The sequence below is a fragment of the Rattus norvegicus genome, chromosome 2 (genome assembly GCF_021556685.1).
Source record: "Rattus norvegicus strain SHRSP/BbbUtx chromosome 2, alternate assembly SHRSP_T2T, whole genome shotgun sequence".
Taxonomy (NCBI): Eukaryota; Metazoa; Chordata; class Mammalia; order Rodentia; family Muridae; genus Rattus; species Rattus norvegicus.
The window spans coordinates 171,850,589-172,138,946 of NC_141535.1; the positions used below are offsets into that span (position 1 = coordinate 171,850,589).

General features: G+C 42.3%; 2 protein-coding genes and 1 long non-coding RNA gene across 32 annotated transcripts; 2 read left to right on the top strand and 1 right to left on the bottom strand.

The window, feature by feature from the left end:
- Window positions 1-35,501: 35,501 nt before the first annotated feature.
- On the top strand, window positions 35,502-54,720 carry LOC147996327 (uncharacterized). 12 transcript variants are annotated; one of them, XR_015676016.1, is made up of 8 exons: window positions 35,502-35,675; window positions 36,922-36,987; window positions 38,595-38,827; window positions 39,742-39,880; window positions 46,267-46,374; window positions 46,463-46,593; window positions 50,850-51,173; window positions 54,051-54,720. It is a non-coding gene; the product is annotated as an uncharacterized LOC147996327 (long non-coding RNA). The 12 variants fall into 12 exon arrangements; XR_015676041.1 differs by lacking the exon at window positions 35,502-35,675 and adding an exon at window positions 35,923-36,094 and having other exon boundaries at window positions 39,721-39,880; window positions 46,460-46,593; XR_015676034.1 differs by lacking the exon at window positions 35,502-35,675 and adding an exon at window positions 35,952-36,094.
- A 4,124-nt stretch (window positions 54,721-58,844) lies between these two features.
- Window positions 58,845-220,415, top strand: Fbxw7 (F-box and WD repeat domain containing 7). 19 transcript variants are annotated; one of them, XM_087613432.1, is made up of 16 exons: window positions 59,926-60,032; window positions 103,314-103,427; window positions 107,981-108,028; window positions 108,153-108,216; window positions 145,818-146,055; window positions 146,149-146,405; window positions 194,717-194,799; window positions 198,864-199,005; window positions 206,132-206,266; window positions 208,552-208,675; window positions 210,335-210,471; window positions 212,009-212,122; window positions 213,505-213,686; window positions 215,497-215,722; window positions 217,242-217,452; window positions 218,465-220,415. In XM_087613432.1, the coding sequence occupies exons 5-16, from the start codon at window positions 145,887-145,889 to the stop codon at window positions 218,731-218,733; spliced, it is 2,049 nt and encodes a 682-aa protein (XP_087469558.1). In that variant the 5' UTR covers window positions 59,926-60,032; window positions 103,314-103,427; window positions 107,981-108,028; window positions 108,153-108,216; window positions 145,818-145,886; the 3' UTR covers window positions 218,734-220,415.
- Window positions 205,834-209,103, bottom strand: Dear (dual endothelin 1, angiotensin II receptor). The gene is given in 1 exon segment (NM_001004448.2): window positions 205,834-209,103. A coding segment is annotated over 1 exon segment (384 nt). The 5' UTR covers window positions 206,428-209,103; the 3' UTR covers window positions 205,834-206,043.
- Window positions 220,416-288,358: the final 67,943 nt, after the last annotated feature.

Genomic DNA, 288,358 nt, shown 5'->3' on the forward strand with positions numbered 1-288,358 from the left:
TTCATACTTGGTTGCTGCTTTCATTTGGATATTTCCCCAGCAGCTGAGAGAGAATCAACGCAGGGCTGTGTGCTTGTTAAGTAGGTACTCTGCCACCTGGCCGAATGTCAGCTCTGTTGCTTCTGTCTGGATTGTCTCTTAAAGACCTGGGCTTTAGAGGTTTGCCTTGCCAGCCCATGATGCTTTGGACAGGAGACAGACCTTCAGTCAATCTAATCTTTCGACACTTCCGTGCATGGTCACGCGGTACTGTCAAAGTCTCCAGAGTTCACATAGGAAAAGGGTGCAATTGAGTCACAAAAAAATTGCTAAAAGCCTCCTGTTTTGAGTCAGGTCATGGTTTTGTGTTGGTGGACATTCATAGCTATTGTTTTGTTTTTGAGATGGGGTCTCTCCACATAGCCCCGGCTGTTCTAGAACTTACTGTGTAGACCAGGCTCTGGCCGGGAGCTCACAGAGAGCCACCTGCCTCTGCTTCTCCAGTCATGGGTGTAAAAACATGTGCCACCACACCCTGCTAACCATAGCTATTGTTGACTTCATGCATCCTGTAGGTCATGGGTTGGACCTGCCTGCCAGTGAAAGACACTTAGGTCACTGAGCCTGTCTTCTTTTTTTTTTATATATATATATTTTTTAAAGATTTATTTATTTATTATATATAAGTACACTGTAGCTATCTTCAGATACACCAGAAGAGGGCATCAGATCTCTTTACAGATGGTTGTGAGCCACCATGTGGTTGCTGGGAATTGAACTCATGACCTCTGGAAGAGCAGTCGGGTGCTCTTAACCGCTGAGCCATCTCTCCAGCCCTGAGCCTGTCTTCTTAAAGGAGATTTTGGGACACAACCCTTTCTCTCTCCCTATTTGTTTCCTGGCTACCAGGAGACTTTTGTTCTGAGACAGTGTCCCCTGCTCCCCTCCCTCCCTCCCTCTTCCTCCCCTTCCCCTCCCTCCCCTCTCTCTCTCCTTCCTCCTCCTCCCTCCTCCCTCCTCTCTCTCTCTCTCTCTCTCTCTCTCTCTCTCTCTCCCCCTCTCTCCCCCTCTCTTCCCCTTTCTCTCTCCCATCTCCCTCTTCTCTCTCTCTCTCTCTCTCTCTCTCTCTCTCTCTCTCTCTCTCTTGTGCTGGGATTATGGCACACACCATCAGGTACAGTAATTCTGGCTACCATGAGGTGAAGAAGCTTCCTGAATCAACATCCCACACCAAAGGATCATAGACCTAAACTGATAGGGACATATAAAGGACCAGAACTATGAGCTTTTGTTTTTTGTTTTCTATTAAGTTGATTACCTCAGGTATTTCACCCCAGCAACAGAATGCTGAGTAAACTATTTCCATTTATATAAGACAATGGCCCAGACTCTGGGTGGTTAAGAACTGGGTGAGGCCTGGGGCTGAGAGCTCTTGTCATGTGTGAGAACCTAAATTCAAACCCCCAAGCTGAGCGAGAGCCAGAAAGAGCCACCTAACACAAAGCAGAATCTTCCTTCTGTGCCAACATTGTTCATATATGTGCAGCTCTTTCCCTACCGTGCGGGGGTGCTTTCTGTCTATAGTCAGAGCAAGGGATAATCCAGGGTTCTGCCATTATTTCTAGAGAGAAATTAAATGTGAGTATAAATAACTTGGCCAAGTCTACAAAGACAAAGACACATATATCAGAAGATACTCAGAGACAAAGAACTGTAATTGTACTTGGGTCTAAATATAAAACTTCTACTTAGAGGAAACTGGACATTTTTGAAGTCATCATTGAGTGAAAACCATAATCCTTGCCCCTGCCCCTGTTCTACATAGCATCACACTATCAAAGTTACTAGAACACCATCAGACAAGGCCAGAAAGAAACACAGGCAAGTCTGCCTAGAATTTTCTCGAGTGCAGCCGGAGTTATGAAAAAGTTGTTAAACTACATGTCAGGTGGTAAAGCTTCAGTTAACACAAAGCCTAGTGTTGCAATCAAAGGGCTGTTTCTTCGTGAACTCAAACACGGCAGAGCAGTAATTATATGTGACTGTTACTCCGGGATCACTTTGGCGGGTCTGGTTGGAGCCCTCTGAAAAAGTCTTGATAGTGCCTGCTTCGAGGGACAGTACACAGATTCACTTTTAAGCCGCAATGCTTTCCAAACAATGCCGCTTTGTGTGCCCCTCCTGTAAATACAAAGTGAGCCAGGCAGAAGTCGGGGCTTTACACTCTCACAAAAAGTTAATACCAAGTTGAAGGAGCCTTTCAGAGACTCTTAGGTGATTTAGATTTTCTAGACCTTATTGTAGGCTAGAAGAACAGGCGATCAAGGTGTTCCTTGATTTCACGTACAGAGACGCTGTGGTTCCTTCCAGAGACCTGCTACCGCTCCCCAAAAGCATGTGTACAAAACTGAGTGTTGTCCTAGGTCCCCTGCTAGATCCCCTGAGCAGGGGCAGTGAGGCAGGGAAAAGCACCCCAGGGTGTGCACCCCACCCCACTCCCCACCCTCACCCCCCATCACCTCATTCACACTTGAGCTCAGTTGCGATGAGCACATTTGTTTGTCCTCATTAAGACAGAGTTGCAGGCGCTAACTGACATGTGGAGGCAGCATGCTGGGACAGGGCCAGGGAGCCCAGCAGAGGCGAGCAGAGGCGTGTCTGGAAAGCCTGGCCCTGATGAGCTGGAAGCCTTGGAAACCTAGATGCTTCTCTGAGGTCCTGGGTAACTCATCAATATAGCAAGAGGCATTTAGGTAGAGGTTTCCCAGATGTGATTTCCAACGCCCGCATCATCCGCTAGTCCCCTTCCCAAGTCCCCAAGGCCACCTCACAGGCCAGGAAGAAGGACCAGCAAGGGCAATGCCTGGTCCCATTTCAACCATGGCTTCTCTGATTGACTCCATATTAAACTAAACGACAGCTTTTAAAGGTGATAAAACCTATGGGGGGGCTTCCCATTCTTCACTAAGAATAAAGCAAAGAGTGACATTTGCTCTTGTTCACAGCTGAGCAGTGGGCAGCTCACACAAGGGCAGCTAGCCTGGGTCTACCGCCCAACCCTTTGCCTTGAGCTGAGTGACTTTGGGTCTGTTTCTGAACTCGATTGTCCCTCAGTTTATTCATCGGCAACATGGGAGTAGTAAGGGCCAGGATCTTAAGGGATTGCCTTGAGGAGTCAGTAAGTAGGTAAGAATCCCCAAGAACAGTGCCTGCCTCGGAAACAAGGGTTGCTTCTTATTGGCTCAATGTAACAGCTTTGAGGCAATGTCATCGTTAATAAAGCCACGAGAGGGCGGGCAGAAGAGCTTGCTAGTTCTGTGTAAAGATGCTTGGAGAGTAAAGATTTGCTGAAAGTGCCTTTTTAAACAGTGCTGCACACTTCTGATTCACATTTGGGAAGGAAAGCAGAACAGAAGGTGATAAATTCCTTTATGGGAGAGCGTGGCAGGAAAGGCAGATGGAACTCTAAAGTTAATTGCTGGCTGGGACGTGGAACTCCTGGGCGGAGGAGCCAGGGTGAACACACTCCCTCTCTCACTCTGGTTTATGGTGATTGCTTCATTAGGGATGCTGAAAAGCCCTTCTTGGGCAGCCGCTGCTCCTGTCTCTGCCCAGACAAGGGTGATGTCAGCGTATAGTTTATAGAGTTCTGCAATCCTCCAGCGGATTCCGGGAGCTCGTAGAGCTGTCTCCGGGCTGCTTGCCAGCATTCGGAAAAAGGAATCCCACTAGAATCTTCTGCATCCCAGCTTGCTTGTCTCTGTCGAAGCTTCTGTTGTTGCTGTTCTCTATACAAGCACCAGGTGTGAGATGTCCCCTTAGCGGTTCTTCAATTGGGACTCATCTTTTGAGTTTTCCTGGCTCAGCTCTCTGAGAACCCTGCTTGGTTTCCTCCTCCCCAGATTCTCAAGGGACATAGAATGAGACAACACAGCAGGGATTTGCCAGCCTTAAGATGCAAAATTTAAGCATAAAAGGTATCAATTTTTTTAATGTGCCACAAAGTCAGACAGACACAGATACCTGCCAATTAAACTTGAACTCGAGCTTTTTCATTTGTCATCAGTCTCTGGGATGCTCCTTTGAGCCTAGACATGGATTTTTTAAAATTGTATTTCACTTTAAAAAAAAGATTCATTTTTATTCATGTGTGTATGCGTGTGTGTGTGTGTGTGTGTGTGTGTGTGTGTGTGTGTGTGTGCCATGTGTGAACAGGTCCCCGAGTTCAGATGATGATGGTAGGTCCTTTGGAGCCTGAGTTACAGGCTGTTGTGCTCCCCCAGTGTGGGGGTAGGGAACTAAGATCAGGTCTTCTGGAAGAACAGCCAGCCCTCTCAACAACCGAGCCATCTCACTTCATGCTTCACTCTTGTGCATACACAAAAAGAAAAAAACATTGAGCTGGGCGTGGTGGCACACACCTGGAGACAGAGACAGGCAGATCTCTGTGAGGTCAAGGCCAGCCTGTTCTACACAGAGAGTTCCAGGACAGCTGGAGCTGCATAGAAAAGGAAATTTTGGATCTAGGGCATTTCTAAAACTTCTCATTTTTATTATATATATATATATATACACACATATATATATATATGCATTTTAATTATTTCATACATACAAGTACAATGCATTTTTGTCATATTCACCCCTTGTCCCACAACTTTTCCTGTACACCCTATACCCCCTTTCAAATTCATATCCTCTTCTATAATTATTTTTTATACACAAAGATTAAGTCAAATTAGAGTTGCCTATATGCACATGGGTTGGGACTGACCACTGGGACACGAACAATCTATCGGGGGTCGGGGGGAAGGACTCATCCTTGAAGAAAACTGATTCTTCCTCCCCCAGGAGTGCTCAATGGCTTATAGCTGAGGCCTTGTGAGCCTTTCCCCCATCCGTGCTAGAATGCTGACTAGTATGGCCTTGTGCAGATCATCGAACCCGTCGAGAGTCCATTGAAGCAACATTCCTGTCAAATGAGACATAGCAGTCCTCCGTGGCTCTGGCCCTTTTAACTTTTCCATCTCCTCTCCATGATGTTCCATGAGTCTTGGGGTATTGGAGTTGTGTTGTCCTATTTAAGGATGAGCAACCCCCCATTACTCTCTGTGTGTTGACTAGTTGTGGCTTTCCGTAGAAGCCTTCATCTGCTGCAAGGTGGGGGGGATGCTTTGATGAGGGGCAAGAGGTGCGATTACCAAGGTTTACCTAGGGTAAATCTTGAGGAGACAGTCAGGTGCTGTATCCATTTAGCAAGATGATAGCAGCAGTAAGTTCTCCTCTAGGATCTCTGTGTGGTTTCTCCAGTCACGGACTCTTGTCAATGTTCTTGAGACCACTCAAAGTGACAAGGCTAAGGCCATTGCTCTTGGCTGCCAGTTCTTGAGGGTAAGATCTTGTTGCTGATGATACCACACACTTTGGTCACCAGACTTACAGAAATCAGTCTGGTACTGACCTAGAAGCCTCTTCTCTGATGGCTAGCTCTCACAGTGTCAGAAGTGCTACGCAGGCTACCAAGGGAGAAAACTTAGCAAGGGTCCGACCCAGCTATAAAATATGTCAAACTGCAATAAAACAATTGTGAGATGAGCTCAGAAGTGTAACGGTGGCACTAATATCTTCGGGGTAACCAACAGTTGTCTGATTGGCCTTAAGACCCACTTTGCAGGCAGGAGCTCATGTCTGGGACCGTAAACCTATTCGTAAAGCTGTTTAGTATGCAGATGCTGTGACCTTTTACCTTGCAGATGCAGTATCTCATGGCTGTTACTTGGTTTCAGATCATATAATCCTCCAGGATATCTGGGGCAGTGAGTTCTACAGAAGGGCCATGTCAAGTGACGGAATCCATGTGCAGTTGGAAGTGTAAACTGTAAAGTGGGAGCTTGCAGAAGCAGTGCATAGCGATGGAACAAGCTATCCTAGGTTCGGGCTTGTGCCGTCAGTGGTAACTTTTGCGTGGCTGTCGGCAGACAAGCAGCCAGTGTAAGTCACATCCCGGTTGGGGAGATATTAAGCATGAGACTGGCTATGAACATTTGTGGTTATTTACCTAAAAGAGAATGGGTTTAATTCTTAGAAAAGCTGTCCCTCATCCTATGAACAAGGGAAGGTGCATTAAGCCTGCTCTAGGAACTTGATGATTCTCCACACAGGGCATGTGGAGGAACAGGAGGAGTCCATTGGTGAGAGTCAGCCTAGGAGAGGGCAGCTGTCCAGTGTGATACTTTGTATTCTCCCCAAACATTTGTTTTTTTAAGGCAGGAGTCATTCATTTGTGTGACGGTGTTATTCCACCTTAAAACACTAACGCCCTCAAAAAGGTCAGGCAGCGGTCTTCCTGCCTGATGGATGATCTTGCCCTCCCACAGTGGGGTTTGCCAAAGACTGATTTAAAGGAGCTGACCTCTTTGAGAGAGAAATCTCAGAACGGTTCATCAGCGTGAAATTTAAATTGTGAAGATCATATACTGTATGTTTCCATTTCTGTGAAATGTCGAGCAGGCGGATAAATCCGTACAGGTCCAGAGTAGGTTAGGGGGCTGGAGAGATGGCTTAGCCGTTAAAGGCTAGGCTCACAACCAAAAATATAATAGAGTAGGTTAGGGGTAGGTTGGTTGGAATGGGCAGCACTATTTATCCGGGGCAGGGGGGGTGTGGAACTTTTTTAGAAAGACAAAATACTCTAAAATTAGATTGTGCAGAGGGCTTCACAATAAAAACCACACAATAAAAACATTTGCCGGTCCCCTTTAATGGTCAGTTGTGTGGCTCATGAAGCACATCTCAATGAGAGCATTTAAAAGTACTTAGGATGTGCTCTGTGCACACTAAATAACACAAGCAGAAATTCATTTCCACCAACCCCAGTTGTGTTTGTTAGATAAAAGCCCGGTGAGCACGATTTTGTTCAAAACAACTTAACACTCAACCAGCAAAATGATGGGGGTTTTGTGGCAAAGAAGATTTAGCACCTCCTTTGAGGAAACCACAATCAGGGAGGGGTAGAAAGATACCAGGCTGGGCAGATGACTCAGTAGGTAAAGTGCTTGCTGTGTAAGCACGGAGACCCAAGTTTGATCCCCAGCACACATAAATGCAGTGCTGTAGTGTGCACCGACAAGCCCAGTGTGCAGAGCACAAGGAGAATCCCTGAGGTCTGCTGGCAAGCTAGACTAGACCAATCGGGCTCAATGAGCAACTCTGCCTCAAAAATAAAATAAAAAATAAAAGGTGTGGGGTGGGAAACAATTGAAGAATACACCTGACATCTCTGTGAGCACACACATGGTAGGGAGGGGAGGGGAGACAGAGACAGAGATGGAGATGGAGACAGAGACAGAGACGGAGACAGAGATGGAGACAGAGACGGAGACAGAGACAGAGATGGAGACAGAGATGGAGACAGAGACAGAGACGGAGACAGAGACAGAGATGGAGACAGAGATGGAGACAGAGACAGAGATGGAGATGGAGACAGAGACAGAGACAGAGATGGAGACAGAGACAGAGACGGAGATGGAGACAGAGGCAGAGACAGAGATTAGTGCCTTGGCAGGCAGAGGAAGTGTGAGAGCAGAGCAGAGCAGAGCAGAGCAGAGCAGAGGATTGCAGAGCAGACCAGGCTGCCTGTGAACCTGGGAGACGGCAGCCTCGTTCTTTGGGACATAATTTGGAAGAAGCGAAGGAGAAAAATAAAGAAGTAGTTGAAGAGTGAGACATCCATTGTCTTTCTCTGTTTCCTCAGCCTCTCCCCTCAGGATCAGAAGCTCGTGTATGCCATTAGGATCTATTCTCACAGCATGCAATGAAGCCCACAGAGACTGGAGCAAAGCCCTCATCTCAGTGCTCCCAGCGACAGCACTGACATGGGCTGCTCATTGAGAATGCGAATACAAGCTTATAAAGGACAGCTCGTTGTCATTAACAGGGCCTCCAGACCAGAGGTTCTCCACCTTCCTAATGCTGTGACCCTTCAATACAGTTCCTCATAGTCTGGTGACTCCCCCAAACCATACATTCCCTGACATTCCCCTACACTGGGGGATTGAATCTTGGCAGGACCAATGGCTTCTCCTCCCATTGGTGCCCAACAAGGCCATCCTCTGCTACATATGCAGCTGGAGCCATGGGTCTGTCCATGTGTACTCTTTGGGTGGTGGTTTAGTTCCTGGGAGCGATGGTTGGTTGGTATTGTTGTTCTTATGGGGTTGCAAGCCCCTTCAGCTCTTTCAATCCTTTCTCTCACTCCTCCAATGGGGACCCTGTTCTCCGTTCAATGGTTGGCTGAGAGCATCTGCCTCTGTATTTGTCATATGAGCCTCTCAGGAGACTGCCGTATTTATTTTTAACTCAGAGGTTTATAGATCTGAGCTGGGGAGATGGTTCAGTGTGGAAAGTGCTCTCTGTAGAAGCATAAGGATCCGAGTTCGATATCAGCACCCATGTAACAAGCCAGGTGTGATGGTGTGTGCTTACACAGGTGGGTCCCCTGAGGCTACTGCCGAGCCATCCTTAGTTTAGGTGAGCTCTAGATCCCACGAGTCATGTGTCTCAAAAACAAGGTCCAGGGATGAAAAGACATCTCAGCAGGTAAGAATTCTTGTTGCCCTTGCAGAGGACACAGGCTCCAATCCCGTCATGTATGTAACTGTCTGTAACTCTGGTTTCAGGGATTTTGATGCCATTTTCTGGCCTCCATGGGTATCAGACATGGATACGGTACACATACATACACTCAGGCAAGCAAACATGAAAAAAATTTAATCTCCTTTTTTCCCCCTTAGATGGGGATCTGTCAGCAAGCATAATGACCTGAGTTTACTCTCAGAACGCACATGGTGAAAGGAGAGAACAGACTGACACAAGTTGTCCTCTGACCTCCACACACATCTAACACCACACACACACACACACACACACACACACACACACACACACACACACACACACACACCAAAAACAAACAGGGTGGTGGCTCCTGAGTGAGAGGCCAAATCTTTTAGGTTCAGACTCCCTTTTAGAGAACCTGACCTAAGTTTGAACTCAGGTATACTAACAGGCCAGTACTTAATGACCACCAATACAGAGGGAAATAGAAATCAAGTTTATGATTTGACTCCCTGCACCAGCCAATTATGTTAAAGGTCACAGTAGCTTTCCAATTAGATGCTTGCATACTTACCCTTAACCCTCCATTTGCTGCTTACTATAAAGCCTTTCCCTGGTATATATTTGGGGCTCCCTAACACCAAAATCATTCTGCATGATGGTGGTGTGTGAAGGGGCCTGAACTAGCTCAAATAAAATAAAAAGGCCCTACTGTGATTACATCGGATTGGCTCCTGTCTGTCTTTTGGGGGATCACTAATATTTCCCTGACAAATGACACCAAGGTTGACCCCTGACCTGCACAGGCACGAGCATACCCACAAATGCACATAGACTGCCAAGGTAGTTCAGTTTGAATTATTTTACTAGGAAAGAATAGAGAGTGAGCCGAATAGTTAACCTGACCAAAATGCATATGAGCTAACACAAGGATCTATGGAATAATTTCGTTATTAACTCTTGATCCCCCACTGAGGATTTGATGTAATTCTTAGTCACCTCTCACTAAGGTCCCTGTCTCTGGGCTGTCCTCTCAGAATTTTTTTTCTCTCCTCTGATGTTAGTGAGAATTCCAAGGCTGTTTGTCATCCTGCATTCAGGCTGTGTCACAGGACTGGCTATTTGCTTGCATGAGCATTTTATTAATTTTCTTTCTCCATCTGCACTTGCCCAAAGTGCTTTCAAGAAGAACCCCCGTTTTTCTTCCAGACCACAGAAGCACGTGTGGGAAGCAGGTGGGCACCCCCTTTGTCCATATGCGCAGTACAAGTGCCCACAGCAGCTACCTGCAACCCAGCAGAGTCTCTCCCCTCAACTGATTCTTTGATCTCTGTTCAGATGTTTCTTCAAGTCCTTAGGAGAGGAAAGAGGGTGTGTAGAGTGGCTAGTTTTTTATATATTAAACTTTCTTGTTCTTCCCAAAAGATAAGGCTAATATAAACAAACTCCCAAGTTTGCAATATGCAGGCCAGCGGACAACCCCAGATGTCATCCTCAGGAACACCATCCAATTCCTGTGAGACAGGATCCCTCACGAGCTGGGAATTAGGCTAGATCATCAAGTGAGCTTCAGAGAGTTCTTGTCACTGCCTCATCATCACTGAGATGGCAGGCAGATGCCTCTGAGCCAAGCCCTTTCTTTTCTTCTCATACAATATATCCCTAGCACAACCCCCACACCCCCCAGTCTCTCCTCTCCCCCAGATTCACTGCTCCTCTGTTTCCCTTCTGAAAAGACCAGACCTCCCAGGGATGTGAACACTGAGTCACAGGATGGGGTAAGACTAGGCACAAACCTTCATATCAAGGCTGGACGAGATTACCCAGAAGGAGGAAAAGGGATCCACAAGCAGGCAAAATAGTCAGAGAACCCCTACTCCTGTTGTTAGGAGTCCAACAAAAATCTCAAGCTAAACAACCACAGCATGAATGCAGAGGGCCTGGTGCAGACCCACGTGGGCCCTGTGACTGTCACTTCAGTCTCTGTGAACCACTATGAGCCCTGCCTAGTTGATTCTGTGAGCCATGTTTTCCTGGTGTCCTCGACCCCTCTGGCTCCTAGAATCCTTTCTCTCCTTCTTTTGAAGGTTCCTCAAGCTCCACATAATGATTGGCTGCAGGTCTCTGCTAGAGGATGCCTCGCTGATGACCATTGGAGCCCAGCATATTTATGTGGGTCCTGGGGATCAGACTAGAGGTCCTCGTGCTTGCCAAGTCACCCTACCCATGCCAGCCTATCCCCCTCTTTTTGTGCCGCTAGAGATAGAAACTAGGACCTCACACTAGACAAAGCTAAACCATACTCCCAACCTCTGTTCAACCCTTTATGTGTGCCTTCTACTCAGCTGCAAGTGTCAGCATGGGTGTGTACGATGTCCTGGGCCAAGGACATTGCAACTTTTATGTTCTTTTTGTTTGGGGATCAGACTTTCATTATGTTAGGTCTTTAGATTTTTTAAGTTACATTTATTTATTGAATACCGTGGCAGGGGGAGTGGTCAGAGGACAACTTTTAGGAGTTAGCTTTCTCCATCATTCAGGTTTTGGGGATTGAATTCTAGTCCATCAGGTTGGTCTTGAACTCAGGGGCTTAAGTGATCTTCTCACCTCAGTGTCCTGAAGAGTTGCACCAACAGCACCACACCACACCCTGTCAAATAACGTGTGGGGTTTGCTTCAGCCCCTTTGCTCTCAAATAACTGCAGGGCATTTCCACACCAGCTCTAACTCGCTTTAGCTCCTGGATAAACTACACAGAAACCGAATACATTTATTAAAAGGCTACAAGCCCTACAACTAACTAGGCAGATACTCATCTACTTTAACCCTACTATGCTAGCTTGGCACTTCTCGGTCATGTGGTCCTTTACCTGTAATCTGAGTCTTGCTCAGCTTTGCTCTGCTCAATGTGTGTTCTCATGGGAACTCCTCCTGGTTCTTCCATATGATCTCTCCACACATTCTTCCCTTCCTCTCTACTCTCTCTCTCTTTCTGATCTCTTTGGGAACCCCTGAGTGGAATCGGAAGTCTCACCTTCTCACTCTCCTCTGCCAGTTATTGGCAGAATCAGCTCTGTATTGGCCAATCAGAGGTGATGGAAAAATGTTAAGAAGACATTGCAACCGAAGATGCTTGACTGTGCCATCATCCAACTGTACCAGATGTCTGGGCACAGAAATCAACCTCTGTATACACAGAGTACAAGACCACCCACAACAACACCCAGGTAAGTTACCCTGGCAGAGGAACTACAGCCAAATCACTCTCTGACTCCTTCTCCCTCCCTATCTCCCTCCTCTTCTCCTACCTGCTGTGGGGATTGTTCCATTTCAAGGAAAAGCAGAGAGTTCTGAGATGACCTATTGAGCTCGTAGCCCACTCTTCTTCACCTTGATGTATCTGACCTCTGTGTTCTCTTGATCATCTGGTACAGGTTAAATGAAGCACTCTAGCCAAGGATACTCATACAGCTAATCACACAATAACATCCCTGTCCATATCTGCCTTCCTAGTGGGATGCCAAAAACTCCTGTATTTATATTTTTACAGAAAATAAATGTCATAAAATGACCTTGATTTTTCCTTCTGTACTGACTCATTAAATTCCTTTTATTCCTCTTGCAACACTTCAAACAATTGATAGAGAATTAATACCTTGTAGTATTTTAACTACCCATCAAACTAACAAGAGAAGAAATTCAAATAAGGTTTTGGGTTTTGCTTCTGTTTGTTTCCTGGTGTTGGACATCAGACTTAGCCCCTGGCCCATGGTAGGCAAGTTCTTGTCCCCTGAACACTTGGCCCTAAACCATTTCCCAGCAATGTATTCTTATGAACCAATACAGATCCCAATTCTGGAGAACCCTGGACAGTTAAGCTTCTTAGCTGCATCAGTTTCATGATGATAAAAATCCTGTCACTCATCTTGCCACATCAAATAGTTCTTTATTCACCCTGTTACTCATCTTTCCTCTTAATTAATTGAAGGGAGAGACTCTTTTGAGTTTCAGCTGCTTGACCAAGAACCCACTGGCTAACGCTAGACAGTGTTCCCTTCTAGGAGCGTACTGACAGGGGACTATGCTGGGTCCTTTAAGGATGGCCTCCCTCTACGACTCATTGTGATTATTGACAAAAGCATCTCAGTTTTTCAGTGGATTTGGGGAAGGGGTTTGGTGAAAGTGAGTAGATGAGGATAGAGGTGCATAGGAACTGTGAGGAGAGGTTTGGGGAAACATTTAAAGCTATGAGACAGACTAGTTCTGGTGCTACACACTTGTAACCCCAGCACTGTGGAGTGAGAGCTGGAGGACTGGGAACTCTAGGTCACCCCCAGCTACATGTAAGGAAGATAGATAAATAGCAATAAATGAGTCCACTGACGTGAACAAGGTCTCTCTTTCCAAGAGACAGACCTGCACTGGAGCAGTAGAAAAAGAAGACACAGAGAAGCATGGAGAACCCAAAGGTCACACTTAGACACTGTGGTGGTTTGAATAGGAAGGGTCCCATAGGCTCAAGTATTTGAATGCTTGGCCATTAGGGAGTGGTCTTACTTGAGAGGAATTAGAATGTGTAGCCTTGTTGGAATAGGTGTGTCCTTGTTGGAGAAAATGTGTCACTAGGGGAGCCCCAGCCAGGCCCAGTGGCTCTCTTTCTTCCTGCTGACTGCAGATTCAGAAGCAGAACTCTCAGCTACTTCTCTAGCACTGCGTCTGCCTGTGTGTCGCCATGTTCTCCACTGTGATGAGAATGGGCTAAACCTCTGAAACTGTAAATAAGCCCCAATTAAATTCTTTAGAAGAGTTGCCATGGTCATGGTGTCTCTTCACAGCAGTAGAACACGGGCTGAGATAAGCACTTTGGTCCAGTTGTGTATAAAGTTAAATCTATGTGAAAAGGCTCCCTGAGAACACCAGCCCCAAAGCTGAGCAAAATGTCTAATTCCCCAAAAAATCCCTTACTCACAGAAAAAGACAATAAAAGCACTCACGCAGCACTTGTAATAGGAAGGACTTGGCAACATATGTAATGCATTTCAATAATCAGGGAGAAAAGAACCCATGTTTTGTTCTGGTGGGTGGATTTATTTACTGTTAAATATTTCTGTACAGAATGTATGTACACTATAACTACAACTATATTTGAACCATTGGTGTAGGAGGTAGCAAGCAAACTGAGGGAGTCTTGTTAGAGTTAGGATATAAGCATAGCTTTTTAAAAATTAGAGTAGCTATGTTTCCCTATCATTTGTTTCTAAAAGAAATTGTTACAATTTAGATTTTAAATGCCCCCCCCCTCCAGAGATCCATGTTCTAAGGTCTTGGTCACCAGCCTGTAGTGTATGTAGAAAGTGGGCTTAATGAGAGGAAGATAGGTCATTGGGAATTCGTCCTTAGAGGAGATATTGGGACCCAAGCTCATTCATTTTTACTTCCTCTCTTTATCCCTCCCCAGACCTCCTCCTTTTCCCCTCTCCTTTCTGGTCACCACAAGGTGAGCAGTTTTTCTCCACAATATGTTCTGCCTTAGCACAGGATCAAAAAGCAATGACCAACTGCTGGTGGACCAAAGCACCTGAAACCTTGGGACAAAATAAACCCTTCCTCTTTAGAATCCATTCATCTCAACTATTTTCTCACGGTGATAATAAACTGATTAGCATATGAATGAAAGAAAAATTGTTTTCTATGACCTGATGAGAAAGGAACTTGAGTATCTGTAGTTTCTATTCAACAGGTGTACAGGTTTTTTTTTTTTTTTGTACAGATGAGAGATCATGAGGTGATAAGCCATGAATGACCTCAGTCTACACGCTACACAGTGAGTCAGCGTGAGAACCCCAGTAATGGTGCTCCCTCATTGTCTTCATAATTCTTCCACTGTTCACTGGTGTTCTGAAGTGATCGATTTCAGGAACGTCTACTCTAGCATTCCCCATTCCTAACTACTTCATGTAGGGCTCACCATCAAAGACCCACATGTGAGCAGTATCATTTCCAGATTTGGTTTTTACATACAGCTGTGATTCCATGGCTTTGCTACTCTTGGTGGAAGGATTAATGAGGCTTCCCTAAAAGCTGTCCAAGCCCCAACTATATGGGGGTATGGAGAGATTTTAAAAGATGCTTGCCTTAAAATTATCAACTAAGACTACGATACTAAACTATGGACAGCTTCCTATTCATATGTTTCAACTCAGAGTTTTCATCTTGAGAATAGTCGGAGCCATAGGAGGAGTTTTGACTTTCGGTCTTACCAGGACTCTGTTGATACCAGGCAGAGGCAAGGAGACACAGTCATTTGGTCGTTAGTACAAACAGCTGGGACTTTACCCTGCGTCGTGTTGCTGAACTGGGATGTCCATTAACTTAGCTATGGTTAATGCCTTTTGCCCTAAAGGTCTTTTCAAGTTACCATGGGCAGCGCATAACTCCACTGTCAGAGCCTTGGGACGCCGGTCTGGTGAGCATGTAGATGGAGTTGATTTAGACCCTGAGTCAGGTGGAATTACACAGGGTTAGGATAGGGTGGAAGGAGAACGGGAGAGGCAGAAGGCGTCCTCACTGACCTCAGCCTTGGCAAGGGCAGCCTTAGCCGCTTGCTGCAGCGCTCCTCAGGGTTTTAAAGCGTTTCTTAGGTGGAACACAGCAATGCACGCGTAAGAACTGCTTAGGTCCCCTTGCCTCTTTTACCATAGTTAAATCATAGTTTCTTACAATTTTTCGTTGTTTCATTTGTTTTACTTTAAAGCCAGCTACTTTTCAACCACTCGGATAATGTGTGTTGAGTTTCAAAGAGTAAAATCTAAACCCAACCAGTAGAATTTATTTAAAAGATCAATCATTATTACTCGTTTTTGTTGTTGTTGATGTTTTGTTTTGTTTTTATTTGCTGGTTTGGTTTTTGAAATATGGTCTCCATATGTAGCCCAGGCTGACCTTGAATTCATGATCCTCCTGCCACTACATCCACACACTGAGACTGCAGGCATGTACTGCCACGCTCAGTTAAAAAAAAAACAAAACAAAACAAAAAAACATTATTTTTAAAATGGCTTGTTGAGAAGTGAGTCTAAACATAGGTAAGGGTCCTGCCCATATTGAGAATCTCTACCTTTTTGAAATAACTATATTTTGGAGCCTGCTCTCCTTGTCCTTGTGTAAGATTCTCAGAGGATTAGACTAGAGAGAAGACATCTTCTTATTTGTTTTGAGGGTCTCCTTTAACCAAGGCTGTTTCTTGAACTTGCTGTGTGACAGAGGCTGACATTAAATTCCTTCTCCTCCTGCTCCTTCTGCTCAAACCTCCCAAATGCTGGGTCAACAGGCATGTATGCACTGCTATGTTACTCTTAGGAAATACTCAGAATTTAGATGACAAGTATCTTCCAAAAGAGTGGGTTAAAGGCTAATGGTTAGCTCAGTGGTAGAAAGAAGGCTTGCTAGTATGCTTAAAGCCTTGAGTTCAATACCCAGTACTCCCCTCCCAAAGGGATGGGTGTAGCAGTTTGAGTAAGATTTACCCCTTTAGGCTCATAGGCTTAGAGAATGGCCTTGTTAATGTACATGTGGCTTTGTTGAAGGAAGTACGCCATGGGGTGGACTTTGAGCTTTCAAATGCTCAAGCCAGGTCCAGTGTCTCTCATACACACACCCCTTCCCCTCCAACCCCCCGCATCCCAGCTGCCTGCCAATTAGGATGTAGAACTCTCAGTTCCTTCTCCAGCACCACGTCTGTTTGCATGCTACCGCACTTTCTGTCATGTTGATAATGGACTAAACCTCTGAACCTGTAATCCAAAGCCAATAAATGTTTTCCTTCATAAAAGTTGTTGTGGCTATTCTCTTCACAGCAATAGATACCCTTACTAAGATAGTAGGTAATTTAAAGTGAAAGAAGACAGTTTAAGGGAGAGATGGCTCAGTGATTAGGAGCACTAAGACCTGGGTTTGATTCCAAGCACCCACATGGTGTCTCACAACCGTCTTTGACTCGAGTTCCAGAGGACCCGATGCCCTCTTCTGGCCTCTTTTGGCACCAGCATGCACAGATGTATATTCAGGCAAGACACACGATTGTATTAAAAGGAGTGGGGGGCAGCTTTAAAGGACTTTTCCTCTCCTCAATCCTCGATTTCCTCTCCTATGAAGTGGGGGTTCATGGAAGTTCCCACCTCCTGGATTTACTGTGGAGAGAGGGTAGCCATGGTAACACATGGCTGCTGTAGCCCAGTGGGAAATGTCAATCATAACAAATACCTGTGTGGTCCTACAAGCGGGAAAATATTTCTCTGTAGTCTGAGAATTTTACAAAGACAAGGAGAACAAGATTCAGTGTTCTATCTTGTAAAGTATGAAGGAAGTCCAAGCCTTGGTGGGAGAAGACAGTACAGCAGTGTTAGCGAGCTGACAGCCAGGCTTGCAAGCACACGCCTGTCATCCCATGCAGGGAAACTAAGGCATGAGCACCAAGTTCCTTAAGACGCACACAGCAATGCATGCCTATAACCCCAGCATTTGGGAGGTGCAAGCAGAAGGAACAAAAATTTAAGATCATTTTCTGCCACGTGACAAGTTCAAGGAACAGCCTTGGCTAAATGAGACCCTTAAAACAAAACAAAACAAATAAAATATTTTTCTCTTTATTCTTGTGAGAATCTTACAAAGGCAAAGGGACAAGCCTTAAAATAAAAGGCCAGTATGATTTTTTTTTTTGTAAAAACAAAACAGAACAGAACAAAACTCTCACTTACTTTTATTCATTCAGGAAATATTTCTCAGAAGTCATTAGGTGAGGAGGACTGAGCTCTTATTGAACCTGGGTTAATGGAGGAGACTGTGATGAATCAAATAGCCACCAGTTATAATAGAAAGTATGAGTAAAGGAAGAAAATTCTGACCTAAATACATCTTGAGGAATAAGACAGACACTGAAAAATATTACACTTGGGAAGTATAACTGTGTCATTTCTCCATCTTTATCTCTGACATAATGGCTAGTTAGGGCACTGGGGCTGAGACCGGCTTGTATGTGAGCATGCCCATTGTATCCTGCGTTTTCATGGATGTATGAAAGCTTGGAATTACTAAAATGGCAAACTAATGAGTTTCCAAAGTCACAATTTTATGCCATGACCATATCCACAGTCTACAGGAACCAGAATCTCTGGCCAGGAAGGGCTGGGTGGAGTTGAAGAATACAGTCCGAGGACAGTAAGGCCAAAGGCCAAAGACAGCTGTCCTGTCCAAAGCAGGGGAAGTTAGAACCCACAGTGAGTTAGAGCCCACAGTGTGGGAAAGCTGAATGTCCGGAATGTTAAGACAAAAGACAAGAGCAGGCCCAGGGGACAAGGTCATCGCACATCCAGGAACACAGGCACACCCTTCTCCAGAGGGCCAGTTTAATAAGCTTCCATTTGTATTTTAAAAATTTATGCAGCAGACAGCCTCCCCAGAGAGTGGTCACTTTCAAATGACACCACACTTCATCTGTGGGTGATAAAATGCGTGCTGAGTATCTAATAGAAAAAACAAACAGTAGAAAGTGTCTATGTGCATTGCTACAGGAGTGGAGTGGTCCGCTTTGGTTGGCACCCACTACAAGGCCCTCTGAAGCCAAGAACATATGGACATTCCCCCCAGGAACAGCCTGGCCCCTCCCTTTCAACATGGTCCTCCTGATATTAAAACCCCCTCCTTCACAAGTTATCAAAAGCACTGGGCCAAAGCCAGGCTAAAGTTTAGGGGTCAATCTAAGTTGAAGACAGTACTTCACTTCCGATCCTGAAAGTTTGCTCCCAAGACTGTGATGGCCATGGTGGAACCAACCTTCTAGAGGTAGGGCCAAGTTAGGTTATACAAGACCAAATTATACATCCTCCCTCCTGCGATGAACAGGGGTGAATCAGATGGCATTTGTCCTCTTTGACCTGTGAGAGTTGCCTGCTGATGTCTCAGTCTGGTATGGCATCGGCAGAGTCTCCTGAGAAGCCTTCTGCAGGACTGCATTTAGCAGAGAGATGAAGCTGGTAACAGAGACCTGTGGTTGTTGGGGTAAGCCAAGGGTTTCATTCCTATTTCCTTTGCTAGACCGTGTCTTTTGAGCAATGGGGCTTAGTACCTGTTAGCAGCCTGGAGCTGAGACCGTTGTGTTTCCACACCAGCGGCTTCCCTCGTGCTTGAGCATCTTTCTGAGCAAGACTGGTTTACAAACACCAGAAATATTTTTTGCTTTTATTTCCCGACTCAACAAGATGTTTCTCTTATCTTGGTTTTTATGCATTTTTCTCAAGCATCTTGCCAGTGGTTTCTGTTTGCTTCTTTTTCACATCTGTTAAGTTTGGGTTTGGGGTGGGGTAGTTTTGTTTTCCCTTTCATTTCCCCTCTCCTCACCCCACCTTCCACAAATATTTTCTTTTCTCTGAAGACAGGGAGGGTCCCTTGTAGCATTGGCTAGCCTGGAACTCACAGCGATCTGCCTGCCTCTGCCTCCACACTGCTGGGATTAAAAGCACACGCCACCCTGTGCTCCCATTACTAATTCATGAATCAAGGGAGCAGGACTGTCATTCAGCGTTTAGTAAGGTGGGAGGATCTTGAATTCCAGATGTGCCTGAGGTACAGAGCAAGGCTAAAAGTAAAGAGATCAAGACAGAGGGAGGGAAGAAGAGAGAAGGAAAGAAGGAAAGAAAAAAAAGCACGAACAAAGGAAGAATGAGCAATGGAAGACATTTCTTTATTTGCCACGTATGGCTGTGCTCATTAATCCTGTCCTCAGGAGGCAGAAGCAGGAGAATTTCTGTGAGTTCAAGGGTACACGGATTTACAGAGTGAGCTCCAGGACAGTCCAGGCTCGAGAATGAGACCCTGTCTCACACAAACTACTACAGAACTCTCACTTCTCAAATTTTTGGTAAACAGAGAGTTGGTGATTAGACTTTCGGATTGAATTTCTGACTGGATCTCCCTCCTTTTTCAAGTGACAGAATTCTCAAGAACGGGAACATGTCCCTGATCTTTGAGCTCTAAGATTCCCTGTTAAGAGTGCTGTGGTTTGAATCCCAAACGTCTCTATATCATGCTACCAAGAGGTGAGGACTTGCTGGAGCAAGTTAGGTCCCCTTTCATTCTTTTCTCTGCTTCCTGGTCACGGGAGGTGGGTAGTCTCCTCAACCAATGGCCTTATGTCCTGTGCCACCAGAGGCCTAAAACAACAAGTCATGTGACCGCCAACTGAACTTTTTAAAACCATGAGCCAAGTAAACTTTTCTACTTAAAAGTTGATTACCTTGCTAAGCATTGACGGCTCACGCCTTCATCCTGGCCTCAGGTAGGCAGAAGCAGGCACATCTCTGTGAGTTTGAAGCCTGTCTGGTCTGCAGAGTGAGTTCCAGGACAGCCAGGGCTACATAGTGAGACTCTGTCTCACAGCAGAACAAAGCAAAACAACAAGGAAAAAATGTCGATTACCTCAGGCATTTTGTCACGATGAATGTGACTAATATAGGAAGGAGAAGTGAAGGAGGGTGTTGTCACCTCTATTGAAGCTAAGAGCTGGGGAGTGGGGAGGAGGACAGTGACAGAAGAGGCTCCTGGTCCACAGAGATAGACAGATAAGCTGCAGGGGAGGTAAAGGCTGCCTCAGCAGTTAAGGATGCCAGCTCTAGTCCCATGCTGGAGGGCTTATCTGCAGGGCAGAGCCTCACGCCTGGGATCTGAGAATGTGCCATCAAACTGCTCAGGCAGATGGCAGAACTCCAGGGCAACCTCGTATTTCCTTGAAATGACCTACCCTGTAGTTAGCACTTCAGCCTGAGTCTCTGACCTCCCTTTAAAAGTTTGAGCTTCCAGAAGCTTCTCCACCATTTTTATGTTTTACATTGAAAAAGACAGGTTGTCCCCTATGTTACTCAGGTTGCTTGGAACTTGTGGCCCTCCTGCTTCAGCTACCTAGATGCAGAGACTGCTGGCATGTGCCACCACGTCCAGCCAAAACTGTTCCCCCTACCCCTAGCCTAAAGGCTTCTTCAATTCCTGTGGAGAAAGGGAGTATTTCTTTAAAAGTCTTACATTAAACTTTATGTAGGAAAAAAAAGAATGCTAAACCCCAAGCGGGCATGGGTAGCATTTTTAAATGCTCACCACAGACCAGCTGTGAACTTGGGCTAGCTAGCAACTGCTAGTTTCTATATCTGAAAGTGGGGAAGGTTATGGGTTATTTGGGGGGAAAGGTTGATGTGAGAATTACATAAAATAAAGTTCATAATCTCCCAGGCTGGATGGACCCTCGGTTAATGAAATCAACATGTGTGTGTTATTGTCATTCCCATAGCAGCTCCAGAGAAACCAAAATAGAATCTATATCTCCTTTAGAACCAACGGTAGCTAGAGGCTAGCACAGGGACATTTGGAGCATGGGTGTGGAATTTATACTTCAAGATAAGGATTTAAAAAAAAACTTTTTAGGAAATAAGCGAAAGAAGTTACTGCTTAGAGGACAGTAAAAATCCTGTCGACATCAAGCTAGCTGTGTAGCTAGTTTTTATTCCTGGGTGGTTACCAGTGTGAGAACCCTTCCAGCACTTTCTCTTCCTTGTTGACTCCTCTGTGGAGGCTGAAGGAAGTTTTGGAGGAATAGCTAACAGGACTCTAAGTATCTCAGACTTGAGGCTTATCTAGTCTAATGTGAGCTTTTAGTTTGTTTTGTTTTATTGAAGGGCTGGGGATCGAACCCGGAGATTGGTGAATAGGAAGCAAAGCTACCCTGTGCCACTTCGCCAGCCATAGTCTGTTTTGTGTTACTCATAAAAAGTCCTTATTTTATTATATGGTTATCACTTGCTTGATATTTTGCTCTGTGCTGTTCTCAGAAAATAAACAACCCAATGTACAGTAATATTAACAGCACAAGCCCAATAGGATATGAAATAAATCCTTTAATGGGTCCGGGAAAATGGCTCAGTGGGTAAAGTGATTGTGTGGAGCCCATATCTGATTCCCAGCACCACCCAGACTGTATGGTGGCACAAGCCTGTAAGTCCAGCACTGGGGAGGTAGAAGCAGGATCAAAACATCAAGGCCTCCCCAGCTCCGGAAAAAAAACAAAAACAAAACAAAACATCAAGGCCATCCAGATTACAGAGCAAGGTTGAGTCCAGCCTAAGCAACATGAGATCCTGTCTTTAGAAAAATCAAGCAATGGATAAGTCAATAAGTTAATTAATCAATTAATTCATGTGCCACCTAAAACCATCTTGGGTACACCAGTGGCATAGGGGGGCGACCCACATGGTATATATATATATATATATCTCCTGCCCCTCATTTTGTATGTGGGTATCACTGAGAACCAGGCAGGTGAAACTACTGGCTACAGAGTTCCCCAGTCCCATTTAAAGTTGCTGTATTAAATAATTTTGTAATTAGAACCATATAGGCTGGGTGTATGGCTTAGCATACACAGGGGCCCGGGTTCAATGCCAGCACAACAAACAAAACCTCTAGGTTTTTGAGTTGTACCAACTTTCCAGTTTTCCTTATGTCCCCACCTCCCACCCCCCAAGATTTGAGAGAACGAGCCATGTAAGGATTGGCCTTCTTGACAAAGAGAACATGACCTGTCACATAGATTCTGAAAGTACATGGAGATGGGTCAGAAGACAAAGGGCTAGTTCTGGTGGTTTGTTTCAATTTTATTTTAATAACCAAAGGAACATATCCCACAGTGGAAACACATTTACCTTTCTGTTTGTCCTGTTTCTTGAGTTTGTCAGGCTGGCCCGATTAAGGCCAACAGCTCTGGCCTCCTCCTGACCCCGGAATGCCTTGTGCATTGAAACCTGAGTGTTAGTTCCTGTTTGCACTATTGTACCTTGTTCGAGAAGGCGTTTCTATTCTCCAGAGAGGGAACAATAAGCTACTGTATGTTTGCTCTCTAAAGCTCATTTCTTCATGTTTTCATTAGTTTTATTCATAAGATTCTATTAGAGGCGATTGTTAAACAGCTGGAAATGTCCCCAACAAAGGACAAAAAGGTTCTTCAATAAAACAAGAACAGCCCATCCCCTGCCCAGACTTGAAGGACCATAAATTAGTGTAATAAACTGCAGAGTATAAGTAAGTAGCTTTTCTTCTTAGTCTTCTAGGGACCTGGAGCTCGGGACTCTGTCTGAAACTAGGTCAGCAGCCTAGTTTAAAAAAAAAAAACTTACTAAACACGCGCGTTGGAGTTTGCTGCTGTGAGAAATTATGGCTCTGTCTAGTTAAATGTTAACCCTGCTCCGCTCGCTCATTTTGCTGGATTCAGGTTATCTTGCGCAACTTTGAACAATTGAATTTTTTGGTATCATATTTTTTGTTAATCATAGCCTCTGTTAAAATATTTCCCTTTAACCTTTTCTGGCGATCAGGGTAAGAAGAGCACTTTCTGGTTCGTCCTGCAGATTTCATCTGATATGGGTCTATTGTGGCATCTGACACCCCTAGATCCTTTCCCTTTCAATTTTGAATTCAAGAAGGCACCTGAATGCAAGTCACTCTGCTCCATGACTACTGACAACACACAAGGCCCAAAGGACAAAATTTCAGAATCTGCCTGGCCACGTGATCTGAAGCCAAGGGCACAAAAGCAACCCCATCGCTTAATATTTATTAAGGATTCAGTTCGCAGGGGGAGCGAGCCACCAACAAACGAAGAAGCACAATCAGATCTCAGTCACAGGAGAGACTTGGCCCATACACTGGAGCGAGCCTTAGTCTTTTTGTGGATTCTACAGTTTTTAAATAAAGCACCATGGAGCTAGTCATTCTAGGGAGGAGAAGAAAAAAGCCCTTTGGAAAAACTTTGGATGTGTTGAAAACACACGCCAAACCCTTCCCTGGATTTATGCAAAGGCTTCAGACTGCAGTGTAGATGAGCTTTGTAGGGTTTTTTGTTTGTTTGCTTGTTTTGTTTTGTTTTAATCCTAGTTTATAAGCCTGAAAAACAGTTAGGTTAAGGATCAGGAATTTTACAAAAAACAAAAGTTGTTTCCCAGTACAGTGGGTAGTTACCTTATTTTGAATTAAGTGTTTCCTAGCAGGCAGCTGGTGATCATCCACCTGCCCCCACCCACTCCTTCATGATGTTTGTCCACAGTTATTTCCCCTAACACAGCTAGCAACGTTGGCCCATCTTTGAATTCTTTAAACAAGTAGCCAGCCATCTCTCCAAGGCTCTGGACAAGTATTCCCAGAACAGGATAAGTCCCTCTCTAACCAGTGAATACCTCACTTGTTCCATAGGCATCGAGACAATTTCCTAACTGTTTATTCGCTGCTGGCACTTAGAAACTGAAAACTCACAGTCCGATGGCCATTCCTTTCGTAACCCTTAAATTAGGTCTGAAACAATGGAAGGCGTGAGGAGATGTTTTCTCTCCTCCTTTAAATGTGTGCAGGAATTTTTAGGGGGTCTGTGGAACTGTCCGGGAAGTGTCACACCTACCTGGGCAGCACACCCAGACACTGGCACCTGAGGAGTTCTTACTTGCTGTGGACAAGAACACACCTTTCAGGATAAGGCATCCCTCCATGCTTACATTTAAAACCAAGACAGAAAGAAAGGAGAGACTTCTGATTTAGAAACAAGAGCCTTGTTCTGCCTGGGCCTCTGTGAATTACACAATTTTAAACAAAGCAATATGGGACATTACAATAGAAGGAAGACAGGACAGTTTTCTGGCAAAATAAAATGCATTAGAACCACATGTTAAATGCTTCCCTGTGTGAATGGGACCAGACCTCTCCCCATCCTCTGGTCCTCTGGGCTGTTTCTCAGGTACGCTTTGGGTCTGTTGGCATGCTTGACTCCCATGCTGGTCTCACCCCCCACCCCACCCCCACACTAGGTTTGCTTTTTCAGGATTCTGAGTTCTCGGGCAGGTTTGTGCTCTCAAAGGCCATGCTCTGCCATTTCTTCGAGGCTGGTTGAGAATAGGGCTGACTTTCCCCTTTGCTGGAACCTCCCTTCCTTTCCTTCAGGTGGCCTCTCTCATATGCCCTTTACCTGTACCGGCCTGTACCGACCTGGATGGCATCGAGCCATCGTTGACGTTGATGTCGTCGTTGACTCTGATTCTTTTTGCTTTTCCCTCTACTTACTGAAACCTTGTACCAGACTTCTACCCAACGTTTGAATTCACAAGTTAAGAAATTCAAAGGTCGATATAAATTCAAACCTGAGCCAAGCATGTTGGCGGGTACCTGTAATCTCAGATTTTTGGAGATTGAGGCAGGGGGGCACCAAGTTCCAAGTCAGTCTGGGGACCATGGTTAAATTCTGCCTCAAAAACAAAACGAAACCTTCTAGATCTGATTAAAGAAAAACAAAACAACAAAACGGAACAATGTGATATTGTGACAATGTGAACTATTTAGATAATCAATAGTATTGCTGGTTATCCCTTACTTGGAGGAGTTAGTACTTCATGCTGGTGGCTAGTCTTTGTTTTATCTTCAAGAGGGAATTCTTCGGCTCCTTACTGTGGGGGGATAAACTAGGAAGAATGTGGCAGAGGCCAGGAAAACATTCAGAAGTGTTGGACGAGGGGAATGATAAGAATGGCAAACAGACGTAGAGTATTTATTTACGAGAACACATTCATTTATAACTTCATAACTCCCTTTAAGAATGTAGGGCTGGGGCTGGAGACAAGGCTCAATGGTCAGGAGCTCTTGCAGGTCTTCCAGAAGACATGGGTTTGATTCCCCTTGCCTACACAGAGGCTTACAGCCTTCTGTAACTCCAGTTCCAGGGGACTCAACATCCTCCACCATCCATGGACACCAGCGCCACGCATAGTGCACTTACATACAAACAGGCAAAATGCTTATACACATACAATAAAAGTAGCAAATGAGTCTTTTTAAAAAAAAATCAAAACAACAACAACAGAATGTAGCCCCCGGGCTGGCGAGGTGCTCAGTGATTCAGAGTCTTACAGAGTTCAATTCCCGTCCCCCTGGTCAGACAGCTCACAGCTGCCTGTGAATCCAGCTCTGGGAGATCCAGCACCCTCTTCTGGTCTCCTGAAGCATCTACACATATGTGCACATATACACATGGATAAAAATAAAATAATATACTTTTAAAAATGTGGTACTTGAACACGTTTTACCCCTAGCAACAACACCCCCACTTAAAAAAAAAACCCTTCTCTTTAGAAAGAAAATATGATCTACTGCGGGAACATGGGCTTGGTTTGTTCTCTCATTTCCTTTTAATAAATATTACAGAGGTAGAAATTATGGGAAAGAACATATTGTTTCTAGGGCTCACTGGTGTAGAAGAGGCAACAGTTTCAATTATCCCAGGGAGATAAGAGTGTCCCGAGAGTCTACAGACAGTATTTCCTAACACCCTTGCTTTGCTCACATCCTCAGAGCAGCCCCGCTCACGGTCTGAGAACTAAGAAACTATTCCAAGTCTGGCACAAAGTAAATCCGCTTGGAAAAATGTGCTCTAGAACAAAGAAAAAAGAAGCAATACCTGCCCACAAGCCTGTAACATCTTTCAAGATCATAACCCAGCCCTTCTTCTTCAGAGCGCATCTCTCTCTGCATCCACAGTGTAAATCCTCAGAGGCCATGTTTGCCCATATAATCTTATCGCCCTACCTACAGCTCAAGCAGGGATGGATCTACCACAGCTCAGGTGTGGAGAGGCAGAGGATGGTGGTTCCTCTATGGTGAAAGAGCTACAGTATAGTGATCTTGGGCACCCCCATGCCCTACGAGGAGAGGCATTTCACATGAGATAAAAAGGAGTGGGGCAGACGCACCAAAGGAAACAGAAGGAATGCAGGAGGAGCTGCACAATTCTACTGGTTCCTCCCAGACTCCCAGCTGCCTGTCTACCAGGTGAGTCTGAGATATCACCTCTAACTACGTAAGAAAGCACCCTTTATATTTAAAGCATATGAAATCATTTTTCTTCTCTCTCTCTCTCTCTCGTGTGTGTGTGTGTGTGTGTGTGTGTGTGTGTGTGTGTGTTTTCCAGGCAGGGTTTCCCTATGTAACCCTGGCTGTCCTGGAACTTGCTCTATAGACAGGACTGGCCTCAAACTTGCAGGGATTCTCCTGCTTCTGCCTGCAGGGTACTGGGACTAAAGGTGTGTCCAGCACCACCCAGCCCAATCACTTTTTCTTGCTTATAATTGAATCTTAACAAGACCCAAGAATTAAAAACTAAGAGTTGCTCAATGTTATTCCCCAATAATGAAAGGCTTAAATGAGCTATTGCATATTAATATGGTTAATTTTTTAAAAGATTTATTTCATTTCAAGCCATGTTTTTGACACAGGTGCCGGCAGAAGCCGGAGACTCCTGGAGCTGGAGTGAGCCACTTGATGTGGGTGTTAGGACCTCTGCAGGAAGAGCAAGAGCTCTTATCCATGGAATCATCTGTCCAGTGCCCAGCAGGAAGTGTTCTTAACCACTGAGCAGTCTAGTCAGCCACCTGTCTGCATGCATTTAAATCAGTGCTTCAAACTGTCTGCATGGGAAAGTGCAGAGTGTGGAAGTATATGCACACGTGGCATGCAGCTGTCAGCAGGGGCTGACGGAATCCACAAGGTGGACTGTTACTAAGTAGTGGAGGGATTGCTGAGAATTTACCTCAGGGTCTCATAATCCATTCACATCCTCTTTCCTTGAGCTCCACCCTCAGATCCCTAACAGTATCTTTTAAACAAAAACTGAGCCACTGGGATTTTGAGATATGATTTTTGAACATCCTTCCAGAATATTGATTATTCTGATTATTCTATACCTAATTGTCTCCCCTGAAATCAGTTGTTCTTGAATCCTTCTCACTTTTTTTTGATGTGTGTGTGTGTGTGTGTATGTGTGTGTGTGGTGTATGATTGTGTGCATGTATGCGTGTGGTGTGTATGTGTGTATGCATGTTTTTTCCAGGTCTGTGGGCTCATATGAAAGGCGCACATGGATGTGTGTGTGCCTGTGTGTAGAGGCCTGAGGTTTATCAATCTTCTTTGATTACATGCCCACCTTTTTCTTGTAGCAGGGTCTTTCAGTCAAACTTAGAGCTCACAACACAGCTTGCTCTCCTTGTCTTTGTTTCCTGAGGCCACAGTTATAGGCTGGCTGCCATGTCTGTGTGGCACTTACGTGAGTTTCTGGGACTCTGAACTATGTTCCTTGTACCTGTATGCTGAGTGCTTTAACTACTGAGCCATGTCTCCAGCCGGCCATTTATGTCTTTCATTGCCCACATATAATAAACAAATTTAATGACTGTGACAGGAAAAGCTGCTGCTGAGCTGCCTCCTCATATCGTGTCCCCTGTCAAAAGCACAATGCAGGAGCCACCATCTCACCTGGATGGCCATGTGTCCCTAGCCAGCTCCTCCAGGTCCACTTAGCTCCCTTGAGTGTCAGTCTTCACAGAAAGTCAATAGTAGTTGTCAAATAATACCCAGACTTATGACTACTGATTCCTATTTTCCAAAAGAAGGAAGCAGGACTCCTTGGAGAATTAAGTGGTTACAGTTTGGGGCAAGAATTGTAAAAGATTGGAGGAGACAGGAATGGTACAAGACTAGCTCAGAACATCTTACCACATCAGATATGAGTGAGGCAACTGAAGAGTACTGAGGTCATGTCAAGAAGATGTAGAAGGCAATTAGAAGAGGCCCTGCTGGTGAAAGGCAGGACAAATCAAGTATTGAGTTTCGAAGGAAGTAACTGCAAGAGACTGGGACTCATCAGAGTGCTTGCATCACTTACGGAGGGCTGATGAAATAGTTCAGTGGGTGAAGGTGTTTCTGCCCTAGCTTGATGACCCAAATGCAGTTCCCAGGCCTCCTGTGAAAGTGGAAGGAGAGACCTGATTCCATAAAGACGCATGTTCATCACCACATGGTAAGCATGTGAGGCGGTTTGAATATGCTTGGCCCAGGGAGCCACTATTAGGAGGTGTAGCCTTGTTGGAGGAAATATGTCACTGTGGGGGTGGTTTTTAAGACCCTTCCCCTAGATGCCAAAGGACAGTGTCATCCTTCATCCTTCAGATGAAGATACAGAACTCTTAGCTCCTCCTTGCCATGCCTGCGTGAATGCTGCTATGCTCCTGCCTTGGTGATACTGGACTCAATCTCTGAACCTGTAAGCCAGCCCCACTCAAATGTCCTTTATAAGCATTGCCTTGGTTGTGGTATCTGTTCACAGCAGGAAAACCCAAACTAAGACACCATGGTATGTGCATCCACATATACACATAATAGCAATAATTAATAGTAATAATGTGTGCCCACATATACACACAGTAACAACATTACCACACACTAATGAGTACCAAAAAACCCTGAATTTAATAACTGTATGGGAAAATACTCCTCCAAATTATTCGAAAAGCTTTATTAGTGATTATAGCCGTGCAGAACTAATATACGAAGGCCAATCGCTTCCTTATCTGTCTGTGACAAATTTGAAACCTAAAACATAATGATGTTTATATTAGTGCCAAAGTAGGGGAAAACAAAAACAAACAAACAAATGTGCAAAAGAAAACAAAATCCTTTGGTTATAAGCCTAACAGATATGTAGATGAGGAAATCTACAAAGGTCTGATGAGAGGAATCACAGAGTTAATAAAGGCAGAGTAGTTCACGGCCACAGTCGCAGACAACAGGTGCTGGAGGAGTTCCTTCCTACAGGGCTGTGACACTACCCAGGGCCATACAGCAGGACCTGTTTCACATTGGAAGGCTGTATTAACTATCCATTTGCTTCTGTGTTACGTACCATGGTCAATGATGACTCTTAGAGGAAGAGTTTATTTTGGCTTATGGTTCCAGACCCATGAGACTCCATCATGACAAGGAGGCATAGGTCAGGCAGAATGGTGGCCAGAGCAGGAAGCTGAAAGACTCAGCCACAGGCAGAAGAGAGTGAGCTGGACCTCAACCACACACAGCGAAGCCAAGCTGGAAATGGCATGGTGTTTTTAAACTCTCAAAAGCCCGCCCCTAGCAGTGCACTTCCTCCCGAAAAGGCTGCAACTCTGGAAGGAAGGAACACTTGTTTAAATGCCAGGCGACTAGGGGAGGGGGCATTTATCATTCAACCCACAACAAAAGCAAAGGACAAAAAGTTATGATTAATCATGGGGCTAGTCCACATTTGCAGATGTGAAGAGGCATTATCAGGCTGTAAAGTAATAACATTCAAAAGCTACTCCTGGCTATTTTGTCTACAAACTGATTATCACATGTATTCGAAAAAAATCAAAGAATATTATTTTGAAAATTGGTAAATAAAATGAAAAGATGAGCAGGAATATGTTAGATGTGTCACTTTTCAGATGAAAAAAATTCAAATGTCAAGTTGCACTTTAAATAAAAGCCAGCTAGGATCTGTAAAGCCATACTTTGTTGTTTATGTGTATGTGCATGTGTATGTGTGTGAGTATGAGTATAATGTATATGTATATGTATACACATTTATTTACTAATTTGTTTGGGGTTATTTGAAACTGTACCATGGAAGTTAGAGAGTCACTTTCATGAGTCCTCTTCTTCTGCCGTGTGGGCCCTGGGGATCAAACTCCAGTTATAGAGGCTGGTGACAAGTGCCTTAACCCAGGGAGCTGACTCGCTAGCTCTGACCTAGTATCTTCTAACCAACATACATCTTACTTCATACCATTGAGGCTTTGTTTGTGATGGCCCAGGCATATAAGGGGATGTGACCTTTCTTGTTACCACAGTTATCTTCATTCTTCAGAACTAACTTCTTCAGTGGGTGTCTTCCCTGACCCCTGCAGTTCCTTTTGTCACCTTATTACGACGATGTACCTGAATGACACTTGTTTTGTTTACTTATTTTTGGTTGTTTCTCCGAGTTAACCATAAATTCCAAGATAGGAGAGATGTTTTGTTTGTATCCAGGATATTCACGCACCCGGTAACTATTTATGAAAAAAGCAAATTTAGAAATATAAGGGCTTGAAGAGATGGCTCAGCTGTTAGGTCCTCCAAAGGACAAGAACTGGGTTCTTAGCCCCCAATTTCCTGTAGTCTCAAGTGTCTTCTTCTGGCATTTGTAGATACCTACATGCATGTACACACACACACACACACACACACACACACACACACACACACACACACACTTTTTAAAAGTATAAAAATGTTTTAAAGAGCAAATAAAGTAATCTACCCAGTAGAGATGAAATAATTGAAGAATAGGTAAAACTCAAAACAAACAAAAAATAGTCCAGTGAGGATGACTGTGGGCCCTTGAGAAGTCTCTGTATGTAGCAGGGTCAGGAGGGGACTCGAAAAGTAGATTCCCGGTCGACACCTCTGTCTCCTGCGCAGGATACGTGTCGACCCGGAGATCCCCGTAATAGATCTCCGTAATAAACCTTGCCTTTGCTTATAAAAAAAAGAAGAAAGAAAAGTAGATTCCCAGGAAGAAAAAGGAATGAAGAAACATGATTACCTTAGGCTTTTTGAGACCTGTGGGATATCCTATTCCTTTTTCCCATAGCAAAATATCATAAGCTAGGCTCTTAACAAATAAAAGAAAATTATTTCTCATTGTTCTGGAGAATGAGAAGCCTAAGATCAAGACACCAGCAGATTTAGTGTCTGTAATACACGTCTGTGTGTCCTTGTTTGTATGTATATATGTATATATATTTATACATGCACATACACATATATGAATATATCAAAAATCAATTGGGAAGTATCATCTATATCTACTAGATATAATTTTTTGCATATTAGAGGTGTGATTCATTCCCAATGATCTATGGTATGACTACTTGGAGGTAAGGAGTTGAATCTTCCTTCTACACATTTTTGAAAGATGTATTATTTGTTTATATGTATGTATGTATGTATGTGCATCTGTGTGTATTGATATATGTGTAAGTGCCTGTAGAAGCCAGAAGGAGTCTCCTGTAACGGGAGTAATAAGATGTTATGAGCTACCTAATGTGGGTGCTGGGCATAGAACCCAGGGTACAAAATGTGTAGGAGAGGGAAGGAGATTGAGAAGGGGTGTGTGTGTGTGTGTGTGTGTGTGTGTGTGTGTGTGTGTGTGTATTTTAGGGTTTTACTGCTGTGAATAGACACCATGACTAAGGCAAGTCTTATAAATGACAGCATTTAATTGGGGCTGGCTTACAGGTTCAGAGGTTTGGTCCATTGTCATCAAGGCAGGAAGCATGGGCAGCATCCAGGCAGGCATGGTGCAGGAGGAACTGAGAGTTCTACATCTTCATCTGAAGGAAGCCAGGAACAGATTGGGCTTCCTCAGGTGGCTAGGAGGAGGATCTCCAAGCCCATCCCCACAGTGGCAACAACTTCCTACCTTCCTCCAACAAGGCCCTACCTTCTAATGATGTCACCCCCTGGGCTGAGCATATGCAAACCATATGTGTGTTTGTGTGTATGTGTTTCTGTGTGTGTGTGTGTGTGTGTGTGTCTGTGTTTCATTTGTGTGGGTATGTATATGTGTCTGTGATTGTACTTGGAGGCCAGAGGATAATGTCAGATGTCTTACTGTATTATTTTCCATCTGATTCCCTGAGATTTCACTGAACCTGGAGCTGTCTTGCAGCTGACAAACCCCAGTGATCCTTTTATTTCTACTTCCCATAGAGCTGGGGTTACAGGAGTGTGTGGCCATCCCTGGCTTTTTATGTGGATGCTGGGACTTTGAACTCTGATCTATATATTTGTGCAGCAGATGCTCTCTCTTATCCACTGAGCCATCTCCCAAATCCAGTCTTGCATACGTTTAACATGCCCTACCATGAAGCTCTGGCCCCAACTGTTGTGATTTTAGTTTTGGCATGTATCTTATACCCACTTATACCATTCCCAGGCTATTGTGTTCCATTGAGAAGATTGTCTCCTCGATTTTCTATCTGCCGCCGCCACTCTTTGGTAGAATGTTTTAGTATCTGATACAGCTGGCTCCCCACCTTGTCTTGAGATTGGTATTTTCACTTCCTTATTCTTTCAGAGGACAGTCAGAATAACTTCCAAGTTAAAAGAAAAGTTCCTTTGACTTGTGGATTGATTATGAGTGCAGATACTCTATGAGAGGAAACATCTGGAAAATATCCGGATGCTAGGGCCTGAGGAGGGTCCTGCTCCTGGGTCACTCAGCCTGTGATGTCATGATTTCCCCTTTCCAGGTCACAGTCTCTCCTGCTAAGAATGACGTTCATCTGCGCAGTGCAGAGACTTCCTCTTCTCTTAAGAGGCCTGGTCCAGAGTTTGTGTTCATGACACATTTGTGTTGTGGCTGATCTGAGACTTGAAGGCTGAACTCACTATAGTTTCAATAGCTTCTTTGTAGCATAAATGCACACACTTCAGAATAACTGAGGGATATGCTCAACTTCCAACACTTTTTCTTTTTAGGAATTGTATCTTTTATCAACTGACAAAAGTTTCTCGGTATTTTAATATGGAAATCTCTTTCCTTTGTGAAATGTATTCATTGGAAAGTAAATAGCCCATGTGGTTGGATATTTCTCTCTAATTCACTTAACCATTTACAATTTTATTGTATATTAATAAATATAGTCTGTGCATTATATATTGTTTATTACAAAATAAAATCTAAATTCTCTACCTGTTAATCATGTTGCTTGAATGCTGGACCCTGTAGTTGTGCAATGCACAGCCAACATCTGTATGCTAAGACTGAAAGCAAATCCACAGTTACAGTTGTCCAAGGCCGCATCGAATGTTGAGTTATAGCGCTTGAAAAGACCGATGTGCTTCCCTGGGCACCTCTTGGGCAACCTGTATTTTTCCTGGGATGAAGGAATACGGATGATAATGAGACGTAACAAATTGCTTCTCCGTGTCCCATTTTATCATTTATTACATCTGTTTTCTATAAAGGATGGGGATTGTTACAACCCACGTGCTCATACTGTATTCGAGATGAGAAAAACGATAGATTATGTGACCTTTCCAGATGATAAGTAGTAGAGCTAAGCCTTTGGACCCTAAAGCATTAAGTTTCCATTATTAGGCTTTGCCTGGGGCTGACAAGCATAAGACTCTGAGTTTGATACCCAGACCCTGCTGTAGTGTGTAGTGGGGAATGTTTGTAATAGCAGAACTGGAAAGGGGGAGACAGCCAGATCTGTGGCCCACAATTGCTGGCCAGCTTAGCCTACTGGGTATGCTCCAGGCCAGCAGAGACTCTGTCTTTAAAAAAAAAAAAAAAGTAGTTAAGCTCCTGAGGAATCTCAATTTCTCCCTCTCCTTCTCCCTCTCCTCCCACCCCCCCCCTCTCTCTCTCTCTGTGTGTGTGTGTGTGTGTGTGTGTGTGTGTGTTAGCATGCATACATAACATGTTTATGAACTTTGGGTTCCATCCTTAGCATGAGAAAGGGAGAGCGAGAGCAAGGGGGAGGGAGAGGAAGGGAAAGAGAGAAAGGGAGGGAGGGAGGGAGGGAGAGAGAGAGAGAGAGAGAGAGAGAGAGAGAGAGAGAGAGAACAAAAGGAACTCTCTTGCCTTTCTTGCCTTTGTTGTTTTTCTCCCTCTGGATTTTCCCACGTGCCCGCTCGTCTTTCCTAACAAGTAGCCAATACATTTCAATTCATTTCTGCCCACTGTCAGCAATAAAATCTATAACTGCACTTAAGTTTTCAAAAGGTAATTTCTGAATCACCAGCAATGCCAATGAGAATCAAAACACAGTATCTTTCCTATCGGTGCACATGTTCTCCCTTCAAGATCGTCACGCTGCAGCCTACGTGTGTTAGAGTCCCGGGGATGAACAAGAGACACCTACTACCCACCCGGAAGCCACATCGACGGCATTTAACAAAATTTCATGTCTCACTCCCCACCCCCCGCACCCACGTTTCTGTTCACTCTATGATGGGGCACCGTTAATGGTGGTTTTAATTCCCAGTAAATATGAGGCATAATTTATGCTAATTTGAAGGTCGAGAATTTCTCCTCTCTTGTAGGGAGTACTTAAACTATTTCGGACTGCTTATTTTTATCTTCTGGGAAGACTAGATAATGGTAAATGTAGAATGTATTGCGAGGCAGTCTAATTGTACATATACAGTTGTAAATGATGAAGTGTTACTCAGGCTTTGTGGTTCTTTTCCCTTTAAACCCTGAGACTTTGGGTACCATGACATATATCCACAGTCTTGATTACCAAACTGTTTTAGCCAGATTAGAAAATATAGAATATCATGATGGCCAAAGAAATGTTGAATAATTGAATTTCTGGTTAATACACAAATGCAAAAGCAATACTGAGACCCTGAACTCATCACTAAACACTTTCATAGATTTTAAAGTCTTCAATCCACAAAAATGGTAATTCAGTCAGAGAATGTGAACACCCACAAACAGACAATTCTTTTCATCTAAACTGCAAGAAATAAATCTATAACTGAGTGATAAGGAAAAATCTGGAAAGAGGTTACTGAAGTGGAAACTTCTAGTTTTTGGAAGGTTAGCTACGTCAAATGATGTTTTGCTGGGGCACACAGGGGAAAGGATGTCTTGCTAAAGAAGGCACATGAAAGACTTTTCCTGAAGCAGACAGAGGTGAAAGGACACATGATGAAGGAGTGTAACTAGGACCCCACAGACAGTGGGAGATGAGCACTGAGCTTTGGTTTGGTTTGCTCTGCCTTGCTACTCTTCGCTAAAGACATGCACGTATTGGATGGCTTCACATAGCGTTGTTGAGCTGGACTAGTGGTAACACTGCCATTGAGAGAAACTGAGCAAGAGCTGTTCCCAGGGTTCCTGCGGCAGCTTGCTGCCCCTGGGGTCTCACCTCGGGCCAGTTGGTGAGCCTGGCAGTTTCTTCAAGATTGAACTACAGCCGATTGGTGTCTGCTTGCTGAGAGGACTAGACTGTAGCTCCTGGTTCATGCCAGTTGTCCGCTTGCCTAGAGGGCCGCTCTGTAGCTGCTAAGTTGCGTTTGCTATTTGCTGTTTGCTATGGGACTGAACTGCTGTTCAAGAAGATCGAGCTCGTCCCCAAAGAGCGATTGCTGAACAGGTCCGCTTCCCTCATGTCCTAATAACTTTTCTCTTCCACTGTCTCTGCTGGGTGGTGGGCTAGAGGAGAGATTGAGCCCTTATTAAAAGTACGGAAAATGAACACCATGAGTTCAGTTATTTAAGATGATTATCATGACTATGTAAAAAGGAGTGTTTTAAAATGAGAAATATTTACTCTCATGTCCCTTTCCTCTTTGAAATCTGAAACTCTTTGTCTTGCCCACAGTCCTGGTCCTCTGTGGCTAGCAGCTTGTTGTGCACGTTTCCTTCATCAGTCTTCTCTGCTTAGCCGTCTTAATCACAGCTGCTATTTTCATTGCGCCTTTTCATGAGAGAAGCGAAACATAGAGGAGGATAATTGAGGGCACAGAGTGGGTACCCAGAGCTTGTCTGAGACAGGTGTGGAGCTCACACGGGGTGAGTGGAGGGTGTGGAGCATACGCTGAGTGAGTGGAGAGTGCCGAGTGCACACGGGGTGAATGGAGGGTACTCAGGGCACACGGGGTGAGTGGAGGGTACTCAGGGCACACGGGGTGAGTGGATTTTTGCATCCAAGACAATTCCTAAAAAAGCTACAGGAACCATACTACAACGTAAGATCAAAAAACATAAGCAAACTAAATAATCCTGACTTTAAATCGTTGGTATTTTGCTTCCAGTTGTTTTTATATTTTTAAAATTTTTTTCTTAATTTTTGAGATCAAAGCTTAGTTAGCGCATTTCTCCCTTAGCTCCTGTCCTTCCACTAGGCCCTCCCACATGCCTCTCCCTGCTCTCCTTCAGATTCATGGCCTCCTTTTTAATGAATTACTATTTGCATTAATTTTTAATAACACTTATTCAAACTATACTCTTTGTTCTTGGAAATTAGAGAAGGGAGCCGTTCAGTATAGTTACTGGACATGATATATTCTGTAAGCTACAGTTCTGAAAAATCAGGGAATGCTATAGAGAAAAAGCAGCTAAATGATACCGCCACATTCAGTGACTGACACTAGCCTGGATAGTGATTTCAGGTTTTTTTCCTTTAAAATATCTATTTAGCTAGATATAATGGCATATGACTTTAATCCGTGCACTGGAAAGGCAAAGGCACATGAATCTCTTAATTTTCAGCCAGCTTGGTCTACATAGCAAGTTCTTGGCCAGCCAGGGTTACATAGTAATAATATATTGTCTCAATGTTAAAAACAATTTAATTGGTTATATATTTGGCAATGAGTGTCACTATGTTCCTTGCTTAGGACAAGCAGAACTTCTGGGCTCCAGTGACCCTCTTGTCTTGGCCTTCTTGGGAGCTGGAACTACAGGTACACACCACTGTCCCAGGACAATGAAGAAAAGGTGTCCACGGGGGGTGGGCAGGAGGTGAGAGGGACAGACACACCTGGTCTCTAGGGCATGGTTGGCAAGACTTGCAGGGAGGCCCAAAATGACCCATAGCGCCTCTTTCTCTTGAAGGTAAGGAAGAAGTGGGCGGAGCCATCTGAACATTCTACAATGTGAGGCTAACACGCTGAGCCATGGGCTGTGCAGGCTGCTGCTCTGTGAACCAGGCAGGGTCACGGATCTGGGGAAGGAGTGTGCATAAGGCAATGATAGAAGAAGGTGAGAAGAGCTGAGTAAGACCCTCTGTGAAATGCCCCTGCTTAACTCACCAGACAAGGGGAAGCTGATGGGAATCCTGTATTTTATTCCCTTTGGTTTGTAAAGTGCATTAAAAAAATGTTTTAAGTTCTTCCACAGGAAGGCATTTAGAATGGAAAATGTATTGTTGACAGTGTTTAAGATTCATGCCTCTTGCCAGAGTAGTGGCAGACGCCTTTAAATGACGACTCTTTTTCTTAAGAAGCCTCACACAGCCTTGGATGTAGACAATTGCTATCTTCTTTTGCTTGTACCTCTGTGTGTGTGTGTGTGTGTGTGTGTGTGTGTGTGTGTGTGTGTGTGTAAAACCTGCACATAATTATGTATTTGTTTTCTTAATAAACTCCAACATTGATTCAAAAGGGGAAACAGCAGCAATGAATCTTGGCCTTTGCCTCTTACCATGAATAAAAAAAAACCAAAAAAAACAAAAACAAAACAAAACAAAAAACCATGAGCCTAAAAGTAAGAGCTAAATGCAAAACATTTCTAGAAGAAAACGAGGTTGGGGTGGGGAGGTGTATCTTAGTAACTGGCTTTGGCTAAGATTTCTCAGATACAACACAAGAAGCATGGCTATAACAAGAAATCAATAAGCCCAGCTTTTAATTAAAACCACAATGAGATTCCTAATGGGATGGGTAATATTACAAAGATAGACCATATTAGTACTTGGTGAGGCTATGGAAGACCTGAGACTGTCATGGACAGCTGGGGTAGGAGGTAACGAGGGGAGAGATTTCTGGGGCCAGAACTGGGAAGAAAAGAGGGATGGCATCTGCAATCAGCGTGTAGAGCAAATAAATAGTTATTGAGACAAAACAAACAAAAAACAAACAAAAAAACAATGACCCCATAGGCTCATATTGCTGAATGCTTAGTGACCATGGAGTGGAAATCTTTGATAGGATTAGAAGGATTAGGGGGTGTGGTCTTATTGGAGGAAAAATATCCCTGGGAGTGGGCTTTGAGATTTCAAAAGCACATGTCAGGCTCAGTCTCACTCACTCACTCACTCACTCACTCACTCACTCACTCATTCTCTCTCTCTCTCTCTCTCTCTCTCTCTCTCTCTCTCTGACCCTGTCTCTGTCTCTCATCTCTGCCAGTGGATCAGGAGCAGCTCTTAGCTTCTGCCTCTTCACCATGCCAATCTGATGCTACCATGCTCCCTGACATGATGATGATGCATTAACCCTCTAAAGTGGAAGCAAGCCTCCAAGTAAATGTTTTTTTTTATAAGTGTCACCTTGGTTGTGTCTCTTCACAGCAATAGAACTGTGGCAGAAGTGCTTATGCTACTTACAAAACAGGAAGTCCTGGAAGTCTACAGGCGAGAGCCTTCAGTGCCCTAGACATGGTGGAAGGACTTGGTACAAGCTAGCTTTGCTTATTGGTGGCCTTGGGCCCTCACTCCATTCATAAGGTGGAACTGTGCTGAGAACAAATGGAAGCTGCAGGGCAAACCACCCCATAATCACTTTCTCCCTTGAGGACTCTGAGGTATGTGCCACATGTCCCCAAGAGGTTCCTGAATCGTGGATTGATCCTCAGCTGTTTTCAGTGGTGTGGAGGCCATTACAGATCTCTGGATTGGCCCTCCCCTTCACTGTCTCACCCCTTCACTCCTTCATTTCTGCCAGGACCATAGTATACAGAGTCCACATTTGCACTTCTACTCTAATGCTTACTGTTAGAGTCTGTAAGTCCAAGCAAGGAGACTCAGAATGAGGCTCTAGAGTTGGAACACTGGTTGATCAACAAATATGAGTTGGTGATGAAGACTCAGCATCTATCAATGAATGGGGCCCTCATAGCCTAGCCCTTACTGATACTTGTTCAGGTAGAAGAAAGTACATTGGGCAGATGTTAGCAGAAATGTACTGGGGGAGCAATGGTCACTACGAGACTTATGGAGCAGGGTTGACTCCTGTTAACTGATACAGAAACCATGAAGGGAGAAAATAATGGGATCATGTCAGGGAGAGAGCATGAGCTAAAAGCCAAACACCTTCCCATGACATCATTTTTGTAGATGTAGAGTCAGCAAGTAGAGTCATCTGAAAAATGAGGGTCAGATTTAATGGTAAATTAAACAACAGAAATATAAAAGATTCAGAACCAAGCAGATTTCTTAAGCTAAAGTCAGGGGTTTACTTAGTAAGATGGCTCTGAGATCATGGGTATCTGGGTGATAGACTTAAGGCTTTGAATCTCTGCATTCCTCTTAATGTTCTATTAAGAGTATTCTGGAATTTTCCCTTACTAAGTAAAAGTAAAGCCTAGCTTCTATTGCCTGGAGCCTTACAGAGGCCTTGCTTATAGCAGATGTGTTGCAAGATAATGCTTGTCTCTATTTTCTTACATCTATTCTCAGCTTCTAGGCCAATAATTAGGTTTTTTTATGAGCCACACAGGGAAATACTGTTATGTGAAGGGATTATTCATCAAAAGACATTGCAGAACCTGGCACGTTTGCACCAACAAGAACCAGAAAAATATGCCTTGGAATGGATCTTGAAGTACCAACAAGGGCAGAGGATAAGGCTTCACAGGGTGAGTGTACCAATATAGGTCCATTATCTAGTAACTCGGAACAAAATGTTCCAGTAAAATCTCAAGAAGTATTCTTAACACATGGCATGCCAGCTCTTGAAGGTGAAATGACAGTAGATGCTGGAGCTTCTCAGGAGACGAGGAAGGTGTCAAAAGCTTGGAAGAGATCAGAAGTAAGAATGTGGTAAACAGGCTGAGAAAGAGATTAGGGAGACGACACCCTTTACAACAGCCACAAATAATATAAAATACCTTGGTGTAAACTCTAACCAAGCAAGGGAGAGACCTGTATGACAAGAACTTCAAGTCTTTGAAGAAACTGAGAAAGATCTCAGAAGATGGAAAGATTTCCCATGCTCATGGATTAGTAGGATTAACATAGTAAAAATGGCCATTTTATCAAAAGCAAGCTTCAAATTCAGTTCAATTCCCATCACAATTCCAACACAATTATTTATAGACCGTAAAAGAACAATTTTCAACTTTATACGGAAAAACAAAAACCCAGGATAACTAAAACAGTCCTGTTCATTAGAGGAGTTTCTGGAGGTCTCACCATCCCTAATTTCAAAGTGTATTACAAAACAACAGGAATAAAAACCACACGGCATTGGGATAGAAATAGACCGGCTTATCAATGGAATGGAATCAAAGACCCAGAAATAAACCCACATACCTATGGACACTTGACTTTTGACAAAGAAGACAAAACCATAAAATGGAAAAAGGAAAGCATCTTCAACAAATGGTGTTGGTCTAACTGAATGTCTGCATGTGGAAGAATGCAAATAGACCCATATCTATCAACCTGCACAAAACGCAAATCCAAGTGGATCAAAGACTTCAACATAAAAATCAGACACTCTAAATCTAATAGAAGAGAAAGTGGGGAACTGCCTTGAACATAGAGACAGCTTCCTGAACAGAACACCTATAGCTCAGGTGCTAAGATCAACAATTAATAAATAGGACTTAGTGAAATTGAAAAGATTTTGCAAGGCTAAGGACACCATCAATAGGACAAAATGGCAGGCTACAGAATGGGAAAAGATCTTTACCAACCCTACATATGACAGAGGACTAATATCCAAGATAAGTAAAGAACTCAAGAAGACACCAACAAACTAAATAACCCAATTAAAAAATAGGGTACGGAGCTAAACAGAATTCTCAACAGAGAGATCGCTAATGGCTGAGAAGCACTTAAAGAAATGTTCAGTGTCCTTAGTTGTCAGAGAAATGCACATCAAAATGACTCCGAGATTCCATTTTACATTGGTCAGAATGGCTAAGATCAAAACCTCAAGTGACAGCACATTCTGGTGAGGATGTGCAGGAAAGGAAACACTCTCCCATTGCTGGTGGGAGTGCAAACTTGTACAATCACTTTGAAAATCAACTTAGTGGTTTCTCAGAAAATTGGGAATAGTTCTACCCTAAGATCCAGCTATACCATTCCTGGGCATATACTCAAAAGATGCCCCACTGTACCACAAGGACACTTGTTCAACTATGTTCATAGCAGCTTTATTTGTTAATAGCTAGAATTTGGAAACAACATATATGTCCCTCAACTGAAGAATGGATAAAGAAAATGTGGTACATCTACACAGTAGACTACTATTTATAAATAAAACCAAGAATTAAAAAAATCATGAAACTTGCAGACAAATGGATGGGACTAGAAAATGTTATCCTGCATGAAGTAACCCAGGCCGAGAAAGACAGGCATGCTATGCCCTCAGTGATAAGTGGACATTAGCATAAAATACAGGACGTGGTTATGCTACAATCCACAGAGCCACAGAAACTAAGAAGGAGGGCTCAATGGAGGATGCATGTGACTCTCACTCAGAAGGGCAAATAAAATAGATACCAGAGGTGGATGGAGGGAGGTAACTGGATGGGATGGGGATCAGGTGTGGGGAGAGGGCTGGGGATAAGAACAGAAATCGGTGGGGGCATTCTGAGACTAGTTGGAGACCTGTGCCTTGGTAAGCCCCTGTGAACCTATGGGGGTGACCGTTGCTGAGACTTCGAGAAGCTGGGGATATGGAGACGGAAGTGGTTACCTCCTATAGCCAGGCAAGACTCCCAGTTGAGGGATAAGGACACCAACCCACCCATAAAACCTTCAATCCAAAGTTTATCCTGCCTACAAGAAGTGCAGGGACAAAAATGGACCAGAGATGAGGGAATAACCAACCGATGACTAGCCAAGTTAATTCTGGGGACCTAATGTTGAGTATACATACACGCATGCACATACATACACACACATACACACATGCACATACATACACACATACACACATGCACATACATACACACATACACACATGCACATACATACACACATACACACATGCACATACATACACACACATACACACATGCACATACATATACACATACTACATGCACATACACACATACACACATGCACATACATACATACTACATGCACATACATACACACATACACACATGCACATACACACACACATACACACATGCACATACATACACACATACACACATGCACATACATACACACATACACACATGCACATACATATACACATACTACATACACATACATACACACATACACACATACACATACATACATACTACATGCACATACATACATGCACATACATACACATATATGGATTTTATAGGAATGACTTACAAACTGCAGTCCAGCTAATCCAACAAGGCCAACTTTGAATAGAAAGTCCAAGAATCTGGTAGTTGCTCAGGCCCACAAGGCTGGATGTCTCAGCTGGTTTTCTGTATCTGCTGGAATCCTGAAGACCTAGGTTCCAATGCCAGTGAAGGAATGGATGTGCTAGCAAGGTGAGGGCAAGCAGGCAGGGAGGAAACCTTCCTGATACCATGTCCTTATATAGGCTTCCAGTAGGCGGTGTGGCCTAGATCAACCGTGTATCTTCCTGCCTCAAGATCTGAATTGAAGGCCCATGTCTTTCAGCCTTAAGATCTGGATCAAGGGTTTGGAGAGAAGGCTCAGTGGTTAGGAGCACTGGCTGCTCTTCCAGAGTGTTCAGCTTCAGTTCCCAGCAACCACATGGCAGCTTACAACTGTCTGTAAGTTCAGTTCCAGGAAATCTGACACCCTTGCACCAATAGACATAGAATTTTTAAAAAAATGTATGTATATGCATATAATATATAATATACCGTATATCATATATAACATGTAACATATAACACAATATATAACATATATAATAAACACTATATGTAACATTATATATAATATATAAATATATTATATAAATATATAATGTATAAATATATATAATCCAACAATGGTCAACTTTGAATAGAAAGTCTGAGAATCTAATAGTTGCTCAATCCTACAAGGTTCAACGTCTCAGCTAGGGGCCAATGCCAGTGATACCATATGTGTTTGTGTGTGTGTGTGTGTGTGTTTGTGAGTGTGCCCTCCATTTCAGGACTGTAGTTCCAGATATAGTCAAGTTGACAACCAAAAACATTAATCACAAGTAATGAGGTAAATATAGGTATTTGGCCTTGCACCATGTAGATCCCAATTCAAGGTGATTAGAGTCTGTTCAGCCTTGGGGTGTTACTGAGTCTCTCTCTCTCTCTCTCTCTCTCTCTCTCTCTCTCTCTCTCTCTCTCTCTCTCTCTCTCTCTCTCCCCCTGTTTCTGTCTGTCTCTCTCTCTGTCTCTCTCTCTCTCTTTCTCTCTGTCTCTCTGTTTCTCTCTCTCTTTCTCTCTGTCTCTCTGTTTCTCTCTCTCTCTCTCTCTCTCTCTCTCTGTTATATATGTGTGGACATGTCTGTGTGTGTGCTCATATGAGTGGCAGTCAGAAGCCTATGTCATAAGTCCTTATTAAGCACGTCTCCACCTCACCTTTGAGACAAGGTCTCTCTTTGCACTTGGAGTTCACCTGTTTGGTTAGACAGCTGGGCAGCAAGCCTCAGGGACTGTCTTGTCTCCACTTCCCTCGAGCTGGGATTAACTGTACAGGCCAATGTTCCTAGCCTTTGACATAGGTGTTGGGGATCCAAGCTCAGCTCCTCATGCTTACATGTCAAGCCCTTTACTGATTGAGCCCTGTTCCCAGATCTCCGAGGTTTCTAACACACTGGAAATTTTAGGAATATTTATCTCGCAGGATAGTAACAATGGACAAGTGATATAATTTGTGTACATCTTCTATTCAGATATGACACATGGCAGGCGCTCATGGAGTAACACTTGATATTCTGATTTGTCCATGCCCCCCACCTTTTCCTCTTTGGAGACTTTCCATCTTCTTCATTTAACTTCATTCAGTTAAATTTGCCCTGTAAGCAAAGCATTTTCAAATGCATATTTTAATATCTAGACTGATCTTAATCTCGACCCTTAGTTCACAGCACAGGTTGGCACACGGAAGAAGATCGATCAATCTTAATAAACACAGGAAACAAGGAGATGTTGTAGCCTGAATTGTGTTCCCTCAAAACTCCTATGTCGGGAATCCGCTCCCCAAAAGCTCAGAACATAACTATATTTGCAAATAAGGTTTTGAAAATGGTGATAGATTTGAAACGAGTCTGTTGGAGGAGAGCCCTGATCCCACATTCCCCATGTCTTTCTCAAAAGAGGAAGTAAAGCCAGGGACACACACATGAAGGAAAGCCCAGAGAGAAGTCAAACATCTGCAAACCAAGGAGAAAGGTCTTGGAGTCACTGGAGCTCTATGAAAACGTAGGTTTCCGTTGTTCAAGCCACTTAGCCTCTGGTATTTGTTAAGGAGGCCCTAGCAAACCAGTGCAGCAGGGTGAGTATGATGACTCCGTTTGCAAACATGAAACTGCTTCAAGGGGAAAGACGTATGGGTACGGCAACATAAGCTGCGAATGGCAGAATTGGTGCTGACTCTGGACTCCCCCGACTCCTCTCTGCTACTTTTCATGAAGACATATTCAGATGGGCATGTTTTAATTAAAGTGTGTGTTTTTGTTTTTGTTTTTTTTTTAATCAAAACAGTGTAGGAGCATGCAAAGTGAAATCAGTCCTTGCCTTCCCCTCCTTCATGAAGACAGACATGCTATTTGCGGCACCAGCGAGGACCTTTCCCTTCCTTTATCCAGTATGGTTTCCTTAGCCCCACTTTCAACTGTACGGAGCCCTTACATTGTATTTGCATCTACAAGCTTATACAGATGGGTCCTAATTTTTCACATCCGTACATCATCTATTTAGTTCCCATTATTAAAGATGAGCCTTTAATAATCTCGGGACCTATGATTATCTCTCCACTCTTGAACTTTTTCCTTTAGAGATAGCCCAGGCTGGCCTCAAAGGCACCTTGTAACAGGGAGGATGACTTTGAACTTTGATCCTCCTACATCTACATCTTGAGCTCTGATGCCAGCATCGCACCCAGGGCTCCGGGTGTGCTAAGCACTCGCTCCACCTGCTGAGCTCTGCCCCACCCCTCCTTTTGTTTGGTACACATTTGTCCCTTCCATATTGTCTTTTCTTTTTAACCTTCATATGAGACCTTCAAATATCTGGTGACCATTGATGGCATTTATTTATTTTTATTTATAGATTACAATGTAGTAATTCATCTTCTTTCCTTTTCCCAAACCCACCCAGGTAGCCCCCTTGCTCTCTTTCAAATTCTTTTTCTTTAATTGTTGGTACATGTATATATAAGTACACACACACACACACACACACACACACACACACACACTCACACATACACACACACACACACACACACACACCCCTAAATACATACATACAACCTGCTCAGTCTGTGTAATGTTTCTTGTATGGACGTCTTCAGGATTGATCATTTGGTATTGGATAACCAATGGACGTGCTCTTCCCTAGAGCAGACTATTTCTCCTGCCCTCAGCATTCCTTAGATGCCTGTACTTCTTTGCATGCGGCTGAGGCCTCATGGGCTTCCTGCTCCTCCCCACACTAGCATGTCAGTTGGTGGTGTCCTTGTCTGGTTTAGTTTCTTCTTTTAGTGGCTGCTGGTGCTTTGGCTTCTGACATTTGCTTGTGTTCTAATGGACTGGTTTGTCATTGCTGGATGTACATGGGAGGCTGAGGCCATGACTTCTTGGTCTCTTGAGTCAGACTTTCCTGATGTCCATCGTGTTCTATCTCCTAAATTTTTCTGACACTTACTCTCCACGGCCACCACCTTTTCTGTTCCCTTTTTACATTTTGTAGCTTTAAAAACCAATCCCTCTATTGTTACCTTAGGGGATTTTGGGAGGAAGTGTAAACAGACACAGGTTGCTAACCAGTAGCCTACTTTTCTAATTTTGTCTTCTTGTGAATTTGGTTATTAGTCAATAAATATGGGTTCCTTTCAGTTCGGCTCAAGTGAATCGGAGTCCCCTAAGTAGCCCTGTTTCTAGCTGGTGCTTCCATAGCTTCATTGTACAGAGAGCCGGTGTGAAGATCAACAGAACCGCACACACGTAAGTATTGCTCAGATAAGACTGTGTACAGCAAGGTAAGGAGGTGTCAGCCGGCCCCTCGGGTGATGTTTCTGTGATTCCCGAGGAGGACGAAAGCGGCTTCTGCAAGAGCATGGCCTAGTATGAGGTGGCGGAGACCGGAAGAGGAAGAGACCTATGCAGGGGACATCTGACATGAAGGGCCATATCCCAAGTTGAAGTGGCTCCTACACTCTAGGGGTAAGTCGGGTGAGCTGTAAGACTCAAACTGGGGGTTAGAAGGTGTCTTCGTGTGGGGATGACCTGGCCACAGAGGTCAGACTGAGGGTGATAGCCTCCAAAGGAATAACCAAGTAAATCGACGTATTAAGGATAACTGCTGCCAGATTTCTCACTTTAGGAGCATGGAGTCAAATATGAAAAAAGAAAGAACTAGAAAAAACAATACACTACTGAACAGGAAGTAGCTGCCACTGTGAGCTATGGTTACAACACGTCTGTGACACCTGTTCCATAGAGTATGAATAGGGGATGTCTTTGTGAGTGTGTTCCCTACTCTGCTGTCCAAGCCTTGCGGAGGCAAACTGCAGCCACCAGTTCTGCAGAGACCTTGACTTCCAAGTACCATTGGAAGTACCAAGTACCAAGTACCATTGTCACTTGAGAAGAACTAGGGCTCCTCACCTAGGTGCCAGGTCTAGCTAAAAACAGTAATAGTTAAATAGCAAACATTCCTCCCATATAAACTCATGGCATGAAACATATCTTATACTAGACATTGATTCACTCTTCATCTGGAACTCAAGTTTATCTGATTACCTTGTATTCTGCTTGACAAAATACTCCTTGGAGAAATGACTGGTTCCATCCCTGGGACAAGGAAAGTACAAGATGAGCTTGGAATATTTTGTTGTGTTATAAAGGAAGTAAATAATACTCAGAGCTGGTAAGGTGGCTCAGTGGGTAAAGGCACTTGTCGGCACTTGTCCTGCATTCAATCCTGGGGACCTACATGGTAGAGAGAACCAACTGCTGCAAATGTTCCTCTGGCCTGTACATACCTGCTAGCATTTGTCCACACTCAGTGTGACAGGATGTAGAAAGAGGCCTGAGAAGACGGCTTGGTGGTTAAGACGCCCTTGCAGAGGATTAGAGTTTTGCTCCCAGTGCCCACAGCCCACATGAGGTGGCTCGAACTGCCTGTAAAATCAGCTTCAAGTGATCCAGTCGTTTCTGGCCTCCTCAGGCACAGTGCATACAACACATATGCACCAGCCTCATACGTGTAATTAAAAATAAGTTTTCAAATTAAATATTCAGGGAATAATGGGTCCAAATGATCCCATTAGAGGGAATTCTGCTCACTAACTATGGGCCAATTTGAGCACCAAAAGAATGAACACTAATGGATCATAACCCTTTGAGTGAAGTAAAAATGGTGCTTCATACTGATAAGAGGAAAAGAATAAACTGAAAGTTTGATGAAGAAAATAAGATGGACAGAGCGCTAAAAGATCTCCTTAAATGTTAGTTACTAATTCCAAGTAAGAAGCTCGGCGGCTTCACTCTGGAGCCGCTTCTTTGTGAAGAAACCTGGCAAACACTGTTTCAATCAAGTGACTGAAGGAGATGTCATCAGTACTAGGCTGAACTCAAACTGACACCTGATACACAACGAATACGGTGTTACGTTGGTGATATTCTAGCTAAACACCAACAGGTTGAAGTTGAGGGATAGTTAAGAAAGCTATTCATTGTCATCTTGAGAAGTTCAAGGTCATGATTTCCAAAGGTATTTTAGATGGGAGGTTAAAAGATGGGACAACTAATTACGACACATTCTAAAGTAGCTCCTTATCTTGCTATAAGGCATATGATATGATGGGAATAATTGTATTTAATGAGGTCCTAGGATTATACTAACAAGACTGATTGTTAATTGTGATTATTGATACATGAAGCCCTGCATAGATCCCTTTAAGCAAGAGGGCATAAGGTTGGCAACTTATTCCCAAACTGTTCAAGATAAAGCTATTTGTACTGCGGTTGCAACTCTAAGTTTCAATTTGCTTCAAAATAGGCCAAAAAAAAAAAAAAAAGGGTTTCCTTTTGTTTGAAAAGGAAAGACAGTTATAAACAGTCTTTTACTTGAGCCTAAAAAAAGAGCTTAAAATTCCAGTAATAAAATGTGTTTTTCAATAACAATACAAAAGAGTAAAAGTCAGCCATCTGGAGATCACAGATTCATTTATTAAAAGATGATCCTAAAATTAAAATTTCCGTTTTGAAACTACAAAAAAAAAAAAAAAAGAGTGGCTTCTCCAACTACATAATTTCTGTGTAAAAAGAAAACTGCTATGTAGAACAAAAGCATTTGTAGGGTTTAGACAATAGTATTTCATGTCTTGGGAAGCTCTCAGTCCTTTGTGTATCTGGTAATTTTCCACCCGTCTCTCTACTTTGCACTTTCCTCATTCACAGACCTCCGAGCTCACTCTAACCTTTGGGCTCAAGCAAACCCCTGGATTTAGAGCATGGCATTGCCTCAAGACATCATGCCAATGAGGTCTAAATGAACGTGTTCTGGAAATACTGGATTCTGAGGATTAGCAGTCTTTTGTTGCTTGTCAACTAGATGATAAGAATCAACAAGAAACAAATGCCAAAGGAAAAGAAATCGCCTGGGTTTAGGTGTGAATGTGGAATGCTGCCACTGTCGCCTCCAGCCTCCCGAGATTGAACACTTGATCCCTAGCTGGTAGTGCTGTTTTGGGATGTTATGGAACCTTTAGGAGGTCACACCTGGCCACCCTTAGGTGGCTCAATGGGTGTAGTGCTTTGAAGGTATAGGCCAGCCCTGGTTCTAGTCAACTTGTTTGAGCAATCTGTCAAAATGGGAACAAGTCACACTGCAAGCTCCTATGGCCAAAAGTTCCCAACTATTGTATCTTGCCTTCATTCTTCCCTCAAAGTGTTTCTTTCTGGTGTATGGTAACATTGAGGACAAAGGAAACAAATAGACCTGGGGACCTGTTGGCATCAGTGAGCATCTGCATCAACTTTGGAATCCCTGTCAGCCAAATACTGCTACTATTATTACTACTTCCTCGTCCTCCTCTTCCTCCTTGTCCTCCCCCTCCCCCTCCTTCTCTCTAAGTTTCAATATGTATCCAGGCTGCCTTTGATCTCCTGAATGCTGGGATTACAGGACTGCATAACTATGCCTGTTCTTTGGTGAATTCTATGGAGAGAACCAGTAGCCCTTCAATGTATTCATGCCAGTTGTGTTGTTATTTGCACCTTTTGTGACTTACAAATTTGATGTGGTATGTGTGTGTGAGAGAGAAAAATAGAGACCCAGGAGCGTTGAAAATTGTTCACTCAATGCAGTGGAGGGAATGTGTGTTCAAGAGCACTTTGGTGAGATGTGGAGAGTTTGTGAGGGTTGCAGCAATACATGTAGTGTTATCAGAAGCAGATAAAACGAGACAGAGTGGCTGAGTTCTCTGTATTAGCAGTTGGCTGACAGTTACATGAGGATTGTATCTGATGTGGATTCCCCCTCATCATTTACGTATGTTTGCACATTTGTGAGTATGGGTGTGTGTACATGGTTGCAGTGGCCCATGACTCTTCTTTTGTTACTTTTGGCCTTATTCATGGAGGCATGGTCTCTCAACTGAATCCAGTGCTTGCCAACATGACCAGCATGGTTAGTTAGCTTGGTCCAGGAATCCACTCTTGGTCTTTTGAACTTTAGAATTACAGCTGGGCTTCCATACCTACCTGACATTCTTGCATAGATCTTGGGAATTTAAACTCTGGTCCTCATGATTGCATAGCAAATGTTTTAGCTACTGAACCGTCTATCTCCCAGACTCTCTGATGTGGATTTAGATGTTTCCTATGCTCTAAGTAGGTTTTTCTACTCTGTTATTTTAACTCCAAACCTAAAAGGCTGTTAGGTAGAACAGTCTTTGGTTATGAAATGAAGGAATAGTAGTGTCTGGCTTATGTGTAGGCGTTGGAACAGTTTAGGGATGGTGCAGACAGCTGGCATCGAACTTCTCATGTGAACCTCCTCCTATAAAATGGTAGGCTATGATTTTTATTTGGCTAGTAAGGGAGATGCTAATCCTGGAGTGCAAGGTTGGAAGAGCTCAAGGCTGTGGATCTTTGAAATGGAAGCTTATTGATCAAATATCTCCCGGAAAGGGAACTGATCTACTGTGACACCTGCTCTACCGAAGAGCCAACCTTATGATTTTTAAAGGCAGGATTCCACTGTATAACCCAGGCTGGATTCTACAACTCTACCTGCTGAGTTTTCTCTATAGGGTTTTTACAGTTTAGAACTTCAAACGCATGCTCTGTAAACCTAGAATCACAAAGGTGGGTAGCATTGTCATATCAGGTCACAAAAGCAGATGTAACCCAACCTCATGAGCTATGCTAAGGCACTCACACACTTACTTGTTATTCTTTATGTCTTGAAGTGCAGGCTTGCTATAAACTTGCTCAGACCACTGAGGCCAAGGTCAACATGAACGTAACAGTGGTAGAGTCTGGATTCCTGCAATCATGTGATGCACTAGCTCAATGCCTCTTGTTTCTAGCATCAGAGGCAGGAAGAAATCACCAACTACTCCCTGAGAAGACTTTTATGGATTTGACTGTTAGTGATGCATATTGCTTCTGCCCACATCTTATCTGCAAGGCTAACAACAAAGAAGGTTGGGGAATGGAGTCTTCCCATGTGGCCTGAAATTGGAAGTAGGAATGTGGGCTCTTCATTTACTTGTGAGACTTCTGAAAATTAGGTAATATAGCTTTGATAAATGCTATTTCCTTTCCTTCTTTTTCCTAGGGATTAGGTACATACACAACTTCAATGAGACGAAACCACAGTGGCAGATAGTGGTGGTGGACTGGGGAAGCCGGCTTCCTGGTAAAGGATAAAGGGATACAGTCAAGGGAATCAGTTGTAGTTTTGCTCTGGTCATCTAAAAGTGAATAAGAACTATTATGTTAGGAGGTGTTCTTGAGAGGACCCTAGGAATGACAATTCAAGGACACAGAAAGAAGAAATAAGGGCGTGTTTGAAGAACAATCCAGGGTCTTCCAGGTAAAGCATTTTGGAAAGTGGTAGAAGGAAGGAATGTCCAGGATCCCCTTCAGAAAATAGGGGGTACTCAGTAATTCAGTGACTCCTTTCAGCATCTAATGCTGTTTTAATTGAAGTCATAGGTACATAAAATCTACTGAAGACGATAGATACTTTCACCAAAAGTTCAAAATGCTTGACTTGAATGACAAGTTATAAAAAGAGGATGACAAGGTGGAAGGCAATTCTCTGTATTATTGGAGAGGGCAGTTTCAGTTTCTCTAACATACAAATTGAGAATGCTTTGTGTGAAGCTTGATTGAACCCAGGCTGGGTTATAAGCCATGGAAAACAATGTTAGGGCAGGAAAAATTACATATGAACTGGTCAGACATAGATTTTTTTGTTGTTGTTACTTTACTTAGGATCAAAGGTTAGGGTAAGGTACAGGTGTATCCTCTTCCTGAGAACTTCCTGCTGAAGCACTTCAAGGCTTTCAGTGTCAGAATGCCTGAAAACTTATTTCAAATTGTTCGGAAAGCAAATATAGCAAAATGTTAATGGCTGAATCTAGATGGAGAATGTATGAAGACATATTCTCCTGTCCTTTGTAGTTTTAGAAATTGATATAAATTTCAAAAATAACAAGTAACATTTCTGCTATAGCTTTGCTTATCAAAAGAACAAAAACTATAACTCATTTACCCAGAGAACACATCAGAAAATGTTAACAGCAGGTCTCACCCACGACCTCCTGATAGGGTTTCTCTGTATAGCTGTAGCTGTCTTGGGACTTGCTCCGTAGACAAGGCCGACCTCAAATTCAAACATCCTCCTGCTTCTGCCTCCGGAGTGCTGGGACTTAATCAAGAGTTTAAAACAGTAGTAGCTAGGGTCAACTATTCTCTCTGGCACATTTTAGGCACTGGGCTATAAACACCATGAATGGGGATGTGAAACCTGTTTTCTTTTTTTTAAATTAAAATTAAATTTATTATTGTTTCGTGTGTTCAGAGGTTAGAGAGAGGGCGACTTGTGGGTATTCTCTCCTTCCACTCTGTGGGTCTCAGGGACAGAGGTCAGGCTGTCAGGCTTGGCAGCAGGCATCCCCATCCGCTGAGCCTTTTCTTGGCCCTGTTTTCCCCTCACCACACAGCCTCTCTCTTGCACTTAGTTAACTGTTAGGAAGTAGAAGAGAAGTGTGATTTTTGTCAAATGAATGGTGATGTAAATGTAAAAATTCTGTTTACAATACTCTCTTCTAACTTCTGCATATCATGACATTTTGGAGTAAAAGTAAGAACACACTACTAATATCTGCACAACTAGCACTCTTACAATCACCTGTTAGTTCAGGAACTTAAGTTTTCAATCGCTGGTTAGGCATGCTCAAGCCTATGTACCCCAAACTAAGTAACACCTAAGACTACCTTAATATTTTCATACATTTATCAAGATGGTTTTAATCAATATTTTAAAAGCAATGGCTGGAGTTTATTACATATTTCATCACCAATGTAAAACCAAGCAGTTAGAATCCCAGAAGAGATGCCTCTGGGGCTTTAAGGTTAGATTATGGATGGCTACAGATGACTCGACTGTTTAACTTTTTTAAAAATTGAAACCAGTGGTCATCTATCACTTACATCTCAGAGTCAAGCGCTTTTGCAAACCCAAATGAGAACAGTAACCCAGAGAGTCCTATTGGTCTGCAGTTTCCCTGGGTTGATTTCATCCTTTAAAAACGTTAAAAATTCTGACATTCTCCAACACGCATAACAGCACTGTGAGATTATTAGGGATTTGCTCAGCACATCAAAGGCTTTTCCTTTAACACCTGAAACTTATTACCTACTACTTCATCCATGTCTTTGCATATGGAACAGAGAATATAGTGGATTGCATAGTCAGTGATTGTTATGTTGTGGGTTCTTTTCACTTCCACCCTTCGCCCTTTCAACCCAGTAACACTAAATAGGAGAGAAAAAAGGATAGAAAGGAAAGGGGTTGACATATTGTTAACACTACTTCCTGCTGATTCGGGGTGTGGAGCTCCTTGGGGCAAGGTTGATCTTCAGCATCAGGATAGGAGATCTAATTTCTTCTTCTTTGCATACAACTACTTAACAGAACTGTGACCAACAGCAAACAATCAACAATTCGCAATAACTAACGTTTTGGGGGCTCTAACATTTATATACCCTCTGACGAGTTCCCAGAATTCCAAACATCACAGAAACTATCTGCAGCTGGCAAAAACATGCCCCTGGTAGAGCACAAGGCAAATTCATAGTTGCAGAGGACAATCTGAAGCAGCTCCGTGTCCCACACCCGGCATTAAAACAAACGTACATTCCTATTTCTGTGGTTTTAAAAGAAACCAAAATTCTCACTACAGCTTTGGTTCTAAGTTGAAGGATAGAGGGGGGAAAAACCCATCTCATTTTTAAAGCAAATTTCATTTTATTTAGTTTCCTTTAAGCATATTAATCTTAAAAATGTTATTCATTTAGAAAGTAATTGTCTACAATTTCATACGCAATGCACTTTGATAACACTCTCCTTCCATTATCTTTCCTTATTCTCTTCCTAGACCCTTCTCTTTTGTGGCCAGTCCTCTTTCACTGGTCATAAAATTCTTAGGCCAGAAGAACTTACTACACTAGAGCTTTGCTGCGTGGGACTGGACAGTGTCCCATAGAGCCTGGGAATCGCTGTGCTTTGCTGCTCCAGAAGACTGAGTCAGTGGGAGAGAATGGAATGGTCTCTTTTAGAAGACTCTGGGTGGAGCGCTGCTTTCCTATTCACTTGCCTTCCTGACTTTTACTAAATCAATTTCTCAGGCCCCCAGCTTCCTCCAGTTTTAAAATATCACTAAGTCTAAACAAAGAGCTGAGATAAGAAAAAATAATGGGTCAAATGTAGTATACTGGGTGGCATGTCACAGTATATGTGAAATTACTTAATAAAATTACAAAAATAATTCCATATATTTCAGTAGGGGCTATGTAGGAAAGAATAAGCCATTGTGACTTTTATAAAATCAATGAACCAAGGAAATGAAAGACAAAAGCTCTGGTGGGAAAACAGCTTCTTATAATTGTCTATGAGAAAAGTACACAGCAACAAGAGATTTTATTCATATTGCTTTGAGAGTAAATGCTGCCTTTATGAACTGAGGGAAAATAAAAAAAGCTAAGATGTTACACTTTTAATACTTGAAAACATATTGTTTTGTAAAGAATAAATGTGTGTGTGTGTGTGTGTATATATATATATATATATATATATATATATATATATATATCCTACTTTAAACAGTTTATTATCAAATCATAGAGATAATTAGTTAGGCTAAAGTCTTATTTTAGAAAGAATCTGTCCTGAATATACTCATTTGGAGGCATTACTGTAGCCCAATCTTGGTGTTCAAATATAGACTACAAAAGGACACCCAAGGGACTGGAGAGATGGCTGAGTGGTTAAGAACACAGAGTGCTCTTATAGAGGTCTTGAGTTCAATTCCCAGCAACCATATGGTGGCCCACAACCATCTGTAATGGAATCCAGTGCCCTCTTCTGGTGTGTCTAAAGAGAGGGACAGTGTACTGATATACATAAATCTTAAAAAAAAAAAAAGACACTGGAATTGTGGGCATTTCAGAGATTACACATTAAAAATAGAGGAATGTAATTGCTATCAATATAGTTGTGATGGCTATTCTTGGTTGTGAACTTGACTACAACTGGGATTAACTAAAACCCAAGAAGTTGGGTATATCTGTAAGGGAAATTTTCTTAAAAATTTTTTGAAGTGGGAAGACCTGCTTTTAATTGGATCTTCTGATGCGGGAAGACCTACCTTTAATCTGGGCCACACCTCCTATTGGTGGCCTATATAAAGCAAGTGGAAGAAGGAAGCTTGCTCTTTGAATGCTGGCTCTAGCTCGTATGGGTGAATCCATTCCTTCACTGGCAATAGAGCCCACTTATTTGGCATTCTAGTACATACTGAAAACCAGCTGAGGCATTCAGTCTCTGGACGGAACAATTACTAGATTCTCGGACCTTTCTTTGGTAGTCAGCCTTTGTTGGACTAGCTGGGCCATAGCCTATAAGCTGTTCTAATGAATCCCTTTTCTGGAAGTTCTGTTCCTGTAGAAAGAACCCTAATACAATAGTAGATATACAAAAGATCCTCAACAGAGTCAATAACTGGGGAAATGTAAGTTAAAATTGAATTGAGTTATGCTCTACACTCAGCAGGATGGGAAGATGGAGTTTCTGCCTTCGGTCGTGAGGTGTGGAGCAATGGCATTCCTCTAACTAATGTGACCCTATCATGTTAGACGACCGACCACAAAGCATGATTTATTCATGTTTATGACATACACTCTCAAGTACAGACTACACAGAAATTTATATAGATGGAATGGAGTAGAGACTTACGGAATATTTGCAACAGCATTTATAGTAGCCTGGAACTGAACCCAGACTACTATCAAGAACAAAATGGCTAAACAAACTGTTATATATTGCTACAATGGAATACTGAATATTCAGGAATTAAAGGGAACAAATTTACAGCTATATGAACCTGAACAACATATGGGTTACATCAAGGTTGAGCAAATATGGTTAGCAGAACAGATTATACATATTATCTCCTTTACAGAACACTCACAAGAAAGGGAAAAATTAAACAACCTAATGCTTAGGGATGAACACCTGTGATAAAACAATAAAGAAAAGCAAGGAAACAATTGCCACAAATGTCAGAATAATGCTTACTCTCCCAGAAGGGAGAGCTGTGTTTAGGAAGGTCATTACAGGCTTTGGAGGCTTAGCAAACTCCACTTATTGGCCTGTTTGACTGCTTACATGGTAGTTTCTTTGATAATTACCCACAGCACACAATTGTCTTATGTTTTGAGTCTATTTCACAATGATGCTTAAAATTGGATGATGTGCTACGGTGCGTTTTTAGAAATTTTGCCGGTTAATCTGTTATATAGTGTTTAACAGTAGAAACCACTGATGTGGGATAATAAAACATTGAGTAGTTTCTTATACAAGCTCACTTTCAAGGGAAGAGTTATGAACCTTACACAGAGATCTCCTTGTCCCACTTTAACATAGTTTATGACAAACTCGTAAGTCAGGAAAGAACCTGGTTAGTTGAAATACATTTTTCTGATTTACTTTTTGGAAATCTGATTTAGCGGCTATATTTCTCCTCTAGATTATCAGACAATATGAGGAACTAAAAGGATATACAACAAATTGGAGATGTATGAATTCCTTCCTCTCCAGCAGCCAGTTGTAGACAGCTGTTTACTCCTGTTACCAGGCTGGGCAAGGAGGAGAATGGACTTTCAGTGAGCGTTAGTGCAGCTACTATTCCTGAGGAGGTTGCTCAGGGCTCCTGTGAGTCTCATTCTGACCCTCACTGATGAGGTTCTAAATTGGAGCCACTGACAATGAGGCAGATCCGACTCTGACACTCCCCATGGTGCACTTCTCCGGAAGCATCCTTGGTTGTGGAGCTCTGATGTTTGTACTCTTTCCACTCAAAGTCCACAAACTTTAACTCTGAGGAGCTCAGCTTCCCCAAACTCCTCTGCACCTGTATTTTATTTAATTTCTGCTGTAAGGAGGAGAGTTCAACAAAAGGATTATGTTGCAGCTATGTTGGGCTATTGTTGAATTGATCTGATTCCCTGTGAATCTTACTGGAATACAGCCTGCGAATGGATCATGTTTGTAGACACTCAAATCCAGGGTAATTAGGGCAAGTTGTTTGACGCCTGGGATTTCAGGTAGAGTACAGAGGGTCTGGTGCAACTTGCCTTTTCTTGCTTTTGTGGCCTCCTCCTCTCTCCTTTACTCACTTTTTTTTTTTTTGGCTTTTGTCGTCTCTGAACAAAAAAATGAACCCTTGATTTATCAACATAGACATTTTCTTGATCTATGTTGCATGAGGTGGTACAGCAGTGGCATAAACCTAGGCTTGCTTCTTAAATGTGTGCAGAGTGTGTTTGGCCCAATCTCCCATCACTGTTGCTTCCAGAGGGACGGGGTGCAGGCAGGTCCAGCCACACAACGGTTTCCCTTCATCTTAGCTGCTGCTTTAATCTCACTGTCAGACCGCTAAGAAGGGTAGGTTCAAGACAGATTTCTGAACACTGTGGTTCTTTATCTCGAAAATTCTTTTACTAGAGGACCATAGCTTAAATTTCACGAGTTTTTTCTTAAACTTATTTCCCAGACCAGAATCTGTAAGACAAACGGCTTAATAGATTTATTAATAACATACCTCTACCCCCCCACCCCCGGCCGCTAACACACACAGTGGGAGAGGGAGGGAGGAAGGGAGAGAGGAGAGGTATTGAGACTTGAGAGTCGCCAAAATGTTTTGAAGACGGTAAGGGGCACTCTGATGAACAAAATCAGCTCTCTAAAAAGTTCCCCCAAATCTAAACGACAAACAAGAATGACTCTTAAAAGGGAGGCTGTTTTCCAACCCTAGTAATTTCGCCTCCTTTCCCACAAAAGCCTGAAGTTGCGACTCTCAACAAACAGCCTCTCATCTCTTTCCTTTCATTGCATGTGGCGGGTGGGGGTGAGGAGGGAGATGTATTACAACTCTCACGTTTCTACACTTCAATTTACAAAACGCTTGCGCTTCCACCATCACCTCGGAGTTCCGCTAAGGCTGTGCTAGAGGCAGGCTTGTATACACTTATACACACACACACACACACACACACACACACTCACTCACTCACTCACTCACTCACTACACAGAATGCAGCGCCAGGTTTCACCCCACGCCACGGGAAGGGTGGGGTGGCTCGCTCCGGGGAGCAGGTGCAAGCTCTGGGCTGTAGGTTAACTTTTCCACCCGTCTCTCTGTTTGAAGATCTGCTCCGGACCAAATGCCTCACCTTCGGGTGGTGCGCGCCCTAGCCCGGTCCCTGGCCTCCTCCTCACTCCCAGAGGAGCAGTTCGCACCTGCCCCGGAGGGAACGGCTACGGAGCTCTCTCTCCGCGCCCTAGGGTCAGGGGTAAGATTAGGCGGTAGCTTAGGCTCGCCTGGGCTCCTCCCCTTCCTCTCTTCAGTTCTGACGCGGCCGTAGAGGCGGCGGCGGAGGCAGCGGCGGCGGTAGCAGCAGCAGTCCCGCGGCCCGAGGCGCACCCACCCGCTCCCAGATCTCGACTTCCTCTTCCCTTTGTGCGTCATCAGAACGCGCCACAGCCTCCCAGGGCGGGGTGGCTGGAGATGGGGAGAAAAGGCCAGCAAAGGAAGGCGCAGAGTGGAAGGGGAAGGGAGGGAGAGGAGAGCGGTTGCTAGGCGACTTACGTCATCGCTGGGCGCCGCTCTCCTCCCGCCCCTCTCTGGAGTGAGGCGAGAGCCCCGCACAGAGCGAGAGAGACAGCGAGCTGAGCTTCGGGCGCTGCCGCCGCCGCCGGTGAGAGCGAGTGAGTGAGCGAGCGAGCATCCGAGAGACCCGGCACCCGTGCACTGGCCGCCGCCGAGACCTTCGCCGCAGCCCGGGCCATCGGGAGCCGTGGCCGCCGTCTGCTCCCCCCCTTACCTTCCCGGCCGGCAGCGGCTGCTGCACACGCCGAAGCGGGAGCCCCAGCCAGAGCCGGAGCCAGAGCCGGAGCCGGAGCCCGCGGCCGGGGGGCAGGGAGGCGGCTGCCGCCGGTCGGGACTCGTAGCTGCTCAGCCGGGAGAGGACGCCCGCGAGGGGCTGGGCTTTCTGCCTCGCCCCGGAGTGTGGGGCGAAGGACCCCCCGAGGTGTAGGGAGGGGGTCCCGGCCGCCGCGACACATGCGGGAGCCGGGAGCGGGGGCGGCGCCGATCCGAGCCCGCCGGGTCCCCAGCCTTGCCGCCGTCCAGACCGGCCGACCCGGGCCGTAGCATCCCATAGCGGAGTGTATGAACCGGGGCCCCCAGCCCAGGAGCCACCTCCGGGCCGGGGGGGCGGGGACCCCGATGTGAAACGGCCGCGGCGGCGTGGTGAGCGGCCCGGGCGCCGCTGTCCTCTCCTTCCCCTCCCCTCCCCTTCACCCCCTCTGGGGGGCTTCTCCTTGGGCCCGCCGCCGCACCCCGGCTCCTCGGCGGGACTCCAGGAGTTCTCGGCGCCCCCTCCCCGCCCCAGCCCCCCAGGGCGGCGGGGCCGGGGGGGACTCGGGGGGCCGGCTGCAGCCTCCGCCCAGAGGAAACTTTACCCAAACAAAATCTTCGAGCTTTCTGATTGTGACTGTCCCGGGACAAGTGGCCCAGGACGGGCTGAAGCCACAGCCTGCAGAGACCCAGGAAGAGAAAAAGCGGTGAGCGGGGCTGCTGCCGCTGCCGCCGCCGCCGCCTCAGCTTCTATCCCGGCAGCGCGGAAGAGACCCGGGTAGCTGCTCCGTGGAGCGACGCTAGCACCGCTTCTTAGTTCCGCGCCTAGCCTTCCGCAGCTGCCCGCCTCAGCCCGAAGGAGGAAGGGAGCCAGCCACATTGTCAGCGCCACCGCTCGTCTCTGAAGCGTGAGTGGACCCGAAGGAGGGGGGACATTATAAGGTGACAAGTGGGAGCGGGTGGGTGCTTTGATGGTGGAGTTGGGCTGTTTCTCGGGAGGGTTGGCAGTGGAGACCTTTCCTTTCTAATTTCGGGAGAAAGCGTCAGTTTGCAGGAGTAATGCAAGTACTCGGGCGTTTTTCTTAGAGGAGCTGTGTGGACAGCTCTGTCCTCTACCTTTTTCTGGCAACCTGATTCTGGCAGTGGTTTTTGTTTCAGGGAAACTCCCATGGATTCCCACGTGGGAATCACTTGAATCAACTCTTATTTTATTTTATTTTTTTTTCCTTTCCTAACTATTGTTTTTGAAGTTGCCCTGGTCAGGAAGACCAATTTTGATTTTAGTGCAAAGAGGGGTTTGGTGCCCCCAGCGCTTTATTTCATAAGTCCACAGACTCCAATGTGTAGAGTCCTTGTTTGCATGTTTCATTTGGGTCAGGAGAATCCGAGTTCCTAGGATGCACAACTCGCTGAAACTTATTTCAGGGAGAGCACTTGCAACTTCTCTCTCTCTCTCTCTCTCTCTCTCTCTCTCTCTCTCTCTCTCTCTCTCGTCATCTATTTTAAGTGATAACACATTTCTACTAGGGACTGAAAGGACATGCATGCTGCTTTTCTTATTTGGCTCTACTTGTCAACATAGAAACTTGTACTCTTTTAAGAAAGCACTTAGCACACTGAGTGCTAAATTAGAGGTACAGAAAAGTAATGTTTCAACTATGTAAGGTTAAACTAAACATCTTAAGGCAAGTACTGTGGGATTTTGTGTAACAAGGAACATAGGCAGTGTAAGACTGAGAACGCCGGTCCACCCAGACAACTAAATTTGGGCAGAATAGAGATCCTCCGTAGAAATGAATGGAAACCTGGGAGTATCCATTTATCTATCCACCCATTCTAATCTCTCCATTTAGGATCTTGATTAAATTTCTTTGAAAGTTTCTCACACTTCACAATGTTCTCCCCTCCTCTTCTTAAAGTAAGGAACCTTCAAGTTTATTATTCTGCACTATGTAACAATTTACTTCTCTTTGTCCTGCCTTCTCAATCTTTCAGGATACAGTTTCTTTGAGGAATGCTAAAACACTGTGAGCTAATCTTACATTTCTTATAGACTTTGTTTGATTTCTCCTATCATCTGTTCCAACTTTTTTTTTTTTTTTTTTTTTTTAGTTTACAGGTTTCAGGTTGTTTATTTCAGTGGGAGTTGAATAAATATATTCAGTGGTCACAGTATTGTCATCCTATCCTCTGACACAGATATATTATCTTGATCTAAAACAAAATTAATTTTTGCACATAACCAGAGGCCCATATTCCACCATGGTCTTTAATAATCAATGAACCTAACTGTGGCCCTTTGTTCCAACTTTTTTTAAAAGACAGTTTTACTATGTTACCTTGACTGTCCTGGAATTATCTCTGTAGACCAGGCTGGCCTAGTATTCACAGAGATGTACCTGCTTCTGCCTTCTAAGTGCTGGCTGGAATTAAAAGGTGTGTGTCCTGACTGCCAGCCATGTTGAAACTTTTGTGGCCCCCCAAACCCCATTTCTTTGGCTATCTTTCCCCTCTTTCTGGGTCTTCTAGCTCTTTATGTTTTGTTAGATACTTTGTTCTTCTTATGCTTTTACAAGACACCTTACATTCTACTTAAGTGGCATGAAAATATTGAATGGTAAATTTCTTTAGATTTAGAATAAAACACATTTTTTGATTTGCTAACCTTACTTTGTTACCCTGAGAAAGTCATGTATTCCAGCTTTGAAAAAGATGATACTTGAGAAACTTAGACTTGCATAGTTTGCTTCTTGGAAAGAAGGAGAGAATAAACCAAGAAGTGGTACTTTGAGTTTGTATTGCATCTGGTCAAAGTTGCTTACCAACTGGAGGACCTGCTTTGTGTGTAAACTGGTTTTAAATTGTGGAAATACTTTACTGTAATAAGAAATAAGTAATAAGAAAACATTTGCTACTTTCAGTCTTTGAGGGTGCCTTTTCTTACCAATACCAGAGGCAATCAATATAAATTGTACAAAACTTTAGGAAAGATTGGGCTGGTGTGATAGCTCCGTGGGTAAAGCTGCTTGCTGCATAAGTCTAAGGACATGTAGTCCAGCGGTGGAAGGAGAAAACTTAACTGTACAGAGTTGTCCTCTGACCTGTGCTGTGTGCATGAACATGTAGTAGTAGTAGTAGTAGTAGTAGTAGTAGTAGTAGTAGTAGTAGTAGTAGTAGTGTGGCAGTAGTAGTAAAAATAAATACATTTCTTAAAAATGTCAGAAAGGGGGACATGTGTCGCCATTATTACTCTTAAGATTACTATATGTCAGGGAATGCCATTGCACATTTTTATTAGGGAAATACTGATTTTGGATGACCCAGGAATAATTGGAGTGTCTGAGCCAAATCGTGGAAAGGCTCTTTTAGGAAGAAAAGAGTGTACACAAACAAAACTAAAGACTTAGAGTCAGAGTATGTAAAAGGGGAGATCTAATTGGGAAGCTAGTTTGAAAGGAATACCTACTGAGTGGGGAGGTTCTTGACTAGGGTTAAGGCCAGTTTGTGCTGTTTAAAAGAATTTGAAAACTGTTCCAAAGAAGGTAGTTTCGATTGTGAGAAATCATATTTTAGGACAGACATTATACTGGCTTTAGGATTTTGTTTCATTAGGAGATTAACATTTTTACACTATGGTCATCTAGGGGGCAGCACAGGAGACATGAAAAAGGCAATTTGAATGCTTTTTAGCATGGTGCTAGTAGTTGCTCATGAGCAAATCAGAAACAAGGTAGCAGACTGCTTTGGATGTTGAATTTTGGGTTAAGAGCTGGGTATCCATATAGTTCCCGTGTTAGCTCATTGTTTCTTCTCTCTCTTTAAAACTCTTTTTTCCCTTTCTTTCTCCTCTTTTGACTCTTTCTCTTGTGCCAGGCTGACCTTGAACTTGCTGTGTACTTTTTACTTGTAATCGCCCTGTCTGGACTTCCTGAATGCTAAATGGACTGGTGTGTGCTGCCCGCCATTTCTTGTTTTGTAGTGCTGGGGATAGAACCTCGGGCTTTGTGCATGCTAGGCAGGTACTTTACCAACCGAGCTACATCCTCAGGACCCACCCCACGTAGCTTTCAAGACTGCCAAGTAGTTTGGGTAATATGCTGACAGTGCAGGTGGATGGGAGTCATTTTTAAGCTTTTAGGTTTCTGAGATTCCTGATACGAAGTTAAGAGCTGAAAATGAGTTTTAAATGCTGGGGACTGGAGCAGAGTTATGTCGGTGTAAGCACTGGTGTCAGTCAAAAGGGGAGAGACTTCCCAGAAGATGTGCTTGGGGAGTGAGTGGGAATGGCAGTTGAAAAGAGGAGCAGCCTCTTAACAGAGAGGCCACTCAGTAGCTCCCAGGGCGTGGAGCTCTGGTTTAGAAGTTGTTACAGGTTTTCAGTAGCACATTTAGATCCCGAGACAGATAAATTCAGAAAACACAAGACCTTGTTAGGGAACTTATATTGTTTTTTACAATTTCCTTGCATTATAATAATCTTAGTCTTCATTATACTAATGAAGTGGGGCTAAAAATTGATGAAAGGGAAGGCTGTTTCTCTTACTTCAGAGATGTGCATCTTTGTGTTCCTACAATGGGGGGGGGCATCCCTGTGTTGGCACAGAAGTGTTAGGGATGCTTTTTTTGCTATAAACTTAAAATTAAAAACAATTTAGTATTTAGGAATATTTAAACAAAACAAACAAAAACTCCCGAGCTAGATAATGATGGCACATCCTTTTAATCCCAGCACTCAGGAGGCTGAGGCAAGGTGGCTGAGTTCAAGGCCAGCCTAATCTACAGAGTGAGTTCCAGGACAGCCAAGGCTACACAGCTAAAGTCTTAAAAAATAACAAACAAAACAGCAATGACAACAACAACAAAATGAACAAAACAGACTATTCAGGCATCTTTATGGTTAGCTTTTGGTATTGGGTTTGGTAAGAATAAAAGATTGTGAACAAAAATACATAATCATTCTGTTCCTTTGTTTGAATTCAGTGCTTTCCAAAGCGTTTTTGGCTTCTTGAGAGAGTATCCAGTTGGCAGAAATCTCTTGGAATAGATATTTTTAAACAAGGATGTGGGTCTACAATTATTTTAGGGTGAGTAGATAGGGATTGGAATATCTGCTAAATAGGGGTCTTTTTGCTACTTTCCTCATTTCTTGTATGGGTGAAGACATTCTTAAGTGTATTTAACCTTTTAGGATTAACATGGTTTACTAATATGTGGCACTCTGATGGAGAATGTCAACATCTATATTCTTTGCTTTGGCGGTTGTGCTGTTGATATGAGAGGCCTGACGTTTTGTATTGCTGTGTGTCTTAGTATCAGAGGACCCTAGAGTCCGTGTGAGGAGCAGCACTTTGTTTAGATGTACTTTGAAGATGAGTCTTGGAAAAGTCTTGTGGGACGACATGAAGGATAGAGTGGCAACCTTTCTATGTGGGTCCACATACCCTGTCACAACTTCAGCTGTTTCTGCCATGTGAAAGCAGCTGTAGATAATATGGAAGTGTGCTAGAACTGTTCCAGTGGGATCTCATGCATTAAAAACAAGAAGTAGATAGGATTTGGCCTGTAGGTGGAGGTTTATACCTCCTTGTCAGATGACATCTAAATCTACCAGCATCTACTAGTGTGACCTACACTACACTACAAAGCCAGACTGGCCATCTCAGGTGGATTCTGTTTTCCAGATGAGATGTGCTCCTCTGGACTGCCACTGTGATGATGATTTGCCTTTATAGTGATGAGAATTATGGACCAAGAAGCAGAGAGCTAGGGCTCTCTAAATGGATCTGCAAAGTAGAGACCTTCATCTTACCAAAAGATGCCATAGTTGATGTCTTTGTTACTTTTCTATTTCTGGGACAAATCTGTGGTCAAGGCAACTTACTAAAAAAAAGCTCATAATTTTGCTTACAGTTTCAGAGGGTGAGTCCATGATCATCATGGTGGGTGAGCAAGGCAGCAGGCAGGCATGACACTGAGGTAGCTGAGAGCTCACATCACAAGCACAAGAGATGGGGCCTGGTGTGGGCTTTTGAAACTCAAAGCCCACTCCAGTGACACACCTCCTTGCCTTTTCAAAGCAGTTCACCAACTGGAGACCATTCAAATGTATGAGCCAATGGGGGTCATTCTCATTCAAACCATCACATTGGTATGTAGGGATGAATATACTTGTTTTGTATTATAGCTAAAAGAATCTGTTAAGGAAGAAGTTAACTTTCTACTGCTACTGGAGATAGGAACCCAGAAGCACAACGCATGCTAATCGAGCATTCTCCCACTGAGCTGCATCCCCCAGTGGTTTAAGCTTACTTTTGAAAGGTTCTGAAAACAAATTATAAAACATTTGCTTTTAATGTGAAAGTAAAAGCATTTAAATTGTTTTAAAACAGACAAAGATGTTAAGTCAGATCTAGGAATGTTAAGGTATAATGCTTCTACCTCTTAAAGTCATAATCTTATACTAAGTCAATGTGAAGAATTTAGGACAGAATTATTTTCATTTTGTTGTTAAACCTTAAATTATCTAAACCATTTGAATGTATACTTTAAACAACATTGCTATCTTTAAGATTAAATATATGCAAATGTATTACCTAGAAAGAACTAGCTTTCACTTAGTGCAATGTTTAATGTTGCGCTTAATGTTAAAACTTTTGTTTCATGTGTTAACAAAACCCTGTTTTAGAAGCTAGTATATATAACCTGGTTTTACAAGCTTTGTTTCATGGTGCTCCTATTTTTTGTATAATACAGTAAATAGTGATCCCTTTTTAGTTAGTTTCAGAGCTGTATTTACTATAGTGACCCTCTGTATAGGACCCCCACAGATACCAAAATCTGAGGACATTAAGTTTCTTACATAAAATAAAGAAATATTTAAAGGGCTCAGCGAGACAGCTTGTCACATGTCAGATGAACTGACTTTGATCCTTCAGCGATCCCTCCCATGGACATGAGGGAAGGAGATAACTCACTCTTGAAAGTTGTCTTCTGGCCTGTACATATGCATCGTAGTGTGTGCCACTGCCCTGCCATAAATAATGTAATAGAAATGTTTGCATATAACATGCTTTATATATGTATATATACACACACATATATACATATATATTACACATATATACATGTGTGTCTACATATATCTTTCTGTATACTTTAAAATTCACCTCTAGATTACTTGTAATAAGTACTAAAATAAAGCAGCACATTGTCAGTGTTATGCTGTTTGTGTAGGAGACAGCAACAACAACAATCTACCAGGCTATTCTGCTGTTTTTTCCTGGATATTTTCAATTTGTAGTTGGTTGAGTCTGTAGACATGAACTCACAGGTAAGGGTCAAATGTTTATTCTGTATGTATAGTAGATACTTTGGCTTCTGTTTTGCTCTTTGAATAAAAGATGATAAAGTCTGACAATTTTAGTGTCTTTGAGAGCGTCACTATACTTGTCTTTTTGGGGGTGTGGTGTGGGCTCCTTAGCTTGTGCCTGCGCAGTTCTCTGAGACAGTCTCTAGCCCAGGCTACTTCTCATTTTGAGATACTGCTGCCTCAGTTCCAGAGTGTTGAGATTATAGGTCTATGCCTGGATTCATTTTGATCTTTTAAAAATCTTACTTTAAACATCTTGCTTTTAAAAATACTTTTATCAAAGGATGGGTAATAAAAGTTAAATGACACTGGCATTTTCAGGTCTGCAGAGATTTCAAATAGAAATGGTACTTTGCCAGCACTTAGTAGGCCAGGAATGGTGAGCTTTTTGGTGTGTGTTCATTCCCATTGAAAATAGATGAGCACATTTGTTTTCAAACAGTGAACTCTTGCCATTATATCTGTCTATTTTGAGAATTTTCTTGTTTAGTATAAAATCATTCTCTGGTAGGCCTGAAAATATACAATTAGATTTTTTTCTTTGTTGTTTTCTGATGTTACCTCACTAATAGTTTCTGTAATACCTTTTATATGTACAAATGGAGTGTGTTTCTATACATATTCTCGTAATTGCATGTTTACATATAAATATAGTTAAAATTATTCCTAAGACACTTTGAGATTGTGAAATCCTTGAGAAACATTTGCAATTCTCACTGAGCCTTGGGACAGTAGAATGATTAATTTAAAAGAAAAGTTTTATATAAAATGTTCCTTTATATTTTTTAAGTACACTCGATTTCTCTAATAGAGTGAGCTTCAAAAGGGAAGATGAGAAGCAGTGTTTGTGTTGTGTGTCTTCCCTGCATGTGGGTGGGAATGCACTAGAGGTCAGCTGTCATTTGTTCCTTCTCATAAAGCAGAGTTGTGCGTCAGTCAGTGGCCTCTGCCCTGTGCTTCCACCTGAAGAATACTACCAGAAATCTGGGAGAAGTCTTTTCCCCTCCCTGTTTGTGTATCTGTGTACTGGTATAATATGATACTTTGTTTCTGTTCTGTATGACTTTTCTGATGTTTGTAAATCCTAAAAGCTAGTGTGAAATCAGGCTAACACACTTACACTTTACCTTCCCTTTGAGAAGTCACTATGAACACATTGTGTTTACCTTGGGCTTTCTCAGCCCGGGCTAGCCTGGGGCTCACTATGTCACCCGTATAGGCCTCAAACTTGAGAGCCCTTTGTCTCAGCTTCCCAAGTGCTATCAGTGCTGGGAATACAGGCCTATGCCACCAAAGTCTACTGGCTAATACTGGTAACACCAGTCAGTGTGATTACAATTGGTTGATTTTTTTTTTTTTTTTTTTTTTTAGGATGTCTGTTTCTTTTTAAGAGTCTGAGAAGAGATAAAACTTGGCATGGTATTCTAGGTCTGAGAATTTGTTTCACCAAAAGTATTGAGTAATTTATAACTAACTGATAACCAGTAGTTGTATTCCTGGAACCAGCAACAAGTTGCTAGCTCATCTCTCATTTACCTAGGAAAATACAATCACACTTTTGGGGCAGAATACTCAGGAAAATTGGGAATAAATTTCTTAGCTTCATGGCCTTGGACAAACTACTTCCTTAGCAACCACTCACTGGGGAAAGCATGCTCTATACAAGGCTTGCTGGGCGAAGCTCATATATATGATTCGCCAACATTAAATTGTTAAGTTAGACACTTTTAATGTGTAATATAAATAGGCCAGAGTAAGGCATTATTTTGCTCAACATTTCTATCTTAGGGCTTCTTTTTTTTTTTCTTCATCTTTATTAACTTGGGTATTTCTTATTTACATTTCGATTGTTATTCCCTTTCCCAGTTTCCAGGCCAACATCCCCCTAACCCCTCCCTCTCCCCTTTTATAGGGGCGTTCCCCTCCCCATCCTCCCCCCCATTACCGCCCTCCCGCCAACAATTGTGTTCACTGGGGGTTCAGTCTTAGCAGGACCCAGGGCTTCCCCTTCCACTGGTGCTCTTACTAGGATATTCATTGCTACCTATGAGGTCAGAGTCCAGGGTCAGTCCATGTATAGTCTTTGGGTAGTGGCTTAGTCCCTGGAAGCTCTGGTTGCTTGGCATTGTTGTTCATTATCTTAGGGTTTCCACTGCTGTGAAGAGACAGTAAGACAATGGCAACTCTTATAAAGGAAAACATTTAAATGGGGCTGACTTACAGTTTTAGGGAATTAGTGCATTATTCTCATGGTGGGAAATATGGTGGCGTACAGGCAGACATGGTTGGTGCTGGAAAAGGAGCTGAGAATTCTACATCCAGATCTATAGACAGCAGAAATGAATCCCCCACTAGGCTTAGATTTAGCGTTTGAGACCTTTAAGCCTGCCCTCATAGTGACACACTTCCAACAAGGCCACACCTAATCCAACAAAGCCACACATCCTAATAGTGGCACTCATTACTGTGGGCCAGACAGTTAAATGCATGAGTCTGTGGGGGCCATTCCTATTCAGACCTCTAACTACAATTTGCCCTTACCACCACTCCCGAGACAGGGTTTCTCTTGTAGTCTTGGGTGACCTAGAACTAGTTCTGTAGACCAGGCTGGCCTCAAGCTCACAGAGATCTATCTGCCTCTGCCTTGCCAGGATTACAGGTGTGTGCCACCTTTCACCTGACTGATTCTACCCAACATTTAAATGAGCACTTGAGTTTGTAGTCCTGTTTCATAAGCATCAAAAATGAATATGTTTCATTAACATTTTATTAAAAAGTCCTAAAAACTAAAGAAATGACCACTATTTACAGACAAAAATTTATTCAAATATCACTGGACTTGTAATTAACTGCTGAAGACCTCAGTAGTGCATGGAACAGAAAGGTTTCCTCTTTATTCTTAAACAATTAGTGTTTTGTTTTCTTCTGATAGTGATGATGATTTAAGATGTCCATCGAAAAATCCTGGAATGTAATTCAGTTACCAGTTCTTACAGATAACTTTACTGCCATTACTGCCTGGAATAAACCCTGGAAATAAAACACTTTGGAAACTAATGTAGCCAAAAAAGGGTTTATCTGTGTCGGTCACCTTTCAGATGGAGATTGAATGCCTTGATTTGGTGAACACATTGTTAGTTCATACCTAATTTTATTTTCATAAAATGACTGTGTGTGTGTGTGTGTGTGTGTGTGTGTGTAAGTAATGTGCCTTAAATACAAGATAGCTTTTTCTTTAAGTCTAGAATAGTCGGTTTTATCAGCATATACAAGGAATAAATGCTTCTTAATGGTTTTAAAAGAGGACTTATGTTATTTTTAATTCTGGATATACGTCTATATGTCTGTGCATAGGTATGTGCACTTATGTGCAGGTGCCTGGAGAGGCCAGAGGCGTCAGATCCTTTGGAGCTAGAGTTACTGGGGATTGTGAACCACCCTTTGTGGATGCTGGGACCCAAACTGGGATCTTCTGCAAGAGCAGTGTCTGCTTTTAACGTCCAACCTTCTTTCTGATTCTGTTGAATTTTTTGTTTTGTATTTGGAAGATTTTTCTAGTTTGAGTGCCATTTGATTCTGCTTTTACTTAAGTTTTACTTGGCAGAATTATACAGTTAAGTTTACAAAAGCTCATAGGCGGGATAAAAGGTGGAAATATTTCTTAGCAGTGATGTTTATGCTTTATTTTCTCCTTGTAGGCAACTTTCCTTTACATTGTGATTTAAATGCAAAATCAGGTTGTTTATTTGCAGGTGGATCTCTTGTTAGAGTGTCAATTTGATGAAGATCTAATTTTTAAAAAATTCAATTTTTAAACTTTTTCTTGTTGGAAGCAATTATAGTTAGGTTGTCTTTAGCTTTCTTTCCACTTCAGTTATTTTCAAGAAGGTTCTTAGACTTTAGGGGTGAACGCATCCTTGTTTTTATAAGAACTCAGTCATCTGTCTCCTTATGTGTGGTCAGTAGCACTTGGCCGTGGTTTGGTGCAGGGACTGCAGGCTTCTCTATGGGTCATACACAGGTGGCATTGTGTTCACTTAACAAAGGTACGATTTTAATTTATTGGATTGAGAAATTTGGAGCAGGAAACATTTAAATTTGTTATGAAAGTCATCAGGTAGACGGTACAGGGGAGGGACAGACAGCAGGACAGAAGAGGGAGGGCTGAAAAGTAGAGTGGGGGAGCCTGTCTCCGGAAGTTTTGAGGTCAGTCTTAGTCAGAGGTCACACCCTGTTATTTCTTTGGGTTGTGGACCTGGGGTGTTACGGGTTGTTATCTGCTACACTTTGAAATGTTGATTAGAAGATTGATTTTTGTTCAGGGCCTTTCAACATCTGGATTCTTTAAACCATTGAATTTCTGATCTATTTTGCGTAATCTGTGTGTCCCAGGGTGGCAAAATATCCACTATTCCTGATAGGAGAAGGTTTGGACAAAGGGACTGATTACCCTACATTTCTGATTTCTGTAAGATGGGTGCTAATAATTCTATGTGGAGAATTAAGAGACAAGCTTTGAGGTGATGGTCCAAGTTCAGTGTGTTTCCTCTCCAATGATAATGATAGTTCCTACAGCTCTCATAGGGTATCGGGAAGACTGTGGCATTATGCGTGCAAGCCTTGAGCACAGTGTCTGGCTCAGTGCTCACTCAGTGCTAGGCGCTGTAGTCAGACATAGTGCAGTATTAAGTTACTGCTGTGTTTGTGAAGTTGCTCTGTTTTCAAAAACTGATGTCATTTGTGATCTTTCTTTTGAATATGTTCCTATTTTGAATACTGTCTTTATTCAGCAGAAGATATTTACTGAATACCTACTGTGCCAGGCATTGATCTAAGTGAACAAAGCATAAAAATGCCTGCTTGCTTGAAACTTATCTCTGGTTGGAGGGTCAGGACACACACAATAAGCAAAACAGAAATTAATAAATTGGGCCGGTGGATTTCGTGTGTTGGAAACGGCCATTAATGGGTGTCCCGTATCAGTCCCAGTGTCGTGTTGTGTCATCCTGCCCCCCCCCCCCCCACTTTAGTTTGGGAGCACCGTGCTGGTCTCTTTGTCCCTAGCTGTCTGTCTTCCTTTGAAGGTAGCCTCAGAGTTTCCATCATTGCTTTGACTTACTGCTTAGCTTGGCTAGTTCAAAGTTAGTCTTTTAATCCTCCAGACTCTGTTTTAGTGTGGCTTTGCATTTCCCCAGCGTACCACCTTTGGCCTTGCATCTCTGTCATTCTCAAGAGACAGTTCACAGAAAACCTCTTTTTACATGTATTCCATGTTTATGCAGCATTTTCCCATTCTGTGTTTCCTAACCCTTTTCATTTTCTTTAACTAGGATAGTTAGTTTGCCAGTCTCATTTTAAAAATCCTTTTTTTCTTTTATCTTCAATTAAATTGTGAATCTTTTAAGGTTACAGACCTTGTTTCCATTCCAAGTTGAGCTTTCTTACTTACGAAAAAGGACCATACTTGTTCCAAGGGGTGTTGAGAGGTATGTAGAAGGACCTTCACAAACAGTGGCTCCGCCTTCCTTGCCCATTCTGGTTGCTGCAGCTGTGGCCTTAGTGCTCAAGAACGCTTGTGTATGCTTGTGTCTGTCTGGATTGGGAGAGCTTCCAGTTTCACTTCCATTTTCTTAATGGGTACAGTTTTAGGTTTCTTTCTTTCTTTCTTTTTTAATGATACTTTTCAAAAATCACATGAGAAATGTGATGACGTAACAATGGTTATAAAGCAGGAACTCAAGGCGCCCCTCACGTGGGTGCTCACACTGGTTGGAGGAGCTTTAGCAAGCTCCTTCAGCTCTCTGCAGTGTATCCATATGGTGGGAAAATAACACCTACCTCGCAGATGCTTTTAGGAAAAATGAGATCATAACACTGTATCTGGATGTAGTAACTAATCTCTAACAGTGGAGGTGTTTCCGATGGTCTCAGCTATGTGGAGAGAGAAGAAAGGAGGAGGAGCAGAGGGGGAGATGTGGGGGAGGAGTGGGAGAAAGAGAAGAAAGAACTAAGTCACCAACTGCTGGGATCTAATGAATATATAAACTGCTATAAATGATATATAGTACAGTATTCAAAAGATTATCTGGTCTAAAATACCATTAATGCCAGTATCGGGAAGCCTGCTTTGTAATTAAGTCTCTACTCTTTCATTTGGATCAGTTCTTTATATATTTTATCAGTTAGATTCTGTTTAAGAATTGATTGTTGATAAACATAAGCATGGTTAGAACTTATTTAATATTCATTCTAAGAAAGATTTAGAGGGAAGTCAATTTTTTAAGGTGAAAGGGCAGTTTAAAAGTATATGCTGAAACTGTGAAATAGTTTTCCACATTTCTGGCAGGTTTTACTAATTTTTTATTTGGTAATCTACGCATGTAAAAGTCTGTTGAGACTTGAGGCTTGGGAGAGAGGAGCGCCAGAATGTGTGTTTAAAGTGACGTATTGAAAGGGAAAGCACATATCTAGGTGACGGAAATGACCTGGTGGGAACTTGCCCTGTGTGTTCTTTCTCTCTCCTTGTCTTACTTTATTACTTGACAAGCAAAGGACTTCCTATCTGTGTTCTCTGTTATTTTCCTCATTGTTTAAAGTTGGTCTCTCTATTCCCCGGGGAGCTTTCCTTTCTTTGCTGCTGTCCTTTTCTGTGCATTTTCACCTCAGGGGACTCTGGGCTGGTAGCCTTTCTAGTGCAGATCCTATCTACGTGCAAACTTCCTTGTACTGTCCTCTCATTCCTGGGACACTTTAAGCCCTAAAGCTTAAAGCTGAGTTGGGAGGAGCAGACCTTTCTCTCATGTGATACTTATTGCTTGTGTGACATAAATTTCAGTTTTTGTCATCACATGAATTTTATCATTTGTATGCAAAAGACTGGCTGTATCTTGAGGTCTATAAACATATGCATGCTTTACATTTTTGCGTGTCTGTATGTGTGTGCTTATATGTGTGTGTATATAGCTATCTTAGTATTGGTTCTGGAATCTCCCAAGGCTACCAGAAGCTGCAGCACTGCTTATAGCCAAGTGCATCATCCTGCATACCTTGTCTCTAGGTTACTTCTAGCTAATACTGTGTGAAGGCGATAGATGTAAACAATTTTAAACCCTATGTTTAGGACAAGAACAATGTGTGTATCAGTTACATAGAGCAATTTTTCTTTGTGTGTGTCTACTCTGGCATATGTGTGGGTAGAGGCGGGAGGTTGAGATCTGCTTTGTCTTACACGTTTTTCTTATTTTTTGAGACAAGTCTGTCATTGAATCTGGAACTCATCAATAGGGATAGACTGGCCGCCAGTATGCTCTAGAGATCCACTTGTCTCTGGCTTCCTGCTGTTGTCGGCTTAATGACTTCTTTTTTTTTTTTTTTTTTTTTTTTAACGTTTATCCTAGGGATCTGAACTGTCTTCATGCTTGCATAACAGACTGTTTATTGATTGAGCCATCTCCTCCAGTCCAACAAGCACGTTTTAGATTGTTGTTTGCTTGTTGGTGTTTTTTGAGACAGGGCTTCTCTGTGAAACCTTTGCTGCCCCAGAACTTGCTCTGTAGACCAGGCTGGCCTCAAAGGCTAACTTTTAATTTCTATCTTCAATGATTTTGATCTTCACTTAAACTGGGGCTATTGAATCTGTGGATTTGGAGCCCATAGATGTAGAGGGCCAACTGTGTTTTCATGCGTTTTTGTCTCTGTGCTGTGCTGTTCTCTGCCTGGAGTAGTCTTTCTTCTCTTAGACCATACTTAAAAAATCATCCTAGGAAATGTGCTCTGATTAATTTAAGTACAGTGTCTTTAGCTTACAGCATCTGATGGAAGTCTCTCTCTCTCAACTGTCTTTGAGGATAAGGGTCATGTCTTACTCACTTTGTTTAGTGCATCTCCTCCCCCAGATGCCTTAACATTCTTGCTATGTAGTAGTTATATGGCTTGTGAACCAACATTGGAACACATAGGAAATCTTTTCAATAATCTCTAAACTGGAAGCTTTGTCTTGTTATCAGTATATTCAGGTGCTTAGTAGTACCTTCTTTAGAGGTATTCTGCAAATTGTTATTGAGTGAATTAGAAGTAAATTTTATATGATCTATTTATATGTTTATTTGCTCCTATGTTTGTGTTTCTGTGTGAATGCAATGCCACATGTGTGTTAGTGTCTGTGAAGGCCAGAGGAGGGCATCCAGTTCTGTGGAGATGGAGTTATAGGTGGTTGTGACCTACCCGGCATGGGTATTGGGACCTGAACTTGGGACCTCTGCAAGAGCAGCCAGCACTCCTCACCACTAAGCCGTCTCTCCAGCCTGAGAGGGAAAACTTGATAGTCTTTTCCCTGTGACTTTCCTTCCTCCTCATTTCTAGGAAGCATGTAGTACGAAGACAGCTTTGTACTCCGGGGAGAATGTGCCTGCCTTATGCTGGCTTCTCTTGATTCTGTAGGAAGATTTTGAGACAACACAATCAGTTTAAACTTGTCTGTCTTTCTGGGGCTGGAGGGCTGGCTCAGTGGTTTAGAGCACTGGCTGCTGTTCTGGAGGACCTGGTTCAATTCCTAGCACCCCACATGGCAGTTCACAACTATCTGTAATTCCAGTTCCAGGGGATCCAACACTCTCACACAAACATACATACAGGTAAAACACTGACCCACATAAAATAAGTGAATAAATAAATAAATAAATCTATCTTTAAAAAAAAAACAGACATCTGCCTTTTGCCTAGAGACTTGATTTCTACTTTTCATTCAGATATTGTCTGGTCAGAAACTTTTAACCATTGTCAAATTTTTCATGACCTCCACACTGAGCTGTGTAATCCCCGATGGGATAATGACCCACAGTTTAGGAAACTGTGATCTAAAATGGGCTGAAATGATGATTTTGATTGATCTCTTTTTTTTGTTCACAGGCCTCTTCTGGTGTTATGTTTGTTGAAAAAAAGAATGTTGTCCTATTAGCCTTACATTACATAAGAGCTGTTATTAAATAATAATGCTAAATAAAACTTGAAGCCAAACGAAAGCTCAGTTGGAAGTAAGGAAGTTGCCACTATATCTCTTTTCTTTTGATGATTGATTTTATCATCAGACTTGTCCTAGTAATTTATAGGTAATTAGCTAGGAGGGAGAATTGTGTGAATCTTGGGGGTAGGCATATAGATTTGATCATCTGGTAAATTAATAATTTGATATTTGTCACCATGGTCATCACTAGCATTTAGTAAATGTTTACTGTGTCAGCCACTGTCTGTGTTAAGGACTCCCACACACACAGTGTTTGCAGTTTATTTCTTACTTTATCTCATGCTGTAGTTAGAGGAAACATTGAGAGCATTGAACACAAGGCTAGGAATTTGATCTCCCAGAAACGATGTGTGGTGCTTTACATGGTAAGCTGTACTACAGGAGAAAACTTTGGAGGATTTCATTCTGTTGGAAGCAGAATACAGGCTCAAAGGAAAGCAGTTCCCAAATATTTGTCCATTTTCAAAATCAATTGTAAAGTTTAAGTCTGTATTTGAATGGTTTTCTATGAACCTCGGCTTTCACCGTCACTTTTGCCAGGTTTCCAAGACATTTCGATTCACTTGCAGAAGTTTGTTCAGGTAAAACATATTTAAAACATGAAGCAGGGATGGGGTGGGTGCAGTTCAGTGGTAGTGTGCTTGCCTACAAGGCATGGGGCTCCATACCTAGCTCTGCCAGAATGGGGAGTGGAGTGAAGGGACTTTGTCAATTTTATAGTCAGTTAATAATTTTTAAAATTTTAATTAACTAATTAGGTCAAAGTTTCAGGCAGTCTGGGCTGACCTTGAACTCCTGGTCCTTCTGCCTCTAGTTCCCCACTGCAGGATTACAGGCATGCACTGGTGTTCTCAGAGAAGGAGATGAAACTTTGAAATAGCATTTATGAATTGAAAATTAGGGTTGGGTATGTGTGTGAAGCATAGCAGAAATTTGAGAATTAACAAGTATTAACTTGTTAATCTCTTGAATGTGTTATTTAACTTAGTGTGGTTCTGTGGAATATTTCCCTAATGCTATTTTGTTTTGGTCAGGTAAAGCATGTCACTTTTTCTTTCCTATACTTTGTCTAGAATGAGCCCCTACTCAGTATATTATTGACAATGCATTTAAGAAGCACTTCTGATGCTTGCCCTAAGATATTTGTTTGTTTACTGGGAGACATAAAAGTTTCACATTTTAATATATTAATTCTTTTACCTTACAAGAGCTATCTATGCCTGAAGATTGGTTTTTAAAATATTTTATTTAGTTATTGTAGTGGTGGAACTCAAACCCGGGTCCTGTGCATGCTAGGTGGGCAGTCCGCCATTTTTTAGTAAATGATGTTATATTTATTTAAACTTTGCTGATTTGAGAACTTTAAATTGTTTACTTTTCTAAAAAATTATCAGAGGTTACATGTAAGAGTAGATCTATTAAAGATTAAAAAATAGCAAAATGGGGGTGGCTGGAGAGATGACTCCACAGATAAGAGCTTGTCTGTACTGTTCTTTCAGATGATCTAGATTCAGCACCCCTACCCCCAGCTTATAACCTCCAGTGACTAGTTGCCGGGGTACCAGCACTTATGTACATGCCCCTAACCCACAATTAAAAATAAAATAAAGATTTGGGGGAGAAAGTCTGAATTTGGTCCTGAGATTCTCAGTTGGTACTTGCCTCCAGGTCTGACATCTTGTTTAATCCCTAGAATTGACATGGTGAAAAGAGAGAACTGACTCCCCCAAGTCACCTCTGACCTCCACATGCATATTGTGGGACCTATATAGCAACACACAGTACGGAAGTTTGGCTAATGGAAACTAGTGATTGGGGCACAGAGAATCAAAGTCTTATATTCTTCACATCCTTGGATATTTGTTCCTACAGGTTTCTTTCTTAAAGTGGCTGTTAATATTGATATTGTAGAAGTCCATGGATAGAAACAATGCTGAGTGCTTAATGCCAGACACTGCAGCATCAAGGGTTTATCTACCTTTCACACATTCCTATTTCCTAGTGAAAGCTAGATGTGAAGATGGCGAGTGCTTACCGTTCCACCTTGACTTCAGAGTTGACCTAGGATCATGTGCGGGACACATCAGAGCTACCCTATATGCCTGCACTGTTTGCCAGTTTATTTCTTATGTATTTCTAATAGAACCTAGCCTAGCCCACATATAGAAGTCTTAGCTCTTTTCAGGGTCAGTTCATTATATATTCTCTAAGTTTGTGTGTGTGTGTGTGTGTTTTCCAGGGAACAAACTCATGTTGTTAAGCTTAGAAGTAATCACAATCTTGCTGGCCCTATTTTTCTTATTAATTAGATTTCAGGCTTTATATACTTAAATAAATATGTATATATTATATATTGCATTACATAATAATTAATATATAATATATAAATGAAAGATATGGATATATGTTTTTATGTATATTTATATTTTTATTTGTTTCCCCTTGAATAACTGAGTTTCCTAAAGTTCTTGAATTGACCATGCTGGATGTCAAACTGAGCTTTTTTTTACCACTCACTGAGCCTCATAGGTGTGGATGAGAACCGAGGCTGCCTCTTTCTCCTATTCTCTTTCATTCCTTTCCCTTCTCTTTGTATTTCTCTTTTCCTCCCCCCCCCCCCAGTCTCCTTCTTTTCCCCAGCTGCTTAGGAAGACAGACAGATACACACTAAGTTTACAATCTAGTTTGTGCACACAGTTGATGGAGGAAACACAGCTTTACAAGATACATCCTTTTTCAAACGGTGAAGTTTTGAGTATGTTGCCTTTATTATTGAATTGTCACTTACGCTAATGTGATATATTGGAACTTGGGTTAGTGATCAAGATTGACATCATTAAAGAGAAATAAGCCATATTTTTTCACATCTGAGAAGTCACCTGCTTCTCACGGCTGCATAAACAATGATTACCAACTTAGCACCTGACAGTCTGCTTAGGAATCTGGATCTGCTTCTGCTGGACCAGTCATCAGGGAACATCCAGGCTGAGTGAAGTTCATCTGTCTGTTGTCTCTCCTTTTGATGCTCTGTCTTGTCTTGGAGGCTTACTGGTTGGCAGAACGATGGTTGTAGGGCTGATGTCCCTGTTTTCTTGCTAGCCACAAGCCAGGGATCCTTCTGAGTTCCTCAGAGGCCTGTTTTGTGTTCTAGCCTCATGGCCCTCCCACAAGTATAGAGCTGAGTCAAAGGTTAGTGATAGAAACATCTGCATATGTGCACTGGGTGGCAAATGACACCTGTCACGTGTGCTGTCAGTCAGCTTTACTGGGGCATACTTTATATGAAATAAGCACATATATTTAAAGTGTATGATTTGAAGAGATTTGAGAAATGTATATATCATGAAAACACTGCCACAATGGAAGACGTTTCATCATTCTTTAAAGATGGTTCCTCATCCAGTCAGGTAGTTCCTCCTAAAGTAACTTCAATCTTCTGACACTTACTCATTTCTGCTTTCTCTAGCCTAGTTTTTAAATAGCCTGGTATTTTAAATAGCATGAAGAAGAAAAGGGGGGAGATGGAGACAGGTTATTCCTGTTTTTTTAAATACTAGTTTATCTTACTTTATGCCTATGGGTGTTAGTTTGTGTGGACGTCTGTACATCACAAGCATGATTGGTGTCAGAAGAGGGCATCACACCCTGGACAGCGGTTGTGGGCCACCGTGTAGCTGCTGAGAGTAAACTTCTGGAAGAGTGGCCAGTGCTTTTGACTGCTGAGGCAGCCCTCCAGTTCTCAGACATACCATTCCTCACCTGTGCTTTCCTCAGATTCTTTCTTGGCAAAATAATTCTTTACCAGGTATTACTTTATTGTTTTGGGATGTGGTAAAATGATTCTTGTAGTTTCTCAAGATAGTTCCAGCATAATCTTATTCTCTGTTAGCTCTTCTAAGCTCTCGTAAGGCCCAAACCAGATAATTTCCCATTCGAAGTTCTACTAGTACTGAATCTTTTCACTGCTCACTGAAAACCCAGCCCTCCTGGAGAAGTCAGAATGTACTCATCTCAAAGTTTTGTCGTTACAATTCATGTCACAGTGTGAATTTAGGAGACATGAACAATTTTCCTTGTAGTCACTTACTGTCACCCTTCCCCTGCTCCTTGTATTATGCAGTGTTGTCTAGTGCAGGAAGGTCTCTAGGAATCCTTGTTTCTTGCAGCAGAAGAATAAGGGAGCTCAGAGGAGCTCAGTGAGACCCTGTAAAAGCTGTCAACTATCAATAAGACAGTGTTGAACAGTGCCATATGCCTGAATGCATAGTTTCTATTAGGGGTATTGAAACAGGTAATCTTAGTGTATTTTTGTATGTTTACTATCCATTTGTATAATATATCCAAATATTATTACTTCTGCATTTAAGCTAAGAGGACGTATTGAGGTAATGTTATTTTAATATTAAATCTTCGGGGTCCTGTGTGTATTTTATCCTTTACATGGTAGTTTTAATGTCACTTCCTTGCTTCTTCCTTCCCTCTCTTCTTCCTCCCTCCTTGGCATGTAGCTTAGATTGGCCTCAAGTTCCCTGGGTAACCAAAGCTGGTTTCAGACCCCTTGTTCTTCGTTCTCGTGCCTCTGTGGGGTGGGTCTGCTCAGGTCGCAGGTGCTCGCTAGCCACCGACTACTCCCCTAGACGGTGCTTCTGTTCCACATAAGGAACTCTCCTATGCAACAGTACGTGACTCCCTAAGAAATCAGTCGCCTTTGGAAAATGTCCGATTATCTTGTAAGTTAGGGTGGTAGCTCAGAAGGTTCCTGAGGTTTATTTTGTGAAGGTAAATATGCTGTAATACATTTTTTATTATACAAATGATGACATTATTGAAGAGGTGGTGGGGTCTGGGAAAGAAACTTGCTTCCTCAATCCAGAGTTAACTAGTAAACTTGTGTTGAGTTTCCTTCTTGTAAATGCTTCACTTAAATCAAAGAGAGAAATAGATTCTTTTGTGATCTTAATTCTTCAAATTAAAACATTTATTATTAACATCTGTTTTACTGCTAGATCTTTTAAAGTTTTGCATTCTCTTTTTCTCAGTTTGTACTCACTACAGGGTCTGCTTGTGATATTCTTACAATAGTCTAAATGTTTTCTGGATAGAATTAGAAATCTGTTTTAATTTATTAAATTTTAACTTATTAAAGATATAGTCTTATAACTCAAGGTGGCCTGGAATTTACTATGTAGGTGAAGATGGTCTTTGACTTCTTATCCTTGTGTCTATAAGGAGTGGTGCCCTAACTGCCTAAGGGAAGCTATCTCCTGTCTCACCCTTACTTTTTGAGGCACAGAAAAAGAGGTAAAGTAGAATAAATGGGAAAACGGAAGCCAAAAGTTCTCTTTTACTTTGTTTATAGAATCAGAAGACTGTGAGGTTCTGTTGTGCTTTCCCAGGTGTTCCTGTCCTGTCTCTCTGTGTAACTTTGTCTGTCTTGGAACTACAGTGTATTCCAGGCTACTCTTGAACTCAGAGATCCACTTGTCTCCCTCCTGAGTGCTGGGATTAAAGGTGTGCACTACCATATGTGGCCTTACCTGGCATAGTGCCATCTGTTTCAATGAAGGGAAGAGGACTTGTTTAATCACCACTGTGACAAAACCAAGGAAGACAAGATTTATTTTGGCTCATGATATAAAAAGGGATATATGGTGTGGAAGGCAGGCAGCAGGAACTTGGACTGTCTGGTTGTACAGTGTGACCTAGAAGACTGCATTTTCTTGAGCAGAGGGTTCTGCATATTTGGGCCTGCCTGGCTGTTTCATAGGGTAGCAGGCATACTGTTACTGCCACTTTGCCAAGCTGTAGAAGGGCTGCGCTAACTCACTGAGTGTGTCCTAGTTTCCTTCCGCCTCTTCCACTGTTAGGATGATGTTCCACATTTCGTGTAATTACTGACTCAGAAAGCAGCTTCAGCAGTCATTAAAGGAGTACTCCCAGTCACTATGAGAATCATTATATAACAGTATGTTTCACCCTAAAGAAATTTAAAAAAAATTATTACTTATTTGTGTGCACGTGCATGCCTGTGAAGGCCAGGAGAGGGTATCAGATCTCCTGGAACCGGAATGGTTGAGAGCTACCTGATGTGAGTGTTGGGATCTGAACTCAGGTCCTGTGGAAGGGCACAAGTGCTCTCAACAGCAGAGCTATCTTCTCAGCCTCAGCAGTTCCTTTGACATCACCATTCCTTCTGTTGTCCAGGAAGCAGTGATTGTTCAAGTTCACTTTAGTACTGTCTTAAGACTCATTACTTGTTGATTGTCTCTGTGTGAGTTTTCTCTGGGCCAGGATCTAACCCAGGATCACTCACGAGTCACATTTATTTGCTGCTGTATTAGAACTTTTCTGTTGCTGTGATAAAACACCATGACTGAAGCAACTCCTAGAAGAGTGTTTGGGCTTAGAGTTCAGAGCATAGGGATTCCTTCACCATCATGGCGAGTTAGCATGGCAGCAGGCAGGCCTGGCTGCTGCAGTTGGAAGCTTTTATAACTTGGACCACAAGCATGAGACAGAGAGTAGACAGAGGACAACATGAGTTTTTTAAGCCTCAGAATTCCCCCCCCCCCAGGCATATTTTTTTTTAATAGAGCCACACATCCCCTCCCCACAGTACCAGCAACTGGGAATCGAGTATCAAAAAAGCTGAGACAATGGGGGACATCTCATTCAAATCATCATGGTGTCCTTAATTACCTTCAGTCAGAAACATTTCCAAAATTCTTGCCTTTTATTATTATAGAACTTTGGAAAACTACTGGTTGTGTTGAATCCCTCCGGTTTTTGTTTAATGTTTTGGTGACAGTTGTTGGATACTACAGAAATGATATCATGAGTCTTATTGGAAGGCACACAATATCAGTATGTCCATTCATCTGGTGATGTCAGCATTGTTCAGCAAATGTTAGGCTTGTATACCAGTTGCATGCTAACCTTGCAATTAAGTGTCCTGTGAGGAAGGTACCTTGTGATTAAGTTAATTACCTCATTTTCACCATGCTTTTAGGTTTCTAATTTCAAATTCTGTTGATAGTTTGTATCTGAATGAATATTATTACTTTGGTGGCCAGTGTTATTTTCTGTTCCTATCCTTTCTTCTGTAAGGAAGAGCTGTCTCTTCTGAGTTATGTACTTTAAGTGTAACAAAATAGACTCATGAATATTTTCTCTATCATGAAGACTCAGATTTTATTCTCTGGATTTCATCTATTTCTTTCTTTCCCTTTGGTACTTTGGTCATCTGAGGTTTGGTCTTCAGGATTTTCTCAAGGCATTTGATCCTTTCATCTTGTTTCAATCACTTTTTGAGCATAAGATGTCCCAAGCTCATCTTGTCTTTTTTTTTTTTTCCCTAGCCCTGAAATTGGCCATGTCACCAAGGACTTACTTGCTTACTTGGTTATTTTACTGGGTGCGTTATTTTACTGTGGATTGAAGTCTTTTGAAAATGTTTGTGTTAGAATGACTTTGGATGACCCTGTTGTACAGACACTAGCTTATAGCCAGTGGTTGTCTTTGTGATGGACTTTGTCTCCCAGCAGGTTCATTTGTCTAATCATGGATGAGTTTTACACGTTGACATTGTTTCACATGTTACTCCATGGGAAACAACTGATACTTTGGTTTTGTTGAGTGTTTGGTAATAACACTTTAAAAAGCTCTTCTAAAAGTTTTCTTCTAATATTACATGGTATAAAAATGGTTATAGCTTTTATTTACTTATTATATGGTAATAGTTTCAATTTTTCCATAAAGAAAGAAAAAAAGGTTTCTAGGTTCTTCTAGTTCACTTTCATGTTAGAGTTGAGTTACTGTCTAGAAAACATTTGTCTGCCTGCCTGCCTGCCTGCCTGCCTGCCTGCCTGCCTGCCTGCCTGCCTGCCTGCCTGCCTTTGTGTGTGGTTTGGAATGGTGTGTGCTATGTTTATGTGATGTATGCACATGAGGATGAAGGTGTGCATGCCTGTGCATGGGTCTGTGGAGGTTGGAGGAAGTCTTTGGGTGTCTCCCTTCTTGACTCTGCCTTATTTTGTTGAGCAGGGTCTCTCCTTGAACGGAGGTTTGGCATTCCAGCTAGGCTGACTGGCCAGTAAGCACCTCAGTTCTCAGTTTTCTCCTCCTAGTAGGCTAGCTGAAGTCCTCACATTTGCACAGCAAGTGTTCTTTCTGTGAGTGGGCTCCCCAGCTCTGCAGTACATTTTAGATCAGGCTTCACAGTGCCTACAGTAGATTTAATCCCCCCCCACCCCCCACTGCTTTGGTTTCTAAAGCAATGTTTGTTCTCAATTTATTTCCTATCTCTGTTGTAAACTTCAGCTTGAAATTGCAACATCTGGAAAGTTGGAAACAAGGAAAACATCATGGAGCATGGTTTATAAACTGCAGCTTCCCAAACATTGTGCTTTTAGCTAAACAAGGCACTAGTACCCCGTTGTACATGGACTGGGCCATTTTGCCATTTTGCTTCACAACATTCACCACAGTTCTCATTAATTTATCTCAGTTTATTTCTAAGTATTTCCCCATGGTCAGCCATGGCAGTGTCAACCTCAACTCAGAATGGGCGCAAACACAGCGTCCTGGCTGCAGCCAGAGTACTTACTCGCTCACTCCTGCAGGCGATCTTGATGTGTGCTGAAGCTGTACTGAGGCATTTCCTAGTGACTAACTGCTTCAGACCGCACACGCGCCAGGAGCGCCAGTTCATGCCTCTGTACACCGGAAGCAGCTCTTAAGCATCTGCGTCAGTCTGCTGTTCTTCAGCTGTTTCTGGTCATTTTTGCAGCTGATTTGCTTAGTGATACTAATTAGCTTTTGTTTATGGATTTATGTTAAAAAGTATGAAATCTGGATGGTTGCGTTATGGAAACTAAATTTCTCCCTTGGTGTCTATACTTGTTGAGCTGGGTCATGCTGAACTTGACTTCTGGATGCTTCGGGTCAGGGCACTCACATGCAGTGAGATGTGAGAAGGCAAGCACTGCTTTGTTGTTGTTGTTGAATGTTGAAAAACAGTTTGTTTTTGTTTAGAGTTAATGGTGACTTAATTTTTATGAAGTTCTTTTATTGTTCATCCAGTGAGGAAAGAGTACAAGATCTTGAAATGATCTCTGTTCCGTTTTCATCCCACAGACTGGCTAGGATTGCTGTCATTGGCATATTCATGCTGAACAGCTTATGAGCTGCATCCCTGATCCCGTATAGTCTGCCTCAGAAAACTGCACAAGCATGTTCAGTGTCTGTCACAGGGAAACAGCGAGAGAAGAAACATTGGTTCCTTATATAGCTCTAGCAGAGCTGGGGTAGTTAGTTTAATAAACCTAATTTGTAGTACCTGTTTGCTATTTTTTTGACATATACAAGAGATTAGTAAGGCCCACGTCCTTATCAATAGTTATTACTTGGTTGTTACCATTTGGTGTTTGACATAGGGTCTGGCTGTGTAGCTTGGGGTGGCATTCCCAATCCTGCTTGTTGAGTCCTGGGCCTACAATCCTGGGCCACCATGGAGGGCTCATTTTAATTTTTTAAAAAGCAGAACCTTGAGAGTATTTTTTTTTTTTTTTAAATTTGGAAGTTCTTTCAGAACTTGTCTGAAGTTCTGATTGGCAGTGCCCTTCTCATTTGACTCATTTAAAACTGAAGGAAGTAATTTTTCAAAAATTGAGTTTACTGATATTGTTACAAAACATCTTTCAGACGTCTAAGTAGCCTAGACCTTGGCTTTGGGCCCTCTTGCGCCCACCACCTGGGTGCAGGAATTGTAGGCTTGCTCCAGCGTATGCCTGCATGCCTGCTTATGACGCGGTGCCGGGATCCAGCCCAGGCCCCTGTGTGTGCTCACAAGCATTCTACCAACTGAGCCCATCTCCGCTTGGGCCTTTTCCTTTTGTATCCATTCCTTCAAAGAGTACCACTTTAAATTGTGTACAAAAGATATTAAAATAATTCAGATAAAAATGAAAAGGCATTGCAATTTAGTTATCAATTATGATTTATATAATTTATGTAGGGATCCTCACAACCTGTACTATTTGTAAGAATTTTGCAGTAAATACATCAAACTTTATATTGAAAATTGAAAAACACTCATTTCAACTGAAATGGTTATGGATACTGACAAGACCAGTACTGTTTTTATGTATAATTTTGAAAAGGCTTATGTCATAGGAGTATTAAGTGGCTGGGGACTCTTTAATCAGGAGCCCTGGAAAGAGCTGCTCAGTACTGACATTTTCTTTGTAACATGCCTCACTGCTATGAAGGACTAAAAGAAAAGAAATTTCAAACATTGTTCATGGGTAAAAATGTAAATAGTAGGCTGGCAGGAAAGGTGATTGCTGCCAAGCGTCATGACCTGAGTTGGAGGCTGATGACTCAACCTGTCCCTGTGACTCACCTGATAGAAAGAGAGCTCATTGGACGAGTTATCCTCTCACCTTTACACATGTGCTGTGGTTTGTGTGTGTAAACACACACACACACACACACACACACACACACACACACACACACACACAAGTTTTAGAAAAGATGATAAAACAAGCCAGAAACAATCTCATTTAATAGCTATTTTCACAAGTATATATGTATATATTTAGGACAAACATTTAAGTTACACATTAAATTCCAGTTTGACTTGTATTGTGGGAATATTGTTAATAGATCTCAAATGTTTGATATTTTGATTTTGAGTAGATTATTATCTAATATTATTATTATTATCACCAGCTCTCAATAATAACATGGAGATAACATTTATTTAACATTAAATAACATTTATTTATGAAAGCTTAGGCCTTAGCTGGCTAGTTCCCAACTAGCTCGTCTAACTTAATTAGTCTGTTTATTCTAATCCACGTTGCCACGTGGCTCATTACTTCTCACTAAGTCCAGATATGTCTGATTTTCTCAGTCTGGCTGGTGAATACCACACCTCTCAATTCTTCCTATAGTACCTATCTCTGCCTGGAAGTCCTGCCTTTCCTCTTCTAGACTGTCATCTCTTTATAAAACCAATCAGAAGGTGATGAAGAATGTTTACAAAATCCTCAGGCAGGTGACGATCCCATAAAAATAACAATACCAGAATTCAGCTAGTACTCAACTCTGTCAGTACAACTTTTGAATAATACAAAGACAACCTTACACAATGCACAAAAAAATTATTGCAATGGTAGATAGACTTTTTTTTTTTTAAAGCTTGCTTCTTTGTACTTTTACAGCTAGAGGTAGATGTATCTGGAGTAGTTACCAAACCAGCCTTTCTTTTTCTTCTTTTATTAAGCCCAGCAGTAAGTTCTTCATGTCTGATGACCACAGGAATAAGCAGTGTTTCTGCTGGCGTTTATCCCACTGACTGTTATGATCTTCAAAATACATGGTTATGTCTAGAGACTTGCTTTAAAGTCAGAGGAATAAGCCCATGAGAAAAAGAGGAAGAAACACTTGAGCAAACCTGTGAACTTTTCTTTTGAGGGAATTTATTCAGTAGCTTGTTTCTGTAGTGAATTCTATGACAATTTTAGGACCACTAGTCCTGAAGAGAGAGTTTTGTAATAAGTTGAAGAAACACCATATACTGACTGTAATTATAGCCTATTAAGATTCACAGTGCACATTAATATGCTAAGGTTTCTGAGCCATCTCTTCAGAAAAGAAACTTACTGAAGCTTGCTTATCCTGTATTTCTTAAAATGTCTTGGACAATGGAATTCTTTCAAACTTGTCTGTTCTGTGATAAATGCTGCCCTCTAGAGGCATAAATTCACTGGTTCTTCAATTTGAGCATCATAATACTTAGTGAGTAGTAAGTATCTGTGCACAGCAAGTACACAGGAATGACATAGCCTAGTAGGAAAAGATTGTCTTATGTAACTTTAAGAAAATGTGTGTTCTAAATTGGATTTATTACATAATTGGATCTCTCTTTGGTAGTGCTTGGGATGGAATCTTGGGCCTTGCACGTGCTCTGTGGCCCTTCTACTATTCACTGTGCTACATCTGCTCCTGGATAACATTTTTTAATAGAAGAAATTGTTACTGTTTAATTTTTATTATATTTTAATTTTGTGAACATGTACATAGAGTTCAGAGACTAGCTTCCAAGACTCAGTTCTTGCCTCCTCCTGGGGATCAAATTCAAGTAATCCGGCTTGTCAGCAAGTACCTTGACCTGCTGAACCATCTTGTGGCCCTAATATAGGGAATTGTTGACACATAAGTCTTCAGGCTTCCCCCATTAACTGTGAGTGTTCCTAAGTGGCAGAAGTTATCCTTCCCTCTGTGTGTGTGTGTGTGTGTGTGTGTGTGTGTGTGTGTGTGTGTGTGTATTTTTCCCAGGCTTTCACCAGGGAACCCACTATGTAGTCCAGACTGGCCTTAAACTCCTAATGAACCTTCTGCCTCATCCCACTACACCCATCTTTGCCTATTTTATTGATGACCTGATACAGTCTAGCTTATGAGAGTGAGCAGTTGTTCCCATAGTCCTTATGGTTTCAAACCTATAACCAGAGCCAAGATCATGTCCTATTACAACATCATCTAGTTAGATTGGGGAAAAATATTGTGTAGAGTGTTTTTTAAGACTTCAAAAACTTTATACATATGTATAGAATTTGTTTCTAAAAATGGGAGGGGAGGGGAGGAAAAAGGGGGGCAGCCACATACACATAGACAACATTGTTTTCATTTTTGCTGAGTGAGTTAATGTGATTTATTTACAGATTCAGGGTTTTAGCTCAAATAGTTCTAATTATTTGCCCTTTGATTTTGGTATTGCTGTACACTAACTGAAACTCATGGTACAGTTTAATGGAAGTTAAAAGAAAACAGGGTTGATGAAGTTCATTTATCACTAACCATTTAGCTATCTTCCTGACTTTCCAGAAAATTCCACTAAAGATCCTGAACATACTGCATTTACCTAGGTGGGAATAAAAACCTTTGGGGCACTGTGACTGCTACTGCAGGTGTCTTTTTCCTCTGTGGAGGAGGAGCTGGTGGGGTTCTGGATGCTCTCAGTTCCGTAAGAAAGATGGGCATCATTCCATAAGGAAACATGCTAAGTGTGATGGTCAAAGATACACTGACTATGGCTATAAAATGGAAGACTTTCTAGATAGAAGGGCAACCCATTAGAATCTGTTATGATCTGCCATGTGCCACTCTCCTCATACTGGAGATTGAACCTCAGCCTTAGAGCATAGTTTGTATTTCAAGATAGTATCTAAGTTCTACAGGGTTGCCTTGAGTTTGGGATCCTTCATGGCCTCTGGGTGTTTGTAGTACAGGCCTCTACTAGAGGCATGGCTAAGTTCCTTTTTATGTGCTTATGTGTTAACTCGTTGTCCCTCATTCTTTTCATTCCTACTCCCCTACTGCAATTTAGTCTTTAGGTTATAGAAAAACCAGGAAATGGTCATCACTTAGTCTTTCTGCTGTTAGAGCTGCTGTAGCAGCTGATAGGACTGGGTTTTACTTTCTTGTGAGGAGCAGAGGATTGATTTTATACAAGTCTTAGACTCTGTCATTCTGAGGATCTTGTTTGGAGTTTATTGTTAAGAATAATTGTGTATGTTGGGTCATGTTTTTGATTGTTTATTTCAGATAGCTTGTTGGTATTGGGACATTTGTATGCTAGGCTATAATACACAGAATCCTTTGCAGTAAGATACAGGCATGTGGTCTAGGCATCATGCATCCATGTGATGCATAAGATACAAATCCAGAAGAGGAATGCAAGGTAACAGCGTATGCTTGGAGCAGGCTGCTTCCTGTGGTATGGGGCGTGAGATGCTGAGCTCAAGGAGCCAGCAGTGGCAGAGGGACCAGTGAACCCGGTTCTGCTCACTGAGCGTTTGTGGTGCTAGATTACTGTTAGGAGATTTGATCGACTCTGCTGTTTCCTGGCTGTGCAGCCAAGAGCTGATGCTCTCTCTCTCTCTCTGAGGAGAAGCCTTTGAGTCGCCTAATATGCTTTAACAAGTTCTTTTTGGCAACTTAGGTCCCTGGTTTTATATAGATTTTTTCGTAAGCATTTTATCTTTCTAAGACCTAAAAATTGTCAAGTGCTTCATTCACAGTTTTTCTTCCCCCAGAGGTTTACATTTTCGCCACCAGTTTCCTTGCTGAGTGTGTGCTTGGCACCTTTGAATTGTTTTGGTGTTTTGTCCTGCACCTTCTCAGCTTCAGTTCCGAGGTGGTTAGGGAACTTTCCTCCAGCTGGCTCTTTTTTTCTCTTTCTGACTGCCAGCTGCAGTCGTCTAGGTGTGAAGTGTTGCTTTTCCTTCTGTGTGCATCTTAGTGGCACACTTAGATGAGAGGATCCCTCCCTGAGAGCTGGAAGCAGGCTTCTCTGTCTCTTGCATTACCAGGCACAATGCACTGTTTAGACTCAAGGTCACCTGAAAAATCACAGTGAGGCCAGGCCAAACGGGGTGAGATAACAAGCTAGTTAGACTTGATTTGCCTTAGCACTCTGCCCAGGACATCCAATTTCCTTCTTCCTTACTGAGGCTCAGATCTGCTCTCATTCGGAGGTAATGGCCTTACCATCTGAATTACTGTCTTTGTAATGGTTTATGATTTTTGCCATGACAAAAGCCTCTGTTTATCTGCTAGTTCCTTTCATTGTACCTTTTGGATTTGGAATTCATCATCAGCATGCTTACTATTTTAAATACCATTAAAATTCTGTATAAATAAGGAAGTGAATCAGACACACTGTAGAAATTCAGAAGGTACTAAGACATACCTTTTGCACCTATTTCAAGGTTAAGGAAACATTAACCTTTGGCCTCCTATGCATCCTTCACCTGATGCTCTGAACTGATGATCCTCCTGTAGTAGCTTCCTGACTTGTAGGAGCTTTTCTTCCTTTGAAGTTCTTTCCTTCTCAGCTGTTCTCACTTAGTTACTAGGTACCCCATGTCCTAAGGCCCCTTGGCCATTCCATTCTTGTTTTTGTATGTCTGAGACAAACATAAAATGACCTGAACAACTTTATGTCCCATTGCTTTCTAGATGTATTCCAGATGACAGAAAAAACTTCATTTCTTAAAGCCTCCGTCTCCATGTTGAGTAAGAGTCAGCTTTGCTGAAAGATAACTAGGTTTTGTCTTTTGGCATGTGCTCGCACATGGTATTATAATCAAGTGTGTGAGTTGATCTGAGATAGGCGCCAGAAAGTAGGGGGTCAGGCGATCTTGGTTCAGGTATTGCTTTTGGGTCTAAAAGTTAAAGCTTGATACCTGCTGCCATGTTTCCCTTAATTTTATCTCGCCTCCAATTGGCCTATTTGAGTTTGATGTCAAATTTATTTTTTTTATTTTACTTTTTAGTGAAGTTGAATATCTTTAGTCATTCCAGTTCCTGTTCTTTGAATCTTTTCTTTGTGTGCTTTACATTTATTTATTGTATTTTGACTTTATATTGATTTCTGGCACTTATAATGCATTACAAGTACTTTTCGAGGCTCTCTTACACTCAGTTCTGTTAGTGCTTTAGCTTGTTGCTTGAGTGTATAGTTGATGTTGAGTGTCAGCCTGATAGATTGAGCCAAGCCTAGGACCTTAGTAACGAACACTTCTGGGTGTTTCCAGAGTGGATTAATTGAGGGCAGAGCTGCCTTGACTGAACTGTACCAGTCAGAGACTGAGAGGCAGATAAAGTGAACCTGGGAACGAAAATCAGGTGTACACAGCTGTGATCCCAGTACTCCAGAGGTCAGGAATTAAAGGCACCTTTGTCCTACACAGTAGAGCCCTGTTTCCGAGACCAGGGACTGAGAATATACTCCAGTGGTAGAATATTAACATAGCATGTGCAAGGCCCTGGGTTAGATCTCTAGAATTAATTGTACCTCATCCCATCCAGCAAGAAGGGGGCGGAAACCTGAGGGTGGAGGTGCTAGGGGAAGCCTGTTGGCATAGACACACATCCTGTCTTTCTGCTTCCTGACCACTGTGATATGACACTATGATAAGAGCTACTCTCCTGTGTCATATCCTCCTGCCATGGTAGACTACAACCCCAAGTCGGAGGAATCCCTCCCTCTTTAAAATGATTTCTGCCATGTACTTTTAGTGGTGGGAAAAGCCTGGCTGAGTTTTATTTGCTTTGTTTCTAGTCTCTGGACTGACTTGGTTTGTCGTCATGACTTCATGTCAGCATCACATTGTTAAATGAGAACAATTCTAATGTGTCTTTGATATCTAATAAAGTGAACCTTCTCTGAAACTTTTAGGTCAGCTTATCAAGTTTCAAACATCCTTCCAAAATAAATCTCATAACAAGCACTTCCCAACAGCTATTGGAATTGTGATTGGAATCTCACTGAATTTATAGCTTTCAGTGCTGTGCGGCCATCTGTCTCCATCTCTATGTACTGGTTAATGTCTTCTGGTCTAGTTGATGGCTTTCATAGACATCATCTTTAGATTTACTCCTGTTACTATAGCTCTGGCTGGCCTAGAACTTGCTAGGTAGACCAGGCTAGCTAGACTCAAGCTCAGATATCCACCTGCTTTTGCCTCCAAAGTGCTGGAATTATAAGCATTGCCATCATACCCCACGGGCCCATCATCTCCAGTTTTACCTCCCCATCTTTGCCCCCCCCCAAACTCTTAATACAAAAATAGGTTCTTTTGGGTATCCTCTGTTGATAAGCCTATAGTTAGCAAATGCTGGTTGTTAATGCTGTCCAAGCCTGTTCCTTTTATTTTTTCTTATACTAACATCACTTCCTTGTTCTTGGCTATTTTTATGCTAGTTTATGGAGAAGAGAGGTGGATTTGAATTTTAAGGACCAAAAAGTACTACAGTCCTTATAAAGGTTAAATATCTAGTTCCAGCTAGCAGCCCCTTGTAGGGCAGAAACTTTGTTCCTTTGCAGTCCTGTTAGTTGTACTGACGTGAAGATCACCTTCATGCTGGCTCCAAGATTAATTTGTAAGAATGGCCTTCTTAATGGGGCTTCTGAGGGAGACTATTCAGAACTGTAAAGACAGTCAATATTTAATATATTTCTGTAACTGAAATTACTCTGTTTGGATACCTACTGTAACCTGAATCCTTCTTGGTGTTTGAGATGTCTTATACTTTCTTATAACATGGCTTAAGAGAATAACTTGGATAAAGCCCTTTATGCTTCATGCTTTCCTTCATCAGTAGAAGTATAATCACACCTTACCATCTAGATGACTACTAGATTAAATAATGCCAGAAGGCATTCAGAAGAGTCTAAGCCCAGGGCTTGACCTTCAATGGGCTGCCACCTACTTACTGCCTTTCTGGAGACTTTTTTAAATTCTAGGAAGATACAGGTATAACTGCATTTCCAGCCCTATAGTAACTCTTCTTGGCGTAGTAAATGCATGAATGACTAGCTAGTATTCTGGGTTTAACTTCCTGTGATTTTTTTTTTTCTCCTCTGAAGCCTATTCTGGTTTGCATGGAAATTATGTTAATGATTGTCACCTAGCTAATCACATGTCCTTCAAGAATGGCGGGTTAGTTGTTGCCACTATAACTACTGTACTTTTCTGAGCACTATCTCGCTCTGTTTCCCTTTCCTCTTATTAACTTTTCATTTTTATACCACTTAAATGCTGCTGCAGTTGAAAGCCACCCAGAGGGTACACGTGTGTGTGTGTGTGTGTGTGTGTGTGTGTGTGTGTGTGTGTGTGTGCGCGCGCATGCGTGTCTATATATAAGATTATAAAGACTGTTGTAAGTCCATGGGCATCACAGCAGTTATGTGTTAACTTGGCTGCCTGATGCAGCTTTTCCTCTGGTGACTGCTTTCCTCCTCCCCAGCGCCATCCAATCATTTGTTCCCTGAGGGCTCCCACCAGGCTCTTTCTACAGAAGACTTCGTTCTCACTTTCTAGGGAAGACAGGACTCTGGGAATGTTCCTTAGTGTCTTCCTTCTTACTGGGATAGGCTCCTTTCCTCTCGACCTCAAACAAGTTCTGCACCTGTGTCCTTCACCATCAAGCCAAAGTTAAAGCTATTTTCACTTACCTTTCCCCTTCAATTTAGTTATTAAGGAAAAACATTAAATTTGCTTGATTCTTGGTTCTAGACTACTCTTCTGAATTTTTTCTTTCCAGGCATTCTCAACATCTTGCTTTTTAGTCCACAATAACATGTCTGTGTTCCAGATCTGTTTTATGACTCCACACAGCGATCTTAGAAGTATCTCAAGCAAAACAAGTGTAAATCTGAATTAGCAACCCCCACACAGGACTTGACCCTTAGCTTACCTCTTAGCCTATTCTCATGGGGCTTCACTTTTTATTTAATTTTTTCTTATGATTATTCTGGTCTTATGTTCTAAATATACTATATTTTTAATATAGACAAAAGCTGCTAATGTCAGTCATTAGGGAGATGAAAGTTTTACCTGTAAGATAACCATCAAAAAAAATAGCCAGAAGGGTTAAAATTCCAAAGACTGGCAACAGAGATTTTCTTAGGAAGATACCCAGGCCCCTCTTAGATGACACTTCTGGAGCCTCTTACAGACTGAAGCATGTGCTACTACTGGACATTGTGCTCTTTTGTATTCCAAAGAGAAGTGTAAACACCCATTCATAAGAAACTCTTTGAAAGGAAGGCGTACTAGATTTATTCAGAATAGCTGACAACTGGAAACAACCCAAACATCTTTCAGTAGCTAATGGCTAAAGTTTCCTGAAGTGGAATGCTACTCATTAATAAAAAGGAACTCCCAGTGTAAAATCAGACATAGATGAATAGCATGCATACACTCAGCAGAAGAAGCTGGATACAGAATTCTATAATCTCATTTATATTCAGTTTTAGATAAGACAGAGCTACTCTGTGGTAGAATGTAAAAATAGTGACTGCTGACTGCCTTTGGGTTTAACAAGTGCTGATAGTGGCTGGATGTGCTTGCTGAAGTGATACAGGTGTTCAGTGCCTGACCTGTGTGCGCGTGCGCGTGTGCGTGCGTGTGTGCGTGTGTGCGTGTGCGCGTGTGCGTGCGTGCGTGCGTGCGCCCCGTACAGGGTATATTTATTTGTTGGACAGCTAAGAAATGTGTGTATTTCCTGGTATGGAGGATTTGTCTATTGTTATAAAAATAATTGAATGGCTGGGAATGAGAAGTAAAGATGCTTGAAATTTCCACATAAAGTTTTGAGGTTATAAATGTTATGAAGATATAAACAAATACCTGTGCATGCTACATATTTCTTCAGTAAAAATAACCTTATTAATATAATTAATTCCTTTCTCAGGATTCTCACTGATTTTTTTTTTTACTCTTCAGTCCTTTATTGCTCTTTTTGCTTTTGAGGCAGAGTTTCACTGTGTAGCCCAGGCTGGCCTTGAAGTTGAAGTCCTTCTGCTTTAGCATCCTAAGTGTTGGGATGCAGGTGTGTGGCAACCTGCCCACCCTTTTCTTTGCTTTAAACATCTTCTGTGTGTTTGTTGAAAAGTCATTCCCATGGGGGAAGGCCGTTGTTGATTTAGAACACATTCTCTAGCATGTGCCCTTTCATAGTTTATCACAATTATGGCTTGGAATTAAAAGGACCCTTGCAGCTTCATGTTTTGGATTTTTGTTCCAATGGCCTAGTCGGTGGAGCTTGGTCACTAGGAGTGTTCTTGATGATTACAGCCTGGACTCTGGTTCTGGCACTTTGTACTTCCTTGTTTGTTGTGATGTGAGGAATCTCTGGCACAGGCTTCTGCCTCCAGGAACTCCTCTCCGCCCTTCCTGCAGCTGTGCATGGAGATCTCCACCCTTCCTGCAGCAGTGCATGCAGACCATTTAAATTGTGAACCTCAGTAGGTCCGTCCTTAGAATGTTTCTGTCAGGTGTTTGTCAGAGTGATGAGACAAGAGGTTAATACACTTCACTACTCTCTTCTGAAGACTTAGGTTAGGAAAGGGCAGAGCTGTTCTAGTAAGTATCCCTACTACTCAGGCTTTTTACATCCTTGTGAGCAGTACTTGAGAAAAGCTGTAAGGAAAACATAATCTGTGTTTGTGTAAGTATATGTGTACAAGTGTGTGCATGTAGTATATGTGTAAATGTGTGTGGAGGCCAGAGCTTGACTTTTGGCATGGTTTCTCAGGACAGCCATTTAACTTGTTTTTTGAGTAAGGGCCTCTCACTGGGCCCTACGGCTTGTGAATTTGGAAAGTCTGCTTCAGATCCTCCTGCCTATTATTGCCTTTTGAGCCCTGAGACACATATGTGCCAGCTTTTTACATAAGCTCTGGGGATTGAACTTGGGTCCTTATGCTTACCAGGCAAGCACTTATAGACTAAGCTATCTCCTAAGCCTGGGGACACTTTATTTTGCCTCATGATTTTAGAGACTTTGGTTCATTAGGAGAAGGGCATGGCACAGCACAGCATGCGCCATCATGACACCCTGAAAGGAGATACAAGAGCGGAAGGGCAAGTTACAGCCCCAAGTCCACTCCCCAGTGACTTACTTATTCCAGAGGACCCCACCTCCTACTCACATCACCTCCCAGCAATACAGTCATGAGATGAGACCATCAGGGGATTTGTACATTGGTTCGGTCAGAGCATGAAAATCCGTCAGCAGACAGCCAAGCCCCTCATACATTAGACTGGGGTGGGAGGGGAGGGGAAGCATTACATATGCAAACTACAACAATGAAAACATTTTCATGCTGGGGTATATAACTCTCTTCCCCCACAAACCCTAACTTGCCTATAGCTTTCATTTGCTTTTGTTACTTAACAAAACACCACAGGCAATACAGTACTGTGATAGCCAGGAATAGCTCCAGATCTGCTCCAAGACTACCTTCATTCAAAATCAGTTCAGGCTGGAGAGGTGGCTCAGTGGTTCAGAGCTCTTACTGTTCTTCCAGTAGACATAAATTTGGTTCTTAGCACTCACATCAGGCAGCTCACTGCAATCTATGACGCTAGTTCCAAGGGATACAATGCTCTCTCCTAGCCGTGGGCACCTGCATACAGGTAGGTGCATGTAACATACACACTTACACATAGTTAAAAAGAAAAACAGTTCTGTTGCTTAACTTTGCCAAATCTTCACTTTTTATCTATGAAACATGAATACTAACAGTGTCTGCCTTGTAGGACTTGGAGAGCATATTGTAATATTACTTTTTAAAGAGATATGCAGAGTTCCCAATTTTAAGTGTTTATTTTGTATTGAACAAATGTTGGCAGAACTAGCCATTTTGTTTAAATTTTTTTCTTATATAATATTCTTTGAGATGCTTTCTACCTCACTTCATGCTCTCTTTCTCTCCTTCCCCCCCACCCCCAAACATAAAGCATATGAACAAACAAAACCTAGTAAGATAAAAATATGACAACGCAAACAAAAAGCACAGAATTGCCCCACATCCAAAACAAACCCCTAAACCAACCCGTGATGTCTGTTTTGTGTTGGCCAACTACTCCTGGGCAGGTATCTGTTGTAACTATCTTCTTGGTTAGGGGTGGGGCTTTGTCCTCTCCCCTTCTCTTTGTTACAATTTTGTGTGGTTCCAACCTTTTGTGAGCATTGTGCATGCTGTGTGTGGAGTCTCTGAGCTTGTGTGTGTATTGGCCTCATTATTTTGAAAGATATCATTTTCTCAGAGTCACACTGCCTCTGGCCCTTACGTTCTTCCCGCCTTCCCTTACACATTGATCCCTGAGCCTGGTTTCCAAGCCGTCTGTGTTGACTATGGGTCTCTGGTAGAGAGCTGTTTTGGGATCAGCTAGGAAGCTGGTCCCTAAAAGGAATGGCTGATTGGGGTAGCAGAGAGGAACTAAGATTTTAAACATTTCTAATGTATGTAGTTCAGTGGCAGTTATATTTTGCAGTGATCACTTTTATATAATCATTTTTATAATCATTCTTCCCAACAGAATGCTTTGCCATAAGTAATAACTCTGTGCACCTTCCCCACAGCCATTCTTAGCTTGTTATGTGGTCTGTTTGAACTTGATTTTAGGTAGCACATGTAGATGCATTCATACAGTGATTGTCTCTGTTCTGTAAGACTGGCTTATTGCTGTGTTAATCCATGTTGTAGTATTGTTGTCACTCTGATTTATAACTTCACTCCTTGTGATTGGAGAAGGTATTTTCCCAGTGGATGTGAAAACATGCCCAAAGAGTTTTCCCAAGAATTTTTATAATAAATTTATTAAAAATAGCTAAGAACTAGAGACTGGTATGGCTGGGTCAGTTGGACAGATCAGCTGTAGTTGGTTTATGTAAGACTCTTGATGAGGTAGTTGTGGTGTGTGGTGGATGGAATTCTGAAGAAATAGTAGTAGAGAGCCCTTGGAAGAACAGGAACACCAGCCAAGGCAGTGCCGTGGACATTCATAGTAAGATTATAAGAAGGAAACCATGACCGGGTTTATATATTCTGAATGCTGGGCTGGCAAGATGTATTAATTGATTCTTATCTTGTAATAGCAAGTATTTTAGAAAATGCTAAATTTAATCAAGGAGTCTATACTATATGTAGTCATACTGATGATGAATTGCATTTAAAACTCCAGTCTTCTTGTTCTTCGTGTACTAGTGCTGCCTCAGTTCCCCAGGTCTTTATGCATTCTGAAGGTATTGGAAATGGAGCTTTTCTTTAGGGCTGGAGAGGTGGCCCAGTAGTTGCAGATTAGTACATTTGCTTTCAAAGAGGGTCAGAGTTCTACTGTAGCACCCACATTGAGGGGTTCACAACTTCTTGTAATTTAGCTCTAGGGGTATTCCATAACTTAACTCTGGTCTCTCAGGGTACCTGCACTTGTATATGCATACACTTGTGTATTTTGAATGTGTGTGTACAGATACACATACATACAAAAAATACACACAAACTTTTAAAAATTTAAAAGAAAACGAGAAGTTTTTGTAGTTCAGTAGTTGAGAGGTCTTTTCGGGAGGTGGTGGTGCTGGGGGTGGTTCACAGCAATGACTTTCTGAGTAACAAACCATAGTGCTTCTTTCAACCATGTAGTAACTATCCATTGCCTGAAGTCAAGTCCAGATCTAGAGTAACCAAACAATTCTTGATGAACCAGCAACTATTTTCCAATATAATATTTCCTAGCTAGTTCCTTATAAGAATGGTTACACTGTAGTCTTACTAATGCATTAAAAGTCTGGTTGTGGCATTTGATTCACCCATTTTGTATATATGCTATTCACATAACCTAAAGACAGTATCCTTTGTTTAGTCTTAAAAGTTTCTTCTGTTTGTTCAAGCTTAGTTGTACCCTTTACACCATATTTAATAGTTAACAGTATCATTTTGTAATTTACATTAGTTTTTCTAGGTGCCTATCTTATTTTCCAGATTAAATTGCTTGAGGTCAAAGATGAGTTAATTTTGTAGCATTTTTCGTGCTGTGCTAGCTGAAGTTGACAGTGCTGATTGGACAAGTATTCAGTTATGTTTTTGATTTTGAGCATTGTGTTGTTTCTGAGATATTTAGCAGGTAGCATGGATTTTATACTTTGGTCTTATGGGTAACCACAACAAAAGAAAAGTATATATTAATTTAATTCTCAACATCTCTTTCAGTTGGATGTACTGTAGAGAGAAGATTGAATTTAGTGATGTTTTAAAGTAAATGCCTTAAAGAAAACCTTTTGTTTATATGACAAAACAGGGAAACATTACAAAATTGGAGTCCCTGAAGCTTCTGATGTACAGTTGAACAAGAGGGTGCTTCAGCAGCAACAGCAACAGAGGAGTTGCTTTATTGGCTGAGGTGTATTAGTAGCTTTGCCGGTCAGACAGCTAAGGGTCCTTATTTCAGTTCATGATTATGCTAGAGTAGTGAAGTGAAAGCTGTTGACCTGCTCTTCAGCGGGGACTGGAGTTTTTACAAATGGATTAAAGTACATAGAGATGTGAGGGGCTAGGTTACAGTGCGTGTCACAAACATTAGGAAGCTTTTCTTGTCCACTCTTACTACATTTGGCCCTCCAGTACTTACTAATTGATTCTGAAAACAATGGCTTTAATAGGATGGTTTAATAGAATTAGGGTAATAGTAGGATTGTTTGTACATCTCTGAGTGCTGTTAGATGCAAAGAGTAATATGAGATACAGGATTTATTAAATTGGAGACAATGCAATGCACGTCTTCCCTTTTACTTTATGTGTCTGTGGGCATGAATGTGTGGAGGTCAGGGGACAATACTGGAGATGTTGGTTCTGTCTTCCCATCATGCAGACCCAGGGGATTGAACTCAGGTTGTCAGGCGTGGCAGCAAGCATCTTCATCTACACTGAGCCATCTTTCTGGTCCTTGTACTGTAACTTACCTGTTAGGTTTTTTTTTTGTTTTTTGTTTTTTTTTTTTTAATTTTACTTTCATTCAAAATTTTCAATTGCGTATATTATGGACGTTTTTCTAGATTGTCAGATTGTTATCTTTTTCCTTGTTTCTTTTTATTTTCTTCTCTGCTTTTCTTATTTTTCAGTTCTCTACTGTTTTTATTTTTAACTCATATTTTTCCCAGATTTATTTTCCTGGAGAAGGCTATCCTAGTAAGGGTCATTATTGCTGTGATGAAGTACTAGAACTACTAAGAACAATGTAAAAAGGGTTTATTTGGCTTTTTTTTTTTTCTTTATTAACTTGAGTATTTCTTATTTACATTTCGATTGTTATTCCCTTTCCCGGTTTCCGGGCCAACATCCCCCTAGCCCCTCCACCTCCCCTTCTATAGGGGTGTTCCCTTCCCCATCCTCCCCCCACTACCACCCTCCCCCCAACAATCACGTTCACTGGGGGTTCAGTCTTAGCAGGACCAAGGGCTTCCCCTTCCACTGGTGCTCTTACTAGGCTATTCATTGCTACCTATGAGGTCAGAGGCCAGGGTCAGTCCATGTATAGTCTTTAGGTACTGGCTTAGTCCCTGGAAGCTCTGGTTGGTTGTCATTGTTGTTCATATGGGGTCTCAAACCCCTTCAAGCTCTTCCAGTCCTTTCTCTGATTCCTTCAACGGGAGTCCTGTTCTCAGTTCAGTGGGTTGCTGCTGGCATTCGCCTATGTATTTGCTGTATTCTGGCTGTGTCTCTCAGGAGAGATCTACATCTGGTTCCTGTCCGCCTGCACTTCTTTGCTTCATCCATCTTGTCTAATTGGGTGGCTGTATATGTATGGGCCACATGTGGGGCAGGCTCTGAATGGGTGTTCCTTCTGTCTCTGTTTTAATCTTTGCCTCCCTATCCCCTCCCAAGGGTATTCTTGTTCCCCTTTTAAAGAAGGAGTGAAGCATTCACATTTTGATCATCTGTCTTGAGTTTCATGTGTTCTGTACATCTAGGGTAATTCAAGCATTTGGGCTAATAGCTACTTATCAATGAGTGCATACCATGTGTGTTTTTCTGTGATTGGGTTATCTCACACAGGATGATATTTTCCAGTTCCCTCCATTTGCCTATGAATTTCATAAAGTCATTGTTTTTGATAGCTGAGTAATATTCCATTGTGTAGATGTACCACATTTTCTGTATCCATTCCTCTGTTGAAGGGCATCTGGGTTCTTTCCAGCTTCTGGCTATTATAAATAAGGCTGCGATGAACATAGTGGAGCACGTGTCTTTGTTATATGTTGGGGCATCTTTTGGGTATATGCCCAAGAGAGGTATAGCTGGATCCTCAGGCAGTTCAATGTCCAATTTTCTGAGGAACCTCCAGACTGATTTCCAGAATGGTTGTACCAGTCTGCAATCCCACCAACAATGGAGGAGTGTTCCTCTTTCTCCCCATCCTCGCCAGCATCTGCTGTCACCTGAGTTTTTGATCTTAGCCATTCTCAGTGGTGTGAGGTGAAATCTCAGGGTTGTTTTGATTTCCATTTCCCTTATGACTAAAGATGTTGAACATTTCTTTAGGTGTTTCTCAGCCATTGGGCATCCCTCAGCTGTGAATTCTTTGTTTAGCTCTGAACCCCATTTTTTAAATAGGGTTGCCTCCCTGCGGTCTAACTTCTTGAGTTCTTTGTATATTTTGGATATAAGGCCTCTATCTGTTGTAGGATTGGTAAAGATCTTTTCCCAATCTGTTGGTTGCCGTTTTGTCCTAACCACAGTGTCCTTTGCCTTACAGAAGCTTTGCAGTTTTATGAGATCCCATTTGTCGATTCTTGATCTTAGAGCATAAAGACATTGGTGTTTTGTTCAGGAAATTTTTTCCTGTGCCCATGTGTTCGAGATACTTCCCCACTTTTTCTTCTATTAGTTTGAGTGTATCTGGTTTGATGTGGAGGTCCTTGATCCACTTGGACTTAAGCTTTGTACAGGGTGATAAGCATGGGTCGATCTGCATTCTTCTACATGTTGACCTCTAGTTGAACCAGCACCATTTGCTGAAAATGGTATCTTTTTTCCATTGGATGGTTTTGGCTCCTTTGTCAAAAATCAAGTGACCATAGGTGTGTGGGTTCATTTCTGGGTCTTCAATTCTATTCCATTGGTCTATCTGTCTGTTTCTGTACCAATACCATGCAGTTTTTATCACTATTGTTCTGTAATACTGCTTGAGTTCAGGGATAGTGATTCCCCCTGAAGTCCTTTTATTGTTGAGGATAGTTTTAGCTATCCTGGGTTTTTTGTTATTCCAGTTGAATTTGCAAATTGTTCTGTCTAACTCTTTGAAGAATTGGATTGGTATTTTGATGGGGATTGCATTGAATCTGTAGATCGCTTTTGGTAAAATGGCCATTTTTACTATATTAATCCTGCCAATCATGAGCCTGGGAGATCTTTCCATCTTCTGAGGTCTTCTTCAATTTCTTTCTTCAGAGGCTTGAAGTTCTTATTGTACAGATCTTTTACTTGCTTGGTTAAAGTCACACCGAGGTACTTTATATTATTTGAGACTATTATGAAGGGTCTCGTTTCCCTAATTTCTTTCTCAGTTTGTTTCTCTTTTGTGTAAAGGAAGGCTACTGATTTATTTGAGTTAATTTTATACCCAGCCACTTTGCTGAAGTTGTTTATCAGCTTTAGTAGTTCTCTGGTGGAACCTTTGGGATCATTTAAATATACTATCATTTCATCTGCAAATAGTGATATTTTGACTTCTTCTTTTCCAATCGTTATCCCGTTTTTCTCCTCTTGTTGTCTGATTGCTCTGGCTAGAACTTCAAGAACTATATTGAATAAGTAGGGAGAGAGTGTTCTGAATTCAAAGTCTATTGAGGGAAGCCAAGGCAGGAACTCAAGTAGGGCAGAAATGAGGAGGCAGGAGCTGATGCAGAGGCCACAGAGGAATGTTATTTACTGGCTTGCTTCCCCTGGCTTGCTCAGTCTGCTTTCTTATAGAATTTGGGACTACCAGCCTAGGGGTGGCACCACCCACTGTGGGATGGGCCCTCCTCTATTAATCAGTAATTAAGGAAGTCCTATCAGTGCTTGTCTACTGCAATCTTCTGGAGGCATTTTCTCAGTGGAGGTTCCCTCCTCTCAGATGACTACAACTGTGTCAAGTTGACATAAAACAGACAGGACAAGAATCAATTCTTAATTCATTTCTTGCTTTGTCTTATCCACTTTTTATTATGGTCTTTTGTATTTTTAGTTAAAGATTAAAAAACAAAAACCTTATAAATGCTTACTTGAGTCATTTCAGTTGACCTTCCTGTGTTTTCTGTGGCTTTTAGAAGTGAGGTTGGGGCTTTAAACTGTGATTAGCTGAAGTATTTTGACTTGGATTGTCTCAGTACAATCAGTAACAGTGCTAATGCTTCTGTTACTTAAGAATCCTTTAAGTGGGAGTTGGAGAGAAGGCTCAGTGGTTAAGAGCACATACTGCTTTTCTAGGGGACCAGAGTGGAGTTTCCAGGACCCATATCAGAGCGCTCACGACAGCCTGTAACTCCATTCCCAGAAGACCCAACGCTATTTTGGCTTCCAAGGATAACCCCTGTCCACAATGTGCGTGCATAGATAAGTAAAAAACCCACCAATTTTTGAGTACTATTTAAATGTGATATACTAAAACTTTTTTTGTTAAATAGAACTGTTTAAAGTTTTTTTTTTTAATTTAGAAGAAATTTTAATTAAAAAAGTACATAAGTTTGTGGAGTTCCATGAGATGTAATGATACATATATGCACTGTGTGAAGTTTATGGTAAGGTTAACACATCTCTACCTCTTTAAACAGTTACCATTTCTTTGTAGTGAAAAATGCTAAAAATCCAGCTCTTTTTGAAAAATAGGTTATAATGTTATGTGTAGTAGTTAGGCTACTATGTAGAGCACCAGAACTTCCAACTCTGACCTAGAGCCTGGGAAGGTGCTGGGTTGTTAAGTATCAGTGTTTGCTGGTTACGGCAATGCAGGAAGAGTCTCATGAACCGTGTGCAGCCACTGAGATAACTGTACCTTTCTGCTTTACTGGTCACTCCATGCTTCCGTCCTTAGTCTGTGTGACCTCTCAGTGTTCTCAGACAGCGTAAAATTGAACTTACCTCTTAAGAAACCCATAATCTACTCCTGTGGGCTCTTTAGATAACGCATGATCTGTTTGTTGTCTTGTCTTTGGTCACTGTAGACTCTTAACTTCAAAGTAGATAAGCCCTTCCCCCTCCCTCTCTCCCTCCACGCCCCTGCCTTCCCCTCCCCTCCCTTCCTTCCTGTAGGATAGATCTCTTTGGTGTAAGACTTCAGTAGTTAATCTCTCAGGATGACAAATCTCTTATTACGAAGATAATAAAGATACCTCTCCAATTAATATTTCTCTTAATAATTGAGAGACAGCCTTAAAGCTGTTTAAAGCTGTTTCATGCTTGAAGGGGGAATGGAATCTGAATTTTAAAAATCGATTTTCCTGTGCACTTTGGTCTCTAAGTGTTGGCATCTGTATTATGTGTTTGTCTTCTCACAGAACCCTCATAACTCCTGGCTGATTGAGCTTTCTCTACAGGCCAAATTCTTAAATTCTTGTAATGTTACAAGATGGTGAGCCCTTCTTTAATGAATGCTGGTCTTAGGAGAAACGTAAGTTTCTTAGCGTCTGGGGAGGCTGAGAGAGCTTATCTTCAAGGACTGAGTTTGCAACAAGTGTGTGTGCAAGTGGTTAAAGGTGCTTGCTGCCAAGTCTGCCAACCTGAGTTCAACCTGTATGACCTACATGATGGATGAAGAGGACATACTTCTACGAGTTGTTCTCTGATCTCCATGTGTATCTGTGGAACTTATGTTCATTCATTCACATGTATGTGTACACACTAGAAAGCAAAACATGTAACAGTCCATGGCAAATCTGCTGTTGTGAATTACTAAGTAGGTGTCTTTTTTCCCCAAATGTGTTAAAAACTTCAAATTGAATCAGGATGCTAATTTAGTTTAGAGAGAAGTAGAAATTGTTTACATTAAGAGGCAGTAATTAGATAATCAAATGTAATTAAAAAGAAATGAGGCTGCTTATATTTTAAATAAGGAAGATACTATTGTCAATATTAAGTAAATTTTAGGGACATAAGAATATTTATTTGTAAAGCATTCTTCAGCAGGTTCAAAAGGCTTAAAAATAAAAAAGGCATTGGTTAGAAAACACTCAGTTTGCAAAACAATAGGACTGAGTAGTTTTCTTTAAAGATTTTACAAATCCCTGGCATGACCACCATCTGGTCACTGTTAATTCCTTTATATATGTGCTGGATTATGTATTTATAATTTTGTTTGTATATGTGCATGTCAGAAGACAATGTTCAGGAGTTGGTTCTCACTTTTCCACTGTGGATCCTGGGAGTCAAATAAGTCAGGCTTGCATAGTAAAGTTTTGCCTGCTAAGCCGTCTTTCTGGCCATGTTTGTGGATTTAACTTGAGCCTGTTTATAAGTATTAGCAAAACTTGGTGCTAAGTGGTGGAGTTGTAGAGTGCTTGCCTTGCATACATGACATCCTAGGTTCACCCCATCACCCCAAGAAACCATTGACAAGTGTAGCTAGGGAGATTGCTCAGTGGGTCAGAGTGCTTTGTAGCACAAACATGAACCAGGAGTGCCCATGTACCCTTGTGACCTTAGTGGTAAGGGTCAGTTGGAGGCAGAAGGATGGCTGGGGCTTGCTGGCCTATTAGCTTAGCCAAAAAAAAAAAAAACGGCAGCAAGCTCCAGGTTCAGTGAGGGACCCTGTCCTAAGGGGCTAAGGCAGAGAGTTGATAGAGAAGGTACTTTCTGGGCTGCTAGATTTTCAGACTGGCCTGGTATTCTAAACTTGTTTTATTGAAAATAGATTTGTCAACTCTTTCTGTTTTAGGAAAGTGAACTTGAAAATTGGAAGTGTAGTTGAACTCTTTTTAATCTGGTGCTGTATTTTCACAAAGTGAAACCCAAACCAGATAGACGGAGAGTGCCACTCTTCAGAAGCCTCTCTGTGCCTTGTCACTAGATAGTAACTACCTCGCAAGAAAGGTAGTCAGTCACCCTGTGACTTCATCAGAGATGCGCTTTGCTTAGCCTCATTTTGTTTTTAGATAGCTAGATCCTAAGTGAGCACTTGTTCTTGTTCCTGGCCCTTCGCTTACTCTGTTTATGTTATTGCATTTTTATGATTTTACGTAGGTTCTTATTTCATGTCTTAATTTAGTTTCTGTTGTAGGGCTATACTGCAGTTTATGCCCCCTTCTGCTGTTGATACTGGATTTTGAACAGTTCGGGGTCCATAAGGATAATTTTGTTGTGACAGTTCGTCTCCCCATCCTTTTGTTGCTTACACTCACCGTCTGTAGTGGAATGCCTAGAAGAGCTATCGTTTGGTCAGTTGGATGTGTATCTCTACCATTTTACAGTTCTTTTTCTAGAGGATAAAAATACCAGGGGCAGCACATGCTCATGCTTGCTTGCAATTAATATCGTGTAGTTTTAAAATAAATAAAATATTTTGATCTGCAGTAAGTGGTATCTCACGTTGATGAGTCTGTATTTTCCTGGTTATGTTCAAGTATGATCTTTAGAATTTTTATTAGATTCTTTTATTATATTTTTAGGCTATCTTAAAAAGTAGATTGTCATTTTATTTTAAAATCCATTCCATTTTTGGTTTTGTGTATACATATATATGTCTATGTGCAGGTTGTGTATGTGAGTACAGGAGGATATTGAACTCCATGTTGCTAGAGTTATAAGCGGGTCTCTGAGCTCCTAAAGACTCTGCTAGGAACTGAACTGAGGTACTCTGGAAAGGCGGAAAGTGCCCTGCCCACAGAGCATCTCTAGCATCGGTTGTCATTCAACATATGTTTTGGATATGGATCTTGGTTGTACATGTACCTTGCCAGAGTTCTGCATCCTTAGTCTGTAATTTCAGTGTTTTATAATGAATAGCCAATTATAACAACACAGTTTTTCCCCCTGTGTGCCATTGAAGACATCTTTGCCCAATTTGAAAAAGTTATAACCATTTCTGGTCATCTTCTAAAAACTTTATTATCCTAAATTTTCTGTTTAAACCTCTAATATCCCCCTTTCTTTCAGTATTTCCCAGGGGTTAGATGCTATCAATCTGATGCTTTTGATTTTAGCACAAGTAGATATAGGAAATCTATTGGCATGACTTAATGAAACTTACATTTATTTATTTAATTTGGTGTGCATGCATGTGTTGTGTGCTAAGTCCATACATGTGGTGGTCAGAGAACAACAGGATAGGTTCCTTCCTCTTCCTGGGCTCTAGAGATAGAACTGGGGTCATCAGACCTGGCATCTAGGTAAGGTCTTTACCTGATGACCTATCTTGCAAGCCCAAGAAACATCTTACTTTTGTAAATGGTAGTATAATTTCTAGATGGTAGCAGTTATGTTGTTAATTAAATGTGGTGAATCTTTAAAAGGAATTTTAAAAGTTTTTTCACCTTGACTGCAAGAGGCAGTCAGTTTTATATTATAGTCCATTCTTTTGAGTCTAATAGTGATGGTGATGTGTGTTTTCTTTTGAGGTAGTGCCTCTAGCCCAGACTGGCCTTGAGCTTCCTGCTGAACTCCTGATCTTCTTGTGTGCACTTCCGGGGACCCAATACCCAGCTTATAATGGTAGTGAAAACACGAATTGTGCAGCTTGGTGCAGCTGCTGTGTTTGGCAGATGACTTAGTCTCTGTTAAGAATGAAGTGATTAGCAACAAAAAGATAACTATATGCTTAGTGTCTGGCAAATAGTTAGTTCCATAAGTATTGCTTAGAACTCTTATTCCTGAATGTTTGAACCTAATTGAAACCTGACTGAGAGGATTTGTACTATAGTTGTTTTTATTAAGTAAAATGACTTAAATCTAACTTTTATCAATAGTAAAATCAACTTGCCAGTTTATACATATTGTTTTGCTATGGATAATATATTTTTGTAGTTTAAACTTTGCCAGTGTTCTTGCAGTTTATTATCTCTTCCATGCATTATGTATACAAGTTATTCCTAAGATCATGAAAACTTTAGGCAGACTATGTTTAACTCTGACATTGAATAATTATTTTTATTTTTATTATTCAGGAAATCTCTGCTATCAACGAGACTTTTAAAAGGCTCTCTAAATATTTGGTAAGTCTTTGATTTCTGTGCACTTTTGCATGTTTCTTAAATTTATGTATGTGCTACATGAACCCCTCTGACAGCAGTAAGTTAAATTACAATAAGAATTATATTTGTTTTCATTTTTACCTAGGTACGAGAATTTCTTCTCTTTATATCTTTTGTGATCCCTCTACACATTGTGTCTAGGCAATCAGGTTAGTAAGCAGGAATGGTAATTTATGAATTAAATAAGACTTTTTCTACTTGAGATTTTATAGTAATTGTCTATTAATTGCCAAAACATTCAGATGGTGATGTGTTAAGTCTTGTTTACCACAGTGCGTGAGCATAAGCACCATTACTGTGAGTTGGTGTCTATGCTGTTTCCAATCTGGATTACCATAACTTCTCTCTTCTAAGATTAAAATGAAAACTTCTCTTTGTAGTTGCCTTCATTTCACTAGGGTGAGCTGTCCCCTCTCCCCACCCCACTGTGTGCATGGTATATGTGTGTGGTGTTTGTATGTGTGCACATATGAGTACAGGTATGTGTGCATACATGCTGAAGCCAGAGGAAGATGTCAGGTATCTTGCTTTATTGTCTTCTACCTTGTTCTCTTGAGACAGGTTTTCACTGAAACTTAGGCTCACCATCTTGCTGTTAGGGCCAGCAAGCCCTAACAACCTTTTCGTGTCCCCCAACCAGGTGGTGGTGGAGTTATGGGGCCACCTGACCATGCCCAGCTTTTGTGTGAGTGCTAGGAACCAAAACTTAGGTTTTCATGCTTGCATGGCAACCACCTTCAGTCACCAAGCCGTTTCCCCAGCCCATCTCTTGTTCCTGCGTCTTTTAGGCCACTTCCTTCCTGTTTATCCATGCATCCACCCATACACGTATTATGTATATCCTGCACATAGTAGAAAGCAGGTGATAGTTTCTCTTCCCTGAGTTTGGCATACTCATCAATTAGCATGATGGTCCCATTTATTTCTACCCATCTTCCTAACAAATTTTTATTCTTCTTTATAGCTGAGGGGGAAGACCCATCATAGTAATGTGAGCATGTTTCTTCATCCATTCATTCGTCTGTTACCTGGCAGCTCTGAACAGTGCTGCAGCAAACACTGATGTGCATAGCACTGTGCTTCTAGCTGCGTGTTTGGAGTAGGAAAACTGGATTACAAGGAGTTCTAGTTGTAGGGTTTTCTTTTGTTGGTTTTTTTTTTTTTTTTTTTTTTTGGAGAATCCTCTGTACTGACTTCCATCGTGGTTATTCCAGCTTCTATTTATACTAGCAGTGTATAAAGCATTCCTTTTCAATAGTTAAATTTTTGGGGCTGGGGATTTAGCTCAGTGGTAGAGCGCTTGCCTAGGAAGCACAAGGCCCTGGGTTCGGTCCCCAGCTCCGGAAAAAAAGAACAAAAAAAAAAAATAGTTAAATTTTTAAAAGTTATTAACTGTTCTATTAAATGGGATAAAATGCTGAGATATCCAATGATCAAGTACCATGGTATAGTTTGTGGTCATTTTCAATATAGGCACACAAAAATGTTTATTTCATTAGCTAAAGGAGGGTCTGGATGTATGAAGTGGAAAAAACATCATTTTTTTATTAAACTGTTTACTGTATTTGAAACAGTGAATATCTGACCAGAAGGTATGCCCTAGCAATTGTAGCACACGCTCACATGAGCAGCAGTTATAGTCTTCTGTTTAGCACATATGTGCAATTTGTAGCATGTTCAGGAACAATCACGACAGCAGAGATGCCTGCCAGCGTCGCGGCTCATCTCTGCAGTACACCACACACAAAGGGCTACTTTGACAGTTTCCTAAATGTCCCAACTGTCATCATTGTAGGCTTTTGGAGGATATCTCCTCTTACATCTGTTTGTGATAGTTTTATTGTCATACAGCTTACACACCGGGAAACCTCATCCTTGCAGTGATTCTCGAGTCTGTCAGGCATGCACTCCTCACAGTCACTCACGTGCTTCCATCTCCCTTCTAACCCTTTCTTTCTCCCTCTCAAAACAGGAGATGGCTTTCTGCTTGTGAGAGTTTGCCTGTTTTGGATATTTATAGAAAGCACCAGGTAGTATTTGTTCCTTTGTGCCTGGCTCCATTCACTTAGCACAATATTTTCAGCATCATATGTGTTGTGTCAGGATTGTATTCCTTTGTATGCCGCATTCTACTTATCCATTCCTCATGATAGAGCTACTGTGTGTTCTGAACTTGTGAGGATATATATTTTCATTTCTTTTGAGCATATGTGAATGGGGTGGGATTGGTAATTAATCCTTTGTATTTCTCTTCAATATACAAGGGTCCTAGTTTTTCCACATTCTCATGAGTGGTTCTGTGTGTATTTTAGTCTCCTGGGTGATGGGAAAGGACACTTGATTGTGGGTTGTCTCTAAAGAAAGAGCCTTCAATGGTTTACTGATTTTTCAGAGCAAATGCTTTAATGTTGAATGATGATCATTCTTTACAAGTTGTGACTAGTAAACCTTTATTAAAAATGTGGCTTGCAAGTATTTTCTTCTATTCTGTGGATTATCTTTTTAGTTTGAAAAACAAATCATTGGAAAAAATGACTGATTTTGTTTTTTCAGATGAGTTTCTCTGTATAGCCCTGGCTATGCTGGAACTCACTCTGTAGATCAGGTTGGCCTCAACCTGAGATCTAACTGCTTCTGCCTCCCAAATGCTGGGTTTAAAGGTGTCTGCAACCATTGTCTGGCAGAATTTTAATCTTGATAGAGCTCAGCTTTCGTTTTGCATTGTGTGTGGCACAAAGTTCCAAGTTCATTTTAAAATAATTGATAGTTTAGGACTGTGGTAGGTTTCATCATAAAGGACATTGACATTTCTTGTATCAGATGGGCAGAGCACAGAGGAAAGAGTGTCTAGCGTATTTGTCTTTCAGTTCCTCATGTATTTGTTTCCACTAACCTTATGTCTGACACTGTGTATTACGTGACCCCGGCCCTACCTGTCCTTGCAGTAGTGCAGAATCAGTGACACAGACTCTAGGAGCAGGTGAGAAATACAGCAGCAAGCCCCTTTAATACCCTCCACCTGCACCCCATTGGTACCAAGAAAGCATCTCTTCTAAACAGCAGTTCCTGATTGGCTAGCATTGTCTTCATCAGCAGCCCTTCTCTCAGGCAGTCCTCAATTAGGTCCTCCTCCAGGAGATACTTTTGCGGCTGCTCGGTACCTTACATAGAGGTGGCCCCCACCATTCCTGCTACAGTTACTATATGAGATTGGTTTATTTATATTAGTCTATATTGTGTGTGTTAGTTCCCCCTTCTCCTGAGATGGGACAGGGTCCTGTGCATCCCTGGCAGGACCTGGATATCCCTGCTTCCTAAGTACTGGGATTTTTGAAGTTTTGCTTGCATGTTTGTGATTTCTGTTCTTGAAAGAAAATGGATTCATATGAGATGTGTGTTTGTTACTTTTTGGCTGAGAATGGTTTTTGATTTGGCATGTGGCCAAAAGCTTTCTTAGGACATCACTGAACACAAGGCTGTTAGAAGAAATGCTGGGAAGATGCTCTGCGACAAGATGACATCAGAGGATGTGAGCCATACATCTGGGTACAATATCTGCCTAGTTCTTTCACTGCCTACCATAAACCACTCAGGTGCCTGGTAATGTCTGAGTGTCAGACTGATAAATAGGAAGGCGTGGCCCCAGAGGTGAAGGAACTGAGCACAGGCGGCAGCTGCATGCTGCAAAAGGCACGGTTTGGCGTTCCCTTCCACAACACTAAAACCAGAAGTTCCTCTGAAAGATTATAGCAATGTCCAGATAGACTGTTACGTTATTTACATCATCTATTCATTTTTATCGAAAAGTTATTAGATATATATGGAAAGGAGGTATGACTCATTTATTTTCAGATACAGAAAATTAACAAGTGGAAACTAACTCTGAGTAGAACTAGATAATGATTAAAGATCTTAAAATAACTCTTTTATATATTCTCAGAAAAACCAAGGAATACTGTTTTCAAAAGACTCCAAAAGAATAGGTAGGAGTGGATAGATAAAGCATAGAGGCACTTTAAAGATTGCAGAAGAGTTTTAGGGCTGTCTGGAAGGATAGTTAATTAAGTAAGCAAAACAAGTGTTTAGCAGTGAGAAGAGTCAATTAACTTAGAGTAATAAAAGTCATCAACTGGAAGGGTTGGGAAGATAAAGACTAGAGCCCAGGGGAGGGCCTGTGAGAGGGTTGCTGGCTGTGTGAAGTCACATGAGGGTGAATAATGGCTGCAGACTCAATTCAGTGGGAAGTGTCAGTCTACAAAGCCAGGAAGTTCAGGCAGAACCAACATAAAAGAATCTGCATTTTGGGGTTGGGGATTTAGCTCAGTGGTAGAACGCTTGCCTAGGAAGCGCAAGGCCCTGGGTTCGGTCCCCAGCTCCAAAAAAAAAGAACCAAAAAAAAAAAAAAAAAAAAAAAGAATCTGCATTTCGAGCTGCTCAGTTGCTGCAAATACAGAGAATATCTTAAAAGCACTAATAGAGAAAGAACTTATGTTGGGTAGAGGAAGAACTAGACATTCAGTGAGCTGAAAGAAAAGGTATCAAATGGGAATCCTGTGACCATCATAACTTGAAAGTAAAATAAAGACATGTTCAGATAGAGAGACACTAAAATTCTGTCATCTCACCACAGTTAGGAATAGTTCTAGAGAAAAGTACCAGTTTGAAGGGAAAATAGCCCTAGACGTTATAGTAAAGCTAGTAAATATGTAATTTACTATATTTTTTCTAATTATAAAAGCTGTATGATTTTCCTTACTGTAAAAACAACAAACTGTAATACTATATTGTTGACTATAATGCTATATTGTTGTGTACATGAAAACACTTGTTGAATCATACTGTTTCTTTTTGACTAAATTTGGATGTTGTTGTTGTTGAGCATTTACTGTGCTTTTGCTTATTTGAATATAATATTCATCTCCTGTGCAATGTCTGAGAAATGACCTATCAGACTCCAGTAAGACTTAACCGTGACTAATGCACGTTAAATGGTAGATAGTTCGTCTTCCACTATCTCAACTCTGCTTAAATCTTTAATTTCATTTCAGGTTGTTTAGTAACATATTGTCACTTTGAAATGTGAGAATTTTATAACAAATCTGCCATTCTGATTATTTCAGGTGGGCCATTCAGTGACACTGATTATATATTATACTGTGATTTTATATATATATATATATATATATATACTACATTATATATATATATTACATTGACTATATATATACTGACACACTATATATATTATAGTGTGTCATCCTCTCACTACCTGTATGCAAAACTTTCTCTTTACTTCTGCCAGAAACTCTGCATGCAGTAAGCAACAGTCCGCAGTTCCCCTTCTTTAAGTGTTGTTAGACTGTCTGTCTGAGCCATGAGAGTGCTGTGAATTGTCAATATGTCCACATGCTCAGACAGTTGTTTGCAAACTCTTCTCACTTTATGACTGATTCTTCAGAAATTTTTTATTAGTCCGAAAGTCATTTTATAACTTTTACTTTAGAAATTCTTCACCATCTCTGAATATAGCCTATTAGTCAGGGTTCTCTAGAGTCACAGAACTTATGGATTGTCTCTATATATTAAGGGAATTACGGGAAGTCTGCAGTCCAGGTAACCCAGCAATGGGCAACTCTGAATGGAAACCCAAGAGTCCAGTAGTTGCTTAGTCCCATGCGGCTGGGTGTTTCAGCTGGTCTTCTGTATAAGCTGGGATCCTGAAGGAATAGTCTCCACCAGATGTGCTGGCCAGTAAGCGCAAGCAGGCAGAGAAGAAGGAAGTCTTCCTTCTTCCATTGTCCTCAGTAGACCTCCAGAAGAAGGCACGGCCAAGATTAAAGGTGTATACCACCATGCCTAGGTTAGAACTTGCTCTGTCCCAGGCTGGACTTGATGGGCCTAAGTTTTTCATGGATCAAAAGCGTGTGTCTTCCATGTCAGGCTCTGGGTTAAAAGCCTCTGCCTTCCATTTCTGGATTGTAGTTCATTCCAGATATAGTCACATTAACAACCAGGAACAGCCATCACACCCTAATAGCTCCAAATTGATTGCATAGACAGATTCCTCAGATTTGGATTGGATCTGCTGCCCTAGACCTCTGACGTTATATAGATTTTACTTTTTCTATTGTATTTTGAAAGACTGAATAATGGCCCCCCAAATATGCCTACATCCTAATTTTTGGAAGCTGTGTTATGCTGTGCCTTGAAGAAACTGCATATGTGGTTAAGAATGTTAGAGTGAAGAGGCTACGGAAGAGGAAGAGATGAGAAAAGGAGGCTCAGGCGTCAGTGTGCTTTGGAGGAGGAGAAAGGGACCAGTAATCTGGGGAATCGAGGAAGCTTTCTGCACCCTAGAAAAGTAAAGGGGAACAAATTTACTTGACCTTCTAGCACTTTGGATTTAGCTCAGTGAAACTAGTTTTGAACATAGCATCTCAAGAACTTCAGTTAAGGAACTTCTTTCCTGCCAGTGGGTTTGTGATCGTTGCAGTAGCCACAGAAGCTGATGCAGACTTTGGTACCTATTCACGGAGTGCTGCTAAAAATCCTTTGGGGTGTGTGTGTGTGTGTGTGTGTGTGTGTGTGTGTGTGTGTGTGTGTGTGTGTGTAGAACTTGGAGAATGGGCAGCAACTGGTAGAATTTTGAAGAACATGAAAGGAGAAAACTTGGCTTGTCTTGAATATGGCAGAATACAAAAGTTTTGCTGCTGATGCTTCAGAAGGAGGCAAAGGAATCTGGTAAAGAAAGCTGGAATTGAGGCTAGAGAGATGATATAAGGCTAAGGACTCTCACTGCTCTTGTAGAGAACAGGGTTGAGGTCCCTGCACCAACATTAGGCAGCTCCCGACTTCCTGTATGCTCTAATTCCAGATCTGATGCCCTCTTAGTGTCTCTTCCGGGACATGCATGCATCTGCCCATACAAACACACGTGTGCACAGCACTAGCATGCTCACACACAAATAAGTAAGCAGGAATACTTAAAGAAAAGAAAGCCTATTTTTTTAAGGACTCCCAAGAAATCCTTACGAATAGACTGCCGATGGAGATGCAAATGTTAAAGGTACTACTGGTAAGGGTCACCTGTGGTGCATGTGTGGAGCCAGAGGCCTCACTGAGTGTAGAATTCCCTAAAGGGTTAGACTGGCTCCTGCTTCTACCTCCGCATGCTAGCCTTTTTACACGGGGATCTGAACTCAGGCCTTCATGCCTGGTCAGCAAACATTTGGCCCACCTAGCCTTCCCCTTAGCCCCTAAATTTATAGTTTTCATAACATATATTACTTGAAACAAATTTCCTTTAGAGCTGGGGACCGAACCTGAGGATTTGCAGGCTCTACCACTGAGCTGCCTCCCTAACCTATGCTTAGGAGCTACCATAAAGGCTTTGCCACTTCTTTCTGAACACACGAACATTGTATAATTTAATGCAGAATTCAGAACTTCTTTTTAAAAGCTAGAAACTGAATTTATGATGGGAATTTTATTTAGCACAATGTATTAGTCCATTTAGACTAGCTTACTTATTGAAGAAATTATTTGGAAACTGGAAGTACATTGCTTTTAGGATCGTTTTAAGTGGTAACTTCTGATAATAGCTAATGAGTACATTTGAATTATAAAATCCATACATCCAGCCCTTACTTACCTTTAAGTCCTTTACAGCATGGTCTTGTTTGCTTGTTTTCTGATGGAATCATATCCAAGAATCTAATTACTGTGCAGATTCAGTCACTAATTGAAATTCAGTGTTTAAGGTAAATGCAATGCTAAGGATGGCATTACTAAGTATTACAGTTCCCCCTTCTGTCTCTTCAGAGTTACCGCACCATGCTTAGCTTGTCTGATTTCTTTCAATGGCTGGCCAGGAGTTACCAGGAAACTGTGTATCAATCATAGTATTGAATTCAGTAGTTGAATTTAGAATGTTCATTGCCAAAGTTAATATGGAAATTGGGTAACAAGGAAAGGAACACAGTGAAAGACACAGGCGTTGCACAATTGATGGAATCTAATGTTTCTGCTGGACAGGGCAGGGGATCTATGCACCCACTGGGGTGGGTTAAGGCCATGGAAGAAGAACGCTACTCAGTGCATCTCTCTGCTCAGAGCTTGCTAACTGTAACAGAGGTTTTTGAGACATTATGGAAAATTTGACTATTAGCTGGTGTTAATGTTATGATCTGATCATGCGATTCTGGGAACATGAGAGGCACTTGAGTGTGTGTGTGTGTGTGTGTGTGTGTGTGTGTGTGTGTGTGTGTGTGTGTGTGTACAGAGAGAGAGTATGTAGGTATGGTATCTGGGACTTAATTTAAAATATCTGCAAGGAAGAATAAAAGTCAAAGCAATATTGGTGATATTTTGAATTGAATATAGGTGTCATAGATATAAAATGTAAATGAATATACCGTTCTTTTTTACGTATATTGGAAACTTTTCATGTAAAAATTTCAGGTTTTACCTACCAATGGTTTTGCTGGTACTGCTTTTCTCCTAACATTTACAAGTCTTCTCAGATATTGGAGAGCTTTACTTAAATTTTTGCTGCAGAAATGAGGCTCTTGTAAACCATTTAACCTTTACTCTGTATTTTTTGTTACCTGTCACCATTGACTGTAGTTATTATTCTGGTTGTTTCATCTTTGTTTTGGGAATATTAATTTAATTCTGGTGGAAGAGATTTCTGTTTCTGTTGCAGTACCTCCATTTCTCTGACTTCCTAGCACATTATATGCTTAGTAAATACTTGAGGGAATGAGAATGAGTTCTGGAGAACCGAGGACATGGAGTTTGGTCAAGGGCAGAGCCAAAGAGAATGTTTTTGAAAGTTAATCTTATGGGGCTATGGAAACCTTACCCTTTGGGGAAAATGCGGGCTAATATGTATGGGTTTGGAAGAGTAAGTTATCACCTCCTGTATTCTGATTTCTAACTGACATGGAAGCGGTCCTCTTGCTCAGCCCCTCAACTCTCCAGGACTTCCTGCCTGTGCTGCCATGATTGTTCTTATTTTATCTGTGTGAGTGCTTTGCTTGCATGCATATCTTTGTACCACTTGAGTCTGGTGTCTGTGAAGGCCAGAAGAAGGGGTTAGTACAGATGGTTGTGAGTTGCCATGTGGGTGCTGGGAATTTTACCTGGGTCCTCTGGACAAACAGAGCAGCCAGTGTTAGTCACTGAGACATCTCTCTAGTCCTGAATAACTAACATATATATATGTAGACATAGATATACCTACCTACCTACCTACATACATATATACATACATACATACAAACAAACAAACAAAATAACTATATTTTCCTTAAATGGAGTAAGAAGGATGGCATTGTGTTCACTCTTGTAAATGTATTTAATTAATCAAGTGAGACGTGAGACACAGGCTGTAATGTGTAAGGAAACTTCTCAGGTAAATAACCACATGTGTCCTCTTGTAACATAGATTGAGAGTGACAGACTAAGCACCATCCTAGCAGTATTGAAAGCAGTTTTGATCTCATAGATTCCCTGCAAGACACCTGGGAGCCCTGAGAGTCCATATTGCTGGAGAGGATAATTTCCTGTTGGGATACTGTTTATGAACAGCACACGGTGTTTGTAAGTAGAAGAGTCGGTGCCTGAAGGGATACTGAAGCCATGACCTTATGTGTGAGGACTAATGGCAGTAGCTTGCGTTTACACACAGATAAAAACGGACCAAAGAATGTCCTATGAAAAGTTGTTTGTAGTTTTCTGAGGATAGATGGATAGATGGATGGGCTGATGGGTGGATAGAGGGAGGGAGGAAGGGAGCTGGAGATCTAACCAAGGCCTTTTGCATGCTAGGCAGACACTCAAGATGTAACAGATGGATAGATCCTCTTGTTTCATCAAAAATTGAAATTAATTCAATATACATATAATATTTAACTTTTCAAAGTAAGAATTTGACATTGAGTTACTTATAATTAGGAAGGAAATGTAGAATATATAGAAATATAAATATATAGAAATATAATATAGAAAGAAACTAGTCATGAGGGCTGGGAATGTGGTTATGATTGTGTGAATGAGAATGGACTCCAGTGGTTCCTATATTTGAAAGCTTGATCCTCCGTAGGTTCAACTGCTTAGGAAGGGTCAGGTGGTGTGGGTTTGTTGGAGCTGTCAATGGGGGTTGGGCTCTGAGGTTTCAAATCCAAGATCAGGACCAGTCTGCCTCAAAGCTCTCGACAACTTGTAATGTGTCAGCGACTTTTCCGGGGCCATGCCTGCTTGCTGCCATGCTTCACGTCATCATAGCCATGAGCTTACCATCTGAATCTGTAAGCAAGTCCCCAGCTATACGTTCTTCTAAAAGTTGTTTGGTCATTGTGTCACCGTAACGAAGACAATGATAGATCACTTGCTTACCATGCTTAAAGCCCTGGCTTCCATCCTTGGCACCACACAGAAAAGAAAACAGTACTTATTATTATTAACTTATTATTGATCCAATATTAATACCTAATGTTTTCTCCCCTTTTTATACAGTCCTATATAGGTAGACTTGATTAAGTATCCACTGCTCCCCCCCCCCCCCCCGCCAGAACAGTATCTGCTCATTTTCCTGACATTTTACAAATGTTTACTTCTGTTGGTTAGTCCTCGAGTTCCGTGTGTGTGCAGCATAGCCATCAGTATTACACTGAATTAGCTAACGGAAGAAAATGATAAGTAATGAAAATAACCACTATTGCTTCCATTCTGTCTTGTTAGAACTAACTTAAGAGTGCTGTGTCTTTGGCTGTAGAGCAGCAGCACAGGAAGGAAGTAGACTTCCCGGCAGTCCAGCTCAGTCGCACCCGCAGGCGAGGGTTTATACTCTGTTCAGCATACAGTGTTTTCAGCAGGCGAGTGAGATATTACTGATTTATTTTATTTTTTTTTATTGTCTTTATTTACAGAAGGTTGTATTTTCCCCCAGTGAAGTGCATGCCTGTTTCTAGGCATTCTGGAAAACTGATTTAACTATAACATGAGTATCTAAAGAACAGTACAAGATGAAGGCAGGAGGAGCCGGCTCTTCCCGGCTCTGAAGCAAGGAAGGGGCTGAGCATGAGACACACAGAAGCAGAGCCGGGAATTCAGGGCCTCACAGTATAGGGTCTTTGAATAGAAGGCATTTTTATTTTTACTGTTTTTTAAAGGTATGTTAAAAGAGTTGGCATCATTGGTATCTGGATGGTCATTAAATTATTTTAAATTGGTTATTTAAGAAGACTAACATGTTTGTATTAATGTGACTCTTATTCTGGGAATTCAGAAAGAATTATAATTACTGAATATAAGTAGCTATGTTATCAGGAAAGGTAGAATGTTTTAAGTATAAGATTGTTAGGGAATGATTAAAACCCTCAGTACTGTTTGCTTATGTTTTCAGTGTGGTTTTCAGTTCAGTTTCTCTGTCTACCGAAATGCAAATGACCAAGGGAAGGATGCCTCATCAGGATAGGTCTTTGATGGCTTTTAGTTATTGCAAATACATGTACATAGCCACATCCTTTTCTTCTCAGCAAACTTCAGAACATATATGACAGCAGGCATTCCTCGGCTCACTTGGCTGCTTGTCTTATTATGTAGGGAAATACAGTAGTAGATTTTCTTGTCGTTACTCTTCAGGTCCAAGTTCAGCATGCAGAGGGAATTTCTTACTTTTCTCATTGTATTCAGACATCCTTCTGCCTCTCCCACCACTATTCAAAGATTTGTGCTAGCTACTGTCCACCTTGTATTATTTTTAAAATAGATCTAGGCCCATGTTTTCTGTTTGGGTTTTAGCTTGACTCTCAAGACTAAGAACAGTTCTGTCTGTTAACTGTAGTAGAGAAGTGAAGCAAGCAGTCATTCTTACTGTGAGTGCTTGGCAGGCTTCTTAAGTGTAGAGTCAGAGGTCATCGGGTCTGAGTGGTGAGCTATAGTCTGTCCAGAAATTCAGCTCCCGTTGTTTCTCAGAGCAGTGCTGCAGCGGTTCTCCAGATTCCGAGGCTTTCTTGAACAGTGTAGGACCAGCGAGGGGTGGGGCTCTTTCCGGTTGGCTGTTGAAAAAGCATCCTTTTACAGAGGGAACAGGTTGGATAGGCTGAGCTGAAGGCGTAGGCAAACAGATCCAAAACTGATGGAAGACAGAAAGAGTGGTTAGTATGTTTTGGGGTGTCTTGAGCTTGCTGCTTTGCTAAGTTCTTGAGCTTTAATATAAACACGTTGAAATATTAAAGCACCTTACATTCTTTGTGTAGTAGCCCGGAGACTTACTCTTTTCACAGAGTTTCTTGGTGATGAGTTGGTGGCTATCTATCTTCTGTAGTAAAGTTGGTTTTTCTTTCGTTTGTTTTTAATTCGATTTTAGCAGTGTTTCTTTCAGCCAGAGAGCTGCAGAAATGAGTCAGTTAGCCGGGTTTAGTATATTCGGGGCATTACAGTTGTGATTTTTTAAAGCCAAATTCTCTTAATGATCAAGTCAATGTGTGGCTGTGGCTGCAGCAACATTATTTCTTTTTTAATGAAGAGGTTGAACCGTTCGACTTGCTGCTCCGATCTGTTCCCTTGTAGCTATACATCAGACCAGTTGCAGAGATTTTCCATCGAATGTCCCAGGCAACTAAAGGTAACTATATAGATTTATTTCAAATAAGAATATACAGTTAAAGTGACTGCATTATAAGTAGGACCGAATGATTAAACATAAGAACAATTAAGATGTTCTTAGCAGTTTTCTTGACCTTGCAGTAGCTATCCAATATCATTTTGTCATCATCAGATTGTGGCAGTGGAAGTGCACTGCAGTAATTGATTTTGTAATAGGATCAGGTGATTTACCAGCGGCCCTGAGAACCACTTGCTTGCTCAGAGTGTGCAGTACTCTAATGGCTGTGATTGCAGCCCAGAGCTGATGTGAGGCGGCGGGCCACCCACCGTAGCAGCACTTACGTTAGAAACGGCAAGAGTACTAGGAGTTTGTCTGTTTGTTTGCCGTGCTGTCGCTTTTGCTTGAGTGTTCATGTGAAATCTTAGACATTATGATTTTCTTTTTCAATCACCAGTTTAAAAAGTTTACTGGTTTGACTGTCCCTAAATATAACAAAGCACAGCCTTCTCTCTCCACTTCTGAGCTCAGCATCAATATGCTGTGCTGGTGACCGTGAGGACGCGTGTCTAAAACAGGAGCTGTTGTATATTATCCCGCAAACCCCATCAACTCCAACTCTACTATATGATAGTACTGGGACTAGAGGACGTTACCCACCCAGAGAGTTACTAGAAAATTGTTTTGTGTCTTATTTTGGTATTTTGATTTCTCAGTCGTTTATTTAGGAAATGTGAAATGTATAATTTCTCAGAAATATCTAGAAAAACAGTGAGGGCTAGTGTAATGTCTAATGATATTACAGAGTAATAACTCGGTATCCAATATTATTTAATATCCAAAGTTTATAAAATGGCTATGTTTTAGTAATATTTGTTTTTCTCTTCCTGAACCTTTAAAGGAAATAGTTGGTTACAAATATGTGTGTACAGAGCTCGTTCTTGGTGCAGAATTCACTTGCTTTTTTCGGACTGAGAGACCCTGTGTGGAGAGCCTGGCTGCTGAGATTTTGCTTTAATGAACTTTTGCTTAGCTTTGTTGTATTAGTGGAACCCCCCTCCCTTGCAGAACCACTAACTCTGTGTTTATATTAATACAGTGTTTTGTACAGAACTACACATGCATGATAATGACTTTTCTGTCACTCCTTTGATATATTCTTGCTGTGAGCCTTCCTACATTCCACAAAGTTAAGATAATAATAATATTAAAGTTAGATTTTGCAGAATGAAGCAGAGAGTACTGCCATTGTGTATGCTCTGTGAGGAGACTCTCTTTCTGTTACGCCCAGAGGCGAGTTCTTAAACTGTTTGAAGCCTTAGTGTTTCTTCAAAGTTGAAAATTAATATTAACAGTGACACTTTGGCCAAATCCAGATACTTAAAAAGGTAATTATAGATGATGCAATATCAACATTGGAGTTTGTGGTCCTTATTGTTTGGATAAGTTTCTTCTCCTCCTCCTCCTGCCAACAACAGAAACCTCTCTGTGTACATTGGTAGTAATATGTACACAAGGATGTTATTACTATTTGAGATTTGTTCAAGGGCATGTCTAAGTTCAATATTGAAAATGTTAAATGATGTACCATCACCAAATCAATTACTGATAAATATTTCACTGTAGTAAAGCCCCCTCCCCCAGTATTGTACACTTGATTGAGCAAGTTGGGACAGAAGTATGTCCCACTGTGTGACGGCTTCTTAAAATAACGATCATGAAAGGCACAGGGTACTGTTACATCTGCAATGTGATAGGGCTTCCTTTAGGAAGAGAGATGGGAGAGAGATGCATCCTGGGAAGTCCTTGCCCCAGTGGGGTGGACTCAAAAGAGCCTGAGATAAAGCACTGAGGACCTGGATTTTGCTGACTTTGTTACAAATGCATTTGATGATCATCCCCCCCCCCCCCCCCCCCCCAGCTGAGGACCGAACCCAGGGCCTTGCGCTTGCTAGGCAAGCGCTCTACCACTGAGCTAAATCCCCAACCCCTCATTTGATGATCTTGACAGTTACATATGCACAAACATTCTAAGCTCTCTTCAAATACTGAGAAAAAAGAAATCGCTGTGTCCTGTGGGAGAGAGCAGTACCTTTAGTACTGGGGCTTGGAGCTGTAGAAGTTGGGAGTTTAATGGAAAGAATCAGTGTGTACACAGTACTGATGCCTCCTTTCCCCATTCCTGTTTGTTCCTTTTGCTGAGAGTACTGCTTTATCTTTTTGATACCTGATATTCTCTAAATAGGACATTATAGTAGCATTTAAAAGACCAGACCTAGGGTTAAATTCTGACACTGGTGATTTTTCCCTAGGCTCTGTGGTGGTGGTGGTGGTGGTGGTGGTGGTGGTGGTGGTGGTGGTGGAGGTGGTGGAGGTGGTGGAGGTGGTGGTGGAGGTGGTTTGGTTTAGTATTTCACATGATAGTAGGTTGGTTTAGTATTTCACATGGTAGTTCTCAGTGATGAGTTTGGGAAGGCACTGCTGTTCAGTGCTGTGGCGAGTGCACCTGGCAGGTAAGCTTGTGAAGGAGGCGCCTTTGCAGCTTAGGTCGGCTGGACCTAAGGTTGCTTTCCCAGAGATAGGGATGTGATGCTGACTCCCTCATTCCTCAGGAACCCTTCTTTTGGACCATGATGCTCTAAAGGACTTCTATGTCATTTCATTTGTGAGATGAGTACTCTGAATATTTTTAAGACCAGGAGACTGAGGCTTACAAAGGTCTCATTCCTAGAATCAGTTAACTAGGAAATGAATAACTGAGGTTGAAGCACTACTTTAAAATACTTTCTTTGCCAACAATGTGGTAGACACTATATTTCTTATTTAAAAGGATTTTTTTAGTTGAGCCATAACTGCAGAGACGGAAGCAAATGTCTGAAGACATCATGCACCCACCAGCTATTTCTTATACAAGTCATTTTCAGGGGGGGGTTAGATCCTCTTACAGGACAGAAAAAGGAAGTCCATGTTAATATATGAAGGATCAGTGACAAAACAACGGGAGTAGAAGGGACATTTTATCCTTCTATAAAATGGTTCTATAGTGCGAATCGGTGTGTGCATTCGTCACTGAGGGATGAAACTGGCACAGCGGTAAAGTCCACCATGTTCTTAAGTAATGTAAATACATCTATTTCAGGGTTTCCTTTGCTGTGACAAAACACCATGACCAAAAGCAACTTGGGGAAGAAAGGGGTTATTTCAGCTCACAGTTTCACTGTCCATCACTGAGGGAAGTCAGAACAGGATCTCAAAGTAATAACAGAGAAGCAGGAGCTGATGCAGAGGCCATGGAAAAGTGTTACTCACTGGCTGACTTTCCATGGCTTTCTTAAACCATCTAGCCCATCTTGGGGTGGTATCACCAGCAAGTTAAGAAAATGCCCTACGACTTGTCTACAAATAAATCCTGTGGAAGCGAAGATCCCTCCTCAGATGACTGACTATAGCTTATGTCAAGCTGACATGGAAATAGCCAACACCCCATCAGAAGAAGAAGGTTTTTCTCTAAGAGGGTATTATCAATATATAATTATCAATATATATCAGTATATATTATCAATATATAATGGCATTAAGAATAAAACTGAAGGGCCAGAGAGGCACTTGCCGCCTGATTACCTGAGTTCACTTTCCACAACCCACATAGTAAGATAAAAGTGACTCTTGAAATTGTCTTTTGTCCTCCACACATGCACATGACATGCGTGTGTGCACACACACACACAATCACAGGCTAAATGAACAGTCTAAAACAAACAATTCTCTGTTAAAGGACAACTATGGCTTCAGCTACTAGGCTTTCCATGTTAATTCCCTAGTAAGGCTTTGGGTACAGGTAGAGACACGGAATGTTTCTTCCATGTTGATTTTTACAGGAATGAGGAATGATCAAAAAGACCACCATATCCTATCTTTATTAATTTCAACAATTTTATGACAAGCAGAAATGTACCCCAAATCGTAAGACCTGGAACTGACATTAGGCGGCCTTGCTTACCTGCTGTGTTATTGGAATGGTTACTGGTTGTTGGTAGTATACAATTCAAGACTGTAGAACCTGCTCAATGCCACATACCTATTTTCAGAACCCAACTTTGCAGAATTTCCCTCTTTTTCAGAGAAAGACATTGTTTATTATTTGTGTGACTGTGGAACATGTGTTGTCTTAGCATGGATGGATATGCAAGACATGGAAATGCAAGATGTGGATCTGCATGGGTAAACATGCGGAGGGTATTAAGTATGTTTCTCAATCTATTCTATTCTTACATTTTGAGACAAGTCTGTCTTTCTTTCCCTCCTTCCTTCTTTTCTTATTTTGATCTTCTTTTGAGTATTAGGTAGTTCTGGATGTCCTGAAACTCAATATCTGTAGATCAGGATAGCCTTAAACCCATAGAGATCTGCCCACCTCTGCCTCCCAGGTATTGGAATTAAAGGTATACAACCACCATTCCTCGCTTAAGCCAGTATTTCTTACTGCGCCTGGATCGTACATTTGGCCAGTAAACCCTCAGGGATCCTCCTATACCAATCTTTCCAGTCTTAGAATTACAGATACAAACCACCAAGCCTTACTTTACCTGGGTGCTAGGAATCAAAACCCAGGTCCTCATACTCATGAAGGAGGCACTTTATCCCCTGAGTTGGTCATCTTTGCAGTAACATGTATAACAGAATTGCCTGGGTTACAGCTTTCAAGGATGTCAGAGCTATCCATTGCTTTACTTACTTATTTATTCATCAGTGTTTAAGACCATGGGATGAAGACCATGTACCTTGAGTTGAAGTTTTATTCCTGTTGTATTCCTCAGTCATGTTCAGTCAACCTCAAATAATGTCCATTTCAGCTGCAGTATAAGAAACACTAAGAGATAGTTACAATAAAATATTAAAAACATTTAAAATATTAGAAATACAGGTTGTAATTATAGAGCTAGGATCTGTGGTCCTTAAAACAAATTAAATTTAAATTCTGGTGTATGCTGTCTCTTTTCAAAAACAAAATCTGGGGCTGGAGAGATGGTTAGCAGTTAAGACCACTGACTGCTCTTCCAAAGGTTCTGAATTCCCAGCAACCACATGGTGGCCCACAACCATCTGCAATGAGATCCAATACTCTGTTCTGGTGTGTCTGAAGAGAATGACAGTGTATTCACATGTAGATGTATACATATGTATATGTATATAATATATACACATATATGTATATTATATAATAAATTATTTTATTATAAATTATATTATTTATGAGAATATAAATTTATATAATAAATTCTAAAAAACAAAACCTGAGTCAGTTTCATTGACTTTATAAACATCCCATATGATAAGGCCATCCATTTAAATGATGTATTCCCTTGGAGTCATCTTTTTTGGTCTTTAGCAGAACAAAATGAAATTATTTTCATGAAAATTCCAAATTACCAAGGAGAAGTTATGTGTGCCATCTCTGGTTATAGGCAGTTCTTTAAGCTGAACAATAATAAAGTTGACAAAGCTGAATAATAAAGTTGACTTCAGCATTTAAATCTATTGATAACATATACTTACCTCTTCATTAAAATTTAAGTCATTAAGTTCTGTACTACAGAAGTACCCTTTGTGTTACTGGGAACTGTAAAATCACTTAAATAAGAAATAAGAGAGAAGCATGCAGCACTCCAGAGCGCGGGAGGGGCATCATACCCACGCACCAACCATTCCCAGCCACCCTCCTGCCCCAGATCACACCCTCCCTGTCCACTCTACAGCTTTCCCTTGAAACTGTCGTCATTCCTACCATTTTCTGCCAGTTTAAGCTCTCTGCTCTAACACTTTGAATTAGCTTCTGGCTCAGGGGTTGAGGTCAATAAATATTCCCAAACTCCATTTTTCTTTTTTTATTGCCTAAATTTATATGATTTATTTTCCCAAAGCCTCACTATAAGTCATGTTTAAAAAAGTATCCATCCATCCATCTAGGTTTTTTTGTTGGTGGTTGTGGGTCTTATTTTGTTTTGTTTCTTGAGATTTCACAGTGTGACCCTGTATAATCCTGGAACTGCTATACAGACCATCTGGCTGTGAACTCAGAGGTCCACCTGTGCTTTCTTCCAAGTGCTGGAATGAATGACCTGTGACACCACATCTGGCCTCTGCAAAAGTTTAATATTGAACAAGCAAACATATATTCATATCTTTCTTACAGAAAAATAGATATGTATCAGTAATTGAAAGCAATTTCCACTCTGGATAAAAATACTAATAAAGAATTGAGACAACAATCTGCACAGAATAAAATGTTCATAAGCAGCTAGAGCTCACCCACTAAGCTACCTCTTAACCGAGATGACTGGTGCTTTCGGGACTGGGTACTTGCCAACATGGGGGATGTGCCAGTATCAAAACTTAGGTTTTTGCTGCTTTGTTGGTTTTTTAATTCTTTCTCCTTATCATTTCCAGACTAATGACATCAGTTCTTTTGAGTATCTTCCCCACTCCAGAAATTAGACCCACTAACCATTCCCCGTCTGCTCAAAAGCGCCAACTCCTTAACCTATATGCACAAGTCTCTGACGTTGATTCTTAAATGCCAAGACAGAACCAAGGTAAATGGTGAAGTCTCACAAAGAGGAAGGAATTTGCACCAATTCAACTGTTCAATTTTTCTTAATTTGATTCTCTTTTCAGTTTATTTCTAATGAAACACTAGAAATGAAAATAAAAAATTTTAAAAAAGCAAAAATCAATAATGAGGAAAAGCTGTACTGTCCTGACTCTCCATCTCTGAGTAACTAAGGACTATCAAGCTGCTCCTGAAGTTAACCCAGACAGAAGGCACATGTTAAAGGTGCCTCTTTGGGTGGCTTAGCGTACACAGAAGCACCAACTGCAGATCTAGAGGATGCCACTTACTAGACTGTTCTTAACCCATGGAAGCCAATTCCCAGTTACTCTTGCCAAGTCATGTATGATATTGTAACATCTAGAGTAACCATCTGAATTGAACACAAAACACACAGACACACACCTCAGAACTACCAACCAGTAACTAATAATGTCTGAAGCTGGAAGTGAAGGCATGGCTCTGACTCAGCCCACTACTACAACCCGTGGCTCCCTCTCCTCAAGCACAGTTTCTACACCTACTGCCCAATTCATGAATTCAGCTCTGCAACACTTCGCTCCTTCTCTCCATGTACTCATCCCTGCAAAGCTGCTTTTGGCTTCCCTGCCCTGCATGCCCTCCCAGGCTATCCCACTCTGCCCTCGCCATATCAGCTGCCACCAGCACTGCTGGTTCTTAAAACTCAATGAGATTAAACCATCCCATGGGAGCAAAGGCACTGCTTCCAGCGCAGGTTCCTAGAACTTGGAGCAAAAATAAAATCACTGGTTCCTTCTGCACTTCTCTCTTCTGAGATGGCTCTCACACTACCCACTCCAAAGCCATTAAAGGACGCCTAAGAACCTCAAGCAGCATCAATGCCACACCTGTGCTCAGCTTTCTAGAAGGGCCCAGCAGTTTCTCCAGGGCAATTTTTGCCTTTTCTGTTTTAGTATTTCCAGTGGTTTGTACCGGAATTTAACTGTGACCCAGCTTATATTATATGAGTGACAAGAATGGTGTATGAATTGTCCTCATAGCAGACATCTAACAATAAATGGTTGTATAAAATGAAAACTATTTGCTTATTCTATCTCAACATCATTAACAGTCTAGAGCATGATTTTACAAAACCGATTCTGTATTAAAAAAACAATGCTGAAGAAAAGGAAAACTTGCACACAACACGCAGAACAAGTTAAGAATGACAGAATGCTCTCAGTACCAATGTTTCCCAAAAGTCTCATGCAAAACAGCTGGCTCAGCAATTAAGAGCAATACTACTCCAGCAGAGGACGTAAGTTCAGTGTCCGGCGCTGAGGTACATGAGGCAGCTCAGAGTGCTCCAACATTCTTCTTGGGCCCCTGTAGGCACTGCACATTATGTAGCATATACTGACTCATACACATAAGTATTTTTTACAAAATAAAGATTCCTGTATTCCATTACACATCTTTTGCCAGTGGTTACTAATATAATGCGTATGTGTGTACATAGGTGTGCATGTGTATGTAGACACAACTATGACTGTGTGCATGTACATCTGAAGGCCAGAGAACAACCTGAGCACAGCCTGTTACACAGGGTCTTTTACTGGGCCCGAGGTTTGCCAACTAGACCTGACTAGCTGGTCAGCAAACACCAGGAATCCCATCTCCCTCCCCAGTGCTGGGAGTTGCAACAGGCCTGTGTGCGGGTACCAGGCATCAACGTCAGGTACACATGCTTGCACACCGAGCACATGATAGACTGAACGGTCTCTGTAGCCCTAGTTTTTACTTTCCCTCCATTCTGAGTGATGCATGTGATCCCCGAAGCACCACTCCAAAGGAGGACATGCGGTATGGGTATGATATGCTTACAAGACAAATAACCATGTGACTACCGAATAAGAGGGTCAGCACGCAACCTCATTCCTGTCGCTGTGATAAAATGCCCTTAAGGAAAGCAACCTTTGTTAAGAGGATGGGCTGATTTTGGCTCACAGTTGATGATGGTCTGTCATGAGGGGGTGTCCTAGTGGTCAGGCTGCCCAGTAGTGCTTCCCCTTCCTGTTTCCCTCCCTATCCAGTTCAGGACCCAGCCTGTAAAGTAGTGCTACTTCCCAATTCTAGGGTGGGCCTTTCCAGCCTAAGTTCTCAGTTAACCTAATCAAGGAGACAGGTACAGGCAAGCCAAAAGCTGTTTCCCTGGGTGATTGTAGGTCCTGTTAACTTGGCAGTATCAACACTTTCCTAATGCTAGTGGAGTCTAATTTTCCAAGAGACCTCATGATTACAGCATAGTATTATGTACATATACTGGTGCGTCTTTGTGTGCACGCACATGTAGAGGTCAGAGGTCAGAGGTCAGCCTCTGACGTTCTTCCTCAGGCACTGTCTACCTTGTTCTGTTTTTGTGACAAGTGCGCTCCAGGGACCTTCCTTCTGTCTCCTTCTGGGAGACACTTAAATTTCCAAATAGATTATGAGATTATAGATTATGAGATTAGAAGCACCAGTCGGGTCTTCATTTCTACACGGTATCTGGGCATTGAGTGCAGGTCCTCCTGTGTGGCAAGCACTTTACTGGTTGAACCATCTCTCCAGTCCACTTATTTAATTCTTAATAAGTTAGAAAAATCTCCTGTTTATTTTCAAGCACAAGTAGAAATGATTTTCTGACACCTTAGTTTGAATTCCTATAGGCTCTCAGAGTAGGTTCGCCTTCCTCACTGGTTGAATAGTGGATAAGGAGGTGTATAAAAACTGACTTGAAGATGAACGTGAATATTGTGCCAGGTAGTTTTTAGTAGATCATGAAGATAGACATCACACGTTTTACAGTCGATGTGCTTTATCAGTTTCTGTATCTCATTCTTACCATTGTTACCCAGCTCACCCAGCTCTTGCCTGCCAGCTGAGGGAAGTTGAAATGGGCTTTCAGAAGAGCTGAGCAAGCAGTTTATTATAGTAGATGTCACTCCAGACAGATAGGAGAGGGCTGGCCCACAGCTCTCAGGCTATGACCCTCCCCACCCTCCACCCCCTTGAGCCGTGGCTTTATAAGGCCGTGCTTTTAGCTTCTCCCAGTGTATGCGCTCATTGCTGACTTGCTTGTGACCTGGTGTCCTGATGATAGGATCACATGACCGTTTGTCAGCTCTGATCTTCTGATGCCACAGAGCTAAGATTGAACAGTGCAGCTTTACCTCCTGACCCCTTCCTCCACTGCTGACTATGATGACTTCTCCTCACCTTGTGACAACTTGGAATAAAAGTAACTCAAATAACATTGGCCAGACGAAGCTGCGGGCAAGTCCTTATCAGATCGACAGATCTTATCATTGGTTGCACTTAACTGTCATCTTTTCTCTGAAGTGGTGACTAGGTGATGCTATTCCTGGGCAGCCTAGCTCAAATAAACTTGACTTTTCTCTGAAGCAATATAAATTCTACCAAAGACACAAAGAATTCTTACAAAGCTCCAGGGTAAAATTCCAAGGGACAGTGAAGCTTCAACAGACATGTGAATTGAAGAAAATGATCAAGAACTAGAGCGTCCAATCCCTGTTCTAGTGTGCATCTCATTTGCCCTCCAAAAAGAGACAGAAGAATGGGGAAGAGTCTACTGTAAACCGTAGAAGTATACTTGTTATTACATATGAAAGCTCAAGAGAATGTCGGGCAGGATATATACAGATAAACGCACTCTTAGACCCAGCACACAGTAGCTGCAGAACAATCAGCCTAAAGGAAATATTTAAAATACAACTGGAGAGCAGAAGTAATTTACCTAAAAGAATTGGTATCCTACTGCACTGTGGTGGAAGGCTGAGGATGGTAACTTTAGTTTGCTGAGGAAAGGGCGGCAAAATGAAGACCCTCTAAGGAGGCATGGAGGCTGCTGTGTAATGATTCTGTCTGTGTTTGCTTTCCCCCTCATGTGACTGCTGCCTATTATACCAGCGGCCTCATGCTGGGAGACCTAAGCCAAGGGATGGCAGCACCTGCAGATGACAGTGTCTTTGGAAAGCACTGCTCTTTACAGTATGTATGGCCCAGTCTAGCTTTGCAGCATTTGATGTTCAGTTACAAAGGTTCTGTGTAGGATTTGTGTCTTAGCAGAAAAAAGCAAGGGGAAGCAGTGGGAGGCAGGCACGACAGAACCAACCCCCACGGTACACGGTTACTTACAGTGTTCTTTCCTTTTGCCTCCAATGCTGCTTCCTGGTAGATCTCTGTCCCCTGTAATAGGGGTCTGTAAAATCGCAGATGTCTGTACTGATAGACCACCGGTATCTGGAGCCAAGTAAAGGCAGAGCTACTGTGCGCTAAGACCACACCAGAAGGCTCCCTGATTTTGAACTTTATACTTTCATAGGAGAAATCTCTTGCAACTTTTTGATCAAAGGCAAACTTTGATCAAAGGATGACGGAGTTTCCCATAGCCATTATTGATTATCCTAATTTACAAAACTGAAATCTGAAATGCCCCAGAATCCAAAATTGTTGGCTGTCATGTTGGTATCCAGAAAGTTTCTGGTTTTGGAACAGTTGGACTTCTTGAGATTTTGGAGTAAGGGATATGCAACATACAGCATAATAAATACTGTGTGCCAAAATATCCCTCAACAATGTATAGATACAATCTCTTATTTAATCTTTAATATTCCTATGAGACACAGTACAATCATTTGAAATCCTCTGCAGATTAGACAGTTGAGATTTAAAGACATTGGATAAAGTGTCCAGTTTGGAGGTAGCTGCTGGCACAGCTTGTGTTTGTAGCTACTAACTAGATCCAGGCCTCTTGTCCACCAAGATTATAGCCTGGGTGTTATGTAGCTGTATATCCATTGCTTTGATATCATCCAGCAAGGTTTATATTTTTACTGCCCTTTGTTCTTGTTTATTTTTGCTTTCAACATAAAACAGCTCTGCTGGAGGTGGAAAGGCCTGTCTTTGGCCACAGTATTGTATAACTTCCAGTCTTGGGAGTGGAACTCAGAAGGGCAAGTATGTTGCAGCAGGTGGTGGTCTGCGCTTAAAAATGTTTGCCTGTCTTTTTCACTTGTGGTGCAGCATGTGCGTCAGAGGTTTACTGTAACAGGAACATCACACTGTACCTGGCATAAAGTAAGGTTCAGTTGGAGATAATAATTGTTATATTTTTAGTTCTGTGGGCCATTAGATGGCAGCAAGATAAGGAAGTTGGATATGTTCTTTGTGTTAGAATTCAGAATTTTATTTAAATTATTTTGCTTTAAAAGTAAGTTCAGATGTCAAAGTACTTGTAACTACATGTAGATACAGTTCTTGTTTACATTTGTCTGCAGCTTTAAAAGCACTTTGTAGCAAGTGTGTGTTAGTTACTGTTCTGTTGCTGTGATAAAACACCATGATCAAGGCAGCTTACAGAAGAAAAGGGTGTATTTGGACTTCTGTTCTACCAGGTAGGAGTATGTGGCAGCAGCAACAGCTGAGAGCTCACATCTGAAACCAGAAGTGGGAAGCAGAGAGAGAAAGTGGGAATGCCTGAGCCTTTGAACTCTGCAAGGCCAGCCACAGTGACTTCAGCAAGCCACTGCTCCCAAGCCTCCTAAAACAGGGTCACCGACTGGAAACCAAGTATTCACATGGCAAAGACTAGAAGGGAGCACCTGACTCACCCCTACAGACGGCAGTAAGAATACATGCATGAGTTTCGGGTATGCATAGGAGGGGCTGCTTCAAATTACCACGTTTCCTTAGTCCTGATGCATGAGAGGCCTAAGGAGGAGACACCATGACCAGGGCAACTCTTATAAGGACAACATTTAATTGGGGCTGGCTTACAGGTTCAGAGGTTCAGTCTGCTATCATCAGGGTAGGAGCATGGCAGCATCTAGGTAGGCATGGCGCAGGCAGAGGTGAGAGTTCTACATTTTCTGAAGGCTGCTAGTGGAAGACTTTGAGATCTGCATGCCTGTCTCCTAAGCACTGGAATTAAAGGTGTGGTCCACCAAGCTTGGATTTAAATTTTTCCCCACCTAGAACTTGCTCGGTTCTACTCTGGCCTTGAACTCAGATCTGCTTGTCCTTGCCTCCTGGGACCAAACTTAGCTGGGTGGAGTCTTGGTCCAAGGTCACTACTCCCTTAATTCAATTTAGTCTCCTTGAACACAGGATTCAGCTCCATTTCACTTCCTGGTGCCCCTTTAATACTCAAACTAGATATTTTGTATTTTTCCTTTCTCAGCTTGCTACATTTGTTCAAATGCTCTTCCTCAGACTTAACCAGAGACCAAAGTCTCTGTTGAGCTTTTTTGAGACTTCCTTGGTCAGTGTAATTAATATAAATCTCTTTATCCTAGCCTTAGACAGTCCCTTCAGACAATGGCAAAAAGCAGCCATGTTCCTTACCAAAACATCACAAAAACAAGTCTCTCGGCCACACATTAAAGTTCTCCACTGACACCTCTTGTGCCAGCAGGCCTACAGTTCTAACGACCCTTGGCACCACTGTCTTCAATATTCCTACTAGGATGGCCCATTAAGCCCCACTTAAAGCATTCCATGGCTTTCCAAATCCAAAGGCCCCAAATCCACATTCTTCCAAGCAAAAGCATGGTCAGGCCTATCACAGCAATACCCCAGTCCCTGGTACCAACTTCTGTCTTAGGCTTTTACTGCTGTGAACAGACACCATGACCAAGGCAACTCTTAGAAGGACAACATTTAATTGGGGCTGGCTTACAGGTTCAGAGGTTCAGTCCATTATCATCAAGGCAGGAACATGGCAGCATCCAGGCAGGCATGGTGCAGGAGGAGCTGAGAGCTCTACATCTTCATCGGAAGGCTGCTAGCAGAATATTTCCAGGCAGCTAGGAGTAGGGTCTTAAAGCCCACACCCACAGTGACACACCTACTCCAATCAGGTCACACCTACTCCAACAGGGCCACACCTCCAAATATGCCACTCCCTGGGCCGAACAAATACAAACCCTGACAAGTTGTCACTGTCTTAATCTTAAGAGGGAGTTTTTCCACAAAAGAAGAAGTCACAAATGGTGTTACTCGCTGCTGTAAGCTAGGTCTTGGTGGTGGTGGGAGACAGATTGATATGTAAGAGTGACTTAGAAATAGCCTGCACTAGCTAAGCCTCTGGACCAGCAGCCCTAAGAACCTGCTTCCTGTTGCACGGTGGGAATACTGATTTCAGAGTCTGGATCAGAAGACTGTGCCCTTAGCCTTAGAATGAGCACTCTGCCTGCCTGCTGGTTAGATGGGAGCATCTTTATCAGTTTACCATGGAACATGAAACCAGCTTTGTACCTGCTGACATTTTCTGTGTCCTTAACCTGGTTTCTACATAGTTACATGATCTGTCCAAATCCGTCATATTCATAATACTGAGAGAAAGTCCAACTCATGGGAAAAACTATTTTCTTCCTAATTTTAAGTCATTGTTGGTTGCTACTACACTGTTCATTTTAGATGTAGGGCTTTGTGCTTATAGTCAGTGTCCTATCCCCAGTGCTGGCTCATTGACACTTAGATCTACCCTTTTTCAAATATACGTTGCATGAAAATACTCATGTTAAGGGCAGTCAATCAGACAGCATCTTCCTTAGTATGCCCATGAAGCCTTCTTGGCAGGAATTTGAAGAGAGGAATAAATGATTGTTTCTTAGGCCCCTTGTATGAATAGTAACTGCTTGTCATATTCATCTAGATACTCTTTGCCTCAGAGAGTGACTTAGTTGGGGTTTCTATTGTTGAAGCAAAACACAATGATCAAAAGAGCAAATTGGGGAGGAAAGAGTTTGTTTGGCTTCCACTTCCAGACCATAGTCCATTGTTGGAGGAAGACAGGACAGAGACTCAAGCAGGGTTGGAACCTGGAGGCAGGAGCTAATACAGAGGCCATGGAGGGATACTGCTTACTGGCTTGCTTCCGCTGGCTTGCTCAGCTTGCTCTCTTATAGAACCCAGGTCCACCAGCCCAGGGATGGTACCACCCACAATGGGCTGGGCCTTCCCACATAGATCACCAAGAGAAAATGCCTTACAGGATCCATGGAGGCTTTTTTCTCTCTGATGACTCTAACTTGTGTCAAGTTGACTCACAAAACCAGCCAGTACAACTGACCCCTGTCAACTTGACACGCACATACATCACTAGTAAGTCATAACCCTTTCTTTCTTATTCATCTTCAGATCTATAACTTTAAAGTCCCACAGCCTCTACAAATTGAAACACATTAAAATTTCAGTCCCTTTAAAATAGCCAGTCTTTTAAAACAAAGTCTCAACTGTGGACTCAAAGTCTTAACTGTGGACTCCAGTAAAATACTTTACTTCAAGAGGAAAAAAATCAGGGCACAGTCACAATCAAATCAAAATCAAACCCCAACTGTCCAATGTCTACCATCTTCTGGGCCCTTCAAATCTTCCCTCAGATCTTCAGTTCTGCCCTCTGCAGCACACACAGCTTGTGTTTTAGGCTCTGGTTGGCTCCACTTCACTGCTGCTGGTCTTGGTGGTCATCCCATGGTACTGGCATCTCCAAAACTGCTGGGATCCCTTACTCAGCTGGGCCGCACTTTGACCAGTACCCTCTTATAGGTTGTCTTCACGAGGCCAAGCCTCAGCTTCTCTGAAGGCTCCTCCTGCTACTGAGGCTGCACCCTCACCAATGGCAGCTTCTGGCTTCTTCCAGTGCCAAGCCTCAGCTGCTCTCCATGACCCCTTTATATCTTCAAAACTAGTACCACCTGGGTGACTCTTACCATGTCGGGCTATCAGCATGAGGTACAACCTTTACTGCCTTTGGAGCACAGCTTCTCTGCTCTCAGAAAACGCTTCTCAGAAGGTTTTATCTCAGTGATACTCATCTTTTTTTAATTGCCACTAATTTCTTAGCTCCAGCTAACCAGCAGTAAGTGTTCGAGTAATGTAAAGGTTTCACTTTAAGTAGTTCTGATATCTCGTTAATCACTACAGCTAATTCTTTAAGCCCAGCCAGCCAGAACCACAGAGTCTTAAATCAAAATAGCCAATGGCCCTGATAGTCTTAATCTTCCCCCTGAAACGTCACAAGCCAGGCCTCCATCCTCTCCACTGTTCTCGACATTCTTATCTTCCAAGTTCCTTCAGAACATCCCACTAAGGTGTCAACACTCAGTGGTTCTTCTAGCCCAAAGTTCCTACATCCGTCCTCAATCCTTCCTAAAACATGGTCAGATCCACTACAGCAATAACCCACTATGCTGCTACTAACCTTTCTTAGGGTTTTATTGCTGTGATGAAACACCATGACCAAAAAGCAAGTTCGGGAGGAAAGAGTTTGTTTGGCTTACACTTCTGGATTATAGTCCAACATTGAAGGAAGGCAGGGCAGGAACTGAAGCAGGGTAGAAACCTGGAGGCAGAGCTGATGCACAGGCCATGGAGGGATGCTGTTTACTCACTTGCTTCCCCTGGCTTGCTCAGCCTGTTTTCTTGTGGAACCCAGGACTACCAGCCCAGGGGTGGCTCCACCTACCGTGGGCTGGACCCTCCCCCATTGATCACTAATTGAGAAAATGCCCTACAGCTGGATCTCATAGAGCTATTTCTGAAGCTGAGGCCGCCTCCTCTCTGATGGCTCTAACTCGTGTCAAGTTGGTCCTCAGAACCAGTCAGTACAGAGAATAAGGAGAGAAATCCAGACAGGAGTTTTTAAAAACGGGAAGCAGGTGAAGTAAGGGCAGCCTGGAGTTAGCCTATTGTAACTGCATATTTAACAAAGATGACTCACCCAGGAGGTGACGAGAGAATCAGAGGATACACTTCCTGGTTTCAAGATGCCACCTATACAAAGACAGTTTTCTTTTTATGCTTCATAACAAATAATGTTAAATGATTAGCTAACTATTAAAATGGTAGCTAAGTTGGGAGCCCCATTGAAGAAACAGACTCCTCGCTGGTTCTCTGCAAATTCCCATACTGCAGTGAAAGGTTTACTCTGATGTTCAAAACGTTCCTGCAAAATGATAGCAAGGTGCAGTGGAGAGAACATCTAAAGGGATTGACTCCATAATGGCGACTTTTCAGTCCTTGTGGTGCCGCTGAGCAAGGCTGGCCGGCTCTTTTTCTTTCTCCCTCTCAGTCTGTCTTGAGCACGGCTTCTTTTAGCAGCTGAGTTGTTTCTAAAGCTGAGCAGGGCTGAGTCTCACTGGCCCTGTGGTCACTGGCCCCTCAGATTCAGCATTCAGATAGGGCAGTTGCTTACGTGACTCTCTCTTATTCCCTGTCACTAGCAGTGAGCTGCGGGTGCACTCCTGCGTTCAGGGCTGTGCATTTGAGGAAATCTGTCACTTTGCCCATTGAATTGGAAACCCTGAGTCTTTATCCTGGTTCCCTGATGAGATTTTATCTGATGGCACTGTAGGGAAGTCCTTAATAATGAGGGCTTGGGTTCCAAGGCCAACACCTTCCTCAGCTTTTGACAGCAGACATAGTAGGAGAGTCAAAGCTGACAGAGAAGTTTGTATTATCTCCAGCTTTACAGACACATACACCCCACTCCCCACACCTAATATAGATTTAAACTGAGGTAATCTAACAGTATCGAAAGCACAGTTGCGCTCTGAACAACACGTTCGCAGATATACCTAGCACATAAGTCAGGATAGAGATTATCACTCCAGGAAATTCTTTAGGTATATATTTTATGTGTATGTGTGTACCAGTGTGTTGGTTTGTGTTCATGCATACAGTATCTGAGGAGGAGAAGAGGGTTTTGGATCCTCTGGAGTGGAGTTATAGCTAGTGAACTGCCCAGTGTGGGTGCTGGGATCTGAATTCTGGTTCTCTCGAAGGCAAATGCTCTTGACTCCACTGAGTCGATCTTTTCAGGCCTCACTCCCAAATTCTTTTAAGTCCCATTTCAGTCACTCTCTATCACACTTAGAAAATTTCTGTACTGTTTTATATCATTGTAAATAGTTCCAAATTAAAAGATTGTGAGTGGAATTTTGCAGTATTTCTTTTGCATGTAGATGTGCATGCATTTACATTCCTATGCAACGCACAGAGGTCGTCCTGCCACTTTCCTCTGAACTCCCTTGACACATGCTCTCACCCATTTGGAGCTGGACTAGAGGCCAGAAAACCCAAGTAAACTCTTGGTCTCTGCCCCTTTTTCCATGAACTTGGGGAGCTGATTAGGCTGGCTGGCCTGCAAGCCCCAGGGATCCATCTGTCTTGGCTCTCATTTGTGGAGAAAAGTTAAGCACGGAGCTGTTTCCAGATTCTTGCGGTGGTTCACTGGTGGACAGGAGTGATAGAGATACATGGTGGACGTGACTGGTGACGCTGTTTAAACTGAGTTCAGTGTGTGACCTGTCTGCTTTAGTAAGCAGGGCTAGAGATCTGAGAGCGATTGTGGCAATCAGAAGGAAATGTTTAATTCTGGAGTGTTAGAGCCCATGCCCATCATGGCAAGGAACATGGCGACAGGCAGCCCAGCACTGGAGCAGTAGCTGAGAGCACGTGTGATCCAGAAGCATGAGGCAGATAGGGAGAGGGAGAACTAGGAGTGCTGCGGGGCCCTTTCCCAAAGAGGCCACACCTTCCAACCCTTCCCTCAGAGTCCCATCAACCCGGGACCAAGTAGTCAGGCATAGGGCCCATGGGACCATCCTCATTCACTACCACAAGCACTAAGGAATTATTTTGCCCCGATCATTTGGTAATAAGTTACCAATGTGGTGTACTCTCTCATCCAAACCTTGTGTATGCCTTTTGTTCCTTCCCCCTTTCCCTCTTCACCCCTCTCCTTTTTACTTTTTCTGCTCCCATTGTTTTTCATTTCTCTCTCTCTCTCTCTCTCTCTCTCTCTCTCTCTCTCTCTCTCGCTGTGTGTGTGTGTGTGTGTGTGTGTGTGTGTGTGTGTGTTTATGTGTGTGTGTGGTGTGTGGTGTGGTCTGTGTGTATGCATTTGTATGTGGGGGCAGAAGGCAGTTTTTGGGTTTCGTTTGACCCTGTTTCTTTCATACAATCTCTTACTGAGACTTGGGGCTTTCTGATTAGGCTAGGCTGTGCAGAGCTTACGGATAAGCCTGTTGCTGCCTCACAAGCCCTGGCATTACAAGTGCATGCCATCATGCTTAGCTTTTACATGACTTCTGGGCCCCAGACTCAGTGTCCTCATATTGGACGGGCAAGTACTTTACCAGCCGAGCTACGTCTCCCCGACCCAGTGTACATTTCTGTATGAATAGGATGTTTTCCTGCACAATGATAGTATAGCTCTAAAAGCAAAGATGTTGGCACCAATATGGCATTTCCCAGACCTCTTTTCAGTTAACCAGTTGTCCGGTCAATGTCTTGTGAAAGATTGACAGTAAGATTTTGTGTTGCATTTGTTAGGCTTCTGGAATAGTTCTTTGATCTCATGTGTTACTTTTATTCCTTTAAGCACCTGGAGATGCTACAGTGGTAACTCTCGCCTCATGTTCCCCTCCTAGTGGGTCTAGCTGTGCGTCAGTGTCAGAAACACCAGAGATATGACGCTGCCTTTGCCTCATTGCTTAGGGATTAGGTCCATCACCACATGAGAGAAAAAACAATCACATCCCTAAAACATCTAGCTCAGCTTTTCAGGTGCTTGCCTTGCAAATCTGACGGTTGGGAGTTTGCTCCTCAGAACCCACCGAAGGGTAGGAGGGCGCTTACTTATTCCACAGAGTTGTCCTCTGACCACCACATAGCCTTTGTAGCATGCACATGTCCACATGCATATCATACACAGACATGCAGTAACCACAAAAAGAACACCCGCGTGGAAATGCTTACCCACAAGCTTAGTCCCTGAGCTGTAGATTAGTGCTTCCCGTCGGTCAGTGCTCTGATCAGAGGCTGCTCTGTCTCCCATGCTGTGTTTTGGGTGCTCATTACAACCTCTTTCCCTCTGCTGCCCTCTCCCCACAAACAGTATCAGCTCTTACTAAAGTTATTAAGGCAAGTAGTGAAGATTCCATTTTTTCTTTTTTAAACATTAGATGTCGTCTTTATTACATCATCAAATCTTACTATAGATTTCCACTGGCATGGTATGTGCCATAATAGTTCTTACACCCTTCTTAGTATGAATAAAAAGTGATATTTAAACCATCTTTATGGGGGAGGATGCAACTGCATGGTAATTAATTCAGCTTTTGGCCTTTGAAATTGAACCCTTATCTTTTCATAAAATTTGCAAACTCATAAGAAATTTAATAAGATAGGTTTAGCTAGTTTGAGCCAAAATGAAGTCTAATTTTTCAGAATCTAGGCTTAGATGACTTAATTTAAATAAAGGCCACAAATTGATTGATTAATTTTATTTGTGGCGTGACAGTTTCTTGATAGTATTGCACAGTTCTGTTACTTAGAGCAGTGCCCCCGGGACCAGGACAGATAAACAGTCTGGATGTAATTATGTGACTGAGGAACCGGCTGAGCTGGAGCTGTTCTGCAGCTACACAGCCCCTTCTCCCCCAGCTCTGCTCTCCTTTTGAGCCTCATGAGTAGAAACTATTTCACCTGTGCTTATTTCTCGCTGCATAAACAACCCGGGTCACATTGCAGGTGGGTTGGGTCAGGAGACCTCACCTTCCAGCGACAAGTCAGGCCAGACTTGCTTATCACTGCTGCTGAGTTAGAAAGGTCCCGTGTGCATGCTGAACACTTGGCATAGTGCTGATGTTTCCATGTACATAGCAGGGGATTCTTCTCTTTACAAAGTCCAAGATACGCAGGGAGATTAGTGAGAAACAGTGAGTTTATTACTAGACGGCAGCTTATCATCATTTTCATTCCCAGTCAGGTTTACGTTTGGCCAGGTCAGGAGTAGGCTCTTTCTCAGTTACACTGACAGAGAAGCTCTTCCAGGAGATTCAGACTTCACACTTGCTGTTCCCCTTCTTTGCTCTGGAGCCCTAGCAGTGCTGGTATCATCCATGACCTCTTAGAACACATTGCTTCTCAAAAGCTTATATTCCCTTTGTACCCAAGAGTCTTGGCTGACGGAATAGAAACACCCACCATGTTCTTTATGCTGTACAGAGACAGAAAATAAATACATTATAGGCTAGCTTCTATACCCTTCATCTTTAATACTCAACACAATCTGGTTATGGTTGTTTTCAAACAACTCTATCTGCTAACTCTGCTAATCCGTTGGATTTCTTTGGTTGATAATATTTTTTTTCTTTTTTTCAAAGCTGGGGACCGAACCCAGGGCCTTGCGCTTGCTAGGCAAGCGCTCTACCACCGAGCTAAATCCCCAACCGCCATATTTTTTAATGTTCTTAAACACAATTACCTTTATTTGAATGAAGTTAATGACTTTGTAGCAAGCATTGTTACTCCAACCCTTCTGGATAGATGCTTTTATGTCAGTGTGTCCCTCTGAAAATAGAGGGCAGGGCAGGGCAGGGTTTGATGGGGAAGCGCCCTCACTTCTCTTCCTGCTTGGTGCTTGGAGTGTTTGTTTTGTTTTTCCTGATATTCCCAGCATGCCCAGGAGACGCTAGGGCAGGTGTGGTGTTGCCTTGGAGTCCATTAGTTGGAGGTTTTGTTCCTTACTCAGTTAGGTTGAAGGTATTATCTTGGCTGGGTACTACTATGGTCACCACATCCTTTTTATCCCATTCAGATGACGGCACCCTTTCTCAATATAGACAACCTTTCTTACCTGCACACACGTAACACCCACCCACCCCCCCCTCCCTCCCTCCCTCCCCCTCCCTCCCCCTCCTTCCCTCCCTCCCTCCCTCCCTCCCCCTCCCTCCCCCTCCTTCCCTCCCTCCCTCCCTCCCCCTCCCTCCCTTCCCCCTCCCTCCCCCTCCCTCCCTTCCCCCTCCCTCTCCCCTCCCTCCCTTCCCCCTCCCTCCCCCTCCCTCCCTCCCCCCTCCCTCCCTCCCTCCCAGGACACCCTTACTATGTGCTGCCTTTGACTCTACTCTTTGGATCCTTCTTCATCCTTCTCAGAGTCGGGCTTTGCTGCTGCTCACTGATCTGACTCATCTTCCCATTCCCCACTCGTACCCTTTATGTTCTGCTTAGAGTAGCTCCATCCCCTTCCGTTCTGTACTGTCCATTCTGCCAACCATACGTATGCCTGACTTGCCTGTTTCCTCTTAGTAGACTTAGAGTAAAAGTCAGCTGAGTTTCTTTTTATCTAAAACTGCCTGGGTACGTATTTTCTCAGTGGACAGAGGAAAGGTTAAGAAGATCTAAGAGAAAATTTGAGGCTTCAGGTGTGAAGGGAGAGAAGCTTGGATTGTAATGTAATGAGTCTAGGGTGACTGTGGGGCACCTTCATAAAGCTGCGGTGCAATAGAGGAGTCTAACTGGGGGTGGTGGAGTCAGGAGCTTGAGATAGTAGTCACACTGCATTTCAGTCAGAAAACAGAGAGCAATGAATCTGGTGCTCAGCTCGCTTCTCCTTTTCAGTCTAGAACCTCGCCCATGGATGGTGTCCATATGTAAGGCGAGCTTTTTCCTCTTTAGTTACATATTTCTGGAAGCAACCTCATAGACTTACCTGGAAACATACTTCGATTGTGATTCTAAATCCAGTCAAGTAGACAGCAATGAAGATTAATTATCACACTCCCCTGGAATGCCCATTTTATTTCTTTGTTAATATATTTCTTAGTCAGTGTTCTGTTGCTATGAAGAGACACCATGGTGAAGGCAGCTCTTATAAAGGACAACATTTAATTGAGGATTGCCTGCAGTTTTAGAGGGTTAGTATATTATCATGGCAGAAAATACGACAGATTCCCAGGCGGCAGTAGCAGCAGAGATGGGGACACACACACACACACACACACACACACACACACACACACACACAGGGGCGGGGCTAGACAGATAAAACAGACAGACAGACACTGATCCTGGCTTGGGCTTCTGAAACCTGAAAGCCCACCCCCTCATTGCACACTTCCTCCAACAAGGCCATACCTGCTCCAGCAAGGACACACCTCCTAATCCTTCTCAAGTAGTGCTACTCTGGGATGACCAAGCATTCCAATATATGATCTAGACGGTGATGGGAGCCATTTCTCCCCAAGAGCAGTGACTTGGGGTAAACCAATTTCACCAAACATATTGGCCACGACTAAGAGAATTAACTATATTTAGTTAACGGTGGTGACCTATAGAGAGTTTAGGTATTGTGGATGCTTTATTATCCCTACTTTATCAGAAACTATTGTTTTCGTTATGTTTAATATTTCCTTGTATTGTGAAATCTTATTTTGTGGTGAGCTCTGATCAGAAGGCTAAATGGCATTGCTTGGCACAAGCAGAGACATGTCTCAAATTTGTCGTTGTTGTTGTTTATTTTGTTGTTTTGTTTTGTTTTGGGGAGTTGTTGAGACAGGGTTTCTCTGTGTAGCCTTAGCTGTCCTAGAATTCAACTTTGTAGACCAGACTGGCCTCAAACTCAAGAGATCCCCTGCCTCCCAAGTGATAGACTAAAGGCGTGTGCCGCCACTGCCCCACTAGAATTTGTTTAATAATTTATTCTTGGTAAGACTTGGGATTAGGTAAAGAAACAACTGTAAATACTTGTCTCCAGAATGTTAATGTGGACTTGAAGTGGATCCTTATTTTAGATTACAATGTGTGAACATTGCCTTGATTCTGGTGTTAGAGCAGAAAATGTAGCACATACAAGTGCCAGGCCTCTATCACTTGCTTCCTGGAGACTAAGAAGATGCAGTTACACGTTCTTCAATCTGGGCTTGTTTTCGAAGCCAGCATCCTTGACAAGTATAGTTCTTTTGAGTCTAATGTTTAGTTAGAAATATTTCTAGTTTGAAAGTTGCACGGTTTTACCAGTACCAGTACTATTTACATTCTCAGCATGTCCAGTTGTGAAAGAAATAGTTCAGTATTTGGAAAATTGTAGTGTAAAAACGTTATTAGCTGTCATATTTCATGTTTCTAAACTCTAGGTAAGTCCCATTAGATATTGATAAAAACATAAGTTCTGCACTTGATAAATATTGACAATTAGGCTCTTCTACTGCTATGAAATAGTAAAGCATTTTAAAAATTTAAAGTTGAAAATTTCAATTCAAATCCAATAGGATACTGTGCATTTGTGTTTTATATAAGTGTTCTGATTCATACAAATCTTTCTTAAAGTGTTGAGAATTCATTTATAAAACAAAATGTGCATTCTTGGCAGATTAATTTATTAACCTTCTTGAATCATGTTGCAAGTTCTAGGTGCTTTTTAAAAAAGTGTATGTAATTGTTGAAATTACTTTAGGAAAACTTAAACATAATCAAATAGCAGCAAAGAATATTCTGTATAATACACACACTGAAAAATGTAATGTGAAATATTAGAGCCTATGGTAACACACAGGACAAACATTCGCAGTGTTTAAGATTTCAGAAATAAGTTGAAAGCCTCCATAAACACCCAGTCTTCATAATGCTTTTAAAATGGAATAGCATGTCTTGGCTACAGATTCTAGCTCATGAATTATTTTCTTACAAGGTAATTAATTGACTAGTTAATTAATTTATGTATGTGGGTATTTTTTCCATATATCTCTGTATATGCCTGGCCAGAGGAAGGTGTCAGATCTCCTGGAACTGGAGTTATAGATAGTTATGAGCCACCATAAAGGTGCTAGGAGAATTGAACCTGTGTCCTTTGGAGGAACAACCAGTGCTCTTAACTGCTGAGCCATCTCTCCAGCCCCACTAATAGGCTCTTGTATTCTAAACACGTGGACTTTATTCTCATTCTCCCCGCACCCCCTTTCCATCAGTGAGCATCTTCTGTATAATGGTCCCTCTCCTGTTCTTTAGGGTAGGTACCAGAAGTGCAGTAACTGGGTCAGGGGGCATGGACTTCTGTATGTTTTTAACTACAATGTTTAGATCTGTTGTTCAATTGGTTTATATTCATTGTAGAAGATAAAAATTACAGTGATTGTGCTTCCTCCCCCCCCCCCCCCCCCAGCTGGGGACCGAACTTGCACTTGCTAGGCAAGCGCTCTACCACTGAGCTAAATCCCCAACCCTGTGATTGTGCTTCTAATCTGAAGGTTTTGTGATTCGAGAAGCTTGGGAAATTGCCAGGATAAAAGCTTCTTGAGTGGGATTTTCTGCAACATTCCCTGAGCCTGGCTGGGCACTTTATAGGTGGTTTGTTGGTTTGTTTGTTGGTTGGTTTGTTTGTTTGCTTGCATATGTTTAGTATTCAGTGAATGATTTATTCAGGATGTGGTTTCTGAATTAATGATTTAAAATTTAAAATTGTTTTATTGGCTAAGTTATGTCTTATTGATCAAAACAACTAAACCATCAAGCTTTTAGAGGTTTACGGAAAAAGGTAGTTAAAGGTCTTCAGTATGATTCTTTTTTTGTTTTATAACTTATTTAATCTAAAACTTATTTGTTACTAACGAGTGTGTGAATGCTTTCCACGATCTTAATTATACTTAGACTATAGGCATATGACACAAAAGTGGACAACAACAAAGATGGTACAAATCTTGTTTATCCCCCTTTTCCTCCTACAGAATGTGAAAATCTTTGCATCTTCTGATAGTCTAGCCAAGGTCCAAGAAGTAGCAAGCTGGCTTTTGGAAATGAATCAGGAACTGCTCTCTGTGGGCAGCAAAAGACGACGAACTGGAGGCTCTCTGAGAGGGAATGCTTCCTCAAGCCAGGTTGATGAGGAGCAGATGAATCGCGTGGTTGAGGAGGACCCACAGCAGCAGCCGAGACATCAGGAGGAGGAGCACACTGCGCGGAATGGTGAACTTGTGGGTGCAGACCCTAGGCCTGGAGCCCAGAACGATTCCCAGCAAGGACAAGTGGAAGAAAATAATAACCGCTTTGTTTCAGTAGATGAGGACTCTTCGGGAAACCAGGAAGAGCAGGAGGAAGATGAAGAACATGCTGGGGAACAGGAGGAGGAGGAGGAAGAAGAGGAGGAAGAGGAGGAGGAGGAGGAGATGGACCAGGAGAGTGATGATTTTGACCAGTCTGATGACAGTAGCAGGGAAGATGAACATACTCACAATAGCAATGTCACAAACTGCACTAGTGTCGTGGACCTGCCCATCAACCAGCTCTCCTCCCCATTCTATACCAAGACAACAAAGGTGAGTATCTTCATTCCCCTCCACCGGATATGCTCCCTCACTATTTCAGTCATAGTGACCTCATCCTTACAGTCTGTAGTGCGGCCACTAGTCCTCACATGTAGAGCACTTCATTAATGATGTGAAGGCTCCAGTGTTATAAATAGAGATACTGATAAGAAGGCAACTTAATTGCAAAACGGGGTGGTGGTGGTGGTGGTGGTGGTGGTGGTGGTGGTGATGGAGGTGGTGATGGAGGTGGTGGTGGTGGTGGAGGTGGTGGTGGTGGTGGTGGTGGTGGTGGTGGTGATGGAGGTTGTGGTGGTGGTGATGGAGGAGGAGATTGATGTTGTTTACCACAAAAAACCAAATCACCAGCTTCCGGTTTGCTGCCAGAGTGGTTTGGGTGAGTGTGCAGGGTTGGTGTGAAACATGACGTGTGTAAATAAAGTAATGAATTTTATTTGCAAAATAGCTAATGTATCACTGGCTGTGTTTTCACAAGAGTTAACCTAAAGTGTAAATCAGTGGAAGTCACAGCAACTAAGTCTGCTGTGTTTTCAGAAGTTAGATGTGGCTTGTGGGTGCCAAGTAGAATAGCCTTGTGTTAACCTGTTGTAGGGATTGTGTTTAAGTAATAGGTGACTTGTTTTACACACATAGAAATGGTCTGTAGCACACACCCCTTTACTCCTCATTTGCTGACTTTTAAATTTAACAATGAATCATTGGATTTTGCCCATAAATACCTATAAATTTAACAGTATTGCTTTTAGTGTGCTTTGACTCAGATTGTAGTGTCTCATACAATTGGCTTAAATTTCAATTTGCTTTATCAGTTTTGTTTTAGGTTGTTAAAAAAAAAAACGATGACAGAGAGCATGTCCATCTCTAATTTTCATGCCCGGCACATGACTTTACTTACTGGTTGGCATGACCTCAGAGAGCATGTCTATGTCTAATTTTCATGCCGGGCACATGACTTTACTTACGGGTTGGCGTGACCTAGGAAGGAAATGTCATCGGGTGTGGTTTTCTCTCACTGAACTCTCAAGGTAGAGGATCTTGGTCTGGACTAACTCTTAGTGTCTCACCCCCGTTCTTTTCATCTCCATAGCAGCAATTTAGAAAATCCTCTAGCACCTGGAGGGCAGGGCAGGAAGATCATGAATTCAAGGCAGAAGACATTGCCTCAACTACTCAAAAGATGGTTTTAAAGTTTCCTGTATTGTATTAAGAAGACTTCACATGCCCAGCTCTAGTAATAGGAGAAATTTGTACTGATTCCTTTTGGAGACCCTTACATCTTTGATCACTATAAAAACAAAATGTACAGTGTCCTGGGCTGCAGTTTGGTTTCAGTCCTTTGAAAGGAGCAGGGACTGAGATGAAAACCCTGGCTTAGAGTCAGGTGTGGTGGCACACAAGTCTCAACCCGGGGCAGGAAGGTTGTTGCAGATTTCAGGCCGGCCTGGGCTGTCTGGTGAATGTGAGTCAGGGATAGGCTGTTCAGAAGACTTGAAAGGAAGAAAACACCTTCCACTTTCTCAGTGCTTCCTCAGCGTGTCTATATCCATGTAGACAGACGTCTCCATGAGCCCTGACGGCAGCCAGACTTAATGTGTCATTCCCCAGTATTTCTACATCACCGAGGAAAAGCGTGTTGTCTACAGAACATAGCGGACACTGTCGAACTAAGGACAATCTGCTCCCCTTGGTCACTGAGCTTCCCTTTTTGCAAATGTAGAGAAGATAGCATGTTTTGATTAGAGAAGTGGGCGGGCACCCTTAAGTGGTGAGTGGGAACAGTGGCCAGTGTGTTAAGGGAGACTTTATACTAGTTTTTAGCATTTCTGAACTCCTGACAGGTTTTTGAGGTGCTTTCTGTGTAGGTGATTGGCAGACCTGTTTGGGTTAACTCTTAGTTGTAGGGAACAGTCTCTGTTCTTTGTAAGAAAGGCGTGTTTCCTCTTGAGAACAAAGACTACCCCAATCCCATTAAGTTTTGTTCTTAAGGGAACATACAGTAAACAGTATAGATTATATTAGATACTAGATAAACAGATTCTAAATTCTAATATTAAAGGTCAAGGCTAATGGTAGTTGATATTGCTGTTTATTAAATACAAACCGTTTGCACATTCCTGAAATAGATAAGTGAACAGGTTATAGAGAGCCAGTGGTTCACTCCACACCACCCTTTGTTTAGATTTTTTTTCTATTTTTCCCTCCCTCCCTCCCTCCCTCCCTCCCTCCCTCCCTCCCTCCCTCCCTTCTTTCTTTCTTTCTTTCTTTTTCTTTCTTTCTCTTTCTTTCTTTCTTTCTTTCTTTCTTTCTTTCTTTCTTTCTTTTTCTTTCTTTTTCTTTCTTTCTCTTTCTTTCTTTCTTTCTTTCTTTTCCTTCCTTTCCTTCCTCTCTCTTTCTTTCTTTCTTTCTTTCTTTCTTTCTTTCTTTCTTTCTTTCTTTCTTTCTTTCTTTCTTTCTTTCTTTTTCTTGGAGCTGGGGACCGAACCCAGGGCCTTGTGCTTTCTAGGCAAGCGCTCTATCACTGAGCTAAATCCTCAACCCCTATTTTTCTTTTCTTGAGAACAGTTTTTTTTTTCTTCTTTTTAACCATCCTCAAGCATAGGAGGCTTGGTTTGTTTTTCTAAAGATTTATTTATTTATTTTGTATATGTGAGTACACTGTCACTGTCTTCAGACACACAGGAAGAGGGCGTCAGATCCCATTACAGATGGTTGTGAGCCACCATGTGGTTGCTGGGACTTGAACTCAGGACCTCTGGAAGAGCAGTCGGTGCTCTTAACCGCTGAGCCGTCTCTCCAGCCCGAGAATAGTTTTTTTTAAACAATATATTCTGACTATGCGTCCTTCCTTCAACTCTGAGGCCCTCTCACCCCCTTCCATCTGAACCCACACCCTTTCTGGCATCTAAAGAGGAATAATAGAGCACGATCAATCCAAATAATCAGACAGCAGAAGAAAAGGAGCTGAAGCGTGCGGAACACATACAGATGTGGAGCCATACACGCTTGTGCACATAGGAGTCTACAATAGCGCAGAGCTGGAAGCCACAGTGTGTATGCATAGGATCTGTAGGGCTAAGAAGAAGACGCTTTGACAAAACATGACGAGACAGAGACCCTCCAAAGATGCCGTTTCGTTTGTTTGTGTTGACCGGCGACTGCTGGGCACTGGACCAGCCCTTAACAGCAAGTGGTTTGTTTCCTCAGTGAGACTCTGTTGGAGAAAACTAAACTTTCATTTGCAAGTGGTTACCAATCGCAGATAGCTTCTAGGTTAGGGATGGGGCTTATGTCCATGTTTCCTCTCAGTGCTGGGACCCTATCTGGCACAGACATGTGCATGTTCTGGGTAACATAACAATAGATTTCAATTTTGATCTGCCCAGTTTCTAAGAGCCCTTTCTCTTTCCATGTGTTATGCTGCCCCCTATGGTAGGATGTAACAAACAGAAAAGCAGAATTTCCAAGTGTGATGGGTTTAATAATGAACCCCCTGAGGACTCAGCTGCTCTTCTTGTGTTAATCCGACATTATAGAAAATATGAGGCCACAAACCTAAGTTGTAAGAGGAAGAAAGGCATGAAAAGAAGGAATCGGAGGCTCTGGACTCTGTCCCATGCTGGCTGTTTGTCTCAGTGGACAAGTCTTCCCGAGTTCTAGAGCCAGCTTGCTCTGCCAGTTCTGTTTGTCTCTGCAGGTTTAACTGTGCCAGCCTACTGTGGCTTTTTAAAAATTATCTTCTCAAGAGATTCTCAGCTCAGATTGAGTCTTTGGCATGTAATAATCTAAAATACAGATTATTAACTTTTGCTTCTGTTTTATCTTTATCAGCTCACTTTCAGCTGACAAGAAAAGCAAATGGGACTACCAGAGGTCGGGTCTTTATCCTCCTGATTTTTTTCATGGAAACAAGTGTGTTTGGGAAGTCATTTCTGAAGAAACTCCATCTTTATCTCTAATTATTAGATTCTTTCTAGTGATGGTTTTTATCTATTTGCTTCCAGAAAGAACTACAAATATGCAGGCACACACATGTATACACATGAATACATATGCAGAGTAGATAGTGAATACATTTGTGTCTTTAGGCTCTAGACAGTGGAGGATGAGCAGGTCTGGTTGCACATGCCTATAGTCATGGGGACCAGAGAGAAGGGCTTTAGATCAGCAGCATAAAGGTAGCAGGTTTGTGACTGCCCTCTTAGAGCTGGAACTGCTGGAAAACTATGTAATACTATGCCCAACAGCTGAAACTTCAAGGGAAACTAAGTTAAGTTACACTCGAGAGAATGATGTTCTTCTCAGCAGGTGCACGGCTTAGTTTTGTCCATAACTCTATAAACTCGAAGCTGTGTTAGGTCTAGGCATGTCCAGACAGTAGTTGTCTCATATAACATATGCCGGCACGCACAGCCCTGTGAGTAGGTCCTTGCCTTGTAAATAGGAAGAAATGGAAACATAGTGAGGTCTGGCTTAACTTGATTGAGAGTCTGGGGAGATGATGGAACCAGGGAAGGGGCAGGCTGTGAGGGATGAGGTGGGAGAGTGGTAGCTAGCTCATGGCGCCTGAGCTCAGGCTTCCCTCTTTTACTGACTCTCTGAGCACATGTAATAGCCCCATCAGACTCTTCTTCATCTCCACCATGATGCCTCTCCTCAGGAGTTTTCTAAGGATTAAGTAAAAGCAGGTATGTAAAATGGGTAGCATAATGCCTGAGAAAGGAGGCTATGTGTATGTATAGGCCTGTGACCTGGCTTTGTCTGTATCTATCCCTCAAATGCAGGTCATTCTCTACAACACACGCATCTGTTTGTGATGTTCACTGTTCAATTGTTAGGACACTGCTAACATAAAAGGTTTTGGAGAAATAAGCAGACACAGGCTAATACGTTAGCCAAACGTATGCAAGTAGCTGAACCTAATTAACTGGCCTCACTAAGAAGAAAATAAGCTCTAGTCAAAGAGTTACCGCCCTCGTCAGTCATCAGGCCATATGCTGTTACTTGTAGAATTTGTCAGTGAATCTGACAAATTCTCCTAAATTTTAACCATAAAGTTTCTGCTCAAGTGCTCTGTAGGCCTTACAGATAAATGTTAACTTGTGATAAATTTGTAATTGATTTCTATTAACACAGTTTTAAAAATATTTAACATTTGAAACTATAATTGCTCAAAATATATTTTAAATCTGTGTGAATCAGATTATTTTTAATCTATATCCTGTTCACGAAAGTAATGAAAAGAGTACTTTAATTAATACTTATATTAATGAAAAGAATACTTTAATTTAAAGAATACATCAGAGGTACTAGATCCTCTGAAGCTGGAGTTAAGACAGCTCTTGGTGCCTGGTGGGGATTCTGGGGATTGGAGTCTGCATCTTTAGCAGAATAGTAGGTATTTAACTCCTGAGCCGTTTCTCCAGCTGAAACATTTTTTAGTATGTGGTTTTGTGAACTAATTCTTTAGTGTGATCCGGAAAGCTTTTAGCTCTCTATGTGTGACTTTACTATTGTTGTGAAGAGATACCATAACCAAGGCAACTTATAAATGAAAGCATTCTGTTGGGGACTTACTTACATCATGGTGGGGAGTGTGGTGGCTGGCAGACGGGCATTATGGCACTGGAGAAGTAGCTGAGAGCTCACATCTTAGCACAAAAGGCTAAGTCTTGTGATGTGTGCTTTTGAAACCACACCCCTCCCAACCCCGTGACTCATTTCTCCAACAAGGCCACACCTCCTAATATTTCTCAGTTTTACAAAACAAGACCAAGCACTCAAATATACGAGCTAGTAGGGCTCATTCTCATTCCCAGGCTTACACCACGGAACATAAATCTCTCTCATTCTGAGGGGTGGGGGAGAGAGCAAGTGAGAGCGCAGTTTGAGAGTCTATTTTTAGAATAATTCCGAGGTGCCCAATGCTCTTAACAGGAAGACAGCAGTCCTTCCCTCTCCTGCTCCTGACTCTCCATTGACATAGACCTGTTACTATAAGCCATTCTGTAATGGAAACTGAGGGAGGAGACTGGGTCGTCAGCTCCCGACGTAAGGCCATCACTCCTCTTTATATTGAATGGTTCTTCATATAAACCTCTGTACTGAGACTTCTGCTTTCTTAAAAAAATCCAGTTGTGTTGGGTGACTATGTTTTTGTTTTAATCCCTTGTGTGGGATAAGAGGCCACTTCCCAGCAGGTTATTATGATTTGCCTTGTGCACTAGCAGGGGAGTGATTTTTACCAGCTGCAGATAGTTTGATCCTGGGGACTCTGGAGAGGATGTAAATGGCAGAGCCCCAAGAAGGCTGCTACTCCTCCTGCTGCTCCTGCTTGAAATTGTTGTAGTTTGAAGACAAATTAGAGAAATCTTGCCGATGAAAATTGGACTTGCCCCAAAAACCCATTGTCCCTGGTCAGCAGGAAGTAGTCAATTTTGTTGGTTGAAAGGTCTACTCCCCTTTCCCCTCTAACCTTTTCTCCTATATAGTGTTGGGGGATTGGAAGGGATTAGGGTGGAATAAAGGTTGGGATAAAAGAACCCAATAAAATAGTGAAAAACAAAATAGCACCTCTTTCTTTCTGGTCCTTGTATTTCCATCTAGAGCACTGACAGTCTTTTCAATAGAAGACTGCTGTCATATTAAATGCATTTGGTGTATTCCCTGGATCAACTTTCTGTCTGTTTGTTTGTTTTCTGGATAAGTTACTCTTAAAATTTATGCCCTTAAGTCAGCATGCTAATGCTAAGGGGCAGTCGACCGACCACACCATCTTTTGTCCTTATTCTGGCCCTCACCAGTGCAGTGGAAGATGGCGTCAGTAGTGATGGCCATCATAGTGATGTGTAGCCATGCGGCACATTTCCTCAGTCCCAGCCACTTTGTATTTTCTTCCCAAGGATCACTCGAACTCATGAGTTCAATACCAGGCTGGGGAACCTAGGAAAAACCCCGTCTCGAGCAAACAAGCAAATAAAGATGTCATTTACTGAGCACTTTCTGGAATACTGATGGATTCCTTACGTGTCTGTCCTTGATGAGTCCGGTAGCTGCCAGCCTGGTGCTGAGCTGACTCACGAGCAGGAATCAGTTGGTCATCAGATTGGCAGCAGAGCTGGTATGGAGCTGAGAGCTCACTTCAGTCCAGGTTTACTCCTTGAAATAGAAATATCCGGTGAAGCAATATTTCCAGCTTTGGTTATTCTGCAGACTGTGGAACATCTGTTTCCAGGTCCCCAGTGTCACCCCAACTGAATCCCTGTCCCTGTGGCAAGTGTGGATACATATTTTTCAAAGGGCAGGCCTGAGATCCCTGTAGATCCCTGAATTACTCTGTCGGTGGCGTAGTTAATTTGATAGATTAAACAACTGGCCTCTTCCTTACACAACTGAAATGATGCTTCATTAGCACAAATTCTGCCTGCTTACCTTTACTTCATGTTTCATCTGTGCGACCCTGGCACACATTTCTCTAACCTTATAGGAAGAAATGACTTACGTTTAAAAGGAAGTCTGTCCTTGAGTAAACAACTGATTCTCCAGACTTGAGAAATGATTTTTGTGGGGGGGTTGGGGGGCTTGGATGGGGTGGAGCTTTCCCTCACTAGCCATTCTTTGTAACATTTTAAAATTAACCTTTTTATTTTCAAGGTAATGGCAAAATTGAGTGGGAACCCAGAGGCTCCCGTATGCTTCCTGTCTCCACGCAACATGCCATGCCCCACAGTGAGCCCCTCACCAGAATGGTAGAGGCTTTACAAACGATGAGGCAGAAGCCACATTTACCTCAGGTTTCACTCCTGGTGTTAAGTACTCTGAGTTTGGACAAATGTGTAGTGATGCATTTACCAGTGTGGTGTTTTTATAAAGGTTTCCAGCTGCCCTAAAAATCCTCAAGGTCAGCCCATTGAGTCTCCATCCACCCGGCTTGAGGCCAGCATCAGTCTCTTCACAATTTCCACAGCATCCCTATCCCCAAAGTGCCATGTAACCAGAATCACACAGTTTGCAATCCTAGATTGCCTTTTTAAATACCATTCATTAAGTTTCTTTAGTGTATTTTCATGGCTTGAAAGTTCCCTTTTTATTGCTGAATAATATTCCATTGTTTATCTATCTACTCATGGAATGGAGAATATTCTGGTTTTCCAGACGTTGCCAGCCGTGAGCTGCAGTATAATACTCCGTGAGGAGAGTTGTAGCTGTGTTTGCTTTCATAAGGAATTGCCAGGGTGTCTTCTCTTCCTGTGTGGGGTTTGCATTCTCCCTGTCAGCAAATGCTGTGTCCTTGCTGGTGCTTAGCGTGGTCAGCATTGTGGGCTTGGGCCACTCTGAGCTGTGCTGTCTTCAGGTGGGTACACGAGTGAACACAGCTTCAGGTACATGCTTGCCTGAGTACATCTCTGGTGAGGTACCCAGGACTTGCGATCAGTTTTAAATTAGACTGTTTTCCTGGCAATGCTCTTTTTAGAGTTTTATAGATGTGTTTGAAAGATAAGCATTATTTATTATGTTTTACAAGTATTTTTGACTTGTTTGTGGTGTGTCTTCTTACTCCATCCACAGTGTCTTTCAGAGAAAATGTTTAATTTTAATGACGTCCATCTTTTCTATTACTTCTTCCTAGACAATGCCTTTCACATTGTAACTACAGTGTCAAGGCTATCTGCTTCGGTTTTCCGTGTGTGTCTGTGTCTACTTTAAGATAACTTTTGGAAAGGGTGTAAGGTCCGTGCGTGATGATGTCGATGCCGATGCAGAGGCCCAGGTGTGATGGAGACGAATATTGCTCCATTAGATTTTCTTTGCATCTCTGTCAAAGACTGCATTTACATGGGTCTGTTTCTGAGCCCTCAGCCCTGTTGCATTTATCTGTTCCCTAACCGCTCTCCTGGTTGCTGTACCTCTGTGAAAGGTTTACGGTGGGACAGTGCAGTCTCCATGGTGTTCTTTAGTGTTATACTGGCTGTTCCATGCCTTCTGCCTCCCATCTCAGTGTTGGAGCATTTGTCACTGTCTGCAGAGTAACGGCTGGGATTGTGTTTCCAACTGTGTTGCACATTTTGCTTCTGCCCTGCCTTCCCATTTTTAGAATTTTAGAATTCTTTTACTACATACTCAGCCCATGGATAGTAATTCAAAAGAAAGTGCAGTAATGAAAGCCTACACAAGAGATAGGAATGTTCAGTTTTTAAGGCGGCTGCCATTAATATTTAGCAGTGTCCTTAGTAAATTGGAAAAAGTGATTTTGGCAATGAAACACATGTAATCATTTAAGTTTCTTAACTGAACACTAGAGGGCCATAGAGCACTTTGTTAGTGGTGCTGTTTTCATGTATTTAAATATATTAGTGTCTCTCTATTATTTCTTGCCCCAATTTAGAATAAGTATTAAGGGAAGTTGTATATATTGACATATAATATTTTTGTGTTTTTTAAATCAAGAAACTAGCATATTCTTATTTTGGCATTTAGTAACAAAAAGATAGCCATGTATCTTGTACATATGTACAAACTCACTTTCTTTGCAAGGATGAGTACATTTTTGAAAAATTCTTAAGAATTAACATCTAAAAAAGAATTAACACAATCTTCAATCAGAAGACCTCCCATGACCAATGATGCCCTGGGCTTCCTCAGCATATGTGCAAAGAAGAGCAGGTCCCTGGTGCGTTAGCACTAATGTGGATTGAGGGCACCAAGTCATCTTGAAGAAAAGAGTCTTGACCAGTTCTCTTTGTTTGGTGGTGGTGGCGAACCACAGCGTCTAGGCCCTAGCTAAGTAGTGTGACTGTGAGGAGGATCAGGAACAGTTTAGAATATGGGTGACTACTTCTTAAAGTTCAGAATCCTGGGAGATTGTCACTTCTCGCCTCTGTTTATGTGATAGAACACTAGAACACTTCTCACTTTTGATTTCTGTATTCTGGGGGGCATGAGACCTTCTCACTAGTCAGTGTTCACACTGTTTTAAAGAACTGGGCAAGGATCGTGACCAGGAGAAGCACCTGAGCTACAACTGTGAACGTGGGGACAGAGGGCGGGACTCTGATACGACCAAAGGAAAAGCACCACGTCCCTGAGCTGCTCCGGCTGAGCTGTCATTTACTATTAAGCCACTTTTGGTTTGGCAATGTAAATTTTGGGGCAGGTTAGTCCCTGTTCATATCGATGGCTGTTATGGTCCGCTGTTGATAAGCAGTGTTGTCTCCTGATGTGGTTATGGTTGGTGTGCTCTCACGGGCACTCGCCGCTTCGTCTGTTGCTCTGCAGAATACACATATTCCTATGTCTGGCAGAGTAATGTGAGTTTTCAGTGACTGGACGCCTTTTGCTTGTGATGAAATTAGTCATCTATTATGTTGGTGAAAGTAAAATGCTTAAATGGCTAAAAACATAAGCCAGATAAGAAGAAGGGTTGGTACCTGATGTGAGAAGTGTTTGTAGTGCTGCTCTGTCTCAGAGCAGGCCATACTGCACGCTGCCCAGGCACTGGGGACGCCAGGCTTGCTTTCTTAAGCATGTCGTTTTCACATGGTATCTTGTGATTTCTTAATGTGCTGCATGCTCCTTTCTGTGGCTTTGTTTTCTAATGAACCGTCTTCATTCTAGATCATATGCAGGAAAAGTGGGTGTTCTCACTCATTGCAAAATCAAAATAGTTTCGTCCAACAAATAGGTATTAATAGCAGTTGAGTGCCACAACTGTATTATATGGGCTGTTTTCCTTTTGAATTAGATTATCTTCAGATGTTAAACTTCCAAGTGATCTAATTTCTTCATCAACATGATCATCAATGTTTTTATTTTTATGTATGTGAGTGTTTGGCCTGGTGCCTAAGAGGCTAGAGAGGGTGTCACATCTGAAACTGGAGTTATAGATGATCATGAGGCATCATGTGTGTGTTGGGATTGGATTCAGGTCCTCTAGAAGGGCAATTAGTGCTCTTAACCACTAAAATATCTCTCCAGCCTGCAGGGGATCCCATTTAAAGGAAATATGTATTCTAACTTGCACAAGGAGTCTGAGGTGGTCTGTATTTAGGAGTAGCATGATAAAATGGATCATATGTGAGAACCAGTGCCAGTGGAAACACTGCAGTAGAAGTGAGGCTGAGGACAGAAGAGGACTGGTGGAACAAGCTACAGTGAGTTGAGGTAAGCTGATAAAAGCGTATAGGTTGGGCATTCCTGAAGTTGAGTCCCAGGAGTCTTCAAAGTGTGATCCTGAACTAACACCACCACAGACATCTGGAGGGCTAATTAGAAGTGCAGGTCAGCAAAGTCTACCCCAGAACTACTTAGCCAAACTCTAGGGCTGGAGTATGCATTTTAAGTGAGCTGTCCTAAAGTCTGTAGTACACTGGTCCATAGACTGGTGCCTCTCTTGTGATAAAACAGGAGTTCTGTGTCTGTTCTCTCTGTATCTCCTTCTCACTTACTTGGTTTCACGAGTACCTTAGCAGATTGTACCCTTGGATGTATAACAAGTGCATTACGGTGCACAAGTAGCAGGAGACACTGATCTTTACAGTTAGATAGCTAGTCAAGGCCAGCCTGTTAACTCTCTGGGGTTATTAAGGATGGTGGTAGTACCTATCGCATAGTATTACTGAGAGTGTTTATTGAGGCCTGAAAGGTAGCCAGGACAAGTACAAGAGTCTTCAGCAACTATTAGCTGATTATGCTTCATAATGTCATTATTTCAAAGTTATAAGTTTGTGCTAAAGCTAGCTTGATGACATGTCATGCAAAGCGTTGTTGGTTTTTTTTTCTTTTTTCTTTTTTTTTTTTTTTGGTTCTTTTTTTCGGAGCTGGGGACCGAACCCAGGGCCTTGCGCTTCCTAGGTAAGCGCTCTACCACTGAGCTAAATCCCCAACCCCGCGTTGTTGGTTTCTAAGAGGTTGTCTGGTGAATTGAAACTATTCCACTGACTTCTGCCTAAATGATTATGGCATTTAAGTTGAAGTTGACCTGTGGGCTATTTAAGTTTAGTTAGTACTAACTGTAAAGTACTCTTTCTGTAATTAATTGCTTAATGATGAAACTACAAGGAATTTGGAACGTAAAAGAAAGTATTGATGAACTTGGGGCCGACTGGAGATGTTGAGGAGAGATGAGAGCCCAGGTTTTATTCCTGCAGTGGCTGGGAGGAGGGTTCACACCCGCAGGATCTGTTCTGCTGTCATGCTGGAGAATGCCTAAATGTCATACTTCTTTTCTTTACTTGTACCTGTCAACTACCGTGTGGTCAGTTGACTATTCATGAAATAAAGTTGAAAGTGTGATGATGGGAAACCTAAAAGTGAGCTCATTTTATTCTTATATTAAAGTAACTCAGATGAAATCCAAACCATGACATTTTCTATCATTTTATATTTTATTTTGAAGAATAGCCGAAGTCTTGGCTAAACTGATTGATTTTTTTTTTTATAGTTATCAAAGTGGGAAATGGTTACCAAATATTCTCCACCCTCAGCTTAGCAGCTCATCTTTTTGTCTTGGATCACCTTTTGTCCTTTCCACTGTGGTTAAAAATTGAAATTAACACTCTTTGGAAAGCCACCTAGGTGCCATATTATAATGAGGACTCTATAGGTGCCATTTCACAGCGAAGGCTTTGCAGGAACCGGTCACAGAGAAGCAGTGTACTGGGTGCCCTTTGTTTTATGTATATTTTGTTATCTGCTGGCGGGCACACTGCACATTCAGGATGCTTGTCAAGTCAGAGTGCAGCATGAGGTGAAGCAGTGGGCCTGAGTCGGAAGGCTGGCTTGTCACTTTCCCATCATGCAGTCTCAGGGCTTATCCAGATTGCCCCTCTTACCTGAGCTGCCTTGAGCTTTGTGCTGTGAGCACAGGTCACTTGGAAACAGCACTTCAGTGTGAAAAGCTAGCTGAGCTTTTTATTAATGACAGCCTAAGTGGTCACAGGATGTTCCTTTAATAAAAATGTCTGCCCCCCTCTTTTTTTTTTTATGTGAAGAGGATATGGACTACACCCTTCAGAATAAGCAGTATTAGGGTCCTACTGTGAAAGGGGATCTTTTCCTGAAGACAGGAGTACCATAGTGATCATCTTTGACAGAGTCTGTGCTGAAGGATGTGGTAGCGTCTGTGCTCTCCTTCTGAGGATGTATATGCTGTACGATGTTGATCTGCGGTCTCCTTCCTGCTTGCCTTTTCTTAGGTAGAGGCTGGAGATGGATAGCCGGGGTCTTCATTCCTCTCCATCTCAGGCCTCTCACTGCACCTGAGGTTTGCTAGACTGGCCAGCCAGCAAGCCTTGAGGATCCTTCCTTTCCTCTCCACCTGGGCACTCAGGTTTTAGATGCTGTGCCCACCAGGTCTGTAAATGTAAGCATGGGAGTTGGGGGTTGAATTTGAGGCCCCCATGTTCGCATAGCGAGTGCTCACCCCACTGAGCTACATCTCCACAGCCTCTCACTTCTTAACTCTCAGGATCTTCCCACACGGGCACATTTGGGATCATAGCAGTTGAGTTAATTTATCCTTTTCTGATAGCTAGTTAGTGTCTTATTTATTGAAGAAACGAAAACTCAGATGTCCGCTGTACAGTTAATGTTGAGATTCATGAGACTGTGAGTTTCCCCAGGGATGAAAGCCTACATTTGATTGTATGTTTAAACTGTTTTATTTAGAGTAAATATTTCTATACTAATTTTTTTATTTAACTTATATTTTAAAGGTGTGTACACACATCTTCCCCTCTCGCCTCCCTGCAAGCACCAAGTAGTGTGATTTCCAGGTTTGCAAACAATCTTTAGGACTTTTGCAGGAGAAATAGCTGAAAGGTTGATGAGTTATTTGTGCTAAAACTTGCTTATAAAAGTAATTTAAATGACAGACTTTTAAGTGTTTATTTTGAAAACTGTGGAAGATAAAGTTACTTGAGGCTCTTTGTCGTCACACGGGGTTGGAATTCTTGCATGATTGAAATACCTGTAATTACAACGCCATTTTTGTCATAGCTGACTTAAAGGTATAGCTATATTAGTCACTAGCTGAATTCTTGGTGAGCAGCTGTGTAAGGCCAGTTTAACAGCTGGGGTAGCCCGGCGTGGAGCATGCGAATTCAACTTAGTCACGAAGTAAAGTGTGTTGTAGACACAGAGGACGTCATCAGGGCACTGATGAGACACTTGGAAAACTTAATCTGAACGTGGGACTTCAGGTTATAATCTCGAATAGTTCCTTAAATGCCTGGTAAAAGAGTGGGAATTTTGTTTTGAAGTAAATAGTTCATAGACACAAATATAGGATTTAATTTCAAAGCCTACATTTAAAAATACAGCTGTCATCTGTCTATACACTTTGTATGTCATTGCCTGAGTCATTATGGTGGACAGGAGAAGAAAATAAAAATATATAATTTATTGTAGTGTTAATTTCTTGAATTTCATCTTTTGGTCCATTTTTAAAACCTTTCATTAAATCTATATCTTCTTTCCAGTTAAAATATTTTCAACTACACTATCTAACACATTGTCACAGTTTTTAAAGAGTATACACTACCAAGTTGAAGCAGTGAGTTTTGTTTACATGTATTCTATTTTAAAGCTCCTAAAGATCACATTCACTCATTTATTTATTTATTTATTCATATTTATATGAGGAGGGGGCATACGCATGAAGGTCATAGGACAACCTTTAAGAGTTGCTTCTTTCCTACCATCCCGGTTCTAGGGATCAAACCCAGGTCGTCAGGTTTGGCAGCAAGCACCTTTCTGTACTAAACCATGTTGTGGGCCTTGGATATTTTTTGTAAGCTTTACTAACTTGTGATAAGAGAAGGCTCACTAAACTGATAATCCAGCATTGTGAGACATGTGCACAAGACTAATAAAGCTACAGCATGCACTCCAGAGTACAGAATCTTCCCTCGCAGTGTCCCATACTCCTGCTGCGGGAATCAAGTGTGGAGTAAGCAGCCAGCCTAGGGTTTCCCAGCTCATGGTGGCACTGAACCTAGAATCTCAAGTTTACCTCATGTTCTACGTGTGCTGTGCCGTTGGCCCTTCCTAATACTATGACCCTTTAATATAGTTCCCTGTGCTGCCGTGACTCCCAAATGGGAATAAAATTATTCCCATTGCTACTTAGCAGCTATAATTTTGCTACTGTTACAAATCCTAATGGCAATCTGTGATGGTCTTAGGCGACCCCTGTGAGTTTGTGAATTTGTAGAATATACTATACACTCTGTTCTGTTTCAGAAGCCAAGCTACTGTCTGCTCATGTTGTTAGTGGATACGGTCTGTCCTTTGTGCTTAGATGTGGAAACATACCAGGGAAGATCATTAGGATATCACAGTATTGCTAGTACACTAGTAATGGTGGGATGCCCTAGTAACTGTAACTGGGAATTGTGAGCTTATTGACAAGCACTCTGAGCATTTGAATGTTGTGTCAAATTTCTTTAGAAATCACTTTGAACTCCCCACCCCCTCACTCCCACCCCTGCTTTTAGTTTTTCAAGACATGGTTTCACTGTGTTAGCTCTGGCTATCTTGGAACACACTCTGTAGACCAGGCTGGCCTGCAACTCAAACAGATCCTCCTGCTTCTGCCTCCCATGTGCTGGGATTAAAGATGTGTGTCACTATTGCCCGGCCTGGACTTTAAATTTTATATAACAGTTCTTCCATTTGACTTCATTTCATGAATACTAAAGGTATAGGGGCTACAGCACATAGTTACATTTTAATTTTATGCTGAACTGTTTTTTTCTACAGTTGAAATATTATTAATACAAGCAGACGATTTATTGGTTCGTGTCTGTTGCCTGCTTGTTTCAGTTTCTCCATTTTCATTCATAAATTTCTTATTGGACAGTAGTTTGAGAGTCCCATCTCTTTGGCACTAGGCTATGAAAGATGGAAAATTGATTCAGCACAGGTTGACAGTACTATGTTCTGTATTGGAAAAGTAGTCTGATTTATTTCACTTTAGTAGTGCTATTAATTTTAAGTATCTATAATGTCCTGTTTCACCAAGAACACGGTGGTATTGATAAGAGTGGCTTAAGTTCACAGAAGCATTGAATAGTACTGAGATCCAGTAGCATGTGTTAGTACTTTTCTCATTGGAAGAAAATGTGAAAACTTATTATCAGTTTCTTAAGGCTGGTGCCTTGCATGTATAAGCCGAGGCAAGAGGATCCTTGGAGAGAAGATTGCTTGAGTCCTGGAATTTGAGGCTCGCCTGGGCAGTGTTAAGAAACCAGCTTCCTGTGTTACTGTACGCTGTCCACCATGCCCTTCATGGATTGTGGTTTTCTTGTGTACTTAAGCTGGCTCCAGCTTACTGTCAGAGGTTGTGATGCTGTACACTGTCCAGGTTGGCTGTCCTTCGTTGATCAGGGGTTTCTTGTGTATTTGATGTCAGTGGCTGTGATTCTCTACCCTGTCCAGGCTGTCCTTCGTTGATCAGGGGTTTCTTGTGTATTTGAAGGTTTGACATTTTTCACATTTCCATTCTAGATTGACAACATGGCTTCAGAAATAAGAGTTCCACGAAGAACAAACACTTCGAAGTTAGCTTGCGTTGATCACCACTAAAGAGCTGTCCTTCTAAGACTTGGCTGGACACTGAGTTTAGTGTTAGGTTTGCTAGAGCCGCAGTACTCCACACTGTCCAGCTGAGGGCAGCTACTTACCAACTTAAAAGAGCTGGTGCTTCTGAAAATGTAGGTTCTGATACACAACAGAGCTCACTTTCTCTCCTGTGTTTTCTATTGTCATAAATAATCATGGGAATACAGGCAGCTCCTTTTTCCTTCATAATAGTTGTTTAGTTCTTTAGGAACTAAGGGAGACAACTTTATGTTCACGTAAAGTTTTTCCCTGTGCCAGCTTCTTTAAACTCCCATCTTCCTTCCCCACTTGCATCAGACTTTAAAGATCCCATAGACTGACTGGATCTGGGACTCTAGATCTTAAAAGGACGCACTTTTGAACAGTGTGGCTCTACAGGTCTTTGAAGCTTTTAAGTGTAAATGTGAGTGTAGACAGTGTTTATTGTGCTGTCTAATTAATCGGTGGGCTAAGTAAAAGTTAAATTGTAACTGACCTGTTTGGTATGTTTTTTATTCAAAGTGAATGCTAATCTCCCAGAATATACTGTCCTCTTTCATTTTTGTTTTTGTTTAAGCACTGAAGTATCATTTAGTTTTAAATCCTATCTTCTCTGTATCTGAAAGAAATTAGAAATGCTAGTTGTTTTCAGAGATTATCACTGAAATAACATTGTTTTAAGAATAAAGATCTCGGGGTTGGGGATTTAGCTCAGTGGTAGAGCGCTTGCCTAGCAAGCACAAGGCCCTGGGTTCGGTCCCCAGCTCCGAAAAAGAGAAAAAAAAAAGAATAAAGATCTCAATCTGTATAAAATTATATTGTGATATTAGCAAAATAGATAGTGATTATATCTGGAGATAGATACATTAGCAAAAGGGCTAAGGAGACATAATTCTAAGGGTTGGGACTACATGAACAAAACATCAGTCTTCCTCCAGAGAGTAAAGTGAGCGTCAAAGAACAGGCACAGACTGGGAGATGATAGCGTTTCTTCTGCAGGGTCTGGGGAGGCTGGTGGGACATAGACACGTTTCTTCTATCACTTGTAAACCCCCCTAGCCATAATAGTTTATAGATTTCCAGTGTCCTTATACTGTCTTTTCTCTGTCCTAACCCTGGATCTTTGTTGGGGACTAATGTTGTGCACTTACTGTCATGCATTTTGTAGAGCATGTCCTTGTTTAGAAGTGACATGTGACTGTGATCATGTGCCCTTCACAGATTATTTTATAAGAAAATAAGTGTATGTGTGTACCTGTATGTGGATGTATTTGGGTGTCTGTGCTATGTCCTCCCATGCAGAAGACAGAGGAAGACACTGGATGTCCTGTGTAGTCACCCCTTGCCTTATTTCCTTGAGATATAAGGCAGTCTCTTGGAGCTAGGGTAGAGGCTAGCAATCCCCAGGGATCTTCCTATCTCAGTTCCCTGCACAACAGTTACAGACTCACGGGGCCACACCCAGCTTTTTTGTGGGTGGTTACAAAGCTTCATACTCCAGTCCTCAGGTTTGAGCAGCAAGAACTCTGACGTTATCTAAGCCGTCTCCATTCCTGGGGTTAAGGACTGTTGTTGTATTCTATTATCATTTATCTTTTACACTATCACTGTAGTTGAACACACATAACATAAAAAGTAATGTTTTTACCTTCTCCATGTATATTCAGTGGCATTAAGTATACTCAGAATATTGCATAACAATTACCACTTTCCCTCTCTAGAACTCTCCCTTTCCCCCCCTGAAACTCTGTAGCAGTTAAATATACTCATCTCCACACCTTTGGGGACCACCCTTGTGCTTTCTGTCTGTGAACTGAACTGTCTCCACACACTGCATAAGTATTTGACTATATGTGGAGTTATGTGACGCCTGTCTCTTTGTAATGTGTGTGTTTCACTTAATGTGATAGCCTCAACCTTCAGTGATGTGTCAAGACTGGAATTGTCTTCTTGAAGGCAAAAACAGCATTCAGCTGTGTGTGTATAGCACTTTGCCTACTTGGGTTATTTCCATGTGATTGTTGAGAATAATGCTGCCACAATCATGGTACCTCTGGTCAAGTTCCTGCTTCTAAATCGCGTGAGTGTGTCCAGAAGTGGAAATGCTGAGTGACCTGTTGACTTTGTGTAAAGGTTTGTGGAGCTGTCATACCACTTTCCAGAGCAGTTACAGTGTTTCCATTGTATTGGGGCTTCCCTTTGTACTGCCACTGAGTTTGCATTTTAAACCACATTTCAAATTTGATATTAGAGAGAAAGACCTGGTTTAAGAACATAACGTCAGGATCGGGCTAGGAATATTTCTCATGTACAAACTGTCTTTTCTTTTCATTAGTCTGCTTATAGAGTAAGATTGATCATTCCACAGTGGGAGGGGTTGTGGGAAGAAGCCAGACAAGGTGGTTTTTTACCCTTAATCCTAGCACTTGCGAGTTAGAGGCAGGAAGATCACCAGTTCAAGGTCATTCCTGGCTGCAAGATAGAGGTCAGCCTAAGTGGTCAGTTAAGGAAATATTTGAGATTATGCTGCAGCTGATAGCTTGGTAACACTTTTAGGTAGAGTCTTCGCCTCCATAGTTTACATTGGGCATTAGGGAGCTGTTGAAAGTTCTTTAAAAGTAGATATTATCCCCTGGTCCTTCTCCGTGTTTTAGGAAGGGTACTGACAGATGTGTTGGAGGAATTAAGCACTAAGAATGTGCTCCATCCAACATGTCAGCTACCTCTGTGTCAGGGCCCTCGATAACGTGCACACACTGCCGTGGGTTCCTTAGAGCATGTTTGTGTTGAGAAGTGAATGCAACTGCGATCGCTGCCTATCATAATTTATTTTATAAATAATAAACAGTTTATGTGCCTCAGTCAGTCATGTGGCTATTATAATAGAATCAGGGACTGTTTGAGAATTACAGAGAAACTGAGATTGATAATCTCTAGTAAGATGATTCAAGGTTATTAATAGCGACAGAGAGGTGGGGTATGTTTACTGTCTTGGTAAGCGTGAGATAAAGAATAGTCTGCAAGGAAAGGGGAAAAGCACCCCGACAGACACTTGGAAAGAGCACCCACGGATACGGATGAGGTTGGACAAGCATGTTGTTTTTAACATGCATAAACACTCCTTAACTTTGAATCAACTCAAAGCATTCTTCAGACACTTACGGTGACATTTGAGAAAGGAAGATTTAAGAGAAGATAGAGTGTTGTGTGTTTTGAATTTTGTAGAACTCTTCACTTTCTAGGGGCACCTTGGCTGTTTAGTTGGAGTAATCCCAGGACCCTGCAGCCCAGCCGGCCCCATTCCTGTCTGCACTGCTCCCTTGCTGTGGGAGCTCACCAGCTGTTTGACTGGCAGGAGCAGGAGCGCTCACTTCAGGAGTTTATAATTCCTGGCTATTCTAGGACAGTTTGCACTTCACCAAGCCTCAGACAGGTCAGGACACTCGCAAAGAGAAGGTTGGAAGACAAAAGCAGCAGCAGGCCTTGGGTTCTCAGCCTTTTAAAACTACTGTAATTTTTTCAGTTTGGTGGTGAGTGTTTTAGTAATGTGCCTGTATTACATGTAGAGAGTGTTCACGAACCACGAGGAGTCTAAAATGTCAAAACCTGGAAAAGCTCCTGTGAACCATGACTTGGTTCCTGTTGATCTTAAAAGTGCAAAAGAGCCTCTGCCTCATCAGACTGTGATGAAGATATTTAGCATTAGCATCATTGCCCAGGGCCTGCCCTTTTGTCGGAGACGGGTAAGTCTGACATTTGAAAGCATGAACGTTTCTTTTAAGTGCTGTTTCTCTTCCGGTGAAGCACTGCTTCAGATCTCCTGTGTGTGTTTGTGAGGAAAGCTAGCAGTGCGTTGTGTAGCCAGGGAAAACTTGCACAGCAAGAGCGTTAGCGATGATCTGGAGCCTGACAGGGGTACCCACTCCACCTTTTGGTCTTGTCTGTTTTTCTTGAGATTAGAATCCTGTATACTTATCTCAAACTGGTAAATGTGAGAAAGATACCTCTTGAAATAGCTGATAAATATTAGGATCTCAATTTTGTGGCTTTTATTTTGGTGGAAAGCCAAAGCTGCCATTGGTATTCGCCTCGCATGTGGGAAATGCAGCATCTAGTGCTCTGAGATAGTTTATATGCAGCCATCCTGAACTAACTTTACAGAACTAGTGTTAATGTACAGTCAGCGTCAGAGCCAAGGGTGTTTTCAGTATGACTCACCGAAGCTGTGGTATTAGCAATTTGTGTTTCTTCACACTTAGCTGGTGCTGCCATTTTGAATTATTTGATAGTGATGTATTTATAGATATGAAATACGTTTATGATCCTGAACACAGTAGGCCCAAACACACAAGTGTGTCTGCGAGTCTGTGTGCCTATGCTGTCTGTCTGTCTGACTGTCTGTCTGTTTCTTTGAAAATAAACAAGAACTTGTTTGATCAGTGTTGTCTGTGTCTTGTAACTCTTACAGTTACTTTGTTTTAGCAGAAGGGGACAAGGAGAATAGTCCATAACAGGAGAAAACTAGTTTTGTCTATATACAGAGACATTTACTGGGACTTAAGTAAGCTTTGCAACTTCTGTCTAATTAGCTTAGTTCCTTTTGAGTGATTTCAACTTCTATCTGAAGTAAGTGGCAGCCATGTTGGAAGATTAAGTTAAAACAATGTCTTTTAAATTTTGAAACTAGGACCCAAAATGCTCTCTTGTCCTGTTTCTTCTCTTCTTCCTCTTCTACTTGTTCTGTCTTCATGGTTTCCTTGTCTTTCACCTGAACGTTTGAAAACTGCTGTGATGTGAGATCACTGCTCGCATTTGAGATTTTACAAGAGGCCTCTGACAGCTGTAGTGCCATTCGTAAAAGAAGTGATTAATTTACTCCTTCTGTAAAAGAAAATACCAACACAAATAAGTTTAAAAGACAAAAATTAGCAAACATAAAAACATGAGGCCTTTTTTACATTAAACAATTAAAGTATTAATAACCAAGTTAATTTTGTTCTCTTATTTATCTTGTTCTTATTTTGTAACGAACTTCTGGACTTTGTGTATTTGTTTAGAAACTACATAGATGCTGACCCTGTAGGAAGAATAAAGAGGACCTTGAGGTCCCGGCACATTTTCTGATGTCACTGCTCTGATTTTCCTAGGTTACTATGCTCAGTTATAGCCGTGCAGCTGCAATGCCAGGGTAAAACTAAGTACGGAAGTAAAAGTTGTGCTAAAAATTAGAAGTAAAGAACATGGCTAAAGATTTGAAACAGTCTTTTAATCACTACGTCCAGGTTCTGTTTTATTAAAACAGCGTTGACTGTGGCATGACTCATTGCCTCTGACTCCCAGAAACGTCAGAGTTAGGAGACCTTCTCTTTCCTCATTTGGTTACCTTAAATGGATTTTCATTGTTAGTTTAGTAGGACAGATATTTTAAGTGTTTATGAGAGAATTCGCCTGAAATGCCGTACAGTTCAATCATATCTTATGCCACATATTTTGGAGAGCATCATACGTTTCCCATAGGTGCTGACTCAGTTGGTGTTTATGGGGATAATGTTTTGAAGAAAATCAAAAACATAACAGTATTAAATTTGTGGGAAATTCTTTATAATCCTAATTATAGCTACAGTTTTAACTTTCAGCTTTTTTTTTTTTTTTAAAGAAAATGTTTATCACCGAAGTATCACAACTATGTGGGTAGTCTAATTTATCAATTTTTCTAGACTCTCACCTAAAGTGTGTGAGCATTTAAGTGTTTTTGTGACAGTAAATAAATAACAAACTGCTGCTAATCAGCCGCTATTGAGTTAAAATACTTGAGCATTGAGGAGCCTATCAGCTAGAGTATTGGTAAAACTCAGCTCTGAAGGGTGCTGGCTCCGTTGTTAACAGTGCAGACTGCTTTCGTAAAAGTGGCCGCAGGTTTGGTCCCCATTGCATCAGATGGCTTGCAGCCTACCTGTAGTTCCCCACTGGTACCCTCTACTAGACTTCACAAGCACCTGCATTCACATTCAGAGATTCCCCCTACACACACTCACACACACTCACACTCACACACACACTCACACACTCACACACACACTCACACACACACTCACACACACACTCACACACTCACTCACACACACTCACACACACTCACACTCTCACCCACACTCACACACTCACACACACTCACACACACACACACTTTACACACACACACACAAATGAAGTAATCTTAAAAGATAAGCTCTATAGGTAATTCTTAATATCAAGGAGGTTTTGGGATTTAACTTGTAATTTTAAGAAGCTCTGATTGTCCTTTAGGAGAACAGAAATATTGCATGAGTTGCTTTATTTTCCTTGAAACTGGAATGCTTTTTAATTATAGTAGTAACATCAGTAACACTCTAAAATTCCAGTTTCATTATTTTTCTACATTCCTGGGCATATCTAAAACAAGAATGCAGAATTGATTTTTCTTTTTATAGAGAAATATTGGTGGTTCTTACAGCTAGTATATTAGAAGAAAACCAGACTTACAGTTAATATCTTAGAATGTATAATTCTCACTTATTTGCTCATTTCAGTTTTGGAACACTCAAGAATCTAGACTATTCTTGTAGAATTACTCTTACGTGTTACTATTTTGATATGCAGCTGTTGGTTTAGATCAGATTCTTAAACATCTGGTTGTGCTCAGCATGGAAGACTGAGTAGGGTGGAGCTTGGGAGACAGGCAGTGACTGTGGGAAGGACTCAGATCCTTTTCTGTTGTTCATTTGTGTTTGTTTTGAAAGTCTCACTGTGTAGTTGAGGCTGGCCTTGAACTATAAATTCTTCTGTTGCACCTTCCTAGTACCAGGCCTTTGGCGTGTGTGCCACCATGTTTGATTTTAAAGAGCCCCACATGTAGCCTAAGTACTGCGAGACTGGATTGATTGGTTGATTGATTGATTGATTGATTTTGAACCATTTGGTCCTTAGTGACTTAAATGTGAGCTGAAAACTGTAAATCAAGAAGTTTCTCTAGTTAGTCGACCAGGGAACAGGTAAGCTCTCCCATTTTTCATGGTGAATCTGAGCAGTGATCTTACCCTCTGTCCTTACTACCGTCTCTGTGGTCTGCAAACACCTTTTCCTGACATGTTTGGCACTCTTCAACTACTGTGATAATTAGGCTTGGAAGATAAGTCTGGGAGCATATTATGTTAAAATTTATTTCTCTGAGGGAAAAATACTTAAAGTTTCAAAACATCAACTAACAAGTAAATTTTTGCAGAACAGTCATTTGTAATCTTAAAATGTCTTGTGTAATCACCTTCAAGATTTTTAACGTAAGCCACACATTACAGGACAGTTTCACTCATTCAAATCTTGAAATGTCTATGTCACTGGCTGAATTGTTCTTTGTTGCCTTGTTAGCCAGGGATCAACCTAATCGGCCGAGGTCAGCTGGCAGCCATTGAGACAGGTCTCCCTTTCGCTGGCGCCCTGTCCTTCCTGTCCACGGCCTCAGTCAGTGCTTTGGACAAGGACAAAGTGACACAGCACCACTTCAGCAGCATTGTTTAGGGTTTGGATTTTTTCTTAATTATTGTGCCATTAATAGAGACAAAGCCATATTCTAATGGTTAGCATTCTTCCAGACATAAGCTGATGGGTTGTTTTGTATGTGTAGACCAGTTAGTCTAGGCTGTATGTAATTTTAATCTTGTTCTTTTAGTAGACTTTAGATCAGCCAGCTAATTTTTCAGAAAAGGTCTGTCATAATTATTAAGAAAATGTATTGGGCTTCTGTTTGTTTATTTTTTGTTTTTAGGAAGAATGTCTTTAATGATCCCCTGTGTAGTAAAATCTTCATATGTATAGAGATTTTTCGTGTTACTAAAAACTATACCACAATCTTGAGGGCCTTACTTGGTAAAAGCAAAAGTATAAATTACTACCATTCTGAAATTAGAAATGTAATATCTCCCCCAAATTATCTGAATTGAATAGCTTAGGTAGTAAATTTTATTTTCCATTAATAACTTACATCTCAAAAATAGAGCATGCTTATTATATGCAAAATAAGAGATTCTCTTTACAATCTCCTAAATTGTCAGTAATTCTCCTGCTCAGAAACAACCAAAACAGTAATTTTAAATATTTAATTTTTTAATGCAAAATTGGCAGTTAGACCCATTCTTAATGTATGCCTGTGTGTCTCTGAGACCGTGAGTGCTGGCAAGTGTCTAATCTGCCACATGAATGTGCCATGATTCTTTTACGAGTGTTAATTTGAATAGTGACATGCTTTGACTATGTGTATATAAAAATGTTTTAATCTTACTATGCACAGATTTGAGGATGTAGAATTACTTGGTAAAGAATTAACTTTATTCTGTTCTTAGTGGATAGTAGTGAGTCATTTTCCAGAAAATTGTACCAATTTTAAAATACCACAGGGCTCAACCTTACTATAAAATATACAGATAATCCCAAGCCTGCTTATTCTTACGTAAACATTTATGGACATTGTTTAGGTGATGTGTGTTCCCATGTTTCCATTAAGTACATATCATCATACTCCATGAAGAGGACATGAAAATAAATCCCAAATTATTTGTTCGTAGAGATCATTGTGGAAAAGGACCTTCGCCAGAGACTCGTCATCTGTATTGTGTCCAACTGTGTGGATTTTCTACTCCTGTAGCTGTGTTTCTGTGTCCTTGTTCAAATAGATTGTCCACATGTGTGACTTTAAGAATGTATTTCTGATTCAACATTGTCTGGTCATTGCTGGTCTTCTGATGGATGTCTTGGTTTTTATGTCACATTATACTCTTACACTCCTGGATTTTAGTGAGATATTTTTACAGTATTAATGGCGGCCTCTCCCAAAGTGTACTGCTATTAATAATCTCCACTAGAGAGGCCTTCTCATGCTAGCAGCAGCAGCTGCCAGAGACACTTGCCTGTTTCTTACCAGTGTTACTCAGGTCACATCTGTCATAGCTTTGCCCATTAGACACTTTCTAGGCTTACCCTTCTTCCCTCTCTCTGTTGAGTTCCATTCTTGCCAGGATTAACTTTTGATCACAGTTTGAGCAAGTCTTCTTGCTTGGTTGCCTTGGTTGCCAACCACAATTCAGCTGAATTCAACCAGAACCTTCTGCTGAATGTATAAACATACATGAGTATCTCTTTAGCAGGGGTAACATTTTAACACACATCAACCCCTTTGTGTTACCTGTGGATCTTTGTCTCCATGTTCTTCAAGACCTCACAGTGGAGTCTGCCTGGCTGGCTCACCTTCCTCCAGGCGCCGTGCTTCTTTCTGCCTTAGTGGTCCTCACTGTCACACCTTAGTGTACATGTTCTACCATTGCCCTTGGCCTGGTTTGGGCTGCTGAGTGGTGCCGTGTGACACTTTGTAGAAACACTTGGTGGCTTCAGTTAGACTGTCAACTCTTAGACCACAGCTGACTCCAGCACTTTTTATGCTGCAAGTGATACGTAGGAGAAAACTAGTATACATATTTGCATAACTGGTTTGTTGAAATAGTTGTTAAAGTTGGAAATTTCTTCTAGGAGTTTTTGTACCCTTAGAGCATGGCATGTTTTTGTTTACTGTGTTTTAAAATGAATATGCAGCTGTGATTTTGAATATTTCATTTTCTAAATTTAACCAAACTTAGATACAGTTTGACACTTAATTTTAAAAGTAATTACTACTTACCAATTTTGAAAGTGAAGGCGAAACAAATACGCAGTGTAGTCGTTTAGGAGGCATGGGGGCTTGAAAATGTCAAGAAAAGGCTAAAAGAGAAAAAGCCTATTACTTGGAAGACGAAGGAGATCGGTATTGTGGTAGGAGCGTTGCTTACCATGTAACACCATGCAGTTTAAAGTCCTGCCAGTCTTTTCCTTCCTGAGCACTTTGTACACACATGAGCATATAGAGTAGAAATCACGGGTTTCCTGGGAAACTATAGTCTCTAACATGCAACGCTCTGGCTATAAATAGAAGCTCCTATACAGGGCTATGCAAAAAATTAAAACAAATAAACAAACAAAACCCTACATCCTTTTAAGCATCTTCCGTCTGCTGTAAAACTTAAAGCCTTTGTAATGCAAAAGGGGAGATGCCTAAGTAGGCTGCTATACAAAGCGGGGCCCCCAACAGTCAAGACTTCCGATAGCTTTGTTTTCAGACGCTGACCTGAGGATGGTAGGGACTATGGACTGTTGCTTGTGTTTACACCTTGTTTCTTTATGTTAATTCTGCTGCTGCCCATAGCCACATACATTGTGCCAGTAAACACAGAATACCCAAAACCAAGTTGAGCTTTTCTCTAACCTTTGGATTAAACAGGACTAGAGAGAATTCTTTGATCTTCCGGAGCTTAGATTCTAGTTTAAGGAGCCCACAGATAAATACTCTTACAGATGCTGGTGTTTTGATGACAAGGTAAGGTAATGAAAGTGTCTAATTTGGTATGCAGATACGCAGATGAGATACTACTTTTAAGTATTTCTTTAAAAAAAAAAACAAACCCTCATACAGTACGTAAGCTAACCTCATGAAGTAGGTTGAGTTATATTATTCCTCCTTACATGTATGAGAGGTCTGAAGCAGCGAGGATTTAAGAACTTGTCTTACAACTAGGAGATAAGTAATTACTTCTGGGTGAGGTAGTCAGGCTGCAGGACTAGTATGTTAGTCAACCTAATCACAGTAGACAGAATTTTCATTGGACTACTGCTAGTACCACTTAGATCTTGTCTTTGGTGTGATACTAGTACTAATGCACACGCAAACACAGAGTACATGGAACAGAATGAGAACCTTGAATGGACCACGCCATCAACTGTGTCATCCTTACATTCTCCACATACGATGATCTCAGTATGTAATTATAACAATGCTTTCTGGACGTTTTGTTATCAGGTCTTACTGGTATTGGAGTTTGCTTCCTTTGTTAAATCTAAGCATAAAGCACATTAAATGAGCACATGTTCAAGTCTACAGCCACACTGAGGGAACACCGAACCCGTCTTCTTACCCATAACAGGCTGTACAGACCGTAAGGAGCCTTAATACCAACGGGCAGGGTACTCACACCTCTAACTTGCATTTTAAGAAATGAGTCGAACGTCGAGACTTGTAGAGTGAGCAGCAAATTAAAAATACTCTAAAAATAAACTTGGAAGTAAGTTCCTGGCAGTTCTTGTTTGAAATAAATCTGCACCATCTCTTGCCCGCATACCAGAAATCTATCAAGTCCTATAAACTAAGACTTAAAGGACTTAAAAGTTGATGCATGATGGCCTCCTTCAATACTTCTCTAAGTGATTATTTTGCTGCAAAAATAATGTAATGTTGTAGAGTTTTTTAATATGTAGTTTATGTGCTGCATTACCTTTCTAAAGTTCAAAATGCACACATATGAATGCAGCTGTCTTCAAAGTTAGAGAACCAAGTCTGTTGAGATGTAGCATTCATAGCTACCATTTATATATAAAGATTGAAGACACTTGGAGGTTTCAGGACTGTTTAAACTTTCTCTTAAATCTCTCTGTATATATGAATTTAAAGCATGCATTGCATGGATAAACACCCAGTTACAGATAAGTCAATGTAATATAATGACAGTTTGCAGTTTAAATATTTTCATCAGTGATTAAGATACGGCAGATGGATACATTAAATGATGGGAAAGAACCCCAACCACATTTGAAGGTCTGTGCACATTAAAATAGAGCAAAGCTAAATTAAGTTTAACCTTCCATTACAGATTATGTCTGTTCTCTGTGCATTTTGCTAGTATTGTAGATGGATAAGACAGAGTGGCTTCCTGTAAGGAGACCACCGATGGCCTTTCTGTCTCTTGAGAGATGTATCTCCTGTTATCGTTCTATAGTCATATGTCAGAAAACCCGAAGAACAAGCTGGGTACTGTGCACATACCTATAATGCTGGCACTGGAAGATGTATGAGCTCAATTCAACCTGGGCTGCATAGTGGGACCCCATCTCAAACAGAAACAAAACCATAGGCACATGATTTTATTCACCAAATAGGTATCAAACAAGCAAGATAATCATTATAGTTACAGGATGCCAAAATACAGTGTGTCAGCAGACACTTTTATTTTTACTTTTAATGATTTATTATGCACTTAAAGTGTGTACGTGTATGCAGGGCTCCACAGAGGCCAGACGTATTGGATCGCCTAGAACTGGAGTTACAGGGTGTTGTGAGCTACCTAATCCTGAGTGCTTAGACCCAAACTCAGGTCCTCTGTGGGCCCAGTACATGACCCTGCGCTGGGGAGCCATCTCCTAGCACTCTTTTATCATACACTTCTATTTTAAAATTAGTTGGCAATAATTTATGTTAAAGTTCCTTTATAAGTATACACACGTACATGGATAAACACACTTTGAATTGTTTTAGCCCTTAGTAAAATATATAATCTGTTTGTTCTCAGAAATCCTAGTACAGAAAATACAGTTTGAATTCTCTTAAAGAATATACATGATTCCCTTTTTATAACATGTTTTTATAACAAGACTTTTGTTTGAGAGTCTTTAATATTCTATTAGTCACATCCCAGTGGTTTGCTTCTGAATTATTCCTGGGTCAAATTGAGTTCTCTGCTCTCCCTCTCACTGATTGCGAAAAGTTACAGAAGTTAACTGTCTCTAACACACCAACCAGTTAAGTAAAGATAGAAATAATCTAGGAGTTTTTGAAATGTAATAACAATCACCTATCTGAGATAAATCAATGTAAGCCTAAAGAAACCCAGGCAGAAAAGATTAAATACTGATCCTAAAAGTACGTGGGCAGTTAGCATGTGTGTTTCAGGTTGTGATATCTTTGTATGATGACATTGGGTTCTGTTTTGAGAAGAAAAAAAAATAGAAATGTTGAATGACACTCTGTTACCTTAAATTTCCTCCTTACTGGTCTTGAATATGGAAATTGAAATTTGTTATTCCTGTGCTTATTTACATTTTTGTGCGTGGGTGGTTCATAAAAATAGTTCACTTGTGAGCAGTTTAAGCCTACAGCTTTTCAGTCATGCACAGAAGTCTTTAGCGGTTTAGATTTAAAATGTTGCTACTACAGTGAACATGTAGGGGCAGCATTGCACCGTTTTTGTAAATCTTGTCTGAATTGAGGATTTTAAGCTGTTGCATTTCCAGGCTTGTTCTTGGACAGATGATAACAATATATCTCACTGTTAAATGCACGGTTGCACCTGCTTTGTGAAGTCCAAATCAGGTTCTTATGTGGATTATGCAAAACTCTTGTTTTGCAGAAACTCAGCCTTAATTTGTATTTGAAGTCAAGGGATATGTTGTTAATTAAAAGAGTAAATTCACCTGTAGTTAGACAACAAAAATGTAACAATTCATGAAAATTTGCAAACTACTAAAATCAGTGCAGTTTGCTTTTAACTTCTTTAGAAGAACTTTTAAGAAGGTGAGGGAATTTTTTTTGTCAACTTGTCAAGCAAACAAAACAGATTAATATATTGTCTTACTTTAAGATTCTTTTAATTGATATTAACTATTTTTCAATATTAAAGTAATGAGATTATTACAAACTTTGTAACAGATTTTTGTAGGGTTTTTTTTGACTCTTACTAAGAGAGAGCTGAGCAGTTGTTTTCCATCTATAACTTCGTCGTTCAATGCTTCCTGTGAACCGAGGACCACTTGACACACTGAGAATCAACAGTGAACAAAACAAAGCCAGGCTTCAGTGTTGGTTCATGTCAGACTGCAGAGAGAGGAAGTGTGTGGACGATGACGCTGTCCAAACCTGGGTGTGAGCCCTTCCCTTTACTGAGTGAGCCTTAGTAAGTCAGCCTAGTGAATGGAGAGAGTAGTACCTCCTCGTAGGGTTGCTGTATGGCCAAACAAAAGAGTCCATAGGAAGTGTGGCTCTGTAACGAGAGCTCACTGTCCTCAAGCCTATGTGGCTAACGAGTGGGATCAGTTCTCAATAGCAATATATCTTACTTTTACTTCTGATATGTCAATAATTTTTATTATTTCTAGATTTGTTGTTTTGAGTATTTTTAAATTGTGAAAGAAATGCACAGCATCCATTTTGAATAGTCAGTTGTTTTCTAGTTTGCTGAATGACTGGTAATGACTGCCTATAGAAAGTTGATGTGGCTTGGGTCCACTCACATTATGTAGATTCATTCAGTGTGACCGCCCTGTGTAAAAATTAACCCCATTATGTCTATATCAATGAGAGTGATAGGTGACATCTTTGTATTTTGTTTGCAGATTCCCACATGTTTAGAGTTAAGTGTGTTGGCTCGGAACCCATTAAGTAGAATTTTTACAAGTGCTAAGTAAGAATTGAAGACAGTTTATTGGTTCATGTGTTCTGTCGTTTCCGTCACTGTCTCCTGTCAGTCCCTTCCATTTATGATTTTAAATTCTGAAACCCTTTCTCTTTCTTCAGCCCCTCAAATTCAGTAATTAAGAAGTGGAACACATGTGCTGGCATCTTTGAAAATGGTCTGATCAAAGCGGTGCTCGTTACTGGGTAGGGAGACACTAAAGCATTGGCAGAACTCAGCTTCATATGTCAGCGATGTAAACAGTTAGGCCTTTCTTTGCTATACTGTGGTTTCTTCGTTCTTTTATATTTTAGTCGTATAGGAGCCATGCTTTAGCATGCTTACATGTATGAAGCCCTACACATACTTACATGTATGAAGCCCTACAGACGAGGCCTAAGCATTATTCTAGTCTACACTCTGTTTAATAGCTTATCAGCCGTGTTCCTGCTGTAACTGCTTCCCGGAGGGGAAGTGTTGTTCTGCTGTCTTCATATTAGCTTTGTTATCATGCAGTATTTCTCAGCTGCTCACACTCATTACCATACAGCTGGTGTGTAGACGAGGAGGAAGCAGGCAGAAGTTGTACTGGCTACAAGAATAAGAAGCTCTTTTGCAGATGGGGTGCTGGCAGATGGGGCATGTGTTTGAGCAGGTTTTACTAATGACAGAGTGTGTTAAAAATCATTCTGAGAAAGTCCAAGGTCATGGTCATGAATTTAGAGCTTTCGGGGTTCTCAGCTTTGTGCAGAGCAGACCTTTTGAGAGTTCTAATTAATAAGCATGTGATGAATGGTAAGCAGCAACTCCCAGAAGCATCTGATGAGTTTTTCTTTATTTTAGTGTATTTTATCTTTCTCTAACATGATCTAAGAAGCATTAATCCTACCAGTTAGTGTCTCTTACTAGTTTGTGCTGTCATAATTTTAAATTTATTAAAAATTTCAAGCTATATACAAAAGCATATGCTTTGAAAAATACAGTAGCATTCAGTTTTGCTATATAATGTTAAACAGTTAGACCAAACGGCAGAAGAATTAGAAATCCGTGTGTCTGCTATTGAGCGTTCGGAAGATTAAGTTGAAGTGCGTGACACATAAAGTTAGACAGAAACGGCGTGTATGAACAGGGTGTGTCTTTTTTTAAAAAAATCTGTGCTTAATTTTTCATATCCTTAGAAAGGTAAGAGGTTGAATTGAAATAACTGCCAGTACTTACTTCTTAAAAGCCCCAGCCAGATGAGGGAGCGCACAGCTGTAACATCAGGACTTGGGAGGCCGAAGCAGTTTGATGCTGCTCTTTGCTGCATGGTGAATACCAGGCTGGCTAGGACAGTGAACCGAGACTGAAGAAAAGTAACAACAAAAGTTTTTCAGTGGCTTCTTACTCCTTTTGTCCCTTTTAATTAACTGCAGATTTTTATATATCATTTTTCAGTGGAACATGATTGACAAGAACGGCTAAAGCAGAATGCAGCTGTGCAGTCGTATGGAGAATATGCAGTGTCCCCTTTAATTTTAATGCACATAGAACTCTTACTTTGTTAATGGAGATTAAATAATGTAAACGCACATTACATATAAAATATAGATACTAATCTCAAGGTTTGTGGTCACAACATATTTGCTTATAAACTTTCATGCTTCTATTTTATTTTATTTCTTTGATTAGCACAAAATTCTGCTAATGCCTGTAAATAAATAAGTCTGTATGAGATTTCAGGAAATGTTACACTGTTAAACACTGTTTAACAGTTATACTTCTTCCCTATAAATGCTGTTAGAGTATGTTCTGTTTATAGCGAAGGTTTGTATTCAGTTGGCTTTTTAAAGTTTCCAGCCACCCCACTGAATCTCATCACATATCAATTTGTATTTCTGAGACACATAACTATTCTCTAGTGAGAAAATAGATGAAAGATAAAATTATAAATAACATATATTAGAATACATTAAGTAGCCAACACTTAAAATTCTTTCTGTAGGTCTGTATTTATTTGGTAGAATATATGTTACAACGCCAGTAGCCTCTTGTCAGTATTTTTGTTGATGGGCCATTTGTACCAGAAGTTTGGGAAGAGCTAAGATGATGCAAGCATCAGCTGTGGTCACTGCTGCCAGTGCAGCTCCCATTCTCATTGGGAGGACGGATGGATCAGTAATGTGTCACACTGCCTAGGTTCCAGCTTCACTGTGGGTGACAGCATTGGACCGGGAGAAGTGCGCTCTGTACAGATGACTTAACAGTTCCTCTTCAGTGCAGACCTGAGCTTCAGAGCCAGTTGGTACATAGTACTTCCTTGTAGGATGTCTGGGAATCGTCTCGTGCTCCTCCTCTCCTGTCTCCTAGAAAGCAGAAACAATCAAACAGCAGACAAAACAATCCTTGTTATGTCGTTTGTCTTCTAGCCTTCCTTGATGCTTATTTGTTTCTGTCATCTGCCACCAGTGTGTCCTATCAGTTTTGTGTCCAGACACCTCAACTGTTAATCCCTGTGTACTTGTTACTACCCAGCTAGTCCAAGCCGCCATTGCTTCTTGCTTGTCCAGTAACACATCCTTCTTGGGGCCTGCCCATATCCTCTTCCAGTCACTTCACCTTCCCTCAACCTTGCGTTCAGAATCATTTTTCAGGAAAGGTTATCTGATTACATCCTGCTTTACTGAAATCCAATATTAACTTTTCATTGCTTTATGTTAAAATAAAAATTCTTTACAAAGTTTTGCATGATGTAGTTCTTGCTTATTTTTTCTGCCCTTGTTCTTATGACTGTCCCCTGACCCTTGATCCAGCTGAGTTCAGCCAATAGCTGTCTCTGAACCCCTGGACTAGATGGAACCTTAACATACACTTTCTTCACGCAGCATGCAGTGTAGTAGTTTTAGGCCCCCTTTCTTTCTTTTCCTTTCTTTTTTCCTTCCTTTTTTCCTTCCTTTTCCTCCTTCCTCTTTCTTTCTTTCTTCCTTCCTTCCTTTCTTCCTTTCTTCCTTTCTTTCTTTCTTTCTCCCTTTCTTTCTTTCTTTCTTTCTTTCTTTCTTTCTTTCTTTCTTTCTTTCTTTCTTACTTTCTTTCTTTCTTTCTCTTCCTTCCTGCTTTATTATTGTCTTTCTCACCTGCCAACAGTATAATCTCAAGCAATGAAAGCCAATATTTAATTATCTAATACAGAGTAGGCAATAAAATGAATACACACTGAATGAATAAGAATGTTTGTTGGAAATTAAAATAGCCATATAAGTCTATTGATAAAAATTATGCAGCCTAGCAGAATAGAGGTAGAGACAGACAGGATAATAACGTATTGGTTTAACTTACAGAGACACATTACTAACAAATGATGTTTGCCTGGATCAAATTGATATCTATTAAATATGGTTTGCCCCTAGAAAAAGGATTTATGTGATAAATCTAGGGCCAGAGCTAGGTGTGATGATGTTCAGTACTGGAGAGAGAGAGAGAGAGAGAGAGAGAGAGAGAGAGAGAGAGGGAGAGAGAGAGAGAGAGAGAGATCATGAGTTCCAAGCCAGCCTGAAGGACATGGACATAGCATGCTCCAGGCCAACTTAGGCCGCACAGTGAAACCTTGGAGGTGGGTAGGTGCAGGGGAGGAGGGAAACAAACACAAAGAAATGGCCACATTATCTCCTGTGCTTATACTTAATGTCCTTTGTGAGGCCATGAGGAAGTCCTGTGAATCTGTGTGTGCTACTTCTAAGTCTGATATTGTTAGATTGTATCTGAAACTGAAAATATTTGGTATCAGATGAGTTACAATCTCCAAGAGTATTTAGACTGAATGGTGTTGATGAATAGCACTTAAAGCTATTTTCTTTGGTTCAATAGTAGGGTTTGTCACCTCTGTCAGTTGCTCTTGGGCTTCAGATCATTTTAGTAAGGATGAAAAGCCTTGTAGCTTCCTTGAAAGGGTATTTCACTGGAGATTTTCCGTGTGTCCTGGTCTCAACTATCTCTTCAGTATTTCCCTAGAGAATAAAGTCTAGGACCATGAAGGAATGAGGTAGGACATAAGTTCTTCAAAGGGCTGGGGACAGTAGGCAAGACCACCTGCTGCTCTCGCAGAGAGCCTGGATCCAGTTTTTAGCAGCCTCATCTGGTGGCTTACAACCACCTGTAACCAGCATTAGTGAATCCGACACCTTCTTGTGGCATCCACAGATGCATGCATACACATGGTGCACATAGAAATGAGCAGGTGCACACACACAGGAGCACACACACACGGAAAATAAATAACATTTTAGGTTTTTTAAAGTTCTTAAAGGAATTAGAAAAAGGATGCAAACTTAATGTGTTATGAGCAATTTTAGATTTTCTTCCTCTGCTCACTAGTGACTACCCAGTCTTAATATACGTAATACTAAGGATAAAGGAAGTTCTTCTTAGCAAGGGGATATTAGCAGTTGTGTATCAACCCTTGTCTTGCTTCTTTGGTAAATTCATACATGCAGTGTGTCAGGGAACATATTCAGCTACCTGGTAGCTAGTTTTTTTCTCTTTGCCTGCCTTGACTTTGGTGCAGATTTCACATATGACACCTTCGCATGCTGACACAGATCAGAAAACATCCTAGAATATCTGAACTACCAGTATGTCTTGCCTCAATTTAGAGAACTCTATTTCATTCTATAATTGGAGGCCAAGATCTGGTTCTACTCCCATATTTTTCTGGCCCTGGGGAAATTAGTGAACCCTTGGCCTTTTCCCTCATATAAAATAGGGATTATCATCATAGCATCTTCTTCATCAGGCTGTTGTACAGTTTTCATGACCCAGTGAATAAAAGCAGCTGGAAGAGGCTTGGTGGGCTCTCTTCCCAGTGAGCATCATTTCCCTAAAAGTGCGTCTGTGATTGAATAGTTACTTACTCAGAAGAACATACGTGACTGCCTCTTCCACTGTGGCACTGAAATCATATTCACATCTGTTCTCCCTTTATTGTTTTAGAATGAAATATTATCACATGCCTAACTATGTGTTGTCCTATGAGCTGAGGAATATTATTTATTAATTACACCTATGTCTTCTTTTATTGACCAATCTCCTCCTCTTTGTGTGTTGGGGGAGATCTCCTAAGATGGAGACTGTTACACCCTGACCAGCTAAGCGTCTTGCTTTGCTTAACGTCTAGGTGTCTAGGGTTTTTGCTTAACGTCTAGGTGTCTAGGGTTTTTGCTTAACGTCTAGGTGTCTAGGGTTTTTGCTTAACGTCTAGGTGTCTAGGGTTTTTGCTTAACGTCTAGGTGTCTAGGGTTTTGCTACCCTGGGCTCAGTACTCTCTCAAATGTGGTAGATGTTTAAAAAGGAAAAAACCTTAATCTCTCCTTAGTTTCCTACCTTCTCCTTCATGTTTAGAGCATGAGAACCCATTACATGATTCGATGTGTTTGGCTGCACTTGATCATATTGCAGTGAGTTTAGGGTAGAGGATTACTATGTAAATTATTCTCAGTTATCACTTTTTCTGTGCTATCTGTGTATAAACAATGTAGTGATTTCACAAAATAAAGGTTTTGAAATGAGTAGATTAGTGGAGGCAAATATAACTTGGCCTGGCAAAATCTGTTCATTGCAATTGCAAAAAACAGTGAAAATGTTTTAGAAAAAAACATTTAATTTAATCTTTGCTAATGGTGTTATAATTGTGTTGATGATCAAGTTTTCATTTATTTTGAAATAAAAGAAAGGTTTAACATGAAGAAGAAATTATTTAAGACCTGACAAATACATAAACAAATGATTTTAAGATTATATTGAAGTTTAATATCTTTTTGATAGTTTTAAGTTTGAATTTTAACTACATCTAATATATGTATATATATGTGTGTGTGTGATTATTTTTCTTCTAAAATTCACACATACTGCCCTGCAAACTTAAATTTGTGAAAATTTAAAATTTTAGTTTTCAAAAGTTCCAGCCATCCTTCTCGTCCAGATCCAGGCAGGTCTCAGTTCGTCCACAGCACCTGCCCCTCGTTTCCCTTCCATTCTATGCCTCCATGTGGAAAACTGGATACCATTCCAGAAGAAAAAAATCTTTGAAGTTAGGTATCAAATATGACAACATTTAGTTTTTAGGGGTCCTCAAGGATTTATTGGTAGATATCTTTAGAGCATACTAATTTTTTAAAGTGAATAAGCAAAATGACTTTATAACAAAAGATTACGTGTAACTCTACTAATGGCTTGTCCGTATCCAGCAATATGCTTTTATATTCAGATTGTCTTTAGAATCTCCTGAGCAGGAAAGGGATTTTGTAAACATTTTGCTACTCATAATTCTTGCAATTTGTTAAATTATACACCCAGTAACTGCTTTAAATGTAAATTGGTGCTTTTTATATGAGTATTTAGCACCTTTCTTTTTAAACATAGTGGGGTGATCACTGGGTTCTTCTGTGCTCACTGGACAAAACATTAGATGCTTGAATACTTGGAAGAGCAAGTAAGAACGTTCGTTAAGAGACTGCTCTGAGAGCGCTTACCTAGGAAGCGCAAGGCCCTGGGTTCGGTCCCCAGCTCCGAAAAAAAAAAAGAACCAAAAAAAAAAAAAAAAAAAAGACTGCTCTGAGGTACATTCCCAAAAGGCTGGTGGTGTTTTGTTTATTAGCCTACAACCAATGCAGAGTAGGTGTTCAGTGTTTCTAACTATGTGAAGTAAGTTTATATTCCAAGGCATTATTCATGATTAGAGTTTCAAATTTCCTTAACAGGCCAGCTAAGGTCTCCAAAAAAAAAAAAAAAAAGAGGGGAAATCGAATAAACCTATTTATTGTTATTTTAAAGTTATTTAGATAATTGCTGAGTTGGTGGAAAGAAATGCCTGTTTCTAAAAGTTCATTGTTTGAATCTGACTTTATGTTTACCCACCAAATATTGTCATCTAAATACAATTGTCAAAGTCAGTTCAGCCAACCATAGCAAATCAGAGAGATCTGATGCCTACCTGTTGGCCATGCCAGGGTAAGCATGCTTTGGTGAAGGTCTCCTTTAACTTGGAGGTTCTGCAGTTATACTCTGTGTTCTTTAATGGTCACACAGAATAGTTCATGATGAAATGTCCATTCAGCTCCAGTAACTGAAACTAAGTGCATCTTTTATTGAGGTAGACATTTGCTAAAACAAATACTGGCAGATACCATAATACTCATTGAATATTTGAGTCAGTTGCTCTTTTAAAAAGTAAATTATCAAACATAGAAGTCAGATGAGAAGGGAGAAAACAGAAGAGCAATGAGGTAAGGGCTGTAATGGTAGAACAGAAGTGAGTTAGTAAAACCTCAAATGGTGCTTTACAAGTGGTACACAATACTTGGGGGTTGGGGTGGGTAAGTTACCTGTTCTTCAGTTCTCTTCTTGGTCCAAGTTTAGTGGACTTTGAAATAGGTGCTCGATTTGAGAGCTGGTTTCAGGGGGCGGCAAATCAAGACAGAGTGAAGGAGTGATTATATGGACCAGCTGAGAACAAGTCAAATACTTTTATACTTTTTACCATGTCTCTCCATGTGGGTATGTGCACATGTGCCTGACGGTGAATGGAGGTCAGAAGTCAACGTTGGGCAGCTCTCCACCTTAGTTTTCGAGGCACAGCCTCTCACTGAGTCTAATGCTGATTTGGCTAAGCACTCTGGGCAGCAAGCTCAGGCATCTTCCGGGCTTCACCCTCTTTCCCTAACCCCAGAGTTACAGATAGGCACAGTCCCACTTTGCCTGTCTTTTATGTAGGTGTTGTGATCCAATCTCAGGCCAGTGCTTGTATAGCAGAGACCCTATTGTGTCTCTCATTTCTAAACGTAATGATTGTTTCGAGAGTGATTTTCAACTTTACATTGCTGAGAATACATAAAGAATACGGGCAGACATTATACAGGGAAATTGTGTTAAATCATTCCATTTTAGAAGCCTTTTAATGATTCACAGTGCACTTTCAAAGTCTTGATAGTGGTCTGCAAAATCCTTCACGTTCTGACCTTGACCTTTTACCATTGCTTCAGCCTAGACAAATTGGTCCTATCCTTGGTGAACCTGAACTTGGGCTCAACCCTATCATTTTGGCTGAAAAGTTTTCTCCTAGGTGCCACCATTCCAAATTACTCCATCCTTGTAACTGTTCTCATAGCACCATGCTCTGTGTCCTAGAGCTGATATGAACTTCCTGTGTTCACTTCCTAGTATGTTTCTCTTCTTACTCCCACCGAACATATACATTACTTCCAAGTACATTGCTCGTGCATACACAAATGGGTGCTCAAAAATGCATCAAGCTTGTTTATTTATTGACAGGTAAGGAGAAAACAGGAAAGCTTACAGAGCCATTTAGATTGCCACCATTTAATATTTTTATATTTAGGTTTTCCTTCCCTCTTCCTAAAGGGACCAATATTGAACTTCAAAGTAGCCCTTCCCCAGTTTGATCCATAATAAACAGTAGTAAGGTATGTGTTTTAGAAAGAAACGAGATCAGGGGTGTAGAAGGGAGAGGTACGGGGTTAAGGGCTGACAGTGGGACAGGATGAAAATTTCAAAATAAACTATGCATTTATGAATAATAAGGGTCCTGTTAGTGGAAATCATGGAGTCATGTCCCTCTCTGCCTCCCTGAGATGTATTGAGGAGTACAGCATTTAATAATGGTTGAGAAGTTTCTCCGCAGCATTCTCCCACTACTCTGTATTCAGGATTCAAGTGCAGCTTGCATGTATGTATGCGTTTGGGTATGACTGTATGTTGAAACAGAAAGACCTCTTACTAGTCAGTGTTTCCAACTAAAATGAAACAAACAAAATCCAGTGCAGTCCTCATGCCTACTTATACATTTCTATAAGTTCTCCTTGCACAGAAAGGCTTGTGGGGTCCTTCCATGACTTAAGGTAGATTGGCTATTAAGTCAAAGAGTGCTGTAACCTCAACATTAGGTAATGAGTCAGGCGATGGGGCAGTGCATGGTTCCCCTGTGATGAGCCCTCTAAGAGCAGTGATGGGAAGTCTTACCTCACCCATTATTAGTTTTAAGGTTAGTAATGGCTGTAATTTCACATTTGGTTCACAGAGAGGGGACCTATTTCCTCCCCAGCATCTGGAACCTTTATTTTCTTGGGGAAGAAGGTTATTGTAATATTTTTGTTTGTCCTTAGTAGCATTAGTGGCATTTTGTAGAGATTGGGGTCTATATATGTATGTGATCATTTCTTCATTGATTACTTAATTATTTTGTCTTAATGGTAGAGTTTTAACCTAGCTCTTTCTACTGTCTGCGATCCTTTCCCACATCGCCACCTGCCTCAGATTTCCTACCTACAACAGAAGCATGCTCGTAATGACCGTGGTGACCAGTGCTCTGAGCTGATTGAAGCTAACTTGTAGTTTGTTTTCATTATTATTATCTGAAAACAGCACCTTTTTTTAAAAAAAAGCAATGTCTGATTTTTAGCTCAGCTTGACCCACCACCTATGTAATGGGAACTAAAAAGAGATACTGAGCTCTAGAAACAGATCCCACATCCTGTCAGGACACCCCATTCTTACCATTGTCCCCGGTTAATGGCAGTTACCATTTGTAGGGTACTTACTACCTGTTAGACGTTCAGAGAGTCCTCACAGTTCCTAGGATATGTAAGTTTCTGAGTAATACTATGAACTCACGTGCCAAGTGGCCGAGGGCACATTGGTATCTCAAGTTCGTCCCCACACACAGCAAGGTTAGATTAGATGGCTTCCAGGCCACTCTAGGCATATGAATGGCTTCCTGCTCTGCAAGTGTTTTTGTTGGTTCAATAGGTAAAATACTACTTTTATTTCTTAGCTTTTAGCTTTTTTAGATGCACAAACTCTTTGTCATGACTAATTGCTAATTTAAGAAATTAGCTCCATAAATTTAAACACCTTGTAAATGAATACAAGATTGGTATTCACACACAAGACTTCACATACATGAAAACTTTTTTCAAATATGTTTGGACTCTGTAGCCAGCCCCAATAAATATAGAAGTGGATGAAGAAAATAGGAGAGCAAATTGGGCTATAAGCCCTACATTGAAGGAAAATTAATTTCATCTTTACTGTGTATTATTTACTATTTTGTTTTTTCTAAAGTCAACCTTTTCTATTTTCATGACATTTTCTTTACTGAAAATTTAAGAGTAAGTTTACAATGCAGTTTCAAAGGGAAGCAACTAGTAACACATACATTTAAGGCACTGGTATTATATTTTAGATCTGAAGCATGAGATGGGGAAATGTAATCCTTGTTGGTAATTGAGGGTAGCCTGCGAGGATTGTCGTTAGCCTGGTGCACACGTGTTGACTGTGCTGTGAAGTATGCTGACCTCATACCAAATCCCTCACAGTTCTACAGAACTATAAATCCTGGAAAGGAAAAGAAAACTTCTCTCTCTATTTTCTTCTGTGACTGTGCCAAATGGAACTCTTTCATTATTGTGTGTAGGTTCTGAATGTGTGAATCTTTGTATCTTTGTACATTCACATACATGTGCGTATTATAATATTTGCATTGACGTTGTGATTGATCATGTCAAATTACCAGAGGCTGCATCTGTGTAAAGAGAATTTTTAGATAGTTTGAACTTGAAGAAAAAAAAATAAAGAAAATACTACTTTTACAGTTTCAATTAGTTAAATGAAAATTTTAAAGTCTGAGCTTTACGTTCATTTACAGTGTGATTTACTACGGATACAATTTTCATATGTTATAAAATCTTTTTGTGTTTTTCAGTTTTATTTTAAAGTGTGTATTGTATTTTAATGTTGGGTAGTTATACATTAATATTGTAGTGTTGGTTGTATGTTGGTTTCATGTTTAGTTGGAGGGTATTTTGGAAAACTAGAGTTCAGTATTTTTTAGAACTAATTTTATTATGGGTTCTAAAAGCTTTGTCCCTCCCCATCTCCATCCCTACCCTTCTCTCTCTCTCTCTCTCTCTCTCTCTCTCTCTCTCTCTCTCTCTGTGTGTGTGTGTGTGTGTGTGTGTGTGTGTGTGTGTGTGTGTGTGTGTCCGTCCTTGTTCTTTCTTATTTTACTATACATTTAGTAGAAGAAGAAAAAGTCTTACATTTTATCCTACCCCGTGCCTGACACACTGTAAAGCTGGCCAGTTCTCAGTGAGTGGGACGTAGCCTACCAAACAGTGCCCTCGCTCGCTGCAGCAGGACGTGTGTGGATGCTGAGCTGCACACCCTCCTTCCGGTCTGATAACCTTCAGGAGAACACTTCCTTGACTCGCCACTTTTAGTTGGGAGCCTTTCCATATGAACTTACGTCTTTGAACATTAATGACAGTGAGTTAGTAAAATTTCAAAAAGTTTGCTACAGCCTCCACATGCTTGACATTCTTTTCTTTGATGTGAAAATGTGAACTGTCTCTGATGTAATTGTGCTCAGGGCAAGACAGCTAACTGGGGTAGGTGGTTTCCAGTTTCTTCCCAGAGTAGAGTTGTTATGATTACACAATCACTGACACACAAATACAAACACGTCTTACTGTTATAAGATAGACCTGTGTTTTTAATGTTAGCAAGGTAACTAAGAAAGCAATGCTCAGTCCAGCCGACCATGTTACAGTAAACACTGAAATACCAAGTAAAATACATAGTAAGAAACACATACTCTAAATATTCATATGCGTGCATTACCAAATTATGCTTATGGCTGCCTCTGCTTGCTTGTGTGGGCAGTGGTTTAAAACTGTTTTTTGTTACATAAATGTTTTTCTGGATATCCTACAAGTAAACTTGAGTGAGGTATGAACCTTCCAGGACTAATTATCAGAGAGAAAGTTGTACAAAGATAATGTTAGGTTGTTGTGGCAGAAGAATCCAAGACTGGTTGGTTAGTAATGACGTGAGCAGTAATTGTGTGTTGTAAAGAAGCCAGGAGCCTGAAGGTAATGGCAAGGAGGGTAGGTGGGGTTCTCTAGCCGATGCCTCATGTGCACACTTCACCATCAGAAGACTGGGTTTGTTTCTGTATTTAATGTTTCTGTATTTAATGGTTCCAGCCATTTGCTCAGACTGAGTTCTCTGCTTAGACCAGCTGTGGGTAACCATTCTGTGCCATTATCTCTCAGAGGCTTGGGCTCTGGGGCAAAACACCCTGTGCTGCTTACTTCAGGAGCCAGTGTCCACTTGTATACACCCAACTCAAAAGCTTGCTAAGAGGTTTTAATTAAATAATGCTTATAGATTGCTAGTACAGGGAATATTTTTAAAGAATGGGGAAATTATTGCCTGACCAGAATTACATGAGAATTTATTTTATTGTAATGACAACCTATTTACTGTGTTGAGATATTCTAACATTTTATACAAAGGACATCAGTATTTACTTAGCTATAGTAGAAACCCACCAGCTAATCATTTTGATGAACTTACTACTTGATGTCATAGCATAAGACATAAAATACAAAATAAGCTTAGAGTTACATAGAGCATAGGCTAATTTAAAGTTCCCATATTTCTGTCCATCCAGGTCTAGTATAGATAGAAAAGAGTATTTAAAATATATTACTAAAACACCTAAATATGATTTGTGCTTGAGACCACCTATAAGCTACGGCAGCCAGGAATCAGATGATGTGGATCTTTGCGTCGCCTGGTTCATATGTAGAGCCTGGTAGTAAGAAGATACAGCCTGATTTCTACTGACCATACTTAAAGAGTGCTGGGGAAATTTTCATTTTTACTTTGTTACTTAGAAATCTGATTAGAAAATTGGCTAACTAGTTTTGCTTGGCTAGTTCTTCACAGTTAAATTAGCATTGTAAATTAAGTATTGGGAGAATTGTTTAAATACTTGGTAAATGGGAGTCATCATTAGTAATTATAACCAGATATATTTTTCACTTAAAGGGCTAACTTAATGGAAGCCACTCCTAAGTGATCACCTTGATAGATGAAGGAAATATGAAGGTATAGACTTCCTGATGTATCCTTTTGATAATTTTTTTTTCTATTTTTCGGAGCTGGGGACCGAACCCAGGGCCTTGCGCTTGCTAGGCAAGCGCTCTACCACTGAGCTAAACCCCCAACCTCTTGATAAAGTTTTATGAGCAAGTTTTCTTGTAACTTTATGGCCATAAGTAGCAGCCATGTAACCATGAGAATTCCTTTGAATACATAGAGTAAAGGTATTTCTATCCCTAGCCTCACTAAGCTTACCCAATACACATTCTGCAAGAGATTCCAGCTACTCTCTAATACTCCTCAGGAGCCAGGAACAAGCAAGAACTCCATATTTGCTAAGGGTTTTCCTCCCAAATCATGAATCATACTTAATAAGGGTCTGTATATTTTCCCAAATATTGGACCCCCCCCTCCCCAAGCAAGAAGTTTTAATTTGAAAAGAACTTCCCTTTGCAGAGGACGAATTGATTGCTAGGAAAAATAACTTTTGTGGAGCATGTACGTACATATGGTGCCTGATGGGGGATGATGTAAGAACTAGGTAAATGTTTGAGAAGATAATAGACAGCAGAACATAATTTCTAGGAGAGAATCCAAGATGTGTATCTTCATAAAATTTACATGTGAAAGTAAACAGTATGCATTGAACGTCATGCTTATAACGGTAAACATTTCAAAAATTGATATTTCATGTAATGTTCTATTACCATGCAGAACTATTAAAATATATTGTTCAAATAGTAGGGATCTTTTTTCTGAAGAGACTAAGTACTCTGAATAACTATAGGCACATAGCTTACTTGTAATGAAGACCATTAGTGGGGAGGATAGGAGTCAATTAACCAGGCCCTTGATAATAGCTTTCTTATCCAAGGAGTCTGTCTTATCACCACCTCCAAGGGCAGTTCTGTAGCAAGCTGCAAGATGAATACCTAAATTTGTACAATATTCATTCTAAGAAAAAGGTTGCCTTTAGGCAAAGTTAGTTTCTTTATTATTATATAAAATCCCCTTTTAATGCTAAGCAATGTGCATGTCACAGTCATTTTTGAGATAAAAGTCCACTACCTCCTGTTGACCCAGGGTGGACGAATGTTGGGATTCCTGAGCGAGCACGGAGCACATGGAGAAAGTAGCGTTTAGACAAACATACGTAAGGTGGAAGTGGTTCATCTTTAAGGGTAACCCTCCTTGTTCCTGAGAATCAGTTATCCTGAAAACTATATTTTAGAAGAATGTATGGTAAAGCATAAGAAATATTTTCCCTAAATCTTAATATAAGAGACATGCAGGTGAAATACATCTTTTATTACATAATTTCTGTAAAAGAACCTTTATGCTCCAAACTGGTTTACTTTGCTGTCAGTTCCCCCAGGAATATTTAATTTTGCCCTTTGGAATTGCCCATATCACACTGCCCCAGCTACTTGAAGAATAGCCAGCCTCTGCCAAGTCTATCCAGTAGGATGACAGTTAATGAAAGTAGCCTGCTTTGCCTCTGTTGGGGGTGGGGGTTACCCAAATACATTTCATTTCCAAAATGTTTCTTTTTGGAAGGACTTATTTGTGGTAATGCTGATTGCTGTTTAAATCTCGTCAAAAATGTGGCTTTTACAAAACACAAAAATAATCTCCTGAAAGTTTGGAAGGGGAGAGGGGCTGTGGTGTGGGGGCGGTCTCTGCTGCCCACGTCCGCCCTCTGTTCAGTGCGTTGTGTGCTTACGGGCTCCCTGGAGCAGATCACCATATAATTGATGTGCAGTCTGCATTGCTGAACCCTGGACTGCACCATTCTGTGTTCAAGGGAAGATGTAATCTGATCCCTCTGCTGCTGAGGGAGGAATCTGTTCAGTCAAGGCTTTGACAGGGCATAGTCTCCTCCAATAATCTTGTGGGTTCTCGCTCATTATTCCGGAGTTCTCCTCAGTGGAGCTGCATGCGTGTGTGCGTCCTGAGCAGCGTTCTGGTTCTGAGCTGCGTCTGCTGGTGCTGGGGAGTTTTGCTGCCGGTTCCGCTGCCTAATCTTCCTTTTCTGGCGTGCCTGAGCATGTCCACGTTAGAATCTGTGACATACCTACCTGAAAAGGGGTTATATTGTCAGAGACTGCCAAGCAGCCGGACACACGGGGGCACAGAATCCCTGAAGGGGAAAAATACAGAAAATATGGGTTTCTACGGCACATTAAAAATGATTTTTTACAAAGTAAGTAATCTGTTTTCTTCCTGTGCTGTGTGGTTGTGTGTGTGTGCGTGTGCGTCTGCCTGGGAAGGAAAATCTGTCTCATCAGAGATGGCTGCAGTATCCTCTAATTCTGGTGGGTGCGTGGATGTCTGGTATTCTGTTTTATTTCATGACTGTTGTAAGCAAGTATGCAGCGATGGTGTGAGCTGGGAGAGGCTTTAAAATAAAATGTATATTTCCATCTGAGAATTTTTCACTGAAAACGTATCTCAGACTTCAGAAATGTAGCTCCGTTAAATGCTGACCTGGAAATACTCAGCCTCACTTGGCTTTCCGTGAACCTTTCTGTTCAGTTCTCCTGTACCATAGACATACATATATATGTTCATTAGTTAACTCTTGGAGTGTAGTCACTGAAATGTGTGCAGCCTATGTTTGAAGAGATTGGACTACTTGTGGTATCTTAAAAAAAATTGTCCAATTAATTTTTGGTTATAAACTCAGTATTTTCAGTTAACATTACAGTATTTAAAAGTCATTCAGAAGATGCTTTGTTTTATAAAATAATTTAAACATAAAGCCTTTTCAGTGAATTTCTTGATATGTGTTTTAAATATTTTATTCATTGAAAGATTCTAGATGGAAATAAAGTTTGCTTTTAGTGGCAATTGGATGACATTTGTACTGGCATATTTACAAGGCGTTCTGGGAAGTTCTGAAAGGTAGCATTACTGACTTAATTCATGTGAGTGTCAGAGATTCTCATATGACTGTGAAAGTTACCAAGTTCTGTACTGGCTGACCTTCCTGCTGGATTCATTCGTGTATATGTACATGTCTGTGTGTCTGAGTTCTACACGTAGAAGCACATGGCTCCCTGTGTACTGCAGCTTTATATCGTTTGTTTTCTGATAAGATTACTTACAAAGAGAAAGAAATAATATATTTTGGAGATTGTCTTTTTAAAATGAAGTGAGTATAGAAACTTCCAAAGGGAAGAAAGCAGGCCAATTCCACCCCCCCCCCAGTAGATATTTCACGAACTGAAGTATGAATTGTGCATAAGCTTCTTGAACCTTTGCAGCCGCAGATGGTCCAGTGTTGCCTGGGAGGCTTTCTTCATGATGATAACAAGTCCTTGCTATCCCATCACAGAGTTTGAATCTTTCTAGTGCTTTTTAGTCCTTACAGCGTATATTCTACCTTCCATGTGTTCCTATGTGAAGCAGTAGGTAGGCAAACGAGCCTACTGCAAAACAGGGGTTCCAGCTTACTCTAAAATTGAAGATAGCTATCTCCATATGTGATACAGTAGCTAGTGAGTACACGCAAATCCAAGAGGAGCCGTTAACATAGGAAAAGTTGAACCTTAACAGATTTTATTTTGTAGTTTTGAAATTAACATATACCCAGATGACCTACGTTAATTGATAGTAAAATACAAAAATAAATATTTCAATATTGACATTGATAAATGCAATTTTGAATATATTGATAGCACAACATGGCATAGTGAGAAACCTTTAAGATGTGCATGTTAGACGTGTCTTACATATCATATGTCTTAGTCATAACTCATTCTCTTAAAGTCTTTTCGTTGTTTCCAGAGTATTTTGTCCTGAGTATGGACTGTGTATTCTGTATGTAGCAGTTGATGATTTTCCCTCAGCGGTATTGCAGCAGATACAGATTATCTGCTGTTAGGGACTTACTCGTTTTAACTGTCCATGTTGTCCTTGCTAATTGCTTTCTTCCTTATTTCAATCACCGTTCAAGATTAGCTTATTTTGCTCTCTTCCTTTGTATAATGATATGAATGTTTAAAATTTAGTCATTAATATTTCTGATTGTGAAATTTTAAATTTTTAATCTTAAAATATTTTTAAAGAAAAATGAAGCTTAGTAAAGAAGACATACTAAATATGGTCCTTTTCTATGTGTGCTTATAAATTTTTTTCTTGTTATTAAACTGAAAAATGAAAAATATGTACTACTCTAAGGGCACGATGAATATTAGTTTCTCACCAAACACTGTTCTTCCCAGCAGAATACTGAGGGAACATTACCTTTCCAGTCCATAAGAGTAAAGCAAATAGAAAAAAACTGCGTGATATATTTTCAGATTAACCTACCAATAATCATCATTGTAGGCACATGAAAATTTAACAGTTTTTAAATATTAATATGCAAACTCAAAGTCTGACAATGGACCAAGTAATTTTTTTTTTTATTTTATCTGTTTTACTTTATAGATGAAAAGAAAGTTGGACCATGGCTCTGAGGTCCGTTCCTTTTCTTTGGGAAAGAAACCATGCAAAGTCTCAGATTATACCAGGTAATGTTGAATAGAGGGGGTAGGCGGTCACGTCCTCCGAGAACATGTCTTTGAATTTATTTTCGAAGAATAACAGTGCTGCTGTGTTCATTGTTGCTGGTTGTTCTAATGTGTCTTGACGTTACAGATGTGGGAAGGGCATCGGTCTAAACCCAAGCAGAAGCCAGCACTGTCCACTGTGGACTTTCTTACTAACACTCTGATGGGAGGCACATGCAGCTCTTCAAACAAGATTTCAAAGTCACAATTTTAAACAGTAAACCATGAGATCTAAATGTGAAGAATGTCTCTAGTTACTATAGCAACTGCTGTTTTAGGGTAGATACTTTTATATACCAAATCGAAGATAAATTTATTAGCAGTGAGGTAAATCTCCCAGATACTAACTAAATCTTATTTCATGGAGTGAATGTGTTAGAAATCCCCATTTACTGGCATGATGGGTTTTATGTTTTAACACATACATTTCTACACTTGTAGAATAGTTTCCATAACAACTGAAGACAATCGTAGTCTTGTTTCCTGCTTCACTCCATCATTTTTGGATTTTTGCGTCAGTATAAAACTTTGCCCACTCTCACGCTAATTAGGCTAACTTAAGCACAATATCTCATTTCCCAGCCAATTAAAAATGGCTTGGGATGTCACTTGAAATGCTGTATTTTAACATTTAAATGACAAAAGTATCTTAAGAACCTCTGTGGTCCCCTCCAAGTTTCGTATAATTGTCACTTTTATTGAGCACTGGTCAGAGTGAACAGTGGAAATTCTAAGGACATTATGCTTAGGATCTTTTTTCCCTTAAAGCATTTTGATTTAGTTATTTTTATTCTATGAAATAGAATAAAATTAACATTGCCTTGACACAAGGTTTTCTAAAACATATTACAGATTGTTGTCCCCCCTACACACACACACACACACACACACACACACACACACACACACACACACACACAGTTAGTTTTTATTTCATTCAATTGTAGAAATTTATTTAATGCTCCTGTGTAATATTAAGGAATCATATTGCTTAGAATAATTTTATATACAGAAAACTCCAGCGAGATGGTACCCAAGAGATGAAGAGAGCCTCATTCTCCGTACAGCCCTTCTCCCTCCTCTCTGCTGTCTGACAATTTCACTGTTTTGGGCGCTTCCACCAGAGGGTGTGGAGGGATAGAGAGACAACTAAAATGTTCATTTCATTTTGATTTTCCTTCTAACCTTGATAATTTATTTCTCAGATGAGAAAGTTGAGCTTGATGTTAAACTAACTGTAAGTGTAATTTTTTTAATGCACAGATTTCAGTCAGTCCACATTATTTTGGTCTTATGTTAAAGACAATGCCAGAACAAAAGTATTAAATGATCAGTTACTTTAGAATGGGATTTTTGGTACAGAACACATTCTCATAAAATTTTAGTCGCTTTTATATCGAGGTAGCAACAGCCTTTTAACAAGGAACTGTACAAAGCAGAATTAGAACCAATACATATTTATTTCCATGTCTTTGAAACAATTTTGTCAACCACTAACATATATGTTTAATATTCAGTAATGATTTTGACAGGTAATAAAGATGAAACTCATTCTGTATTCTCCCACCTCCTTAAGAGATTTTAGCTATTAACACAGCTTGTCTTATTTTGGAGAAAAAGAAGCTGAATTCGAATAAAGGAAAGATTGATTTACTTGTTGAATATTAGAAATTGTCATAAATAAATATTAAAAGATTCAAAGGGTGCAGGCATAAAGATTTTTCTACAAGATAGTGATTTGGGTACCATTTTTAAAAATTAAGACTCGCTTCATTAGCAGTTTGTCAGGGGTTGAAAATCAGTTGTTGCGGTACAGTTTACACATGCTTTTCGAGTTTCTCCTTAATTCTTTCTCCGTTTTGTTTTGTTTTGTTTTTTTAAACAAATCCACTGTAACCCAGCCTGGCCTAGAATTCACTATGCAGCTTGCCTCAAACTTGGAACAGTTCTACCTCACCCTCAAGTGCTCTGATAACAGATGGGAGCTGGCTGCCCTTTGGATTTAAAGCACTTTATTATCATAGTTCAGCGAGCTGAGGACTCTTCCACAGATGTAATTTTGTTGAACATTAATACCACCTGTAAGGCAGAAATGCTCGCATTACCTGGCTTGAGGTGCTCGATCCAGCTTAGAGGAACCACCAGCCTGTGTGTGTGGTGTGTGTGTGTGTGTGGTGTGTGTATGGGTGTGTGTGTGTGTGTGTGCGTGTGTGTGTGGTGTGTGTATGTGTGTGTGGTATGTGTGTGTAAGTGTGTGTGGTGTGTGGGTGTGTGTGGTGTGTGGGTGTGTGTGGTGTGTGTGTGGTGTGTGTATGTGTGTGTGTGGTGTGTATGTGTGTGTGTGGTGTATGTGTGTGTGTGGTGTGTGTGTGTGTGTAAGTGTGTGTGTGGTGTGTGTATGTGTGTGTGTGGTGTATGTGTGTGTGTAAGTGTGTGTAAGTGTGTGTGTAAGTGTGTGTGGTGTGTGTGTAAGTGTGTGTGGTGCGTGTGTGTGTGTGGTGTGTGTGTGGTGCGTGTGTGTGTGTGGTGTGTGTGTGGTATGTGTGTGTGGTGTGTGGTGTGTGGTGTGTGTAAGTGTGTGTGGTGCATGTGTGTATGTGTGTGTGTGGTGCATGTGTGTATGTGTGTGTGTGGTGTATGTGTGTGTGGTGTGTGGTGTGTGTGTGGTGTGTGTGTGTAAGTGTGTGGTGTGTGTGTAAGTGTGTGTGGTGTGTGTGTGGTGTGTGTGGTGTGTGTGTGGTGTGTGTGTGTGGTGTGTGTATGTGTGTGTGTGTGGTGTATGTGTGTGTGGTGTGTGTGGTGTGTGTGTGGTGTGTGTGTGTGGTGTGTGTGTGTAAGTGTGTGTGGTGTGTGTGTAAGTATGTGGTGTGTGTGTGTGTGTGTGTGTGTGTGTGTGTGGCCTGAGTAGTTAGCAGAGATACAGTCTCAGGGCTGGAAGCACCATACTCGGTTCTGAGTTTATTTGTTCAGTGTTTTTTTTTTTTTTTTTTTTTTAATTATCTCAGAGTTAAATTATTGGATAAGAATGTTTCTCTTTTAATTTTGTCTGAAAGTTCTCTACACTTTTTTAAAAAACCTGTCTCATTGAGGCTGACTACTACCAAATACCTAGGCTCAGCTTAGTAAATGATAAATTATAATTAGCAATGGATAAATTATTGTAAATAATTTTAATGTATCTGAGGCAAGCTTAAGGATTTATGTATAAGCAGTGAAAGACATAACATTAATACTTTCATGCTTATTTTTATAAAGAAAATCTAAACTTAACTGGGTGCTTGAAGACCAGTCATAGAAGTAGGAGCTGTCTGTTGTACGGCCATGTTTGTTTGCCTGCATACTTAGTCATGTGTTCACTTATGGTCAGCGCTGGGCCTGGCCTGTCCGCTCAGCCTTCTCACTCTTACTGATTGCACCTGCAGCCCTAAGCTGCAATTAGAGCTTTGTCATAGAGCCTTTCATTTGGTTGCCAACAGCATTGCTAGGACGATGATAGGGAAGGAACTTTAGTGATTATTAACAACAGCAACAACAACAAGAGCAAGAAGAGCAGGAAGAAGAAGTAGGGCCAAATATGATGGCACGGGCCTGTGTTACCAACATTGAGATACTGAAGAAGGAGGAAGGTGAGTTTAAAGCCAGCCTGGGTGACAGTAAGTTTGATGCCAGCCTCAACTACAGAGAGAAACCATGTGAGAGCAGAGGAAAAGGAGGAATAGCAAGGTAGCTTTGTGTGTGCCTGCCCTCTGAGAGAAGCCAGCAAAAGGGATTGCTATACTGATGTTTGAAGAACAGCAGATCATCGTTCACAGTTTTTAATTAACATCTTTCTTTGCTTCCACTCTTATACCTAGGCTCAGCTTAATAAATAACAAAGTAAATTTAGCAATGAGTAAAATATTGCAAATAATTTTAAATGTGTCTGGGGCAAGCTTAAGGACTTATGTGTCAGCAGGAAGTCCAAAATATTTTTATCTCTGAGATATTGGTAACAATACTTTCATACTTTTTATTTTATTTTTTAGTACCACTGGGCTTGTACCATGTTCAGCAACACCAACAACTTTTGGGGACCTGAGAGCAGCCAATGGGCAAGGGCAGCAACGGCGGAGGATTACATCTGTGCAGCCGCCCACAGGCCTCCAAGAGTGGCTGAAAATGTTTCAGGTGACCGTGTGAACACTGTTGGAATGCTCCCCTCCGCTGCCCGGGGTCGGGTGGGAATACACAAGTATTTGGCCACTAACAGAAAGAGGAGTGTGTCTGATGCTGTACCTTGTATGAGCGCAGGAAACAGTGGGCTAAGTGAAAGAAGCCAGGTGTAAGAGGAAACGTTTAGTAATAAAGAGAGACAAAGTACGTTAGTGACTGCCAGGTAGAAAACAGAGAGGCCTGGGGCTACCTGCTAAGAGATGTAGGGTTTCTTTTGGGGAGGGAGATAGACGTGTTCTAGAGCTGGGTAGGGTCATGGTCATCTAGAACGATGACATCCTGGGAAATCCCCTAAGTGTCCACTGAAATAGCACACCTGTTATATGACATACATCTTTCAAAATGAACGTACAGTCCTTATATTGTGCAAGTGTATGTTTGCATGTCTTTATTGCTTTTTAAAATAAGACCTTTAATTTTCTTGTTCGGGTTTGGGTTTCTATGTTATTGAATGTATTGTTTTCTGAACACATTTCTTGTATGTTAGGAATGTGAGGTTAATTTAAGAACTCCATCAGGAAGTCCCTGGTGGTAACTTGGCATCACTGTTTCCCTGGTAGAGGTGACTTAGTGGTTTCTTCCATTGCCTTATTTGCAGATGCTTTTAGTTTGCTCAGCTTCAACCACTGTCTTTTACTAGGATTTAAATTCTTTGAACATTTACTGGGACGATTGCCTTCAATACTGTGGATATTTATAATTTAAGTTAGTTAGATTGCTTTATCTCTTCTTATTCTGAATGATAGACTAAATCAAGAGCATACTAACACAGTTGTCATAGACGAAGTACTCAACAATTCTTTGCAGACAATAATTAATAAAAATATGAATGTGCCTGATATAAAATGAACACATTTCACTACCTCTGGCTACTTGAATTGTTGGGTACTAAGTACACACATAAGGAAATTACAAATTTAAAAGATATGTTGGCTTTGTTATTTCAAATATTTAAGAAGTCCTGTTGTATAATTCCTAAAATTTTAAATACTTAGCTGTGTGTGTGTGTGTGTGTGTGTGTGTGTGTTTATGTGTGTGTGTGTGTGCTTTCATCTATAGCTAGAAAATTTCCTTGAAGTGATGTGCTCTTAGATGAGTCTTAAGACTGTTTTGTGGGAGGGGGCAGAGCTGTAAATGACAGGTATGGAGCCCTGGTTCTTAGTAGGGTTTGGTTTTTCCCCCAAATAATAGAGGAAGAGTTGGATCCTTTTGATGTTTAGTATGTAAAGACAATATGAAGGGTAGCCTCCAAAACCTAATAATTATCAACCCAAAATATCATAGTACTAAGCTTAAGAGTCTTGGGATTAAACAAATGGAAGTTACATTTTACTTATGAAACGTTGAGAACACGACAATCAGAAAAAATGTTTTTAATGTTTATAGACATGTGTTGATTAAACTCACCTTTCCCATAAGGATTACTACTTCCCCATTCTTTTGCCTGAAATTTATGACATTTTTCCCTACATATGCCCTGTGAATTTTCAACTTATTTTTTGTCCAGTCATTTAGTAATAAATAATGCTTAAAATAAAAAATCTAGACATTTGTCTATATACTCTTAAAGGTATATTTAAAATATTAATATCTGATTAAGCCAGGGAAATGAGAGGAATGACACTGTGTTCTCCTGCGTGCACATGAGTGTATGCACAAGCCAGCACCCAGAGAACAGCGCTGGTGTGTTGACTGGATGCTGAAACCAAATGGCGTCTCTAGTGCCCATCTAGACAACCCTCAAAACTGATTGGAAAAGAAGCTCATTAGCAGGCTATTCCAAATAAGGTTTTTTGTATGTGGTTAGGCCCATTTTTCCCACAGCATTTTAATGTACTAAATATTTTTGTAAGCCATTTATGATGTTCATTAAGAACATTTTTCTAATATTGATCTGCAGTGGAGGTATTAATGCTTTCTTTTCATGAAGCTGTTTTAGAGAGCCTTTTATATAGTGCTTTTTTAATAAAAATTCCAGATGTTATACTTGTTACAGCTCAGCTTTAGAAATGTTAACTGTAAAAGTAAAATCAGAACACCCAACTGTGAGTCTAAACCCGTTTGGTGTCCTATAAAGTGTCTTTCATATTAGTAGTTGCAGTGAGAGCTCATCCTTTTTTTTTTTTTTATTCACTTTACATCTTGATCACCTCCACCCCAACAGTCTCTCCCTACCTCCCTCCCCTTTTATTCTAAGAAAATGGAGTACCCAGCCTCCCACCTCTACCACCCCACTCCTATGGGCACATCAAGGCTCTGCAGGGCTAGGTGCTTCTTTTCCCACCGAGGCCAGACAAGACAGCTGAGTTGGGAACAGAATCTACAGACAGGCAGAAGCTGTAGGGGGTAAGGATCGAGGGCCCTGATGGGATAGGGACTCCACAGGAAGACCAGCAGTGTAGACCTTTGGGGGCTCTCAGAGACTGAGCAACCAACCAGAGAGGATGCACAGGCTGGACATAGCACCTACACGTGTAGCAGAAGTAAGCTTGATCTTCATGTGAGTCCTGAACAACTGGAGAGAGCTCATTATTAGTTCCCAGACATAAGGTAGAATTAATTCTGCAAGTAAACCTTAGTCCCCCTCCCCCACCTCAAAGACATTCTGTAGCAACTAAAGGTCAACCTGACAAGGTAGATCCAGTTAATCTTCTGAGCTCCAAGTCTGTCTCTGACATAACCCAGGCCTCATTGCCATACACTGCCCTTGTCTTGGCGAGGGTTCTATGGCTGTGAAGAGACACCATGACCAAGATACAGGAAAGCATTTTATTGGGACTGGTCTACAGCTTCAGAGGTTCAGTCCATTATCATCATGGAGGGAAACATGGCAGTGTGCAGGCAGGCATGGTGCTGGAGAAGCAGCTGAGAGCTCTACATCTTGCTCCCTAACCAGCAGAAGGAAACTGTGTGTCACACCGGGCATAGCTTGAATAGATAAAACACCAAAGCCCAACCCAACAGTGACACACTGTGTCCAACAGACCACATCTCCTAATAGTGCCACTCCCTATAGCCAACATTCAAACATAGGAGTCCATAGGAGCCATTTCCCACATTGTACTGGCTGGTTTTGTTTCAACTTGACATAAGCTAGTGTCATCAGATGAGAATAGAGCCTCAGTTGAGAAAATGCTTCAGTGAGATCTAGTTTTAAGGCATTTTCTCTATTGGTGGTCCATGGGAGAGGACCCAACCTGTTGCAGTTGATGCCATCTCTAGGCAAGTATTTCTGGGTTCTACAAGGAAGCAGGCTGAGCAAGCCAGGGGAAGCAAGCCAGCAAATGGTGCCCCTACACAGCTCTGTCAGCTCCCACCTTCAGGATTCTGCTCCGTTCAGTTTCCTGTCCTGACTTCCTTCAGTAATGAACAGCAAATGGAAGTGTATGCTAAATAACAAGCCCTTCCCTTCCCTACTTGCTACTCGGTCATGCTGGTTTGTCACAGCGATAGAAACCCTAAGTAAGACAACCCTGATTTTGTTGGTTTGGTTTGGTTTGGTTTGGTTTGGTTTGGTTTGTTTCCGAGACTGGTGCCAAACTAACTAGAACTGAACCACTTGCCTGGGGGCTGGTGATGCTTCAGTGCCAATCTTCTCGATGGCCACAGCTCTGTAGCAAAGAGGGTGGTGTGAGCTGACCTCTGACGGGTAATTAAACCGGCAGTCGTTCTACAGATTTGCAATTGGGGCATTAAATGGTGACTTCCTGTTGTGTAACAAGCAAAATGGGAGCTCTTGTCCTCCTACTGCCCCCCTATTGCTCCTAAGGCAGTGTTACAGCACTTGGTCCAGCTCCATCTACCCTGACAAAGTACAAATTAACTAAGAACATAGAATACACCACTGCAGATAACAGTCTATTAATGAAAATCAGAAATTAAACCCAAGACAAAAGCAAAAAAACTTTGCACTGTTTAAATTGATTCAACTTTTCAGTGGCCCAAGTTTCTTGTTTTCCAAAGCCAGAGGGACGGGGCTTGTTTGATTATTTATGAAATTTTGGAATTAGCATATATAGTTTTTCACTTTAAAAATTTAGAGTAGATAAAGACACTAACAGAATTGGCCTTTTATGGTTCTTCACATTTTGGATTTGTCTCTTAACTAGTGGGCAGTTTTATTATGAGACCATTCTTCCCTTTATTTTTATATTGCATAAAACAAATATCACACTAGAACGTATCCAACGGGGCGAGTATGTAGATGTTCGTACAGCTCTACATGGGAGCACAGAGTCCATAAATGTCAGGCTCCTCCATTGGTCAAGACACAGCTTTGAGCCTCGGTCACCTTGGGTCGTCTTGGTATCAGTACGAGCTTCACATAGACTTCTGAGGGACAAAGGTGAGGTGTGTGCGAGAGCTTTAGCACTGTACAAATGTCTGCACACTTTATCAACACAGATTTGCATTGAAACTGCGTGTTTTGGAAAGATGTGTTAGATTCAAAACAAAAACAGTGAACTAGAGAAATACTTTCGTTTTGATATTTATAATGAATAAAATCTATATTGAAAGATTTATCAAGTTCCATGCTAAATCAAATTACATGTTTTCTGATTTCTTTTACTTAAGTCTTGTTAGTAACAGAAAATTAAAACCTACAAGAGAGGTGAAAGACAAGATCAGTTTTTTGTTTCTTTGAAATTATATGTGTTACAGCATGGTTAAGGAAGCTTATTAGACCTTGTGTGATGAAGTTGAAGAAATTCATGTATTTACTCAGGAAAAAGTAGAGGAAGGTTCTGTCTTTAATATAATCCAAAACCTTACATCAAAATAAAAACAGATTAAGCCTTGTTCTTTAGAAAGTAACAGCTAGATCACGTTTTCTCACTGGATTCTGAAGCTGTTTGAACTAACAGGAGCTGCCCACAGGAGAGGGCAAGAACTGTTCAAATAGAGGTGGGTAGACTGGGTGTGGTGGCTCAAGCCTGTGATCTCCAGTGCAAGACTGCGTCTCAAAACAGCAGTCAGGTAGACTCCCTGCCCTGCCTAGGTTCCAAAGCAGTGCGTTTGCTCTCGTGTAAGTTCGGGCTCAGTGCTGCTCAGGACCTTGTGCCTGAGTGGAATGGTAAGCACACCCTTCCAGTGTTCCCTCATGCTGATTCATTAATCACCTGCATCGACACTGGAGGAATTGATTGTATGAAAAACAGTTGGGCATGTTGACGCAGGCCTTTAATCCCAGCTCTCCCAAGGTTGAGGCAGGCACATCTCTGAGTTGGAGGCCAGCCTGGTCTACAGACTGAGTTCCAGGACAGCCAGAGCTACACAGAGAAGCACTGTCCTTTTGGGGCTGGAGGGTCTCCAAGTAATTGTGGGACCCTGCCAGTTTGGGGAATCACTACCAGACCAAGTCTCTTATTATGAAGGCTTTAGGCTGTAAGTGGAAAAGGGACTCTGCCTGGGAAATAGAGTAGAAGAACAAAGATAGGAAGCTTGAGAGACTATGTGGAGATCTGAACATCATAATCTAGAAGAAATGCTGGTAGCTTAGCTGGTACAGTAACGACTAAGTCTTAGATATGCTTTGAACTTCCTGGATTTGTTTATCCTGAGCCTCCTGCATCTGCATTCTGCTTTCACATGCTTGATTAAAATGCAGTTCTGCTGAGTCAGCATAGTTGCCCATCTCCCAAAATGGCCATGGCCATGACAGTGTCTACAGATTTCTTGTAATATGAAAATAACCAACATACTGTTTTAAAAAATTCAAATTCTTTGAGGGATGTGAGTCAATAAATTGTTATTATAAGTTATTTGTACTTTATGGTCAGTGATGAATCAAAGTCGACCGTGTTGTTAAATGGGCAAAATCTGAGGCAGTGCCTGAAGTGCTGTGGGATCAGACAAACAATCCGGTGCTTTGCCTCCTGTGGGGCACTCTGCGTGCTGCCTTTCAAAGCCCTGTGCAGATCCTGTCTGAGCACAGAGTCCTTGAGGGCAGGTGAATGTTTCAGTATGTACAAGGTAAAGGACAGCACGTGACTCCCGGGAGCCCCGTTCCTTACATTGGCAAAGTGGAGTGGGCCACGGGCATAGGTCAGTGCTGACTGGCTCCATAGAGCTGGTATCTCTGCAGAGTCTAAGGGAGGTGGGTGCCTCTTCCTGTGAGCCTCGACAGCTCAGTCTCTGTGTCTCTTAAGTCTTACGGAACCCAAGTGCAAGTGTTAGAGGAAGGCAGGGGCCTGCTATTCTCTGTTCATCCGTGTCCGAAATGGCCTGATGCCCAGAGGTGTTCTCAGCAAAGGCCTGTGCGGATATGCTTTCACGTAACGATTGGGAAGTTACTTAAAGGTCTTACATGGTTATCATAAAATTCTGACATTTTAAACTACTCATATGGCCTTAAATTTGTTCCTTTAACGGGCCCTGGCTTTTCTAAGCAGTCATGCTCACTGAGGGAGAATACTAAAAGCAAACACATTTTTTTTTAAAGGAACATATACTTTTGAAGTATAATATATGTGTTTTCATTTTTCATAAATACAGCATTTTTTATTCATTTGGGTCTTTGTTTATATTCTAATTTTGCAATACTAACTCAGCTAATCTTTTCTAGTCTTTTCTATTGCTTACTGATTGTTATCTGTAATTTTTATAAAGTGGAGCATTTTTTAAAGTTTGTAGAAGATTCCTGTCAGATATGCAGAATAACCAGTTATTAATGTTTTATATTGCAAATCCCTTAGCTCTTGGATGAAAACTTTATTCAAATTGTGAAATTGTATGGCTGTCCACTTAAAAGAATTTATAGAGAAAAATGATCTATCAGAATTCCCTAGTCAATAACCCAGATGGATATTGTGTGTCTCCCAGTGTCTTGGTGTTAGCATAAGTCTTATAATTAAAAATAAATGCAGACTTATTTTTCTGCCAGTCATGACTTTTAATGCTTTGCGGGAAAGGTACTGAGTAAACTTGCTGAAACTAAAAACTGCTATCGCTCTGGTGGCTTCTGGAGACAAGGTCTCTGTCCACGGTCCCCTTTCATGTAGTTCCACTGCTCGAACATGGCCATGCAGGTGCTGGTGGTCTTCTGTATGGATTTGTAATGTGTCCAATTCCTCTTTGGTAGAGCTGGAGTGGACCAGAGAAGTTGCTGGCCTTAGATGAGCTCATCGATAGCTGTGAACCCACACAAGTGAAGCACATGATGCAAGTGATCGAGCCCCAGTTCCAGCGAGACTTCATCTCCTTGCTCCCCAAAGAGGTGAGTAAGGGCGGCCAGCTCACCTGCATGGATGCAGCACCCGCATGGCTGCTGTCCAGATACATAGCCATGCCTGTAAGCAGTGTCCTGCTCATCATGGCTTGACACTTTGGCAAACTGCTGTGGCTTTTTGGTACAGCTGTTACATAAAGTGTGCTCATACCAAGGTGCTGCTTTCTTCCGCTTGGATAAAGTAAGGCTTCATGTGAAGTCGCCGAGTCTCTTCAGTTTTCCCTGGGTTATCTAAAGGCTGACTTTAGTTAGTTGGTATGTTTATTATATATAGTGGATGTTTTCAAAATTCTGGATTCACTAAGCAACAATATTAATTTTGTTTTTATTTTGCTAATTATTTAATGCCCCTTCAAGACCAGTAATTTTATGATTGTTGTATTTCTCTGGTTATTACATTATGTGATTTTTTTTTAATATATAAAAAATTTTTTTAAAGATTTATTTATTATATGTAAGTATACGGTAGCTGTCTTTAGACACACCAGAAGAGGGCATCAGATGCCAATATAGATGGTTGTGAGCTACCATGTGGTTGCTGGGAATTTAACTCAGGACCTCTGAAGAACAGTCAGTGTTCTCAACCACTGAGCCATCTCTCCAGCCCCCAATATATAAAATTTATCTATATGTTTTTATGGCATTTCTACTTATCATCCTTCGTCAGAGAGAAAGAGAGAGAGAGACAGAGACAGAGAAAGACACACACATACGGAGAGAGGGAGAGAGAGAGATACCACAAAAAAATTGGATTCTTAGGCACTTAGTCATACAGCCATGTGTGGCTGATGGTTTAAATATAATGCACATATTGACATTAGACTTCATAGCTTAATTTTTATCAAAAGGAAGAAATAATGTGATATTAGATAATGCCCCATAGTCCATATTTTCTCAAATTACTATACACATGTTATAAATAGCAGTTAAAAAGACAGCACAAAAAACTACCACATCCTTCATACAGATGATCCCGAAACCTCATTTGAACAGGAAGAGTCTTGCTTTCTCCTTTCTTAGATGATCACTCTAAAGTCCTAGTGGCATTAAATATAGTCCTAGTTAGAATCTGGCATTAGATTTGAGTAAAATTGATGAATTAAAATATAATTCTGGGGGAAAGCAAATTGATAAATCATCTTTTTCCTGGCACTTTCCCCCCTTTTGAGTACTTTTTAAAGGTGACAGTGTCCCAGAAGAAAAGTGTTTGCTCTTGTGAGCTTTTTCTACATCAGAACTCTTTGACTAAACTTATGAAAGTAACACGAGATCCCTTTGCTGCCATCAGGGCGTGAAGTGAATATTCGTCTGGATTATCTTACATGCCCGATACCTCCTGTAGAGTGTGTATGTGTGTAGGATGTGTATGTATTCGTGTGGGTATACATAAGTACATTCAGATGCTCCTGCACGTATGTGCCCGTGGAGGCCAGAGGTGTATCCCTCAGCTGATCCATGTTGTTTTTGCCATGTCGTCTTTCACTGAGTCTGGAGCTTACGCCTTTAGCTACGGTGGCTGGCTGTCCAGTGAGCAGTGACTATAGCTAGAACTGCCATGCCTGACTTTCCAAGACTGCCAGGATCCGAGCCCTCATCTTCATGAAACCTTACTGACTGAGCCATCACCAGTCCCCCAAATTTGAAAGTGTTTTAGAATTTTAAGAAGTAAGCACAGATGATTAATAAAAGGTAAAACCCCAAAAGATTCTCTTGGCTTCTGTGTTCTTTCAAAGACTTCCTGAGGAAAAAAGAAGTTACAAAGGAGAGAGCCCTGTCTTAGCATATCAGCTATGGTTTTTGTTTCTGACTACTGGGGTGTTCTTCATTTGGGAAGTGCTTTATGTCTGCGTGGAAGAATAATGGCATAGACTTAACCCTGTAGGGAAGTGTGTTATTTAAAACATTATTACCACACTGACATGAAATGTACTTGTATTTTTTGATAATTGGTATGAACAATATAAAGTCTCTTTATCAACATTTATTTGGATTATCTAAGAGCTTGAGCACTGGGCTCACACAAGAAACTTGTGATAAGTGGCATTGTTCTCACTTTGTAAGGAAATACCAATAGAATCACAGGTTACCCAGAGTAAAGCCTCAGATTCCTAATGTGAGAATGATGAGCATTTTCTTTGCTCTTAAAATGCTGCTTCTCTTGATTCGTTCAGCCCACTGAAATCCAGCAGTCCCAGCTCAATGCTCACCCTTCGTAGAGTAACCTTTCTTCTGTGATGTGTCTGAGTGTGCCTCCCTTATTTCCTTTTCCATAGCTGGCACTCTATGTACTTTCATTCCTGGAACCCAAAGACCTGCTGCAAGCGGCTCAGACGTGTCGATACTGGAGGATTTTGGCTGAGGATAACCTTCTCTGGAGAGAGAAATGTAAAGAAGAGGGTAAGGATCAGAATCCCCTAGACGAGGTGTTTCTGCTCTGTGGAAGCAGAGGATCCTGGAAACAAGTTGACAAAATAACTTTGCTATGCAGTGAGAGTAAATGGCTGGCTCAGTGGTGCCTGCCAGAGTGAGTCTGCATCTGTTCACTTCCTTGATCCCAACCGGGAAGGAGGCCGGCTGATGTAAAGGAAACCGCAGATCAGCATTACATGCCCAGATAATTGAGTGTTGTATCCACTCCTCTCAGGAACACTTACTGTGCACCTCCTGTGCGCTGAACATTCTTGAATGCTGGGAAGATGGGTGGTACTGATTCATCGTGGTCTTCCTTTGTGCACTTTATATTCTTCAAGTGTAGTTTAGTTTGGTTTCAAAGGGAGGATCTTCTGTTTTGTAAACAGGTATCTAGAAAAGTAATCATTTAGAAAAAAGTAGTTGTTTTTGAGGAGCAGAATGCCTGAGGGGGGGGAAGTGGTAATGCTGTAGATTAGGCTCCCTTCGCAGCCATGTGACCAGGTAGAGAGCATTGATGACTGGTGAGGATTAGTAAAAGCTAGAGGTTAGGATCCCAGGTGCTTCTTGCTAAGCCTGGTTCTGCAGTCAACCTCTGGCTGCTCCTGGACTAATCAGTAAAATCCTTTTCTCAAGTATCTTTTTAGGTAAACCAGGGCTAATCAACTCTGCCTTACCTTTTTCTCAGAATCTTTTCCCCCTAGAGACAAGGTATCTCTATATAGACCAGGCTGGCCTTGAACTCAGGAAGACCCACCTTCCTCTGCGTCCTGAGTACTGGAATTAAAGGAGTGTGCCACCATGCCTAGCTTCAGAGTCCTTTTTAAACATCCTCTTCAAAAAACTGTATTTTGTAAAACTGATTCTGAAGAGCTTGGTTTACATAGGCAGTTCCAGGTCAGCACAGACTGTGATAACAACCTGAGGTGATGGTGTTCATTGGGAGAACACCCTTGGGAGACAGAGACGGGATTGCAGAAAGCTAGAGGCATCATGGTCTACATAGTGAGCTCAAGCCATTTTATTCTGTATGAGGCAGTGACACTCTCCCTATTCTTGCATTCCTGTTGCCTCTGTGCTAGTTCTAGGTAACTGGGATGAGTAAAGTTATAGACCATCTGTCCTTTTCTAATTGCCTTATCCACTAAGCACAGTGGTTCGTGTCCCAGCATGTATCTGCGTGCCCTAGTAAGCCAGACAGCATTCCTGTGTGCACTGCTGCATTTGGTGTTCCATCTGTTGAAGGACAGACACATGGACTGCTCCCTGCCTTCAGCTATGAGCATGGGTGTGTAAATATCTGTTCACATCTCTGCTTTTCATCCTTTGGTATGTACATGCAGAAGCGGAAGTCCTGCATCCTGCACTCTGTCTGCGTTTCTGAGGAGTCACTGTGCTAATTTCCGCAGCAGTGCACACACATTCCCATCTTTGTGTGTTCATACCAGCACCTCCCACAGTCGCTGTGAGACAGGAAGGAGGAGTGAGAGCAAACCGCCATAGCAAATATCGGCTCACTGCTGCACAGTGCAGGGATGGTTCCAGAATTGAGGAGTCTGTTTCACTGGTGCTAAGCAGGGAAAATAAGATGTGTAATTTTTATTAGTGGTAAAAAGAATTATTCTCTTGAACTCTTTGACACTTTAGGGATTGATGAACCGTTGCACATCAAGAGAAGAAAAATAATAAAACCAGGTTTCATACACAGCCCATGGAAGAGTGCGTACATCAGACAGCACAGAATTGATACAAACTGGAGGCGAGGAGAACTCAGATCTCCTAAGGTAACAGACACTTTTCATCAGTAACAGTGCCTGATCTCAATGACTGCAGTGAAACTCGGTGCCTGCCCTCTGTGGAAAAGAAGCAGCTGTATTTCAAAATTAGCTCAAAGTGTGATTAGCAGTCTTTTATTTCTCATTTTTTTAATCTGATAATTTTATTGGAATCAAAGATGAGTTGATTCAGGCATGGTGTCTCATGCTTGTAGTCCCTGTATTCAGGAGGCCAAGGCAGGAGGATTATTGTGAGTTTAAGGCCAACCTGAGCTATAGTATGAAGCCTTGCATCAAAAATGTTTCTTCCAGAAAAGGTGAGTTGTGATGAACTACATTTTTATTAGACCATTCTGTGTGATAGTGTGCCACCATGATTCTTACTAAGAGTTTATAGCCCTCTAGCCTCATGGCCCAAATGGATTTCTCTCTCTCTCTCTCTCTCTCTCTCTCTCTCTCTCTCTCTCTCTCTCTCTGTGTGTGTGTGTGTGTGTGTGTGTGTGTGTGTGTGTGTGTGTGTGATTTGAAGCAGAAGTCTCATTTTCTGTCTTAGAATATTATTTCAGATGTATAAATGGTAGAAATACTAAATATATACTTTAATAACAAAAAATTAGCCAGTTTTGGGAGGCATTGTTTTATATGCCAGCATGCCCTAGGATAATTTTTAGGTTGAAAAAGAAAAGCTGTTACTTGCTATTCCTCTGTTTCTCAGTGCTTTATTTTTCTTCTCTTTTCCAGTGCTAAAAGTTGGATCTAAAACCCACCCTTCCTCCTCCTCCCTTTTCCTCTTCCTCCTCCTTTCTTCTTCCTCTTTAATATTGAGCTGAGGTTTGGCTCAATTATCCAGGCTGTCCTAGAGGTCACCTTGGTATCCCAGGCAGGACTTAACCCAGTGATCCTCTGTCTTGCTCTCTTGAGAGCTATAGTCAGGAACCTGTGTCATCAGGCCCGGTTTTCTTGTTTTTGTCAATGGTATTTACTAAAATAAAGGAACTTTCTTTTGACTTAAATGGGTTAGTCATTCGTGTTGAAACCATCTTTATGACGTTTTGACTTAGTAAATTGTTAATAGAGGATAATAGAATATGAAAATTCTGTATTTAATGTTTAATTTATCACCCAGGAAAAAGATGTACTGTGTCTTTTATATAAATTTCATTCTAAAAATAGATTATAGATTACTATTCTGACACATGGTTCATTCTTGTTTTCACTGGTGTGTGTGTGTGTGTGTGTGTGTGTGATGTATACACATGTGTGTGCACATGCACATATAGGTTAGAAGAGGTGGTCGGTTTTTCTGTTCTCATTCTCTCTCTGACTCACTTTTTGAGATAGTCTCTCTCACTGATCCTGGAGCTAGGCTGACAGTTACAAGCTCCAGCAGTTCTCCTGCCTCCACATCCTTCCGTGTTAGATTATTGTGCAACCACACCCAGTTGTTATATGATCCTGTATATCTGAGCCATCTCTGCAGTGCTTCTCTGTATTTTAAAGAATGCGATGTAGTAACACCCATGGGATATGTACGTTTTTCTTATAGGTGCTGAAAGGGCATGATGATCATGTGATTACGTGCCTACAGTTTTGTGGTAACCGCATAGTTAGTGGTTCTGATGACAACACTTTAAAAGTTTGGTCAGCGGTCACGGGTAAGGTAAGTTCACGTCTTTCCATACCTCAGGGAGTCACCATTTTGTGTGTGTAGTCACAGTAAAGGGGGTGTTTTGGTCCCAACTATTTTAATCACGAATATCAGGCCTCCTTTAGAAACACTTACCTTCTCCTTATGTTCGTGAATACTTTTTTGGCATGCTGGCAGCAGTAGCATTTTCTCCACTTAAATAGTTTGCCGTCTTTGTCACTTAGTCTAAGGTATCTCAGGTGCACACCCTCATTTCTTTACCTGAGACCTTTCACCTTGGCCATGTGAATCAGAATCACTACTTCCTAAGGCCTTCCAAAACATGACAGAGATTTGTAATTTTCCTTATAAACTGCTTTGTTACTAAGCTATCTGTAATTTAGAAACGGAGTAAATCCTGTAAGAGTTGTCTCGACATTAGTGGTACGGAAATGAAGCAGGGCGGCCGTGCCTCATGTACTGCATACGGCTCCTTAACGAGTCTCTAGTGAACATTGACCATTTGAAACATAGCAGAGGAAAGTATGGAAAAGCTTGTTTTTTTAAAATATGTTTTGCTGTGGTGTTCCTCGGACAAGACTTTTACAAATACTCAGATGTTAAAGTTTTAAAAGCAGCTCCACGTTTCCATAGTATAATATTAGTTTGGGGTTTATCTGGGAGTTTCAGTGTCTGTCTTTGCTTGTCTAGAAGGAGCCTAGGCCGCCCTAACTACTGCCCTGAGGAGATGGGTGAGCTGTGGTATGTGGCCACACCCGACTCTCCCCCATTCCTGCCCTGGTCCTCCTCAGTGGGACGCCCTGCTGCAGCCTGGGTGGTTTTAACCCTGCTGACGGGCTGGGGCTGTGGAGCTTACTTGCTTCATTACTTTGCTTTCTGACGCCTTAGGCTTTGTATCATGCGATCTCTTTAAACTTTTTTTACGTCATTTTATTTTGTGTATAACTGTTTACTTGTATGTCTGTCTGTGCACCACATGCATGCCAGGTGCCCTCTGAGACCAGAAGAGGGGGTCAGATGCCTGGGCACTAGAGTTACACGTGGTTGTGAGGCACCGTGTGGGTGCTGGGAATCAAATCAGGTCCCTGAAAGAGCAGCCAGTACTCTAAACCACGGAGCCATCTCTCCAGCCCTTCATGTGAATCTTAGGTTTTATCACATGTTTCTTTCTCCATACTTGTTCCTCAGTTGTGTATCCCTGTAGCATTTTCAGCTACCAAATAAGCAAACAGTAGTGATGGCGCCATGTAGCATTGGTGTGCAAAAATGCTTTCCTAGCGCTCTCATGAAATTGAATAAGTAAAATTTATTCCAGATTTTTAATGAGATGTTAATGTAGCCTTTAATTTGCTTGCATTTCTACCTAAAATTAATCATCTGGGGTGTTTTTCCAGTGTCTGAGGACGTTAGTGGGACACACCGGTGGAGTGTGGTCTTCACAGATGAGAGACAATATCATCATTAGTGGATCTACTGACCGGACTCTCAAAGTGTGGAATGCAGAGACTGGAGAGTGTATACATACATTATATGGGCACACCTCCACTGTACGGTGTATGCATCTCCATGAAAAAAGGTAAAGGCCACGCCCTAGCGACTGGGGCTCACATTACTGTTACTTGTGGATTTGGGATTAAGGGAGTGCTAATGAGCTCCTCCAGTGGCCACTAAGGACAGGGTGCAGGTGGTCCTAAACCAAGAAAGTTAGGTTATGCTGGCTTAAAAGTGGAGGGCTGTCTTTAAATTTTCTTCTTCATTTGACGTATGGCTGTTTTTCTTCAAACTCTGCTCTCTAATCTGTTTTGATGTTTTGATGATTCATCATCTTTAAACAAAAATCATTTTCTTTCTTGATTTTCATATTTATGCTGTGCAAGAACAACAGATTTAGTCACTGGGACTTGTAGCCTGAGTCCTTGAGTGCCACACCCACGTTGTCCCCAGTCCATCGCATCCCTGCTGTAGACATGCTGAGGTCCAGGGGCCTTATCTTACTCTCAGTACTGGTCATCTGAGCTGTGGAGAGCCTCAGGTGTGGGGTCCTCTGGCCTTCTGCACGCTGACAGAGAGCCCTCATTTTAGGCTGGCATTGCTGCCCTACTTCTGCCCACCAAATGAAGGAGAACTTTCAGTCCCATTTCCAAGTGGTTTCAGCCAAGCCTGGCCTCTTTGCCCTTTCCCACCCAGTCTCTGCCTGGGGCTTTGTATCTCAGGCTTCTGCTAACCTCAGGTCCTTCTGTTGACCCATCTTCATTGCGCCCAGCTAAGAGGCTGTGTTTTCTACTTCATTTGTCAGAAAGCATGCTTTTGGCTGCTCATCTTTGCACGGAGAAGGTAGAGACAGGAGGGTCCTTGCGTTCACAGCTCTGAAAGCATGTATCTTAGAAGGGTCCTTACGTGGACTCCACGCACGCATGACCACAGCTCTGTCCATCCTGCCTTGTATTAAGACCCATCGCTGTAAATAGGCTCCCTACAGCTGTGCTGTACACGGGGCTCCTTTTCACTCCTAAATTTGAGCCTGTTTTGCACAGTGTGTTCTTTGCACAGTGATTACAGTTTAGGGATGGGTTTCAAAGGACATAACATTTCCATTTTTGTTGTGTTCGTTATCTCACACTTCTGAACTCCACTCTTTAAAATGGAGAGTGGCTCTTATGTCTAGGGAATGACGTAAAGGTGCCTGGTTGGGAATCTGGAGGTACCTGCATGACTGTCTCACTCTGCTTTTCAGAAGAGGATAGTGTTTGTGGCACTGCGACAGTTTCTTAGGCACTGCTGTTACTGCTGTAGCAACATCTTTAACAATCTGTGAGTCACCAGCTGTGAGCATGCGTCTGAAACTGACTTCCCTTAATGTGGAGCATAAGGAAACAGCCATGGCTTTCTGAGTCCCAAAGTCACTTTAAAACTCTTCCTTTGTCTAAAGATAATTTGTGCTGAGATTTTTCTTCACTCGAATAGGTAGTAGGAACCTGCAGTGTAATGTAATGACAGAGGTCATAGAGAGGGAACGTTCTGGATTGTTATGAGTTCATACCCCTGGAGGTGCATGGCGGATCCTGCATGTGCCCCGTTACCTGCTGCCCAGGATCCTGCTGCCCAGGATCTTGCTGTATGTGTGGACAGGTGCTTGTTTCTTGCAGTACAGTGCTCCCTAAACTGGACCATGGAGCCTTGAGGTGGAACCAAGGCCCATAAGCCAGTGACCAGTTGAGCTTCAAGTCTTCCTCACTTCTCATTCCAGGCAGAGTACCTGGAATTTGCATTTAAAGGCATTAGCGTTTCTTGGGAAAGGATTTCTGTTTAAGAAAAAGAGGAGAAAGCAGCGGTTTCCTCTGCCCTGTGCATTCATTGTCTAACTTTCGTTCTGTTCCTCTCTGCAGGGTTGTGAGCGGTTCTCGAGATGCCACTCTCAGGGTTTGGGATATTGAGACCGGCCAGTGTTTACACGTCTTGATGGGCCATGTGGCAGCAGTCCGCTGTGTTCAGTATGATGGCAGGAGGGTTGTTAGTGGAGCATATGATTTTATGGTGAAGGTGTGGGATCCAGAGACCGAGACCTGTCTACACACGTTACAGGGACACACTAATAGAGTCTATTCGTTACAGGTAAGAGACCGTGTTTCTCCCACCCATAGATTGTCTGCCGATGACTCAGAAGATTGTTCTCCTCAGAGAGTTACTGTCCAGTTGCTGCTTATATGTACTTTAAAATTAGCATGAAGTGGGTTGGGGATTTAGCTCAGCGGTAGAGCACTTGCCTAGCAAGCGCAAGGCCCTGGGTTCAGTCCCCAGCTCCGAAAAAAAGAAAAAAAAATTAGCATGAAGAAGCACAGATTCCAAAATCATGTAACTCATTTAACGATTTCAATTTCTGTGATCCATTCTTTCTTTAAAATACAGATATTGTCTTAGAACCTGATACTTCAGGATTGTACATTTTGCTACGAGTCCTTTAGCCGAGGATTAATTTGACCAAAAGCTGCCCCTTTGTCTTGATAGCTAAAAGTTGATGGAGCATGTGATTGCGACCCCATTGCCATTTGAAGTAGCCGTGGAACCTTTCTGCAGAAAGTCCTGTACTTGCCCAAGGCCACTGACTGGAAGCCACAGAGAGACGAATTTGACTGACCTGTTGTTTTCCTTTAGATTTGAACTTGATATTTATTAATAGATTGTAATATTTCAAGATCTTCAGAAACTAGACATAAAACGCGGTTACTTTTATTTCTGGAAATGCAGCATTTTCCATCCTAAAGTACTTCCTGTTACATAATTTCCTTCCCCGTTACTACTGCCGGTTAGTGATGAGCAAAGCAGAACAGAATCCTGGTGCTGATGTCGCTGTTCTTAGGGCATCTGATTCTTAATTGATGATACTGCCCAAGCAATGAAGTATTGATCTATGATAAGGATGTTGATTACTCCAGAAGAGATGATGGCTTCCAAGGGGAGGGATTGGTTGCTAATGTTGCTGCTTGTGATGTGCTCAGGACCACAGAGAATGATCTCAGAATAGATAGCTGCATGTTATATATACCTTCTGGGGGATTGGTGGGTGCTTATTGGCTTTTAGTATCCTTGGGAAGCTGAAGAAGAGACTACTTAGCTTGCTTTTGTTACTAAAATGCCACCGCTTCTAATTCCTGATACAGTTTTCTTTTGGGATATATGCTAATTAGCATTAAGTTTTTGTAAACAACTTCATTTTACAAAGGCTTTTTGGTGGAATTTACTGTTGAATATCATGAAAGTCATCTGTGGCCACTCCCTTGCCTTGGGTGCTGATAAGCATGTCTTATCTTGAGCTCTGTCTTCGGCTTCCTGTAGGCAAGTCAGACTCTGCATTCTTACGAAATACATGGATGGGATGTAGCTTCATGCTGGGACCAGGTGATCTGAAAGTAATGACGGTTATATCGGGTCCTTTGTAGTATTTTGGACACATGACCCACAGACTCACATGGACATCACATGCACATCAGCTTACCTGCAAGTTCACCCCAGGATGCTCTTTGTTCTGGCCAGCATGCTGCCTGTACCCCACCCCCATTGTGAGTAAGGTTAGCAGCTGCGAGGACAGGGACCTGTGTTTCTGTTCTAATACTCTCCTCGGTGTCTATTGTAGTTTGACGGCATCCATGTGGTGAGTGGATCTCTTGATACATCAATCCGAGTCTGGGATGTGGAGACAGGGAATTGCATTCACACGCTAACAGGACACCAGTCGTTAACAAGTGGAATGGAACTCAAAGACAATATTCTGGTCTCTGGGAATGCAGATTCTACAGTTAAAATCTGGGATATCAAAACAGGACAGTGTTTACAGACATTGCAAGGTAAGTCTGGCCCTCCGTCAGCCATGTTCTGTGGAAGTGTCACTGCTATCCAAGAGAGAGCCTGCGTGGAACAGAGATTTAACCTTATATAGAATACCTGCTCCTGATGAGTTTCTGAATGTTTGGCTTTCAAAAGTAGGCCACCTTGAGAAATGTCTTTCAATTGTGTCTTTACTGTGAAAACTCTTTTTTTTTTTGGGGGGGGGGGTTCTTTTTTTTGGAGCTGGGGACCGAACCCAGGGCCTTGTGCTTCCTAGGTAAGCGCTCTACCACTGAGCTAAATCCCCAGCCCCTACTGTGAAAACTCTTAATCATTTGCTACGTGTTCTGTTGACTCTATTTAACTTAACAATGAGAAGAAAGACTTGGCTGTCTCACAGAGCAATGCTTTTTTTGAGTGAACATTTTATTTTGAATTGAAGCATCTCTGATAGGAAGTTACTCTGACCTCTGCTTAGTCAGTTCCTTCAGCTGGAATGGAAGGGTAATGGTGCTCTCTGAAGTAAAGATTCGAGTGAGAAGTATTAGCATCATTAGGTATAGCCGTTGGGCTCTTCATGAGTAACTTTCTCCCCTTAGTCAGGCCCTTAGAAGGTTGTTGCTTGTTTGTTGTTTGTTGTTTGTTTGGGGCGAAGCCATCAGGAGGCAGCACAGGGAAGCCCTTGTTCTATAATTGTGACTGTTCCTAAGAGTTTGGGCTGGTCACAGGTTCACCTCCTTCTTTGGTCAGTTGAGAATGGTTGAGTGACAGACCTGCATGTTCCTTTATCCAGCAGTGGAGCACGTGCGCTGGCTGACCAGGGCTACTGGGAGCCAGAGCTCTTGAGACTTGGTATGTAGTTACAAATGGCTGCCAGGTTTTCTTACATCCAAGCTGGTCCTAAACTGGTCGTAAGTGCACAGCTTTTCAAATGTTGCGTTTCTTGTATGTTCTAATGTAGAGAGCACGAGTCCCACGCAAAAGCCCCTGAGCCTCGCTCCGAAGCAGTAACCACCCTTTGCCTTTGCCTAGGTCCCAGCAAGCATCAGAGCGCTGTGACCTGCTTACAGTTCAACAAGAACTTTGTAATTACCAGCTCAGACGATGGAACGGTAAAACTCTGGGACTTGAAAACGGGTGAATTTATCCGAAACCTAGTCACATTGGAGAGTGGGGGGAGCGGGGGAGTCGTGTGGCGGATCAGGGCCTCAAACACGAAGCTGGTGTGTGCAGTTGGGAGTCGGAATGGGACTGAGGAGACCAAGCTGCTGGTGCTGGACTTTGATGTGGACATGAAATGAAAAGCAGACAAGATGAATTTTGTCCGACTGTGTAGACAATATACTCCCTGCCCTTCCCCCTCGCAACAAACAAACAAACAAACAAAAAATGAAAAAAAAAACAGAAAAAAAAAAGAAAAAAGAAAAGAAAAAAAAATCCCTTGTACTCAGTGGTGCAGGATGTTGGCTTGGGACAACAGACTGAAAAGACCTACAGACTAAGGAGGTAAGAAGAAGACAAGAGACCGTAACTGACCGGAGGCGGCAGCTGTCGCATCACCCAAAGGCCTCACTTCTGACTGAGGGGCAGCTTGGCGAAAGGAGACTCTAAACCCAACCAGGTGCAATTGTTCTTTATTTTCTTCTCCAGTGGTCACTGGGCAGAGCTTCATCAGCGTTGTTACCTTCACCAAGGAGCAGTGGTGGTGATCTCCAAACACGGGCTGGTTATCTTCCAATCAGAGCATCTGCAACAAAAAGTCATTTTTCTGAAGTGGAAAAGCTTAAATTACTGTGAATTGTTTGTGTACAGTTACCATGAAGCATTCTTTTTCTTTCCTTTTTTTTTCTTTTTCCTTTTTCTTTTTTTTCTTTTTTCTTTTTCTTTTTCTTTTTTTTTTTTTTTTTGCCAACCATTGCCAATGTCAATCAATCACAGTATTAGCCTCTGTTAATCTATTTACTGTTGCTTCTATATACACTCTTCAATGCATATGTTGCTCAAAGATGGCAAGTTGTCCTGGGTTCTGTGAGTCCTGAGGTGGATTTAGTTCTTGATGCTGGTGCTAGAAGTAGGTCTTCAAATACGGGATCGTTGTCCCACCCCTGTACTGTACTCCCAGTGGCCAAACTTATTTATGCTGCTAAATGAAAGAAAGAAAAAGCAAATTATTTTTTTTTTATTTTTTTTCTGCTGTGACGTTTTAGTCCCAGACTGAATTCCAAATTTGCTCTAGTTTGGTTACAGAAAAAAAAAAAAAAAAGACTTTTTTGCCACTGAAACTTGAGCCATCTGTGCCTCTAAGAGGCTGAGAATGGAAAAGTTTCAGATAATAAAGAGTGAAGTTTGCCTGCAAATAAAGAATCGAGAGTGTGTGCAAAGCTTATTTTCTTTTATCTGGGCAAAAATTAAAACACATTCCTTGGGACAGAGCCTGAGGTGCCTGTTCTGTGGAGAAACTTCTTTTTGAGGGCTGTGGTGAATGGATGAACATACATAGTAAAACTGACAAGATATTTTAAAGATATATATAATACAAAACAAAAGGAAGTTGCTGGTCAGTCGTACCATCGTACAGTATTTGGGAAAACAACTGTTACAGTTTCATTGCTCTGAGTGACTGACGTGAGAGGAATTCGCTCTGCAGTGCCGCTGTCGCTCCCGTGCCAGCGCGTGGAGCGAGCGAGCGGGGTCAGATGGTCCGCCTCATTCACCAGGAGCCGTAACTCAAGCTGAACTGTGAAAGTGGTTAACACTGTATCCTAGGCCGTCTTTTTTTTTCCTCCTCCTGTTTATTTTTTTGTTTGTTTTATTTATAGTCTGATTTAAAACAATCAGATTCCAGTTGGTTAATTTTAGTTATGTAACAACCTGACAAGATGGAGGAAAACAACCTGTAAAGGGATTGTGTCTATGGTTTGATTCACTTAGAAATTTTATTTTCTTATAACTTAAGTGCAATAAAATGTGTTTTTTCATGTTACTATGCCTGTTTCTTCCACTAGATAATTCTGTATCATTATAAATGTATAGTATTTGTGTCCTGTGTTTTAAATAGTCAGGTTTTGGGTTACTTAGCATCTCCTGCATTGTGACCTAGAAACCAGTGCTTCCAAACCCAACTAAGGCTGAGGTACTGCCAATGTCACCCTGAGCTGTCAGGGAGGCCACTCTTCTATTTGCATTGGGTATATGAACATGAAAGTGCTTCCTTCAGTCATAAAATGTGTAGTAATTACAACTAAAAGCCTTGTAATACTGGATTCACCTTCAAATCCCATGTATCTAGTGCTCACCAAAGCAGTTGTGCCCAGGCGTCTCTCAGGCTGCCTCCAGCCCTGAGATGTGGCCTCTGTCACCTTTGCCTCAGACGGACCTGAGAGCTGCAGCTCAAGCAGCTTAGATGATGCCTCAGATGAAGCAGAGGGTCTGCAACAACCCAGGCTATAGGAAACAAATGTCGTCAAACACGGACACTTTCCCTGTGGAGAATGAGGCTTTCATAGTTAGAAGCGTCTGTGCTATTTAGTCACAGAGTCACTGTCTTAGGATTTTACTGCTGTGAGCAGACACCATGACCAAGGCAGCTCTCATAAGGATAACATTTTACTGGGGCTGGCTTACAGGTTCAGAGTTTCAGACCATTATCATCAAGGTGGGAGCATAGCAGCATCCAGGCAGGCATGGTGCAGGCAGAGCTGCAAGTTCTACATCTTTACCTGAAGGCTGCTACAAGAAGACTGACTTCCAGGCAACTAGGACAACGGTCTTAAAGCCCACACCCACAGTGACACACATATTCCAAGAAGGCCAACACATCTAACGATGCCACTCCCTGGGCCAAGCATATACAAACCATCACAGACAGCCACACTCGCTCGAAGGGAAGGCTAATTGAGATCACAGAGTCTGTCACAGAGTCAGAGTGGATCCTGAACATAAAGAAGCACCGTCTTACACACTGTTCTAGGAACTCCTTTTGGTTCAAGCCTCAGCAAGCACACAATAAGAAAGATAGGGCAGGCAACCGGGAAGACTGGACTATTACGTGACAGAAGACAGGGTACAGTGCAGATTAGGCAGACTCAGGCAGCTCTGAGAAGACCAGAGCACAGCCCAGAGCCAGGCCTGCTGTTCACATTGGTGATTTTGGTCAACAAAAATTAATTGGCTGATACAGTTCTTGGAATTAATATTTTCAAAGGGTCACATATATGATGCTACACTGTGGTATAATTCAAGAAAACACCCACCTGTAAAACATGGCAGAAAATAAGAGTTCACTGGTTTTGCAGATAATCAAGCATCCCATTTCTATTAGTTACTGGATCTCTGACCATTGGACCTCATCTGTCCTCACATTCAGATGTGGAAGGTAGCATCTCCAAGGTTAACGTGAGGGTTGGATGGAATGTTACAAAACCCTCTGGTGACTTTTAAAACTCAGTGAAAGGAAGCTATTGGTAAATGATCACTGGGCTAGCAAGATGGCATGGTGCCCTTAGCTCTGTCCCCAGGATCCATGATGGAAGGAGAGAACCAACTCCCAAAAGTTGTTCTTTGGCTTCTACATGTGCACCATGGCATATGAACACGACACCTGCCCCTGTCTTGCACACACAAAAACAAACTCAGTTTTGAAGAAAACAGACAAGATCTGTATTTGACAATTATTTTTACAGTTCACTCAGGTATAAAATGAAAATGGCATAGGTACTTTATTTTAAGTAGAGTCTCATAGATTCTGCAGAAAAAATATAATCCAAACTTATATTGAGCACCTAACAATGGTATTGTGTCTGCTCAGCTGTTAAGTGTTGTAGGAACATAGACTGTTGAGGATGAGGAGTGGCTCAGTTGGTAGAGGGCTTGCCCAGCATGCACAGAGCCCTGGGTTCAATCCCTAGCACCACAGACCAGCTATTATGATTCCTGTGATCCCAACCTTCAGAGAGTTGAGACAACAGTTATCCCTGGCAAGTTCTATTTCAGTTCGAGATTCAAAAGACCCTGTGTTTTTTTGTTTTTTGTTTTTTGTTTTTTAAAAAAAAAGTGGATCTGTTCCTGAAAGAGAACATGTTAGTCTTACTGTAAAGAAAGTAAGGAATTACCATAGTTTAAAAAAAAAATCACAGTTTTACTCTTGCTGAAGGAATTTGCTGCTTTATGTAACTACATTTTTATAACATTGTAACAAAACTTAATGTTCGGATTAGGGCACAGGAGTGACCAGGGCAGGTGTCCAGTGGGTGTTATCAGATGTGGCAAAGGACTGGGCTTTCATTTCTTACTAAAATTGTTCATAATTTTGACTCCAAAGCCTTCTGACAGATTCAATTGTCTGGGTTCTTTCATTAACCTGCAACAGCTAGTGCCTACCTAAAAGCTTCATGAATGTTCCAATCTATTTGTTTAATTTCCAAAAGAAAAGAAAAAAGAAAGAAAGAAAAAGCAATTGACATCTAATTATTTGTATCAGCTGTTGTAGGCCATTTTCTCAATCCTCCTGCCAGTTTTATTATGTCTGTATCCCAGAATGGATTAGAGGATACAGTCAAACAGAAACAGGAGAAACCTCCTTGGAGCCTGTCTTCAGTGAATGAGGATTTGCAGGCAGCTTCCGAGACCCAGCCCTTCTAGACCCTTCTCCCTAAGGTACCCACCACACCTCATGAAACTAGGGTTCCAGAAGAACAGACCCTTCAGCCTGCACCACTGCCTTGCCCTGGGACTTGCATTCCAGAAACATGAAGCATGGCTGCTTGCTTATTGGGACAGATGTCCACTGCACTCCCTGCCCTCTAGTTCCTTCTTTAGGAAAATGGAGAGGTGGTGAATCAGTCAATCCCACCTCACACAGCCTTGTTTTCCTTCTGTTAGGCCTGCCTTGTCCCCAGTAAAGCTCTAGACTGCAGCCTGTATTCCCCCTGGTTCACCAGCCAAGGAAAGATCTAACCTGCCATGTACCTTAGGGCTAGTTCCGGAGAACATCCTGGCACCCTGTTCTGTAGAGCTGTGTAGCTCTTAAGCGTGAAGTAGCTCTGTGTTGCCAAAGCACGAATGAATTAGAATAGATGCTGCTCAGGCAGGCTGCTTTGGCATTTGCTGCACCTTGAAGATTGTATGTGCAAGCACCTTTACATACACAGAGACTACTGGAAACAGGTTTTTCTGTGTTGACATCCTCTCGTTTCCTTGTTCCCTTTCCTCCTTCACTCACCAAGAAAAAAGAAAAAGAAAAGGGAAAGAAAAAGACTCAGGCTGGATGGCTCCTGTCTGTAACCCTAGCACTCAGGAGGTGTGAGGATCAGGAGATCAAGGCCTCATGGGACCTCCCTCCAAAGGCAAACAACTGAAAAGGAGCTCAGTGACTAAGGAGACCCCCGGTGTCTTCCTCCATGGCTCACTAGCCACTGGCTATGAGAGGTGGTTATGCATGTTCACGCACTGTTCCTGGACTCCTGCATTGAGTAACCATATGGCAATCTGAAGAGTTGGTACATAATCTTTCATTTTGGCACTTTCTGCCACCCACAAGTTAGATCCTGTTAGATCCAAAGTGGCTGCACTCGGCTCTCTTAGTCATTGCTTTGAGTTGTAAACAAACATAGCATGATCTGGCATTGTAACCAGCCAGCGAGTCTCACTAGCCACTCAATTAATACGAGTGAGGCTCCTGCCAACTGCCACCTCTGTCTAGGTGGATAAAGGAAAGCAACAGCAGAGAACTATCAGACGGCAACTTGCAGCTTATTGGGGGCGGGGGGTGCGGCTGAAGGCGCCAGAGTGTGCATACCTTTCCCCAGTGAAGAAAAGTGTAAAGGGATTCGAGATCCAACTCCTAGGAAAACTCGTGGCTGCAGAAGCCTGGCAACTTCCCAATTTACAATTGAGTACAAAAATAGCGGTGTTTCTATTTCAGATCTGAGTCTTCCCGGCCGGGATTCTGGAGGACAAGGAACCACTGAGTGGACATTTTGATGGCTCTGTCCTGAACGTCTTGGGCCGGAACCTATTTCTGCTGTTTGTCTTCAGACTCTGTTCCACTTGGACAGCTGTGGTCTGCAAGGAAAAAAAATATTTTGAAGTGATTCTTGCAAACCAAAGGTTCCACTATAATGAGCCACAAAAAAAACATTTTACCGATTTACTCTTTTTCCTCAAGAGGTTCACAGCTTACAAAAGAAACCGCAAAGCACTCTTCAGTACGAGGGTTGCTAGCAAGACTTTGATTCATATTGCAGCCCATAAGACTTCATCAAACCCTCCTTACACCGTACTAAGTAGTAACCAGGAAAGGTGAGCTAGTCAATCTGATGACACTCCTGATGACGTAAGGTGATTAGATTGAACACACCAAAAAGGATCCTAATAGGTAAGGGTGCAACAGAGAGCACCTGCAGTAAAGCTTGGATGCAAATTTGGGAGAACTGAAGCTTACTAACTTTAAAAAAAGTCCAAAGTGAATCATGCAACAAAGTAATGAAGGCTCCGGGATGTGGATCCCTTCCTTGTAAGATGTCAATAGATTTGTATTAGAAATGCATCTCATTGCTGCATGGTTTCTGCCCATCAGGGGAACTACAACTCCCAGCAACCTCTGCCCATCTAGAGTACTACAACTCCCAGCAACTCCTTGCCCCTATGTAGCTTCTTCAGTTTCAAGGTGAATTGGCCAGTCTTTCAACTTCAGTTTCCTCATCTGTAAGTGAGGACAACATGACACAACGTAGGTCAAGTTAGTATAGGGCCTGTCACACAGTCATTAAAAGGTTGTAGTTATTACTGAATGAAAAGAGGAATAAAAGGAGGACATGGTATACTAGGTATGGTGGAGGAGAAGGTTTATTGTAGATATGAGGAAGAGCGTAGACAGGCATCAGAAAGAGAAGATCCAAAGTGGACATGAGCAGCAGACTTCAGTAGATCATGTGAGGAGAAGCAAGAGGGAAGAGGAGAGAACTTGGAGCAAAAGGCCGAAAGGGCTGGTGTCACCACAATTCCTGAAGAGCAGCTGGGGGAAGGGCAGCCCAGCTCTTAGGCTGAAGAAGCTTAGTGTAAGGGGCAGAGTATGCCAGCCAAGAGGATCCTGTAACAGGTAGGGACTGAGGGATGCTGGGAGAACCTGGCAGCCAGGTCCAGTTTGATATGTTAAATCAGCATCTCAACCTTTTGTCCAGGTTTGAGACCTAACAACTTTCATAACTTCAGCAACTAATAGCCATTGTACATACACTTCGACTCTTAAGTATTTTTAATTAATCTACACAATGAAACACTATTATTACAGGTAATCTCATTTTATTATGAAGCATACACAAGATAAAAAAAACTTCTATTAGGGTTCAAGAGGACCACCTCCTTTTTTTAAAAGAAAAGATCTCACTATGCAACCCTAAGAGGCATGGGATGCTCTATGTAGACGAGGCTAGCCTCAGATTCAAAAACCTATGTCTGTTTCCACACCCACACACCCCCATGTGCTAGGATTAAAGATATTCACCACTATGCACTATGTATATCCCATTCAGAACTGCCTTACAAACCTGAGGGTGCATATGTATGTATGTGTATGTATGTATGTATGTATGTATGTATGTATGTATGTATGTATGTGTGTATGTATACACACTCACAAGTGCATGCGTGAATGCCATACCAGCGACCCTCATTCTTGACCTATCAACTTGGAAGATATTAAAACAACCAAGAGCCTTAACTCAACTGGAGAGAACTGTAGGAAACAGGCGTTCATTTTCTAGTGTTGTATGCTGGGATCCCCTCAATTTTTCCAACTGCAAAAACAAAAGAGTTGCCAAAGAAGAATTTGTTCTCTGAGATCTGCACAGCAGAGGAAATACAGGAGGAGTGGGGAGACTGTGTTGGTAAAGTCATAAGCCACCTTTTTCAGGGCGGGCGAGATGACTCAGCCGTGAGGGTGCCTGTCATCAAGCAGGACAGCCTGCATTCAGTCCCTGAGACCCACACAGTGGAAGATGAACACTAACCCCCACGAGTTGTCCTCTGACCTCAGCGTGCCTGCACCTCCCCTGCAGCAGTAAGAAATGTAGTTAGAGTCTTTTAAAGAATGTCTGTTTTCAGGTCCTTGGGCATGGGGGTAGAGGGGGGACATTGCTACAGAAGTTAAATACTTCAGTTATATAAGAATTTTTAAAAATAAATGTTACTGGTCTATTTGTGTGCCAAAAACAGCCATCCAATGAGAGGAACAGCAAGCCTTTGCATTCTGAGGCTTGAAAGGAGGCCAGACCATGCAGAAGGTAAAGGCGTGCGCAGTGAATTCTCAGCACATGTTCGCAGCCAAATGCTATTACCGTCAGCAGGAAGGAGAGAGCCGGATTCACATCCCTCTCAGCCACTTGTGTGGCTCTTCAGGTTTTAATTTTCTTACACTTATTATTTCCTGGGGGACATGCACACGACATCCTACATAGGTGGAGGCCAGAGTGTGTGACTAATTATGTGTTCATTTCGCAGTGACCATCGCCATCACCGCCATTATCACTAACAGTGTCTTGGTGACCATCTTCAGACTTCCTCATCGGTAAGACTTCCAGGACACAATGTCCAAACTGTGCCCAAATGTGCCCGGGATCTGAACGCAGCCTCCCCGTGGGAATGCCGTGTGCAGCAGAGCCTCATTTCCTGAGGGGTGGAAGAGAGAAACTGTCTGCACAAACTGACAGGGGCATCTGCACTTTGCTGAAGGGCTTGCTTCAGACCATCACAGTGGTGTGCACAAGGCTCCTCCAGCAGACCTGTTGGCCCACTCGATCAGCACAGCTCCCTGTTGACATATTTATTGCTTTAGGCTTATTATTTTGCTTGAGACAGAGTAGCCCAGGCTGCCCTTGAACTATCGGTGTTTCCACCTTGGCCCCTACCTGGGAGTCGTAAGCATGCATCATCATGCCCAGCGTTCATGGTCTTTTAGTGTCTATCTGTTAAATATGATAGGATCGCTGAGTATTTGGAAAAAGGCTGAAATTTCAGAGTAACCTCCCCTCAAAACAACTCTACCATAAGAAACCTTGATAAGGGATTATAATACGGAACTATAGAGATGGCTTAGTGGTTAAGGAGCACATACCGCTCTTGCAGAGGACCACCTTTGGCTCCCCGCACCCATGCTGACTCTCAGCTGCCTGCAGCTCCAGCTCTAAGGGATCTGATGCCTCTGGTCTCTGTAGGCACCTATGTTATAGTGCACATACCCACATGCGCACACACACAAAAGAACATGAAATCTTACAAAGAGTCATGTTATCCTCCCAACAGAAAACACTGCATTGTATAAGTGGGTAAAATACAGCTCTTAAAAAGAACTCATGTAAACTAAAATACAGGAGAAAAAAGTTAACCTTCTATTCAAAATTAATATTAAAAAAGCAAAATTAAAGGGAAAGCTAATGTAGGGAAAATATAAAAGATTAGAAGATTGGTCTGGGATATCCTCGGTCTGAATAACAGGAATGTCAGAAAAGAAAGTAGAGATTATAGAATGAGTCATTCAAAAATAATACAAGAAAATGAACGGAATTGAAAGGTGATTAGAAGGCCCCTGAGATGCCTTTGAGAAAAACAAACGAGAAAATCTGCCATACCATGGGGCTGAGGAGAAGATTCTAAACCCTGAGGAAAAAAGAAAATTAGGGATTAAAAAAGAGAGTTGGAGGGGCTGGGGTATAACTGGGTTGACAGGGCTCGCACCAGACATGTACAAGGCTCTGGGCTCCAGGTGAAGCAGGCAGTTGGCAGGGATAACTTAGTAAGCGGGGACAACCCTCCCACCCAACACCTACATCAAGTAGCACACAGACCTGTCTCCAAATAAAGTAACGGGTCATTACAACCTGTTGCGCCTTAACAACGCCTAGTAACTTCCTTTTTATGACCAAACACATCCTAGAACATAGTCTGAAATTTGAGGCAATGCACCAGTTCAGCCTACATTAGTTAGGTCCATGTGCAGTAAGACCAACTGTGTCTGCTAAGGTTTTCGAGATAAAACTAAATTTACATCTTATACATATGCACAATTAGATGTGCATATGATTAAGAGCAGGGGCATCATGGGAAAGAACACGTGCAGTGAACAGAGGTTTGCATAACCAAAGCCTATCAATCAAGACAGAAAACTACCCATACTCTGGCCCTGGCAGCTAAGCCCTTCCTCCTGGAAACCAGAAGGCACTCTTGAGCTTCACAATTGCTCAGGGCAGCGGCTCCCCTGCCATGTGCATCCACTGGGTGCTTTTCTCTTAGCTTCTGAGTAAAAACCCTTTGTTACTTTGCTGTCTCCGTGAGCAGCTTCAATTCTTTGAAGGAGGCACCAAGCTCCATCCAGTCTCTGAGCCCCCTGATTACACATTCCTGACACTGCAAAAGAAGAGAAGGAGGAGAATTGAGATTTTTAGATACCTCACTAGCAGTGGTAGATGCCAGGGACCTTCAGCTTACATAGGCGGTTTACTTTCAATTCAAGGTTCAACACCTACCCAAAACATTCAAGTGGGGATGGCGGAGAAAAAGTCATTTTCAGACATGGAAAGACCAGAGAGCCACCATTCTAAAGCTTTCCTGGGAAAGGGGTGGTCCAACAAAGCAGTGAGATAAACCTTAACAAGGAGTAGGTGTTGCAGTTTGAATGAAAATGACCCCCATTGGCTCCTAGGGAATGACTTTATTTGAAAGAGTTAGGATTCATGGCCTTTGAAAGAGTTAGGAGTGGGTGTGGCCCTGTTGGAGAAATTGTGTCATTGGGAGGGCTTTGAGATTTGAGCAGCTCAATGGAGGTCAAGTAGCTCACCCTCCTTCCTGCTGCCTATGGATGGAGATGTAGCTCCCTCGGCTACCTTGCCAGCACCTTGTCAGTCTACAGGCTGCCATGGTTCCCACCATGACGATAATGAAACGTAAGCCAGCCACAGTTAAGTGCTTTCTTTATTGTAGGAGTTGCCATGGTCATGCTATCTCCTCACAGCAATAGAACACTGCCTAAGATGGTGTGTCATACAGAAAATAGGGTGTCAACCCAGGAGCTGAGCAAAGGGCACGCTAGGATGATAGATGGGCAGCTGTACTAAGAATCAGTTGAAGTGGGAAACCTGGAGGGCCGCTGAAGAAAGGTCCCAAGAATTCAAAAGAAAACAACAAATCATCCACCATGGTAGGAAGGGAACTCTGCCAAGTTCAGTTCAAACAATACATTTAGAAAACAGATAAAATGAGGCAACTGGTAATTCCAAAAATATGAAAAAAACAGCCACAGTACACTATTTAGCCCTAAAATATACAGTCTTCACAAAGATTGTATAAAACGTAAATACTAATGATCTTGATAAAATGGGGGGGGGGGCGGTTAGGAAGAAATGGAAGATGAGAGCTCATCCCTCACTGGCCGTAGTTAGACATTACTAATCTCTAATGACGCCCGAGGTGTGTACTTTCTGTAAGGCAGTAGTGAGATGCTCGCCTCCATGGACTTGGAGCTTTGGCGCCAGCTCCTGAATTAACTATACAGAGGTGGGTAGACAGCCTGTATGCACTCCCTGAAGAGGATTAACTAACTGGAGCCTCAAGGACAGTAACCTCTCTCTCCTCATCAGCCTGTCTCCCCACCACGTCTTCTTAACCCACAGTGGGATAGATCTTGCAGTTTTCTTACCGAGTTTTAAGGGGTTTTTGTTTTGCTTTTCTGTGTTGGGAAGTACTCCTTGGAAAAATGTAAATAACTGATCCTTCTGGAAACCTAAGTTTAGAGTACCCAATTTTATAACTCTGTCATTCCCTTAAAAATGTCTAGAGCAAAATTTCAACAAGGCCAGAGGAGAGAAGTAAAGGCAGTCACTTGGAAGGAGTTCTCTGGGTACATAGTAAGTATGTGGCCTCTTTAAAGCAAATACACAAGTCCCTGACACCAAAGGCAAGGGAAATGAGTGGGTGGACATTGGTAACACGGGCTACTGCTGACCTTCCATTTGCAAGGCCAGAGTCACAGCTGTCCCTTGAATGAATTCATGTGCCCTGGCTTAGTCTCCTGGAAGATTCTAGAACCAGTGAGCCACTGTGGCCCAGGGTGTGGTGGCCAATGCAGCAGTTGATGTGGTGTCAGCCCATCTGTGCAGGCCAAATCCCAAAGTCTAAATAACAGGCAAATAGTTGTCACCTGATCCTTCTGAATACACCCTAGCCTGCTCCAAAGTTCCTAACCCACAGACACTGCCTGTCTGCACGCTGTGGGTTTGTGAGCCCTATAGTCAAAGGCTGTCCGTTTATGCATGCCTCACTGTGGCTTTCTGGTCAGTGGCCTAGACTTCTATACAGCAAGATGACTTCAGGTTTCAAAGCAAAGACAGATCATGGGCAATTTTATCTGTCTTGTAGAGCCTTGTAACCATTACTTATCAACTGAAATTGGCTGTTTGCTGAAGCAGGCAGCTTCTTAATTTTCTGAAGTAGCAGTGATGGCTCAGTCAAGCCTTCAGACTCTTCAAAGTATCTGTGAATAGATTAAGGCTCATGCTACAACCTAGCACACACACACCCTTTTTAAGTTAAAGCAGCTCTTAGGGGCTCAGGGTCTAACATAACTAAATGACTCGGTTCCCCTCTCCGGGTTCCAATGAGAGAGTCCCTTAAGTGTTACTTGCTACCTCTGGACCTTGGCCCAAGTTCCCATATGGGTGTGCCTTGTGGAAAGGAGAGAGTGCTGTGGCATGTCTTGCATTAGAATTTATAGCTCCTGTCTTGCTGAATATGACTATTTCCTTTTTCTTGTCTTGTCTTCCCCCTCTTCCTTCTTTCCTTCTCTGTTTGAGTGCTTGCTGTATCTCCCAAATTGGTCCTGAACTCTGGCCTCTGTGTCTTGGGCATTGAGATTACAAGTGTCCACCACCACACCTGGGCCAAGTGCAATTCTTTTAAGTTCACAGGCACTATGGGCCTTGAGATGGCTCAGTGGTTAGGAGCATTGGCACTGTATCCTGAGGACTGGAGTTCACACCCAGAACCTGTATCAAGTGGCTCACAAATGCCTGTACGTTCAGCTCCAAGGGATCAGACTCCCCCTTCTGGCCTCCAGTGACCCTGGCATACACATATATGTGTGTACACACACACACACACACACACACACACACACACACACACACACACACACACATCAATAAAAATTTTAAAAATATTGAAAAAAATACAACAGAAAATGGAAGCTTCGTGTGACTGGTGCTGGACTCCCCAAAGCATGTCCCCCTTTCAAGCACACAGGTGCACACGGGTGCACACATGCGTGTGCATAGGCACTCCACCTGCAGGCGTCAAGCATGCACACTCCCCAATATTTCTATTCCCACTCAGTTAAGGAACTGTTGGAGTGTTGCAAATAAATCACCACTAAATAAGACTGAGACTCCAAGTCTGTGCAGCATGGCTGCACATGAACATGACTGGCTGTTTCTATGTCTCTGCTGCCCGGGGGTCTGGTCTCCCCAGCAGGAACCCACGGCTTGTGAGTGCGCAGAAGGGCCGACTAGAGCTAGGCCCAAATATACCCAATGGTCTCTTCCTCCAGGAAAAACAAATAGCTCTTACCTACAAAATAGTCTCAGCCCATTGGAAATACTGGTCTTTCCTCTTTGCCCTCTTGGTTGTGCTGGAGAAATCCAAATGAGAAAACTTCCTGTTTAAAATACTCAATGGAGGAGAAACAACAGATCAACTTGGGCTAATATTGGTAGCGGGAAAGACCAATTAACAGCTTCATGAATTGTGCTGTTTACACTTCTATTCCTAAGGTTAATTATGCGATCAAGTAATAGCTTTTGCCTTGATTAGAGGGCCCTCAGGAAATAAAAGTGTGTTTCCCTTTGAAAGGCGTGTTTGCCTTTCAGTCCTGTGGTGGTAGAGAGGGGCTAGGCTCAGCCTGCTTAGCCCATCCACTGCTAGCAACCAAGAAGTAGCTTGGGAGTCAGGCTCACCACATACTGTCACCAGCACAACTAGTAGTCAAGATATTCTTCATTTAAATAATGCCAAGGCTGGGGGATACATGAAGCACTGAGGTGAGCTCTAACTCTTATTCTTGCTCTCTCTCTGCTTTGTGTGTGTGTGTGTGTGTGTGTGTGTGTGTGTGTGTACGCGCGCATAAACATGTGCTCAAGGAGTTGAATGTAAATGGTCAGCTTTGATGGCAAGCATTCTTTCCCCCTGAGCTGTCTCATTGGCTCTGCCTTGGATTATCAGTGATGCTTCCCTGAAGTTTCCCATCACTCTCTATAGGGAAGAATCAATACAATTAGTCTCTACCCTAAAATATACAGGAAACAAACAGAACCCAAAAGAACATCACCCATGTTTCATGGATGTGCTCAGCATTGTCTGTTCAGGTCGCCGTTAGTACTAGATAGTCACTTTTTTGTTAATATGACAAAATAAAACATAATAAAATGAAACAAAAATTACAATAAAAGCAAAGTTGGACATGGCAACCCAACAGGGGGAAAAGAGCCCAAGATCTGGCACAAGAGTCAGAGACTCACTTGTTCTCCCAGTCCCTTCAAATACTAAGCTGCTAGCTGTACTGTACACAGCCGACCTGGTGCAGACCCATGTCGGCCCCGTGCTTGCTGCTTCAGTCTTCATGAGCTCATGTGTGCCTTGCTTAGTTGATTCAGAGGGCCTTGTTCTCCTGGTGTCCTCCATCGCCATTGACTCTCACACCTTTTCCACCTCCTCTACTGTGGAGTTCACTGGGCTTTGAGGGAGGATGATGGACAGCTCCGATTTAGACTCCATGCATAATGGCTGCAGGTCTCTGTGTCTCTTCCCATCTTCTGCCAGAGAAACTGGATAAGGCACTGATCCAGTATTGCAAAATATCATTCTTATCATTCGGAGCCATTTCGTTGATTTCATTCATTCTCATTCTCTCTCTCTCTCTCTCTCTCTCTCTCTCTCTCTCTCTCTCTCTCTGTCTGTCTGTCTTTAGACCAGTATTGTTTGGTTTTATAGTAGATCTCTGGGATATCTAGACTCTAGTTCCTGGTTGCCCAAGCAGGTTATAGTGTGGGTTCCTTCTCCGGGAGTGGGCCTTAGGTCAAAACAGACGTTGGTTGGCCACTCCCACAAGTCCTGTACCACCATTGCCCTAGCATATTTGGCAGATAGGACAGATTATAGGTCAAAGGTTTTGTGGCTGGTTTGGTGTCCATGTTTCCTTTTGGTAGCCTGCTGATTACTGTCCTGCACCAAAGAGACTAGAACATAGGAGTGAGGGCTCCGTGTAGGCACCAGGTCTACTTCTCCATGCTCAAGGAGTTGTGCGGGTGTTGTCCTCAGCAATGTGGCCCCACTGTCAGTTTTCAGAGTGAAACATGTTGTCTTGGCAACAGCTAGGGGGTTGGTAGATGTCCATGGGACCCCTTTGGTCAACAACTCAATTGAATGCAACCTAGTTCCACCACTAAAGTCCTTGCCTGGCTCAAAAGATATCCAGTTGATACTCCAAGTCCTCCATTACTAGGAGGACTCAATAGGATCACCTCTGTAAGTCACATAAGATTATAAGATCTATAAGTTTCCACTGTGCTAGGTTTCCATGCCACCCCCAATGAACCCACCTCCCCAATTCCAGCCATCTCACCCCACATTCTCTCCTCCATCCCACCTCTCCCTTGCCTGATTCCCTCCTCTCATCCCATCCCAATCTGCCTGTGAAGTCTATCCTATTTCCCCTTCCCAAGGAAATTTCTGCATTCCCCAGACTGCTCCTCTTTACCTAACCTCTCTGGGTCTCTAGATCGTAAAAGTTATCATTCACTTAATGGCTAATATCTGCTTATAAGTGAATACATACTATATTTACCTTTTTGGTTGGGTTACCTCATTCAGGATGATTTTTTTTCTAGTTCCATTCATTTGCCTGCAAAACCAAACCAAAACCAAACCAAAAACAAACAGAAAACCCACTATCACCACCACCACCACCGACAACAACAACAGCTGAGTGATACTCCGTTGTGTAAATGTACCACAGTTTCTTTATCCAGTTTTCTCCTGAGTGGCATCAAGGCTGTTTCCAGTTTCTGGCTGTTACTAATAAAGCTACTATGAACATGGTGTCCTTGAGCAAGCGTCTGTATGGAATGGTGGAGCATCCTTTGGGTATACACCCAAGAGTGGTATAGCAGTGTCTTGAGGTAGATCAACTCCCAGCTTTCTGAGGAACCACCATATTGATTTCCATAGAGGCTGAACAAGTCTGCACTCCCACCAGCCGTAGAGCTCTATTCCCCTTGCTCCACATCCCTGCCAGCATGAGCTGTCACTCGTGTTATTGATCGTAGCCATTCTGACAGGTGTAGGATGGGATCTCAGAGTCGTTTTGATTTACATTTCCCTGATGGCTAAGGACGTTAAAAATTTCTTCAAGTGTTTCCCAGCCATTTGAGATACTTCTATGGAGAATTCTCTGTTTAAATTGTTCCCCATTTTAAAAATTGGATTGTTTGTGGGGTTTTTGATATATATATAGTCACATTTTCTTAAAATTAAAATATTACTTGTGTGTATGTGTGTACACATATGGTACATGTGAGTATGTGCAAGCAAGCACCTATGTGCACATGTGGAAGCCAGAAGAGAAAGCGGGTGCTCCACTTTAGTCTCTGAGGCAGGGTCTCTCTGTGAACCTGGAGCTCACTGCTCATCAGATAGGCTGGCGGTCCAGCAAGCAGAAGAACCCTCCAACTCTGACACCCCCCACCTCGGGGTTCCAGGCATCAGCAGTAATGCCTGCTTTGTGTTTTTTCATTTCATCTTGTGTGTGTGTGTGTGTGTGTCTGTGTGTGTGTGTGTGTGCGCGCGCATACAAGTGCAGGAGCCTGCAAATACCAGAGGAATCACATTTCCCTGGAGGGAGAGTGACAAGTAGCTGTGAGCTGCCTCATGTGGATGCTGGGAGTTGAACTCTGGTCTTCTGGATGAATACATGCTCTTAGCCACTGGGCTCTATAGCCCTCTAGCTCCATGCCTGGCCTTTTATATGGGTGCTAAGGTCCCAAATTCAGGTCATGCTGGTGCAGCAAGAATTTTTACTCACTGTGCTATCTCTCGGCACATTTTTTTTTAAAGCTTATTCCATTGGAAGGTTCCTCACATGAACGCATTCATGCACTGTTCATAGTAATCTTGTGGATATCATGGCCAACTGCCCTGTTCTTTACAGCTGAGGAGACTAAGGCAGCCACAGCAGCCAGTTAAGCCAAGATTTGACACCTTTACCCTTGTGTGCCTTAGGCCTAGGCTGCGGGAGTACACAATGAAGAAGGGCACTTAGACAGGACACTGTGGCGTTTGCAATCGTCAAGGAAGGTACAAATTTACTTCTGCAGTCACATCAAAGGCAGGAGACCCAAGATGCTCAGAGACAAACTGATTTCTGTAGTGGCTAACTGTGTCGGGCTGGGAGAGAGCTCTCATTGACCTGTATTTGGAGCACTGGGAGTGTTGGCTGAATCTGGGCTCTCCTCATGGCCACATGGCCTTGCCTGACTGGCCAACATAGCAGATTCTGAGATGATGTGTTGTTTTGAACAAAGGGTCACTAAAGAAGAGTCTGGGTTAAGAGCAGGGTGCCATGAAGAGCAGGATACCATTCTTCTCCTCCTACTGCGGGATGCAGAATAACCCTGTGTGTAGTTCATGTGTTTGAACACTTGGTCCCCAGGTGGTGAGACAATTAGGTGAGGTGGAACTTTTAGGAGGCAGAGCTTTGTGGGAGGAAGTGTATCACTGGGCATGTACCTTGGTGGGTCGCTGGGTCGCTGGGTCGGGGGTGGGGGCAGGGTGCACTTTGAGGTGTTATAGCCTCACTTCCTGTTCTTTCTCTGTTTCATGACTATTGATGCAAGTGACCAGCCTTCTTGCTCCTGCTGTCCTGCCTTCCCTACCATTATAGAATGTATAGAATGCATCTTCAGTGGTGGCGGAAAGATATGTAAACAGTTAAAGCACTGGCTGCTCTTGCAGAAGACCAGAATTCAGTCCCCAGCACCCACGTCAGGTTGCTTACAAACATCTGTAATTCCAGCACCAGGGGATTCAATATCTTCCTCTTGTCTCCTTTCGTACCTACATGTATATGCTTGTACACATACACACACTCACCATACTCATAAAAATACATAAGATAAAAAAAATTAAAAATATCCCTTCAAACTGTAAGCCAGAATAACCCTTTCTTCCTAAAACTCGTCCTTGTCAGGAATATTTAATCACAAAAATGAGAAATGCAACTGACGCACAAGAGCGCATGCTAGAAATGGGAGGAGGGGTCATGCGCAGTAGTGCTCTGCTCAGGCAGTGGTGGCAGACGAATCAAATTCCCACTCCTCAGCTCATCCCAGTAGCCAGGTAAATTAGTCTTTTTGCACCTCAGCAGTCTTCCTTACCTCACGGGTTGTAAGGAAGATGGAATTAGATCACCCAAGTAAAGGGCTTCATGACTTCTGCAAGAATGGTCCTTGGACCAGTGCAGCAGAAGTCTCACCTGCGAGTTCCCCAGAAACATGGCATCTCAGGCCGATCCCAGACTTATTGCCGTAGATGCCCTACTCAACTCAGGGACCTTCCTATGGATGGCGCTTTACCTCAAACACCAAGCTTTGAAAAGTCATGGTAAGAGAAGTGAATCATGGCTGCTGGAGATAATTATGTACATTTAGATGACCCTGTTAAATAACCTCAGCGTACTCCAGGGGCAAAGTGTTGAAGTAAAGAAACCTCGGAAATGAGCAACAGGGGCCGCTCTGGAAACCTCTTCCATTGCTTCCGTTGACGTCATCACCACCTGTTTCCAAGTTCTCAGAGATGAAGAGAATGCCTGAAGAAGCGAACTACTGGGAGTAACTGTTGAGAAAACCAAAGTCAGGGAAGGGAACAGCCATGAAGCGACACCTGGCAATGACGGCAGCCAGACATTCACTACTGCTGCCTACCGAAGAGAAGCCCTTTCCTTTTCTTGTAGCACAACCCAAGTCTCCGTCCAGATCATGGCTTTTAATTTTGAGTGTTACTCCTCAGAAGTGGCTCACAAGGCTTGAAAGAACCACTCTCCTTTAGAAGTCTTTTTAGAATGCAGAGCTTGAAGATTAGTGTGGGAGCGCGACCATTTGACTGCCTAAGTGTTCAATCTCCCAGGTACTTAGACACTTCGCAGCGAGAACTGATGTTCATTAAACTGTAAGCAAATTAGAGTTCAAGCCAAAGATATAAAGGAAGACATCGTTAGTGCATGGGAGCCATCCACCACCATCAGGCTTCTTGTAGGTAAGAAATCCTGTACCTCAGGATCCGTCTCTTGCACAAAAGAAAATTACATGGCTGCGCTTGCAGCCGAGGCTGCGCTTTATCCCCCTCCATTTACAATGAAATGGAGCAGAAGGCTGCAAGGCTACATTAAAGCTCCGGTTTTCCTTTTGGGTTTTGCCTCCATGTTATCTTTGGAGGGCCTCAGAATGGCTTGATAAATAAAGCATTTTGTCAGCCAATAAATTAAAAAGTTATTTTTATCAAGTGATTGTTCAATGGCCGATTCACAAGGCAGAAGCCTCCTGGGTGTCCAGGGCGTGGGAGGGCATACCATCCCTCAGCAAAATTGAACTGGAGAGAAAAAGCATTGCTCTCTGCCGTCCAAATCCAAGGTCTGCATTTCTCTGTGGCTGGACCCACCCTTCCCCGAGCCTGCACTACAGCTTTAAAGGAACGGAACTGGCAGAGGAAGATGAACTCATCTGATTCTTACAGGCTGGCCTCACAGTCCATTTCCCAAAGAATAAATCCCCAGGTGTCCCCCAATGCTGTAAAACTATTTGTAGTCAGCTGAATCAGAAACCCCAAGAGAACCAGGTTTGAGTTTCCAGAACTGCTCATACCTGGGGCCTACATCTTCTCACTCCTCAGCCTTCCTGAGTTAAACGTTGGAAAATGCGTCAAGAGTCTGAAGAAGGCTCACCCTTAGCCTGGGTACTGGAGGGCTGTGACAGAGTGGCCAGGCAGGCTCCAAGTCCCTTTTACAGGGCAAAGTGTTCCCTGATCAGCACTCAACAGGAAGCCCAAGCAAGCGAAAGAGACCCCTGAAAAGCTCTCTGGAGTGCCTGAGACAAGAATCGTCAAGCTGGCTGAGGTTCAGGGCCCCTGTCACCTCCAGTCTACTTTTGTGGGATGGTGCCTCTGTAAGCAGGCGTCTGGACACACTGTTTAGAAGCTGATGGTGCCCCCATCACAGGTACCTTTTCTTAGGCTGATTTTGATACAACGGTGAACCTAAAAGGACTGGGTTGACTTGAGCTCTATTTTACCAGTGACACTTAGAGGTTTGCCTGCACCCTGCCATCTGCTTAAAGCGACTCAAATACTCAAATATTCAGAAACAGGCCTCCAGTCCTTTTCTAGATTTAGAAAACTTTTTGACTGGGGAAGATGTCACAGGAACAGACTTGGGACATGATTTCTGTGGGAGGGAGGAAGTAGAATGTCCAGGAAAAAAATGGAGAAAGCAGGGATCCAGGAGGGCATGGAAAGAAACAAACAAAAGAGCAGGATTCTAAGAGGGAGATGGGGGCAGGCAGGTACTAGTGATGGAAGAAAACTAGTGTCCAGCCGAGCTCGAGACATGGGAAGGGGGCACTCCATTCCACTCTCAACTCAGTTTGAGTTAAGAATCCCCCCTCCCCCTAGCCTTCCTAGGATCATACCCAGGGTAGAATGAGAGGAATGTGGCCCAAGCCACTCTGGGGCCATCTACAAATGGCAATCAGCCATTGTGCTCAAGCTGAAGCCTGTGGCTCTTTCACTAGGATTCCCCAAGGCAGTTTCAGTGCCATGTCAGTCTAGGTGATGCCATGTTCCAAAGGGGACCCTGGGCAGTGTCTCACGGGCCTTTGGAGCTGAGGTGGTGGAGGAACCCTAGTGGAAAGGCACAGTGTCAGAACTTCCCAGACAAGGTTCACCCAGCACCTCTAAGTACACAGAAAGGGCGTTTTGTTCATTTCCTTTTATAAGATGTACATTTAAATGAATTTATATTATATTATATATATTATATTATATTATTATATATTATATATTATTATATATTGAATTTATATTAATGCAATTTCCCTAAACCAGGTTAGATTTCTTTTCTTTCCTTTGACTGGCCTCAAACTTACTATGTACCTGAGGATGACCTTGAATTTCTGATTCTCTTGCTTCTAACTACCAGCAAGCCTTGTTCATTTGAAGCTGGGAATCGAACCTGGGACCCCATGCATGCTACCTAAGCACTCTACCAACTGAGCCATGTCCCCCGCCCGTAAGTCTTTAAACTTCCGCTGAAAAGTGACGAAGGGGCAGGGTGGAGAGTGAAAGAGAAACAGAAGAAATGAAAGGTCTTCTGGTACTACAACAAAATTACTTTATGTAACCCCTCAGTAGTGGCAAAGGTCTGCCCTGCCTGGGAGTGGGGGCCTAGCATGCCAACGTGTCCTGGGTTTGACCTGCTCAGGTCTGGCCTCATCACTAAGCAGCATCTCTCTCCATATATGGCAGATGAGAGAGCTCAGTTTGCTATCCCAAGAAGAGTCAGGCCGCTGATACCCAAGCTTCTGTCAGAGAGAGCAGCAGCTCAACTTCCTGGTGGAAGGTGCAGAGCTGAAGGAGCCATGGAGGCTGTAGATGCAGGCGGGGACCTGTGCAGCAGAAGCAAGCTAAGTCTCCAGCCTGGAGCCCTCTGTGAGGTCACGGAAGTGGACCTGGAATTGCAACACAAGGGCCTGGGACATAAATAAAGACACCGAATGTTCTAAAATCTCCAGGAATGTGAATTCTCAACTTAAAAAAAAAAAGAAAACTGTATCAGCATTTCTGACCTAATGTCACATATGTTTTGCTAAAAATGGCATGTTGAAAAATAATAGAGTTTACGGTGAAAATAGAGTTTATGTGCCAGCAAAAACTAATCACAACCCTTATAACACGTATGGACCCAGTTGTCTCTTTCCTGTCATTTCCATATGGCACCAAAGGGGACAGGAGTGAAGTCCTGGCAGCTTCAAAGTCTAGGCTCAGAACTCTGTCTTTCTCCTTGTGAATGTGGATCAGAGGACAGTCACTTCCTGGAGGGAGATGATCCATCAGAGTTAAAAGTCTGAGTCAGGATGTGGGCTTCCATGTTAACGTAGTTACCTTTGGAGGTCATGAACTTCTAGATCTAATTGTAACTCAGAAGGAATATTGACAGAAGAGCTCAGAATGGCACAATGAGGTCACAGCGAGTCAAATCCAGGGCAACCCTGATTTGAGCAATCCAAATGTAATTAAATGAATGAATGAATGAATGAATGAATGAAGAGTAAATGAACAAACAAGCAAGCAAATGAAAGAACATTTTGATAGAAAAATTCAGTAGCAGCTTATAATGTGTTCTATTTATGGATCATTTTCTGTGACTTTCACACATCCTGATAGTGATATTATGGTTAATTAAAAATAGTTATCCATTACAGATGAAAATGAAAATATAGGTAGATATACCAAAAAAGTATTAGCAGGTATCGGACCAAACGGGATAGCTATGTGAGATGTCTTCACGCTATGACTGAATTTTGTGTGTGTGTGGGTAAAAACAAACAACCAAAAAAAAAAAAAAAACAAAAACAAAAACAGGACTTACACTTTCATCAAGCAAGACACCCGCAATAGCAACACAGCAACAGATGACCACCCCCATTCTAGTGGTCGACTGAAAGAGTCTCAGTGGAGCAATCCGAACAAACAACAACGAAAACGAGAATTAGCATACGACCAAACACCTAAGACAAATATGTGTGCTCCTGAGGAGATAAACACGGGCGTTGTGTAAGAGTGGGGGGAAAGAGAGAATCTTTCAGGGTGAAGAATTCCAGATAATTGGTGTAAATATTCCTCCTTCAAGGAAGTCAGTTCTGTAAGTTCTGAGGCAATTAGTAACTTAAGAGAAAGGTTATTCTTGGTTTGCTGTCTTTGGGCAGGTGGTAAGGTGCCCCGTGATAGCAAGCTGGGATGGTAGAACAACTCATTTCATGAACCACGAAGTCAAGAAGAAAGAGCAGGACCTGGGGTCCCACAGTCCCATTCAAGGCCACACCCCAATGACCTAAAGACCTCTCACTAGTCCCTACCTCCTGAGGTTTCTACCAACTCCCAATAGCAAGCCTTTTACCCATTGGTCTTTGGAGAACATTCTAGAAATTCTAGTTGTGATATTGCAGCTTGCCTCTGTGGGTGTTCATACAAACATTCTTCTTGAGTCAGATATGAACAAAAAGAAGAGAAAACATGAGAAACCAGGAGCTTCATAAATAAAGAAATCTAATCCCATCTCAACCCAGGGGTCAAGGTCGCCATCCACAGTGGAAAGCTATTTTGCTGAAATGTGCCCTTGATATATAATCAAAATGACATTTACCATTACGATCTTCTGCCAACATTTGCACCACACCAGTCTAATGGTGAGAAGCTCTTCAGGTACACCGAAACAGAGGGGTCATGGGAGACATCTGGCAAGTATGTCTCAAAACAGCCAAGGTCACCAAAGATAAAGAAAGTCTAAGAAACTGTCACAGCCAATAGGAGCTTATGTGCACAAAATAACTGAATATAATGTGGTATCTTGCATAGGATCCTGTGGTGGGAAACACATTAGATTTAGACAACCACTAAGGATATCTGAATGAAGCATGGATTTTTGTTAATCATAATGCATCATTTTGGGGTCATTTGTTGCAACTAATGTACTATACTAATGGAGGTTATTACTAATAGCAGGCACTGGTGAATTATGGCATATGAGGAAACTGTTATAATTTTTCTGTAAATCTAAGTTTATGTTTAAAAAATGTAATAAATTAAAAACTATCCTATACTCGACCATAGCCAGGAGTGGTGAAAACTATTCTAAAATTAATTTATATATGTTATAAAATACATATTCTAAAATTTATAAAAGATATAAAATAATGACAGGTGGACAGGTGAGTTAGAAGAGTTACTAACCTCCTCTATCTCCCAGTTAATTTTTCATTAAAAAAGGTCTAGGAATCTATGATAAGAAAAAGAATTCTAACAGTTTGGTAGATCGATGAGCAGCAGGCTGTGACCAGAGGAGGTAGGACCCCTCCTCCCTGCACTTAACTTTCCCACCTCAGCATGGCTGCACGCCCTCACTTCCCTCGCACATGGTTTTGCTGGTTGCGTAATCGTTCGCACACCCAGAAGCTCAGTCCTCAAAGTGCACGACCCGGCCGTCTTTCTTGAGACCTCACACCATCACATGGTTGTGCCTGAGCAGGACCACCACGCCTTCCAGCAGCTATGTCCTCTATCCCCTCTCTGCTGGTTTCCATTGCTATGGTTTCAATGTCCCCACCAAAACACATGTTGAAATTTAATCTTCATCGTGATGTATTAAGAAGTGGGACTAGGTTGGGCTTTTAAGAGAGTGCTAGGCACACACTTACAATCTCAGGACTTGGCATGGGGATTACCATAAATTTGAAGTCAGCCTGGTCTAGATAGTGAGTTCAAGCCAGCTCACATAAATGGACTAATTCATTCATAGATTAGCAAGTTAATCGCCAATGGAGTGGCTTTGACAGCAAAGTACACTTGTCTTGCTGTCTCACCCTATGATACCCTCCACTACGGTCTGACATGCAAACCTTCTGGACACACGCTCTTTATCAGGCATACAACTTGAAAATACTTTTCCCATTCTTATTTTTATATACCATGTCCTTTGAAGCATAATAGCTGAAAGTTTTTTTAATGTAGTTGAACCCCAATGTGTGTGTGTGTGTGTGTGTGTGTGTGTGTGTGTGTTTTCTACCCCCTCCACCCCTCCCTCTCTCCCAACTCTCTCCTCCTTTCTCCTATTCATTCGCTGTCACATCTAAGAGAGCATTTTGGAACTCAGAATCATGAAGATTTACACTCGGGTTTTCTTCCGAGAGTTCCCCAGCAGTAACTGTTACCTGTAGGCCTATGGTCCTTTCTGCATTGGTTTTGTGTGTGGTGTGAGGTAGGGATTTAACTTCGGTGTCTTGCTTGTGTGTATAATCATGTCAACACCCTTGTTGAATGATTCCTGTTTTTCCTATCGAATCAGCTGGTCATTGTTGACAATTCACCAGACACAAAAAGATTTATTTCTATTTCCTTGTGCATGGCTATTTTTTTTATATTACAAAATATCATTGCAGGTGTTTTTGGAAAGCGTGGCAAGGAACAAAGGAGACGATGTAAAAGCATGTTTAACTCCATCCAGATGAGCTAACCGCATTTGGAAGCTACCAGTTTGAAATAATGTTTTTCCTTGTAAACAAAAAGTCTGGGGCAAGGGAGCATGGTAGCACAGCCCTGATTCTGACAAATTGTGGAGTGGAGGTGGAAGGATTACAGACTCAGGGCCATTCTCAGATACATGAGAAGTTCAAGTTCAGCCTGGGCAAAGAAAACCCTGTCAGTGTAAGCTACATTTCTTATTGCTATGAATGGAAAGGGGTGTTTAGCACACAATCCTTAACTAGGGGGTGGACATTTCAGTAGGAATATGAGGTAGCTGATCACATGGCTTCTACAATCAGGAATTACAGACAGATGAATGCCCGTGCCCAGTTCAATTTCTCTTTCTGATTCAGTACAGGACCTCAGATGATGGAGTGGCATTTAGGGTTAGGTCTCACAGACATTGTCACGGGTTTGCCTGCAAAGTGATTCTAGAACCTATCAAGTTGACAATCAGTGACAATCACAAACAAACAAATGAAACACTGTGCCTTAGAACATCCAACAGTGATTCCCAAATACAGCCAGAGTTGAGAGCTACACTGAGAAAGGCAGTCTTAGGCAACACAGATGTGCTCAGATGAGCTCTGGGAGCCAAGACTGAGCTAGTATTCTAGGTAGTAAGTTAACACTGTGGGTATCCTAGCAGCTGAACACAGAAAACGGGGTACATGGGATGGTGTGTGGCCTCCCTCCCTATTCTTGGAGAAGTGCACCCATGGGGCTCCTAGTTCAACCCACCCATATGGCTCTGAATCCAATCCATCTTTCTCTTTCAGGCGAGGTATTCTAGTTCTTCTGTTTCAATTGTCCCATGTCCCCATTTCCTAAGTCTCAAATCCATAGCCCTCAAAGAGAAAGGTCCATGACTCATTATTTAACATGGAGTTCTCTATTCCAGTCACCAGAAGTGACCAGATAATTTGTCATTTAAATTAGGGATGGACAGGGTAATAATAGAATAATAGAATGGCAAAAGAGATAAATTGAGTTTAGAAAGATAGGGTCGGGGTTGGGGATTTACCTCAGTGGTAGAGCGCTTGCCTAGCAAACGCAAGGCCCTGGGTTCGGTCCCCAGCTCCGAAAAAAAGAAAAAAAAAAGATAGGGTCCTTTGTTTATATGGCCCTATCTTCCTTAGTACAGCGTTTTTCAAAGTGTGCTCTGTGTGAAATACTGAAAGTTAATTCCCCCACCCCCACCCCACCCCTGTTTCTATCTTGTTGGTTTACCGTGTGTACATTAGCATAACAATGGTCAGAGAAAGAAATCTGAATCATTATTTGTATTAATTTGTCTGTTGTTCGGTATCGTCTGTATTGCTTGTCTGAGAGGCTCTTTTGTCCTGTGATAACTTCTCAGGCTCCCTGGCTCTAGCCAGTTAGGAAATCCCCTCCCTTGGTTGGTGGGGGTGGGGAGAGTGGCGCTTGGACATATGAGAGCACACATTTCAGAATGTGCACAAAAGATACCCACCCTTTCCTTTCCCTCTTAACAGAGATGTGAAAGAGTTATTGCAGCCATAAAGGGAAAGAGCCTAACTGGGTCATCCGTTTGCCGGAGGGCAGGGAAGCCTTAGTCTTTCCAGGCTCTACCCAACGGGAACAGGAAGAAGAGAGGGCTCCAGTGGCCCTCCTGCCATTCAACAGATAGTTGTTGTCCCTTAATGCTCAGAGACTACTCTTAAGAAAAAGTGTGAGGAGGAGGGATCTCTCTCTTGCTCCCAGAAGGAAACCAAGTCCTTGGTGATAAAGTGGCACAACCAGATGGCTTCTCAACTGCAGCCAACCTGCCTTTGGGTTCTTAGCCAGTTAGACACCTTTGATTCCTAAGCCCTTTTCATTTGAGTTCTCTTTCACTGAAATTTAAAAAAAAAAAATCTGCTTTGAGGAACACTGGTTCTGTCTTGTTTTCTAGAGCACAGACCGAAGCTCTGGGCGAAGGGCAGTCAGTGCCACACACACACACACACACACACACACACACACACACACACACACACACACACACACGGAAGCTGCCACTGATGAAGAGTTGTCCAGAGAAGGGCTGTGCCTGCAGCACACTGGATGCCCTTGTCAGCCTTTGATTCACAACAAAGCCCCGAGTGTTTCCCAGCCATCTAGGAGAATATGCACGGCTGTTCCACAGGGTTCTGTACTCTTTATTACCTGCACTCAGCATCAACCTCCATTGGTGCTTCTTTCTACTAAAACACTACTTGCTGTGGCAGCCCACGCCTGGAACCCCACCACCCCAAAGGCAGAAGCAGGGGGGCCTTCAAGAATAAGAACAGGACCCTCTTATCTCAAAAGCAGCCTCCTTCTGGCCTGGGCCACCTCTGTCCGGTTGCTAATCCTTTCAGCTTCTGGAAGTCAAAGCAGCAAACATCATTCCTGCGTCTTCATTTTGTGGGGACAACCTCAGCTCCAAGACCAAGGCTTCCCAGCCCTACAGAAACTCTGGCCTATGGGAGAGGTTGGCTCTCTTGGTCACTGCTCTCCTGCCTTCTCTCGCTAAGAGTCCTTCCTGGGGTTATTCCCAGATAAACCTGTTCCCTCTGTTGATTCATCCCTCTGTCCCTTCTTCCGATAGTTTCAAGCTCTGGGGCCAACATGGACTGTATAGGGAGACCCTGTCTCAAAAGAACAAAGCAAGCGTTTACTGTAAATAATGTCTCAATGAACACCTTTGCATAAAAGATTGTGTGTGGCATCTCTCTTTCCTTACAGCCATTACTCAGTGCAATTGCTAGCGCTAGTGTTACAATGTCACCCGAAAGCACCTCCACTATTGGCAAAATGTCACATCAACTTACACTCTCTAGTCCAGTGGCTCTCACCCTTCCTCTTACTGTGGCCCTTTAATACAATTATTCCTCATGTTGTGGTGACTCTCGACCATTATGAATTGTAAATATTTGATATGCTGGGTTGTGACCCACAGGCTGAAAACCACTGCCCTAGTCCTACACAGTAGTATTATCTGTGCCTGTGGCACCATACAAGGTCACTTCAACATCTTGGCCCAAAGGCAGTAAATGAGAACACAGTTTGAATGTGTGGTCATTTTGTTCTTTACTGGTTATTTCCAGTTTGTGCAAGAATCAAAGAAAGGTTCCTGAAAAGGCTTCTTAAACAAGTACATTGGAAGCCTGAACCCCAGACCTGGACCTCAGAGCCTGCTGTACAGGATGCCCTGTGCCAGCTGCACTGAGTAGTCAGAGGAAAGGAGGGAGAGTCAGGCAGAGAAGACTGAGGAAAACTGGGGAAGAGTGATTCGCTGGACCTGAAGGATGGCGGAGCTTACAGTGGAGGCAGAAGGGAGTGAGGCTGCAGGGCCTCTTGTACTGACGTGGGAGAGGGGAGGAAGGAAAGGCACAGAGAAAGAAAATGAAGAAAGACTCAGGTCCTCTCCACAGTAGGATGCCATGCACAGCTTGGTTCAGCAAAGTCATAAGACCCAGTCCTCATTGCTAGGAGACAGAAATGTTCCTGTGAGGAATAGAGGTGAACCCTGAGCCCTGAATATAAGACACACCTGCCTTTGGGGAAGCCCTGGCTCCCCTATACTGAAACTTGGGGCCTTTCTCTTTTTAATATGTCATCAATGAGAGGCCACCTTCCGTTTGTGAAGTAATACTAACTTTTTTCATTTCTGGTCTGAGTCACAGATCCACAGAATCCTACCACAACCCTATTCCTTAGACCTTTCTGTCCTAGCCCATGGACATCCGTCCACTTGAGCCTCTGCCCACGGTTTCCACACACACTCATACTCTGAAGGCCATGGGAGCTAAGATTGATGATTAAGATATGAGTATGTCTTTCTGACCACAAAACACAAAAGCCAAGAATGAATAAAAACTGAACAAAACCTGTCTCCTCAGAAAACTATTATTACCACAATGTTCTACATATCTCATGGTGTCCTTGGCATAGATAAATGAGTAATTCTTTCAAAATGTGATGTGGAAAAGAACCTTCCCCTGGTCTTCCTCCTCCCTATCCTGGACTCCTTTGCTCCAGATAAGATGCGTACAGCAGACACATGAGCTTACTGAGAAAAGAGAGTGCAGAAGGACAGCTTTAGGAAAGTCCATGATAAACAGGAAGCAAACTGCTACCTTAACATGCATTTGACATTATATATGTATATGTATGTGTGCATGTATATGTATATGATATGTATGTGTATGTATATGTATATATGTATATTATATGTATGTGTATGTATATGTATATGTATGTGTATGTGTATATGTATATGTATGTGTATGTGTATGTGTATGTGTATATGTATATGTATATGTATATGTATGTGTATATGTATATATAACCTGTCAAGAGACCCCATGCTTCCTAAAGCTTCCAGGAAATGACTGTGTCTTTTTTTCTTTTGAATAATCATAAATGAAAAAGAAGGGCTGGAGAGATGGCTCAGTGGTTAAGAGCACTGACTGCTTTTCCCAGAGGTCCTGAGTTCAACAACCACATGGTGGGTCACAACCATCTGTAATGGGATCTGATGTCCCCTTCTGGATTTGACTGTAGACAGCTATAGTGTATTCATGGATAAATAAATAAATAAATAAATAAATAAATGAAAAGAAGATTCAGGATGGGTAGTCCCAAGAGCTGAATGATTGGGTAATCCAAACAACAGCAAGTGGTGGCAATGAGGGGATCCCCTCTTGAGAAGCAAGCCTGAAGCTCCCAGATACACACAGGAGGCCTCTGTCCCCATGAAGCTCCAGGGGGAGCCTTGGAGTCTGGTCTGTGCTCATTCAGGGGACTTCTTGACCATCCTCGGACTGGGTATCAAGGAAAAGGAGTGCCCAGGACAAGTGTACCATCCTGGGGACTGTGGCTGATGCAAACCTGTAAACCAAGCAACTCTGTCTCCTGGCCTCTCTGGCTCAGATAGGGGTCCTACCAGAGTATTTCCCTAGCAGGAACTGTACTCACCAGGTTGTTATCTGACGCCTGGGGATCTTTTAGGGGGCACTGAACTGTAGACTTGTTTTTATTTTGTGCGTGCATGCGTGTGTGTGTGTGTGTGTGTGTGTGTGTGTGTGTGTGTGTGTGTGTGTGAGAGAGAGAGAGAGAGAGAGAGAGAGAGAGAGAGAGAGAGAGAGAGAGAGAGAGAGAGAAAATGGATAAGATAGGCAGAGGAAGAGGGAGAGAGAGCGAGAGCAGAGGATATCTTTGGGTTTCATTCCTCAGGTGTTACTGGCCTGGAGCTCACCAGTGGGTTGACCAGCAAGCTCTAGGGACTAGCTTGTCTTTTTATCTCCAGCCCTGGAATTTCAGGCATGAGCACTATGCCTGGCTTTTTTTAACATGGACTCTGACAATTGAATACAGGTCTTTGGGCTTGCCTTGCATTGAGTCATCACCCTGGCCCTGATGGCATTTCCTTATAAAGAATCATCCAGTTGTTACCCATATCCAAACAGATGGGGGTGAGATGTACTCAGTTTCTTACTCTGTCCTTTAGCTGTCTAGTAGATACTTGAGACCAGCACTTTTTCAAAGTCCTGTCTTCAGCCAGCAGCATCTGCTTGTCAGAAATGGAGATGTGAGGGGAAAATTGGTAGCTCCAGGCTTGGGTGGTGCTCCAGGCTTGGGTGGTAGCTCCAGTACTCCAGGCTTGGGTGGTGCTCCAGGCCTGGGTGGTGCTCCAGGCTTGGGTGGTGCTCCAGGCTTGGGTGGTGCTCCAGGCTTGGGTGGTGCTCCAGGCTTGGGTGGTACTTGCTCAGAATACACAAGGCTCTGAGTTCAGTTCTGAGCATTATAAAACTGTGTTGATTTTTAAAATCAATTGATAGCATGTCTGATCGGGGAAGTAGTTTTGAGAGTAATTCAGGGTTCCTCTAGCATCCGCCAGTGTCCACACAATAAGAGCCCGTGAACACGCTGATTACATGAAGAGCCATGCACCAGCAGAGGCCTGGAAAGGAGACAGATAAACCAACAGCCCAAGGGTGACAGGATAGACTGGCCCCATAGTCTCCAGTTTAAAGATTAATTCTCACAACAATCTTAACTGTCATTCAAGAGCTCCTGTATCTTCTCAGTGGGTTTCAGGCAAAAGCCCCCCGGGAGGCTGAGAATCTGGAGAGAAGAACAAAGGTTTGGTGGACATTGCTGGGGTAAAGCCAACAGCATTGTAAGACATTCTAAAGCTCATTCCCCTTGTCCAAGGACAGGCATCCAATTTTTCTTTTGACTCCCCATACCAGTTGCTCCTCTGTGTCAACAGCCAACAGATGGCTCTTGAATTTCCTGCCCCTTGACCATGCTTCATTCAGCAAGATTCACCTTCTTTCCCCAGCCTCCTCTGACAACTGCAGCCTCCACTCTGGCATTGCGATTGCTGAAAGGCAACCTCTCAGTAGTGACACCCTGGAACCTCCTTCCTGGCTCCAGCCTCCACCTAGGGCCCTGTTTTGTGCTTAGCTACTGAACTTGGCTCTGTTCACGGACACCCACAGCATCTTTCAATGACTGTAGGTGGAAGGTGAAGGCCTCGAGATTCAAGTCCCTCGACATTCTACAGATAGCAGCCTTTCTGAGTTTGTCCTTGCTATCAGGGCTGCTGCTGCTGTAGCATGTTTGGGATCAGAACAGCCGTGCCTCCAGAGTGCCCATGCACCTCATCTGGCAGAGACAAGAGTCATGGGAGTTTAGGGAGTAACCATGGGAGTGAGTCTTTCTGTTCTGAGTTGCTCTTTGTCTGATATTTCTGTCTGGTAGCCGACTGATTACCTTACCCTACCCCGTCCTGTGGGTTGGTGCCTCTACCTGAAAGCTTTTTGTGAGAATTTAATGAGGAAAACCAAGAAGGGCAATTGACGTGATGTCTAGTGTGTAGTAAGTGCTCAATAAAAGTTATATTAGCTAATAGTGGAGTAGTAGAAGACACCTGTAATGGTGACCAGCTGGCACTGCTGCTATCCTGCCTGGGTCCCCGCTGATGCCCTGCCTCGATCCCTGCTGATGCTCCTGGAGGACAGAGCTGCATTCCACATAGGAACCAGCTCCCTACTCCTTTGACATGCTCCACATTAGAGACTGGCACATTTGAGATGGCTAGACTTCCTTTAAGCACCTCCATATTATTTTACAGTATCTGACAGCTCTGGGCTCTGTATCCACTTAAAAACAGGCAGTGAGTCTTACAGACATATCTCCAGCCCAAATAACTGTTTGTCGAATGGCTATAAGAACGAACGAGTGAGTAAATGTCTGTACAAACTACCCCACCCCAGCTCTGGTTGTCTTCATGCTCTCTACTCCCTTGCTTAGTCTGGCCCCTCAGCTGCTGGCTCCCCTTGGGAAAAGTCTCCCTTTTCTTACTTGGGGTCTGTTGGACCCATTGGGGTGGTGGTGAGAGTTAGAAACAGAAGGGCAGAGGGGAAGTAAAATTCGATTTCTGAGAAAGAAGCTCCAGTAATGGGATCCAGCCACCCTACTTAGAAGGGCACCTGCAGCCTTTCTTTCTCAATAAAACTTCACAGCAGCAAACTTTCCTTAAACAGCCTTTGATTTGAAACGTTACCGGTCAATATGCTCTTAGGAGTCCCAGGATGTGGTTAGCGATTACTGATCGCTGAGGGCACGAGAGGAAGACTGTGCTGTTCTGAATGTAAACTAGGCTTCCTTAAAAATGATAAAATAAAACATCCGTCCCTGTGGATGTGTTCCTGGAGACCTTAGCTCCCTCACGCACACAGGTTTCACTCCTAGGAACAGAGGTGGGTGTGATTATCAGGGGGTACTGGAGTGGGTGGGTGGAGTAATAGCGCCTGTGACTTTATGTCATGGTTATTGACATTTCCATAGCAACACTGACTGAACCGCAAACGTGATATGGCATCTTGCTAAGATAAATACATAGGTACAAATGAGATATTAAAAAAATATAAATTTAAACTGTAATCAACCAATATTTAACTCATATTTTTTCTTATTCATTAAAGGAAAAAAGCAAATTTCTCCAGCCATAGTGGGTAATTGGGTGGAGTCTAGACCTTTCGGATTCCCATTCATCAAGATTCGAAGAGAGATGTGGGAAATTCCCTCAGTCCCTCACTCCCTAATGGGCGCTTGGAGGAACCTTGAAGATGGGAACGGAAGAACAGGAACCAGTAGTTGTAGAGCAGAGCTCACAATGGAATCTAGAAACAAAAATAAGAGAAAAAAGAAAAAAGAATTGGAAGGCTCCAAATATAGTGGTTATGCCCACCTTCCTGCTCTCTTTAGCAAGAGTTTATCGCTCTCCTGACATCACTGACAGAGACTCAGCCTCTCTGCCTTGCTCCTGCTGCCCCTGCCTTCCCAGCAGGTCCCTTGTCCTCCAGCAGATCGTTGTTCCTGTCACCCTCCTCTATGTGGAACCTTCTCGCACAGAGCTCCAGCTCTCTTGTGGTCCCTGGTAGCTCCTGTCTCTGATATTCAGATGAGCTCTATACATTTCTCTATCCATTAGTCTGTCTGCCCTCTCAGATACCCCATCTCAGTCCTGAGAGAGGGTCAAGTGCTGGCAGCTACTGTTGTCTCAGTTTGGGCCAAGTTGTGCTTAATTACCAACTCAGAAACCACCAGCTTGCAAATGGGTTAGCCTAACATCTAGGATGAAGGCAGAAACCTTACAAAGACAGAGACAGGAAGGCTGTCTTTATCGCCTCCGCCCTAGGGCTATTCATGTCTGCTATTGTAACAGATAGCGAAGTTACCAGACGTTACAGAGGGAAAGGACGTTATTTTGGCTCACAGCTTTTGAAAATTCAATCCATGGCAGGTTGGCCCGCTGCTTTTGAGTCTGTGGCCGGGTGGCATGTCAAGGCAAGACCTTGTAACAAAGGAAACTGTCCCTCAAAGCTCCAGTCATCTGACTGTTAGTAAGCCTCACCTCCTACAGGTCCCACCAGCCCCCAACCCAACAGTCTTTCAGGGTGACAAACAAGCCCTAGACACAGGCCTGTGAGTAGCCCTTGTCCAGTCAAGGCACTGTGAGTTCCATGTTAGCTATCATTGGCCTTCTGACAAATTCTTACAGCTTTTCTCAAGTTACTCCAAACTGTGGGGCTCGTCAAGGTGAAAGGTGGGTCTTTGAGTTCACGATTGTATTCTCCATGTATGATAGGAGACCTGTGGGCTCCTAAACTTCTTTGACTGTTTAGAGTGTTTTCTTCCTGCAATCCTTTGCTTCAACAGCCCCTACTCAGTCAAGGTCAAGAGCAAGAGATCAATTAATACCGTGCCTCTGTAATTAATGCAGTCTCTGGGATCCCACAGCATGACACGCTGGCCACTCTTGACACAGTAGCTGCCTACTTAACCATGGAATGGACAGTGATCCTTCTAACCCCCTAGGTTTTCAGCAGTTTCTCCATATTGTGATAGCTCCCTATGGTAAGCACCTCAAATTTCCACAGAAGAATCCCCACATCCCCCACCTCCTATGTGGGAGCTATTAATAGTGATTTATAGTTTGACAGCCAGATACACTCATAAGGTACTTGGATTTGGATGTAAGTTTCACGGGAAAAGAAGAAGGTTGTGGGACATTTATTCTGCTGGCTTGGACAATGGCAGAAGTGGTAAGGTGGTGGAGCCAGCTGTGGTGGCAATGGCTTCCTGATTCAGAGGCTCCTGTCTGTGGCAGAGACAGCATGTCTTTGGCAGCCTATTTTGGCAGGATTGTGGAAGCTCAGGCAAGAGCCTGTTTCTTCCCAGTGATTTTCTGAGATATTTATAAACCCCAATTAATCCCTTCCGTTTAAACGAGCTAGAGTGGGGTGCATTGTCTGCAAGCAAGAACCTTGACCAAAGCTTGGTTCATTCCCTGAGATGACATCAGGTGTGCCCAGGTGTTGTGGCTGTAGACCTGGTTTCTTTCCCATCAGACTGACCTTCCGGAAGGGGATGCTCATGTTTTGTTTCTCTCTCTTTTACCTCAGGGTGGTCCACATAATAGATTCTCAATTCGTACTTTAGCCGTGCACATTTGCCTAAATGTGTACAGCTGCTTTCAACCAGTTGATATTTATTCTGTATGGAAAGCTGCCTTTTAAATTAACATGTTATTGTTATTGAGTATGTGTTTGATGTGTGTAGCAGTGTGTGCAGGCCGATGCATACATATGGAGGTCAGAGGACAACTTTGTAGAGTTGCCTCGCCCCTCCATCTCTCTAAAAGCATCAAACTAAGGTTGTCAGGGTTGCACTAAAAGGGCTTTACCCACTCAGCCATCTTGCAGGCCCACAAAGCCATTTTTTTTTTTTGGCTGGGAATAGGGTCTAAAACGTATCTGTTTATACAGAACACTATTAGTCTAGCCACTGTGCTGGACACTGTGCATGGAAAGTTAATAAGCTACGGTATCATCTGTCCCTTCCTCAGGCTGGCAGTTTTCACTCCTGAAGTGATTGCAGCCATGCCTGTAGGGAGAAAGCAAGCCAGGAAGATGCTGCTCAGCCAGGGCACAGATCAGATCCTAGGAACAGTTGTGGGGGCTCCCAAATACACCCATTTAACCAGTTTGGCACTCTAATTTCTGTTGCTGGGATAAAAAATGTCCCAACAAAAACAATTTTAAGGTAGAAGGATTAATTCTACTCTCCACTCCAGGTTACAGTGCATCATTGTGGGGAAGTCAAGTCAGGAACTGGAAGTAGCTGGACACATCCACAGCACCTAGTAGAGTGCACAGGTGCTCACACTCAGCTCATCTTCTAGGGAATGGAGCCGCCCACTGTTTTAGGCTGGACCATCTCACTTCAGTTAATGTAATCGATACAATAGATGAGGCCTACAGGACAATTTGATCTAGACAATCCCTCACTGAAACTCTTCCCTATGTGCTTTTAAAGTGTATCAAGTTGACAATTAAAATGAACCATCAGTCCCAGAGTCAGCCCTTAGTTTTTGGTACTGATGTTGAGGGAAACAGTTTCAACTACCTCCAAGAAGCTAAAACAGCTTCCGAGGCAGAAGTGAAACAACCTGACTCAGTGGATCTGGGCATTTCCAGCCTCCTGGCTTGTCCTTTGGGCAAACCAACCCTACCAGAGACTAGGTACTGGGTATAGATGCCTTAGCTCTCTGTTTAGTGTAGAGTATCACACCAGAGCCCCCTGCATTGAGATCCTCCAAGTTGGAAACAGCGTTAAAGGTCTCATTTATGAGGGGTCTCCCTGCTGAGGCTCAGGGTTTCTGTAAATCTAGAGCACTGTGCTGTTGAGGCGGCAATGAAGGAAAGAGACGTGTCCCTAAACTTGAAAGCAGAAAGGATATAGTGTAATCTGTTGACAGGTCATGGATGGATTTTATGTGTCTATTTTCTCCGTTGCCTTGTAAAAATTGCTTTTCTTCAACTCACCTGGAATCCAAATTTCTTCCGATAATAGCAATTCTTGGCATTTGCTTCTTGCCAGGCACAGGGAGGGAGGCTTTCTCTGTGTGGGCTCAGTTAATGTCACACTAGCCCTGTCTGACGACCATCCCGGGCCATCCTATTCTTTGCTCAGAGGCAGGAAGTGGTGGCTCCCTCCAGCAAGGGGCCAGATGCTGGTTCTGGCCCATGTAATATGTTCTCACCCCGCCTGCTCTACAGCAGCCCTCACCCAGGAGCATCAGGTAACTTTCAGAAAGTTCCTCTTGTCCTGCCAGTGCTAGGAGAGACTCAATCTTTGGGGTCTCATCCAATCTCAGAGTTAATCTCTTCCTGCTCCTTTCAATGGCGAAGCCCCGAACTGTAGAAGTCTACCCACTATGTAATTTTTCTAATCTCTATTTCCTAAACTCATTGTGTGATAGAAACTCTCATTCATCCTACATGTGATGTGACTGGAGAGAGAGAGAGAGAGAGAGAGAGAGAGAGAGAGAGAGAGAGAGAGAGAGAGAGAATGAATCGCTGTGTGGTTTCTATACACAAACTTAAGGGTACACAGTGAGGGTCCCTAGATGTCCATAGCTTATTTCTGTTTATGAAGGGATGATGAGTATATGTCCTCCCTCCCTCCCTCCCTCTCTTCCTCTCCCCCTCCTTTCTTTTCTTTCTTCACAGGATTTTACTAGGCAGTAACAAACTGACCTTAGAATCATAATTCTCCTGTCTCAGCTTCCTGGCCCCAGAATTACAGAAGTATGCCACCACTCCTGGATCCTTTTAGCTTCTAGAGATTTTGTTGTTGCTGTTGTTGTTGTTTTGTTTTGTTTTAAAGACAGTCTCACTATGCAGCCATGGTGGTCTAGAACTGGCTTACAGAGCAGGCTGGATTTTAACTCAAAGAGACCCAGCTGCCTCAGTGTCCAGAATGATGGGGTTAAAGGTAAGCAGCGGCACCATGCCTGGCCTCTTAGCTCGTTTTAATGTGCACCACAGAGCTTTCGAGCAGGTGTTTCTATTATAGCTTATATATAAGGAAACCGAGGCCCAGCCGCCTCCATAGCGACAAGCTGTCAGTGGTGAAGTCAGCCAAGTGCTGCTGGGATTCCAAGGCTGCCGCTCTAGTCAGGCCCTCCAAAGCAACAGCCTGTCAGAAGCAGGGCTCAGAAGCTCAACTGTGTTCTCCCACAGAAAGAGACATCTTCCAAACAGGCCACAAGGAAGTTTGCAATACTGCAAATGCTGCTTTCAGTGTCTCTCCAAACAGCGGCGACTGCCACAAAGAACAAGGTTCAGTTTGACAATTTCATCCTCATGTTGGTGATTTTTAAGTGGCTTCTGGGAGAGTTGGGCCCTTTGAGAATGACTGCTCCTACTGCATTGTGGGCCTTGCTGACTTCTGGATAATTCTTTCCTCTGCTCACTGCTTCCTAACTCCCCCTTTCCCTCTATAAATGGCAGATGACAAAAACTCCCGAAGAAACTTCTCATGGCTGCATTTGTCAGTATCAAGGGAAATTAAAATACCCACATTTCCATGCTCTGAAGTTTGATGCCTTATTTGCATATTTTATTGATTCCCTCACTACCCCCTTCTCCTCTCTCTGAGGAAAATGCACCGGTTTGTCAGCACTTACCTGCATTAGCTGTGCCAATGCTTGCTTGGCCCTGTTTGGAACACCCCACCCCACCCCCATTCCCTGAAAGAACCCTGGAGAATGTTGTTTGTTTTGTGACTTTCCCTATAGCCTTCATTGTTTGTGGTTTCAAATTTTGCCAAGTAAAATCAGTCTTACAGCCATAAGCATTCAGCTATGAAGAGTCCCTCTGCACACTTTAATTTTTTTTTCAAGATCTGTTAGCTTTCTTTGCAAACATGGGGGTGGGAACAAGCCAACAGAAAGGGTGAAGAGGAGAGATTCTTCCCATTTCCGGGTGCTGTCTACCTGAATTTTTGAAAGTAGAGAGTTTAGAAACAGGGCCCTGGTATGAACAGAGAAAATACATATATGTAACTCTCATATGCACGTGTGTGTGTGTGTGCGTGTGTGTGTGTGTGTGTGTGTGTGTGTGTGTGTGTGTGTTGGTTGGTGCGTACCTGTCTTTATTTACACATTCAGAGGAGAACAAACACCCTCTTTTCAGTACTCTGACTAGAGAAATTCCCTGCTTAGGCAGTTAGCATTTGACTCTTAGAAATCAGAAATCCGTTTTAAAAAATAATTTAAGCAAGAATAAAAAGAAAATACTTGAATTGTTTAGCTCTTTTAGTTGGAAAAGCTAAACATGGGGAAGTATCAGGCATGGGTAGAACCAGGTGACCATACAGGGTTACCCAGGCTTGACTTCTTTATCTATTAGTGTTAATAGTGTTAATGTCCAGGAAGGCATGTTTTATCTCATTGCCTATAGCAGATCCAATGTTATAATTTATCAGTTTGGCAGAACCAGTAACCAGTAAAAAGAGCATGGCATAGTTCGTATGGGACCAGCTTGGTTCATGTATTCATCTCTTAACCAATGACTGTGGCCACAGGACAAGGCCCATGCTAGAATGGAGCTGGTCCCACATGTACTTGAGGCCTGAAAGTGGAAATGGATATTTTTCCAAAGCAAAATAGGAACTCTTGTTTCCAGAAGAAAAAATGGATGGTGTAGTGTGACAATCCCTGCTCTCAAGGATCATAAGCTGATATCAGACCATATGGGCAAAGGGAGCAGAGAAAACGGACAGCAGGGAAAGGGGTGGGTGTTGGAAGCCCTGTGAATGTATGTACAATGAAGAAAACACACCAGGACTGCTGAGTCCTGCATGGCCATGTGGAAGGGATGGCATGACATAGTCCCTACACCTGGAACAGAGCCAGAGTGTGGGCCTCCACAAGTGTTGATGGTTGCTGGGTATGATGCTTGTTTGTATATATATATATATTTCACATTCCTCATTTGGAAAATATTCTCCAGGCCAAGGTTATTGGGGAATGCCCTCTCTACCAAGGTTAATGACTCCATAATAATCAAAGTCAGCTCAAGTCTGGGAGGCCAGGATATGTCTATATCTCAGAAAAATGGTAAACACTGAGACCTTCAGGACACTCCTTAAGGCTGTGGGAAAGAACTCTTTTTTTTTTTTTCTTTTTCTTTTTTTCGGAGCTGGGAACCGAACCCAGGGCCTTGTGCTTGCTAGGCAAGCACTCTACCACTGAGCTAAATCCCCAACCCCGGGAAAGAACTCTTAAAACATGAGTTCAAAAAGATAAAATTTCTCACCAATGCAAAATATAAGGATAAATATGAATTATATAAAGGACTTCACAAATCTAGAAGAACAGATGCAACTGTATTATGAGCCAATTTGTCAGAAAAATACAAAAACAGATTCCTGAGATCAGCCTGAGGCAGAGCTAGTTTGGGTCCAGGTGTGGTAGAAATAGTAATCTCAGAATCAGATCCCACCCAGCTAGCTCATTGTCTGTGCTTACAATGGCAGAAAGATCTCTGAATTCAACTGCAGTGGTTTTTTTTTGTTGTTGTTGTTTTTTTTTTTGTTTTTTTTTTTTTGTTTGTTTTTTAAATGTGCTTGTTATCTCTTTCTAAGACTCAAGGGGCTAGGGTCACTGACTGCTGATTAAAGGACGATTTGACTTCAAGTACCCCCACTGTGCCACTCTCAAAAACCCCTTCTCTCAGGAAGCCCCCTCTAAACTAAGGCTAGTTCTTGGCACAGGACCAGTGCAGAGAGGCATATCAACTTTATTTGGGGTGATTCACAGCATACATAATTTCAGGGGAAAGGAGTATGTATTGGGTAGAAACATCCAGGATGGGCAAAGATCATTGGCTGAGGGCTGAGGGCTCATTAGCATGGGGAAGCACTTCAGGAATCTCAGGTGCTAGCTGAATGGGTTTTTATCAGGAGAAAAGAAGTTGAACCTATAATTTTAACCAAGGGTAAATGACATTCTACAGGTAAAGGTATAGGGGGTATTGAACTCCCCAGACAAGGTCAGAGAAGGAGAAGCCCTACCAATGAAGGGAGTTTTCCATATTGCACAGAACCCCAGAATGCTATCTGGACAATGGTAGACTTTGACCTTAATTAGAGTTTTTTCACAGTGTAGTGGTGTCAGCTGTTCTATAAGCTGGCCAACAATTACAATGGTTGTCCTGGTAGAGGCATGAAAGCACAAAAATAGAACAGCAAAATAAAGCAAGGGAGATACATGTTATTAAAGACAAGCTGCTTGGTGAGAGGATGTCTTGCTTAAGTAGACCCATAAAAGAATGTTTTCCTAAAGCAGACATGGGTTTTGCTATGTTTTGCTATCGTGGACATGTGATGACGGTGTATAAACCTGACCCCACGGGTAGTGAGAGAAGAGTACTGAGCATTGGTTTGGTTTGCTCTGCCTTGCTGTTCTTTGCTAAGGACACACATGCATTGGCTTACCTTACACAGCACTGTTGAGCTCCACTTGTGGTAGTGCTGCTATTGAGAGAAACTCACCAAAGAACTGCTCATGAGGTTCCTGCAGCTCCTTCAGTGGCCTCAGGCCAGTTGATAAACCTTACAGTTTCTTCAGGATTGAATTATAGCTGCTGGTTTTTGTGTGGTGTCTCCCTGCTGAGAAGACTGGACTGTAGCTGTTGGTTTGTATATGGTGTTTGCTATGGGACTGAACTGCTCACAAAGAAGATTCAGCTCACCCCCAAAGAACTTTGCTAAACAGGTCCACTTCCCCCATATTCTAATAACTTTTCTTTTCTACTACCTCTGGTCAGTGGTAGGCTAAAGGATAGGTTGAATTCTTATTCAAGTAGGTTGCAAAAAATGTATGTCTACAGTGTAGTAGTTAATTTTATCAACTTGACAGGATCTAGGAGACAAAACTCTGGTTATATCTGTAAGGGATTATCTTGATTAAGTTAGTTAAGTTGGAAGACCTGCCCTAAATGTGAGAGAGAAATCTATGCTTGGCCACAATTCTTCCTTGTGGGTAAAGGACTCTCCATACCTTCCATGGACAGCATAAGTAGACTCTGCTTAAAACAGCTTCCAGAGTTCAATGCCATCCCTCATCATGTGAACTCTGCATCCTTGCAAGTCATGTGTCACTTCTGTTTCCTCATCTGTGTGAGAAAGCTCAATAAGTCAGGTGTGACAACACTTTGGTTTAAGTAGGAGGGTGTTCAAGGCCAGCTTGGGTTACATGAGATCCTGTCTCAATCCTCCTCACAGTAGCTTCAAGCAAAAGCAAACAAGCAAACAAATGAGAACAATGAGAAAGGATTATAAGAGTGTCAGGTTGTAGCTCAGTGGTAAACACTTGCCTGGCACACACATAGATCAGGGTTTAATTCTTAGCACCTCAAAATGGAACTAATCCAGAAGAGGGATGGCAAGAAAAGTACTTGCGCCACACAGCTTATAAAGGATTAAATGAAAAACACAAAGTGCCTCAAGGTACCAGTGGAAAGACACCCTGTGTACTAGCTATTACAATAACCAGGGGTCCTATTCTACCCCAAAGTGGTATCTGCAGATCAGAAGAAGCCCTGTATCCAGAGGATGGGAAGAGATGCTTTAAACCTCTCACCCCAAGATGTGGAACAAACTGAAAATAGAAATAGTTTAAGAAAGGGCTGTATCATGAGTGGGGCTCCATCATAAGTGGGTAACCTTTTCTCTGCCATAAGCTCATGACACATAGAGGGAGGAAAATCCATTTCTGGCCCCACCTAAGTCACAGAAGCCATCATGAGCTGTGAAGAATTCAATTAGTCACTGGTTGCCATGCCAATGCAAACATCACCCTTCCACCTACTCCACCATCAACACATTTGAATAAGTAACAATGATAATAGCATGCACTAAAAAAATGCTATTTTTAAAAAAGTTAAATGTACTTCTGTCAAAAGTCTGGTTTTTCAGAAATAATTGCTGCAGGCCAGATAAAGATTTGCATAGGATTCCTAAAATGGGCTGACTATCATCACAGAAGAGAAATATCTGTGGATTATATAGGGACTCCTCAAGACGGAGGAACTTGGGATGGGGAGGCAAGGTTCTCCTAAAATTCAGAGGTATTAGAGATGAAGTTGGGACAGACAACTCTGTTCACCACCGTCATCCTTATGCTCTGCAGCTTGATCCAGGTCCAAAGTCTTTACCATACCCTACCCGAGTGTTAATTGGTATTTGTAATTTGGTGCTTTGTGGCTAAAACTTTAAAAAGTATATTTTAAGGACCTCAGAATTAGTGTCTCAGAATTGATTTGGAGAAAACCATTACTGACATATAATAAGATTTATAATAGAAAAAGCAAAAATAAAACCAAAACAAAAAATAGAAGTACTCTAAAATATTCCAACCATTGTGTACCCATATGCTAGGATGTGGCTGTTAAAAATGAGGTTGTCAGAGAACAGCTGATGATGCAGGAAAGTGGTATGTATTGTTAAGTGGAGCAAGCAGGTTACAGAGCTGAGAATTTGATGAAATCCAGGTTTGATGTATGCAATTTTATGCAAATATATGCATAGGAAAAACTAGTAGTGTGTTACTCTAAAATGATAATAATGGTTATTTCTGGATAGCAGGATCACAGGTGACTTTTGTTTTTCTTTTGTGCCTTCCTATATCTTCAAAAACCACTTAAGATAATTTTATATTTCTTCTAAAATCATATAATATCAAGTCAGTGTTCTTCACACACTGAGGGCTGCTCTGGGTTGGTTGCAGAAGAGTAGAAGACTAGAGGGAGGGCTGTACTTGGGCTTTCTATGTCCAGTCCTCTGCCTTACTTTTTAGAGTCCAGCAGCCATGTCTGAGGCGATCAGCCAAGATCAAGTCAAGCCTGAGATGACCTGGTCTCTCAGGGATTAACGATCTCCCTGAGGAGGCATTTTACATGTGTGGTTTTGGCCAACCTAGTGTCACTATTAATAGTGGCTCATATCAGTATGCACTTTTTGGTAATTGAGATGAACACAGATGCTAACCAAGGGGCCTCTGGTTTTCTAACAGGAGGTCATCACTGGGCTTGAGATACTTCACATTAAATTTCAAGACCAACCAACTCCCATTGTAATGTTCTGTCCTATAGATCCCATCCCATCTTCTAGCTCCTTGGAAAACCAAGAAGAGCAGAGTGAAAATTTGCCTCTGTGAGCACAGGCCTGATGGTTGTACTTAGAAGTGACCTAAGACATCACTATTTCCTTGATGCTATTTCTCAGAGTATAGCTCTTCACTTATGGGCCCCATATTTCCTGGGACGAAAAAGCAAATTCCTGGGTCCTACCCCAGGCAAAACAGGATTGGCATCTTTGGGAATGGAAGATGGAAAGAAGTGACTTCTCCAAGAACCGGAGCTGGCAAAGGAAGAGGACCTGAGGGTCTGCACTGAGTAGCACACAGAGCCACCTTGCCTGGATTGGCCATGACTCCTTTGGATGCTCAGGTCTAACAACTAAACTCCTCCCTTGACTGAACGCTGGTTCTGTGTGAGACGTGTTTCAGTTAATCTACCCCATCTCCCACAGGAAGTTTTTATCTACCTGAGGAGATGGAAACTGTGGTATGTAGTGCCAGGTGTGCGATATGGAGTTGCCAAGGTGGCGTGAACCAGGTGAGCTTCATCCACACAGTTGCTTGAGATAGTCCTTCCTTCCCTCCTGCCACCATTGCTAACTGGCCTACTTGTGTCAGAGACAATAGATGAACAAGGATGTAATTTTTTGGGGCTTTTTTCAAACTAGGTTTAGTTCCATGAATAAATTCTAGCCATGGGAGTAGAGGTTATGAAAGCAATGATCATAATAAAAATGGAGTAACATTGATTCTGGGCATCGGAAATGAAGTTAGGGGTCACTGCTAAGCACATCTCAGATCTGTCTTCTGCTGAACCTTTGAACCAGGCCTTTCTCTTGGATAGACCAAACCACAGTTTGCTTAAATGTTGTTTGCTACCCTCTACTGTCCTGTACAATGGGCCCTTTTCCTTATATGTGGATACACTTGGAGGCAGACTGCTGAATTCGATTTTCCTCTGATAAGACGGTCTAAGGCTTACAGCAGCCATGCCAATTCTTAGCTAATCATAGGTTCAACATCAGAAATTCAGCTTGTTTCCAGGATTCTGTGAGTCTGTGCTCTCCCAGATTGCAATCCTAATTAACTCCAAATAAATGTAATTTGTTTTTGACTGGGTTGATTTCATTCCTGCTCAGCACCTCTGTCCTGCTTCTACAGTATGGATGTGATATGAGCCGTGTAAACAAAGTCCATACCAGAAGAGTGACAGAGTAAAGTTTGGAAAGAGCTCTGGTGCTAAATGCCCTCGCAGAGCACAAGGCTTGGCAGGAGAGAAAGAAATGTTGGTTGGTCGCGTTTGAGCCAGTGGTTTCTTGGGTACCTCCTTGTTGCAGTAAGTCACGTGATATCTAGCCAATCATTGAACAGATTGAAAGTTTTCCCCTGCAGTTTAGAACCTGGTAGTTAGCTACAAGGAGACTGACTTGTCATGGCGAAGGTCAGAGGCTGGGTCAGCCCAACAGAAGGTGTGATGGAGTAAGCTGGCTAACTGAAAAAAGTGTGAAGTTAGTGTGAAATGAGAAAGAGAAGAAAAGAGGCCCCAGGAGAGAGTCAGCCACCATTTTCAGTGCTGATCTGGTGCTTATGAGACCAGGTGCCCATCTCCCTCTTGAATGGCATAAACTGCCTTTTGTTCTTTTACTGCTGCTGTGAACTGTGAGAAGTTGTAATTAAAATAAATTAAGCAACTATATTATTAGTAAGCAACTATATTACATATTCAACTCCTATTATTATACTACACAGTAAGTAATATTATTATAGCCTTCGGAGACCTCAAGTTCCCCTTTCCCCCACATTTTAATATTTCTGAAAATGGTATTCACTTTTAAATTTCACAAGTTACCTCTTGTTAATGTCGAACATGGTGAACATCTTTTTCTTTTTCTTCTTAAGTTTTGGGTCTATCTCAGGGATAGCATCTTCCTTGGGTTTTAAAGCCCCAGAGTAAAGGTTTTGTTACCAGGTTCACAACAGTGTCAGAAATGTGGCAAATGCTCATAGCATACTCATGGAATGAACCTACAGTTAAAATCATGGACTTGTTGTATAGAGCTAGACATGGAGGCCCCTGACTAAGCAGTACCTGTACTGGCTGGTTTTGTGTGTCAACTTGACACAAGCTGAAGTTATCACAGAGAAAGGAGCCTTCTGTGAGGAAATGCCTCCATGAGACCCAGCTGTAAGGCATTTTCTCAACTAGTGAACAAGGGGAGAGGACCCAGCCCATTGTGGGTGGTACCATCCCTGGGCTGGTAGTCTTGGGTTCTATAAGAGAGCAAGCTGAGCAAGCCAGGGGAAGCAAGCCAGTAAGTAACATCCCTCCATGGCCTCTGTATCAGCTCCTGCTTTCTGACCTGCTTGAGTTCCAGTCCTGACTTCCTTAAGCTGTATAAACTCTTTCCTTCCCAACTTGCTTCTTGGTCATGATGAGTGTGCAGGAATAGAAACCCTGACTAAGACAATCTGAATTCACCTTCCAGATGCAGGGCCAGACAGCTCTAGTCTCAACATTCTCTTTTCTTCCTCCATTTAAAACAATCGCCCCAACTCTCACATCTTAGTTCAAGCTCTCACCTTTAGACAGCCTTCTTAAAGAATCGCCCTTATATACAAGCTCTCCACTCCACCACTCCCCATCCCCAAGCCCTGCCCTGTACCAAGTCACCCACCTGTGTTTCTTATTCGAATGATCCTTAGTTCCTTGTGGTTGTCACCCCTCCCACCTGATCAAGACAAGGTGGTCACATGATACTGAACTTGAATGGCTCTTTTTCCATATGTGTTCCTAGGTTTGGGGACACCAGAAAGGGTCAAAGCATAAACTCTTTGATTCTGGGGACAATTGTCTCATGTCCCAGTTATCATGGAGGGCAGTTGTCACTGAGGTGATGCTGACCAGGCCAGCTGTGCTGACCTCTGCAGAGTGTCCTCTGTATGTTCAGCTGTGGATGGTGGGTGCACAGAAGCACCGAGTGAAGGATGCTTCAGGATGAACAGGCACCAGCACCGAAGCTTCCTGCTCTAGGGTCTAAGGCTCCTCCTTGGACTTGCTGCTTACTCTCCTAGCATAGATGCAGCTAGCGTAGATGATGCCATAAATACCGAGTCAGTCCAGGAGTTTGGACCTGCAAGCAGCTTCCCTCCAGGGAGCTCCCAATTCTGAAGAACAGGGAAGCTCAACTCTGCCTTCAGCTGGAGGGCTCAGGCCTGGACTGTGGGATCTGTCCGAGCTCACAGTTCCTCTTGACTTGAGGGACAACCTGGGGAGAATTGGGGAACTGAATTGTTTTCCTGACACATAGAACAATGGGAAGCCTCAACAGGGCTTGTTCTCATCTTCCAGAAAGATCCATGCTTCTGTCCAGTGTGCATCTGGCAAGACTGGCGTTGGCCAAGACGGGCTATACCTGATCCTGGGCCCGAGAAGGGAAGGGCAAGAAAGTCAGAAGCTCTTGCTACCTTAGGGTGGTGCAGAGAAATGAGCTTAGACATCAGAAGGTCAAGGGTCACCCTCAGGCAGGAATTCTGGGAGGAGCAAGGGCGCAGGGATGTATGAAACACTGAGTCAGGCAGAAGGCACATGACCTTGAGAATTGGAAGGGATTCTCTGCTGTTAGGATCTGGGGGCCAGCTGAATCCCCTGAATGATCTCATCTGGAGCCCTGCCCAGTCCTGTTCTGGGGTCCTGTGCACATGCAGCAGGTTTAGGGTGTGAGGACTCTCCAGCTGCCCTCAGAGCTGCCCAGCAGGTTTACAGAATAACAACAGGGCCAGGGTGGAGAAGGCTTGCATATCATTTGCATACAATTTGCACATGAATAGCCTACACTATCTGTTCCCAGGAAATTTCATGTTAAATATTAATTGTTACTGCCCTCGGGAGTTTTTATTTTTTGATTTTGCTTTCTCTGTTTCTTCTCACCCACTTGCTGTCAGTGACTCAGATCCCTGTATGGAAGGGAAGGAGGAGGAGGACGCCCCCACCAGGCTGGAGAAGGGCAGCTGAGGACCAGAAACTGGGGACTTAGGGAGTGGGTGGCTGGTATAACTCTGCCAAGTGAGAGGCTGGGTATATAGGGAAGACACTGGAGCTGCCATTGGTGCTGAGGAGTCTGCTACACAGAAAGCAACAGACAGGTAAAGAAACCAGCCAGCTGGGATAGCCCGGGGCACTTCCAGTCAGCATCCAATAGATGCCATGATTAAGTGCTGTGCTCTGCTCTTTAGCTTGGCACCCTGTCTGTCCTGGCACCCACTGGCTTCTCAGGTCCCCATGCTTCCATCCTTGTCACTAGAGGCCAGGACCAGAAACTTCATGAAGACAGGGCCAGGGTTAAAGAATGGCTAGAGAATGCAGAACAGTGGTTAGATCCCAGGTTCAGGGGCAGTGCCTGAATTGGGATTCTGGCTCAGTAGTCTAATGACTGAGCAACTCTGGGTGAGGGACTGTTGTGGGTTGGGACCAGTTTGAGTGTGTCCCCTAAAGGTTCATATGCTAGTACCTTGGTCCCCATTGTAGTGGCATTGAAAGGTAAGGGACCACTAAGAGGCAGGCCTAGTGAGAGGTGGTGAGCTCATGACTGCTCTTGTGGAAGGACTAATCCTAGTGTCCCAGTGTGGTTGGTCTAGGTGTCTGCATCCGTGGATTAGTGACTCTGAGAAGAAATTCTGCAGAACACGCCATCTGCCTTTCTTTCACACACATTCTCTCACTATGTGATGCTATCTGCCGTGTTGTGACATGGTCTTCACTAGAGGTGACCAGTCTAAGTCCTCACCTTGGACTTTCAGTCTCCAACCTATGAGTTAAATTAACCACCTTTCTAAAAAAAATAAAATAATTAGCACCAGGAATTTTGTTACAGCATCATGAAGAGGGTTGAGGCCATACCAGGCTGCCAGTCCATAAGCCTCAGTTTCCTTTTCTGTAAAATGGAGTTGTAGACAGTGTCTGCCTTGTGTCAGAACTGGGGGTTGAAGTCAATTGTTGTTTGTGAAGCCCGGAACAGCTGAGCTGTAAACATTCACATTCCAGGTTCAGGCTTCCCCATCCTAGCCTTGTCTAGCACTAGAGTCTCTCATCAGCATTTGATCATCAGACTTGGGCTTGAATGTTTCCCTGAGGCGGAAGCTCAGTAGCTCTCCTGAGTGTGGGTCCTCTTGCCACATACACACACATTATAAATGCACAAAAGGACCTTTGAGAAGGGACCTTTCTGGGAAGCACCTTCTGCTCCTGACCTACCTTCTTTAGAGAGATAGACTTCTTGGGGCTGCTCCCAGGACCTTACTTAGATGGACTCAAGTCCATCCTCTGGGACAGTCTGAGGCTCCCTCTTCTCTTTCAGATCCAGTCATGATTTCTGTGTGATGTTCTCTTCCTGGGTCTTTTGTTTCCAAGCTGCTCAGATCAAACCTTGTTCTTGTCCCAGAACTTCTGGGGCCACCAAAGTTGTGTCTACTAAGACACTGATGAGATAGTAGGATGTCCCTTTGGGGCTTCCTACTCTAGCTCCTGTCAGGTCCAGAGCACTCCTGAGAGGTGTGAAGAACAAATCAATGGTGGTAACAGCTACCATTTGTTTAATTTGCCAGAGAATGCTGTATGCCTTATATACAGACTTCCCTCTGCTCCAGTGGGGAAGGCCTATTGTTCTTATCCCCATTTCACAGCTGTGAGAACTGATGCCCGGGCAGGAGACTGAAGAGTTTGTTCCAGACAGCTTAGTTTCCATGTGTAAGAACAAGGATGAGATGGGTTACTTCTCTAAAATGATTTTCCCTCTCTTCAAGTGAATTTCTTTTCCTTCTCCTCTGTTACAGCTTAGGGCTCACTATGTAACGTCTGAGAAGTAGTCTGTTTCTGTCTCTTCATGGTAAACATGATTTACCATGTTCATACCACATACTACATTCATTCCCAAAGGCCAGTGACATACCACATCAGTCAGCTCTCAACTACCATAACAAAATACCTGAGATAATTAACATGTAAACGGACAAGGCTTGGTGGACTCACAGTTTTGGAGACATAAGGCTTTGGATGATGGGTCGTGCTTCGGGACTGTGGGGCGGCAGCCCATCCAGGTACGAAATGTGCGGTGGACAAGAAGTTCATTTAATAGAATTCGAACAAGGGAAGAATGGACCAGGGTTCCACAATTTTTATTTATTTATTTATTTATTATTTATTTATTTATTTATTTATTTATTTATTTATTTATTTATTATTTTATGTGTACAAGTGTTTACCTGCATGTATGTGTGTGTACAATGTGCATGTCTGATAGCAGAAATGGCTGTATCCTCCGGAACAGGAGTTCTGGGTGATTGTTAGCAACCATCTGGGAAATAAAAAACCCATCCTCTTCAAGAACAAGTGCTCGAAACCACTGGATCATCCCTCCACCAGCCACAAGTCACTCAAGGGATGCTTCTCAAAGGCTGCTCCAGTAACCTAAGGATCTCGCACCAAGACCCCACCTATTCTCTTCTATAGAGATCTAAATTATTTTTAAAATTTATATTCCCGTTGGTTGGTCACTATGCACACACGTGTGGAGGTGCCTGAAAAGGTCAGGGCATTGGGTCCCTTGAGGTTGCTTGTTTCAGGCTACTGTGAATCCTGGGACTTGGATGTGTGCTGGGATTCCAGCTCAGGTCCTCAGTGAGAGCTGCTGGCACTCGTATCAGCCATCTCTTCAGCTGCAGCTCCTACATCTTAAAGGTTTCTCCTAGCTTCCAATAGCATCAAACTGGATGTGAAGCCTTCATCCGACACATGACCTTGGGAGGATGTAAATTTCCAACTAGCAGTAGCAGCAAGCAACAGTTTATTTCTCTGGACTTTTGTGGATTCAGTGTCTGTAGTACTTCCTAGCATCCTGGTCTATGGAGACCTTCCATTTCTGTAGAAGTTACCTTACCCTCCACCTGTATACCTAGTGCTCATTTCCTTTGGAACAAAGGGACAGCCCCCTCACCCACTGGCTCCAAACTACATTTCTCCCCATTCTGCAATATTACCATGCAGCCTGCTTACAGCTGCTATGCCCCTGGCCCACACTGAGATGAACACATACAACTGCCCAGAAGCTGGTGTGCAGAACTCCCAGAAGATCAAGACTTTGGGTGGACTCTCTGAGCTGTATGACCCTGAAGTGTCCCAAGGGAGAGAAAACTGAAGCCCCATCCATAACAACTGGTAAATGCTCCCAAATGGTCATGACTTTTGAATCTGTGTATCCAAACACAGTACTGAGAACTGCAAAAGTCAGCTATGCATCAAAGTGGTTATTAGGAAAATGGTTAACCAAGTTATTTTCTTCATGTTTCCACAGCAACATCTGCAGAGTGGATCTCTTGGAGATGACATCAGGAGCTTGTGGCTTATGTGGACGCTCACTGGATTTGGAATGCAGACCAAATCTTTAAAGATGTACGAGTCATCTCCATCTAGGAAGAGGGGGTCACTGATGCATGCCTGAGCAAGGCAAGGGACTGACTAGCATGGCTGTTGGTCTGGAGGCTTGGTATTCAAAATCAGCCCCTTCCAGGGCTGATTAACATTCCCCTCAAGAAGAATTCAGGAGCAACCAGGGAGGGGAGACTTGGTTTGGCTTCATTTGTCTCCAGCCTTCGCTTTCCAGCCTCTGGTCCTTAGTCTCCAGAAAATAAAGATATTGCCTTGGTCCTTAATTCCCAACCTTACAAATTGTCACTGAGGATGTAGCTCAGTGGTAGTTGTGTGTTTAGTGCCTAGGTTAGATCTCTGGGATGCTAATACATGTGTACATACATGATTATGCCTACTGTTTCTTCAAAGGAATCCTCTGGGTCAGTCTAAAGTCTAAAAAAAAATCAAAGGTTTTGGCTGAGAGATGTGTTCTCTGTGTGTCATCAGATCTAGAGAATCTCCTCACCTGGTCTCTACGATCTCATCAGCTTGGGAGAGTGAAAAGAGACCCTGAGTCATACTATTTGCATCTAATCAGGATGAAGACTGGCTGAAGCCTTGGAGGGCTGGGGCAGTGTCTTAGTTAGGGTCTTATTGCTGCGAACAGACACCATGACCAGTGTAAGTTTTATAAAGGACAACATTTAATTGGGGCTGGCTTACAGGTTCAGAAGTTCAGACCATTATCATCAAGAGGGGAGCATGGCAGGAACACAGCATCCAGGCAGGCATGGTGCAGGAGGAGCTGAGTTCTACATCTCAGAAAGCCAGGAACAGACTGAGTATCCTCAGGCGGCTAGGAAGAGGGTCTCCAAGCCCACCCCCACAGTGACACACTTCCTCCAACAAGGCCACACCTTCTAATAGTGCCACTCCCTGAGCCAAGCATATGCAAACCATCACAGGCAGCCTTGAGGATTGTTGGTGGCACTTGTGTGTTGAGGGCTAGCTGTAGTTCTGTGTCTTCCATTTCCTCCCTCAAGGTGTCCAGATGCCACTGCACACCATGCTGGAAGGACGAAGGGGAGACCAGAACCGGTGAGGTCTGCAGAATCCTGGACTGGCTGGGAGTGAGTGCTGGAGGGGTAGGAGAGGTGGGGTTTGGGGAGGGGCAGAAAGTCTTTTCTGAGGATTTTAGTGTTACGGCTCTTTAGATGAAGGCCTTTCCTGATGATCTTCAGAGAAACTTATTCAGAGTGGCCAGGGTTGAATATGAACCCAGGAGAGTGGAAAGGAGCTTTCAGGGTGAAGGTAAAATCATCTGCTAGAGCTATAGAGTTATGCAAATGCCTTACCTGTATGAAGAGTCATTCCAGGGATCCTGGTACTTGCTGGACAGGTTCTAATGGGGGAAAAAGGAAGTTGAGCCTGTAGGTTTGCCAAGGACTTCCTGACATTCCTCAAGTAGAAGATCGGGGGTTGGGCTCCCCAGATCAGGCAGAGAAGAAGCCCCACTTAGAAATGGGAGTCCTCCATCTTGCTCCAAGTTCAGAGAAGCTATCTGGACATGTTAGACTGCAATCTTAAGTATGGAGGTGCAACAGAGCTCTTCTGCAGAAACTCAGAGGTCTCCCTGCTTGATTTCCTCACCCTCTCTCCAAAGTTCCCATTTCTCCTTTTCTTCTTTGTGTGGATCTCCAGGCAGTGCTCCACACCCATGCTGGTGCCCACCGAAGAGAAGGAAAGTTGATGCTAAGTCCCAGCTCCGGAGGGTCTCCCTGACTTGCAGGAGGACAGAGTGGCATGCCCTCCCCTCCCCGGCCAGCTGCCCACACTCAGTGAAGAGTAAACAATATGGAGTCCTCCTTTGGGCGTCAGAAGGAAAGAGGAGGGGAAACCCAGTCCATTATTTCTTGAATTATTACCTTTATACCCGAGGTACAGTGTCAGTATTGCTGTGATGAGATCTTTTAATGCCTTGGATCATTAAAACCCAATAATCTCTTTGAAATAGCTTAACTGCTTCCTGCAAGGAGATAAAGCAAATAAAACTGTCATCTCAGTGTCCGCTGTCACCATATTGATGCAGCTTTTCTTTTCTCTCTCTTTTAAAATAACTGCATTCATTTTATTTTAGGCCAATGCATTTATGTCATGCTGGTGGTATATAAATTTGGTAATTAAATCCTGTTATCTTGGCACTGTGGGCAGAATAAGAATCACTTGTGACGTTTTGGAGAGGAAAAATACTGAGGGGAAAGGAGATTATTTTGTATTCTTTAAAATTTGTTATTGGGGAGATTTTCTTTTTCTTTTTAGTTTTTAGTATGAGGTAGTTGACAGCTGCCTAACAGAGAGATCCTTCTGTGAGGAAGGTGCCTAGTGGAGCCTACGAAGTGGCTCTCACTTTGTTATCCACCCCAGTCAAGGAGAGTGTAGAAGCACATTAATCCCACAGGACTTGAATTTTGCTTTTGTCTAGCCCTGGCTGTTCTGTAGCTTTCTCTGTAGATCAGACTGGCCGCAAATACAGAGATTTGCCTGCCTCTGCCTCTGCCTCCTGAGTGTTGGGATTAAAGGTGTGTGCCACCACCACCTGGCTAGAACTTGAATTTTACCTATGAATATATCCTGTGAATATCTATACTCATGACTCCCTACTGGGCCAACCTCAAGTGACTTTCCTCTTCTACCTATTACAGTTTGAGGCTGCAATAAAGAGAAATACAACCCAGGCACCAAATAAACAAGATTATATTTTATATCCCATATTAAAAAGCTGTGATTTAAAATAACTCCAGAGACACTGAGCAGATCACCAATGTACGTGAAGAGATTCTGTTCTTCCTAGTGTTTCTGTCTGCCTTCCTCAGTGGGTTGCCTGCACTTGTGACCCAATAACCTCATGATTAAAAACTGCCTGCCTAGACTTCTAGAAATCCCGTGCAGACTAAACATTGTCCACCAGGAGTAGAGGATTTGTTTCTTTTATCAGAAAGAAAATATTTTCTGGAAACTCTTGATGAAACCACAGCATTTGATAAATTAAGAAATTTATCACTTGTTTATTTCTTAGCCAGTCTGGCCAAGGATATCAGGATTGACTGGTATTACCACAGTGTTTTCCTCCTCCCTGCTGGGCTGGTCCTGACTGGGACTCTTGAAGTGCACAATCATACAATAAAGTCTAGATACCAAGTGAAACCTGGGTTTTATTAGAAAGGAGGGTAGAGCACCCATGAATGTTGGATTAGTAACTGACAGATTCTGATACAACGGTCTTGAGTCTCTGTCTTTTCTTTGGTAACAATGGAGTCACAAATGCCCACCTCTACAATATTGTGAGGACCTAAAAGAGTAACAAGCTGTTACTTCCCAACCTTTCTGTCCCAGATGTCAGTAGGCTAGAGACCTGAGGATGGCTAACTTCTCTGGGTAGTTGATTATCGAGAGTGGGTGTTGTGATTTTTACTTGACAAGGTCTACGATCATCTGGGAGACAAGCTTTGAGGTACACATGTGAGGGATTAGTTAGAGAGGTTAGCATCTGAGCATGTCCATAGCCATTATCCACATAGGGTAAGTTGAGGTGGAAAGACCCATCCCAAACTTTTCTCCTGCCCATCCTTCCTTCTCGTCCAATGACAGGCCTCGATCTATCTTGTACCTGCCTTCACCTGCGTAATGAAATCATCCCACACCATATCTTCACAATTCCTGGGAAGACCCCATACTTTTTTCACAGGAGGTCAAGGACTCACCCTGTTCCCATATGTGCCTTACTGCCTACATTAGGAAAGGAACTAAATAGATGCCATAGAAGCTCTGAGGGGCTGGTGAGGAACAGACCGCATCCTCTGCACTGGTTCTTGCTGGCTTGTCTCAGAGGCAAAGGAAGAACATGATCACGTGGGAAGGTTTCCCTCTCCTTGAAAACTCTATAGCCTTGGAAAAAGGAAAGAGCATCCTTCCTATTAGGAATGCGTTGTTCTTGCCTTTTACATAACATTAGCTCCGACCCTCACTGTGCTAAGAATCATTTTTTGTGATTCTGCTCTTGAATTACATTTCACAGGCCACAGTTGTCAATTAAATGACTCTTCCTGTGGTACTCGGGATGGCCCCCACTTGGACTATGCTGCCATGGAGTCCTCTCATAAAAGAGGGAAAACTCCAGTTTATTTTACTCCCATTATTTTGCAAGTGTGTGTGTGTGTGTGTGTGTGTGTGTGTGTGTGTGTGTAAGCTAGAAGTATGGAGAATGTATCATGGAATACTAGAACTCGTGGGTAATATGTGAGGTTTGGCTGAGGTTCATTAGTGCACAAAGGAGGACATATTAGATTATGTAGCAGAGAATAAAATTTTGTTTGTGTGTGTGTATGTGTGTGTGTGTGTGTGTGTGTGTGTGTGTGTGTGTGTGTGTGTGTGCATGCATGTGCACATGCCACAGTATACTTGGAGGTCATAGGATAACTTGTGGGCGTTCTTCCCTTCTACTTTACAGGTTCTGGGGACCTAGCCCAGGCCCGGCAGCAGGGATGCTTACCCCCTCTGCCACCTATGTTTTTCTTATTTCTTATTTTATGTTTTTTTTCAAGACAGGGTTTCTTTGTGCAGCTCTGGCTGTCCTTGAACTCGCTCTGTAGACCAGGCTGTTCTCAAGCTCACAGAGATCTATGCCTGTCTCTGCCTCCCGAGTGCTGGGATTAAAAGCATGTGCCACCACTGCTTGACTTGTGGCATCTATCTTACGCAGGTGAGATATTTTTTTGAGACAGGGTTTCTCAGTGGGACCCGAGACTGCCGGTTTGGCGAGACTGGCTGGCTGGGAAGACCCGGGGATCTTTCTGTATCTGCCTTCCCCTCTTTTACCCAACTACTGGGTGCTGAATGCTCATCCTTATGCTTGCACAGCATGTGTTTTGCCCGTCTTGCCATTTCTTTCTTCCTAATTCTTCCATTTATTTTTTGTCTCAAGATGCTAGACAAAAAAAAAAAAACTTACATGTAGGCTTTAAAAATATTAGACTTGCATATAGCATGTTAACCTGTAAAACCCCAAGAGATATTCGGTAAAAACTTATTAGAGTTAATGCATTAGTTTCATACAAGGTCCGTGTAAAAGAATGTTTTATAAAAACCAACAACATTTCTATACACTTGAGTGGCTTAGCCAGAACAAAAGGAGTGATGAGCAAACCCCAGTGTTTCACTTTTTCACTTGAAGACCTTGCTTCTCCCACCTATGAATCGAGTTTTTACCCAACACTCTATGCCAGGGGAAAGACTTTACAGACCCTCAGACTGCTGGACTGTGACTGCCTGTCGGCTCTGTTAACACCCCACACTTACCTTGTTTATTGGAATTACCAAGTACCTCTTAGCAATAAGTTTAGACGGTAAGCTTCCCTGAGTCACGGATGCAGGATCCCTGGCTCACAACCTGTCCTGCATCCTGTTTGTGGATGAACTAAACAATTCATGAAATATCACTTGGAAAAACGTCATTTTGAAAAAATACAAAGAAAACTTTGCAAACTTCATAAAAGATAGAACTGGCCCAGTTCATGCATGGCCCAGTGCCTTGCCCTTATTCTTCAAAGAATAATTTAGACATCAGATACTATGAAGTAACATCCCTCAGAAATATTTAGGAAAATAAAATGATCCTAGGAATAAAATGTCATAAAGAAGAATTCCAGAATACTAAATTATGAGCTCCCTGAATGATATCTTTGCTTCCTTTATAAATAGTCATCTCTCACATAGCACGGTGGAGCTTTCTCCTTCCTGTAGGGTTCAGGGAGGCAAATTCTTGTAAGGGCATAAGAAAGTTCTAAGTAGGAAGTCACAGGGCAATGATTTTCCCACACTCCATCCCACCGGAACCCTTTGGGACCCATTGGAAGCTCAACTCAACTCTTTCTTCCTTAGGCTGATTTGACCATGGTACTTTATCACAGCAACAGAGAAGTAAGGATGCCACTGGAGCTCACAGAGCTCGCTGCATCCTCCCCTAGGAGGACACTCTCCAAGCTGTCTGTCTCCCTGTCATCCTCTTCCCATTATCTCCATGATCATTGCCTTGGTGCAGACTAGGGAGGGATGGTATCACCAGGAAGGGTAATTCTGTTCTTTGAATCTCTGGAACCTTCTAGGAGGGTCTTGCTATCCTCTGTAGCTCTTCTAGATATCTAGTTGTACTGGTTGGGTTTGGGTGTCAACTTGACACAAGCTGGAGTTATCACGGAGAAAGGAGCCTCCCTTGAGGAAATGCCTCCATAAGGCCCAGCTGTAAGGCATTTTCTCAATTAGTGATCAAGGGTAGGAGGGCCCATTGTGGGTGGAGCCGTCCCTGGGTTGGTGGTCTTGGGTTCTATAAGAAAACAAGCTGAGCAAGCCAGGGGACGCAAGCCAGTAAGCAGCATCTCTCCATGGACTCTGCATCAGCTCCCGATTCCTGCCCTGTGTGAGTTCCAGTCCTGACTTCCTTTGGTGATGAACAACAATGTGAAGGTGTAAGCTGAATAAGCCCTTTCCTCCCCAACTTGCTTCATGATCATTATGTTTGTGCAGAAATAGAAACCCTGTCTAGAGTCTAAGAACCAAGAGCGTCTCACTGTGAATCAGACTCCATCTTCTTGAGAAGTATCTGTTCTTTGACTTAGCTGAAAATTTCAATGTAATGACTGGAGAAGAGTAAAACCAAGAGAAGTATTTGAATATCTTGCTTTGAACCAAAACAAATCAGTGAGCCCATAACTTGCTCACTCTGTGAGCTCCAGTGGCATTCCCTTGCCTCAAACTCTATGGCCATTCAACTCCCCATATAAATTTGGCCACCATACTACTTTGAGGCTGCACACATCTTAAGCTACAATAGCGAACTCCAGCCTATGTGACATTCAAACCCATTAGAAAGGTTCCTTTAGTTACTATGAAGTCTTATAAGTCTTATAATTCATAAGGCAACCCTCATGAATTTCTCACTGGACATGGAGCCATAGATGTCCACACTGACTGCAGTTTCAGTGATATTTTTAAGCCAGGCCAGGAAGATTTCCCCTTTGCTAGTTTTTGCTTCAAAAAGACTCCAGCTTAAAATGGTGGGTGACACCAGGAGGTGAGAGCCTGACTTTGCAGAACAGGAATTTAATGTGAGTGTCCAAGGTCCAGGAGGAAGAGGGATGTTGACGGAGGACTGTTTCTCTCCATCTCTCCCGAGGAAGTTGACAACCTCCCATCTTATTCCCACACACTCCTCTCCTCACATTTGGGCAACCTCTGTTTCCATTGTGTTTCTCTGGAGCAGACCTTCTTACAGAGACTTGAGGATCTCTTGTTTGCAGAGAACTGGGACTTTTCTGGATGTGGAGCTAGGCTTGGATGCAGAAGGGAGCTGAACTGACATCTGCATAGGGTACCACTGGCTGATTCCTTCCCCATTTGGTGTCCTCCAGCTATCTTTGTGTGCTAGTCCCAACCTACGTAGCAGTAGGTTGCTCCTTCTTACCAACAAAAGCTTCAGAACCACTGAGTCCCTGGGACTGTGCATATGTCAGGAACATAATAGGACAAATAGGATTTGGAATGCCAGACTTAGATCCTTGCACTGACATCGACTCTGGGTAACTTTGATGAAGGCATGTAGTCACTCCTCCCCCAACCCAGGGTTAGGGTTCTCCCATCTACACAAATGGAAAAAGAAGCACCTGCCTCCTTGGATGGCCTCATGAGGAATGAGACACTGTAAGGAATACACACAGTCCCAGGTCCGTGTTTGCTATCCTCCATAAGACATACGTTCCATGGTAGGATGAGCTACCTGCAGCTGGGAACTGATGGAGAGCCACAGAGTCAGAGTCTGCCTCCTCTGGGTCTATCTATTCCACAGGGGCCCAGCATCTAAAGCTCACAGGACAGTCACTCAAACAGTCATGTGGAACAGACCACAGGACATAGGTCAGATCCTTCCTTCATGCTTGTGCTCGCAGAATCACACGGCTGGCAGGCTCACCTTGGAGTGGGAAAAGATTGCACTGCTATGATGATCTATACACATTTCTCTCTGGATTAAGAACCCAGGCAGCAGCTCCTTGCCAAAGAAAGAGCTGAGCCATTTTCTTTGAGGATATATTTAGACCTGACATGCCACTTCAGTCTTTTGCAGAGCTGAGGGACCCGGGTCTGACATCACAGCCTTCCCACCCGTGAAAGACTCCATGCTTCATAGCTCTAGTTTTGACAGGTGAGTGGAGGCAACTTTCAGAAAGCCTTGTTAATTTCGAGGTGGAATAGCGGGGCTGACACTTGTGGCAATGCTCCACATTAAGGCCATTGACGTTGCTTTCACGAGGGTGAGGTGGAAATGGAGTCTGATGTCTTTTTGTACCTGTCACCAATGGATCACATGCCCATCTCTCTGCCTCATTTGGTGCCTTACTCTTCGGATACTAAGACATGGTTCCTATTAATCCCGTGGACAGGGAAGATGGAAGTAAGGGAGACTCAACCCCTAAAGGAAGAACTTTCCATGGATCCAGAGACTGGCTGAAGAGCTTCCTACGAGCAAGCATTACCAGGGCGATGTTGAGTACAGTTGTCAGTCCATGCTCTCCTATCTCTTTAACCTACCTTGTAGAGCATAGAATATCTGGAGATGAATTTCTCGGAGAGTGAAGACAGAAAAGAGAAAAGCCAATCCCACGTCTAGCCTTTTTACAAGAAGACAAACAACTAGGCACTTCTTGCGGTTTGGGGAGCCGGTAACTTTTCTTTTTGATTCTTATCCTTGGCACTGACAGCAGGGTTGGATTAGGACCACACGCAGAGTCAGATTTGCTCTCTGTTACCAGGCTTGTTTCCTCATGAGTCATGCAGCCCAGAGACGCTGGACCAGGCCCTTGCTCTGTCCTCTCTTTGTTTACCTGCTCGCAGGGCAGGCGGTGGCTTCCTCTTCACTCCAGTGTCCGTTGGAAAACTACATCACCTGCGGGGCAGAACATAGGACATTCTCTGCCTTTCAAGTCTCTGTTCTCCAAACCTTCCTTGCAAGAACCCCAGGTTTCCAGCTGCCAGAAGGAGCTGACTTGCTTGATTTCTGCAGGAATCCTATACATCCACAGTAACATTACTGTTGTTGCATACGCTTAAGACACATCCAGAGCTGGGACTCCGTGGAAATGCATGACCCATGCCACCTGTCAGCTGTGTCTGTGATTCGGATGTCTGTACAGATGGACTTATGTCTACATTTGCCTTAGCCCACAACACTTAGGGACCATCCAGTCTTCCTTGGCCTGGAATTCCCTGCTTTAGAAAAAAAAAGGGCCTGGTGAGATGGCTCAGTGGGTAAAGACATTTGCCCCCAAGCCTGATGACCTCCTTTGGATTCCTTGGACCAACATGGTGGTAGGATGGTGAGTGATTCTAGCCAAGTTTCCCCTGACCCTTACATATCCACTGTGGCATCCAAGCACACACATAGACATATGGAATAAATAAACAAATGTAATACAATTCTTCAAGTGTTTGTAAATTAATTAATTAATGAAAGAAACAACAACAAAACCCAAACCCTTTCAGTCCTGCCAACACCTAAGGAAAGTGCTAATTCCCGAGTCCCCCGATACCTCTCCCCTCAGGGTATCACTTCGAGAATCAGTTTTTTGAGCTATAATCAGTCCTGCTTTCTCATTCATCTCTTCACATGATACATGGTATTCCCCGCCAGTTTTCACTTCCTCTATCATCCATCCATCTCTATCTTCTGCTTATCTATACATTTCCATCTGTCTCTCTTTGTATGTCTCTATCCCTGTCAGTGAGATTCACAAGAAGGGAAGAGCCGTTCTGAGTTTAGTGCACTGCCGAATACTGCAGTGCCCACCTAACACCCGAGTGACACGTTCTGTCCTCCCCCAGACCTCCTGAGGAGAGTTTTATTGGATTTTTCTAACCTTCTGGGAAGGGATCTGGGAGAGAAAACAATGCCAATTTCTAGAGTGTTCCAGAGATGATGGGCCTCTTCTGAGAGGCTGAATTTTTTCACCAGCTGCTAATGAGCCCTGCACATGTTTTGAGGACCCTGGAGATGCCCAGAAGGTTCAGACATGAAAAGGTCATAGCTGTGAGTTCTAAAACTGACCAGTAAGTCTAATGGATGAAGAAACAAGCTGAAGACACCTGCAGACTAGTGAAATTTGACCAGTAAGGTTGTAGACTGGCCCAGAAAAGAAAAAGTGTGTGTCAGGAAGGCTTTGTGTCATTGTGACAGATGGTCTGAATCTACCAACTTATGAGAAAGAAGAGTTTATTTCGGCTCAGGGTTTCAGAGGTTTCTGTTCTTTGTTGGTTGGCTCACTTCCTTTGGGGCCTGTGTTGAGGACCACATGGTGGAGTAAAGCTAAGAAGGAAAGAGAGGCAGGACCTGGGGTTCAGCATGCCCCTCAAGGAACCCCCAACATCTTAACTTCCTCCCATTTGGGTCCAACATGACCTTCAAGGACTCACGCCCAGTCATGTAACTTCCTCCCACTGGATCTCTCCAGATACTAGTTCTGCTACTTCTTATTCATATTGCGGACTTTTAATAGTTGGGCCTTTGAGGACACTTACTCAAGCCCCAGTATAGAGAAAGGCAGGCCACTTTGTCTGAGCAATGTGATTAGGAGACAGAGAAAAGCCAGGAGGTCAGGGAGAAAGAAAAACTGGCAAAATGGGATGGGAAATTATAAGTTTCCTCTAGATCATGAACTCAGAGAACTTGTCTTTCACCTTTATGATTGGATTCTTGGGTTCCAGAACAGTGTCTGGAACGTATCAGATATTCAAGAAACTGTGACTGAATTTCTCTTTTCTTCTTTTTTTTTCTCTTTGGGACTGGCCATTTGCTGAAAGAAATTTTACCCCAGGTCCCCTGCACTGCCCCCACCCCCAGTGGCATTAGGCAGGTATATCTTGGACCATCTGTTTGGGGTTCCATGGAAAGGGTGCACCAGACGTATCCCAGCTCTATTTTGGTCTTTACTTTGCATGTTTCCTCCTTCCCTGCATCCCATGCAGATGGATACTGTCAGGTTATTTATAGCAGGAGTTTGATACAATAATGGAACAGTTGTTCTAATCCCAATGCCAATCAAATTTGGTTTTGCATTCTTCAGAGGACGTGCATCAGGCACAGCATTAACACACTTGGTACTGAGACTGCCTCCCCGGAGGGTCTAATGCCGTTGATTTGGATCACCTTCCCCAAGATGGCTCTCTCCTTGATGTGGACCTCGGTCATTCTGTGTGCAGCATTCCTCGTGGGCTTTAGGAAGAGCCCATCAACAGATGTAGACCCTGTAAATAAAATACAGTGATAGAAAACTGAACTCAACAGTATATTAAATAATTAACACACATAGCCAAGAATGCAAAGTTGGTTCTTCATACAAAGGCAATTATGTTAGGGGATTTATACTAATGGATAATTTAAGACATTTCGTTCATCCACTGTGGGTTGGTCCTGTTGTTTTTGGGTCTGTGGAAAGGGAGATCATCAAGATGGGAGTGTATAGCAGACTAAAATGTATTTAAGGGTCTATCTTAAACATTAAGGTGTATTCACATGATACAATAGTATATAGCTATGAAATGGTACCTTTCAGGCAATATTTAGTAATATGAAAATGGTATAATTAGTGATATGGCAATAATATGCAAAATGAAAAATTTTAGGTTGTTTTCACATGCACAAATGCATATATATGATTTAATTGTTGATGTCTAGATAAGAAGACAGAAATAGAAAGATTGTGGGTGGCATATTTACTGATCCTATTTTTCTGTTTTCAACAATATTTTTATAGTAAATATTTAGTGCTTTTTGTTTTTTTGTTTGTTTAATGAAGAAAGAAACGCTGTCATGGATGCTGTTTTAGAGAGGAGTCCCCCTGGTTTCTTCCAGGGTTGAGGTTTTATATCTGAAGTTAGTACTAGAGACTAGCTAAAGGCAATCAATCCTCTGTTAAAAATGACCAAAGGGAAAATACAAAGTAGGCAGTGCCGGTCTGGAAAGCAGGTATTTTAAAAGCTGCTCTTAATTTAATCTCAAAAGGAAAAGGCAGATAGTGTTTTCTCTTCAGAGATTTTATCAGTGCGGGTTTGTACATGATCCAAGCATCTTGAATGTGCCCTCAAGCACAACTATAAAGAGCCACACATGTGGGCAGAACACGCATTTTCCAGATCTATAAATTGTTAGTGTTTTAAGGTTGGTCATCTAGTAAGTTCCCTCAGGAACCAAGCCCAACCAATGGAGCCTGGGTGTGAATGGATAACAGAACAGCTTTGGGGAGAGGCGGTTCCTGGAGCAAACTGGGGGCCTACTTTTCTCCAGATTCCTGCTTTCTGCACTCGACCCCGAGCTTCTTCACAATTCAGGTGTTTGCAGCAGCCTCAGCGTGGTGCACAACCCCATGTGCGACTCCTTCTTGGTTAAACACACTCGTTTTCTGAAGCCCAAGGGAGACTGTATGACTCATCGCTACTGTCCTGACTTGAGCAGTGCGGCTCTAAGGGCTGTACAGTGGGTTGCAATGATCAGCAGCCGTACTTCTTTTTCTTGGTTCACATCTCCCTGACAGTGTCATCTGCCCAGATGCAGCATCTCTGAAGCCAGCCGCCGCATTGCACACACTATTTTTAACCAGAAGAAGAGCCATATCTAACACAGTCTATGATAGCACTGTAATTAAAATGTCTTACATAGTCAGGAAGTCCAATAAATAAAGGACAGCAAGTGTTATATTTCAGGATAAAGAAGTGCCAGGATGTAGATCCTATTTAAAATCCACCTACTGATCCATGTCCTCAAAATTCAGCCCTGCAGTTGAGAAATTATTTGCAGTCTTCCTTTGCGAAGAAACAAGGTTGGAGGAGTTAGACAATCTGGGGGTGAGAAATATAGAATGTATTACTGCATAATTTACCTGATGTCAACTGTTGACCTGGGACAGCCAGGTATTAGAGACAGAGCCTATACGGAATCACCTGACCCTCACCCCTTTGTGTGTGTGTGTGTGCATGTGTGTGTGTGTGTGTGTGTGTGTGTGTGTGTGTGTGTGTGATATCACCAACAAAGTGAACATGCTCTCCTTAGCTCTTCACAATCGGCTTCCTGCCAGTCTGTGTTGTACCCTAGTGTTCTGTCACTGAATCTAGGGACATTGAGGACATTCTGGAGGCTCTTGATATTATAGTCCTGTTTAAAATTGGCTCCAAGGAATGTTTTTGTTTCCTCCAAATTATATGATATAGCTGCTAGAAATATATGTATCTTTTTAGTCCTATGCAGTGTCTCACTTTCCAGTGGACTGAATGTGGTAGGAATCTTTCCCATCAAAAGACTAGAAAATCCAATTTGAGCAGAATTCTAAGAAGACAAGAAAACATCCAGTGATGCTGTGCCCTGCTTCGATTTGAAAGACTCCTGTACTGCTATCTGTATGCGCAGGTGACAACTGTCTGAGCCTTTGACCATGGCCAATGGGAAATGTGTAGCCTGTAGTGTCCCGACTGCAAGAAAGGCTAAGTTCTAGGCAGCTCTCACTTATCAACAGTCACAAACAGACCAAGTGGCTCAGGATTCCTGCTTTGGAACTGTCTAGGACTAACCACAGTCATCCTCAGTGTTGGAGAGTCTCACAGCCTTCATTCACTGATTTCAGCAATACCAGAATAAGTACTTATTGAGCAAATATGAAAATTAATGAACTGGTTAAGGAAGAAAGGAAGCAAAGTGGCAAAGAGAGCCCCACCTCTCTGCGTACCTCTCTTCATATTGTATAATCTTTCTTTTTAAATTTTATTTTTTTATTATGTAAATATGTGAGTGCCTGCATCTTGTATGGGCTCCTGATACCCACAGAGGTGTCAGATCTTCTGGATGTTGAGTCACAGGTAGTTATGAGCCTCTTGATGTGGGTGGGTGCTGGGAATTGAACTAAGGCCCTTGGAAAAGCAAATGCTCTTAACCACTGAGCTGCTTCTCCAGCCCTTACATGGTGTTAAACTTTTTGCACATTCTAGTAAAATGTTGCCCAGAAGTACATGGATTCTTTGAAATACGTAAAGGCTTTTTTATTAGCTTCTATTTCAAGGCCAGTTTTACAACACCATTTCATATTGCTTTGGAAGAAATTTCACATACGCATTGTTTTCTATTCTCAATCTAGAGCTCCCCCTATATCAACTAAAATGAGTTGATGCCGGATGTTCCGACACACACTGTACTTGTAGCACTTGGGAAGCCTGAGAGTTGGGTAAGAATCAGGAATACACAGTGGGTTCCAGGCCAGCCTGGGACACAAAGAGACGCCCTGTCTAAAAACAGAAGCAAAAATACCAAGGTGTCATTGTGCTGTCAGATTCTCTATATCCTTTGTAAGTTTTAATCTCTTTGATGTGTAAGTTTCACATAAACATGTCAAACCTTCTACACACTGAGGAAAACAAAACAAGATGTCAATCCTTCCTTGTAATTCTGCCAGATTTGGCTTATGGATTCGATGCTTCTTTACTAGTTCATACAAGATCAAAGTTATTTTTCCCTAGTCAATGCAATGCTTCGTGACTATTAGAAATTAATATTAGTAATAATTACCATTATTATTCATGTTAAATATTAACATTATTTAAACATCAGCTCCCTGATATTTAAAAAAGCCTCATGGGTAGACTCCATGCAGTTTGATTTTACAACCTGCTCACCTAAGGTGTTGCCTGGCACATAGACGTGTTTGTTGATTCAGAAACACAATTCCCAACTCAAAGAGACAGTTTATTCTGACGCTAAGTATGAGGGATCATGACCCAGGAAGACAATTTAGATTACTCCAAATTTCATGGTCTATCACGGTAAGCAAGCATCTGATAAAGGGTTTGCAGTAATGGAATGAGAAAACCATAAAGGCCGATTTAAAGTACAATGGTAGAAACATCAGGCAGGAGGGTTACAAATGTGTGCCCTGTGACCAAGAGCTTTATGGTCCCTCAGCTCCAGAGTGCTTACTTGTCTACTCTCCGAGAGTTTCTGTGAGTTCAGTTGTTTGAGATGCTGCCTGGATATGAAGCAGGCGGTGTTTGTGTTTTGGAGACTGGCTTTTATCATATTATATCATTATGTCCTTCAGGCTCATTCATATGAATTCCAAGGATTTCATACGCCGCACCCATGCACGAGCGCGCACACTCCTGATTTATGTGCGTTTGTAGAATGTGGGTGTCCGCTCAGGTGTTGCCTTTGCCTTACCTTGCTCCTTGTTTGTCAGGGTCTTTTACTCTTGTACTACTGCACCAGGCTTCGAGCGAGTTGTCGGGATCAGAATTCACGTCATCATGCTTGCATGACCATCAGTCACAAACTACCTCCCTAGTCCTTGCATTTCTCTTTTTTTAAGGCTGAATAGCTTTCCACCATTCGTTGGGGGTTGGGGGTGGGGGAGAGTGGAAGCAGCCTTCCGGACACATTCCAGAGCAGCGCTGTGTGAATGGCTGTGTGGTTCTGCTTTCTGCTGCCTCAGTGCTGGGGTGTGTGAATGCAGAAGAAAGGGGAGGGCGGCAGGCTACATTCCATTTTCTCTGCCATGGGGGTGAGGGGTGGTGGAACACAGCCTAGGATGGGGCCCCAGTCCCGGAGAGAAATGGCACAGGCTGAGGCTGAGGAGGCAGGGTTCCCACACCACATGGACTCCAGCTTAGCTCAGAGTTGAGTGTCCGTGTCCAGAGGGCACAGCGTACTTCTGCTGGAGACCCAGGCAACACGGCTCTGTATGATGAAGCCTTCCCCCCATGGTGGTTCTTGATAAGAGAGACAGTCTTTGCTTGTCCCAACTGTTTATTCATTGTTCATTGGGGAAAATGGATGCTTATGACTTACTCAGGGTGGACCAGAGATCAAATATCTTTTATAGGAATGTCTGAGAAGGGCGGCTTATTGGCTAAACCCATCTAGGTATCTCATTAGCGTGAAGAACTCTGTGCTCTCTAGCTGTCACAATCCTTCTGTGGGGTGCTGTGGTCACATGCTCCAGGAGACGAACCGGGTTGGGAGTAGATGAAAGACTACTGTTCTCAGTTTATGAGGATTTACTGGTGTTTCTGAATCCACTTAACCTTCCCTATTTTTTTCTGGTGACACAGTTCCACTTACCCCACAGGATAGGTCAATATAGCTTTGCTTATACTATTCATGCTTTGATGAACACTTAATATTGCTCATTGTGGGGTTGGGGATTTAGCTCAGTGGTAGAGCGCTTGCCTAGCAAGTGCAAGGCCCTGGGTTCGGTCCCCAGCTCTGAAAAAAAGAAAAGGAAAAAAAAAAAAAAGATTGCTCATTGACCAAACAATCCTGCAGTGGACCTGGGAGGGAGGAACTATCCTTTTGGTGTGCACTCAGTAGTGGGGTTGCTGGATCGCATGACAATCCTATTTCCACAGTGGCTGTATCAGCTGACATTACCACCACAGGTGAGGAATACCCTTCACTTCCTCTGTGCGGGCTGATCCCTGCTGTCTTTTGATTGTTCGGATCACCGCCATTTTTATAGGGATAAGGTGATGGCACACTATGGAGCTGCCTGGGCCATTTATAAACCTGTATTGGAAAATGCCTGTTCCAAGCCTTGCCCACAGACAATCAGAACATTTTCCACTGAGTTGTATGTGCCCTTCATATAGTCTTAGGTTTTAGTAAAGTTACTGTTTCCTCACATTCCGTGGGCTGGATGTTTGTTTTGTTGACTGATCCATTTTCTGCAAGACATATTTTAAGTTGGCACAATCCTATTTGTTTATTTTTGTCTATTGCCTACACATATCTGCTCGTATTAGAGGAAATCATCAACCCATGAAAGAAATGTCAGTGACATTCCCCCGTGTTCTAGGTCTTAAACTTAAATCCTTAAAACACTTTGACTTCATCTGTATGCATGATAAGGATTTAATGATTTTGTAACAGAATATCTAGTTTTTCCAGTACCATTTATGGAAGACACTAGAGTTTCCCACCTCTGTAAATTCTGGCGACTTTATTGAGAACGTGTTGATCATGTATGAACAGTTTGCTTCTGGCATTTCTAGTCTGTTCCGTTGGTCCGTTTTTCTATGATAGTAGCATATCATTTTAATCACTATAGTTTTGTAATATATTTTGAAGCCAAACATTGTGATACTTTTAGCTTTCTCTTTTCTGCATAGTGCCACTTCCGGTTACTAGGGCTCGTTTTCCTTCAGGTGAATTCTTTTGCCTTCCCCCCTCTATCTTGCAGAACTTCCTTGGGATTTTGATAGGGAGCACACTGAATCTGTAGTAACACGAGGCATTTTGACAGCATCGCTTCTTCCAGTCTCAGCGTCTGCAGTAGCTTCCTGCTTATGTCTTCAGTAGCTCTCATCAATGTTTTATATTTTTCAGCATGAAGGTCTTCATTTCCTTGGTCAAATTTATCCCTAGAACTTCATTCTTTTTGATGTTGTCGTTTGTTTCTTTATCATATTAATTTTTCTCTCTAAGATAATTCTCTCTTCATCCCTAAAGTTATATATATATATATATATATATATATATATATATATGTTAATTTTGGGGAAAGGGTGAAGAGACACCATGACCAAGGTACCTGACAGAAGGAAACATCTAACTGGGATTTTGCTTACAGTTTCAGAGGGTTAGTACACAGTCATGATGGTGGGGAGCAGGGCTGCAGGCAGGCAGGCAGGCAGGCAGGGAGGCAGGCAGGCAGGCAGGCAGGGAGGCAGGCAGGGAGGCAGGCAGGCATGGCGCTAGAGCAGCAGCTGAGAACTTACATTGTGAACTGCAGGCAGAAGACAGAGAGGAGATTGGGGCCCGGTATGGTCTTTTGAAACCTCAAACCCCACCCTCAGTGGCACATCTCCTCTTAATAGGGTCAACCTCCTAATCCTTACTAAACAGTCTATCCACCAGGAGTCAAACATTCAAAGATATTATTAGCCCATAGGAGGTATTCTCATTCAATTCAACAGCGTCCAGCCCGGCCTCAGACAATAGCCAAGAAAGACCCTTAAACTTCTGATTCTCTTCCTAAATCAACTTCCTGTATCTAATTCCCACACGCTGGGACTATAGGTGTAAACCACGATCACATCTGTTTTATTTAGTGCTGGAGATGAAACCTAGGGTGTTGTACATGCTAGGCAAGCACGCTACCAAATGAGCTAAGTCACCAGTCTCCAAAATACATCTTTTAAAGTTCCCTTCATGGTAGCCTGTTGGTGACAAACTCTTATCAATTTACGTATCTGATGGAATTTAATGTATTGGAAAGAGGTAAACAGGGTTTGCTAGTAATAGAAATAAAGGGATGCAATGGGAGAAGGGGGCGGGGTCCAGGAGAGTTTTGAGCAGTGTCACACGTGGTGGGGGGTAGGCATGGATGGTATAACAGGAAACATCATGAAGTGGTGTGGTCAAGCATGTGCTCCCTAGTGCATCCCGAGGCCAGAGAGGCGTCCTGAGTCCCGTGGCCTTCCTGAACCAATAGCAGCTGAGTCCTGAGTCGTGTGACCTTCCTGAACCAATAGCAGCTGTGTTCAATCATTCACCAGTTCTTCATTGAAATTT

Coding starts and splice junctions, on each gene's coding strand:
- Fbxw7 (XM_087613419.1), top strand. CDS start 120,543: ATGATCAAGTCAATGTGTGGCTGTGGCTGCAGCAACATTATTTCTTTT. Junction 208,676..210,334: donor AGAGAAATGTAAAGAAGAGG/GTAAGGATCAGA, acceptor TTGACACTTTAG/GGATTGATGAACCGTTGCAC. Junction 215,723..217,241: donor ATAGAGTCTATTCGTTACAG/GTAAGAGACCGT, acceptor TGTCTATTGTAG/TTTGACGGCATCCATGTGGT.